Source organism: Phoca vitulina, unplaced genomic scaffold (genome assembly GCF_004348235.1).
Source record: "Phoca vitulina isolate PV1807 unplaced genomic scaffold, GSC_HSeal_1.0 scaffold4, whole genome shotgun sequence".
Classification (NCBI taxonomy): Eukaryota; Metazoa; Chordata; class Mammalia; order Carnivora; family Phocidae; genus Phoca; species Phoca vitulina.
The window spans coordinates 35,160,710-35,449,067 of record NW_022589707.1 but is presented as its reverse complement, the minus strand read 5'-3'; the positions used below and the strand labels follow the sequence as shown (position 1 = coordinate 35,449,067).

The following is a 288,358-nucleotide window of genomic DNA, read 5'->3' as shown; positions in this document are numbered from 1 at the left end:
TTAATTTATGAAGGTAATTTTACTTTAAAGGGCCTTTCTATGTGGCCAGTCAGCCTTCCACAGGAAGCCCCCCACTCACGCTGTGCTACCTGGTCTCCATCAAAACTTCTAACTCTTTTCAGAAGGTTAGTGTAGTGATTCATTGAATTATTACAAGTCAAGTCATAATGGCACATAGGGAGAGCTCAATTAATATTCGCTATGATGATGATCATGACTTCGATTATTGACACTTGCTGTCGCTTTACCTTTGCATCTGAATTATACCCACTAATAGACCTCACTCCTTTTTCATGTCCCTGATATTAAAATATTATAATTCATTTGATATGGGTTGCTGAGATAGAGGGAATGACAATAGACTATGTCGGATTCTTGAATTTAAAGCTGCTCTGAAATAGCTCATCTTTCTCTGTGGTGTCAAAAGAGTTTTCTACTTAAATCAAGGTCACATATAGAAGAAAAAGCTGAGGGCCTCCAATGCATTGAATGCTTACTCTCTCCTAGAACCACCAGCATTGCCACATAGATGTCGTGTTCCTGAGGGTCCTAGAGGTGGGTATAGTTAGTTATTCCCTCTGTCCTAGAGGTGGGTATAATTATTCCCTCTGTACCAACAAGGAAAATGGGTGCTCAAAAAAGTGAAATCGTGTTTCTAAGGTCATAAAGCTGGGAACGTGGCTCCAGGGTTTGAATTAGAATCTTTCTTTCCGTCTTCTTTTTAACAAGATAGTTCCATTTATGCACACATGCTTCGCGCTACCCTTGTCAGGTAAGTTACAGCTAAACATGCTATAAATTTCACCACACAATGCTATAATTTTGCTCTAAGCCACCATGTCTTTTTAAAAAATTAAGAAAGGGAAGAGATAATGTTTGTATTCATGTTCAGATAGCTACCATTTCTGATATGAATTTGAATCTCGTTGACGGCAAGCTTGAAGGTTGTCTGCTGCATGACGGACAACTCCATCAGGTTCTCCAGCTCTGATTTTCTCCTCTTAGATGCCTTGGCTAAAGGACTAGTCTACTACAATATAAGAGATAGACTATAGAAAGGGACAAAGAAAGAATATGCTGCCCCACAACTTTAAGCCAATAGTGACAATAACTAGTAGATACTTAGGGTCTATAATGTGCTAGGATTCCGCCCAGAGCTTTATATGTACTTTCTCCTTTAACTGTATCACCATTAACAAGAAGTAGAGACTATTATTAGCTCTATTTTATAGATGAGGAAACAGGGTTAGTGAGGCAATTTGCTCAATATAAGAGTCTGAACTGAGATCAAAATACAGGCCTATTTGACCCCAGAGCCTATATTTTCACCAAGATGTCTCCCGTTAGTTTGTATTCTGTGTTGTAATTACAATTACTACATTACTATGTACTTATTCAAATCAAGGAACACAGGTGTCATCTTACAATATCCTAAACAATGCTCTAAAATTACCATATATTCACAAACATAACATGATATCAATTATAAGGTGACTTCCAATTTTTTTTCTGATAGAAATATTCCCTCAGGGGTTCCTGGGTGGCTCAGTCGGTTAGGCGTCTGACTTCGGCTCAGGTCATGATCCCAGGGTCCTGAGATGGAGCCCCATACGGGGCTCCCTGCTCACCGGAGAGTCTGCTTCTCCCTCTCCTTCTGTGCCTTGTGCTCTCTCTCTCAAATAAATAAATAAAATCTTACAAAAAAAAAAAGAAAGAAAGATTCCTTCAGAGGTTTTTGGTTTTTAGGGTTTTTTTATATACATAAAACTTTGGAATGTAATTAACTAGTTAATTGTCTCATTATTTTTAGTCCATCAACTCACTTATGCATACATATGTGTATATATTTAAGTAACTATAGAAAATCATGTATTCATTTAGAACATTGGTGTTTTTTTCACTCTTGTACTTCAGAGAATGATTTCTTTCAAACTTTTCACATGCATCTTCAACACCAGGCTGTATCCACATTAGAACCACTTTTTTTTTTTTTTAAGATTTATTTATTTATTTGAGGGAGAGAGAAAGAAAGCAGGAGCCGAAGGGGCAGAGGGAGAGAGAGAATCTCCAGCAGACTCCATGCTCAGCTTGGGGCCCTACATGGGGCTCAATCCCATGACCCTGAGATCACAACCTGAGCTGAAACCAAGAGTCGGAAGCTTAACCGACTTCGCCACCCAGGTGGCCCTAGAACCACTTTTTGAGTCATCTAACAATTTTCCAGAATACGTTGTCTTCACTTCCATATAAATTACTTGAGATGCGGACCATTTTGAGTTTTAGTCTGAGTATAATGGTACTGCTATAAAATTCTTCCCAAGCCACAAGAACTCATTTTTAAAACTTAGGAATTTGTTTTTAATTTGTTGTGCGATCTCTTTGACATAATAATAAACTAAATGTATTGTGTTTATGTACCTAAAAAACTTTTGCAACAATATCCATCACTGGAAATAAGGAAGGCAAACCCTAGGGCTTAATTATTAAATCTGCCTAAATTATGCATCTTTCTTATCTTTTATTATTTATTTTGAAATAATAATACACTAGAAAAAAGTGAAAAGTACGTCACAAATAACTTTTTTCCCTGAACCATTTGAGAGTTAGTGTCCAACCCAAAACCTCGCCACCCCTGAATACTTTAGTTTGTATTTCATACAAACAAGAGCCTTTTTTTTATATGCCACAAAATGTCCATAAAAATTAGGCAATTAACTCTGACATACCACCACAATCCAAACTCTAGACCCTATTTATGTTTTGCCAATTGTCCTAATAATATTTTTATAGCAGAAGGATCCAGGTCAGAATCACACCTGTCTGTTTTGTCTCCTTCAATGTGGAGAAGTTTCTTGGCCTTTCCTTGCCTTTTTAGACATTGACACTGGAAGCTAATAAGCCAATCTATTTTGTAGATTCCCTCAATTGGAGTGATGTTTCCTTGGGATTACATCCGAGCTTTCTAATGTTGGAAGGACCATCACAGAAGGGATGCTGTGTTCTTCTCAGTGTATTCTATCAGGTGGCAAATCATTTCCCTTCGTCCCATTATGAATTACATTCACTTTGATCCCTTGCTTGAGGTTATGTCTGCCAAACTTCTTCATGGTAATGTTATTCTCCCCCCCCCCTTTTTTTGTTGTAAAATCAAAGTACTACTTTATTAAAGGAGTTATTTTACACAATATGAACATCAATATAATTACAATTGTAAAAAAATTTTTTATAACAAGGATGGACTGATTTTCAGATTTCCAAATCAGAGTCAACTGTACATTTACACAGAATTGTCTTTGCATGAAGCCCAAAAAGGAACAGCATAAAAATGAATGTTTCTCTAGCTCCTTTATTTTTGCTGATCAACAGTTTGTTGGAAAAGCAGCTGCAGGTTTCTTACCTAAGGTCTGAGACAGTAGAAGAGTCAAAGGTGTCATGACTTCACCTGTAAACAACTTTATTCCTGAACATCAGCCAATTCTGGAGGAAGTGGAGTCTTAGGATGCTTGCTTTCAAAGTGCTGCTTGAAGGTCTTAGGGTCTGGCATTGGGGTCCTACCAGCAGTGCGGGTATATAATAAGGCAGCTTTGGCAGCAGCCTTTTGCTCATGTCCTTGTTTCTTCTTTTGCCCAGCTTGCTTTTTGGCATTTTCTGCTGAGACTGAATCTTCTGCTGTCCACGAGCCGTATGCGCGCCGGGGCAGACTTGGTCGGAGAGACCGCGCCGCGCGAGAGGGCCGGTGGCGGCGGCCGGAGGGAGAGGAAGGGAGGGAGCGCCCAGCACCGCTTCGGCCTCCTCCACCCGCCAACGAAGGGAAATTGGATCTTTCCCCCTTTGTGATTAAGTATTTCTGGGGGAAGGCACTTGGGAGATATCAATATCTCATTTTCCTCAAACCTTTAATCTATCCACCTGTTTGTATCCATATGGATTTATGGTTTTCAATTTTATATTTATTATTAAATGGGTTATAACCCTTTATTATTTTTATTTTTAATTTTTTAAAGATTTATGTATTTGACAGAGAAAGAGAGAGCACAATCAGGGGGAGCAGTAGAAGGAGAGCGAGAAGCAGGCTCCCCACCACTGAGCAGAGAGCCCAATGTGGGGCTCCATCCCAGGACCCTGGGATCGTGACCTGAGCCAAAGGCAGACGCTTAACCGACTGAGCCAGCCAGGCGCCCCTATTATTTTAATTTTTTTTTGATATTCCAATTATTCCTGATTTGGCCAGTGGGAGCTCATTCAAACCGACTTTTCCATCCTTCTGACGTGTCACCATCGTTCTTTGAATGCTTTTTTGTTTTCCAGCCCCAGATGTTCCAAAGTTCAAACTGTATTTTCCCCAGCCAGCTGTGCCCACCTAATTCAGAATCCGCTTTTCCTATGAAGTCTTCCTCCACCCTCTTTTCTGCTGCCCTTGCAATCTGACTCCCCGTTTATCATAGTCCGTTTCCAGGTGGCTTGGTAAAACCCGGATTGCTGGGCCAGCTCCCAGTTTCTGATTCGTCGGTCTACAGTGGCGCCCCAGAACTGCATTTCTAGCAAGTTCCCAGGTATGGCTGTTGCTGCTGCTCTGGGAGCCACACTGGGAGAGCCACAGCAGAAGAGGCACACTCACACCATGGAAAGACAGGCTTACAGTCAGAAGTTTGAGCCTGGGGCTGTGACTTGCTGCTGCCATGACTTGGGGCATTCTGCGCCCCGTTGCCTCATCGATAAATGGGATTAATCCTTCCACGATTATTTGGAGGCTCAAAGGAGGTCGGACACAAAAAATGCCTGGAGTGAGTGTTCTACACATAGTAGGAACTTGGTTATAATTCGTTCCACAGACCAAGCGCAGTCCATGCTCCTGGTGAAGGCAATTTTCTGACTTCTGTCTTTTGCGGCTATGGCACTTTTGCCCTTGAAGGAACCCATTGATGGCTTATCTCCTTTACAACCAAGACACTGAGGGGCAGTGCGCTCGGTCTGCTTAGAAGGCCACCTGCTGTTTCATCCGCTTGTAAGCTGGTCCCTGCAAGTTCGCTTGCCCAGAAGGTCTTAAAGTCCTTCTCTGGGTTTATTTTCCAGTGGTTCTCAATACTAACAATGATAATGATAATAATCATCATTTTTCTGATTCGGGTGGAGAGATACAATTGGCAGGGTACTTTACATGTGTAATAGCATTTAAATCTAACAATGAGCCTACAGTAAAGGTATTATTATCTCTCATTTCCTAGATGAGAAAATTGAAGTGCAGAGAGGTTAAGTAGCTTTCTCAAGTTCCCAAAGCTGGTATCGAACAGTTGTCATCTAACCCTTTTGTATCCAAAAATGAGCCATGCTGGGCAAAACCTATGATGATGGCAGCCATGTTCAGGAACACTGCAACCCACATCCTCCTTCCCTCTTGCCCCCGTCAAAATTAGATGGAATGAGAAAACAACGAAGCGTGGAACGCTACATCAAAAACTAATGATGTATTGTATGGTGACTAACATGACATAATAAAATAAAATTTAAAAAAATTAGATGGAATGCAAGTAAAAAGTTATAATAAAAAATTAAACAAAATGGATTAAGACAATGCTACATAATTCTCTACACGGAAATAAGAATCTTTGTGGCTAAAACAGGATGGTCTCTGGATCATAGGGAAATTCCTCAGACAAGCCCTATCAGGCCATGCTGTCTGGGCCTCTGGCTTTTGAGTATTTTTTTCTGTGTCAGAATGCCCTTTCTCCCTGTCCTTGCATTTTCACTGTCTGGCAAACTCCTTCACGGTCTTGAAGAACCCAGCTCATACACAGTATCTTCTATCGAAACTTTCTCAACCTCCCTAGAAAGAGATAGACATCCCTTATCTCTGCTACCATGGTCCCTGTGTTCCATGGCAGCTGAAGCAAAGATCTTTTTCTTACTTTTTCCTGTGCCTGACAATGGCGGAATGTCCTTATAGTGGATATTTGGTGGTGTTCTTTTGGGAATCTGCCTTTTCCTGAGTCAGCCATCCGGTTTGGGAAAGACCTATCTACTCTCAGTTCTGGGGATGGCTGGACTATTTTTTTTTTAAAAAAATCATTGTATCCCGTATCTAGGCACCATGTTTGATCCTGGAAGGACAGGTGGTCCAATTCAGGTCAACAAGACCCAGGAAGCCTAGCAGCATCTAGAAGGGATAGAACCTTCCTTGATCTTTTGGGAAAACCAATGAAAGTGATGGCTGTCTTCCTCGGGACTTTCAACCCTCTTAGGTAACCTCCTGAAACTCCTCCAGACACTTCAAACTCCACACCTACCCAGCAGAAGCCACCACTCTCCAACCTTGCTCATTCTCCTATCTTTCCTGTGTTTGTGTATATGTGCTGCCAAAGCAAGCACACTTTCCTGTTTTTGTGAACACCACCCAGATCACCCAGGTACCCTGGACCCTGCTAGTTATCATGGGCTCCCACCTCTTCCTCACCCATAACTACTCCAGCAGTAAGTCTTGCCGTTTTTTCCTCCTAAATAATACTATAATTTCTCACCTTATTTTTCTAATCCACACTTTGAGCCTCTGTCACATCTTGCCAGGACTATTTCAGCTCTTCCTAGCTGATCTCCTTCCCTCCAGCCTAACTCCATCCAGTCAGATGTCAACTCTGTCTCCAGGTTCAAATCTGACTATGATACACTGCAGCTCAGAATATTTCTGTGGGTCCCCATCAGATCCAGGATAAATCTCAGCTTCCTTAAAATGACATGCAATTCTCTTCCTGATCTGACCCCTCCTTACTTCAGCAGCCTCATCAATCCCCACTTTGCTCATGCCCTAATAATTTACTCAAGCAATACTGAATGCATATGGTACTCTCTCTTGCTTCAACGTCTACCCATGCTGAGCTTTCCATCTTTAATGTATTCCTTCCCCATGTCTATCTGGCTGACATATTCTCTTTTTGCCAAAACCCAAAATCAAATTAAGTATTAACTTTTCTGTGAGTCCTTCCTTGATGCTGCTGGTAAATGTGGGGTCTCTTCTTGCCCTCCATCTTTTGATTACAACCTTGAATATTCCTAAGTCTTTCTGCCTATTAAGGTCACCTTTCCTTTATAGTCAACACTGCAACCCTCCAACATCTAACATCTAAAATTCTCTGCAGGATAAACCATCATTTATATTTCAGCAGTTGGGTCTACATATCGTGGACAATTCTTCCACCATCCTCATGGTTGTCATCAGTTGATTTCCTGGTTGTCCCCCCTTCTTTTGTAAAGATATTAAGAGATGGGGTATGGTCTCGTCTTCCATCTCAACACCTGCTTTCATTCTCAGAGATCTCAAGATCAATGTGGGTGACCCAGCTAATCCCGTCTTCTTAATTCCTTTACCTCCACATCACAAAAAACTTTCCATCACTTCACTTTAGCCACTTGATTCTAAGGGCACACCCTGGACCTGTCATCCATATAAACTAAGCCACTTCTGAAATCATAAATGCTTAACCTTACTTTCTAATGACAGCCTTGTAGCCTTCTGGCTCAGTTGTTCAAATTGCACAACCCACAGTCTTCACCACATCCTTAATACTGGGCTCCAAAGTGCACGTAGCTCAGCAGATGCATAAGAAAATGTATTGGATTGTGGGAAGAAAATATTAGAACCTCTATTTTTAACTCATCTCTTTGCATATGTTTTATCATGTACATGATATACTAGTAGAATAATTCATTAGATTACTTTTATGCACACAAATAAGAGCATGAACTCTGCAGCAACTCCATGAAGTCAAATCCTGTGGCATTTACTAAGTGTGTGGCCTTGAGAAAGTTACCTAACTACTCTATGCCTAGTTTTCTTATTTGTAAAATGATATAATTACAGTTTCTACTTCATGGAGTTACTATGAAGTTTACGAAGCTCAAGAGATTTAATGTTTATAAAGCACTTAGCTCAGTATTAGAACATAGTAAGTATATATAAATGTTAAATAAGCAAATACTCATGCATGTATGAAGGATATATACTCAAAATGTTTTCACTTATATAGGAGGACCTATTTATAAAGTATGAAGGCAATTCCTCTTATCCATTCTTTTTTAAATAAATTAATTCTTTTTATTGAAGTATAATTGACATACAATATCCTGTTAATTTTAGGTGTACATCATAGTGATTTGACATTTTTATTTGATATTTTTATACATTATGAAGTGATCCCCATGATAAGTCCAGTTACCATCTGTCACTATGCAGTTATTACAATATTATTGATTATATTCCCTGTGCTGTACCTTATATCCTGTGACTTGTTTATTCTATAACTGGAAGTTTATTCTTATCTAGTCTTTTTTTAAAGATTTATTTGTTTACTTTAGAAAGAAAGAGAGTGAGCACAAGTGGGAGGGGCAGAGAGAGAGGGAGAGGGAATCTCAAGCAGACTCTGCTCTAAGCGTGGAGACCAACCCAGGGCTCTATCTCACGATGCTGAGATCCATGACCTGAGCAGAAATCAAGAGTCAGAAGCCCAACCAACTGAGCTACCCAGGCGCCCCATTCTTATCTATTCTTAACACCATTGTCTTCTACCCAAAATTCTTTTCTCTCCTTATTTTCCTCTACATTCAGTTGAGATTACACTACTCTAAACTCCCTGCTTACCATCCCCCATCACACTTCCCTTTATAAATCCAAAAATCTGGATGAACTTATAAAAGTGTCACTGTTGGACTTGTCCCCAGGAGGCCAGTATTACCGGAGAAAAATCAGGTAGTGGGCAGGCTGCTATCTCTCCACATTGGCAATTACTAGCTCCAGATGGACTTTCTGCCCTAAGTATGTGTCCTACTCAGTTCTTGGTGATCTGCCTCTTGCTTGTTCATCACTGACTATTTCACATCTCTTTCTTTTCACAATGCTCAAACTTTCTCTCCCTTTTGTATTCCAAGCTTGTAAAATTTACCTCTTTTTTCTCTGCAAAAAAAAAAAAAAAAGTGAACTCTTTAAAGATCTTCTCATTGTACAATGAGAAGGTCTAGAGATCTAGTGTATCTTTCTACAGTTTCTCCTTCTTCACAGTTTCTGGGGAGGCAGAGCTCTTCCTCAGCTCATACTTGGGGTCTGGAGCCCCTACCCTACTACCCCAAAACATACTTTGCTCCTTCAGTAACTCCCTCTTTTTCCTTATACTGCTGACCTCCCTACTGGACAATACTCTCCAATGTCCAAATAGGTTTTGGTATTTCCCATCTTAGAAACAAGAAACGAAAGAAATGAAAAAAGAAAAAAATCTTGCAGTTTCACAATACCATTCAGCTATTGTCCCATTTCTCAGATCCTCTTTATACCCCAAATTCCTAAGACACCATCTTTCTACCTCCTTCCATTCATTCTTCCAACAGCTCTATTCTGAATTTTGTTTGGGACTGTATTGAAACTGCTATTTTTAAGATCACCAGGTTCTTCAAACTAAATGCATGTTTTCCTGTTCTCATCATCCATCACCCGCCAGCAGGGTCCATGCGAATGACAATTCCTATGGCTTCCATACCTTCTCTCCCTCTCTCTTACTCATGTTCCTGATTTTCCTCAGACCTCTATGACTGATTCTTCTAGCTTTTTTCCTGTGGGCTTTAACTTTGCCAACCCTCCAAAGGTTGGAGAATCTCAAGCCTTTCCAGATGTCAGTTCATCTTTTTCAGTCTCTCCCCTGACCCACTCTCCAGGACACTGCATTCACTCCCCTAGGCTGTAAATACTATCTCTACCTTCTTGACTTCTACATTTATTCTCTTCTTGGAGCTTTATTCTTAGATATCCACTTGTCTACTTGGTATCACTTCTTAAATTTATTATAATCACCACATATTTAATATGTTCAATAAGAGGCTTCTAATTTCGCCTCACCTAGTGTAAATCACCATCACCTTTCAACTGACCACTGTTGTAATATCATAATTGCTTTCTCCACTTCCTCTTTTGCCCCATTTTTACAAGCATTTTAAACAGCAGTGAGAGTGATCTTCTAAAAGCATGAATTTGTTTAAAACCATTCAGCTCCTCACTGCCTTTCAAATAAAACTTGCTTTCCCTATGTCAGCGTGCAAGACCTCTACATGTCCTGGCCTCTGCTCACCTCTTCAGTCTCAGTGTGTGCCATTCTTCCCCTCGGACACTAAGGTGCAACCACACAGATCCCCAAATGGTGAGTTTTGTTCAGCCCAAAGGCTTCAGTGTGCACGGTTATACCCTGGGCCTGAAATGCTCCTCCCAACCTTGATGCATGGCCCCTCCCTCTCATCCTTCTGGTCCCAGGGTATATACCACTATCTCAGGGATGACTTCTCCTATCTCTGGAAATCAGTACCGTTCCCCCACCTCTTTATTCTCCATTCCAACTTCCTGTGTGTATCCTCCTTAGCTTTTTCTTCTTTACAATTTCTTATTTGTTTATTGTTTATTATCCATCTCCTGCACTGGTACGCACGGCTGTGCGGTACACTCCGAGCTGAGCACAGCGGGAGTCGGTAGGGTCTCACACTTTAGAGCCAAATACTTACTCCAGAGCTTCAGTACTTACTATCCGTGGAAATTCAGCAACATATTTAACACCTCCATGCCTTAGTTTCCACATCTAGAAAATGAAATGGCAGTATGAAGATTAAGTAAGACAACATACCTAGAGCATTTAGGACCATGTTCGGTACAGAGTAATCGGTATTGCTACTACTAGACCTGCCACTATTACCACTGATGATGATGGTGATGGTGATATTGTTATTGGTCGCATTCAATAAAACTGCTGAATAAAAACTCGAATTTATATTCTTGTACAACTACAATGTGCCAGACACCATACTACTTACTGTCACATACCCTTTATTTTAAAATTTTTGTTCTCACAACTTAATGAATAGACAGATTTATGTCAGGAAAAGTTATTCAAAGAACTTGATGTATACAAGGATGTATACAACAGAGATGTATAGCTCCTGAGTGATGGAAACAGAATTTGAAAGCAATTTGCTTCCAAGGCTGGTGCTATTTCCAACAATCCACTGTCAATGGGTCAGGGCCAGCCTGCCCTGAAGAACCACCTGGAATCATTTTAAGTTACATAGTCTTTAAAAAAAAAAAATTTATTTATTTATTTATTTTTGAGAGAGTGAGAGAGCTCATGAGCACACGCTGGGGAGGGGCAGAGGGTGAAGCAGGCTCCACTGAGCAGGGAGCCCAAAGTGGGACTTGATCCCAGGACCCTGGGATAATGACCTGAGCCGAAGGCAGACACTTAACCAGCTGAGCCACCCAGGCGCCCTTAAGTTACATAGTTGCTCTCATCCCTGGAGATAGGGATTCTGTAGATTGACACGGGACCCTGGACTCTGTGGCTTTCACAAGAGCTTCAGTGAGGCTAAGACAGGAACCATTGCCCTGTCCTTCCTCTGCCACATGGTCCCATGGTTTCCCCTTGGCTCCATAGTGATGTGTGAGCCCATTCAGCAGCAGAGAGCAAGGTGGTAAAGAGGCCACCATTGTGAGTTTGGTTATCTTGGCAGGTTTTTCACTTTCATAGCCGCACCTGGACTGCCACACTGGCCTGAAAGTGGGAGAGGCTGAACTAGTAGCTGCATCACCCCAAACCCCTCCCCAGGGTCTGGAGAATACCATGGTAGTGCTGGTATGCTAAAGACAGCATTTTGGACTTTTCTCTTAAATGGGGAGGTAAATCTAAAATCAGCTTTCAGGAGGACTTGGAAAAAATCACTTTCTTTAAATTGGGTAAGAAAACAAAGTGACAAACAAATGAATTTCCATCTGGTTCTTTATGTTAATTTGTTAAACATCCAGGAACATGGTTTGGTTTGCATGGGAAAGGTTTAGATGCGATCAGGAAGAGGCAGGCAACAAAAAGCCATAGGGAAATGTTTACAGAAAGCTCCCTGTTCAACTAAACAGAAGACCAGATGTTACTGCAAACTGCTCCACGTTTGAAAAATTCTTCTACAGAGTTCTGGCCAGGAAAAATAATTGACATCTTCTTGAAAACATGGGTAGCTTTTCGTGCTGGCAATTAGGTACCTCAATTCCTCTCAGTTATCATGTAGAGTTATCACTTCTGTCAAGCCAAATCATAATAGGGTTGGCCATGTTTCAATATAAATTCAAAACGTTCAAAGAACATTGGGATTATAATTCCTAGTGAACCTGTCAGCTTTTGTCCTTGCTTCACAACTTAAATTATGCTCAGAAAAAGAAAAGCAAAGTTGTTATCCTTAACTGTATATAAATTCAGAGACCATCCAGGTAGACCAATAAAACTTGCCTGGAAACATAAGGTTTCCATGTAACCAGTTATTAAATCCTTTGGGGAATAGTTGGGCCAGACATAAGAGGAGGAAGAACTCTGGCAAGGATTTAGGATCAGTCTCTGTGAGGGGAAAAAGGAAAGAATGTTTTGACTTATTCCTGTGCCCAGTAGGGTAGGTAAGCCCATTAAAGGACCCAGGGCTGAAGTGGGCAGCATTCCCAGGTGTAGTCTGTCTGGATAAGCTAGGATGTACTGCAGTAACAAACAAACCTCAACTCTCAGTAGCTTTAAAAAAAGAAACGAAAGTGGGGCTGCAACCTGGACATGAGCAGTTGGGTGTGAGTTCTCCAATGGGACATTCAAGGAAATGAGGTAAGAAGGCAGCAGCGACAAAAAACACTGTAGAAATGAGGTTCTGGTACTCTGAGACTAATGAAGGCTGATGTTGATTGTGGGCTCATTGTCCTAAATGTTCTCATTTATTGATTCAGTATGTATCTACCGAGTGATGATAGTGTGCTGGATCTGGAGACACAGCAGAGGATAAACAAAAGGGTCTGGCTTTGTGGACTTGATATTCTAATAGCTTTATGCATATCCTTTAATCCTCCAGAGCACCCCATGAGGCGGGCAGTACTATCATCCCCATTTTAGCAGCTGGAAATCAGAGGCATATAGAAGTCTCACCCAGCCAGTAAGTGGTAAAACGGGGATTTGAACCTCGGCAGCCTGACTCCAGAGCACACACTTTTGACCACCGTGCTACGTTAATGCCGCAGATGCCTGATGAGGACCGTCACTCTTTGCTGTTCCCAATATCTGGAAAAGGGAGCTAAAGAAAGTAGGATGTGGATCCCCATTAAGTCCGATGGAGAGCCACATGTTATGCTAAGTGCCAAATCATCCTTTGTGGACTGGCACTGAGAACTTCAAGGCATCAAGGTTTCTCCTACCGCTGTTCATCACAGGGATGGGAATCCTAGTTCTTACGATAGTGAATTCAAGAGTATGCTCATTTCAGAAAGATATGGATTAGGGAAAATTGGCTCACACCCCTAAGCTCATGTTAGGGCAGTGCAGGGCATTAGCACCCAGAGGGCCTACATTTGGATTCCAGCCCAAATACCAGTGCCTGTGACCTTGGGTAAATTGCTTGTCCACTTGAATCTTAGGTTCCTCAGCTGTAAAGTGAGCATGTAAATAGTATTTTCCACATAAATGTATCGTAAGATTAAAAGTGATAATGCATGTAAGTGGAGTTCTGGAACACAGAATGTCCGCAACCAATTATTATCCATAGGTGTCGAATGAACCTAATATTCCTTAATAATAATGATGATGATGATGATGATGATAGTTAATGGGACCTTATCAGCCACTTATTGAGGAAATTCAAAAGAGTGAGGATTATTTTATTTTTTTATTTAAATTCAATTTAATTAATGTATACTGTATTATTATTTTCCGAGGTAGAATTTAATGATGAATCATTTGCATTTGCATCATTTGCATACAACACCCAGTGCTCATTACTTCAAGTGCCCTCCTTAATGCCCTTCACCCAATTACCCCATGCTCTCACCCACCTCCCCTCCATATTATTCAGCCATCAAAAAGAATGAAATCTTGCCATTTGCAATGACGTGGATGGAGCTAGAGAATATAATGCTAAGCAAAATAAGAGGGTCAGAGAAAGACAAATACCATATGATTTCACTCATATGTGGAACTTAAGAAACAAAACAGATGAACATAGGGGAAGAGAAGGAAAAATAAAATAAGATGAAAACAGAGAGGAAGAGCAAGGATTATTTTAGAACAGGAGGGTGTTCAGAGGATTATGTCCAGACGCACTGCCCAGGCCCCTTCACTACCGCCCAGGTAACAAGTCCTTATCCCACGTTTCTCTCCCAGTCTGCTTTTTCAGGCTTCTGGCATTCATTTCTGCTCTAATCACATTTCGTCTAATTAACATCAAATTCTAATCCACCGTCACTACAGGGAAAACTTCCACCAGGAGTAACATCTTAATACTGGGCAGTGTGCAAGCAAGGAGGGTATTCACGGAGCCTGGGACAAGCCTGCTAGCCCAAGAGGCAATCAAGCAGGCATGGAACCCAGACACAAGAAACTGAGCTACGATGATGAAGAGAAGTTTCCTTCAAAGGCTATTGGTTCCCTGAAGGAAACATATCAAGCACTACCGTAGAGAGAATTTAGGACATTTTGCTCTCAAGGGGCTCAATTATTTCTAAATATATTTTCAAATAAATGAGACTTTCTTAAACCATTTATCACCATAGCAACTAAGCTGGCAGAGTTGGTGGGAGTTTTAGCTTCTATCAACTGTGAAATATGCTTGTTGCTTGCAAGTCTTTAGAAAAAAAAGGTGTTTTATTGAGTAAGTAAAGCAACAAATTCATGAAGACTCACAGGAAATTAATGAATAAAGGGATGACAAGAGCATTTGCAAAGACGTACAATCTGACTCTGAGTTAAATAATAAAAGTGCATTGGACAGGATCTCATTATGTCCCCAATTTGGTTATCTCATGGGTAAAATAATTCTCTTAAAATGCAAATACTTTTCTCGAAGCATATGTACGTTCCAGCATGTACAGTGCCTGGAAGGTGGGTGGCCTGGACATCAAAAGATGTGTGTTCTAGTCTCAGTTCCATTGCTAACTAGCACTGTGTAGTGAGTAAGACTTTCAACCTCAACTCTATTTCCTTTTCTGTATAATGAAAGGATGTGGGATTCTATTACTTGCTTTGAATTAAGTGAGGTAAACATTAACTTTAAAACTTTTAAAACTTCTTTATGGCCTTCAAAAATTTTTGTTTGCACAGTTGAAATTTATTTATTTATTTTCAATTTTAGAACATTTTTATTAATTTTTTGAGTTCTAGGAAATGAATCAGGTGTTCAGGCTTACGTGGGCTCCGCGTGTATGCAAGACCCTGGCTCCCCACTTGCCTTTGCAGAGGCTCACACATACCAAAGGGAAGGGAAGGCTAACCACAACAAGGCAGTTTTTGAAAAGTGAAGGCAGATATTTATATTTCTTGAGCAACTTTGTATGTACGGGCACTTTCATATATTATCTCCTTTTATCCTGACAGCCTTGTATGTTAGGGATCACAATTCCCATTTTAGAGCCAAAGAAAGAAAACATCTAAACTATTTGCTCAGTGTCCCACACCAGCCAGTGGTGGGGCTGGGGCTTTAACTCACATCTGCTAGACTCCTGAGGCATGACTCACCAGGCCGCCTCTCCTTTGAAACCATCTGGTTCAAAGGCACAATGTAGTGACAAGAGGCTTGGTAAGGGAGTCAAGACTTGAGCTTAAGTCCAGCACGGTCACCTACTAGCTGTCTGACCTCAGACAAGTCTGTACTGTCCTCAGGCTTAACACTTTTATCTCTAAGAGACTGGATCATATGGGGTAAATACTTCTTGAGACAATGGGCAACTCCAGACCAAAAAAAAAAAAAAAGAGGATCAGAAGGCTTCCCAAGGAGGAGCAAGATGGTGAGAATTTCAGACTCACTGTGTCCATGGGCCTTTCCTACAGGAAGGCGGTGAGGTGACCACGTGTAAAGGAGTAGGTTCAGCCTTCTGAAAGCGAGGATAAGCTTGGGCAGCACAGGTTTTTTTTAATTTTTTTTTTTTTTTTTTTTAAGATTGTATTTATTTGCGAGAGAGAGAATGAGAGGGAGGAGCGGACTCCCTGCTGACCAGGGAGCCTGATGCGGGACTCGATCCCAGGACTCCAGGATCATGACCTGAGCCGAAGGCAGTCGCCCAACCAACTGAGCCACCCAGGCGCCCGGGCAGCACAGGTTTTGAAAGGGGTTCATTCAGCATTCACAACTGGAAATAGATGTCAGACACTGAAATCAAATAAGCTAGAGAAGAGCTTTCTGGCACCTGCCACAAGGGTTAGGTTGAAAGCAACAGGCTGCATTCTGTTGTCTCTATTTTTCTCAGCACGTGAGTTGCTTTCAACTGGACCCAATGTCCAGACATGAGAGGAACAGAATCTCTTGGGAAAGTAGACTTTGTTTAAAGATTTTAGTACTATCTTTTATGAGGTTTCCTTTTCAAATGATGTCACAGTGCATTGATATATTGATAGTATGTTTTCATTGGAATTGCATCACTCCCTTCTGTTTCTGTACACTCCGAAAGAATAGTCAGCTGCAGTGAAGAGAAGAAAACATACCCAACCTTCCTCTCAATCCTGGCACCTCTTCATCTAACCTTAGTAACTCTGGCAAACATGAGCTCAGGTTCCTTAATTCATGAATTAGAAGAGAAGCCATTAGATGCCTTTCTTGGATATTATGCCTCTGAATACAAGTGGAAGAGAGAACTTCTGCTTCAAGAAGAATGCAGTACAACACACAGACCTGGGGTCAGCCAGGGGTGGGTCCATTCCTGACCCCTTCACCTCCTAATTGTGTGACATTCATAAATTAGTCACTCTGTACTTTATTTTCCTCCCCTGAAAATGGCTAGGGAAGTAATAAGAGCTGTCATTTTTCCAGGGAGTAAGTGTGGGGATGAAAGCAAAAGATAAAACGAGTAGTCAAAAATGAGAATTTGGGGGGTAATTTAGGGAATAAAACTCACAGCAGTCTGGCATTTTGAGGCCAGTACAGTGGTGGCATTAGGAGCCTAGGTATCCAGAACCCATGCACGGGTGTGGATGGATTGGCAGGAGGGGAGGGCCGAATTACCAACCAGGTGCAGAAGTGCTGGCAAGCCTGGTGCTGTGACTGTCCGCATTGTGACCAAATCACCAAGACAAAGGAGGAGAGGAAACAAGAAGTCCTCAGACTGTGAGAAGTAACCACATGAAAAACAAACACTTCCAAAGGTAAGAATGATAGCAAGAGGACCATAGGAAGGGGCTCGGGGACACATTGCTTTCCTAGTAACACTGTTTGCATTTGCATTCCAGGGGCCTGCAAAGGTGGAGGAAATCATGCAAAGTCCTCCAGTTCCTCTGCACGTTTTTCCTTTTGCTTTCTGTCAAGCTTCTCAACTATGATATTCACACTGCTCTGCACATGGCATCCATTCAGACAGCCCTCGTGCCTGAACCAAGGAATTAACAGGGAGACTTTGTGAGCGGTGTTCTTCTGAAAGTAGCAAGATTGGAATGGGCAAGAACAATCCCTCCATCCACAAGCAGAGGCACTCTGCCTCCTTCTTCTGTCTGTGCTGGGTGATAGATCATCGCTTAGCTTCCTCCTATGTCCCTGTCACTTTGTCCCATGTAACTATACTCCAGGCCTGGGTGTGTGGGCGCAGATTATCAGATGTCTGCACATGGACCCAACAGTGGTAAACCAGATGGACAACCCTGAAAGGGGCTTTTGGCAGCATCTGTGCATGGTCATGGATCACTCTCTTCCCTTATGGCTGGCCTTTACACTTGCACAGTTAATAACTGTCCAGGTAGGCCAATTCCAAACACAAGTCCCTTTTTAAAAAAATAAATTGTTTTACTTTGCATTTTTTAGCTTTTGTTTTTGAAATAATTCCAGACTTACAAAAAAATTACAAAAACTATACCAGGTACTCTCATACACACTTCACCCAGATTTAGTTTCAAGGAGCAAGAATACATAGAGAATTCTCATATATCTTTTACCCAGGGGCACCACCTATTACTTTGCCACATTTGCTGACTATTTTCTATCTCTTATGTTTTATATATATATAATTTTTCCTGAACCATTTGAAAGTAAGTGGCAAGCATCATGCCCCTTTCATTTTAACTTATACAGTGTACTTCTCTTAATAACAGAATATTCTCTTATATAATTGCAGTACAGTTATCAATATCAAGAAATTTCAACTTGACACAATATTATTATCTAATGCACAGAACATATTCAGATTTTGCCAATTTTCTTAGTCATGTCTTCTGTACCATTTTTTTTTTCCTTTTCAAGCATCATTGTTGCCTTTAATTGCTATACCTCCTTAATCTCCTTTAATTTGTAACTATTCCTTCATTTTCCTTTGTCTTTCATGAAGGACATGGACATTTTTGGAGAGTACAGTACATTGTGCATTTTTAAAATATTTCTCAACTTGAGTTTACTGTGTTTCCTCATGATTAAATTCAGGTTATGCCTTTTTTGGCAGGAATATCACGGTCATATTGTGTCCTCCGTCCATCACAGCAAGCAGCACAGGATCTCTGTTTGTCTCATGATTGGGATGTTAACTCTGGTCACTATATATTTTGTTTGAGTTTGACCTGGACATTAGGATTTTTTTTTTAAAGATTTTATTTATTTATTTGAAAGAGAGAGAAGGAGAGAGCGCACAAGCAGTGGGAGGGGCAGAGGGAGAAGCAGACTCACCACTAAGCAGGGAGCCCCATATGGGGCTCGATCCCAGGACACTGAGATCATGACCTGAGCCAAAGGCAGATGCTTAACCGACTGAGCCACCCAGGTGCCCCTGGGACATTAGGATTTTTTAAAACTCTCCATGTCAAGCAAAGAATAAGAATCACTGCTCTGGACCAATTAAGTCAGATTTTGTGAGAGTGGGAAGCAGAATGTTTTCAAAGCTCTCAAAGATATCTGGATGTGTAGCCAGGGTTGAGAACCCCAGTGTACTGTAGTCAAAGAAGAAAGCTGGAACTGCTCTGGCTTCCTCGAGAACATAGAGCGGATTAGTGGTGGGGCCATTACTGCTAACTCTAAGTCTTCCCTGAAGGAGTCACAAGTCAGACAGTTGACACCTTTTTCACCTGAGAGGGGACCAGAGAAGGTATTTTTATGCTTCCAGCCCAGAAAAAATGAGAAAAGCAGACAGTTGTTCCAGTTGTTCCATTACTGACTACCTCCATTCTACTCAAAGCAGGGCCCAGGAAGCAGCAATGTGGGCAGCAGACTCTCAGCCCACCCTCAGACTTGTCGGACCGGAATCTGAATTGTAACAAGATCTCCAAGTGTTTTGAACGCAAATTAAAATTTGAGAAGCACTGGGCCATGGCACAGGGGCTGTAATGCAGAAGCTGGCAAACCTTTAGACATTGTAGGTCATATAGTCTTTGTCACAACCACTCATCCTGCCTTCAGAGCACAAAAGCAGCCAAAAACAATAGTAAGTGGGTGTGAGGATGTTTTCCGCAACAAGTAGCGAGCCAATGTCACCCGTGGACCATAGTTTGCCGACCTCTGCACTAATACAATGAAACAGGATTGAGAGAAAATAAGGTGAACTCACAAAATTGGGAAATTAAAAAATTCAGATCTTAGCTCTGGCACCAACCAGCTTTGTGACCTCGAACATATTACATAACACCTCTGGGCCTCATCTGTAAATTGTATGAAGAAAACCCTACCATATAGGGTCAGGAATGATTAAGAAAGAAGGCATGTTGAAGGTGTGGCATGAAGAAGGCCCTCAGTAAAGGTCAGTTTCCTTGCTTCCTTCCAACTCTCCTTGTACAAACTCAATGAGTCTGCCAGTTTGCACCAGGGCACTGCAACACAGATAAGCCAAACATGCTTTTTTTGGTCCAAAATAGCATTTTAATCTGGCTCTGGAATGTTCTTTTGTTTGTATTTGATTATAAGAAGTCTATCATCTGAAAATCTCCTATATGTCTAATCAAATAATGATGCCAAACTACAAAACCCAGCTCTCAAGAAGCAGAAAATCCATCAGCTTTATTCCTTCCCACATTGTCCCTTCTCTTTCCCTTTCTCTACAGCTCATTCTCTCTAGAAGATGAAAGGCACCTCCCCATCTAACCTCTTTCTCTAAGCTCAGGTTTTTCTGACTCATAAGTTCCCTAAGGGAGAGGAGAAAATAGAAAGTGAAATGATTTTGCTTAAAAGACTTTGGTAAAGTAGGATGGGGGAAGGAGCTGTAGCTCCTGTTTAAGGATGAGATTGCCAAATACACTTAACAGGATGATTCAACAGGAGAGAAGAATGTCAAACAGGACTTCACAGTGTGCCCAGGACTGTCTACCAGGGAATAATGACAGCATCAAAGAGGAGGCGTCAGTGAGCAGTGACATCGACGATGGAACATAACCCTGGACTAATTATAAAACAAGGGTCCGTGCAGAAAGCTGATTGGCACCTTTTCCAAGCAGCTTGGAAGTCAGCAAGAAAATATAATTCTTATTGTAGTTGTCATTAAATTGGGAGCAGGAAGCTGATGGACAAACATATTGACAGACACAAAAATAAAACTTGATGAGGCCAGGAGAGTGATAAAACCTCACCTTAGAGGCTTATTCAGAGCAGCTCAAATAATCCCAATGTAGAACCCCAGAAAAATGGCCCATGCATGCTATTTGGTCACAGAGAGCTTAAAATTTGGTGAGACATCTAATTGATTATAGGGCCACTCTAGGACAAGGAGCCATGGGGATTTCCCTTTAGGATGATAATTTGATCACCCATGTTATGCTTTTCTCTTTAACTCATGTGCGTCAAAGGGACCAAGAAAATATAATAGAGATCTCTGGATCCCAGGAAGGGTACTATTCACATTTTGGATATTCTGGAGAGTAGGCAGATGGGGAATGGGAATGGAAAGCCCTTACATATTACCATTACCATACACAAGGGTAGCAGTATTCTGAGCTAGGAGGGATATGGGAGTCAAGAGTGGGCTGTAAGAGAGAAAGACTTTGATCTTGATTTAAGAAGTGTACCAGGGTTGAAGACCATGGATCTCACTCTGAAGTTATATCTGGCCTGCATGCCTTCCTGAGGATAGAGGAGAGGTGTGGGAGAAGGGGTCTACCTTTAGGTTGTACATAACACAAAAAAGCATGTCTGTGACATTTCCTTTCTGCTCTTGTATATAAGAATAAACAAATAAAAATCACCAGATGAAAAAATTTAGCAGTTTCAAGAGAAAGGAAATAGAGGTAAGGAATTAAGATAAATATAAATGTTTATAATTACTATTTTCAATGATATTTCAGATGACATTGCAAGAAGATGTTAGGAAAAGAATATTCAATGTTAGGATAATATTGTTTCAGATAATAAACCCAACTGACACATTTTTAAAAACACTTTGGAGGCAGTCACTAGCAAGTTGGATCATGAAGGAAACCGAGAAACTGAGAAAAGCTGAGCTAAAAGCATGGTCCCAGAACTCAGAAGAAAAGGATAAAGATAAGAATATCATGTTACTCAGCCATCAGAAAGGATGAATACCCAATTTTTACATCAACATGAATGGGACTGGAGGAGATTATGCTAAGTGAAATAAGTCAAGCAGAGAAAGTCAATTATCATATGGTTTCATTTATTTGTGGAACATAAGGAATAGCATGGAGGACATTAGAGGAAGGAAGGGAAAAATGAAGGGGGTGAATTGGAGGGGGAGATGAACCATGAGAGACTATGGACTCTGAGAAACAAACAGAGAGTTTTAGAGGGGAAGGGGGTGGGGGGATGGATTAGCCCGATGATGGGTATCGAGGAGGGCATGTACTGCATGGTGCACTGGGTGTTATATGAAAACAATGAATCATGGATCACTACATCAAAAACTAATAATGTATTGTATGGTGACTAACATAACATAATAAAATTAAATTAAAAAAAAAGAATATAATGATGAGCAGAATGACAAGAGACATGGAAAAATGATCTAGGAGCTCCAACACACACAATATATGTCACACCAGAGGGTGAAATGGAGCACAAAGAAAAGCAAAATCAAAGAAATAATTGAATAAAAGTTGCCTAAGTTGAAGAAATATTTGAATCCTTACCAGGAAATGGATCATCAACTATCTGATGTTATTAATAATAAAAAGAACAAAAGTCTTGCCTTTCAACAGGAAAAAAAAAAATCTATAGAGGGGAAAAAAAATCTCAAGGTAAAGCCAAATTTCTCCTTTACTGCTCTGAACACTAAGTGAAAATGGAACTTTCCTATGAGATTTTGAGGGAAAGGTTTGCATACCTTCTGAGAGGTAAGAATTCTATACTCAGCCAAGCTATAATTTACAAATAAGAACCATGGTTTAATTTATTTCCTTTCTTTAAAAATAAATATTTTGAAAAGATTTTTATTTATTTATTTGACAGAGAGCGAGAGCGCACAAGCAGGGGAGCAGCAGAGGAAGAGGGAGAAGCAGGCTTCCCGCTGAGCAGGGAGCCCGATGCGGGGCTCAATCCCAGGACCCTGGGATCATGACCTGAGCCGAAGGCAGACGCTTAATGACTGAGCCGCCAAGGCGCCCCAAATATTTTTTTTCCCAAATATTTTTTTAAATTAAAGAATAACATGCTGCTTTAAAACAATCAGACAGAACAAACAAACAAAAAAGAAACCGAAGTTAACAAGTATTTCCTGTTTCTACCACCACAATCTGGACTAAGATCCAAGGGTAAGCATTTTTTTTTTCCTAACAGCTTTAATATGGTTTTGCAGCTTGGTAAGAGTGAAAAAACAAATTTTTTGAAAAATAATAAATATAATTAACATGATTTTAATGATGGTAATCTGGATGTAAAATCCCAGATTATCCTAATTAGAACTACTAGGAGGACAAGAGAACAAATACACTGTAGACATAGCTAGACACAGCCTACAGTTTGCAGCCTGCGTGGTGTACAAGCAGTGGATACTATTCCCAATCACAATATAGAAAATGGACTATTTTAAATTTATTTCTTCTTTAAAAATAAATATTTTTTAATTAAAGAACTTGATTGCCTATTGAAAGAAAAATATCAAAATACTGAATATATATATATATGTATATATATATATATATATTTATAAAAGATGCTAGAAAGCAACACCTGTGGGATATGACAAAAGAGGTGAAGAAGAAAATGTCAAGCCTAAAATCCTGTCATCATGGTGAATCTTATCTTCAATGGCCAAAACTGAATGATTAAAAGCAACATTGGGGCGCCTGGGTGGCTCAGTTGGTTAAGCGACTGCCTTCGGCTCAGGTCATGATCCCGGAGTCCTAGGATCGAGTCCCACATCGGGCTCCCAGCTCGGCAGGGAGCCTGCTTCTCCCTCTGACCCTATCCCCTCTCATGCTGTTTCTCTCTCTCTCTCTCAAATAAATAAATAAATAAATAAAATCTTTAAAAAAAAAATAAAAATAAAAGCAACATTGTTTGTGACTGAACTAGTGAGGGGGCTGAGCTTCAGGGAGGTACAAGGTCATTCCTGGTGTTGGTACCAGTGTAATGGAGTCCTGGAATGTGTTGGTCTTTTCCAGACCTGCTCCCTTACTGTCCCCTGTGGTCCAGTGATTGGGGCCCCACTCTAGAACTGTGTATTTTCAAATTCACCATTATAAAGAAATTTTCTTGGGGTACTTGGGTAGCTCAGTCGGTTAAGCAGGCAGCCAACTCTATTTCATCTCAGTTCATGATTGCAGGGTCCTGGGATCAAGTCACCCCGTCCCCACCCATGCCCCTGCCCCATGGGACTCTGAACTCAGCTGGAAGTCTGCTTCAGGATTCTCTCTCCCTCTGCCCCTACCCCCTGCCCCCACCCATGTGCTCTCTCTCTCTCTCTCTCTAAAATAAATAAATCTTTAAAAAAATAATAAAAAAAGAAATCTCCCTGGTAAAAAAAACCCAAAACCCAAAAAACTGGATGCCCAATTGGGAAATAGTGGTGTGCAATAATGTTGGGTGAGCACTACAAACTGCAGCAATGGTCCTGTACTGTCTTTTCAAATACATAAATCACACTAACCTTTTCAAAATAAAAGAGTTTAAAGTCATCTTGACATGTCCTCTTTTAAATATAAAGAAGGGCTCATGTTTCCTGAGATGAGGGAATGTGGATGTGAGGATTCTCTATCTTTGCATCAACACAAGACAGAACTCCAATGCATCATTTGTTCAGGGAGAGTGTGGGAGCCAGAGGAAGTTTAAAAATCACGGAGTTTGAAAAGAAGAAAGAATCACAGACTCTAGAGACAGAGTCCCAAGGTTTGGCCAAGGGAGGGATAAAAACACAATTGGCCACAGCAACAAATCAAATAACATTCAGGAGTAAGTGTGTAATTCAAGATGATGCACATTCTTCACATTTTTTACATTTTTGCAATTTCTCAAAACTTCCTTTATAATCTTATTTTAAATATGCAGCTGCCCCCAACACCTACTGTCAGGAAAGTTTCAGATGTAGTCTTGTCTACATTAGTATGAATCCAGAGCATCACCTCTGCCAGAAGCCTTTGCACTGTAAGTCTCTTTATTACAAAATTAAAATTCCTTAGAAAAATTCTGAGCACAGGCAAAATGAGTAGGAAAAGTATTTTGAAGAGCAGGAAATAGTTCCTAATTTGAAAACTCATGTCTACACAAAATCCTGCACATGGATGTTTATAGCAGCTTTATTCATAGTTGCCAAAAGCTTGGAAGCAACCAGGATGTCCTTTAGTGGGACAATGGAATATTATTCAACAGTAACTAGAAATGAGCTATCAAGCCATGAAAAGACATGGTAGACCTTTAAATGCGTATTACTATGTGAAAAAAGACTATTTGAAAAGGCTATACACAGTCTGCTCCCAGCAATACAACATTCTGAAAAAGGCAAAACTATGGAGACAGTAAAAAGATCAGTGGTTGTCAGAAGTTAAAGGGAAGAGAGGGATGAATAAGGCAGAGCACAGAGGATTCTTAGGGCAGCGAAACCACTCCTTATGACATTATAATGGCAGATACTTGTGCCATAAAACGTTTGCCCAAGCCCATGGAATGTACAACCCAACTGTAAATGGTGGACTTTGGATGATTATGATGTGTCAGTGTGGGTTCATCAGTTGCAACAAGTGTACCCACCTGGAGGGTACATTGATGGTGGGAGAAGCTCAGCATGTGGAAATAAGAGATATATGGGAACTCTCTGCATTTCCCACTCAATTTTGCTGCGACCCTAAAACTGCTCTTAAAAACAAAGTCAATTAAAAAAAATTTCAAGTATCAGCAAACGAGCAAGAAAAGCATTTTAAAGAACCGGAGATACTTCCAAAAGCCTCTGCATTTACAGTGCTGGCAGCTACTTTGCTAAGGCTTCTCAACTCAGAGCAGTCACTGTGGCCACGGGGTCAACATGGGTTCTTCTGCTTTATCGGTTCAGGAATGTCAGCTTCGTAACCTTGAGTGCTTCTTTCTTCCCTCCTTCATGGAATTGTTGCAGTTATAGAAGAGTGCATATCCTGATAGAATAGCTCAATAAAGAGTGGTTACTGTGATTTTTGTCATTATTTAATACATCCCAGGAGAATTACATGGGTTGTAATAGGGAAATTTGAAAAAAAAAAGAAAAAGCCAATTTGTTTTATGCCCACCACACACGTATGTATACATATACATACATATGTACATCCAGTGTGTGTAGGTTTTTCATCCACCTGCCCTGTAGTTGGCTCATTAAAAATCCACTGCATTTATGGAAATGCTTTCCCACAGAAAACCATCATTTATCAGACCTGATAGAAATGGTTCAGAACGAGACCTGTAACACTTTAGTCCTGTTCTCCTGACATGTTAATTTGTTCATCAATTTGTGTAAAGGAAAGAAAGAAAGAAGAAAATTTTTAAAAAATGTAAGTGGGGAAAGAAAATATGGTGTAGATTTTTGTGCACAAATAATAAAAGGATGGTTTTATGAACAGGAAAAAATTATATGCAAGCACAAAACACTTGTTACCTACAAAAAGGGGCTTTGTTTTTCTTTTTCCTTCATTAAACCTTTTGTTGCTATGGAAATTTCTTTGTGTTGAGGTTTTCAGTACTTGTTCAAAAACTTAAAAATATTTACTGATTATCATGCTCCAGAATTCGCATTTATTTTTAATATTTTTTTAGGAGACTGGGTTTTAAATACTGTGTTTTTTGAAATCAGGATTATTGTTTGACCATTTTGTTACTTACATTTCTCCATTACTTGCTCCAGCAAGCCTTATCTCCCGCATAATGGCCACTTTCTGAAGGGGTCCTAAACAAGCCTCAAGAAAAAACAGCCCAAATAACTTTATGATCCCATGCTCCAGCCCTGACATTTGCAAAATGCCATTGTTCTGACCTCAGTGCAGCAAAACAATGACACTGTTTCAATTGAGCTTTCCTTCTACTTGGAAGAGAAAAACACATAACAAATAATTTGGACAATTTCAGATAGATTGAAGTTCTATGAAGACAAGGAAACAGTGTAATAGTGTAAAGAGGGACTCTGGGCAAGAGAGGAAAGCTTTTTAAGGGGTAGGCAGGGAAATTTCGTGAGAGGGCAACACCTGAGTAGAACTTGACTGATAAAAAATATTCCAGGGAGAACTCCCTATGAATATAAAAGCCCTAGAGCTGAAATGAGCCTGAACTGTGTTCCGGGAAGATCAGCGCAGCCGTGATGGCAGGAGCACAGGGGAGCTTCAGGGGAGTAGTTCAAGATAACATGAACAAGATCACATTGGGCATGAATTTTATGATGAGCATAAAGGAAAACCATCAAAGAATTTTTAAATTGGGGAGCAAAACTTTCTTATTTATTTCACAAAATGTACTCTGGTACATAACAATGGATTCCAGAAGGAAGAGATATGCAAAACCAGGAAGGAGGTTATAGCAGTGGACCAAGCAACTGAGGAGAGAGAGTGATAGAGAGTTAGCATTGGGTGTGATGAAAAGTGGTTAGTTAAGGGATACATTTCATAATGTTATGACATAGGACTGTGCTGAGGAACCAATGGATAATTTTTATTATTATTATTATTCAAGAAAAGATGAATTACATGAAATACATTTTCAAAATTAACAGGGATAATATTGTGATTTTTTTCCCCTTTGTTTTTATTTCAATTCCAGTGTTAACATACACTGTGTTAACAGTGTTAACGTACAGTGTTATATTAGTTAGATGAATGGATAAAAATGACATCACACACACACACACACACTGGAATATTATTCATCCATAAAAAGGGATTTTTTCCTTTTTGATTATTAACAGGTATTTAATATTAATTAATTCTTGCATTTCTAAAATTGTATCTCCTTGGTCTTGCTTTATTAATTCCTTTGAAGTACTATACATTTCCTTAGATTTCCTTAGATTTTTAAATTTATATGTATAATTGTGATTGACTTGTAATTTTTATCTGTATAGGATTTTTAAAACAATATATATTTTTTTAAAGATTTTATTTATTTGACAGAGTGAGAGATAGCGAGAGCAGGAACACAAGCAGGGGGAGTGGGAGAGGGAGAAGCAGGCTTCCTGCCAAGCAGGGAGCCCGATGTGGGACTCGATCCCAGGACCCTGGGATCATGACCTGAGCCGAAGGCAGACGCTTAACGACTGAGCAACCCAGGCGCCCGGATTTTTAAAACAATATTTATGCATGCTTTAGAATTTAGAAACTTTCTGTTTTTATGCTCTGGATTAGAATATTTCATATGGCTTTAAATGATAAAGTTCCTTACTGGTTTGGTAGAATTCCCTTGTGAAACTATTTGAACCTGGTGCTTTTTGTTTAGAGGTAGCTCAATAACAATATTTTGAATTTCTTCTGTGGCAATTAGTCTGTTTAGGATTATTTCTACATTTTCTAGAGTCAATTTGCTAATTTATATTTTCTTAGAAATGTAACCACAGCAAAGGAAACTATCAATAAAAGTATTTTTATTTCCAGGTATATTATTCTGATTTCTAAGTATTATCATAATTTTCCAGGAATACTTGTTTTGACTTTTTTCCTATTTCAATATTTAATTTCTAGTTTTGTTGTGACCAGAGAATATTGTCTGTAACTTTCTACTTTGGGGACTTAACTGATGTTTCATCTGTGGTCTAATACATGGTCAGTTTTTATGACTGTTTCATGAACTCTGTCTTTTGGTTCAGATTTCAACATGTGGTTAAAAATGGGTATTTCTTTTTTGTATATGAATCTGCCATGTTTTTTACTTTCTTTATGGAAAATATTTATATATATATATCAGTTCTCCTAGCTACACTTGTGAGTACATTCCCATTCTCTAAAGAAGAGGGTCTGAGGTAAAGATAGAGTTGTCAGGTCCCTAAGAATACCAATTTGACTGTTCCATGGGGAAAAAAAAGAAAAAGTGGAGGGCACATAGCGGATATGTTTACCTAGATCTAAAAGTATGTATGCCAAGTCCAGACTTACATGATCAGATGTGTTCCTATATTGGATACTACTCTTAAAATTACGGTACCTTCAAACCTTAGCATACTATTCAGTTTTATAAAAAAATATAAAGACTCTTTCTATGCACTATATAGAAATATCTCCATGAGAAATGTGGTGAAGAAAGCTAGGTGGAATACAATGTATATAATATGTGTAAGAAAAGGAAGGGAAGAGAAAGAATTTCTATTTGTAATAACTTGTATAAGCATAATGAAATTCTGAAATGACCGTCTGAAACTTTGGAAATTGATGTGAAAGTGGGGAGAAATGCGTAGCAGAAATACTTTTTCATTATTTACTTTTATAAAAATTTTAAGCTATATGAAAGTTGTACCTGATCAAAAATTTAATCAATGCATTAAAATCAATATCATAAAGGACTAATAAGTCCACAAAAAATGCATCTAAGTATTTCCTGGGATCCAAAGAACCCCAATTTGAGAAATTCTTATTTTTCAAGTTTGTTTTTTATAGCAATACATGGACATGAAAAATATTCACAGAGTACAAAACTGAAAGTTAACTTTCCATCATGTTGTCAGAAATATCTCTGTGCATAACTACCAGCTTTCTGGGTGTGTGTTTGTGTATGTGCTTGTGCATACATTGTATATGGGTACCTGAACATTTTATGGGTTGGAATTGACAACACTTGCAATTCTTTTCATAATTTTCAGTCTCTGCTGGATTTCTGCTTCTAAATAAACTTTAGTAATTTGTGTTTTCAAAACATATTATCACTTTAATCCGAATTTTCAAATTTGCTTTATAGATTTCTTTGTAATAGCCTCCTATTATCTTTTTAAAGCCCTGTGCATGACAATATATCTATTTCTTTTTTTATCTCCATCCTGGTATATTACTGCTTTATCTTCTTTTAGCTTAATAATCAACAAGCTTCCTTAAAGTGCATTTTCATAGCAGTATTTTCAATAATACAGCTGCTACATAAATTTGCCAATTCTACTCTTTGTTTCTATTTTCTAATTTATTAATATCTACCATATCATGTATTATTTATTTTTCCTTTCCTTAAATTTAATTGGTTGTTAGTTTCTTGAGTTCAGACTTAATTTGTTTTTATTTCCAATTATAATTTTATCATCATTAAAACATATGAATTATTTTTTTATGACATTTTATTATATTGTATCATCACTTGCTTAAGAGAACAACTTTAAATTTTCCATATGGTTAAAATATTGGCTTAATTGTATTGTGGTCAAATGATAACTTTATGTTTTGACTTTGAAGAAGCTACCAAGGTTTTCTTTGTGGCCTACAAAATAATTAATAGGATTCACTCTCTGCTTATAGGATAAGATCTTTGATATAAATATATACTAAATGAAGCCTTACAATTATAATTTTTAATAATTTTGCCTAATATTTCCTATTTGATTTTTCACAGCCTGGAAAATGTCTTTAAGAATTTAAACTCTAATTATTTTTTTAAAAGATTTTACTTATTTATTTGAGAGAAAGTGAAAGAGAGAGAGAGCAAGCATGAGCAGGGGGCAGGATCAGAGGAAGAGGGAGGAGCAGACTCTCCACTGAGCAGGGAGCCTGACGCGGAAATCAATCCCAGGACCCCGGGATCATGACCTGAGCCAAAGGCAGATGCTTAACCAACTGAGCCAGCCAGGTGCCCTGAATTCTAATTATTATTTTATTAATTTATATTTTGAGACAAAGAGAAATTTCCATACTATATAAACCATTAGATGAAAGCAACTGCTCTCTTAAGAACTTGATCTCAGTGAGAACAAGCAGTACCTTAACATGGGGACAGATCATCAGATGACTCAAGGATAGAGAACACTACTTTGATATTGATTATGTTCTCTCTTATGTATTCCTTATTTTTTTTTTAAGATTTTCTTTATTTATTTGACAGAGAGACACAGCTTAAGAGGGAACACAGGCAGGGGGGAGTGGGAGAGGGAGAAGCAGGTCTCCCGCAGAGCAGGGAGCCGGATGTGCGGCTCCATGCCAGGACCCTGGGATCATGACCTGAGCCGAAGGCAGACGTTTAATGACTAAGCCACCCAGGCGCCCCTGTATTCCTTATTTTTTATCAAATTTTACCATCCAACTATGTATCTACCAAAAAAAGATTTCTATGCTTTCACATATGATTAACTTATTTCAAACAATTATCAATAAAATATAATCCCAACACAAGGAGAACCCTAAAATTGAACATTCTGGGAATTTACACTTGATTTTAACATGTTTGTATAAATGGCCACTCTTTCTTAACAAAGATTTTAAGAGGAATGCATATTCAGAATCACGAACTGAATATACCACAAATAGCACTTGCAATTTCAAAGCAACCAAAGCTTCATTTTGTGTATGGATATCAGTGAAAGGACAGATGGTTAACACACTCTTTCAACCACACTACCACTTACAGGGCATTATCTTTGACAATGACAGGCACTAATACAATCAATTTTACCTTTGCGTATTACGTGAATGTTCTCTTTGTCAAAAAACTAAACTTCAGTTGAAGCAACACGGAAAAAGTCAATTCTAGGTCCTTTTTAAAAAATCAAGTAAATGAAGAAAATGAATGGCTATTGTATTTTCAGGCCATGTAAGCATTGGCTTGTAGAAAAGATATTCTATATATCTGTTCAGGAGTATTGCAGCTCTTGGTTTTTTGTTTTTGTTTTTGTTTTTTTTAAAGATTTTATTTATTTATTTGACAGAGAGAGAGACAGCGAGAGAGGGAACACAAGCAGGGGGAGCGGGAGAAGCAGGCTTCCCACCGAGCAGGGAGCCCGATGTGGGGCTTGATCCCAGGACCCTGGGATCATGACCTGAGCCGAAGGCAGACGCTTAATGACTGAGCCACCCAGGCGCCCCTATTGGAGCTCTTGTTAAAATGGTTCTGTGATGATAAAGAACCAAGCCTGAAAAAGACTCTTCATAGAATTATAAAATGTTATATATAGTAGGAATACCAAAGATCATTTGAAATGTATCAGTTAAGTTCATTACAAGAAACAGATGGCATGTCTAAAATAGGATAATTCCAGCAGAGTTTTTAAAAGGCACTAATTGGCAAAGGCATGGGAAATATGTAGGGAAATGATGAAGGATGATGCAGTACCTTGGAGTTAGTAATAGTGAGATGCATTTAGTTCCCCCTAAGCCTGAATAAATAAGGGGACTTGCATGTTAAAGAAGGCTTATATGGAGACTACCAACTTGGGAAGTGTTATGAACTCAACTGATGGACATGGCCAGCTTAATAATAGTACAGGGAGGGAGCTAAGAAAATAAACACCTAACCTACCTCTCTTCCCTTTTCCAATCTCCTGCTAGGGCTCCCCATAGGCCAAACCCAACTGGGAATCAGAAAGCCAAGGGATCTATACATGTTATTTGTAAAAGTCAACCTCCTAGGAAAAAGAGCCAAGTGCAGAAGCCAAAGGCATACCTAGAAAGGTCAACAAAAGATGTACAACACATGACCCAGTGATCTAAACTTTTAGATGAATACTTTGAGCCTAGTTGAGGAATTGACTTGCTCAGGTTCAACAAGCAAGTTAGAATCAGAAATAAACCAGAGACTCCCAATCTAGTTCCCATTTCATGGTAGTCAGCTGTGTCCTACTTGCAAAATATCTTGCTTTGGGGAAACTGTCGTGATCAGAAAGGCTCTGACGAGGGTCCTGTATCAGAAAGACAAAGTAAGTACATGTCGCCTTTTCTCCCTTCATTCTGGTGTTCAATCATTGTGTCACAAACCACCCCAAAATTACAGCACTGAATGGCAACAATTTTATCATGCTTATGGATTCTGTGAGTCAGAAATTTGGACATGAAGCAGCAGAAGTGACTTTTTTCTGATGCACAATATTTGGGGGCTATCCAGGAAGTCTTGAATGACTGCTTAATAATGAAATGGCTGAATGGCTGGTATCATCTGAGGACTTCCTCATTAATGTGTCTACTATTGAGGCTGGGATGACTAGGAGGCCAGGCTAGCTGGGACTAATGAGCAGAGCGTCTATACATGATCTCTCCATGAGGCTTGGGTTTCTCAGTGCAGGTGGACAGATTCTAAGTGGGAGAGTCCTGAAAGGAGCATCTAAAGAGCGAGTTTTCCAAGAAACCAAAGCAAAAGCAGCCTTGCTTCTTGTGAACTAGCCTTGTAACTTACACTCTGTCTGTTATGCTAAATTCTTTGGGTTACGAATGAGTGACTAAGGCCAGGTCATATTCAAAGGGAAGGGAATTACATACCAACTCTTGATGGGAGAGTAGCAAGATCACCGTGCAGAAGAGCATGTGGGCTAGGAGATATTGTTGTGGACGCTGTAGGAAAATATAATTTTCCTCATCTTCCGAAGACAACATTTAAGTAAAAGCAAAGAAATTTAGAAGTATGAGTTGATAATTGAATAAGAGACTAGAGTTAGGAGTCATCTGAGGAAAGAAACACCAAAAAATTTTTGGTAGAAAGAAACTGAATAGAAGAGCCGTAACTGATGGCGTAGAGTACATAAGCCCACATCTAGTAAATGCAGAGAAGACAAACCCACAAAGATGCTATTCTGTCTCTAGAAGTACAGAGAAGCACAGGACTCGGAAATGCCAGGTAAAAACAGGAGTGTGGGCTGTGCAAATGGGGATACTAACTTTCTGAGCATGTAATTGTCAATACTCCTGTCAGGCTATATAGACAAATTCATGTAAACTAGTCATTTATGTGTCTGATCTTTAAAAAAAAAAAATCATGTTTTTGCCTCAGGAAATCGAGCAGCTACAGAACAAAGACACTAAAATTCTGGCAGTTAGCTCCCCACCCAATTACCTAAAACAAACTGTTTCAGAAAATATTGGAGTAATGAACATTTCTCAATTTACTTGAAGGAGCTAACATGAATCTGACACTAAAACAAAGGAATAATATTACAACAAAAAAAGATTGAAGATCAACATCCTCAAGGAACATGGATACAAAAGTTCTAAATCTAACTAGGAAATCTAACTTAGAAGTATATAAAGAATATAATACACCATGAAGAATTGGGGTCTATCTCAGGAAAGCTAAGTAGTTTCAATATTTTAAAACTCAATTGATACAATTCCTATAATAAACAGAATAAAGGAAAAAATCATGATATCTCAATACCTATAGAAAAAGCACTTGATAAAACCTAACATCCTTCATGATAAAGACTTCAGCAAACTACTTATAGAATAAAACTTTCTCGGGGTGCCTGGTGGCTCAGTCAATTAAGTGTCCAACTCTTGATTTTGGCTGAGTTCATGATCTCTGGGCTGTGAGATCAAGCCCTGCATTGGGCTTCACATTGGGCATGGAACCTGCTTAAGATTCTCTCTCTCCCTCTCCCTTTGCCCCTCCCAACCTCCCCTCTAAAAAAAAATAAAGAAAATAAATAAAACTTTCTCAATTACAATAAAAAGAATCTATAAAAAAAAAACCTCCAGAAAATACCATGCTTTTTATGTTGGAAGACTGAACATTTTACCCATAAGATTGGAAAGAAGGGAAATAGGTCTATTTTCAGCAGTCTTACACAAGATTGTACTGAAACTTTCCCACAAAAGCTCTAGGCGCCAGAGTCTTCCCTGATGAATCCCTACAAACATTTAAAAAAATAACACAAACTCTTCCAAAAAATTGAAGATGTCTCATTCTGTAAGTCCAGCCTTCCTCTAATACCAAAACCAAACACATAAAAAGAAAATTACAGGCTAACATCACTCATAAGCACAGATGTAAGAAAGTCATTTAAAAATTAGAAAATTGAATCCAAGAATATATAAATATGATAATACATCATAATCTAGTCAGTTTTGTTCCAGGAATACACGATTGGTTTAACATTTGAAAACCCATTAATGTAATGCACTGTGTTAAAAGAATAAAAAAAGAAAAAAATGCTGAGAGTTTTAATCAGGAATGGATGTTGACTTTTGTATAATGCTTTTTCTGTATCAAGATGATAATAAAGTGGAAATGGAAGGGAATCTCTTCAACTTTATTAAGAGCATCTATGAAAAACCTCAACTAATATCACACTTTATGGTGAAAAACTGAGTATTTCCCCCCAAAGATTATTAACAACAAAAAAGGATTCCATTATCAGCACTTCTATTTAATATTGCATTGGAGGTTTTAGTGCAAAAAAATGATGTAAAAGTCATCCGGATTGGAAAGAAAGAAGTAAAACTGTCTTATTTGTAGAAGATGTTGGTCTACAAAGAAAATCCTATGGAATCTATAATAAAAAGCTACTAGAATCAGTAAGAAATTTCAGCAAGGTTGCAGAATATAAGAACTATATCAGAAATCAATTTTATTCCTAAATCCTACCAATGAATTATCAGAAGTTGAATTAAAATAATACCATTTAACAACAGCATCAACACATAAAGTTCTTAGGGACACACACATGACAAAAATTGTGAAAGATAGGTTTGCAGAAAAACCACAAAATATTGCTTAGAGAAATTAAAGAAGACCTTAACACATGGAGAGAGATGCCATGTTCACAGATCAGAACACCCAATATTTTTAAGATGTCATTTCTCCAAATCAATCTATATTTTTACTGCAATCCCACTCAAAATCCCAATAAGAACTCTGTAGAGATTCACAAGCTGAATATGAAATTTGCTTGGAAATGCAAAGCAAGGACATAGAACATCTCTACAACTTTTAAAAGAACAAAGTTGGAGAACAGATGTTCAATGTCATTAGTCATTAGGGAAATGCAAATTAAAATCATAATTATATACCACTAAATACTTACTAGAATGACTGAAATTAAAAAGACTCAATATATCAAGCCTTGGCAAGAATGTGAAGGAGCTGGAACTCTCATTCCACTCCTAGGTGTTTTCCTAAAAGAAAAGAAAGTATATACTCATGCAAAGACTTTTATGAGTGTACACAATAGCTTTATTTGTAATAGTCCAAACTGAAAACAATCCAAATATCCATGAAAAGTGAACAGTAAACAAAATGCAGTATATTCATATAATAGAATACTACTAACCAGTAAAGCTGAATGAATTATTGATACACACAATAACTCAAATGAATCTTAAAATAATTAACTTGAATGAAATAAACAGACAAAAATTTTTCATGCCTTATGATTCTATTTATATAAGGTTGTAGAAAATGAAAACTAATCTATAATAACAGAAATAGATCAATGGTTTCCTGAGGAAGGGAGTTGCCTGAAGGGATGCATTCCAAGAGGGCACAAAGAAACTTTTGGGGTAACAGGTATATTACCTACATTGTAGTGATGATTTTTTGGGTGCATGAATTGTCAAAACTTATCAATATGCACACTTTAAATATGTACAGTTTATTGTATGACAATATTACCTCAATAAATTTGCTTTAAAAAAAATTATTAGCAACTGAATAGGCAATGAAACCCAGGGAGAAAATATTCCAAATACGTATATCTGAGAAAGGATTTGTAACCAGAATATATTTAGCTTAAAAATCTCATACCTTCTAAAAGGAAAAAAAAAGTTTAAAAAATTTTTAAATAGGCAAAAATTTAACAAAAGAAGATACCTAAATGGCTAATGCTAAGCACATAAAAAAGATGCTCAATTTCATCACCACAGAAATGCAAATTAAAACCACAGGAGATCTGACTGTATACCTACTACAATGACTACACTAAAAACACTGAAGATCCAAGGTTAGCAAAGACATAAAGATACCTGAGATCTCCCACATTGCTGGTGGGAGTGTAAAATGATAATAATATTGTGAAAGTGTCTGGAAGTTTCTAAAAAAGTTATCTTTACATCTACCTTATGACTGGGCAATTCACTCCTAGGAATTTTCTTTTTTTTTTTTAAAGATTTTATTTATTTATTTTACAGAGAGAGACACAGCGAGAGAGGGAAGATAAGCGGGGGGGGGGGGGGGGGGGAGGGAGAAGCAGGCTTCCCGCAGAGCAGGGAGCCCAATGCGATGCAGGGCTTGATCCCAGGACCTTGGGATCACGACCTGAGCTGAAGGCAGTCGCTTAACGACTGAGCCACCCAGGCGCCCCTCTCCTAGGAATTTTCTTAAAAGAGATAAAAACGTCTGTGCACAAAAAGTCTTTTTATAAGAATGTTCCTAGCAGGGTTTTTGTTGTTGCTCTTGTTTTACATAAAACATTTCGAAGTTTATTTTCTAAACATGAACATAGGCAGAGTTGGGATATTTGAGAAAATTTGAAAATTTTCCTTGTTCAGTTTTCTTTTTTAAAATTGAGATATAATTGATATACACCCTTATATTCATTTCAGGTGTACAACATAATGATTTGATATTTGTATATATCATGAAATGATCACCACAATATGTCGAGTTAACATCCATCAACACACATAACTTTTTTTTCTTGTGATGAGAACTTTTAAGTTCTATTCTTCTAGCAACTTTCAAATAAGCAATACACTATTATCAACCATGGGCACCATGCTGCACATTACAGCTTCATGACTTGTTTTATATCTGGAAGTTTGTGCCTTTTGACCTTCTTCACCCGTTTTACCCAACCCACTCCCACTCCCTCCTCTGGCAACTACCAATCTGCTCTATGTATGAAGTCAGGCTTTTCTTTCTTTCTTTCTTTTCTCTTTCTTTCTTTCTTTCTTTCTTTCTTTCTTTCTTTCTTTCTTTCTTTCTTTCTTTCTTTCTTTCTTTCTTCCTTCCTTCCTTCCTTCCTTCCTTCCTTCCTTTCTTTCTTTCTTTCTATCATTCTTCCTTCCTTTCTTCTTTCTTTCTTTCTTTCTTTTTTTGTTAGATTCAACATATAAATGTCATCACATAGTACTTGTCTTTGTCTGACTTATTTCACCCACCATAATGCCCTCAAGGTCCATCTATATTGTTGTAAATGGCAAGAGTTTCTGCTTCTTATGGCTGAATAATAAAATAGTGGAATATTATTTTAATTCACAATATTCCAGAATTGGAAACAAAACCCAAATGCCTATCTGTAGGAAACTAAATAAACAAATTGAAATATATTCATACAATGACATATTACTCAACAAGGTTTCCTCGGTGGCTCAGTTGGTTAAGCCTCAGACTTGATTTCAGCTCAGGTCATGATCTCAGGGTCAAGAGATCGAGACCTGCGTCGGGCTCCATGTTGTGAGTGGAGCCTGCTTTCTCTCTCCCTTTCCCTCTGCCCCTCCCTCCACTCACACTCTCTAAATAAATAAATAAATAAATAAAATCTTTTAAAAAAAGAAATATCACTCAACAATAAACAGAAGTATACTACTGAAATATGCAATAATCATGAATGAATCTCGAAAACATGCTTTGCAAAAGGAGCTAGGTATAGGAGTACATTCTGTGTGATTTCATTTAAATAAGGTACTATAATAAGCAAAACTCTTCTATGGTGTTAGAAATCAAAAAGTGGCTGCTTCTAGCAAGTGTGGGCAGGGGTTGACCCTGGAACTTTGTGGGGGACAGACATACATATTCTATATCTTGTTTTGGGTAGTGTTGTGTGCGTGTATATAATAGTTAAAAGTTCACCGAGCTGTATATAAATAGACCTTAGTTGAAATAAAGAAGAACAATCAGTGAGTTGATTTCCAAATAATAATGCAAAAGAATATCCCGAGAGGAAATGTGTCTCTAGGTAGTGTCTTTAGATAAAATAGCCCAGTGACAACCCAAAACAATGGATTCCAACCCCAGCCAAACTATCATTCAAACAAACAAACAAAAAGCTCTTTCAGATATGAAGTGACTCAAAAATGCTTTTCTTCCCCCATTCATTACTGGGGAGTTGGTTGAAAATATTCTCTAACAAAATAAGAGAATAATTAAGAAAGAGGAAGACATGGTATCTTTAAAAACAGTGAATCCAAAATTGGAAAGTAATAAAAGAAAGCTTTCAAAGTAACAGTTTTATGGATGTATAGAGAGCAATTTATACAGATTGGGGGATGAGAAGGAAGAATTTCAAGAGGGAGTTGTTTGGGAAAGAGGCGGCTTCTTGATATGTGTAATTTAGAACAACTTAAGGGGTGATAAATGTTAATTGTGTATGAAAAAAATTAAAGCAAACAATCTCACAAGTTTTAAGGAATATAGCCCCTTACATGCCCAAATAAAGAAATACAGAATGGAAACATTCTGGTAGAAAGCATGGTATTCATTTAAATATAGATTAAACAGTAAATAACTGTAATAGTTCCTAATGTCACTTTATTTTTTTTTTTTTTAAAGAGCAAGGAGCACAAGTCGGGGAGAGGGGTAGAGGGAGAGAGAGAGAGACAGAGAGAGAATCTCAAGCAGCCTCCACACTCAGCACAGAGTCAGATGCAAAGGCTCGATCTCACAACCCTGATATCATGACCTGAGCCAAAATCAAGAGTCCAAGGCTTAACCTACTGAGCCACCCAGGCCCCCCCCTAATGTCACTTTAAATAATTTTCCCTTGCTTTTAGAAGAATCTTCTAGAATCTACTCTTTCTTTTATTAAAAATAAATAACTGAAATTCAGCAAATGTTTCAGCTTCAAATCAGCTTGTTTTCCTTCTGTTTAATTCATGTAAAAATTAAATTTAATACCTTCTTACCAAAAATATTATATTATGTAAAGTATCATCCCATTGTTATGAAAACTATTTCTCAGACTATTTACTTAACCATAGACCCTTCCTCATGTATATATGCACAGAGAACTGCCTGGAATTATGCTTAACTGATGTTCATTGTATGAACTCAGTGGCAGAATTTGGGTGACTTTTTTTTTTAATTCTCATCCTTATACATTTTTATAATGATTGAATTTTCACAGTGAGAATATATCATTTCTATAAAGACAATGAAGAAGAAAGCTTTGATAAAGGAATCTTCACAAAAGTGTGGTAATGTATTATAGCCTAAGGCTACATGGGGTGCTGTCATTTTAGCAGGAAAAATTCAGAAGCCAATGTGCACATGGGAGCTGGCTAGCTGCTCACCTCTCTTTACCTCTGTACCTCAAAGGCTTGGCAGTTGCCCTTGCAGCGATGGCCTCTTCTCCCCCTTATCCCTCATGCCCTTCCTTGGAGCAAATTGTCAAGACCACAAAACACGATAGCCAAGGTACTTGGTGCGACCAAACAACTGCTTAGTTGTTCTCAATTCCAACAAAATTCAGAGAGATATGGGTGTAAGGCAGAAGAGCAGAAGCATAGGGACCTCTGTCAGTTATCATCTTAACAGGGATTTGGTAAGAATAAGAATCAAGTTTTGGATAATCACTTGGGAAGGTCAAGTCCAAGAAAGGATGGAAGAAGTGCAGACAAGGAGGGTAATGATGTCACGTGCTCATTCATTCAGTGCATTCCATCCTTATCTATCAACTGGTAGTTTTTGAGCACCTGACACTGTGTCTACTGTTGGGTATGTAGAGTAAACAGGGTAGACCTGTTTCTTGCCCCCTTCTCACTTCAATTTAGTGGGAAAGAGAGAAAAGAATCAAGTAAATAATTGAAAACTGTGGTCAGTGCTCTAAAGGAAACAAGCAGCAGTTGTGATTAAACTGGGTGATTAACATAACATAATAAAAAAAAAAAAAATAACAGGGTGGGGGCGCCTGGGTGGCTCAGTCAGTTAAGCATCAGCCTTTGGCTCAGGTCATGATCCCATGGGCCTGGGATCGAGCCTGCGTTGGGCTCTCTGCTCAGCAGAGAACCTGCTTCTCCTTCTCCCTCTGCCCACCACTCAGCCTCCTTGTGTTCTCTCTCTCTGTCAAATAAATAAATAAAATCTTTAAAAAAAAAAAATCACAGGGTGAACAGAGAAGGTCTGTCTGGGAAGAGTTAATCATTAGATGTGATGTAGTCAAGTGCTTTCCTTGCAAAAAGTGCGAAGACTCGAAGGTAGGAAGGGGTTTGGTGAACTCGAGGACCTGACACAAGTGAGGAAGGGGGCCAGTGACCACCTAGACCAGCAGTAGCACCCAGAGTCAATTTGTGAGCTGCACAATTTTACAAAGGAGGCCTCAAGTTCTAGCTTCAACGCTATCTTAGGGGACATATCCTCAAAGGTTGCTGTAGTGGGTTCAATGATGATCCTCCAAAAGATATGTCCACCATATCCTGTGAATGTGACCTTATTGGGGATAAAAAGGTCTTTGCAGATATAATCAAGCTAAGGATCTCCAGATAAAACCATCTGGATTAGGATGGGCCCAAACCCCATGACCAACATCCTCATTCTGACAAGAGGAAAGATAAGAGGAAAAGGCACAGATAAGACCATGAGGTTGGAAGGAAATATGCATATGCTGCTCTTAGCCACAGAAGGCCTAGAACCACCAGAAGCTGGAAGAAGAAAGGAGGATGCTCCTTTATAGCTTTCAGAGGGAGCATGACCCTGCTGACACCTTGATTTTGGACTCTGACATCCAAATCTATGAGAAGATAAATTTGTGTTGTTTTAAGCCACCCAGTTTGTGGTCATTTGTCATAATCCCCCTATAAAACTAATATGGTTGCCAACGTTTTCACCTGTTTTCCCTTCTTTCTCAGAATGATAAGAGGGAAACAGACAAGGTTTCCTAGAACCTGAGGTTTGGCTTGACCCACCCACCCATCACAAGGGCACTAGCTTTGTCCCAAAGGCACAGCCCAAGGCTGCCTAACCTGGTTTATCAAACCCTCTTGCCCAGTGTATTTCAAAGAGATGTAGTTGTCTCTGGCTATTGTAGATGTTTGGCTCTTGAGACTCTGTACTGTTCTGGGATCCTGATATTCCCTTTTGGCCATCATTTAAACAATCTATATTAAATCTCTCAGGAAAATGGGTTTTCCTTCTGCATTGATGTATTTTGTTTTATACATCTTCCCATCTCCTGTGGGGGGATGTCCATCTTTGACTTTAGACGTGTCCAAGTCAGTCTCACCTCAGGAAAAAGGATTCCAACTTCAGGATCTGAAAGCAGAGTTTTCAACTCCAATTCTATGAAGTGGCATCTACCTCCCCAAAGGAAAAGAAATCACTTTTAATGCTTCCATGCACCATTCTACCTAAAATCTTCTTATTCCAGCTGGCTGGCTTTCGAGAGCTCTGTTCTTCTCTGGGAACCCACCAAGGAGTGCTTCCCATTGCAGAGACATACAAGGGGCCTCAGGCACAGTTTCTCAGCCCCTCCCCACCAAGGCGGTCAGGAGTCACTTGGTGGCAGAACAGCCTTCTATGGAACACAGCGAAAGACAGAGGTGTAGAAAGTCCTCTCTTCTAGTAGTGGTGGGAGGAGGTTAGTCTGCCTAGTAAGACACTGTCCGCCTGGCTGGAAGGAGGAGTCTGTCACCATGAATGGGGCTGCACACAGAGCCAAGAGTGGTTCTATCCTAGGTAAAGAAGGGGTGGGGCAGAACATCACAGGATGTAGCCTGGGCTCTAAAGCCCCGACTCCAAGAGGGAGGGAGCGAGAGCAAGAGAAGTGAGGTGGGTGTAGGCAGAGAGGATGCCACAGACAGAAGGCGGAGGAAGGCTGTCTCCACAGCCCAGTCCTCAGTGCCAGCCTCTGTGTCATGGTGGTAAGCCAGCTAGATTCCAGGCACCAGAGCCAAAGCCAAGAGAAGCCTAAAGTCTTTGTGTCCTTTTCACCTGGGCTATTGGTCTATATGTCAATGTCAGGGTCTTGCTCACCTACCTTCTCTGCATGTTGAACCTTAACCAGACCAAATGTTAGAACCGTAAACAGAAGGTCACCTTTAAGACAATACAGTAAGATGTAAGCTCACCTAACTGTCCTCTGAAGTTTTTGGACCCAGCTGTAGTTGGTAACGTAGAACACCACCAATCCAAACCCCATCGGAGAGAGTACTCTAAATTTCTTCCCTTCCCTTCACCTTTTAAGAAGTTCCCAAACCTGGCTGCTCATCAGAATAACCTGGGAGAGCTTTTTAAATTACAGATGACCAAGCCTTACCTTTACTTGAATACCTGTGAGTAGGACCTAGAAATACACATTTTGAACACACAGTCCCCCCATGTTCTGATATGAATTGTCCAAGGGGAACTGGGTTTTGGGAATACCTGGTATATTCTACTGCAGTGGCCTTGGGACTGAGACCTTGTATCAGTCCTGTTTCCACACCCACCCTTGGCCCAGTGCGTAGAACATGGGAGACCCCACAAGTGCTTTTTGGCCTGAACTGAACTAATAAACGCATATCCAAAGGACAGACAGGATGCTGTGGGGAACACCTGCAAGAATCAGTCACAAAAACCACAGGACATTTAAGTGGAATATCAAAAGATACACAGAAGAATGGCAGGCAAACTGGTGGGGGCGGGGGGGGATGATAAAGAACTTCCTCAACAAGAAGTGTTTTCCAAAAAGGGATGTGGAAGAAGGTGGAGCACCTGAGTCTGGGGGTGGGCTCTGGGGGAGACCCTGCCTGGCTCTTCCTCATTAAAAACTAAAATATGTGAGGCCGGCTCAGCCAGGAGGAACCCCTAGGTTCAGCCACAGAGCTGACTGTGGGAGGCTTGTCATCCCTGTCTTTCTTTTGTTTTTTTTTTTAAGATTTTAATTATTTATTTGCCAGAGAGAGAGAGAGGGACAGTACAAGCAGGTGGAGTGGCAGGCAGAGGGAGAAGCAGGCTCCTCACTGAGCAAGGAGCCGGATGTGGGGCTCAATCCCAGGACCCTGAGATCATGACCTGAGCCAAAGGCAGATGTTTAACTATCTGAGCCACCCAGGCGCCCCTATCCCTGTCTCTCTTTGACCTCTTCAACCCTCAGACTTCTCCAGTGCCATGTGGCCATGACACCTTCTAAGTGAAAAACCTGTTCTGTTCTTCCTCCCTCCCTCCCTCCCTACTTCCCTCCCCTTACCCTTCCTTCTGTCCTTTCTTCCTTCTTTCCTCTTTCTTTCTTTGTTTCTCTCTCTCTCTCTCTCTGGCTTTCACCCCTGTCCCTCTCACTTGTTGCCTGCCCTTTGCCCTGTGACTTTTCTCTCCTTCTCTCAAAGTCCCCGGGGTCAGTCCCCTCTCTCTCTAGACCTTCATGGTCCTCTTCTGTAAATCTCAGTTCTCCACAGAAGGGAAGGGAGGAAAGAGGAGAGGAGAGAGAAGAAAGAAAGGAAGAAGGGAGAGAAAGAGAGAGGACAGGAGGGCAGAGTTAACCTTTATCAGAATCCATTCTGGCCAAAGTGTTTTCCTATAGGGTATCTTGTTTAATCCCCATGATAAACTGGTGAGATTGCTATTATTAGCTCCACCTTATACATGCGCAAACCAGGTTAGTAAGTAACTCTTCTCATATTACATAAGGATTTGCTTCTGCTGCAGATGCCCGCTACACTGGTTTGCCTCAGGTAGACAATTTCAGTGATCAGCCCCAATTTTGTGGTAAGAGGCAGGTTTATATTTTCTTGTTACCAGCAGTAATTATTAAATGTTACTATTTCATTGCCTTAGAATGGAAGATTGCAAGAGCCACACTTCCAGGGATAGTTCCTTGTTGATAAATATACCCAAAGAAAAATTTGAAGGTGTTTCTCTATTCAGAAGCAATTACTGCTAAGGAGAGCAAATCCCCAGTAGAGTTTTGACTTACTTCCTGGTTTGAGAGCTTCACTCTGGCTGGAGTCAGAGTTCCAGTTAAATTCTTCAGAGAGCAGAGCATACAGGTTCCTACCATTTCAATCAGCTATACTTAACAGACTCTTTCAGAGACATGTTTCTCGTAATAAAAAGTCTCATTCTTCCAATTGCCTAGTACAAAATGGGGGCAGCAGGATGAGCCAAACAACATGTGATGTTGACTATGGGATGACAAGATAGGTCACGCAGCCTCTCTCCTGAGAGAATGAAGATGATAAAGAATAAGCTTACACATCCTGTCCCTCATGATCACTGCACCCACCCCACCCCCAGATCTCCACTGCATCCTACCCATACTTCCAAAAGAGTGAGCCTCACATCCAACCACAACCATTGACTTACCTGCTTGTCTGACACATATCAAGCTCTCAGTAATTCTTCTTATTTTTTCTTTTGTATCAACCATAGAACTATATTTCCTAACCGCTTCATCTAGGTATGATGGTGTGGATAGTTACTGTGAAGAGAATGAAAGTGGTTTAGTTTCTGGCAGTTTCCCCATACTCTACCATTCTGTCAGCTGGAAACATATAATGATGAGGTCCCTGGGGGGGGGGTGTGTGTCCTCAAATCCCAAATAGGGGAGTGCTGCCTGTCATACAGGAAGCCTCAACTCAACCATAATGTAAAGAAGAAATACACTTTTTTAATTGTATGTGGTGCCTATCTGTTGAGGTAGCCCAGCCTACTCCAACTCATAACAATAAGAAATTGGATTACAGGTTAAATTAGCAACAAGTAGTATTCTTTCATAAAAGAACAAGCCATCAGCTCCAAGGGACCCTGCCATGTTGCTGGAATTCTAACCCATAACTCTGTCAATCAACATTAGTTTGGCCCAGCTCACATGTCTAAACTGTGGGAAGTAGTTTAAATTTCACGCAAGTTCACAAAGAAACCATTAAAGGAATTAAGTAGGGAAATGACATGATTAGATTCCCATTTTAGAATGACCAATAGTGCAAGACCAAAAGCAGGGAGACTGGGTTGAGCATCATTGCTAGAATCTAGGGGTCTGGCGGTGTAGACAGAAAGTGGTAAGTGTACTGAAAATGCACCCAGAAGGGAGAAGGTGAAAAGGCCGTAAAGAATGAGTAGTATGAACATTTAAGAGATGGGCAGAGACAAAAGAGCCTACTGAGGAGAAGGAAAGCATCTAGAGAACAGAAAAAAACCCACAAAACTGTTTTGCACAATGGAGGGAGATGTGGAGAGAGAATTTTCAGGGGTGGGTTATACGCAGAGCCAGATAATGCTGAAGGGCAAATGAGCTAAGTTCAAAAAGGTGCCCATCTGATTTAATAAACAAGAACCATACCATGGGGCAGTGAGGGTGGGGTGGGGCAGCTAACCCTCATTATTGTAGCCTGAGGAATGGATGCAGCAGGAGGATATGGAGACAAAATATTTAGAAAACTCTTTGCTTGTGATGGAAGACGTAGGGAAGTAGTTAGATACAAACATGGGTTGAAGGGGGTTTTATGTTTGGGGGTTGTTTTATTTTAAATGTGAGAGGATCCTTCAAATGCCCTTGGGAAGAAACATGCAAAGAGGATAGAGACTAATCAGTGAAGCAAGTCCCTGGTGAGAGAGCTATGGGGGGCATGGGATACAGGGTAGGTAGAGAAATTATCTGTTGGCCGGATGAGGAACCTCGTTTATTATCAGAATGAGAAGTGAAAAAGAAGTACAAATGGAAGTAATTTCTATTTGGCAGATTATATGTAAATGGAAGCAAGGAAATGTACATTGTAGAAAAGGAAAGAGAAAACATCTACTGAGCCTATTACAGCTTCTGTTACTTAAAGGGAAAGCAAAATGGCCCCACACAAGGATGATTCAGAGGAGAAAGACACATGAAAATGATCCATGCAGGATCCAGAGTAAAATTTCAAGAAACTGTGGTGATCATATTATCTAGCGGTTAAAAACATGGGCTTTGAAATCAGAGGAATGAGGTTTTGCATTCCAGTTTCTTTATTTAATAACTGCATGATCTTGTACAGTTTCCATGACCTTACTAAGACTCCAACCCTATTGCCTAATACCAATGGGATTATATACATAAAACAATGACTGTTTAGGGTAGCACATTATTGCTCATCAAAATACTTTTGACATCATCATTATTATCTGTCAAAAGTGTTCAAGAAACTTATCTTCAAGAAACAAGCACAGAAATGCAGGAATTATAAGTAATGATGGAGAGAAAAATGGGCAAGCTTCCCAGAATATTTAGAAAATGAACAGAGATTTAAACAATTAAAAAGTTAATGAATATGGAGGACCAATATGAGTAACTCATTGACCAGAATGAAAGAAGATGAAGAGTTGACAGAAGCTATAATCAAAGATATGCATCCATTCTTTTGCTATCTTTCTAAGTTTTCACACAAAACCACACATATTTATAAACCACCCACTTTGTTATACACAGCTGGATTTTTTCCCTTCTACAATGTTGAAGCTGGTTGTAGTCAGCTCAGAGGCATGTGACATAAAATTTTGCTTATGTATTTTTCAGTTTTTAAGGTTAAAATGGAGTTCTATCTTTAATATTTTCATTTATAATTTATTAATCATATAAGTAATAATATTTGCTATTAATAATATAATTAAAAATATTTGTTACAAAATTCTGTCCCAGATACATTTCAACCATCACTTGTAATTTGCACAAAAAAAACAAAACAAACAAAACACTGGCAGAATGGCTGGCACTGATGTTACTACTTTACTAGAATCCCTATCACTTCAAAAGTTTTTTAAATTTAATTGCATAATGATAGAGATTATAATTATCTACAGTATGTAATTACCAACACTCGTTATTGATATTAACAGCTTAAAGCCTGAACTTTGTTCTCCGTTAATAGCAGCACAGCAGTTTTCCCATTAATGTTAAGGATAAAATGCACGTGTTGTTTTGCCCACTAGCTAAAACTTTGGAGTAGATTGCTTTTCCGCAGCAGTGCTAATTGTATCAGAATACTCTGATGACCTGGAGACATCCGTACACAATGTAAATGACTCCCTGCAATGCAGACAAAATCAATGACAGGGCATCCATGCTAGATTCCATCCCGGCAATTTTTCCCTAATTACATAGACATAAGAAAATCAAGTGTTGAGGCTGGAGGGGATGACAATAAATCAAACCCCTTCCCCGATCTCCACCTCTAGGTTGAGAAATCAGACGAAATACTCAGAGAGATGGAGAATGCAAGAGCCCAATCATGGATAGGCTGGGTGAGGAATGCAGCTGAGAGCTGGTGCCCAAGGGGCATCCCGAACCTTGTATTCCTCTCAATGCCACTCTCAAAACAGAAGGGAAACTTGCCAACCTCGTCACTAACAGAGCTGGATGACTTCACTGTTCCTATCCGTAGCAGAGGAAGAAAGATAGAAGGTTCTAGTAGAAGAAAGTCACATGGTAGGCAGCTCAGTGCGCCTACACATGACCTCGTTTTCCAGACGACTAACCTGGACTTCTTACATGCAACTTAGGGCTTCGACAGCGAAGCAACAGAAACTGCCGATCCTCCTAAAGGATGGCCCCAAAGCTGCTGCAACATCTCTTGTACCACACTTGATGGGTCAGAGTATTCAGGCCAGCCCAGAATCAAGTAAGTAGGCAAACCGACTCTGCTCGATGAAGAACGGGCATGAGGGTAGAGAGAGGGAAAACACTGCCGCCAGGCAGTCAAGCCATCACACACTCAGGGATTGGAGCGTGACTCACAGTTGCGTCTGCATAGCGACTTCAAAGCCCATCTACATGATCTACATGTTTCCGCCGAGTGCTGTTGCTCCACTCTCTGAGTGTGGAATAAAGAGAGCCCCGGCGTGCACAAGATTAATAACATTCTCCCCTTGCTCTGGAGTCTTACTGCTCTTCAACTCAGGGAGTGACATATGAAGCTTGTTATGCTGTGCCTGGTCCATGAAAAATGAGTCTCATGAAAGGTGGATCAGTAGAGCCTGAAGATTTTATGGGTAATGAGAGTCTCACATTCTTAATGGCTAAAATAATCTCTTGAGTTTGAAAAGCTGGAGGAAAACTACCTTAATATATGTTATAATTTCTTTATTTCGACATTTATAAAGAGTGTTTTCTGATACATTTGAAACTGATGACAGTCCCCTGAGATAAGCAGAGATGCAAAAAGCACTGGGCCTAGAATAGGAACCTAGACCTTCTCCCTTTAAAAGAGAACGTTTTGTTTGTTTATAAAAATAATCAGTGTACTTTTGGAAAATTGGAACATACAAAAGCTTTAAGAATTTTTTAAAAAATACGAACTCCTTGTAAAACCGTATCTCAAAGATCAGCATTTAAGCATTATCACTCTTAGGATTTAACTCCCAATAGACTCTTCCCTGTTTCCCCTTAGTTACCAGCAATAAAATCCTCTCTTAAGACCCTCAAAATCACATAGGTAGTTTTTCGGTTGTAATCATATCATAAAACAACTAGGGATAGCTTTATTTCTCCATCAGTAAACCTCTTCAAAACACAATTTGTAAATAATATGTTTTTAAATTTGACTATATAAACTGATACATTGTAGAATATCTGGAAGTTACAGAGAAATCATTTTAAAAAATTGCTTTTAAAAAAAATTGTTTTTAATTCTCTGAATGCCCACAACCCACAGCTAACAATTGCTATCTTTTTTGCTCTTTTTCCTTCTGGAAATATTTTAATACAAGTAAAGGTAGTATTGAAAGTGGCATATAAATATCTCTCTCTATGTCCCTCTCTCTAGGTGGATGTGTGCGTGTGCTTATACATACATATATATATATATATATAATTTACAAAATTATGATCATAGTCTATACCGTTTTGTAACCTTCACATTTCTGAACAACATATGGTGAACATTCTCCCATGTTTTGTCTTCTATAACACCATCCCATTCAACATGTTATTATGAACATTTTCAAACAGAAAAGTACAGAGTGTGCCTTGCATGCCCCTATGCCCACAACCTAGATTCTACAAGTTATGACACCTGTTCTCATTACTCTTTGGTTCAGGGTCATTCCTGGGACTCTGTCTGGCGTTCCCAACCTGCCACGCAGTGGGGATGGGCTGCGTGCAGGGCACACTCCAGCGGAGAGCAAATACCCTTGGGCAGCACAGAACCTCTCTTTGGGTAACAATGGGGCAGGCCGGGGTCTATGCGCAGGGTACTGACAGGGTCATCTGCTGAAAGAAATGATCTATGGTTCCATGGCCCGTGGTCAATGCTCTACTCATCACAGTTCTTCGAAATCTTTTTCTAGAGTGCATGCAGCTCTCCGACTTTCTTAGGCAGTTGCGAGGGAAAAGGTTTTCTGGTTCTAATACCAGTCATTGTGAGGAGTCATTCCCTGATCTGCCAACATTCATTGTACTGCAAAGGAACTTTATTTTTGTTTTTGAAAATGGTCAGGATTGGTCTTTTAGCTTTCACACACATAATCTAGAACTCCCAAATACCCTTGTTATTTGAGAATGTAATGATTCACTAAGAAAATACAAATATTCGTACCAAAAAAACACATCCATAAAAAATTCAGCAGTCTGAGGAAAAACACTACACTCAAATTCTATTTGAAACTGTCTCAGTGCCTGTGGTCTAAGTGGTACCCAAGCATCGGCAAAGAGATAAAAACAGAGCTGAGCTGGCTCCTCTAGAGCTCACCTCCCACCAAGTGGAACTAAGGGACTCCAGAGAAAGCACCACTGTCCATCAGGCAGTGAGATTCCACACCGGCCTCACTGAGCAGTAAAACAACCTTAACCTTGAACCTTGACTTCTTCATCTCAACTCCTCCTTCTCAAGGGCAGGGGAAAGCAGAGAAGAGAGAAACAAATAATAATCGCTAACACTGAACATTCACTTTCAACAGCACTGTCCCTGACATTCTTTCATTTTTGTCTCATCCCACTGTGTGAGGTCGTGAAAACTACGTGCGCTCCCTGCCCACATTGGAGAGCAGTTCCGAGGCTCCGACAGATATTCCAACCTGGGTCTTCCCACACCTCGCTAACTGCTCCTTCCATTCCGCTGCCCTTTACCGCTCCTCACAAGCAAAGAGAAAAGTGGTCAAGACGAAGAGCTGCACAAAATAGCAGGTGCAGTGGTTTTATTAAGAACCCGCTTGCTTGCCAGCCCTCCTGATTCCACAGTTTGGTGTCTACGACATCTGTACTGCCTTCAAGGAACTGAAGTTCACTCTTCCTCATGCAGCTCCCTGCAAATTGAAAGCTATTCTGATGAAATGATGGGAGGGAGCAGTCGCTCACATCAAGGTCCCTTAACTCTCATTCTGCTAAAATGAAATTATAAGGTAACTGCCCACCCGAGGAACTTCAGACAAAGTAATGGGGCAGCGCCCGCTAACCAGCAGGGTATTTGTTTACCTGGCTCTCCGAGGACCACCCCTTCTTACCTTCGGGCCACAGAAGAACCTCAATAATTTATGGTCATAAAAATGAAAAATCACTGCACAAAAGTGAAGTAAATGAGTTATGTGCAACCAATATGAAGTGATATTTTTTTTCCTCCCACAAAGCATTCCTATCAAAGGAAAAGTCTAAATCACAGAATTTCCAAAGAGCTGTCTCTTCTCTTATACATATCAGTTAGCCTGAGTTCTTGATTTGCACTCGGAGGAACCTGTCGCTTGGCCAGTATCTACCTCGTGTAAGTCCCATGGAGTTCTATGGAAGTGATTTTCTGGAAGAACCAAGGATGTTGCCGTAATTTGCCAGATAAATTTTTAATCATTTTCCTTTAACTATTAGCATAGGTATTATCTCCATAGTGGCGTGCCATCTTGTTTTGGATATTAATTGCCTTTTGAAAGATTAAAAGCTCACACCTGAGCCCCTGGCACTCAGCAATTATTCCTCCCAATGGGTGAGAAAATACAGGGATGAACATAAAGGTAGAAATTCTGAAATTTTCCCTCTGAATGAAGCAAATATTGAAAACTCAGATCTCAGCAGATTTTTAAAATCCTACCCTAACATAGTAAGATGCCACTGTTTATTTCCCCTGATCTTCATTAAGCAAGCCTTTGAGACTCTCAGGTCAGCCTAATCATCCGAGGACAAAATTTTGGGAATTTAGCACTCTCACCCGTGGGAAAGTCTGCAGCAAGTCAGGGTAAACAATTGTCCTGATTTCTCCCAGAGACCAAACCTAAGCACGTCACCAAACTTCGTGCATTGGGTTCTAGGACTCTGTTCTAATCTGTAGCATCAATCCCTTTATCTGCTTGAATTCCTGGTCAACAAGGAAAACTGAGACAAAATCTGCTAATATTTCATGGGGTGATTTGGCCACTCTGGCCACATGTGATCATGCAGCCTTGTTTCCTCGCCTATAAAATGGTCCCATTGTGTTAATGAGTTCTTTACATATATATATATACTTCCCTTCCCATCTCTCCCCCTACCCGGACTTCTGTGACCACCAACCTTTCCTTCTCATGTTCCTGTCTATATCATTAATAACAGTGTGTGCTGCTGATATGAAGTGCTTTTCAGTTAGTCCCAGTGAATCGCACAAAGTTAGAGTGGGAGAAAGAATTTGGAGATCACCTAGTCAAACCTCTTTCTTTTTTTAAAATCAAGAAACCAAGCCTCAGGGCATACATAGTTTCCCCAAAGTGTCTCTACTTGTCTTGTCAAATGCTCTATCCTGATCTTCTGAATCAACACTGTGCTCTTTACTCATATAGCACTGGTTCAAAACCTTTTTTTACCCCTGGACTCTTTCTGCAATTGAAATATGATGAGGAAGGCAATATAAAAAGAGGATAAATTCAGAGCAGAGGTGGGACCTGGACATCCACCTGCTGGATCCTCCCCTCATTCTCTACCTCAAGGAATGGCCATAAGACCTCTGGGGTAGGTGATAATAAAAATACTTAGCCACTGGTAAGGACAAGGCACAGAATGATCAAAAGAGACGCGCCAGTCACCACTGTCTGGCCATGCAAATGCATACTGACTGATGCCACTGCTGCGTCCAGGGGTCGAGCGGTGAGGTCTGTAAATCACCACTCGTTACCGCGTTACCAAGTTAGCAAGGCTGCATGTGGAAAGCAGCCATCCAGCGTTTCACCATCCATAAAGTTCTAGAAACTGGAATTTCAACATTGCTTGATAGAGCACTTGTGTCTAATCACTGATCAATCGCAGTGTCAACTTTCTTTGAAAAACACAACATAAAAATACAGAGTTAAAGCGAGTGCTGATAATGTCAGCTAAACAGAATAAACTCGATGGGTAGAATAAAACAATGTTGCCAAAATTCCAAACCGTGGGAAAGCAGGGAGTTCCAATTATCCATGGGGAATAGCAGGCTTTTGAAAAAAATTAAAGTTTTGGGATGCCTGGGTGGCTCAGTCAGTTAAGCGTGTGCCTTCGGCTCAGGTCATGATCCCAGGGTCCTGGATCGAGTCCCCAGTCGGACTCCTTGGCCCCACCCCCACCCCGAGCCTGCTTCTCCCTCCGCCTGCGGTTCTCCCTGCTTGTGCTGTCTCTCTCCCTCTCTCTGAGAAATAAATAAATAAATATCTTTAAAAAAATTAAAGTTTTAAGTGTGCATACGTTTGTGTGTGCGTGCGCGTGTGTAGGTGGTTTTGAAGAGTAACGCGGCAACCGAAAAATACTTTTTATAAGAATCATGCTTTAAAAAGCAGTTACGCACACAGGCAAAATCCCAAGACACCTCACCATCACTTGGCAGATGGAAAGAACCAAGAAGCTGAATCGATGTTGTTTTCACTGACATCAAAACTGTACTTTCTTTCCTTTGGAAGGATAAATATAGGAAAGAAGCAGTTGAGAACATCTGGAAAATGACAAGTAAACAGGTTTGGGAGTCTAAAGTTTTCCACTCATGCCTTTCCTGGGTCCTGTCCTGGGTGCCCATCCCATCATCTCTGTCCCTCCTGAAGACAATGTCATCAGGCAAGTCCAACTTTTCTTTTCCAGCTCAGTTTATGAGGCAGAGGGAGATCACGAGACCGCAAGTGGAAAGGTCAGAGACGCAGATTCTGTTGGAGCACATTACCCTCCTGGTATCAGGAAATCATTAACATGTAGGAGCCTCGGCTTCCTCATCTGTTAAATGTCATAAAGGATGTTGGTTATTGGCTCTGTTCCTAAATGTAATAGCTGGGGATTTCAAGTTTATTGCTATTATTAATATTTCTGAGAGATACGAGATGACTACAGGTGGTGTGTGGGCCTAAAGGCTACCTTATTTTTCTAGAACCCACAATGAATAGAGAGGAAGCTTTAGACTGAGACTCTAGAAGCAGTTTTCCAATCCTCTTCAGGATGGGGGGCTCCTTGGGAGCTAGCAATTCACCTGGAGTGGGGTCATGTGTTCATGCCTCTGTGTAAAAATCTGCACAGTCAAGAGAGGGTCAAATAGTCTTTATGTCCAAATCTTATGTTTATTTCCTCTCAGTGTGTCTTGTGAGCATAAAAAAAGTACTCAGGGGCATAAAATAATTTCCAGACAAATTTTACCCATGTCATTTTTTAAATGTATTTTAATAAACACTTGCATAGCCCTTACTATATGTAGCGACCATTTGAAAGGCCCTATAAATATTAACTTATTTAATATTCAGCCCTATGAGGCAAAGTATCCCCTTTTACAGATGAGAAAATAGAGACACATAGAGGTTAAGTAATTTTTCTCAAGATCACACAGCTGGAAGTAACAGTGCTGAAATTCACAGACAGGTAAGTGACGCCAAAATCCCTGTCCTTACCTATTACACTATGCTGCCTCTTGGAAAGGTAAATACTATTTTTAAAAAGTTTCTTTACATTGTATAAATCAAAAACTAAATCATCAGCCTCAAACAACATACTAGGGGTAGTTGGGAGCCAACAATCAAAAGGTAGAATGATTTTCCTAATCTCCTCTTGACTGTTGGAATTGTGTAAGTATTTAATCCCCTTCGTGTTCAGTATGAATCTTTAGCAAGTGTCTGCCTCCTAAAAATTCTTAGGGATAAACTAAAGTGGGCTTTACAGGCAAAGCTGTATTTTAATTGCACTCTCTGGATTAGCAGAATGGTGAATGAGTAAGTTCGGGGCTACGGTAGAGTTATCTTCGAAAAGGTTCCTCCAGCTTCCCAGAGGCTGTTTGAGCAGAAGCTAAATTAATGCTCTAAACATAAGGTTGCAGAGGCTATTATTTAGGGGTGATTCCTTTCATGGGGCTAAGGAGGGGACTTACTGTAAATAACTGAGTCAGAGCTCTAAAACCTACAAAATCTGCTGGTTTTCTTGGCTAACATGAAAGAGACCTGCCCCCTCCCATCATGTTTGCGAGCCCCAAATCATGAGAGTAAAACACAAGTCATTAAGACAAAAATGCCTAAACTGAAGCATATAAAGGACATCTTGATGAGGAAGCCTCCACCTTTGATGATTCATCTAGCATGGGCCTTTGTGACAAGGATGGTCCAAGAAAGATGCTATTGTATCTTCAGCAGAAGGCCAAGATTTAGACTCAATGTCATTGCCAATATGTGAATCTGAGTACAACCAAATGAGCCAACTCTGGTTTCTCTTTGGAAGAAGATACATAATCATAATAGCTGAGTGTGTTTTCCTTTAGGTGATCCGGGAGAAAATCAGCCATGGCCCCACTAGTGGATAAAGCAAACATGCAATTCAGGCCAGTTACCTTCTCTCCCCCCTAAAAACAAGTCATCCCACACTCTTGAGAACAAAGGCAAACCAAGACAGAGAGAAAATTCATTAACACAGAGCTGTAGACTGGAACTGGATTTGGTTAGACATGGGGAGGGAGGGTTACTCGGCAACTGTTATCATATAGGAAGAGGACTGTCCAGAGAAAGGTGGTGAGCATGGAGAGGTGAAGTACAGCATGGATGGAGAGAGCTGCTTGAAACAGGGGACACTCTCCAAAGGCCTAAGGAGCAGGGCCTGTCTCTGACTTCCCCCGCAGCCCCCCAGTCTCCTTCGGAGTTCAAGGGTGTGGATTAACTAGATAAAATCACAACTCTCTGCCCTCAATTCCACACTGGTTTGGGATACTTACTTCCACCCTTTAATAAGAAAAGTGGTGGGGAAATATTTGAGATGGAGAAAGTGAGTTGCTGGTAAGACAGATCTCAAAAAAAAAATTTTAAGGAAGTCCTGATTTGTAGCATTTGTCATTTTCTTCGGTGTAAATCCTTGCTGATTTCAGGCGACTAACGTGATGTCACTGAGTGCAGATTTGTAAGCAGTGCCCACAGTCCCTCCCTCCTGAGCCAGCACAGTCTGGCTGTAGCTGACCCTTCCCCTGGATGGGGGCCACATCCCCTTCACGTCATCAATTTATGCCTTGTGGGTACCTTGCTTAAAAGCTTGTAAACCAGCAGATGATGATACACACTTGAGAGACTATTAGATGACTTTCCTTGACCAGTCCCTTTCCCCAGAGAGTATGAAAGAGATTCATATAATTCAGATAATGGCCATGAAAATATATGGTGATTGTAAGGCGGAGGTCAGGGCAACAGTATCAGGACCCCTGTGTTCACATGCCAAGTAGTCTTCAGTGACACCCAGGTGCTAAGATTCACTCAACCTGAAAAATAAGTCAAAGAGTCAGCAAAATGCCTTATTACTGGAAACGGCTACTAGAGGCAAGGCTGGAGAACAGAGCTTATGTCTGTGGTCAAGTGGGATTCCAAATAGGCAATTCCCTGGAAGGAGTCTGAAGGAATAGACACCTTTAAAATGGGAAGCATGGAGGAGAGTAACAGAATCCATGTTCTCTGCAGAAAGATGGTCTCCCAAGACAGTCCAAAGGTACCCATTCCAACACAAGCAATACTGGACCAGAGCGGGGCTCCTGGAACTTCCTACGGATTCTTGGTCCTGCTAAGGAGTGAGGATTACAATGTGAAGGAGCAAAGGGAAGGGTTGCTTCTAAGAGAAGCTTCTCCCAAAGGGGAAGGGAGAGGGAGAGACTGGGCATGTTTCCCCTATGTAACTTGCCAATCAGAGTAATTAGTTCAGAGGCCAGAAGTATCACATGAATGTATGTCACCCTACATGAAGGGAGAGATCCCCTCACATTGCCTAGCTTATTTTTACCTTGGTCCATTGAGCTTAAGCTTTCGGTCAACTAGGGTTGTGGCTGCTTCCTATGGGGAGAAGATCATCGCCGGGTTATAGGGAAGACCCACTCTCACTTAATTAGGCCCCTCCCCAAGCATTAACATCTGCATCTTTGTGTATTCATGAGACTGCTGATGGGCAATATGGAATCTGCCTCCATAAAGCTCAGAAATTGATCAGAACAGTTAATTAATTAATACAACCCCAAGGCCATTCAATTCCCAAGCCTGAAAATCTGCTCTTTATTTTATTTCCCATGCCAAATTATGTCCACCCAGCATATCAGAGGTTCTGCAATAAAAACAAATGAATAAAATGCCAACCAGATAGACACACTCTGAATCGGATTATTAAAACTTCTCCCTTAATCAAATTCCAGAAAGAAATGAAAGTTCAAAGATTAACACCACATTTGCTTGTTAAAGTCCAAAATTTCTTCTCTCTAATTTCATATTCCGCTCATCTCAGCTAAAAGAGTTGTCTGAGAGCCTTCTAACTTCACTTGTAATGGCTTCCTATAGAACCCTCCAGAACAATGTCATGAGAGAAGCCAATCACACGGCTGACTCACTGCCCTCTATTCTCCCAGACCCCACAGAGCAGCGCCAAGGCCCGGGATTCCTTGGCTCAGCTTCCCACTGCAACATGTCCACATGCTTTCTCCTTTTCTGTGTGTCCTCCCAGCTCCCTCCTTCTTTATTATCATAGACAGTAGAGTTAGGATGACATTAACATGCACAGAAGTGAAGATGTATCACTTCCTGCTTCCATGTGGTCACAGAGGTCAATGGTTATTCCAACTTGTTCAGAAAGAGCTAGCAAACTAGATGTTTGATACACTCCTTCTTCTCTTAATAAGTAAGGGTTAACCCCAAAGGGCTCTCCTTCTTTACTTATGGAAAAGCACAGATCTCTGTGGTCCAGCCCTCTGCCAAGATGTGCTGATGTCTTCTAGCAAGAATAGATTGCTCCTGCCTTTGGGGAATTTCTGAGCATTCAATATGTTAGGACTAAAAAAAATAACCATTTGGTGCCATGATTCATTAAGAGAATCTTGGGAACACTGTCCTCAGGGACCATGCCACATAATGAGACCCATTTGGTTTTAGAACATGACTTCATAAATAAGGAAAGTAGTTTTTCTTAGCTAAAACTATAATATCAATTTTTCTACAACTCTAATCATGGCAACCGACTTTGATAAATAATTTCTGACATTTAAAATGCAGCTCTTGAATCTCTCGTCTCATTAAATGGGAAAAAAAAAGTTTTGGAAACAGCCATTCCTCCTGGCCCTATTACTGGATGATTCCCTTTTTAAATAAATGCTTTCACTATAAAAGTAGAACATGCATATTAAAGAACATTTGGAAAATCCAGAAAAGTAGACAGAAGGGGAAAAAAGCACACTTAGCTCCATTATCCAAAAAAAATCATTATTAGCATTCAGTGTTTTCAATCACGATTTCTTCTTAGTTTTACGCTTATAAAGTTTTTTCTCAGATTGAAAATAGGTCGATCACCCATAAAACAAGCTATTCATTCAACGTAATTCTAAGTTGCGATTCCTTATTGGAATTCCATTCTAATAAGCATCTGGACGGGTTTCTTTTAAAACTTGATTAATTCACTCTAAATTCAACCTGAAATATAAATAAATGAGACTTATGTAAGGAAACATTTTGAAACAGCAAAGAGATAAGAAGCCTGGTAATACAACTAAAATGTAAAATGCGTCTTCTCTTTGACCTAACAATCCAATTTAAGGAAACTTTCTTTAACAAATGTGACTCTAGTGTGCAAACACACAAGTCAAAGGGTATTTGGGGTGGTTCTTCTCTTTGTACTGTAAGTACAGAGCTCACTTCTCTCAATTCGTGGAACATTAACTGCCATCACACACACTTGGAAAAACTGTCTCTTCTTTTGATTTTTTCTTATTAATTTGCTCCCTTTAGATCTCTAATCTCATTGCCCTGTTCCTCCTTCCCCAGTAATCGCCCATCACATTATGATAATCCATTCTTCTAGAAATGGCATCTAAATTGTCTCAGGACCTTTTTATCACAACCAGGGTCATAATGAACATTGCCATGCACTTTCCTGATGGATCTATGTAAAAATTTAGCTGGGAACACAGGAGATATATATATATAATATTTATATATGTGTGTGTATGTGTGTATGTATGTACAAATATATAGATATCTTTTTTCCACAAGTACTTTTGAATTGATTTTCGTATTGCTCACATTTTTTTTTCTCTTTCACCAGCACTCCCTGAGGTTCATTCCCTCTCACTCTTACCAATACTGCTATTTACTTCTGTTGGTGTAACAGGGTTAATATAGCAGCTCACAACTGTTGTATTTCACATTGACCTGTTTAACTAGTGAGTTTGACCATCACTTCACATAGCCATTTGATTTTTCACTTCTGAAATTTGAGTATACATGTTATTTGTCCACTTTTTCTTTTTTGTACTCTGACTTTTTCTTAATGATTTAAAAGAATCCTTTCAAGGGTTTAGATTTTAATCCCTTGTTACTCTTAGATTTGGCAAATATCTTCCTCTAGTCCATTGCCTGTCTAATAATTTTGTCGATGGTTTCATTTAACAGAAATTCCAGCTTTGATATCATCCACTCCTAATATTTTATGCTGTGGGCTTTATTTTTTAAGATCTTCTCTAGGAATATTCATCTGACCTGAAGTCAGAAAGATAACCTACATTTTTTTCCTATTATTTTATATTTGACCCTTAATACTTATATTCCATTGGTATCCATCCTTGTATTTTGCATAATGTATAGCTCTTTACCCTGTGATCTGGCTTTCGAGCACCTTCTATTAATCATCTAACTTTTCCTACACGGACGTGGTACTATCTTACATTAAATTCCCCCAAATACCTGGCTCTGTTTCTGACTTTCCATTGAATTCCACTTGTACTTGAACCGGTAAACCATCTTTTTTTTATGACAATGTCTTTATCATAAGATTTATTCTCTGGTACATTTGGTCCTCTCTGTTTGCTTTACTTTAAAAAAAAACAATGTGGAGGGGCGCCTGGGTGGCTCAGTTGGTTAAGCAACTACCTTCGGCTCAGGTCATGATTCTGGAGTCCCGGGATCGAGTCCCACATCGGGCTCCCTGCTCAGCAGGGGGTCTGCTTCTCCCTCTGACCCTTCCCCTCTCATGCTCTCTGTCTCCCATTCTCTCTCTCAGATAAATAAATAAAATCTTTAAAAAAAAAAAAAACAATGTGGAGAATTTCAAAGTGTGTAATGCAAAAACTGATAAAAAGAAAAAAAGAAAAATTTAAATCTATATCTTACCAGGAGACCTTAACATACCTCCATAAGAAGCCAATAGAATAAGAAAATTAAAAATTAGTAGGAATACGCAAGATCTGAGAGACAACATTTTTAAAAATTGATCTAAGTGGCATATATAGAACAATGCACTCAACAATGACAGACTCCTCATTCTTTTCAAGTTCACAGAGTACCTTAAGCAAAAATAATCATATGTTGGGCACAAAGCAAATGTCAACAAACTTTAGAAAATTTATATCACTCATCCTAAGTTCTCTGATCATAATGGAATCAAGCTAAAAAGTTTAAGTACAAACATATAAGTAAAAATGAAGTAATACACTTCTGAGAAGTACCTAGGTCAAAGAAGAAATCACAATGGAAATTATAAAATATAAAACGGAATTACAATAAAGACATGACATAGCAAATGTGGAGGATGCAGGTAAAAGCAAGACTGAAAGGGAAATTCATAGTGATACATATTTATATTTATACACAGTGATATATATTTATACATATAAATCCCTCTAGCTTTAGAAGTCTACAGCAGATCACATTGTTTCCTTTCCTTTGGGATACTTATACAGTCAAGAAAATTAGCTCTTCATCCACAATGGAAAAATAAATAGTTCAGTTCCTAAGTTTAAAATTTTAGTCTGGTAAAACAATTCTACTCATATACCTCCTTATGTGAAGAAAGAAACACATTTTTAATGAAACTTTTAAAAATCATTCTCTAGCCTCAGTAAGAAACAAAATGCAAAAATCCATTAAGAACTTGTGTTCCCTCTTGATACAAAAGGTTACTATAGAGAATACTATAAGAAAGCACCAAATGACAGAGAGCTGGAGACTGTCCCAATAAACATTCAGCTAGCAAAATACCCAACTGCCTGATCCCTATCTCCTTTATTTTCTTGCAATAAAAACTGAAACAGTAGCTGCATGAAAGTGTTGATCAAAATAAATTGTTCTGAAGTTTACATGGATACTATCTATCATAGAGGTCACAATTCATAAAAAGTAAATGTTCAAAGTAAGTTGTATTCGGCCTGACAATCTGTCTATGTCCTTATCTTTGACAGTAGAGTTTTAGAGAAAACAAGGTCTTTAATGGTTTGCCATGTCCTCATTTTTGTTCTGGTCAATATTGTTATTAATGATTGGGTCATGGACCGCAATGGTATGCTGAGCTAATAACCCTGACCAGAGACTATGAGGTGGGGGGGGGGGCGGGGAGAGGGGGAGGTGTCAGACTGGCTGCCCAGCATGAGAAGCAGAAATCATCAATGTATCACAGGGTAGAACCAGGCTCCTCTCGGATCACCATATCAGCTGGGAGCCATTCTCTATCAGCCAGCCATGTGCTTATTTGGTTGCAGATTCTATAGAAATCAACAATTCTATATGGTTTCCCATACAGTTGACATGAGTCTTGGGCTCATAGGATATCCTGGAAAACGTAAGGTCATAGTCCCACTGTGTGTTTAGCTATATGATAGGGTTCAGTTCTGGAACCTACTCATGAACAGGTTACTCAGATGAACTGAAGCCAGTTTGTTGGAGGACAATCAAGATGGGGAAGGCATCCAAGTATTGTCACGTGGGGAGCTGCAGAAGAGACAAAGAGAAGAGATTTGTGGAAGACCTGCTGGGTGCCCTCAAATACTTGAAGGGCCACTGTGCAGTGGAAGGACAGGCAGACTGCTACTGCGGAGGGGGTTGGCTGCACGCCTGTGTAAGACAGAGCTATCAAAGAACAACTGGCTGCCGAAGTAGGACTACCAAGGAGGGGTTCGAACAGACAAGCAGCTGGTAGGGACTTTGGGGGTGGGGGCATTTGGGTGTTAGAAATAGTGGTGGCTGGGGGTGGCTGAGGATTGGAAGACTGACCTACATGGCCTCTGTGCTACCCTCCACCAAAATCTTATGGGGTTACGTGTGCAAATCAGGTTTCCCCTGATACTTCTTCCCTCCTCTTATCGTTGCACGAAAGTGCCTTTTCTTTGCGCTGCCTTCTCCAATGACCCCAGCAGAGAGTCTTTTCCTCTAGTTCTCATGGCCCCTAAGAGCACTCCCCACACTGCCCTGCACGGCGCTGCTTTGTTCGCATGTCTTTCTTCCCCACCTAACTGGGAGCTCTGATGTGTCGGGAGCAGGGTTTTACCCCTTGTCAAGTGCATATCTTCCTTTGCCTGAAAGTTTTTCAGGAGTGAGGGTGTGCATCTTTGCAAATACCATATTAAGCAACTCTGAGAAACTAGAAAAATCTGTTTGAAGAAAAGGGGAAGGGGTTGATGAGAGACCTCTAATACTTGCTGTGCAGAATACAAAAATTAATAAAAAACTAATGATGTATGGTGATTAACATAACATACTAAAATAAAATTTAAAAAAAAAAGAACAAGCCAAAGCTTAAATGCTCCATTATAGAACCAAATTACATTGTACTTATATAAAAAACAATTTCTTCTGAACTGGAAAATATTCTTTTTTTTTTTTTTTAAAGATTTTATTTATTTATTTGAGAGAGAGAGAGAGCACAAGAGGGGGTAGGGTTAGAGGGAGAAGCAGACTCCCCGCCGAGCAGGGAGCCCGATGTGGGACTCGATCCCGGGACTCCAGGATCATGACCTGAGCCGAAGGCAGTCGCTTAACCAACTGAGCCACCCAGGCGCCCTGAACTGGAAAATATTCTTTACACATTGAGGAAACTAGTGTTCTTCTGAGGTCAACCACACCACTGGTCAGGGATGAAAAGAATAAAAATCAAGAATTCGGAAACACAGAATAGGGGCTCATTAGAGCATTGTTTGAGCCCCACTGCTCTGATTACACTGAGTCTGACATGCTGGACAACCAAGCCCTAAGCCAACAATTGTCAGTTTTCCAGAATCATTAAATGGAAAACCCTATCAAGTCATTTCCTGGATGTGAAACCTCTTCATGGGGTCCTGTTTAGGTGTACCTGAGGCCCAGAGTCAACTTGCAAATGTGTTAGAGAAGTATGGACTGGTTTTTTCAAACTCTTTAAGCCATGGGCCAGCTACAGCCATGGATGCAACACGGGGGGCTATCAACCTTGTCCCCCACGATTACAACAGCTGGGAGCAAAGCAAAAGTACAGCGGTTAGGTAAGAATAGATATATTTGAGACCAATATATTTGAGACTGTCAGAAGCAAAGCTATTAGAAAAGATTCTTGGTGGGCACCTGGGTGGCTCAGATGGTTAAGCGTCTGCCTTTGGCTCAGGTCATGATCTCAGGGTCCTGGGATCGAGTCCCGCATCGGGTTCCCTGCTCAGTGCAGAGCCTGCTTCTCCCTCTCCCTCTGCCACTCCCTCTGCTTGTGCTCTTCTGTCTATCTCTCTGTCAAATAAATAAATAAAATCTTTAAAAAAAAAAAAAGAAAAGATTCTTGGAATGGCAGAACTGGAACGTGATTTGATGTCATTTTTTTAGAATTAACCTTAATTTTTAAATAATTTGTGACAACATCTGTCCATGTATTTACTACTCACCAACATTGCACTACACAGAATAAGTGTTCAGAACAGGCAGAAGAAAGAGTCCCTGGCATCGGGGAGATGATAGCCTCTTTGGGATGCAGGTCTGGAGTTTAACGCAGGCTGATGTCAGGAAAGACAGAGGAGCCAAGGGAACTAGAACAATAAACTCCCCTGTGTGGAAAGACTTGGCTGCAGGGGCAGGCTTCTGCAAGGGTACCTGGCTATCCTGGGCCTTGGGGTCCAGCAAGCATGAGAGCACAGGTGCCAAACCACGAACCGGGGTGTCACAGCAAAAGGCATCCAGGCTCCCAGATCCAGCACAATCCAGCACGATCCAGCACGATCCAGCAAGATCCAGCTTGGCTGAGTTGTGCCATGCTTCTAATTGATCTGTTTATAGCAGGAGCCCAGCCAGGAGCTGGGAATGCCTGACCAGAAACTTCCTTGGAAGGAGGGTGCCAGAGCTGGCCACCATCATGGCAGGACTAAAGAGTGCCAACAGGGAACAGCACAGGCATCATTACATAGGTTTATCTAAGGCAACAGTTACAGTATTGTTCTCCTGGGCTATAGTGATGGAAGATATTCACTTGTACTACACAAGCCCATGAGTGTAACTTGACTTGGACAAACATAATCCTCCAGCCCCCTCAAATTATTTGGCATGGCATTTTTTTAAGTATTTCATATTCATAAAACCAGTGAAATCAGGCACTTACCTCAAAAATGTTGTCTTTTTAAAGAAAAGAAAAAGAAATATAACTAACCTAAGTTTTTTTTACTTTGAATTAAAATAGTGAGTGGTGTTCACTGCCAGTGAGCTTGGCTGGGATGGGATCCATGGAGGATTATTGCAATTCCAACTGAGCTAGCTGTCAGAGCCCCCCGCCACCCTTCTCTCTCACTCAGAGTTCAAGTACTAACAACAGACCCATCTTTCATCTATGTTTTAATCTCTAATTCCTGATGAAATTGAAGTATTTGCGCACTTTTGTATTGTGGGTCTGCAACCCCCCCTCACAACGCAGCACAGCCCACCACGTCTACACCAAGTGCAGGAGAAAGGGGGTTCTGGGACCTGATGCAGTCTTCTGAAAACTCCTGAAAGTCAACTTTTCTCTAGTTGTGGACCCTCACATCCGGGACTCTTCTCCAGTGATGTCTCACTGCCCCTGAACTTCCAAGGAAAGGACAAAAACCCTGCTCCAGGAATAAGTGGGGTAGTGGGGGTGGGGGTGTGGACAGGGACCCAGTGGGAGAGATCCGTGCTCAGACAAGGAAAGCTGAGCAGCTTCTTTCTTTCTTTCTCTCTCTCCCTCTCTTTCTTATCATGCTGTCACTTCAGGGAGGGGAAGAAGGATCTTAATAATAGCATGAGATCATTACAGATCAATGCAGTTAATATGTGATAAAAGCAGTCTTCTTTTCTTCCTCACAAGCTGTGCTGGAAACTGAAGGATAGGTTATTCTTTACACACAATGTCTAGCCCAAGATATAACCCAGAAAATTGGGTAATCGCACCTCCCTAGGTCCCTTTGTCATTTTTTGAGTAGAGGCAAAATCCTGCAGTGGTTCAATGCAAAGGCTTTGCCATAGGACCCACATGGTTCACCATCGTGTGTACACACCACCCATGTAATCTGGGGCCTCAGTTTTCTCATCTGTTAAATAGGGGTAGATAATAATACTCCACTGGATTTTTAAAGAGATACTGTACATTAAGTGATTAGCACAGTTCAGGACACGCCAGAAGCACTTACCTGAGGCCAGGTGACATACAACTATTAACAAAAGTGATAATAATGGTGGCAAAGCATGTGGACCCTGAAATGAAACTTTCCAGATTCAAATCCGGGCTTTAGTTCTTTATGTGACGTCGAGGAAGTTACTTGATTTTCTACACCTCAATTGCCGTATCTCTACAATGGAGATGAAAGAAGGGCCTGCTTTACAGGGTTGCTATCATCATAAAATGTTTGTGACCCAGACCTTATATGTAGTAGCTCTTAGCTGTTACTATCCAGTAGAGGAGAGAACCATTCCTACCCTCCCTCCCCCAGGTGTCTAAGGGATCAGCCCTGGTATTCCCGTTCAGACTGGCTGGTGGTTGGATCGGAAATCACCAAGGCAGCTTGCTTGAGCTGAGTCTGGGTGGCTGTGGGGTTCCTCCTGACAATGGGTTTCTCACTGGGCTCTCCCACTGGCAATGGCAGCCCACCCTACACCCAGGCAACTGTGAAATCCTCACCACTTCTTAAAGAAGTCTGGACAGTTGTAAACAATTCATGCCCTGGGACATGACACGACTCCTGTAAGGCATGCCTTTCCTCTCCTCCTCTCATTCTGTTGCAGATGCTTACTCAAGACCCAGCTTTGAAAGTTCCCTGTCAATGACTCCCTCGGTTAGAGGTAGATAGTCCCTTCACTGGGCTGCACTGTTCTGCTTCATAACTATTATCAGATGTGTCATGTGGCATTTTGACTCTGGGTCTATCGTGTATCGTCTTTCCAGCTAGAATATGAGCTCCAAGGTAGCGACTGTTCCATTCATCCCTATTTCACTAAAGGTTTCCTGTGTCTGGCACCGAGTACGTGTTCAATACATCTTTTAACCTAAAGAAAGTAAGTCCATTCAAAGTTTCAGTATATCATATTCTCATTTCTTTCAAGCTTTCCCACTAGCCTGAGAGGTCCTTCTGGGAAGGATAGTGTTTTTTTAAAGTCTTTGTAGCCCCAGAATAGTCAAGTATATTGTAGGTGCTTAACAATCATTTATGGAATAAATAAAAGGATGAATTTTCGAGCTGATTGTTTTTTAACATAAGCCTTCTATTAGCATATATAGTAAATAAAAAATTCTTGGATCCTATAAATAGCATAATTTGATCAGAATTAAGATAGCATCTTGTAAGTAGAATGTTTACTTGATATGATAAATCAGAAGTTGTGTCTAGAGACCCTGATCCTTGCCTCTCTGGCAAATTATGGCAGTGGGTCACTCACTGAGCTTTTAAAATTCCCACACTTAGGTTCTACCCCAATTTATTGAACAAAGTCTTTAAAAATGAGCTTAGGCGGAGGTTTTATTTTGTTTTTCCAGATTTTCCCAAGACTCATGTGAAAGTAGAGAGCCATTTTGGCCCTCTAACTTGCTAGCTCTGTGATTCAATATCCTCATCCATAAAATGAAGATAATTATCATAGCTCCCTTCTCAGATTGAGAACATTTAAATGAAATAATCCCACGAGAAATGTTGAACACAATACCTAAAATGTTAAAAGCATAGAGTAAACATTACTGTTGTATTAGCGATATTTTTATTACTGGAGTATATGCCACAACTCCACCCAGGAGCCACACCATTGCCACATCTTGGCCAAATATCCTAACTGCAGGTTCCTGTTCTTGCATTTAAATAATTGAAACTGGACCAACCTACCAGCTCTAACTCAACTTGCACCGTAATAGAGAGGCTAGCTTCCAACCATCCTCCCTTCCATCAATCTCTCCTATCAAGGCCCACAATGTCCCCCAATTATTACTAAGAATTAAATTATGCAAGTCTCATTCAGTCTTAAGATCGCTTCTTCTTGGGGGAAGAAGGAAAGGCAACAGGAAAATGCTCTAGGACAAAACTTTCTAAGTATTATCCATCCCAAAAGGACAAAAGATGGCATGAGAAAACCTGCTGTGTGGGGAAATTGTTTTGAAAGATAATTTGGATTTATTCATTAAGTTCCTTTCTGTTATCTCTTTTATGTCCTTATAACTCTAGCAAGTCCTTGATGTCTGTTTCCATTGCATTAAAAAGGAGCCAAATAAGTACATTCCATGCAAATTGTAGCACATGCAAACTCTTTAAGATAAGGTCAGAAACCAATTTATATAAGTAGTAGGGAAAACAAGGTAAATATTTATAAGGAAAATAAATGTTTAAGTAGAGAAAAGCAAAACATGAACAAAACAGCCTAGGAATTCCTATATTCTACCAAGAGGGTAGAGGTGATAGGAAAACAGAAATAAGGTTCTAGAGCTGAGAGAACATGGACAGGTTTACAGTTAGAGACGACATCAATACGATGTCTGCTACATACCTCATCTTCAAATCTATTATCAAAGGTAATCTTCCCAATGACAATGACGAGGAAATACCATTATCCTAGGATTAGAGATGAGGAGATGGAAATACATAAAGGTGAGAGTTCACAAGTCCGCACACCTTTTCAATGGCGGAATTCACATGAGACTCAACATGTGACTGGCTTCACTTCACAATTAACCTCTTTCCATCAAACCATTCTGTGTAGCACAGAGAAGAAGCCCACAACTACCCAAACCATTGCTCATCTAACTAAAACAGAATATTGGAATTCACGGGTAAGAAAGTCTCCAGAGATGAGCATGGGCTCTGAGGGAAGCTGCTGCCCGAGCTGAGCTCTTGTGTCAGAATGGTCTGAAGAAAACAGTCATAGCCTGGAACAGAAAGAAATTGGCTGGGGGGGGGGGGGGGGGGGAGATTTTTTCTCCCTCAGGTCTTCCTGTTTGAATTAGTAGAGGTTTGTTGGTTTGTTGGTTTTTGTTGTTCTTTTTTTTACCTATTGTGAAAGGATAGGTGGAACTTCCCACGGTCCTGTGACTATATTGTTCTACTTTGTCAGATAAGTAGGACTCTACAATTTTTTCACTCTGTCTTTCTCTATAACAACAGAAAAATAAAGCTTTTTAATCAAAGTAACCTTTTCCTATCAATTCCTCACAGTCTTACCATGTGTTGGTAGGGAACACCTCCCCCTAAAGCTCAGTGCCGTCTCTCACAGAGGCCCAAGTGAGCAGGAGGGGATAGGGGACACTCAGGGAGACCCATACCCTCAGGGCTAGGTTTGGAGCAACTAACCACAGGCTCACTGCAATGTCCTCTGAATTATCTCTGGGCTTTGGATCCTTCAAACTGACGTCTATCTTACAAAGTTCTTATGGGAAACTGAGGGAAAAAGAAAAGAACACAATGAACAAATGAAACCTTCTGCAAAATTTTACCAGCTTTAAGTGACGGTACTAAACTCAGATCTTCGCATGTTGTTCTCATTTAATCCTTAAGACAACTGTTAGTATCCCCTTTCATCAGAAAATGATGCTGGGGGCGCCTGGGTGGCTCAGTTGTTAAGCGTCTGCCTTCGGCTCAGGTCATGATCTCATGGTCCTGGGATCGAGCCCCGAATCGGGCTCCCTGCTTGGCAGAAGCCTGCTTCTCCCTCTCCCACTCCCCCTGCTTGTGTTCCCTCTCTCGCTGGGTCTCTCTCTGTCAAATAAATAAGTAAAATCTTAAAAAAAAAAAAAAAAAGAAAATGATGCTGAAGCCTAGAGGGGTCAGTTGGCTATCCCAAGCCCACACAGATCCTGAGAGGTGGAGACAACTTTCCCTGATCCCTAACCTGTGAGCTTGTGCAGTGTATGGACTTTAGAACCAAAATACACGGGCTCAAATTCTGACTCCATGAGCTGTGTGACCTTAGGCATGTTTCGTAACCTCTCTGTGCCTCAATGTCTTCATCTCCAAAATGGGGAATAGTAATAGAGACAGTAAATCACAGGGCTGTCGTGAGGATTAAATAAGTTAATGCATTTCAAATTCTTAAATCTGCAATTCCTATCCAGTGTGCCAAGGGGCCCCAGGGCCTCAGGGCAAAATCACAGAGGGTTGCTGGGACATTTAAAATTTTCAAGGGAAATGTGGTGATACCGGACATCTGTCCAACACTGAGTGCACTACTGCTCCAGGTCATTCACAGTTTCAACATTAGATCCCACTGAATTCTTTTCGGTAATGATATATCTTCACAAAGCTGGGTTTTCTGTTAATGCTGTGCAAAAAAAGTAAGTCCCACCAAAAAATCAACGTGGGGGGGGGCGTGGCAGTGTCCAATCTAATTCCTATGTTCGAACAGTTGTGCAGGACCCAACAGGTGCACACGTCCCATTATAAGTAATTATGTTACTTAAGAGAGAAATAAAAGTATTATCTTTTAAGTTATGTATGTCATTTTTTTTTTCAAATGGCTACTTAAGTTGTCAGGACATAAATATGTATTAAGTTGTTGAGACCTAACTACTTAGTAAATGGATATAATGGGTATCTCTTTTGGCCCAGATGTGCCATAAAAAAATTATTGTTGCCGTGAATGCCACGAAATGAGGACGTTTGGAACTTCTGGGTTGGAACAATTCCTGGTGAATAGTCACGCTGTAAAAGTCAGTTGTTATTATCAACCCCCACGCTGTACTGAGTCTTATATTAAGTTCTGCCAGTTCCATCTGAGTAATATAGCTGACATTTGTGTCTAAACAGGTTGGAAGAAAGAGAAGGACCAATATTTACACATAAAGATATGAAGTTAAGGCTGGCATATGACTTGTCCTAGATCATCCAGCTCAGCCTCATGGTGCTGGGACTTCTACAGAGAGCACTTGTTGTCCTGAACCAGGCTGGTTCCTCAGGGAAAAAAAATGACACAAAACAAGAAAAATGTGTTACAACCCTCAAGATTCTTTTTGCTCTTTTTGCTTTTGTGGGGGTGGGACGGGGTGGGACAGGGGAGTTGCATCTCTTCCTTCCTTTAATTATCAATTCATTTGAAAATATGTTACTTAACAATTTTAATGACAGAGTCACTCTACTGATTAAGCAGACACAGAGCCAGAACTAATTTCCCTCTCTTACTAATTGGGAATGCTCAAAGTCAGATCCTGACATGGTATTCTAGAATTCAAATTCCCATCTGCTACTTTTACCTCTGGGAGATTCATGCCCTGTGGAGACGGGAGCCTCCTGCTGTCTTTTACCAACATGGCTGGCTTCCTCTGAGACCCGGCCTGGGTGCCAGCGAAGGGGCAGTAGTTCAGATGTTTTATGCTTTAGTCCAAGGACCCAGTTCTGTTATTCCTAAGAAGTAAGGGAAATATCATGGCAAAAAGACTCCACTCTACATAGATAACTGTGCTCCTGGAGACAGAGTCGTTCCACGGATTGTTTCAAGAAGCTGCCCTGAGGGGTCTGTGCTTTCTTGTTTGTTTTGCATATTATTTTTTATGTTTCCCCATAAGTGCTTAGGAAATTGGTTTACCTTTACTAGTTTCATAGCATCCCCAGGGTCATCCCAAGGGAGTGCTTCATATCAGCTGCAGGCTGCGTACCAGCTACTTCAAGCAATGGGTAAGGGATTCCACAAAAGGTGCTCTGAGAAGGAAAGGTTCTGGCAAGTTCCAAAGGTCCGGCTTTAAGCCTTGATGCCTTAAAGCCTCTGCAGGTATTCACCCCTCCCCTTACAAGGCACCTGTAAGGGGCACACTCTGACTCACGGTTTCTGATCACCGGCTCAGCACGGTAGTGCCTTCATTGAGGACCACCCCTTCTTTCCTGCCCTCATCTTGCAGCCTGGTGACCTCATTGCTCAGTCCCCTAATTCTGTCTTTGCTTCACTGGTGCTGCTGTTTCCTTCCTAGCTATGAATGGGTTTCCTCTCGTTTTTCAGAGGTAGTGCTAGACTTTTCATCACAGCGACACTCTTAAAAAAAAAAAAAAAACCACTTTAGATCAAGCCATTTGTTCTTAGAGTTTGAGCCAACCTCAAAGACTTATCTTCCATGGCACCCACAGCACTATCTATTATCATTACTATTATTAGTAACATAAACGATTTGTTTCTTTGTTCCATCATTGGAGCCTTATTTTCTGGTTGATAGTAGGAGATAGTATACCTAACTGCCAGGATTATTTCAAGGATTAAATGACATGCTGACTATAAAGCACTTGGCCCAACCTAGCAGGTTCACAGCAACCACAGTCTTTACTATTATGAGAAGCAGCACCACCCCTTCACCCAATGAGGACAAGGGGAAATTTAGAGCCCGTGGTAATCAGAAAGGCCCCCCATGAATATATGCACTCTTACCCCTCGACCTGTGGATATGGTTTGTTAATGGCAAAAGGGATTTTGCAAGTGTAATTAAGGTAGCAGACGTTAAAATAGGGAGATGACCCTGGATTATCCAAGTGGGCATATCCGATCACATGAGGTCTTGAAAACAGAAAGAATGCACCAGCTGGAGTCAGGCAGATGTGGCAGAAGGGGAAGTGGGAGAGATCTGAAACAGGAAAGGGATTTAACATAACATTACCTGGAAGAGGGGCCACATGGCAGATAAGAGAAGGAACTCAGGTAGGCTCCAGAAGCAACGACCTGCCCCTGGCTGACAACCAAGCAGAGATGTGCTGCGCAGCCTGCCAATGCTTCCCACTGAAACACCTTCCTGCAACTCACAGAATAAAATGGACACATCATGAATAAAGCCTTTTCCCTTTGTCTGCACAACACAATTGAACAGGTATCTAACAACCTGGCTGAATCCTTCTCAACCCCTAATGTAGAAACAAAACAGGTATGGTATCTCTCCCCATAAGAGCGAATGACTAGAAGGAGAGGTTGCAAATCTATGGAAACATTCAATAGTTTCAAACAAGGAGACCATTCTGAGAAATAAAGGCCTTTCATTAAAGAGAAAGGCAAAGAAAAATAGATGTTAACAGATTTGGTTTATATTTTCAAAGAGATTCAAGAGAAACTTGTATCTATGAGGAGTTCCAAATCAGGAATAAGGAACAACTGTCTTCAGATGATCAACATAATTATTGTGAAAATATCATGGAGGCTATGACTAATAAAACATATTTTTTAAAAACTGAAATTGGTTAATTGGATGAAAGGCTTAAGAAATTTTCTCAGAACCTAGGAAAAAAAGAAACATGATGAATGTGGTGAATATATCAAAATAAACACAGACAAAAAGACCAGATTTCATTCACCTATAACAGGAATTGGAGAAGGATTACTTAAAAGAAGTAACCAGTAATCAGAAAAATAATAGAAGAAAATTCCATGAGATGTGGAGAAGCTTCCATCTTCAGATGAAAAGGCATACTGAGTACTTGGCAAAATGCAGAGAACCTAGGAGCCAAACTTAATTGAAATGTTGTTTGCAAGGGAGCCTGGGAAACATGGTTTGCAAGGTCACCACCAGAGTCAACAAGTAGAGCAGGGTGAGGGCAGGGAATAGATTTTAGAACAAACGGGCAAACTGGCACAATGATCAGGGAAGATTTATTCCATAAATAATAGTATAATTTAATGTTGGGCAGTTCATTAGGCAATTCGCGTAAGGCAATTAATTCATCATCTAAATGGATCAAAGAATGAAAACTGTAAAAAAAAGATACTGAAGTAGTACTTGAAAAATAACAGTAAAAGCATTATCCTTTTTACTTTTAACTATCTTAGAGTTAAATACTAAGGACAGTGTCACTAAAGTCAAGAAGGATAAAAGATTATTTGCTGTAAGTGAATTATTCAATATTGCTTTGGCTATATTAGCCAATACAAGAAGATCTTCATCCTTACAAAAAGCAAAAGAAGAAAGTAAAGAAAATGCTGAGAGCTATAAATATTAGAATAGAGGAGACAAAATTACTGTGATTTTCATATGCTGTCATTTTATACCTGGGAAACTTGCAAAAGCACAACTAAATAACTATTGCAATTGATAAACGAATTCAGTAAGTTAGTAATTAAAAAGCAGTGTACAAAATCAATATAATAGTAATAAGTAAACAAAATCCAATTTATGGAAGTACCAAAATATATTAAATACCAGTGAATAAATAACAAAACATAATGCCAACAATACTAGAAAGACCTTCCTGAAATGATTAACAAGAAAACATGTATACTTGGTTGAAAAAGAAAAGTATGTGCACTGTGGCAGGGCAATTTTGTCTCCAGGAAACTATCATAAAGATGTGGTTAGACTAACGGGCAAAAGATGTTCACTGTAGCCTTATCTATAATGGCATGTAATTGAAACATCTTATGGTGAATAGTGAAGCAATATTAAATTTAAGAAACAAAACAGACGGGCAAAGGAAAAAAAGAGAGAGAGAGACAAACCCAGAAACAGGTTCCTAACTCTAGAGAACAAACTGAGGGTTACCAGAGGGGTGGGGGGGGGGGGGATGGGTGAAATAGGTGATGGGGATTAAGGAGGGCATTTGTGGGGATGAGCACCCGGTGTTATATGGAATGTTGAATCACTATAGAGTACACCTAAAACTAATATTACACTGCATGTCAACTATACCGGAATTAAAACAAAATCTAAAAAATAAATATATTAGGGAATATCCAAACACGGAGAAAGGTCTCAGCAGTAGAGTCACAGTCCATCAGGGAACTGGTTCTCTAGAGGTGACGAAAGAACCGAGAAGGCAAACAGGGGATGGTGAGGCAACAAAGAGTTTAGCAACAGCAGAAAGCTCCTCACACCCTGATGCCTGGTCTGATGACGGGGAGGAAGTGGTGTCACTGGAACTGGAAGTGGAGACCTTCCTGCAGAAGCTAGGGCTCCAAGTGGGAATGGGAGCAAGGTTCCACAGAGGAGAGGGCTGTCCTGTTACTGCTGGAGCCAAGGAAGAGATGAGTTGCTGTCAGAAGTAACGCTCAACCCACGAGAAGGGCAGACCTTGCCAATCTTCCACCAGTTCCTCCTCCCGTTGGTGAATCTACTTGGAAATTAGAGGCACTGGAGCCTGGGATCTGTAATTGCAGTTCAGAACCGAGCAGGAAAAGATAGGGAATGAATCTGAGAGCAAACAGGCAATAAGCCAACGTAACTACTTTGTGATATTTATTGATGAGGAAAACATATTTATGATATATTTTAGGAAAAGAAACAGGTTATAAACATTTATATTGTTCAAATAGGCATATAAATACATACCTAAATTAATAAGCACGTAGAAAAATGACTAGGGAACATAGTAATGTTAGCACTGTCTGGATGATGCTATTTTTGGGTTATCTGTATCTTCTAGTTATTCCAAAATGAATATATAACACCAGTGACTTAGAACAATAAAAGGATAATTGCGTTTCTGTGTTTAAGAAAAGAACAATTAGATTGTTGGCTCCTTGAATACTGGATATAAAGATGAAATATCTTTATCATGTTTAGAGCCTTTAGTTTAGAGGGAAAAAAAGCTGAGTTTCTTCTACCCATATGAAATACATAACTGCAGCTATTGATGTTGACCATCAAACAAAATGTTCAATATATTTTTACTTCTGCTTGCCCTTTTCTATTCCCACATACAATTGAAATAATAAGGTATATTACATCTGATTCCTTTTTATCTCTTTCAATGATACAGTATGAATCATCTCCTTTAAGATTCCCTTGCACATCTATTTCTTTTATTATCATGTTAACCTCTGTAATTCAGAATGTTTTATTTTATAGTTCTCACAGTTTAACATCATCTATTTTATAACATGTATTCTCTATCTGTTAGATTTTAATTCCACCCCCCCCCCAAAAAAAACACTATCCATGTTATCTGAATACCATTAGAATGCAGATCTCCTTTGGGAGGAGAATTCTGATGCCAACCTGAAATGGCAAAATGAGAACCCCTTCCTTCTCCATCAGAACCAGTTATCCCTCCTTCAGGGGTGTCTCAGCCAGTATCCAGCCAGGAGGTAGTGATCACATCGGTTACTTTTAGAAAAAGAATTTAATGCAAAGTAGAGTTAATTAGGTATTGGAGAACTGAAAACGCAAACCAGGACACTGAGGTTTTATAGAGGTTGTGATTGCAAGAACTAGCAACTCTCTCTAGGGTGGGGAGGACAGGGGAAGGGACAGGGATTACCAAAATTTAGATGCTGGGAGGAGGAGGGGGCTCGAGGAACTGGGATGGAAGCCTCTGGTGAGAGGGTGCTGCTTGGTTGCTGTGGGGTGACACCTCAGGGACCCGTAGGAGACACCCTGTGGAGCTGGGATTCAAACCCTGAGTGGGGCCCAGGTTTGCCAGCACTATGACCCCTGAGGGGGTGCCATGAGGCTGCTTCTAACAACAATGTGGGTAACTACTGCCACCAGAACTTGGCTGCCACTGCCAGAACCAACAGTTGCTGTGGAGTGGCTGGGATGAACAGGAAACAGAGGTGAAGGAGTATGTCCCTCCCTCTAACTCCCCCTGGTGGCAGAGGCAACAAGGAGCCAGCTGTGAAAACAGAAATGGGGTTTGCAGTCCTGGTTAAAAGTTGGGCACAGAAGGGTGGTTTGAAGCTGAAAAATATTAGCAAAAGTCCCCTGCACACAGCTCCTGTCAACAGTGTTTGCAAGGGGCACCTGGGTGGCTCAGGCGGTTAAGCATCTACCTTCGGCTCAGGTCATGATCCCAGGGGCCTGGGATCGAGCCCCGCATCGGGCTCCCTGCTCAGCGGGGAGCCTGCTTCTCCCTCTTCCTCTACCACTGCCCTTCCCCCTGCTTGTGTTCTTTCTCTCTCTCTCAAATAAATAAATACCATCTTTAAAAAGAAAAAAAGAGTATCTGCAAATAATAGGGCTCTATGCCTATTTCTGAGAGTGAAAAGGAAGATAAGGGAGCAAAGAAGAGGAGAATAGGCTTGGGAAAAAAATTACAGGAGTAAAACAGCAAGACAGAATGACCTTCCCCAACTCGGCAGTGCTCACAGGGAACAAGCTTTGGGCTTCCTGGTGCTAAGAAGCCCTTGTATCTCATTACCATCCTCGTCTGGCAATCTGTGCAGCTCCTGGGGTTTTTTAAATTTCACCTCCTATTATTAGTGCCCATTGAACCAGATAATGAGTTTGGATTTCTGAATGTTGACCGTGAGAACCTGCCTCAGGTACAAAGTATATCCACCCTCTGGCCTCTTAAATGCTATCCCCTTCCAGCAATACAGTGGCCCATAGTACTCCACCCTTGTATCATGCATTCCCACGGACCTGTGTTGGCCTTGGAGAAGGCCTATCCATCCATCTCCTCATCCATTCACTAACTAGTTCAGTGAGGGCTTATTCCAAACTTCCCGTGTTGGACATTGTTCTAGACACTGGAGATCCAGCCATGAGCCAAGCAGACCAAGTCTCGTTTACCTTTCAGGGGGTGTGGGAGGGAAAGGCAGGAGTGAGGCAGATAATGCACACTTGGAAATTAGAGAATAATGAGTTTTCCACAGAGAAATGCAGTTGTGTGAGAAGACAGGGTGAGGCAGAGATGTCGAGAATGATCAAGAAGGACTCTAGAGAAAGGAGCAGTTTGACAGAGATCAGAATGATAGGAGTCTGAGGAACATCTATGAAAGAAGCAGTTGCACGTGGAGGGAAGAGACAGCAGGGGTGCTGAAGCTAAAGCCCATCTGGTGTGTTGGCGGAGACAAGCAAAAAGGCCAGTGGTGCTGGAAGGAAGGTGGCTCCGGGTCAGGTGGGGAAGGAGATCAGAGCAGCAGCAGAACACCTGGGGCGGCAGGAGTCATGGAAAGGCTTTCAAGACACTCGAAGTGAAGGAGAAGCTACTTAGGGAGGATGAACAGGAGAGGGAAAACAGTTGATTTAAGAGTTTTTAAAAAATCATCCTGCCTACTATGTGGATAGTAAGTCATGGACTCTAAGAACCAGTCGATTAGAAGAAATACAGTTGTATGTACCAGGAAGGAAAAAACAACTGCTAATGAAACCACACAGGAAACTTTCTAATAACTTGGAAAATGTTTACAGTTGTTCAAAAAGCTGTTTTAAGTGTATCCAGACATAGATCTTTATTGTCTACCACTCTAGAGCATATATAAAAGGAAAATATACATGAAATTAATTGGTTAAAGAATTCCGAAGTCTTCTTCGCATTCAGAGTTCAACCCTTCTGAAATATTTTTCTATTCAAAGACCTCAAGAAAGCTCAGATATTCATTCATTCATTCATTCGTTCATTCAACCAATACAACCAGGCACCTGCTACAGTGCTGAGATGCACTTGAAAGAAGACAGATGCGGTCCCTGGCCTCACCAAGCATGCCATCCAGGAAGCCACAACAAGCAAGGAAAGGGAAGGGATCGGAGACGGCAACATCTGTGCAGAGCCTGGTCATCACACCACGTTGTTCATAACAGGAACTCTCCCGTCAGGCAAAGCTGGGTATGAATCCTGCCTCTCCATTACTATTCATGCATCCTTGGACAAATTATTTACTCTCTGTGGTCATCAGTTCCCTGCTAATATCTACCTCATAGAGTTGTCGTTAAGACAAAATAAAACGGTGCACATAAAACCCTTAGCAGAGTATTGGCTCTAATTATGGAATTCATGGTTACTACATGAACCAGTTGTGTTTAGATATGTCTTGTATGGTTCTCAAATTAATTCACATGCCCATGACACCCCTGATTCTTCTTGAGTGCAACCACACTACCTGATCCCCTCTTTCTGTAACCTTTTGGGATCTTCTAAATATGCTACACATGCAAAATTGCAAAAAAAAAATGACAGTTTTGTCTTTTCATAATTGTATATTGAGTTGGCATTTTGTTTTTCCCTCCCCTCAGATTTCAGGAAAAACATATCTAGCAAGATTGTTCCAGTTGATTCTAGTTGTATAAAGGAGATTGTTATTTGCCCTTCCTTCTGTTTGGTGGGGATAAAAAAAAAAAATTGAAGGACTGAAAGGAAAATAATGGGAACTGGACACTGGAGGACGGTGCCAGAATTACTGCAAAAATCTAAGCAGGTGGAACGAAGTTAAAGGAAGTAACACACTAGCTCCTTTGAGGAGCCTCCATTGTTTACTTGGCTCTCCTGGGAGTTCCAGTAACGAACAGTTCTCCATCAGTCTGTGGAGTTCCTTGTGAAAGACCCCTTAGCCCTGAAGCCAGGAGGCTGATGGTATTCATCATAACACACTTCATGATGCTGTTACTGAAAGGATCCTTCTGACGGGACTGAAAGTATCTGCGACCTGGTCATCGTCCTGGCCATGTATTTAAAGCTTCAAGGAGCAGTTGCCATTTCAAGAAGCCTTAAGTAGACAAAGAAAACATAACTACAACTGTTCTTTTAAGTCTTAAATTATGTAAATTGCTTCTTTGTTGAGGATTTCTTGACTCAGAGCTTCTTAGAAGCAAAAAGGATAATCTATCTCCAAAATGTAGTTATGTTCTCTTTCTCTTGTAAATTCTAGACCTGATTAGAGACCTCATTCCTCAACTCCCTCAGTTATGAGAATCCCCCAAAACTGAAGTTATGAATTAAATATAGATCTTCCTACATGTATGCTCTATTAATATGTTAGCATAGTGAATCTTTGATCAACAATATTTCCGTGTGTGAAAGATCCGCTCTGCTCCCCAGTCAACCCTTTCTTTTCCATAGTGGAAACGGTCCTAGGGGCAGATAGTACAACTTCACAATAAAGAGGACTCCATGCTTCCAATATGATTGTGAAAACATAAGGTACCCTTTCAATTTCTAAATGTCTTAAATAAGATATAATTAGATATAATAAATAGATAATATATATTTGACTTATTCTCCCCCAAAAGATATTTTCACTGTAATGAGCAACTTGAGTCAATATGGATCTAGAGAATGGTCACAAATGGTTAGTGATGGGAGTCCCATTACAAGAAAATAACTGAAAAACAATGAGGAGATTAATGAATTCTTATCCAGGCAACATATGGTCTTTAACTACAACAGATACGTGAGTATGTTCTATGTTTATAAATTTCTAATTTTTCAAAATGTTCTTAGCTCAAATTAATTATTGGCATGTGTTACTTCTTAAAACATATTCCACATTTTGATTCATAAGATAAAATTAATTTTTTCACTTGAAGTTTTAACTGATGTGGATAATCAGATGTCAGCTGTGCAGAGAAACTAATTTCATCCAAATTATGGGTAAATGACATTCTAAGTCAGTGGTGTTTTTTTCTTTCAGAAGTCTCACCTACCTTACTTTCCACACCACTCCATTATGTCCTGATTTACTGTATAACAATACATTAATTCCTCCATCTCTTAACTTCCTAAAGAATAGTGTGCAGCCGAGATAGGAAATGCCTGGTGCGAAACTCACACTTGGTTCGCACTTTCTCTTAAAATTTTCCCACTTACTCCCTAGATTTGTCAGTGATGATGAAGATGATATCATTCACTCAAATGCCATTCAATTGTCTTGTATCAAAATGCTTTTACAGCACTTTCACATTTATTACCTCATTTAATTTTTACATCAACTCTAGAACAAGGAGGACAATAATATTATATCCCTTTTTATAAACAGTGTAAGAAAAATTAAATATTTTCACAAAATTACAGAGTTCTTAAGGACTTGTGCTCACAATGGTACCCAGACCTCCTAACCCCCAGAACACAATGTTTTCCATAGTACCCAATATTTCCTCGGTAGAAATAATTTGAGTTTTGATATTGCACACACTTCAACTGGAATTCTCTCTCTTACCTAGCTAGGTGAATGGGACTGGAGGTGAACTCCTTAAAAGTCTCCTTGACCTTCAGTTTCCTTATCAGCACAATGGAAATAATAATGTATAACTACCAGACACAATTCCCACCACATCCTAAATTTTTAGTAAGTAATTATAGCAAGGATGCTATTTAGTGCATAACAGGTGCTCCATAAATGCACATTTTTTTCCTTTGCAGCCAGATCACATCAAGGTTTGTTGCAGCTGAGACTGTTGCTAAATGAGGATTGACGGAGCAAAAAATATTTACAAATTAAGTTGAACAATCACTACTAATAATACGTATTGAGCACCTACTATGCCACACACTATCTATTATAGAGTACTTTATATATGTACAAGTTGGTGCTATTACTGCCTCTGCTTTACATATTAAGAAACTGAGTCACAGATCATTTAAATAACTTCTTGAGATCACACAGCAAAGAGTGACAGACCTGGGATTTGCATCAGTTAATCTGGTTCCAGAGTCCTCCAAATATAGGTCAATTCCAAGATCAATACTAGATCCAAATTACAGACAAAAAATATACACAAAAAATGCAGCAAGGCACACATAGGAGGATGCCCTGTTTTGTTTTATACTTTTGTAATAATCAGTTTCTTTGTATCATCCAACTATCTAAACTTAAAAAACCAACATTAGCAACATCTTGACACAGAGCAAAAGGTGCTCCTAAAAACAAGCCAATCAACATCTATTTTTTAGCCAACTATCAATTAAAATCTTATATTTAAATATTACAATAAAGGTAAGAAGAGTTTCTATCAAGTAAATCAGGGTGATACCATACCACTTCCTTGCTCAAAAATCTCAAGTTCCTCTTTTTTTCCTAAAGTCAAGCTTAGATTCCTTAGCCCATCACTCAGGACCCTACAAAATCTGCCAGCATTTAGTTTTTAAGTCTTTTCCTCCCTTACTCACAGCCTGACATCCCCACTCTTGTCCTAATCTTCCTTTCAAATTCTTATTTCCACACTTTTTCTCTAGTTGTCCCTGTATCCAGAATATCACCTTGCCTCTTGATTATCCCTACGTGTTCCCCAAGGTGCATACACAAGCAGCAGCATTTCTGTGAGTTACCCCCTCGCTTCCAGTACCTTCGAGGGGTCCTTTTCTCTTGACCCTGAGAGCACACCAATCATTTGACATTAATACTCACATTGACTGAGCACCTATGATGTTCCAGGTGCTCTAAATACACATTTGTATTTAATCCTCACAAAGCCTGGCATATGCCTCACTGTCTTCATTTTACTTAGGAAGAAATCAAAGCTGAGACATCTGACTTGCCAAAGGTAGATAGCTATGAAGAAGTGAACTGGAGATTCAAATTAAAGTGGTCTAAAGCCAGAGTTAAATTTTTCTCAAAATTTTCCAAAATGAAATCTAGATTTTACCTTTTAAGCCAAAGGGTCAATTTCTCATTATACTATGGTTTTAGGAAAAAACTAAGGATATACTAGGGCACACCAGGCCTAAGTGCCATGCATGATCCATTGGTGGTACCCTCAGTGGGTGTAGGAAAGATAACAGGCATAGAGAGTGGAGAATGTGCCCAGGTAGGACTTAAGAAGGAGAGTGTGTTGACATGGTGTTAAGAGGTTGCTTCTTCCCTGGGCTTTCTTGTTGCCATTACCCAACTCAGCTTCTCTGCAGTCATTTCCAGCACGTTTCTTCCTTGTTGCCTCCCACTATCAAGGCCTTAAAAGCCAGGCACTCATTTTAGAGCTAGGGGTTGCTGTATGACCTTGTTCTTGCCAACAAGATGTAAAGAGATAACTGTCAATACTTTCATGGGTATCATGAAAATATTTTCTTTTCAGAAAAGAGAGACAGATAAGAACACCCTCCTCCACCATCCTTGCTTTCTGCTTTGGACCCTGACATGTGAAGATATGATGATTAGGGATCTGGGTGCCATCTCATCACCAGGAAGGGAGACACTGGCAACATGATAGCATGGTATAGAGGATCAAGAGAGCCTGAGTCCCCCATGGCCTTGTTGAGCTACCAGACCCAGTCCGATACTGCCCAGACCCAGCCTTCTGTGGTATAAACATTCCATCTTCATGGTTTAATCTTCCATGAGTTGAGTCTTCTGCTCCTTGCAGTCCATGGCATCCTAAAACCAGTACACCATCAAATGGGCAACAGCAATAACTTTTCTACATGTTCCACCCTCTTTGACAACACAGATACAGCTTAGAACAAGCAAGTCTCTAAATCTCTGAGTGACATTTTTGTGAAACTATAGAAGCAAAAACCCCACAAATCCTGGGAGCCTTAGCTTTTCATTGTTGGATCCAGATTCTTGAGAAAATTTCTGATGGATTCAGAGCCTACAATTTATATGGTAAGGCAGGAGGAGAATTCTACCTAATGATTGTTTCTTCACTGTACACAGAGAAGATAAGAAGATTTTTCCACAGAGGATTAGAAAGAACAACACAATAGATGCTAATGTTGGGGTCTGAATCCCGACGGCCCTTTCCTACAGATTTGACCCATTATTGGGGGATTGGATAGAATAGGCTTGGGGACCTAAATGCAGAAAGGCCTGTTCCACACTCCCTGTCTGGAACCCATTCAGGAGACAGTCATGTCAAGTGCCTCGTATCAACAGAGGTAGACTGCTACAGGTTAGTAAGGGGGCATGGCAGAGTGAGATCACCCACCTCAGGCTTCGGAAGAGACTCAGAAAGTTTGCAAGGGGCCCAGAAGACAGCTGAGAATTAAGGGCTGGAATGCAGACAGGGATTCACAAGCCCCCAGCAGACTGATAAAGTGGTGGCATGAGAGAAATGGGAAGAAAAAGAAGTGGAAAGAGAACAACTCAGAAACACTGAGTTTAAAACAAATTACCCTGAATGGAAAGACTGGGTTATTATTTTTTTTTTTAATGGAAAAACAGAGCAGAAATAGTATTTCATGAACTAAGTTGATTTGTATAATAAAGAAAGTTTCATTTTTCCCATCTGAGTTGCTATTACAAATTTAAAGTTTAGCAGACAATTTGACATTGCTGGAATACGATGTTAGAACTCATCTATCTGAGCTAACAGCAATTTCCCCAAAGAGCCACCAGCAGCAGGCTGCCTTGCTGCCATTGCATCTGAATGACCCAAAAGAAAAGACCTAATTTGACAATCTCCAGTGGAGAAATCCCACAGGCTAAGAAGCTTTAAGAGTGGATTATATTTCACAACCACGACCAGCAAGCACAAGCCTGCCAGATGAAGATGGTTTTCTCAGCACTGCCATGCTCAAGAACAGACCTTGTTCGCAAGAAGCCACATCACTCAACTGGGTTTGCTTCTGACACCAGGTTCCTGGGGGTACCTACCTGTCGTGAGTAATGTTTCATTATTGGCAGACAGGCTTCTTGGCTCCCTGGGAATGGCTCTTTATGCTATTTGAAGTTCTGAAGCACCTAAAAAGAGAATATTCAAATTATGAGCCAAGTGAGATCTAACCAAGGAGAGTGCAGGGCAGCCACCCAGGCCCCTGCAGAATGTCAGCATAATTGTGGGCATGCAATCAGACTACCTGGCTCAAATCCCAGGTCCACACCCTTCTGGGTATATTACTCTTTCCTCAATTTCCTCATTTGTCAAATGGGAAGGCCAATATCTACCTCAACATACTTTTCTGAAGATAAAAAGAGATAACACATATAAAGTACTCAACTTGGCTGGCCTATATAAGAAATACAATAAATACCCATTTTTCTCCCTTCATCTGTTCTTTCATGCTATAAATTTTGTTCTGAGTTTAAGCACAATGTGTATATGCTAAGGTTTAACAACCATGGTGACTTCAAGTTGTGGATAACCTCTTCCTTGACTCTTCTTCATCATCAAGTGCTTTTTCCATACCATCTCTGGGGCCCTGAGTCTGTCCCAGTGGCTGAAAGCTGCTGCTTTCAGGGAGAGGCCAGATCCACTGTAGGACATATTTAGCATTCTAGATGATAGGGAGTAAAGGGAAAGGACAACTTGAATCCCCCTTGCTATTGTCCCAGCTTCTGCTTCACTGTGAATTCATCATCCATCATGGTCCAGAGAGCATCCCAAGAAAAGAGGGTGTAGGCAGATTCCCAAAACCTAATTCATAATCCAAAGCCAAGATGGAGATAGGGCAAGGTCAGGAAATGAATGGGAAGTTGGAGGAGCCAAACCAAGTAGGAGTAAACATGAGAGTATCGGGTATAGGTCTGAGTTCTGGGGATGTAGTTTGAAACCAAGGTGGAAAAGACTACTGAAGAAGCACAGCAAGTGAGCTAGGAGGCAGTAAGGGATCCTTAAGGACTATTTCAAATGCTTTTGCACCACTCCTACCCCAATCAGACACACATGGGCATTGATATCTTGCCTTCCGGATCACTGAGATGGTACATTGGCACTGTCATTTGCCTTGGGGAGGGAGTCTTTGAAAATAGTACAGTAGCTTTGGTTTTCAGCCAAACAGATAACCAGAAGTGTCCCAGCACATAAAGAACAGGAATCCATTGTTATCCTAGACTCCTTATCTCTTGGGTGAGACATAATGCTCACTCACTATTACCTTCCCTCTCTGATTTTATACTAACTAGGGTCATAACTGCCATCTAAGTCTTCCCCAGATATCCAACATCCAGCCAATAGTTGACATAACTACCTTGATTGCTGGGAATTGGGGCAGCAATTTGATCTCCTCATATGATCCAGTGATTACATTGCCAAGGGACATTTTGAGTGCTGGTTCACTTAGTAGTATAGAAACTTTTTAGCTGGTTGGAGTTGCTGAGATCAGGGATTGTACATCCCCTTATCACTCTACCCTTCAGAGTGTTAATCTCTCTTTTTGCCTCTCTTGGATGCATTCTACAGATCAAATGGCAGCGGGAAAAGGATGTTCTTGGGGAAGTCTAGGTGGCCTCAGGAATCAGACAGAACCTCCTTTTCTGCTGACATATACAAGATACCTGATATAACAGCATGAATCAAGCCTAGAGCAATGAATCTTCTCTTATTTAGGTGACAAGAGATTGGGTTTATTAATTTTGTTTTCATCAAATGTACCTTAACATCAGTATTTCTAGGATTCTTTCAGCATTATAATTTAAAACAGAGTTTAGTGTGATAATATAGAGTATAATGTTTTGATTCTAGTATAAATTTACCATATGTGAGAAAAGGGAGAGGGAGAGAAGCTGGCAATTCAGATAAGAGAAAATAATGGACTAAGAAGCTCTTATATTTGATAAAGATATCAAAGTAAAAATTGAAATCACTGACATGAACTGAAGACTTTGAAAAACGTTTACTCTGAAACTGAAATTACCCTGATATGCCTGGCATCATTCCATCTGGAAGCAGACCCTGCATTCAATCTTTATATTTTCTCCCTAAAGGGAATAACAGTTTCCCTATAGGATAAGGGTGCTAGGTCTGGGGATGGGAAAATAAGATGGGTCTGGGACAATTTGTGGTTGGAGATGGTGATCTATTCAGACAATCTGGAGATAGTATAGTGACAAATAAGTAATAGACGTGAGATGCTTACACAACAGAGCATTCAAACAGCAGAAAGGTGACCAGAAAAATAATAATTATGGTCCACTAGAATAAGATTAATCTGTAAGTAAGCCTTGAGTCCATGATAACATTTAAAAATAAAAACTAATCGAAGAATGCTAATAAGACTATACAAGTTGGAATCGAATCATGCACATGAGACTTTAGTGTTATTTACAGTAAGATGGGTTATTTGTCAAACAATTAAGAGAATTCACACTGAAGTTTAGCCAATCCAGGTTACACATGACAAACTGCTTTCCCTCTTGTGGAGGTTTTAAAGCACAAAGTACTTTGTAAAGAGATAGGGTCTATGTTCACCTCTGAATCTAGTTGGGTTTATGATTGCTTTAACCAGTAGAGGATGGTGTAATAGAGATGATGTTATGTGATTTTGAAGGTTAGGCCATAGAAGGCCACTGGTTGTACCTTACTTATAGGAATACTCACTTTTGGATCCCTGAGCCATGTAAAATGTTCAATTATCCTGAGGTTGCCATGCTTTGAGGAAGCCCAAGCCACATGGACAGACCATGTGTAGGCACTCTGGTCAACATTCCTGACTGAGCTCAGCATTAGAGTCATCCCAGCTCAAGTGCCAAATATGTGAGGATAAAGGTCTCTAAAATATTACAACCTGATGCCATTTAAGTTACCCAAAGTTTTCAAGTCTGCTTATGGAGACCTCAGATATCACCAAGTAGTGACAAACCATTCGTGCTACATCCTGTCCAAATTCGTCATTCACAGCGTAGGCACTGAATCTGGAGGCAGTGGATTGTTACACAACAATATGTAATCATAGCATCTCTAGACTTTTCGGCAAGAACAAATTATGTGAGTAAAGTCTCAGGTATTCAGGAAGTGTTGCCCCATATTATTATGCTTTTGATTGTGCCTAGTGTTTATATGTATAATGTATTCCACACAAAAATCAAGTAGAAAGATAACAACTCAAGAAATTTCTACTAAATATAATCACAGCAGAATGTGCATCAAAAAACACAAATCTCCTCCCTGAGACTGTTACTAATTAAAGTTCCCAAGAAAATGCCTCAGCGCAGTGACTCTTGAACTTTGATATACATCAGAATCACTGAGAAACTTGGTAAGATAAAGAGGCCCAGGCCTTTACCTACTTAATGTGCCTCTCTATTCTTTTTTTTTTTTAAGATATATTTGTTTATTTTAGAAAGACAGCACACGAGAAGAAGGGCAGCGGGAGAGAGAGAAAGAGAGAAGCAGACTCCCCAACGAGCACGGAGCCTGCATCAGGGGAGCCCAAGATCATGACCTGAGCCCAAATCAAGAGTCAGATGTTCAACCAACTGACCCACCCAGGCACCCCCTCTCTATTCTTTGTTAACTCTCCAGGTGCCTCTGAAACACATTAATGTTTGAGAACCACCAATATAGTGTTACGGAAAGTAAGTAGAGAAAAGGGGGCAATGTAGATAAAATGGCATTATTTCCTGTCCACCTACCACTGCATGTAGGAAAATTTTGAGGAGAGGTTTAGCTGAAGGAAAAGTAAGTACCCCTTTTTAGCATGTCTCAGATAGTTTCTGAGAAGACAGTTGCTTAATTGCACTGCCTTCTCCCTCTGACTTGAGTGAACACCCATGCCCACACAGACTTAACAATCTGAGGTTATGTGGCCATGCATTCATACCACAGGAGAGACAAGCACCAATTTATTTGCCAGCTAACTGTGTAGGAGTGCGGTTATCTACGCTCAACACACAAGACCGACAGGAACAATTGCTTTTTTTAACTCAGTGTTTCTCAACTTCGACTCCACATTAGAATCACCTGGAGAACTTTTAAAAGTCCCCATTGCTGTACCCCAGACTATTACAACAGACTCTGGAGGTGGCTCACAGGCACAATTTATGCATAAGGCTCCCCAGGTAGTTCAAAGTCTATCCAAATTTGAAAAACACTGTCTTTACCTCAAATTCTCACAAATGAAGCTGATTCATCCTGAATTAAAAGAGAAGTCTGTACCTCTAGGGGTCATCCTTTTATTAGGATACTCTCATAACTTGGTATCAGATAAAATGGTTAAAAGTATGAGAACATGTGCAGAAAGACAAGCCCCAGAGATGACTGTCCATATTCCTACCCCCTCTCTACCATATTGGCAAAAGAATAGACAATTCCTTTCCTATATGCCAGCAATGTCAAGTGAAATTTGAAATGAAAACATACCATTTACACTAATCCCTCCATTAATACTTAGATATAAATCTAATAAAATCTGTAAAAGATATATATGAAGAAAACTACAAAACTCTGATGAATTAAATCAAAGAAGCACTAAATAAATGAAGATATATTTCATGTTCATGGATAGGAACTCAATATTGTCAAGATGTCTATTCTACCCATCTTGATCTATAGATTCAATACAATCCCAATCAAAATCCAGGAAGTCATTTTGTGGATATTTGTCATTTTGTGACAAACCAATTCTAAAGTTTATATGGAAAGGTAAATTATCCAGAATAGCCAACATGGTATTGAAGGAGAACAAGTTGGAGGACTAACACCACCTGACTTCAACACTTACAATAAAGCTACAATAATCAATATTGTGGTGATGTTTCCACAACTCCATAAATTACTAAGAGTCAATTTAATTATATACTTCATTTGGTGAATTTTAAGGTAAACAATAAAACTGTTTAGAAAGACACAATGTGGATTTAGCTTTAAAGTTCTGAAAAAAAGGGGTGCCTGGGTGGCTTAGTTAGTTAAGCGTTGGACTCTTGATTTCAGCTCAGGTCATGATCTCAGGGTCATGAGATCAAGCCTGGCATCAGGCTCCACACTAGGCCTGGAGCCTGCTTAAGGTTCTTTCTCTCCCTCTCCCTCAGCCCTTCCCCACCCCCATTCATGCTCACTCTCTCTCTCAAAATAAATAAATTTAAAAAAATAAAGTTCTGAAAAAAATAAACAGGCAAAAATAAAGATTAGTACTTTGAAAAAATTACTTTAAGAAATAGAAGAAAAAAGCTGCAGGATTTTTTTCAACAATGCATGAGCTCTATAAAAATAATATTAATTAAATATATTGTTTACTACTATATGCCAAATGTTGTTCTAAGTTCTTTACATCATTTTATTGTTAAATAATCCTATAATGTTGATATTATACCCCCTTTTACAAATAGAGAAACTGAGACTAACTGGATATAAAAAAAATGAAATGATAGTATAAAAAGAGAGACTTAAATTAAAAGGGAGGTGGTAGTGCTAAAGAAATAATTCAAGGAATTAACAATGCCATTACATAATTGTAAATGCTATTAGAAAGACCAAAAAATAATGAAGACCCAAAAGTAGTTTAGTGATGATCAGAATGGGATTGAAGATATTACGGTCAATGCAGAGGAAAAGGAGAAAGAGATTAATGTGATCAGAAAATAGATGATAGATAGATATGGATGACATAAAACGAGGGCCAAAGAAAAGATAATAGTGTTCTGAGGGGTGCAGGAGAGAACAGCATAAAACAAAGTTAAAGGCTATTATTTACATTTTCTCTTAGTTGAGGAGAATTTTATTTTATTTTTTTAAAGATTATATTTATTTATTGGGCAGAGAGAGAGAGAGACAGAAAGAGAGGGAACACAAGCAGAGGGAGTGGGAGAGGGAGAAGCAGGCTTCCTGGTGAGCAGGGAGCCCGATGCGGGGCTCCATCCCAGGACCCTGGGATCATGACCTGAGCCGAAGGCAGACGCTTAAAGACTGAGCCACCCAGGCACCCCTGAGGAGAATTTTAAATATAAATGGCACCATCATTGACAAGATACCAGATAACAATGTCCCTGCAGCTGCACTGAGGACTTCACACACAACTACTTGTTTGATCATCACAACCCTAGGAAGCACGCACTATAATTATGCTCATTTTACAGATGATCCTTAGAAGAAGATGACTGCATATCTCCAGCTTGCCTAGGACAATGCTGATTCACTCCTGTGGTACATCAATAAACGAATGTAAATTACTTTAGGCACCATTCATCCTCAAAAGTGTCAGAAATGTGGACAGCAAATGACACAATGACCCTACTTTGAACCTAAGATCGCAGCTGGTAAGTCGCAGAACCAAAACTTACAGTCATATAAGTCTCCATAGTCTTTCTTCTTAACTATTTTACTACACCAACTATGTAGAGCTAAAGTGTTTATCACATCAAGTCAAAATTAGTGAAAAATTATCATTCCAAGAAATCCTACATTTCAAAGATAAGTGAACAAGTCTACATGTAGCATTTGGTAGAAGCAATTACTTAAAAAGCAATAATTAATTACTTAATTTAGTACATAAATAATGTCCTAGACTTATTCTCCACAACATTTGATGACAAAAAACAATTTATATATAGTCGAGTTATAATTAATGTAGGAAAACAATGAAAAGCTGCTCTTAAATATATACAAAGAGTTGGGTAGCAAATTGTCAAGCAATTACTTAAAGACATTCTTCATCTAATTGAGGAATAAATCAAAATATAGACTTCACAGATACAAAAGTAAGATACAGGGCTGTAGGTGGGCAACAAATCCATTTTAAAAATCAAATTATGTATAAATTGATCCAGAAAATATTATGTCTGGATGAAATATGCATGTTCTATTTCTTGAAAGACTATCACCATATTTAACTTCTCTACTACATCAGAAATTCCAGTGCATATCAGTTAAAAATTTTATGAAGAAGTGGGCAGAAGAGAGTGAAAGGGAATGTATGTGAGTCTTTTTCCTGTTTTTCACAGAGGGAACTCAATAAATGATGTCTCATTTCCAGTGTTGATAAATTAACAAACTGAGCTTTAATTAAATTATTTGAAGATATAGAAAGTATATATTAACAGAAGAAAATATTTGTATGTCTTTCACATTATAGAAGATAAACAACTAAGGAAAACTTTAAAAAGATGAAGAAAAAATGTAAAGATGACATAAAAACTAAAGAAAATACTGAAAATAATAGAAAAGGACAGAAACAGAGGTAAGAGATAGTATAGTAAGAGACGAAACACAAAATGTTTAACAATAAATACAAATGGTTAAACCTCTGTCTCATTAAAGCAAAGACACTCTAACGTTGCACAAAAAAATAAATAAATAAAACCTATAAATAAATAAACTTATTTACAGACAGACCTAAAGCCAAAGACTAAGAAACACAAGGAAAAAAGGACCAGAGAAGATATGCAAAGGATATTAATGGAAAAGAAAAAAGGCAGACATGTCAGGGACTGCTATCTCCCAACTCAATCTCCATGCTGAACTGACTGACTTAAAGAACCCTCATTTTACCGGGCATGACAATGTTTCCAGTTTTCCTTGCAGACAGGAGAAGCCAGAGAATCAAAGAAATAGAAGTGGAAGGTACTGGGGGAGGTTTCTAGGGAAGCTCCTTTAAAAAGAGCTGAGCACCCTTTTGCTTTCCCCACTTGCTCCCTTCCACTGGCTGGGACGCTAACAAGATAACTTAAATCTCAGTTAATATGAGAAGGAATGAATAAAATCATGGGAACATCACATATTAGCATTACAGAGAAATAGCCATTATATTTATTTATATAAAAGCCCAAAATATGTGAAATTAAAAAGCAGAATGGTAAGCAGAGTGCATAGTGTGATCTCACTGGGGAACTGAGGAATACATTAGCAGTTCATATGATTTGTATCTTTGCATTTCAGGTTAGTATTGAGAGTAGGTGAGTTTTGTTGTTATAATTAGAAAAATACAACCCTAAAAGCATGGACTGCTAAATCCCCTTTCCTCTGGTGTCCTCTTTAAAATAGAACACTGCATTCCATTTCTTTAGGGATAATACCTCTTAGTCATTATAACATGCGTAACCCCTTGCACCTATTAGAGCAAGTAATTACCAGATGTAATACTGCATTTATCTTTTCTCTAGGATCCCAAGGATTTCTCTCTGCTTTCAAAGCAATTTCCCCCCAGAGGATACTATTATTTCATACTAATGATTCAGAGCCCTTACCACCCCCTCAGAATGCAAGGCAAAAATAAAGGGACTACAAAAATTAACCAGTGTAGAGAGTCCATGATTGTTTCCAATTCCGTGTCTCTACTTGAAAAGCTCTCCTTTACCAGGAGCTCTCTGCACCTCTAAAATGGGGAAAACTTGCACGCACTTGAAAGTAAAATTCTGGGAATTAAATGTTGTGACAAATGTCAAGCTCCCAGCACAGCGATTAGGTGGAATTCCCCCTTTTCCCTCCCCCATATCCTTTCCTACCTCCTAGCTCTATGATTAAAACTCATCTACCCAATCCACGTTCACACAGATTCTAAAAGAGGCACTTAGGGAATAAAGGTCCAAGCGTGGCAGGGATATATCTTACTTAGATACCTTGTGCGACATTGTATCAACAACAAGCTTAGACTGTCAGCTCCTTCCTTTGAGAGAGAAGTCATGGGGCATGGGAGGTGGCCTGTCTATTATCACCTCAACCTGAGAAATTTCGTCTCTGCAGGGAATGGCACCTTCTGGTATCCGAGGATCAAAATCCAGCCGAAGGAAGTTAATTTCCTTTGTCCTAAACCCACACTTAGCCACCTTTTTCCACACTGATGGAAAAAGAAAAATTTCGCGCTTCGTCCAAAGTAATAAAAACACCGAAACCCAAATTTAAACCTCAGAAGTAGGATCTTCCTCTAAACTTGGAATTTAATTCTCCTTACTACTCACTTGGAGATTAATCGCACTCCACCTGTGTCACCTACTGCTTTTATATTATTTTACTCCTTCTGTGATTCAACCTGGAGAGTTTTATTGTCTGTTCTCTCCAACCAAACCACGAAGGTCCCCCAGAGCACCTGACATAATGTATACTTCGTTTAGCAATTGCTCAAGAGATCGTTTCTTCTGACCAATAACATTTTCAATTCAATACAGCATGAATTTTTGAACAGTTTGGACTTGGGTAAGAAAAGACTTAATTTGAAAGAATTGTTCCAGAGGGGAAGGACACCACAGCAACAGGGGAAAGAGGACCATTATCATAGGGAGAATGTCCCCACCAGGAGATGTGCAAGCATCTAAAGGGTTAGTAAACTAAGAGGTTTCTGAGGCTGGAAATAGGCAGGCATGGAGAAGCAGGGTGAATGCAATGGTATGGTCTGATAGCAAAGGGGAAAATGTTTTCTTGAGGGGCTGGCCCATTCTAGTGAAGGGCTGTTAAGGAGAGGTTGTAAGCTGAGAGAGGCTGAAGTTCAGCCTGGGGAAAGGACAGACTCTTGACTAAAATTTGTTTAACTACCATTATATTCTCAATTGATCAGTGGGGCACACTAGTTTAGCTAACCATTTATGAAACAAAGAAAGGGAATTGGAGGGTCTATGTCTGGCCTTGTTATAATTGGCCATGACCCACAGGGGGACATCCATGAGTCTGATCTGAGCCATATGGGAAACAATGGTTACTTGCAGTCATTTGTTTCTGGAATGCAAAGAAATAGTTAATTTCTCTGTTTTCCCACAGGGTCAGGTAAGGTTCAGTGTGGTCGTAGAATACAAAAAGAAAAGGGGCAGCTTCTGCCCTTTAGGAATTTGGAGACTAAACAAAGAACCCAGGAAAATTTATACACATAAAAGAGTCATAATAAAGAAGGAAGGAAGGAAGACAATTAGCATAATGGGTCAGCATTATCTCATTTAATTCTCCAGTGATGTAGGCATGACTGTCATCCCTGTTAACAGAGAACAAAAGAGAAGCTTCAGGGTGTCCATGTACTCACAGAAATGAAGTAGCAGAGCCAACTTTGGATCCAGATTCACTCTGACTGCGTGGTTACAGTCAACACGTGAAAATGTCAAATAATGAATGAGTTCTGGGAAGGTCAGGAAATACCTGGGAGCTCTGAACTCTCTGTCTCATTTACATAGGACTAAAGAGAAACCTTCAGATTTCCAAACTGCAATGAGGCAGAAGGGCATCCCCATGGAGATGGACCCCATTGACCATCAAAAGTACATATACAAGAACCAACTTTAAATATTTTGCTTATAGTTTTTATTCCAAAGCGTAGGAACTCTTTACTTTAAGCATTATAGAAAAACAAGGAAATGAATATCATAGCCAGGGTTCCCATGATAAATGTATAAAGCAGGAAGCTGCGGGAATTCATGGAACTTGAATTCATGGGAATTCATCTCCCTTCTAAGCCTCTCCATCATTCTGCTCACTGAAGATGAAATCCCTGGCCCAGAGGCAGCACTTTTCATCTTAGGAAGGTTGAGACTTAAGAAATAAATGCCCCTACCAGATACCTTCAAGGGGTATGTGGCTGTTGTGAGACTGATTCTGAGCAAAGTTTTCATAGAAGAGATGAAGAAGGGAGCCAGTTACCTGGGAAAGGTGACCTTCATCTAGAAAGGGAAGAGGCTGAGAGCAGATGTGAGGTGCCATCCTCCAAATTGAATGCTTGACTGATATACCAGGACAGGAGGGGGCGTCTGGAGAGGAGAACTGGGCACGTACCAGGGACACAGGGGGACCAGAAAAATAAAAGGTAAGACTCTCCCAGACACCACTTCTTTTCCAAAGCCCCGTAGCCTGACTGTGCCCCAGGAACAAGAGGAGTAAATACCTTGTAAAGTAGTTTCTTAGCAGTTTGTGCAAATTTCTCTTTTCATATCTCCAAGCCTCGGTCCCATTTTACTGAGATGCCTCCCTCCAAGACCTGGTGCATTCTCAGGCACAGGAACTAAACTGACACTCACCTCCCGAAGGTCAGAAAGGCAGAATGAATTACCGAACCATCCCCACAGGCAGAGAAAATCTAAGGGAGGGATTTGTACTTTTATTATCCATTTCCTTACCTGGAAATTCTCCTTTCAGGCTCTCGTTGCATATTTTTTTAAGGAAGGCAAGTCTTAGAAATGGGATCCAAATTGCGTGTCTGAGTGTCTCCAAAAGGGAGGTTAACTATGACTTCTGGGTGCTCTGAAAGAGAGAGCAAAACTCTCTGGAGGTCCAAAGAGAAAGCTAAGGGAAAGTTCCCTCCCTCTCTGGAGCTACGGGTGCCCAGCAGCTCAAACTTGGTCGTGAGAAAGTAGAGCCCAGAAATGAGGTCAAGCTCACTGTGGGTCCCAGGAACACCAGAAGCAACCCTCAGGGCTGAAGACCCGGCAGGATGAGCTAATTAAGACAGCAGCCCCAGAATGAATGCCACGGGCAGGCAGCAAAAACTTCCCACTGGGAGTTGGGCGCTAGAGATTGCTGTCCTCCTAAAACAGGGTTTCTCTTCTCTGGAGGCACATTCGAATCACCTGGGGAGCTTTTAACAGTCCCAATGCCCAGGCTGCACCCTAGAACAATCTAATCAGAACCTTGGCATCCACACATTAGTGTTTTATAAAGCACCCTAGGCTATTCCAGTGTGTAGCCAGGACTGAGAACTTCTACCCTGGTGAGCACTGACCATGTAAAATATAGGGCTTTCTTTGAGAGGGCTGCCAGTTTCTATAGGGAACATAGAGATTTGAAGCTCACTTTTTGCAATCTGTCAGTAAGCCATTTACTAAGGTTTGTGTTAGGGAGGTGGCAAGGTGGGGATTGCTAGGCTGCCTCTAATGATATACCTAGCAGAGGCTAGAGCTCTCAAAACAGGATGGAGTCATTATACAGGTAACTGGGTAGGCCCTGCCTTGTGTCAGCCCCCCAGCACTATTGGATCATCAAGGCACAGTTTCTCTACTATACCACAACTACTTGCTGGGTTTGTGATTGTCATTGTTATGGGCTAACAGCTAATTAATAAAGCTAAAGGACTGACATTTTCAGCTGTGAAAATATTTTCCTATGTTTTCTTCTGAGAGCTTATAGAAGCCTTGATCCATCCCAAATTAATTTGGGGACATGGTGTGAGATAAAGGCCAAGGTTCATTTTGTTTTCCATGTGGATATCCAGTTTTTCGGCACCATTTATTGATAATACTTTTCACTCATTGGATTGTTTTGGCACCTCTATCAAAAATCAGGTATCCGTATAAATGGGGGTCTATTTCTGCACATATAAAATGTTTTGTCCTGAGCTATTCATCAGTCTTTTTTTTTTTTTTTTTTTTTTTTTTAGTTTTTTGAGAGGGGAGGGAGGGGGGGGGGGGGGGGGGGAGGCAGAGGGAGAGAAACTCAAGCAGACTCTATGCTGAGCGAGGAGCCTGACGTGGGGCTTGATCTCACAACCCTGAGATCATGATCTGAGTTGAAATCCACAGTCAGACACTTAACCAACTGAGCCACCCAGGTGCCCCTATTTATCAGTCCTTATCTCATTACCACATTGTCTTGATTTCTGTCGCCCTGTGTAAATTCTTGACCTCCAACATTCTTCAATTTTAAGATTACTTTGGATAGTGTCGGTTCATTGCATTCCCGTATTTTTGTATCAGTTTGTCCACTTCTACCAAAAAAACTTGATTTGATTGTGACTGGAATTTCATTGAATCTATAGATCAATTTGGGGAAAATTGACATCTTAACCACACTGAATCCTCCAATCCCTGAACTAGTATAGCTCTCCATTTTTCGGTGTCTTCATTCATTTCTCTCAACAATATTTTATAGAAGTATTTCACATCTTTTGTTAAATATATTCCAAAGAATAGTAAATTCCTAAATTTAAAGAATTCCAAAGAATTGTAAATGAAAATGTTTTGTAAACTTTGTTGTCCAATCCCTTGCATTTATTTTTAATGTCACTCTGAGACTCATTATACAGATGTTCACATATGTACTTCTTTTGCTCACATTCCTTAACCATTTTTCTCTCATTCTTTTCCTTATATCACTCTTAATGCCTTCTGAGAGTTTCTTACCTGCCTTCTATCTAATTCTTTTTTTTTTTTTTTTTGCAATTCAAAACATCTCTTTAGTGCTTTTTTCCAACAATTTATTTTTATATCCATTTTTCCAGTTGGTACACCTTAAACTTTTAGCTCTTTTCTACCTTCCTCTTTCTCAAAAGCTACCTCCCTGGGGCGCCTGGGTGGCTCAGTTGGTTAAGCAACTGCCTTCGGCTCAGGTCATGATCCTGGAGTCCCGGGATCGAGTCCCACATCAGGCTCCCTGCTTGGCGAGGAGCCTGCTTCTCCCTCCGACCCTCCCCCCTCTCATGTACTCTTTCTCTCTCTCATTCTCGCTCTCTCAAATAAATAAATAAATCTTTAAAAAAAAAAAAAAAAGCTACCTCCCTCACTTATAAACATTTAACCCGTGGGGTAGTATGAAGGATAGACTTTAAAGCGGCCACCATGATACCTGACTCCTGGAATTTATGCCTTTGCGTAATCCCCTCCTCTTGAGTGGAATGAGGCAAAGGGAATGGGATGTATGCAATTACATATATGTGATTACATAAGACTGTTGAACCCATGTTGTTAGAATCTCTCCTCCTTTTGCTGGCTTTGAAGGAACTGGTGCCATGAGTTCTACAGTTACAAAGAAATGAATTCTGCCAACAGCATGAGAGAGCTTAGAAGTGCATCCTGCCTCATTTGAGGCTCTGATGAAACCCCAATCCTGGCCAGCACCTTGATCTCAGCCCAACACAGATGGGCAAGAACAAAGACTCAGAGACTAGACCACCCATCTTCATGCATTGTGACCTACTCCTATCACCCCAGATCAGACTCTGGAATTGCTGCTGCCATTTTTCTGCTCTGTTGTAATCATGGGCCAACCAATAATCCACCTGGGCAATGTGTGCAGGAAAAAAAGGCACAACTAGAAAGCTTCCTCTCAGCCTATCCCTGTCCATGGCACCTGGCCCTTGCCTGTTCTAGATTTCCCCTCCCACCTTTTAGCCTTCATCACATTGTGACCCAACCAGTCTCTGACCCACATCCAGAAATTTCTCACAAAAAAGTGCAGAGATGGTAAGTGTATTTAGCTCAAAGCTTTTTCATAATTGGAATACCCTCATGTAACTGTCACCCTGACCAAGAAACAGAATATTACCAGCAGCCCAGGGGCTCCCTCCTAGCCTATTCCAGTCACTACCCTTAGCTTTTAGTTTATGTAAATGAAATCAAACGGCATGTATTCATTTGTGTCCAACTTCCCTATAACTCAGAATAACGACTGTGAGATTTATGCATTTTTTACTTAGAGTGGCAGATCACTCATTCTCATTGGTATATGTTTTCCATGGTATGAATACACCACAATTTATTTGTCTACTTTTTTCTTGATGAGCGCTTAGGTAGTTTCAAGTTAGGGGCAATTACAAACAAGCTGCTCTATTCATCTTTACATTTTTTGATTAACATAAGTCTTCATTTGTGTTGGGTATTTTAGTAGAGAAACTGCTAGGTCATAGAATATACATATGATCAGCTTTAGATAATGCTGCCAAGAAGTTTTCCAAAGTGCTTGTACCAATTTACATTGCCATAGAAGTGTATGATAGTTCTTCATCCTACCCATCCTTACCAACACAAGGTATTTCCCATCTTTATCATTTCTAGCCTATCTAGCAGGTGTCTCATGGTTTCATGTTAAGTCCCGTGATCCATCAATGCCTCTCTCATTTTTGTGGAATCTCTAGGGATGAATTCAGGTGAGAACCTAGAAGCCATAGGAGAAGTCCCAAGATCTGTAGTCAGCATGCTAGAGAACCAGGGAGCTGATGTGTAATTTTAGTCTAAAAGCCAGCAGGCTTGAGGCTCAAGAAGAGCTAATGTTTTAGTTCAAGCCCCAAAGCCTTTGAAGACCAATGTTCCAACTCAAAACAGTCAGATAGGAGTTCCCTCTTATTTATGAGAAAATCAGCCTTTTTGTTCTATTCAGGCCTTCAGATGATTGGATGAAGATCACCCACATTAAGGAGGGCAATCAGCTTTACTCAGCCTACAGATTGAAAAGTTAATCTCATCCAGAAACACCTTCAAAGACACACTGAGAATAATGTTTGGCCGAATATTGAGGCATCTCACTCCCCAGTCAAGATGACACATAAAACTAGCCCTCATACCATATTAGCTTGTCATCTTGTCTACAACTATTCCTTTCAACTGTGATATAGTATTATTCCATTATAAATATATGTACGTATATACAAACACACACATACATAGTTATACTTAATATAAATGAAAAAGTATTATTTTGTTTAATATTATATTTGTGAGTTTCATCTATAATGTGTTATATTTGCTACAAATTATTCATCCTCATTGATGTATAATAATTCATTGTGTGACTACGTGGAAATTTATTTACCTGGCCTACTATCGATGTGCCTGTAGATAGATTCCAGTTTGGAGCTTCTCATTGATTTTGTCACTTGGAATTTTAGGTTGCTTCTGATTCATTTCTAAACAGTATTGCAAAGGCATCCTTTCCAATGTCTCCTTGTACACACACATAAATGTTTCTCTTGGGTGGCCACAGGTCAAAAAAATGATCCATCTGGACCATGAGTGGAGAGAAAACAACACAACCAGAAAGTTCTCTTTCCCTCTAGTCCCTGTCCATTATGGTATCTACTCTTTTCTCTCTTTCCATCCTCACCACATTATGACTTAACCAGCCTCTGCCCTTTCCCAGAAATTTTTCACAGATTTTTTTTTATAAATTTTTGCTGAAGTAAAATATACTTATGAACAAGTGCATATGTTTTATGTGTGCAGTGCAATGAACTTTTCTCAATTAAATGCACATAAGTAACCCAGATAGAGATGGAAAATTACCAGCATTAAGAAATGGAATGATGCAACATAGATTATGTAATTTTAATTTTACTGCATACTGCCAAATTGCTCTTCCAAGTGACTGTGTTAACTAACTCTCGTAGAAGTGAAAAAATACACCCATTTCTTCCCATCCTTGTCAATATTTGGGGTAGTGAAACCGTAGTTTTGACTATGCCAATAGGTAAAAGCTTTGTCTTATTGTTTTAAGTTGCTTCTCCTTCATTTTTAATATGACTGGGCATTTTTCATGTTTATTGCCAGTCAGAATTTCTTTTGCTCATTTTGCTATCGGTTGTCCTGTTTTGACTCTTTCCCCTTGGAACCCATGGCTTACCCAGTTTTCTGGATAGCTCCCTCCTATTTGCTGCCCCTTGTTACTGGACCAAAGGGGATCCGCTCCTCGGCACACCATAGGCAGAGAAAGCACCAGGAGGCATAGCCTCACGAAGTCAACTTTATTTGTACAAACAAGGAAATCATGGAGAATAATTTCCGAAGTCGTGTCTCCCTGAACAAAGGAAAGCAGGCTCTCGTGTCTCCCTGAACAAAGGAAAGCAGGCTCCTTTTATTAGGAGTTGGGATAAATATTCCAAGGAGTATTTTAAAATTATAATGAGGTGGAGGCACTTTTTTTTTTTAAGATTTTATTTATTTATTTGAGAGAGAGAGAAAGCAGGAGCAATGGGGAGGTGTAGAGAGAGAGGAAGAAGCAGGCTCCCTGCTGAGCAGGGACCCCTATGCGGGGCTCGACCCCGGGATCATGACCTGAGCCAAAGGCAAACAGTTAACCGACTGAGCTACTCAGGCACCCTTTCTGGCACTTTCTGAGACTCCTGTGCAGGCATCTTCCTCAAATGTTTCTTGTTCTGTTTCAGCAGCTCATTAGTTAGTTTCTAGAAGGTAAGACTGACACTTAAGCAGAAGCTTTTAGGACCTTCCTGAGTTCAGGAGGTCAGGCCCGAGTTCAGGAGGTCAGACCGGGGACATTTGTTGCCCCTTCACTAAAGACTTAATATCTTCTCATCTACAGCATTCTATATTCTTCTGGGCTTGCAGATGATGCTAAAACTTTCCCAGTTACTTTCATGTGGGCCATGGTTTTTTTATGATCATCACTAACCTGCTACTCCTTATACCAGGTGTCATGATCCAACGGTTGCACATATTTGGAGCATTTTCCATGTGAGTAATCAGGTAGTTATGCTTGGTTGCAGTACAAGCAGCTTAGTTCTATTGTTTTGCACCTAGCCGTTTACCCCTACTCGTGTTAACTTCATGCCACAATAGGCTTTTGAAATGCGATGCAGATCAATATATGTTAGTGTCAAGGCACTGCTGCCCAGGAATTTCTGAAGAGACGAGTTATTACCTCATTTCCATCACCAGTTGTGGGGTCTTGGGCAAGTCATTTCAGCTCTGACAGCCATAAAGATACATCCCCTGCCTACCTCACAAAGTTGCTTGGATAGGTAATGAAAGAACCTCAAGCTGGTAAGAGTATTTACCAGGCACCACTCCCAGTCACGACTCGAAGGTCGTAGCTTATTGACAAACACAGACCCCAGGCTTTTCTGAGAAGTGCCCTGTGAAAATCTAGAGTAAACCACGGTGTGAAATACAAATATGCTATTTCCCCATGTTGACTGAAACAATGTACAGGCTGCTAAGTAAATGGCTAGGTGAGTATTGTAAGTCAGAAGGCAAGCTCAGCCGAAGCCAATGCATAATTATGATCTGATATCAGAAGAGCCAACATGACCTGAATTAATCAGTCTGCTGTTGAGTCCAAGTTCCTGTATTGTTGAAGCTGGAGCAGAAGTGGGGGTCCATTCTGGAAGTTAGGGAAAGCCTAGCTGGGCAGGAAGGCCTGTCTCTGGAGCCATATGGATCGCTTTTGGTGGCGGGGGCTCCCACGGGCTCTGTGGTGAGGCCGCGGCCCGGACGGTGGGGTGAAGAGGCTGTGCCGGCTCCTGGATCGTAACTGCTGAGGAGAGAGCAGCACGTGGGTCCTCGCAGGCGTCAGGCAGAGCTCTTCAGGGACGTGGGCTCCGGGAGGGCTCCGTGCCTCTGCTCAGCCGAGCTCCAGCCAGAAGCCTTGGGAGGCAGAGCAGGTGCAGAGCTGCAGCGCTCAGAGGGGAGCTGGACTCTTCCTGGGCTGCAGGCGCCGGGACAGCCAGGCTCGAGTCCACCTGAGCCATGCCAGCCAACCTCACAGAGCGTGGCGCGGACTCCGACGCCTCCAGCAGGACCACGCAGACCCTGGATGCTTCCCCAGTCCTCTGCACCGGAACGGTCACTTTCACGGAAGTGGTGGAAGGGGAGGAGTGAGGCTCCTTCTACTACTCCTTTAAGGTACGTTTCCTGTTTTCCACTCTGAAAAGGATTTTAAATAACGAGACAAGTGGAATTTAAGAGACCCAGTTAAACTATCATTGTCAATACCGTGAATGGGTATAGTTTGTTTTCTTTAACTAAAAGAGTAACAGAAAAAAAAAAACCTGATGAGCTAAATCAAGGAGTTTTTCATTCTGTGCAAGGACCTATACTGTAGCTTCTTATGAATACTGGTCTTTTTGTTCTGCTGCTGCTGAAAACGTGTAAATCTTGGGTTGCATTTAACCAAGAGGCTGCAGAGTGGATCATTTTTTTTGTTTGTTTCCCCCCTTTCCTTAGGTAAAAACACTTCTAATTAATTCTATAGTTGTGCTTGAAATGTTGTCTGTTTCTTGTAGGGGTTATTGCTGAGTTTTTTGCTAGGAACATCAGAAGTGTGGAGAGCCCACATCCCCCAGGACAGTGCCTGGTGCAAGGAGAAGCATAGCAGTAAGGAAGGAAAGACCACACTCTTTTTTGATCCTGTGCTTTGAACATCAGTGAGCAATAGATTCCTTGACTACTGTTTGTGGTGCCACAGTTTGCAACAAGTTGCCTCCTAGAACAAATGAGTAAATCAGACTTTGGTGAATTTCACCTTCAAAGCATCCAGGGGTCACATTGAGGAAATGATCCTCATTAGGCTAATATTGTTCCCTCTTCTACAAGACTGTAGTCAGAAACAAACCAGGCATCTGGAAAACAAGTTCTCTGCCTCTTGCATCAGAATGCAGGCATGTCAGGGTATTTCACACGCTGCCTGGAGGTGCGTTAAGTCGTGGCAATAATTCCCAGGTCTCAGACTGGTCTTTTATACCAGAAAGGAAAATACTTCAAGAAAAATTCAAGCCGTTTTTGTTTGTTTGTTTGTTTGTTTGTTTGTTTAATCCTCTGGGTGTTCTTGAAATGATTTGGTTTTTACTCCACAAAGTAGAATTACTGTAACATCTACCTCTCTACTGGAGCTTTGCTTCTTTGCAAACACTCAGAATAAAACTTTCAGCAGGGAGCAATCCTGGGAGGCAGCCTAGCCTTCCTCAAAAGCCAAGAGACAAAATAGCAAAGCAGAGGCTGAACAAGTCACTTAGGCTGGCTCCATGGGACCCAGTCCCTCAGAACCACCTCCTGATGCATGCACACGCACAGCCCTGCTGCCCAGCTCCGTGACAGAAAACAGACACTGAAATTGGAGTTTGTTGCCATTTACCTTTGACTGGGTACATCCTCTCTATGGAATCAGCTTGCAGATCTAGAGAGTCTGTCTTGGAGAAGCAGGCTTTGTGCACCCAGGAAACACACCGCTCTTTCTCAGGGATGCTGCCTCCGCAGCCTCTTTGATATAAAACCTGACAGCAAACAGAACGAAGAGAGAATGGCCATTGCAAAAGGGATACTAATCAGCAATAAGGCGGTCGTTCTGAGACTCAGGCAATAATCACTCTCCACTGAAATCTCATTTGCCCTTTTTTGAATACAGCTCCTAAGGGGTATTTTGAATGTTCAGACAAACAAATCCCTGCTGGTTCTCTACTAGTGTTTATATTCTGTCCTAGCAACGTCCTCTCTAGGTACTAAAGAGAATCACGTCATTTTTTATCTCATGTCTATTCATGTTTGCCCTCAAACAACTAGACCACTGGACAAGAAAAGAAGATGAAAGAGAGGGATTGTTTGTCCAGGAGGTTAGGATGTTCCATTTCATTTTTTGACCCACGCCATCATTGACTAAAGCACAGTGATTTGTAGTTACGAGGCAGTCTGTGGTGTTTGTGGGCACCGAGCTTAAATGTTTCAGGGTAACTTTTTCCCATGGTCCTCTCAGAACAGGGCAGTTCTGTTACACTGTGGATCCAGAAACAATTCTGATGCAAACCCTTGTTCATTGTGAGTCTTTTATTGCACATACTTCTCAAGAAGAAAGTCTGAACTGCTTTTTACTATCTCCCAAACGTGTCCTTTTAATCCCTGTTCTTTACCAAAAGCAGTAAAAATATCATAAAAATAAAAATCGTAACAGCAGTAAAAGTAGCAGAATTAATAGCAACAACAATAGCCTAACATCTCATTTGCTGTGGGCTTTCTTGGTGCCAGGAATCGTTCTAAATGACTCCTGTGACGTATCACATTTCATTCTCACACACTATGGTGCATCTTTCCATCTGGAATTGCCTTCCGCCTTCATCTGTGTTGATCTAAATTCCACCCACTCTGAAGTCTCCTCTTGAATTGCTTCTTCCATGAAGCCCCCACCCCTGACTCATCTCTCCTCTGAGTGTACCTGCCTTCTTGCCATTTAATCCAGCTGTCTTCAACTGCTATTTCAATATGTGTCCAGAAGAGGTATAATAGCCATTAAGCCCCTTGAGTGATTTTTGTTTCGTATTCTCTCCAGAAGCCAGCACCATGCTAGACATACTCAATAAACATTTACTACATTAATGAAGTGTGGTGTTCTGTCTCTGTCAACTGCCCACATTTTGTCAGAAAGCTTGCTTTCTCAGTGATAGAGGTGGGGGTCTTGTTAACCATGACTCCACAGGGCAGCCCCTGCCCTGCCTTGTCTCTCTACTTACTGTACTCACCAAGCAAGGTCCTTCTCTGCATGAACATTCAAATCATCCTTATCCCATTTCTAAGCCAACGTGACCAAAGTAAGTTATGGATTCCAGTGTGTGGGGTATAGAATTAGTTGTGGTGCCATAGACTAGTACCTAGTATCCGATTTAGCCCTGGGAAACCGTACCCACCATGTTGTAGCCTTACTAGTCTCAGAGGTCTTGTTCGGTCTGCATGCTTGGGCTTCTGTCTTTCCTGCCTAGCACTTGAGTTCTTGTCTGAACCCCAAAGCTCTCTTGTCAGGAGACAAGACATCCCTGTCTGGATCTGGTTAGCTTTCTCTTCCACAGGCTTAGCTCCTTTCCCTCCTCCCATTTCCACCCCCAAATTCTTGCCCCCACTTTCCACTGCTCTAACCTACTCTGTTATCTAAGCATGTCCTTGGATATAGGCAGGAAGGTCAGCGGAGAGTTTACCACCCACTTCCTCTATCATGGGCTTCATGTGAGCAACCCTGTGCGGTCCTGGGTTCAAGATTCCCAACTCAAGCCCTGGTTTCCTTCATAGTTTCCAATTTCAAGTTCCCATCCAGTTCACCTCCTCAATTCCAGTACCAAATTCTACCAGAAATTCCCAAGGAGGATAGGACTTTGCTAATCAGAAAGTGAATGGAGGACGTGAATATGAACCTGTCCAAGTGGAAGACAAAGATGAAACTCTTCATTTTAGCCTTTCGTTTTGGCCCGTGAATGTGCTAGCAACATTTCCTGTATCTCTAATTTTAATGATGAGAAAATTAATTCAAAGTAACTGGGAGAGAACCTTGTCTGAATTAGTAAATTGGTGAAACTATAAAATAATGCAAATGAACTCATTTTTATTACTCTCAGGTGAAGGAAGAAACTTGAACCAAGACTGCTAAATATTACCTAATGATGATCTTTTATTGAATCTCCTTCAGTGGGAAGCTACAAATGATAGGTGATTAGTCTAACTATTGTTGATATGTAAATGGTTGCTTCTAAGGGCTTGAGGGTGATTGGACACAGTTTTTTTCCCTTTGTTAGTGCAGCCTCCTGCCTACTCTCTTGCTATTAGTTTTCTTAACACATCTTTCCTCCTTTAATATAACAAAAGCAAATTCTAGTTCGATTCCTGTCCCACTTATTTCACAGGGGGCTTTAGCAAGAGCTCAGTTGAGAAAGCTTATGTAGACTTGCTTGTTTTCAGTATATTTTGGTTGACAACTCATTTCTAAGAACTTGATCTACTTCCTGAGGTCCCTGACCTCCCCATGTTATCTCCTGCAGATTACAACAAGGGCCTGGCGTTCACATCATGCATTTGTTTATGTCTTCTACATAGTTTCACTCGGTATGTTCATTTTCAGTACATTCATATGGTTGAATATGTGGCTGTTTATAAGGAAATGACTACTAGTTTTGCTCAGTTAAATAGTCATTAGAGGTCTGCTATTTACTACCTGTTTATAGCGTGCCGACCGAGCGCTCCACTTTCCATTCCCTTACTGGGTAAGCTCTATCATGTCCAATTTTACTTTGTGTCATTGAGAAAGGCACAGATGTTGCTGGTTGGCTGTACGGGGACATCAGACATTTCCCGAGCTATGCACTGTAGTTTGTGAGAAAGGAAAACTTGCTCAACCAAATTTCTCTTTGCATTACTAATACATCTCAGGGCAGGAAAGATAATCTTAGTTAATTCCGAGTGAACTCAGAATTACAGTTTTGCAGCCTATGAAGGGTTTTCCCATTTTCTGACTCAAGGAAGGTGTCTAAGCTCTAGGGCTGGTGCCTCTGTAGTGTGTGATGGGGGTAAGGGAGGGGGTCCAACCTGGGGAGAGATCTGGGCAAGTTGGTGTCAGCTTGAAAAGTGCCGTCTGGCTTTCAGAAGTGGTTTTCCCTGTTCCAGACCCTTGTCTGGATCCCTGTCTGGCCCAGGTCAGGACCACACTGTTTTCTGAGGCAGAGTACTTTTGTCACATTTCTTTCAGGCACACGGGTGTTCACATCTCCCTCTTTCCCTCTCAATCCCGGCCAAATTTTTTTGTCCTTACTAGGAATGAAAAGTTCACCTGCCTCCCTCCCAGCTCTGGGCTGTGGGAAACAGTGGCATTGTCTCTGGTGCTCTCTCTACCCACACGGCGACCAGACCTGTACCACTCCCACCTCGTGATAGATGGGGAACCTGCCATTCCCTCGTTCCTTTACAGTAAGTGGACGTCAGCCCCCTTTTAATACTGTGCTCTCAAACTCAGTGGGTGTTACCTCTTCCTTTTTTGGTGCAAGCCTTTGGAAGGGGTAATACGATAGCTTCTCATCAGTGTCTAAGCTTCCTCACATTCTGTATCACTGTTGAACCATCCTACCTGCCGGCTCCCTCAGCCTTTCTTTATCAGGGGGAAACTGGCTGCACTGTGTTCTTCCAAATTTCTTATTCCAAGCTCTCTGCTCTGAATGCTCAAAAGACACTCCTCTTGCCAGGAAAAAAGCCATTTCTTTTCGAGGTAGTTAAGATACCTTCCGTGAGGCTTTTATTTATTTATTTATTTTTGAAAGCCTGACACTCACTTGTTTCTCTCTGCCTACATTGCTAAAGATTATACCCTGAGGGCAGATGGGGTAGAGCTCTCTGGCTGCCTGAGCTGGGGAAGGATTTATCAAAAGAGTAGGAAGGCCCACATCCATTTATGCTTCAAAATGTCATCCTGTCCTCCTTGAAATAACTTCCTGTTGATAAACTAGGTAAGAATGTGTGGAGCCATGTACTCAAGTGTCAAGAAATGTCAGATCATTGTTCTGTAACTGAACTTAGCTTTTCTCTGGACCGCTCAGTCCACCTGATGGCAGAAGTAGCTTAGTCATCCCCAGGTAAACTCAGGCCCTCGAAACTTCCCCATCATTTTAGTGAGGCATGGCTTCTATAGCCAGAGTGCTGGGGTCAGGTCGCAGTGCCACCACTCTCTAACTGTGTGACTTTGAGCCGTTCCCTTCTACCTCTGCCATGGTTTCCATATCCAACAAATGACACTAATAATTAAATGTCCTTCGGAGGGTTGTTGTGACAAGTTGAGTAATGGAATTCTTGTGAAGCCTTTAAGAATGGTGAGTGGCCTAAAGTGTTCAATAATTGTTAGATGTTAGATCCCCAGGAACTAATTGTTTCACTCTTTACTAAAGCTACTTCCTGAAAGTTGAGGGGCCACCATTATCTATACTTCTGAATATTCTGAAGGATATCACTGCCGTTGAAGCTCTTTGGGACAGTTTTAATATACATTAGGTCCTCACCCAGTGGTGGTGAATTGAGCTGTTTCTCTTCTTTCAATTAGACCATGAAAAATGTAGAGTAAGTTATTTAGAGAAGATTCAATTTCTTACTTTATCATCTTGATATAATGTCTAATTTTTATCTATGCAAGCTTAATGGCCCACTACAAGAAGAGCTATTTACAGAAATGGGAAATTATGCCCTATCCAACGGAAGAAAGGATGGGCTTCTACTGTGGCAGAAAGATCTTCTGGGCCACAAGATGGCAAAACCACACACACTCATGATGAAATCATTAAGAAGTAATCATCAGGGTTCTTTTCTTTTTTTTCTCCTAACTTAGGCAATATTGCTGGCTGCCTAAAAATGATGGGTCTCTTACACTTGTCAGCACTTTACAGTCAACACCATAATTTCACATGATTTCATTTGACCTACCATCAGCTCTAGCAGGCTCTAAAATAGCATTCTTATTTTTTAACCAGATGTGAATATGAAATCAGAGAAAAGTTAAAGGTGTGAACTTCCTAATAAAATAGAAAAAAAGAAATAAGATTCTACTGCTGATTTTAGTCAGGATAAGGTAGGCTCTGCAACAGTAAACACTAAACCCTGAATCAATATTTGGTTTAACATATCAAAAGTTTATTTCTCTCAATAATCCCAGTTGCAAGCAGGTTAACTTGTAACACTGCCTTCTAGAACAAAATGATTTCCAAGGAAGAAGCCTTTGCCTTATCTTACCTGCTTCGGCCTGAAATGATATATGACTTCAACTCGATTCCATTGGCAAGAATTTATTAGGTGATGGGCATGGGAAATGTAGCTTCACTGAACATCCCCAGTGTGGGGAACATAGTGTACTGCTTTAAAGTTTGGCTTGATTTTCACCTTCTACAGGATGAAACCTAAGTTCTTCAGCCTGGCCTAAATATGTTCATGACCCCAATATGTTATATGACATATACACATGAACACACATGCACACACACATACATGCACACATACTAGACTTCAGTCATGGAAGGGTAACTCTAGATCCCACTTCCCTAGCAACGTGTCTGACACAGAGCAGATAAATGGTCAATAAATATTTTGTTGAATGAAAGAGCATATCAAGAAACAGTCTGTGTCACAAGTTTATTCCTAAGGTCTCAATAAATTAATGTGAACATATTAGAGTGGATGGAATCTTAATCCTTATTCTATAAGCCATTGGGATTGAATTTTAAAGGTACCGTGATTTAGGGGAATTCCTAACACCACAGCAAGGCCATATAGCAGGGGAGGCTGTGTAAACAGATCTTTAGACCTGAAGCAATCAACATGCAAAGTCTGATGATACTCTTTTCCATGGTGTTAGCCCTGGTTCCACATCTAAGGCCTGGAAACCATCCACCTCTGAACCCCAAGACACCAGGCAGGTATTGGGAAAGGCACAATGTTAACATTCACATCCCTGCTCTCCATTTATGTGTTCTGACACCTGATTATAGAAGTTCAGCTATAAAGATCTTCTGCAAGGTACAGAGGTACAGAGGGCAAAGGGCACCATCTGTGGACAATAGGACCTACTGCAATGGGGTGAATGATTCAGCCTTGTCTACTAGAATTTCAATCAAGCAGCCACATGATTCCTGTCTGGGCACTGCAAGCAGAAAATGTGTCTGTCCTGTGAGCAGTGAGACTATAGCTGCTTTCTCAGGAGAAGACCTTATACTAGGTACTAGGAAACCAGGAAGGATGTATCACTGTCTTGATGGACTAGTGAACTAATGCTTTAATTCAACAAATATTACTAACATGACTTCAGCCTTTTAAATTTGTAATACCAATAGATAAACATAAATATTTCTCACTCAATTTAAATTTTAAAATATAAATATCATGTCTAAAAATAAGTCAAAGTGTAATTGTAATAATGCAGAATACAATTTTTTAAACTATATTCTTTCCCTCCCCATATTTTACATACCCTTTTACCTTATCAATTTGAGAATCACAAATTGGCTTGACCGAGTATTACTTTAGGCACTGAGGGTTCAGAGATGGAGGAAACAGGTACTTTGCCTTCAGACAGCTCTGTCTAATGGGGAACCAGACATTTAGTCAATAATTATAAGGGAAAAGGATATAGTCACTTAGAAAAGGGAAGAGGGGCGCCTGGGTTGCTCAGTTGGTTATGTGTCTGACTCTTGGTTTGGGCTCAGGTCATGATCTCAGGGTCCTGAGATGGAGCCAGCATCAGGCTCTGTGCTCAGCGGGGAGCCTGCTTCTCCCTCTCCTTCTGCCCCTCCCCCACTCGTGCACGCACTCCATCTCTCTCTCTTTCTCTCTCAAATAAATAAATAGAATCTTAAAAAAAATAGAGTTAGGTAGAAAAGACCCAAGGGGATCATTAGACTAAACAATACGGATTTTTTTCTTATAGGCAAGAAGATCTTTAAAGTTTTATTAACAAAAATGTTAACAGTGAAAACTGATTTTAGAGAGCTTAATCAGGCTGCAGGGTCCCGGGCAGGTTGCAGGGAAGGGACCCTGGGAAAGGAGAATCAGTTCTGATGCCCGAACGAGAGGTGTTGGTGCTCAGATGAGTATTGTCTTGTCTGAGAGTGGAAAGGAAGTGTGTATGCCAGGTCATGAAGGTTTCGGGGAATCAGAGAGGGTTGGCTGAGGCAGAGAAGGAAGATGACATGGGGGTTAAAATCGATAAGGTGATCCCACAATGTCGATGAAAAGGCAAAGGAAATTGAACAGCCATAATAATTCTGAAAAAGAAGAAAGTCAGGGAGGTGACTTACAGACTTACTGTAAAGTTACAGTGAGGTATTGAGGGAACGCTAAACATACAGAAACGGAAAAGAAATAGGCGCACACATATATGGTCAATTAATTTTTGACAAAAGTAAAATAGAAATTCAATGAAGGAAGCAAAAATAGTGCTGGAACAAATAGATAGCTACATGTAAAAAGTGAGCCCCTACCCAAACCTTACACCCTTTAAAATTTAACCCCAAATGGATCATATACCTAAGTGTAAAACCTAAAATAAAACACCTAGAAGAAAATCTAGGAGAAAATCTTTGTGACCTTGGATTAGGCAAAGATTTCTTACATACAACACTAAAAATATAATCCATGAAAGAAACATTTGATAAATTGGACTCTATTAAAATTAAGAACTTCTATAATTTGAAAGATGCTATTAAGAGATAAAAAGGCTAATCACATACTAGGAAAAAATATCTAGAAATTATATACAGATCTAATGGGTAATTTTTATACAGAACATATAAAAATTTCCTAAACCTCAATAAGCAGAAAAAAATCTTGATTTAAAAAAGTAGCAAAAGTTTTACGGGCGCCTATGGCTCAGTCGGTTAAGCATCCAACTCTTGATTTTGGCTCAGGTCATGATCTCAGGGGCATGAGATAGAGCTCTGCATTGGGCTCCAAGCTTGGGATTCTCTCTCTCTCCCTCTGCCCCTCCCACCCCTGCTCACACAGTCTCTCTCTCTCTCATTCTCTCTTAAGATAAAAATAAAATGTAGCAAAATTTTGAACAGACATACCACCAAAGAAAATACATAGGTGGTAAATAAGGACATGAAAAGATGTTCAGCCTCCTTAGTCATCAGGGAAATACAAAATAAAACTACAATGAAATACCACCACACACTTATTAGAAGGGCTAAAATAAAAATATACTATGTCGAGCACTGTCAAGAATGGGAAGCCATTAGAACCATCCTACATTCCTGATGGCAAAATGGTAAAGACACTTCAGAAAACATTTGGCCCTTTTTCTATAAGTTAAACATATATTTATTTTACAACCCCCAACTCCTACTCCTGGGCATTTACCAAAGGGAAATAAAACCTATGTCTACACAAAGCCTGTATGTCAATAGGTAGACTGCCTTCATTCGAAAATGCCAAAAAGCAGAAACAACCCAAACATCCTGCAGCTGGAGAATGGATAAACAAGCTGTAATATACCCATTCCGTGGAATATTACCTAGTAATAACAAGGAATAAACTTACAGATACACAAAACAACATGATGCATTTCAAATGCATTATGCTAAGTGAAAGGAAATCAGACTCAAAATGCTACAGACTGTCATGATTTCATTTATGTAATGTTGTTGAGAAAATAGAACTCTAAGGACAGAAAACAAATCAGTGGTTGCCATGGGCTGGGGTGGGCCAAAGCCCGACTACAAAGGGCACAGGGGAATCTTTGTGAATGATGGAACTGTTCTATATCTTGAGTGTAATGATGGTTGCGTTTGTCAAAACTCACAGAACTGTACACTAAAAGGGTGAATTTTCCTCTGTAGAAATTATATCTTAATAAAAAATTCATTATCTAGAGATTTACATTGTGAATTTAATTTTCAACAAAATGTGTTTCATTTAAAAATCATAAATCCCCAAGTGACAGCATAATGGAAGTACAGCTGAAGCCCCAGGAGCACCTGAAATGGGATATAGATTTAGAAGATTACTACAGAATCAAGAGTTCAAGATGGATGAACCTCCAAAAGCAGCAACTATGGATCAAAATGGACAGAAAAATGAAGGCCCCACGTCACACAGGTGTTTGCTCAAATGTCATCTCCTTGAGAGTCTTCTTTGGCTTATATGACATTATATGACACATCTGTGCCTTGTTCTCTATCTCATAGTGTCTAGAAATTATGCTTCATGAGGACCAGAACTCCACCTACTTTCACCAGTGCCAACAACCATGCTAGCCCTGATTAGACCCTCAGAGAGTCTTGAAGAGTGAATAGACGCTATTGTGGACTTAGATGGGCATAAATATTGACAAAGAATTCAGGGCACAGCTCTGTGAATGTTTTCCTAGGTTCCTCTTTATTCTACTTTACAAGTAGACCTCAACCATTAGCCACTTAGCATGAATCTTAAGTATATAAAGCTAGTACTGGTGAGGAATAAAGATGATGCTTCCAAATTTTGCAGAACATCAACAGCTGTGAAAGGAGGCATTGGATGAGCCTGGAGAAGATGAAGGTGTGCTCAGGAACAGATGCTGAATCGGCAGTGCTTGTTTGGTTGACCCCATAGCTAATCTCAACCCCCTTCTCACTTTCCCAGCTAAATACGCACTGCCTTAGTCTCCCCTGCAGTTAAAAGTAGCTCAGTTTGGGAAACTTAATTGGAAGCCTGTGAGATTGCTGATAAAAGTTTCTCCTTTTCTAATAAAAGGAGAAAGGTATGGCTGGCATTCTGTTTTTTCCCTTCTGTCCGCCTTGAATTCTGACACAATGCATGGAGCTGCAGCAGCCACTTTATGACCACAGGAGAAAACCCAAGGCAAATTAGATGTGTCAAAGACAGCAGTCACCTACCTTCGGATTTCTTATTATATGAAAAAAAAAAACAACCACACTTTATTTGTTTAAGCCACTATTAAGTGGGCTTTTTTGTTTTTGAGCTGAACACTTTCCCAATAGATTTAAAAAAAAAAAAAAAGTGCAAAACTGTATGTTTGGAGTTCTGAAGCTAAGGCCTTAAAAGTGGGCCATAGAAAAATCAACTAAACATTTCTTTTTCTTTTATTCCACATTTGGGTGGTGCAGGGGCTGGCTATGCTCAGGTTTCTCATCCCGCTGTTAAAGAGGCACTGAATAGAGTTTTATAAACATTGATTCAGACTGGATATGTTTCTGAGTAAGAAAAAGTCTCTCCCGTTTCCCAAAGAAAAACAGCCTTGAATTTTTCAGAATGATTCTCCACATTTCAGATAATGACAGTACTTGGGTAATTTTATGAAAAATGCTAAAATCACTTTAAAAATACTAGCTTAAAAAACTACCCAAAACATTAGGTCATTTTTTCATAACGGCTCAACAAGAGGATTTCCTATTGTTCTTCCTAAAGTGTAAAAGGATATGATTCCTGACACTTTAAGACAACCAAGGAAAGTGTGACACATGGACTCTGGAACCTGAAACCAATTCCATATTGTGCAACCCAGAACATCTCACCTGCCGGCTCTCGCCTCATGTAGCTCTGCTGGGGGAGCCGAGCAATGACTACTTCACTGTAGGATCAAGCAACGAAGGAGCCAGTTCTCATGTGGAAAATGGATTTGGGGGGAGAAAAAGAGGAAGGTAGTCATGGAGGAATTCTACCCATTAACCTCCTGTGAGGGTCCCTCTAAACTGAGAGTGGGTGAGCAGCGAGTGAGGGCTGATGCCCTTCCCCTTGAAGACCAGCCTCCCAGACTCTCCACCACCCAGATTCTCCCCCCGCTCACACTCTCCACTTTCCCAGATTCTCCACTCTCTCATACTCTCCACTCACCCAGAGTCTCCACTCTCCCAAATTCTCCACTCACCCAGGTTCTCCACTCACCAGATTCTCCATTCTCCCCAGTTCTCTACTCACCCAAATTCTCCACCCAGATTTTCCACTCTCCAGCTCTCCACCCACCCAGATTCTCCACCCACCCAGATTCTCCACTGTCCCACACTCTCCACTTTCCCAGATTTTCCACCCTCCCAAATACTCCATTCCCCCAGGTTCTCCCCTACCACACTCTCTACTCTCCAACTTGCCACTCTCCAAATTCTCCACCCACCCACACTGTCCACTCTCCCAGATTCTCTACTCTCCCAAATTCTCCACTCACCCAGATTCTCCACCCATCCAGATTCTCCACCCTCCCACACTCTCTACCCACCCAGATTATTCTCCCTTTGCCAAAGGTAAGTAAAGCAGAAACTTCCAGGGATTCCTCCCCTATTTGTGTTCCATTTTTGGAAGGAAAGAGACAGTTCTCCCAAGGTAGAAATAAGTGGTTGGAGAAGAATAAGAAGGAAGCATAACCTTGACACACAAGAACCACGTTAAGCTTTCCCACACTCTTAAGGGCTACTTCTTTCCCTTTGCTGTCTTCTCTGTCTGCTCTCATCTCTGCCCGTCCAGGTGTTCAGCTTGGACCTTACATGCTCGGCTTCAAAATTTTTTTCTCTCCCTCTTTTCCCTAGTCCTCCTTGTATCTAGAAACATTTTTCCTCAACAAACTAATTCCAAGTATCAGCATAAAAGCCTTTCAGAATAAAGGAATTCTTTCCCTGGGGTGTCTCTCCCCTCAGCCCCCTTAACCTTCCAATGCTGTTTGCATTTTAAAGAGGATTTTGCTTAACTTAAACAAACCCCTCCTCTCCTGAGCTCCCTGGGCAGAGATAGTGAAGATCACAGGGTCTAGAGGAGTGTTGGGGTTCCTTGAAGAAGCAACAACAAGGGGTAAGAGGATCCCCCTTAATTCCTCTTCTTTCAGCTCCCAAAGGCTTTTGCCCAGCTCCTCTGCTGGGCTGGAGCCCTGATTCACCCCGGTCTGCAGTGTTCCAGGCTCTGCATCTGATCAGAGATCTCCTCACGGCACTAAGAATTCCATTCACGTACAGATATTGAACTGAAGTCTTTGCTCAAGGACCATTATTCACAACTCATAATTTAATAAAAAAATGAAATGGAATATTGTTAGGGCCCAAATGCAAGTTTCCTTCCTTTCATCTGGTATACTGGACTATTGCCCTTGGCAACACATAGCAATCTATGCAAATAGAAGATAACTCTTTCAACTGAGGATAAATTTGATTTTGTTTCCAATGCATTTAGTTCTTTTTGAGGATTTTTTTTTTTTTTTTTTTGCCTAGGTTGGGATAAAAATGCAAAAGGTATTCAAGAATACAGAAACTATTTGCCCAAAATAAAACTTAGAATACTATCTATTGAATGCTAACTGCCAAGCACTTTGTCTTCTCCATCGATTATTTTATTCACCCTTCATTACTCAGGTTAACCTAGATTATGCTATGGTAACAAAGAACCAGCTATTATCAGAAAGTTGAAATGATAATGTTTATTTCCTGCTCATGCCATGTGTTTATTACAGGTTAACAAGGAACCTCTGCTTAATGTAGTCACTCAGGGACATAGGCTGATGGAAGCTCCATCTCCACACAGGCTGCCTTAATACCAGGACCAGAAGACAGACAGACAGAAAATGGTGAACCTGCCCTGGCTCTTTTAGCTTCTGCCCAGAAGTGATGCACATCACTTCTCACAATTCATTGGCCAAAGTAAGTTCATGATCTGATCTGATATCAATGGAGCAAGAAAATAACAGCCTCCCTCTGGGAAAGTCAGGGGCTGTTGGTGATCAGAACTGTGAATGAAACTCCTGCAACTCTGAAACAGGCATTATTATCCTTGATTTACAGAGAGAAAAGGTGAGGCACATTGAAGATAAGTTCATACAATAGTTGATTGTCCAAAAATGTGAACCCAGCCATCTGGTTCAGAAGCACATGCATTCTCCACTGTAACAGAACTCCCTAAAGATGTTCCACAGAACTCTAATTATGTGAGTTGCTAAGCGTATAAAAAAGGACTATGGCCAAAAAAGTTTGGGAAAGAGCACCTATTATATTCATCATATATAATGTATTAGCCTATTTAAGTTTCTGAGAAGTCTTACAGAAAAGAAACGAGTTTAATTCTGCTTAATCAAAATTTCCCAAATTTATTGGACCACAGAACGTTAGGATGTTACCTCTAATAATATGCCATGGGGACAATGGTCCCTAGAACACACCTCAGAAGATGCCACATCATGTTCTTTCCCACGGAACCTGTGGACTAACCTAACAGAACCACCTTTTTGGGCAGATGAGACCCAGCAAGGTAAAGTGATCTTCCCAAGATCACACAGGCCAGTAAATGGTAGAGATAGGACAGAGCTGTAATCTCTGGATATCTAAGTCAGAGCTCCTGGCCAGCCTGTGGAAGCTTCATGAAAATACAAACTGGAAAGCACTAGTCAAATTTAAGATAGCATTAATTCTTAATGCTAAGCACTACTGAAATATAGAAAATATTTGAACAAATAAAAAAACGTGGTGCTTCAGGATAGGAAGATTAAATTTTGTGAAGTTGTCAGTTCTCCCCAAATTACCTTATAATGTTTAAAACAATTTTAGTCAAAACTTCAATGTGATTGTTTTATTATGACAAAATAATTCAAAAGCTCATAAAAAAACAGGTGAGAAAAACTAAGAGATTTTAATATAAATGCTAATGAGGAAGAGGGATTTTTCCCTATCAGCTTTTAATAAATATAAATCTGCATTAAGCAAAAACATTTCAGAATTAGCACAATAATTGACAGATCAATAATAACAAATGGTTTGCCCTGAAAATAAAATTCTTGTACATAAATGAACTTAATACTACAAAGAAACTGCAAAAATCAGTAAGAGGGAATGCGTATTTTGGCAATAAAAATAGAGGGTCGGTGGGTGGGTGATGATTCTTACATCACGTGAGGTTGTAAGGTCAATTTCAGTTGTATTTTGGAACTAAGTTTTTACAAAAGAGCTAGAAAAAAAGTATAATTATCAGACTGATTTTGAGATGAGCAAAAACTTCCTAAGTTTTAAAATAAAATTTTTTTAAAAAGGTTTTATTTATTTATTTGACAGAGAGAGACACAGCGAGAGAAGGAACACAAGCAGGGGGAGTGGGAGAGGGAGAATCAGGCTTCCCGCCGAGCAGGGAGCCTGATGCGGGGCTCAATCCCAGGACCCTGGGATCACAACCGGAGACGAAGGCAGACGCTCAATGACTGAGCCACCCAGGCGCCCCTAAAAATAAAAATTTAAAGGGAAGCAGAAACTGAGAAAATTGTTACATTTCCATAAGAGCAAATGAAAGGATCGATTTTTTTCTGCAGAGAAACCTCAAGGGAGGTTCTAAAAGCCATCTGAAAGCAAGACAACTTTGTGACAGTAGCATATGCCAAACAGTGGGAGGAGGAGTTCCAGAGAATGTCCTGGCCCCTGAGCCTCACACATGAAAAGGTCTGGGGAGCTGCCAGCATCTCTCTAGTAATGACCCAGGTGTGGGGGGAGAGGGATGTGGTCTTTAAATAATTATGGTTACGCACTTTCAGAGCCACAGTTGGATTCAGGAATTTAGTAAATTCCCCCATTTCTTTATTTCTCCATTTTCCCATATCGCTCCCCTTGTAATTTTTCCCCACTCCAGCCCCCAGTTGAGATTTTGTTAGTGATTCCTGAATTACGCACGCGACCTGGGAGTTATCTGTTTCTTTGAAAATCGACTTTTCCAATCATTTGCATCATTTTTCTATCATCATTGGGATGGGCTGAACCACAAAGTGTGTTTAGACTTCCATGGCAAGTAGAGAATAGTAGGAAGGTGGTTTAGACAGAGGCAGGCATCAGCCTAGAGGATCAGTCTCTAGGGGACAGGTCCCTGCTGGGGTAACTGAGGCTCCTGAGCATAGGCCCAAGGTGATGTCGCCAACCCCATCAAAATCCAAGAGGTTCAGGTGAGGGTGATGCTCGCAGCTAAGCAGATGGTTGCACCTGTAGGCCTCAGATAGGCTCCCATGGAATGACTGGCGAGAGGTGGAGGGACTAGGGTCCTACCCTGGGCAGGGGAGGCTTGCAAGACTCAGAGAACATGTAGGAGACCCAGAAATGCAGGCAAGGGAACCAAAGGACAAATGGAAACCAAGGCAGACTACCAGTTATATGAATTGGGTGCAAATTAACAATTAGCCATTTAGACTCTCCTGACCAACCACCCAACTTAGGTGCCCTGAAAATGAAGTCACCAAGAGTTCAGGATGATCTCCATGGAATCCTTGTCCTAAGCGCCTTTCATGCCCCTTCCCGCTACCCATTCTCATCTATTCCATAACCTGGCTTCACGTCCGCTCCTGCTCTTTGTTTGCTTAACTCCTCCTGGTTTCTTTTAGCTACTTGATTGTGAGCCTCCTGGATGGACTGGAAAGTACAGATTGAAGTCCTCAGAGTCTGTACTGCAATGGGGTCCCAGGGAGAAAGATTCCTTGGACACTTTCTCCCATTTATTAGTACCCCTAGAACAGAAAACAAATTCCTGGAGGCTTTTTTTTAAATAGAATTTTAAGATTGTATTTATTTATTTATTTATTTATTTATTTATTTATTTATTTAGAAATAGGGAGAGAACGCGCTCACATGTGAGCAGGAGGAGGAGAAGACGGAGAGAAGGAACCTCAGGGAGACTCCATGCTGAGCATGGATCCCGTCTTGGGACTGGATCCCACCATCCTGAGATCATGACCTGAGCCAAAACCAAGAGTTGGTCACTTACCTGACTGAGCCACCCAGGCATCCCCTGGCAGCTTATTTTTTTAGTTATGTAGATCATCAGGAAGAATAGTTTTTTGGTATTTTTATTACATAGTAATTATTCAGTTTCTACTATGTTGTAGAGATTTGGACCTAATTTATCCAAATGTTAGTTTTCTATTTCAAGAGTCTAGAGCTCAAATAGCAAATTCAAATGTTAATCTCAGTTCTTGGTACATAGGAGGAGCTCCATTCGTTTGTTCAACAAACATTAATTACTACCTGAACTTGCAGCCCAGTGGGTTTTCAGATGATTTCTAATATCTGTGGTCTGGTATATTATGGGAATTCAGATGGAATCCCAGAATTTAATTGCCCAAAACTTCCAATACACCCTATTTGTGATTAATCTAGAGGTCCTCTTGTGATCCAAGAATGAATCACAAAAAGGGACTCACACTGAAATGAATGTGGGGCACTGGCATTTCTGTTGCAGGTAGAATTCAAAGATTCACTAGTACCCAAAAAGCTGAATCAGACAGTCCCATCCAAATGCAGTCTCGTGCACCAAACCCTGATTGAAATGAGAACAATTAGGCAGTGGGAAATTAACATTGCAAATTAAACATGAAATATAACCCATGGCAGTAATGATAAAACACTCCAGACCAATAAGTAACCCTTTCTGGTTAGAATAGAAAGAGCTGATGCAGTTATTTAATATGTCCTAGAGGCTAAACTGAGAAATAAATGTTAGGCGGTGAATCACTTCCCTGTGCAGTCCCAGTTTGAAGAAGATAAAATTGTTGTCTTCTGTTACTCGTGATGGTGTTGAGAGGTACGGCAAAGGCAGTTGAAGCAATGAAGACAACTAGAGAAGGTTGCTGATGGGGAATTCTTTTCTTCTTTTGGTAGCAAGTTCTCCTAACTCAGGACAGACACCTAGGATGGACCTTGCCCATTTGAAATAGTTGGTTTTCAGGACACAGGTCCAATTTCTCATAATTAAGCCTTTCATTGCTCTGTGACCACACTTAATGTTCCTGAGTGGCCCTTATCTGTCCTCACTGACCTGAAAGTTTTCAACCTCTGCCTTCACTTATATTATTGCCAGGCACCCTACTCTTTCCTAGGCTATGTCTACTAATTTTTTCAGACTCAATTCACATATTAATTTCTCCAAGATACATGTTTTGACCAACCATGACCAGCCTTTCCTAAAGTTCTACTGCATGTCCCTTATTTGGAGTTCTACAAAATCTCCATTATCGTAGCTCACAGTAAATTTTTATTTTTTACATTTATGCCTCCACCATCAGACCATGAGCTCCTTGTCTTAGCCTTCCTTCTATCCCCAACCTATGTTGAAGTTTAGAACTAGATTCTCAGTAAATGTTTGTTGAACTTGATTATACAGAATGAAAACCAGTACATGTATATTCAAAACAACATGATTTCAAGGCCAGTTTTCCACTTTTGGTCTGAGTATCACTTCTATACCAACATATAGATGGATAGGTAGATAGATAGATAGATAGATAGATAGATGCCAAGGTTCTCCCCTCAGGGCAAATGCCTCTCCCCCAGATATACTACATGGGAGTTCACAGAATGACTCTAGGTCCATAACTCTTTGGGACTGGCTTGGTCCATGGCCATGCTGTCAACCTCAACAGACCTGGGCTGTGACAATACCTTCCATCCCATTCACATTCTTGATTCTTCAAGCAGGAGGTCTCCTGTCAGTTAATCCCACCAGCTCCTAGTCAGAGAGTGCAACCTACATCCCTGTCCTGGGCCCCTTGTTAAAATGATATGAAAAGCCATACAAAAAATTTGAAACTTGAATTAACATCCAGACTTATATGTAGCTTTATATAATTTTCTTTTTTTGCAATAGTAATTATTTTAGAAGTCTTGTTATATATTTTTTTTCATAATTGATAACTGAGTACTAGAAATGAAGGTTATCCTGGGTAATCCTACATGGAATTCCCATAGTTCTAGGTAAAATAGTTTGAAAAGGTGAATGCAGACAGATGACTTGACAGTAATTCAACTGTATTTGCACGGGTGTCTCCCAGATGGTTACTGGGAAGGTGGTGAAATTGCAGATTCTCAAAAGGGGCATCATTAGGAGGAGGCGGTGGTGGGGGTGAAGCCAAAGTATGTGCTCTGCAGCAAGCCCAGTCTTACCTCCGAGCCTTCTAGTCGACCATTCCCTGGCAGTGTCCCTGAAGCAGCGGGTGGAGTGAGAAATAGGGAGAAGGTGGGACAACCTCCCAAATGAGAGGTTCCCAACCATGCAAAAATGGTTACTGCCCAGGGGTTTCTAGAGCCCTCAGTGGATCTCATTCCTCAAGTCTAATTAAGCAGCTTCAGGAATCCAAAGCTTTGTAGTCTGCTCCTACCTGCCTCGCTTTGAATTGTGTGCTCCCTGCATTGCGTGGTGATTCAGCCTCAGTGGAATTAGACATTTTCAGATCTTTGCTTTGGATATTTGCAGCTTACCTAAGCAAATTAATAGAGCTTTGAGCAGCCTCAGAGTCTGTGTGCTGTGAATGACGGGTGGCATATGAGTCTCAGTGACAGGAGAGCAGAGTTTCTTTGCCGGCTGCTCCCTGAGAACTGAGGCTGAATCATAACCTCTCTGAGATTTCATTTCCTCTCTTGGGAAGTAAGATATATTTGCTCTTTCCTGTGTTCGAGAGATTCATCTTCAACATCACAAAAATAACAATAATCATAAAATGAGCCATGAAAATGTAAGCGGTACAGAAAGTTCTGTGATTCCTGGGACAGATGATGCAGCTGCATCTTGTGTGATATTTATGACTACAGTTGTGTGGGCACCTTCCACTGCTCCAGTGTCCATCCATCCAAACACATATGGAGCATTGACCTTACACACTCAGTCCTACTGGACACAGTCATGAAACTGACCCAGCCCCAGAAACCCAGCTTCAGACAAGCTCTGGGTCAGAGGAAAATGAATGAAAATTGAAAGTAAATGAGTCAGCTTCACCAATCCTGACCCCAAATTGGAACAGAAAACCACTCTAGTAAGTAGGGCAGGGACTTTACAGTCAAGTAAGCTATGTTCACAGCCCACCTACATTGCTTATGAACCACATATTCCACGAACCCCATTTCCTTATGTATAAAGTTTGGGACAGTGACATCTCAATCGTCAGTTTGTGATACCTGTGAGCAATATGTAAAGCTTCTCAAATGTTTGGTCCATGACAATCAATCAAGAACAAACACTTATTAAGCATCTACTATATATGACAAACTAAGTAAGTCAGGTGCTAGATTAATGGGATTCACTCCAATAATATTAGTTCCTACTTACCCTATAATTGTTAAAGATACTTTACACTTTTAATTCCAGTTTCCAGGACTCCTCCGGAAAAGAGGATCACCATTCCTTGAATTTGGATAAATCGTGTTTTTCTCTCAGACAAGTCTGGCATAACCAACATTAGCTAGTGTCACCCAACTAAATGTCTGGTATTTCCTGAGATAATTCCCATTTCAGATAACCTGTTCTGTGATACTTATAAGTACCCGTTCCCTTGTCATTAACTGTATATCCACCCAACAGATATTTATTAAACACTTTCTATGGGGAAGACGGAATGCGAGCCTGAAGTGGTGACCTAGACTTAATGCCCACCCTCAGAGGCATCCTTTTGGCCCTGGAAGCCTATCCTACAGAGCGAAACCCCAAGTATCAGCCCTGTGGCAGCACCAGCAGCATCCAGGGAATGCTGTAATTCATCCTTCTAAATCCCAGGTCTTCATTTTCTGTTCTGCAGAGAGATGACGTCACTAATGGCCTCATCACTTTGAGGTTGAAAACCAATTAGTCATGCCTACAACCATGTAACTAAGTTGAAAATGCCGTGGTCTTTAGTCACTGAAAAATTTCAAACTCACCCATTACTTCTACTCAGTATTGAGCATCTGGCTGGAATTTTGCCTCACATGACCACTAGGGGGCATTTAATCCCCAACTATATTTCTGCAATAGCTTTTTGAGACCTGTGTTGGGACACCTTCCCTACCTGGGGGAAGGGTGGAGGGCCCTTTAGGCTCAGGTGAAATACCAACAGACTGGAACTGAAAATAGGAGGAACAGGGTGAATTCAAGCATCGTCCTGAAAAGGTTGTGAGTTATTTATAAATCGCTCCTCAAACCTATACATAGTACGTGAAACTAAGGACAGGGAAAACCCAGTTTTTATGGTGTATATACTATGCACCGAGCTACTTTGGCACTGAGCTAGAAGTCTTGCATTTTCATTGTCAAATCTATCCATCACAAGTGTCCTGCGGCAGATTTTATCTTTATCTTCATTTTATAAATGAAAAAAAATAGACTCAGCGAGGTTATCCCTTACCTATGTATTACACATCTAGGGAGTAGCAAAGAGTCTGATCCCAAGTCAGGCTGGTTTCAAAGCCTACCCACTTTTCTACAAATCACTCACCTGATTGTAATACTCAAATGCCTCTGAACTTGCTTCCTCAATTCCCGTTGTCATAATTTTCCAAATCCTCGTATTACCCTGGGATTTGTGTGTGTCTGTGTGTTTGTGAGTGCATGGGTAAGAACGCTATGAATAAATGATCCTACAAGTAAGTGTTTGCATACTTAATGCCCCTTGTACTACTTGATGAAACAGGATTTAAACTTGGCCGAGTATAATTTATATACTCTACGTGATGTAGTGCTAACACCTTATACTATAGACAATTAATTGAATGTGAATGAATTAATAAACAAATAAATAAACATGGCTCGTAGGAAGACTCCAGAAAGCAAGAAGGGGGTGGGGAGCTTCTTCTGTCTTCCAATTTCCTGAAGCCTCTGAGGTGAGATTGTCTTCAAATAGAGAACTATAAAGCAGGGGGCCTAATTTCACAGGTCCTGCTCAGCCTGCCCTATAGACATCATCCAGTCCCAAGGAGAATAGACTCTGACCTGTTTACAGAGAGCCTTGGGTCTGCAGCCCAAAGCACAGTTACTGCAAGCTTCTAAGAAAAAGGCCCAGCCAAGCTAACACCCGACTCTGCCAGCCCTCCTGAGGCCCAACTTCCAATTCACTGATATATCTAACCAGGATAATTTGATTTGCAGTGTTTGTCACTCTGTGCTCCCAGCAGAGCAGATCTGAGCTCCAAGCCTACTTTGAAGATATTGGATGCCTGGGTCAGAATTGTGCTGCACAAAGACGAAGAACACAGCCGCTCCGTGCCCACTGAGAGGCCAGAGGTATCCTTCATTACAGAGCAACTTGATTTCTGGAAATCTGAGCTTCGGTGCCAGCAGCATAATCACCAACGTGCCACGTGAAAAGCAAACCGTTTACCCACTTCAGTGTTGTTTTTCTGGCAACGAGGCTTCACTGTACTTACCACAGGCAGTTAGTTATGTGAGGGAAGGAGAACATGAGGAGAGAGACATTCTGGAAAAAATTCTAGTTCAAATTTACCTGAGTTCAGTTGATTAAATCTCCTCCTCCTTCCAGTTCTCATCCAGAAGGCCTTCAGGGTATAATTTTAGTTGAAAAAAGTTCTGTGTCGGAAGTAGAAAATAGGGAAGTTTGACCTCACCTGCTGCAAAATTGGAGGAATTTCTATAAGGTATAGAGTAGTTAAGACGTTCTGAGGGCAGAGCAGAGAGACTCATTTACTCTCTCATCTGAAGTAAGAGTCTCTCCCTGGAGAAGAAGTGAGCGGAGACCGGCCACAGGGGATTCCATTACGAGGCTGAGTGGGGGCAGATTTCTGTGGGAAGTCCACCGAATGCCACAGACTCCATGGAAGAGACATGGCCAGCTGCTTTCAACCTGCTAGGGGCCTGGGCCGCTGAGCAGAGCTGTAGGTGGTGCTGGTGAAGACAGTCTCAGTAAGGAAAACAGCACTGTATCCACCACCTTCCTGACACCCCACCATCACCAGCAGAGTACCATGCCTCCTTCTCTGTCTGCCCACTCACTGTGGAGATCTGGATTTCTAATCTGACAAAGGAACTTCACAAACCTTCTAACTTTTCCCTTTCCTCTTCGTCTGAGGCTGAAAGAGCTCAACAGATATCAACTGAGTCCTGGACAAGTGTGGAAATAACCCCCCCACCACCACCATCGTCCAGGCTGAGAAAATTTGCTGGACACGACACAGTGTTCTCTAATTTGAAAAAAAATTACGTTAAGACATTGAAATGTTTCTCCCTGTGAAACAGATTTCCTGAAAGAAACAGGAGAAAATCTTGGACAGTCTCTCATTTGTATTCTCAACAGGGCTTGACAGGACTTTGCATGCCCATATCTGCCACACCACCTGCTCTAGGGTCTCCTTATCTTTTCCTGAACCATAAACACTCCCAGGACCCCATCACCCTCCCTGACAGCACACTGTATTAGGACCATACTGGGGACATAGGTGCCTCATCCCCCACACTGGCCCCTAACTCTATCAGGCATCAGCAGCACATTGTCAGGGAGACCTTCTGCCAACAGATGTCTAAGCCACCTAGTTTCTCACGTTGGTCCCCAGGTTGCTCTAAAGTTTTAACAGGCAGGTCCTTCAAGTTCAGACCACTTATTTATGCTCCACCGTCTGCACTCCAGCTGCTGAAAGGGGACCATCGTTCTGGCACATCAAAGGCCTCCCCTGCTGCATCTGCTCCTGACAACTGTCCATCTACCTAGAAGGAGAGAATCCTCTTACTAAAACCACTCCCTCACTCCACTCAGACTAGCCCTTTTCATAATAGTTTCCATTCTCGATGCTTTCTCTATGCCACCCATATCTAGACTGCTAGAGAAATGAATCTTCCAGAAGAAGGTGACCCATCTGGTCAAAAAAGGACCAGAGAAAAAGTATAGAACCTGGCACTGAGCAAAGACTGTCCTCCAAATGGGAGATTAGTAAGCATGCTGGAGGTATCTGCCACCTGCGCCTTTCAAGGTAGCAGAGGTTATCAACCCTGTGGTCCTCCCACTCCAGTTGCACACCCTGCCCCCCAACACTACCGCAATGCCCCCTAACTTCAACCTTCTGCTGTTTCAAGGCTCTGACCTCTTCCCAGGGCCTCAGGAACCCATCTGTAAATCTGAGATGGAGAACCAAAATATCAGTTTGATAAAGTACAGGACTCATGGAGATGCTAGCTTCAGCCTGGACTTCTGGAAAGGATAGGGCTGGAGGAGAAATCATGAGAAACTGCCCCAGCCCTGGAACCTGGCAGACCAGGTTTAGGTTTCCACCTGGCAGCGCCAGGGAACCCCGGAAATGCTTGGGGAGGACAGTGGCTTCGAGTATGGAGCTGACTTAGTACACTCACCAGCTCCCTCCCCTCCGTCAGTCTAGAATCTTCCCTATATTGTCAACATATTTTGTTTTAGCAAATCTAATCCATTTCTTTTAACTGAAATATTTTACTGCACTGTATGAAAGTATCACCTTTTATTTAGCCATTTCTCCAGCTGACCGAAAAAAAGCAATATGCACAATATATACAGAGTATAGTAAATACCAAATTGCTAATCACACACACACACACACACACACAATACTGTTTATTTGCTATGGGTGTGTGGGTGTGTGTGTGTATACACATGCATCCACTTATAAAGTATTTTTCAAAGGATTGGAAAGATAATGTAATCAAAATGATATTTACCTTCTGGGAGAAAGGAGTTGATTAAGACAGAGAGTGGTGGCAAAGGGGCTTTGAGCTTTATCTGCATTGTTATAGTTTTTTTTAAGTAATCTCTACACCCAACATGGGGCTTGAACTCATGACTCCGAGATCAAGAGTCACATGCTCTACCAACTGAGCCAGCCAGGCACCCCTGAATTGTAAAGGTTTTAAAGAAGAATTAATGCATCTGTTATTGCATAACTTTAATTTAATATAAGAAAAAGTGCTACTGTGATGTCTCAGATAGTTAGAGAGTATATTAAGGTTCTCCACAGAAAATAGCTAATAGGAATACAGAAACAGAGACAGAGAGAGGCAAGAGAGAGAGAGAGATATTTGCTTTAAGAAAGTTGCTCATGTGATTATGGGCCTGACAAGTCTGAAATTCATAAAGGAGACAGCCGGCTGGAAACTCAGGCATGTTTCCTATGTTTCTCAAGGAATTCTTGCTGGGAAACCTCAGCTTTTGCTCTTAAGGCTTTCAACTCATTGGATGAGTCCCACCCATATTATTGAGGGTTATCTGCTGTATTTAAACTCAAGTTGAATGTAGATATTAGTCACATCTACAGAATACCTTCAGAGCAACATTGTACACTACTATTTGACCAAGCAAGTGGTCATTATCACCTAGCCAAGTTGACACATGAAATTTTATCATCTCAATGGGTATCTTCAGGCTATTCTTATCTCCACCGAATAAGAGAAGCACTTCAGATTCCAATATTAGACTTGTGCATTCTTACCAGCATTCTGCCCAGACCTTTTGGGCTAATGTGTCTTGGCTTTTGATTTCAAGCTTGCCTCTGAATACCCTTGGCCCCATTCTCTTCACCCATGGCCTCGCTCTGCTTTGTCCCTTTGGTCAGCCTGTCCCAGCACCCTGGGCCTCTGCTTATTCTGGGCCATGGATTTTTAAACAGATGGAAAGCTCCATTTGAAGGAATCGTGGAAAACTTCCTACAAAGGACTTGGCATTTTAAATGAGTAGCATTCCTGCTTTTTTTCCCATTATTTACTATTTATGTATTACTCAGTGAAACTTCAGTATTAACTATATTATAAAATTCTGTCAAAAGAAAAAGAGTAGGATAACCCATAATCACACTACCCTAAAATAACCAATCTTAGCATTTTAGTCTACTTCAGTCTTTTTTCTACATGTATTAATTTTGCACAGTTATAATCATACCCAATATATAATTTTACCATGTTTTTCCACTTACTGTTATAGTATAAGCATGTTTAATGTTGCTATATAATCTTCATGGTTGCCATTGTTAATAACTACATAATAGTTCACAGAACTGAAGTGCTTCATTTACTTAACTATCTTGTTATCTTTAAACAATTTCCAGTTTACTCTTACAATAAATATCCACATCTTTGTAGTATTCTTTTTCACACCTTGAATTCTTTCGTAGAGACTTAAAACAATTGCTTGGCCAAAGAATACATATACATTCTTTTGTTTCTTGGCATATATTTCCGAATAGATTTTTTTTTTAAGGTTGCATCAATTTACACCGCCATCAATGTAAGTAAGGACCACTGTGTCTCTGTTCTCTTGAGAGTAGAGCTTTGACAGGTGAGGATTTGCGATCAGGAGGAAGACATTCCAGTAGCGAAGCCTGAGCCTTGTGTTCTGTAAAGTACCCTGGTTCTCACTGGTACACTGGTTTTGTGTTGCTTTGTTTCTCACAGACTGAGCAGTTGATAACTCTGTGGATCCTGTTTGTTTTCACCATTGTTGGAAACTCCATGGTGCTGTTCTCTATGTGGAGGAGGAAGAGGAAGTCAAGAATGACCTTTGTGACTCAGCTGGCTATCACAGGTAAGTAACTGTGCAGGTGGGACAGAATTAGCTGTGTGCAAAATTCCTGTGGCTCCTCGCTTTCGATTATTTTACCAATAGAAATAGCATACTATCCAGTCCAAAAGGCATCAGCAAATTCGAGAGTAATCTCTATAGGGATACAAAACCCATATTTGGAGTTTTCTTTCAGCAAGTTTAACACATCTATATATCCATAAGATTCCATTATAAAAATAACTCACTATAAAGCCCACTTGAAAATACCGTTATCAGTGCCACCAAGGGATTCTCTAGAGTTCCACCCTTCCTCTACACAGCAGCCTCTGTAGTTCACTAAGGTGATAGTATAGTATCATACCATATTATGAGCTTAAAAATACATCCCAGCAAATGGACCAGAATTATCTCTATTCAGTAATAAATGTGAAGTCTCAAGTATTTTGCAGATTTAAGTCTGTGGACATTGTTTTTGAAAAATAAGTGGTATGTAAACACCACTTGTGGGCACGATATAAGGACATAAGATAATATCTGGGATCAGGATGTTTAAATGTGGATTGGGGGAATGTCCAGCACAGTTGAAGTGTGAATGCATCACACTTAGAGGGGGAATGGTGAAATATTCTCAACTTTAAAAATGATCTGTGAAATGAGAACTCTCACAGAGATGGGTAGAGCCTAAACTGATAGGGGTCATGTTCAAAAGGAAAACATAATCATGGGGCACCTGGCTGGCTCAGTAGGTTGAGCGTCCAACTCTTGATTTCGGCTCAGGTCATGATCTCCGGGTCCTGAGATCGAGCCCAGCATCGGGTTCGTGCTCAGCTAGAAGTCTGCTGCAGATTCTCTCTCCCTCTCCCTCTGCCCCTCCCTCTGCTCTCTCTCTCTAATAAATAAATAAAACAAAACAAAAAAAAAAAGGAAAACATAATCAAGGAGAGAGTCCTATTCTATAGGTCAAAGAAGAGAGTGGACAGGTGGGATTCCTGGAGGGTCCAGCCTAAGACAGGCTTGGACTCCTGAGCTCTAGGAACAAGATGGCTGTGATATGAGTTTAATTTGAATCAAAATGTAGGGAAAATGCAAAAAACATTTTTTTTAAGTATTAAGTGCTAACAAGAAGCAGTGGTGAATGACCTTCAGAATGGGTTGTTTGGTGCATTTCAACCTGTGCTGTACTCTCAGTTGCAGTAACGGCAAGGGGGAGTTCTTGGGAATTTATTCTTGAACCACAATACAGGAAAAATATGGCACTTAACTTATAAGAAAAACTTAGCCATTCATTGCTGATAGCCTGAAATTCTCCAATCTTTTGAGCTGGGCTACAGTGACCAGGATGAAAACCAAAGGCACTACTGAGAAATACAGAGATGGTGAGAGAAGCTTGGGTCACAGGTGGTACCTACGGAAGAAAACTCCTTCAATCTTTACTGCAAACAGCAGCCCCACTTTTTACCCCTATGACTGTAGGAATGAAGAGACTCACTATCATCCCGCAAATGCTGAGAAGCAAAATCCCTGGGTGAGGATGAAATAACTTATTTTCATTATATTTCCTTAACTACTGTGTTGTAACCCACATTCTACAGAGCTGTGTGTTCTTTCAGAGGGCAAGAATTTAGAGGTGGCAAGGATATCAGCTTGGAGTTTAGTGTTGCAAAAAATAATCAACAAGTGAATCACTGAAATTTCACCATCTATTGTTAAAAAGTTGTGTTCTAGTCTAATCCATAGTCTGCCACATTAACCGGGCTTAATTTCTCATGAATGTTCAAGTCTGTTTTTTATTTGCTAATTCTTTCTGGAAAAACTCAAGGGGTCAGATCAGGAGCATTTTAAGTGAAGAATTCTTGGAGAGGAAAGCTTGACCAAGTTGAGGAACTAGAAAATGTAAAATAACAGAAGCTAAAAATACAATCGATGGGTGTAGCAGCAAATTAAACATAGCTGCAGAGGAAATCAATAAACTGGAAGATAGGTCAGAAAATAATAATAAGATTGAAGCATGAAGAAACAAAAGGATGGGAAACACAGACAGAAAATAACACATGGGCCCAGGGAAAAGGATTCCCAAAAAAAAGATAAAAGAGTAGACAGAAATAATATTTAAAGATATAAAGACCAACAGTTTTTCCAAAATCCTGAAAGACATCAAAATACAGACAGATTCATAAAGTACCATAAAGGTTAAGAAAGGAGAAAGAAAAATGTTAAAATTATTAGAACAGGTAGGACAAATAAGCTGGTACATTTAACCTCCAATATACTAATAACTGCATTTAGTGTACGTGGACTAAGTACTTCAAATAAAATAGCAAGATTGTCAGAGTAGGTTTAAGACATACCTACTTCAGTTTGCTTATAAAAGGTATATACCTTAAATATAATGATATAATTTTAAAGGGAAAGTAAAAGGATAGTCAAATAAAAGGATAAAAAATAATGAAACAAGGAAACACAAACCAAAAGACAGCTGATAAAGTTGTATATGCATGTCAGAAATTCAGATATTCACTGTGCTTCTTAAAGCACGGGTGCCCATATCTTTGTCTTAGCATTTGCTTTAGGGGAGAAAAAACTGAAGACAGGAGGATTCTAGCGCTAATAATGTTCTTTTTGTTGTTGATGGTAATTACATGGATGTGTTCCCTTTGTGATAATTCACCAAATTATACGCTTATGATTTGTGTACTTTATGTAGTTTATTTCAATAAAAAAGGTTTATTTACAAAACACAGCACCTCAATATGGAGCAGGAGTTGCCATCTCAAATGCCTTCAGGAACAATTGTGTGAAAGAGCCCAGGGAAGGGACAGGCAAAGATGGACCCTCAGGGCAAGTAGAGAATGCGTGCCCCACCTACAGGCATTCAAACCCAATTCTTGTTAAGCACTATGCTGATCAAACAAACCACACAGGCATATAGCTGCTGATATATAAAATCTTAAAATCAAAATTTTAAAAGCTTATGCTATGATAAAATTCTAGCCCACCGCATATTATGAATCCCACTTGCAATATTGGAAGGGAGGGACACCTGGGTGGCTCAGTTAAGCATCTGCCTTCTGTTCAGGTCATGATCCCAGGGTCCTGGGATCAAGCTCCACATCTGGCTCCCTACTCAGCTGGGAGTCCGCTTCTCCCTCTCCCTCTGCCCCTCCCCCATTCATGTGCACGCGCACGTGCGCGCGCGCTCTCTCTCAAATAAATAAATAAATAAAATCTTTAAAAAAATATGTGAAAGGAATATTAAGTTTTTTGGGTGCAGTTGGGGAGAGTGAGAGCAAGGGTGGGGAGCTTATCATTTATAATGGTTTATAAACAAATTGCATGTTTGTCAAAGTTTTAAGATGCTTTCTCTTGAAAAAAAAAAAGATGTTATGTTAGGACTTTCTTCTCCAGTTTCGTTTATTATAATTTGAAAATTATAGGCCATTATACTGAAGTATTGAAACCAAAAAAATTGAAATGTTGTATGCCTCAGGAGCAATAATAATGCAAATGAAAATGTAAAAGAAATTTCTTGATGATATCAAGCCCAACCCACATAACCTGGTCTACATGATTATCAGATGACCACTAAGATTAAGGAGAAAAGTCAAAAGCACCCCATCCTCGTATCTGTTTATCATTAAAATTCTTCCTTCAGAGGAGCATGTATCAGGCTTCTTGATATGAGGAGAAATCACTGACAAGACACTGGCCCTATCAGGGTGATATTAAAACAGAGGCTGCTGGCTTAAACTCAGCATGAATGAGTTGTTCTCACATAAAGATGCTGCTATTATTAGCGTGTCCCTGTGTTGCCAAGACATTTGCATAAATACAGCTATAATTTTATAGGTGTTTTTCTCTTGGCATCATGTCTTAGTCTGCTTAGTGCGCCATAGCAAAATACCACAGACTGGGGGGCTTAAACAACACACACTTATATCCTCAGAGCTCTGGAGGCTGGGAGTGTGAGATGGGGTGCCAGCAGGGTCGGCTCCTGGTGAGAGCGCTCTTCCTGCCTTCTCACTATGTCCTCACATGGAGAGAGAGAAAGCAAGCTCTCTAGTGTCTCCTAATAAAGCTGCTAATCCAGTCAGATCAGGGCCTTATCTTTATGACAAACCACTTCCATAAAGGCCCTGTCTGCACATATATAGTCATATTGGGAGTTGGGGCTTTAACATGAATTTTGGTGAGACACAAATATTCAGGTAATAACAGAGGGAAAAAGCTAGGTGCATCAGAGGATTACAAGTGATTCACAACGGGCAGAACATAGTGTGGGGGACTGGAGGTCCTAGATGAAAGAAATGAGGGGTAGACATAAATAGCTTTGGATGCCTTGCTAAGATGTTCAGCAAATCTTTGAGCATATCCGCTGTCATGCTAGCTTGGTTCAAGCCACCACTGCCCTTTATGTGGATTACTGCAACAGTCCCAACATACAAGAATGAGAAAAGAGATACTTAAATTAACCCATGGCCAGGTTTTGCTGGTAACATGGGAACACAATAAAGCAAGGAAGTTAAACTTCTTGTCAAGAGGATGACACAAATGTTGGACCACAGAGACCATGACTAAAGAAAGAAATGAAAGCCGGCAGGTCAGAAAAATAGAGAGAGTGGAGAGTCAAGGAATCAGAGGTCGCCACAGAGTGGTAAGGTGGGCTTAGTGATAGCCGCTGGATAAAAGAGCTGGAAAGAAGTGAGTGTGTGTTCAAGAGCCAAGATATTCTCAGGTGAATGTTGCAGAAATGGTATAACTCAGTGTGTCCCTTGTACTGGGGAGTATAGTCACCCGGAAAGTCGTTAGTAAACAGGGCCACCATAATGGAAGTTAATTCTATTAAATTCTTACCATGTACCAGGCTCTGTGCTAAATGCTTTGTGTAGATTATTTGATTTAATCCTCACAATAGTCCCATGACCTAACTCTGCCATAATCCCCTTTTTACGGACATAAAAATTAAGATTCAAAGAGATTCAGACCTTGCCCTAGGTCATGCAGTAAGGGGTAGACCAGATATTCAAACTCAGGCAGTCTTTCTTCCAATTGTGAGTTTTTAATCGTCACAGGATGGGCCTCCCCAAGGGGCCTATGTGTAGGTGAGTGGTCTGTGGACATACTGCAACATCTCAGGACAAGAGGAGGCTGGTTAGATGGAGCAAAGTTGAGACCCTGGTGCCAATGTATTTAATAAATGAGGGGGATTGTTGGAGCAAGAGCATAGGAGTCACTAGAGGTAGGAGAATATAAGAGCTGAATATACACTTCAAACGATTTTGAAAGTGCTTGTGATTCAGTTAAAAATATTCGTAGCTGACCAGCTGGCTGGGTTTCTAGTCTGCATCGTGAACCCCAGCATTGGTACTACTGACAACTGCCCATGCAGGATGGGACGCCAGGAATCCTCTTGCCCCATCCCAATGCCTTGCACACCTGTTGTTATTGGCTGAAATGTCTGCCACAGCATAACCATTTCTTGGAAGCCTGTTAAAATGAAAATACTCTGAAAACATATCTCACGGTTCACTTTGCTCATTCCTTCCCAGTGTGGAATGAGTCTGAGAGCTCATAGAAGAGAAGGGTCCTGGGGGCCATGGATGACAAGGAGTGGGAAGGAGCCAGTGTTACTCAAGACACATTTCACCTATTTTAGACTTGTCTACCTCAAATCCTTTGGGGAGCCTAAGGATTTACATAAAGGCAAACCAAGTGTCATGGTTCCAAAGTTTAGGAAGGGTTAGATCATTTTAATCAACATTCTGAATGGAGATATGGTCCTTTTTTTTTTAAGATTTTATTTATTTATTTGACAGAGAGAGAGACAGTGAGAGAGGGAACACAAGCAGGGGGAGTGGGAGAGGGAGAAGCAGGCTTCCCGCTGAGCAGGGAGCCCAATGTGGGGCTCGATCCCAGGACCCTTGGGATCATGACCTGAACTGAAGGCAGACGCTTAACGACTGAGCCACCCAGGCGCCCTGAGATATGGTCTTTTCAAAGTATATTCTATCAACCACTATGTAAAATCCCTCTTTCAAGTACATAAAAATTTTCACAAACTCACGTCTTTGGATGAACATTTTGTTTTGCCAGTGTTTTAGGTTATTCAGACTTGAGTATGAATCTCAACAATTGTACTTCTTAGCTCTGTGCCTTTGGAAAAGTCAATTTCTCTGAATATCAGTTTCTTAACCCAAAAAGTAGGGATGTTTCTCCAAGTTGTGGAGAGCAGTAAATGAGATAATATCAGTGAAGTGCTTAATACAGTGTGAAGCACATAGTAATAGCTCAATAAACACTAGCTGTTAATGCTACCACTTTGGTTGTTTCATTCATTGAAATGAAATGAAGGGAATGATTAATTTAAAATCCTTCAAGTCACTTGCTAAAGAGCAGAAGTTCTCCAAAAGGCCTGAAGTTCACTGCAACCCTCAACTGCTCTGCTCTTTTATTCAGGACAGTGTTCTTAGCTCAGATGTGATTTGGGTCGCAAGTGTTGCTTTGAAGGATGACCAAATTTTTCATATAAACATATTCTTAAATCATCAGATTCAATTGACATCATCAGTGCCACAATATTTGGAAAACTAAATTCTGAAACATTTTATCTGGCTTTTTTGAGGGAGAAAAATATGCTCTAACTGTTATTACTGGGTAAGGCAATACTAATGCCCTTCATTAAATAATATTTCCATCATCACTCACCTGTTGAGAATAGCCTCCTACTTATAGACCAGTAGCTTTGAGTTATTCTTTGAGGAACATTTTGATTTCTATTTGGTCTTTTATTTATTTAGTCAGTAGATCAGTTGGAATTAGATTCAGCTGCACATCCATAAAATCCAGATAATGGTGGCCTAAGTTTATAAGGATTTATTTTTACCTTACGTAAAGAATTCTTGAGACAGGTAGTCCAGGGCTCATGTTGTGTTTCCTTATCACTAGGGAACCATGTTCCATCTTCAAGGACTTCCATCCTCAAGATGGAACTTCCATCCTCCATCGTATGGAGGGCTCTTGGTTCAAAATGGCTGCTAGAACTCCTGCCATCATGCACAAATTCTAGTCAATAGGAAGAAGAGGGGAGGAAAGACAAGAGAAGCCCATGCCAGCTATCTGTCCTCCTCTTAATTGACATTCCTAGAACTCCCATCCATTAATTTTTGCTTGTGTTTCATTAGCCATCTCTAACTAAAGAAAAAGCAGGGAATGTTTTTCTTTGTTTTTAGCCTGAGTCCATTGGCCAGAAGAAACCCAGAGTTCTTTTCCTAAGGCAGAATGAGAGAATAGAGGTAAGTGGCAGTCTCTGGCATGGCTTGTCTTCCATACTTTAATTTCCATAGAGAACTGAGAAGTTTAGACAACGAATCTCTGTTTGACTAGCTATTGCTCTACTTTGAGAATGCTTCCTCCAGAGGGTCATGCTCTCTTCTGACCTTTTATCTTGGCACACTCTCTGCACACTGCAGTGACCCGTTGGATGATTGTCCCATTAAGCAAATAAACTCCTATTGTTGACGGTTTACATTCCCTACCTCCCCCTCCCCCGCCAAGTTTTGGCTGTTATAGCAATTCTGCAACGAATATTCTCACTATTAAATCTTACGAGCTTTTATTTATTTAGGAGAGTTTATAGAAGTGGGCTTACTGTACTAAAGAAAGACACTTTTCTGGCTTTCAAATGGGCTGATGTCCTTTTCGGTCCCCCAGGACTAAAAGATGATGGGGAATGTCATGAGACAAATGCTCTAGATGCCACCAGCATAGATCCACACTGATCCTTATTTAAAAAGGTTTCTGAAAACAAAAGCTTTGCTGGCTTGCAATAGTTAGAGAATCATAACCAGTTCCTTGAGGGCAGGCGTTCTCATTGTTCATCTGTTAGACTTATGCACCTATTCAAGTATAATTTGCTTATTTAAAAAGGAGAATTTTCTTCCACCTTAGCCAGTGTATTGGAGAAGAAACCTAATTTATCTGTTTCTTCCATAATGACTATAGCAGCATTTATATATTTGTCAAAACAAAGAACACATCATTTACCAGAACATTTGAATGGCATAAGTGTTTTAATTTTGCATCTGTATGTTTATTTTAATTGAAGTATAAGTGACATATATTATCCTATTAGTTGCAGGTGTACATCATAATGATTTGGTATTTTTATACATTACAAAATAGTCCCCACTGTACGTCTAGTTACCAACTGTCATCATACAAAGTTATTACATTATTATTGATTATATTCCTTATGCTATACTTCACATCCCCATGACTTCTTTATTTTATAACTGGAAGTTTGTATCTCTTAATGCCCTTCACCTATTTGGCCAGCCCCCAACTCCTACCCCTTGTGGCAACTGCCAGTTTGTTTCTGGTATTTATGAATCTGTTTCTATTTTGTTTTGTTTTGTTTTTTAGATTCCACATGTATGTGAAATCATTAAGGTATTTGTCTTTTTGCCTGATTTCATTTCATTTAGGTCCATCCATGTTGTGTGAATGACAAGATTTCTTTATTTTTTTATAGCTGAGTAATAGTCTTGTGTGTGTGTGTGTGTGTGTGTGTGTGTGTGTGTGTGTGTATCACATCTTTATCCATTCATCCATCAATGGACACTTGGGTTGGGTTGCTTCCATAATCTGGCTACTGAAAATAAAGCTGTAATAGACATAGGGGTGCACATATTTTCTCAAATTAGGGTTTTCATATTCTTTGGGTAATACCCAGTACTGGAATTCCTGGATCATATGGTAATTCTATTTGACATTTTTTGAGGAACCTCCATACTGTCTACCACGGTGGCTGCCCCAGTATGCATTTCACCAACAGTGCAAGAGGTTTCCCCTTTCTCCATATCCTCACCAACACCTATTGTTTCTTGTCTTGTTCATTTTAGCCACTCTGACAGGTGTGAGGTGATACCTCATTGTGGTTTTGATTTACATTTCCCTGATGACGAGTGATGTTGAGCATCTTCTTATATGCCTGTTGGCCATCTGGATGTCTTCTTTGAAAAATGTCTATTTAAGTCCTCTGCTCATTTTCTAATTGAGTTGTTTGTTTTTGATGTTAAGTTGTGTAAGTTCTTCATATATTTTGGATAGTAACTGCTTATCAGATAAATCAGTTGCAAATATCTTATTCCATTCAGTAGTTTACCTTTGTTTTTGTTGGTGGTTTCCTTTGCTGTGCAAAAGCTTTTCAGCTTGATATAATCCCATTTTATCTTAGTTCTTGTTGCCTTTGCCTGAGAATACTGGTCCAAAAAAATATTGCTAAAACTGATGTCAGAGTTTCCTGCCTATGTTTTCTTCTAAGAGTTTCATGGTTTAAGTCTTACATTCAAGTTTTTAATCCATTTGAATTTTTTTTTATATGTGGTATAAAATAGTGGACAGTTTCATTCTTTTGTGTAGCTGTCCAGTTTTCCCAACACCATTCATTGAAGAGACTGCCTTTTCCCCATTGCATATTCTTGCCTCCTTTATCATAGATTAATTGACCATATATACACGGTGTGGGGGTTATTTCTGGGCTCTCTATACTAGTCCATTTGTCTGTGTGTCTGTTTTCATATGTTTTAATTTACTTCTTCTCCACATTTCTGACCCCTTCAAAAAAAACTCTTAACTAATTCTTCTCTATATATACCATTAGGATTTTTGATTATAGGATTAGTCTTAAGAATGGAAGGAAACCAGAAGATATTGAAGCTGCTATTTTGGCACATTCTGCAATTCTTAGTACTTCCATTCTAACAATTTTCTGGATGAATTTAATGACTGTTTATATTTTATGAGCTAAAGTGCCAATTAAAATGTATTAGTCATTTATCATCTTCAAGACTGACTTGTCTGTTTTATTCAAATGCAGTAAAGAAGAGGAGCTAATGAGAATAACTCCCGTTGAGTGTTCAACAAAGGAAAGATAGAAAACATATTTTTTGGCACACATTCAAATAACTTCCTTTTTCTGATAGGGCCAAATCTTCTCATATTAGTAAAGAAAATTAGCTTTATCTCAAAGCACTCCTTGGAGAGCAATTTATTGATGAACTAAGGAATTCTCCACCCTCAAAACTCTCCTGTTAATTATCTGACAACTGAGAAAATTGAGAGTTTCGGCAAGAGAGGTGAGACCAGGAGTGCTGAGTTGTCTAAGGCTATATGTGGAGCTCACTACAACTTTCCTATGCTGATTTCATTCCCTCTTTTCCTGGATTTGTGAGTTGCATACTTAATTCATTTATTTAATTCTGCTCATTTGTTAACTTTTAAAATTTTCTTCAACTTCATTGAGATAAAATTGGCATATGATATGTGTAAGCTTAAGGTGGACAAAGTAATGATACATTGTATGTATAAATTGCAGAATGATTACCATAATAAGTTTCCTTAACATTCAGCACCTCATATAGTTACAATTTGTGTGTGTTAAGAACTTTCAAAAAAAAATATATATATATATATATCTCACTCATTCGTTAATGAACACAGTTTGTTTCCATGTCTTGGCTATTATATATAATGCTGTCACAAGCGTGGGGTTAAAGATATCTCTTGAAGATAGAGTTCGTTTGCTTTGGATATATATACCCAGGAGTGGAATTACTGGATCATAGAGTAGCTCTATTTTTAATTTTTTGAGGAATCTCTATACTGCTTTCCAGAGTGGCTACACCAATTTGTATTCCCACCAACAGTGCACAGGGATTCTCTTTTCTCCTTACCAACAACTTCTTATCTCTTCTTCTTTTTTTTTTTTTTTTGATAATAGCCATTTTAACATCTGTGAGGTGTTAGCTCATTGTGGTGTGTGTTTCCCTGATTATCAATGATGTCGAGGACCTTTTCATGAACCTTTTGGCCACTTGAATACTTTCTTTGAAAAAACGGCTATTCAAGTCCTATGTCCATCATTTAAGTGGATTCTTTCTTTTTGGCTATTGAATTGTATGATATTAATATATCTGGGATTTCTATTTGGACTTGATCCCCAGTGGTCAAGCTCTGCAGATTTTCCCAGTGATCTTTTTTCCCCCCACTAGAGAAACCGTAGGCCCCGGAGGGGCTTTACTGGTGGGGCATCGTGCCCGCCTGGGGGAGGGGTGTTGCAGTCAGGGTACAGCCACTCCTCTTACCCTTCTAATGCAGTCCTTCTCGGTGTCTGTGGTCCAGCAGAGTGCTTCATGATCATGTCTTGTCTATGGACAATTACTAGTTGGTCTTGTGAGGGGGAAGTCAGGAATGACGTGTGTTGCCCTCTTGATGACCTTACTTGTAATTCTCATTCATAATGAAAACGTTAGAACTATAAATTTTTTTCTGAATTCATAAATGTGTATATGATACAATGTTACTGTTTTTATTTCCAAAACATTTCAGTTTTGAAGTTTTTATCTCCTCTTTCACATAATAGCCATTTAGTAGTTTTTAGCTTCTTTTTATTTTTAATGTCCAGGTGAATTTCTATTTTCTCTAACATTTTGTAAATCATATTGAATGTTATGGCCTTGCAGTCAAAGACTATTTTTGGAAGGATTCCTGCTCTTTGGAATGTATTAAGGGCATCTTTGGGGTCTCACACGCAATCACTTATTTTGAAAAATATTTAATGGATACTAAAACATAGGGCATAATAACTAAGGTTGTGGGAATAAGAAAAAGCCACCCAAATGAGGACAAACAAACAATTGTTTATTCAGAGCTTGCTGTAGCAGGTTTTCCATCACCATCATTTCTGTTGGCAGCGACAGAGAGGTGGGCGGGAGGGTGGGAAAGCTTTATAATATAAAAAAGGGAAGGCTTCAGTTGTGTCCTTATGGGAGGCTATTGGCAAGGGAAGCTGTAGGCAGGCTAACTAGAAGCATGCCATCCTATGTGCTTGGTTCACAGTGCATATTTGACTTTCTCTGTTTGGTCCTAAGTTGGAAGCAGGGTCAAAAATTAGAGAAGTTGTCAGTTATCAATGAAGTCCCGGCGACCTGGAGTGGACTACTACTGTGGCTACGGTTTGGCCTTCTGGAGCGGTTGCTGCAGGTGATAGGTTAGCTTCCTGGGCTGGTTGCGGCAGTTTGTGGGTCAGAGTTCTATTTTTATATATAGCCTGGTCATTGTCCATTTGTATATTCAGTCCCTTTTTTGTGCTTATCTTTTTGAATTTGCCCTTATTAATTACAGTCTTCAAATATTCTCTATTTTCATGTTCATACATGTATTTCATGTATTTTCATGTATTTCACCTATTTGATACATCATGGGCGACTAAAAGAGCTGTTACAAACTTTCATACTTTCTCTCATCTTCTCCTAATATTTTTAAATCAGTACTTATTTTATAAATTTTAACATTTTGTCATTTGGACCCTAAAGGCTCCTGACTAGTGTATCTTTAATATAGGTTTGTGTGCTTAATATTACACACACATAATCCTTTTAGTTTCAGTTATCCACGTGGCTCTAAATTTTATTTATGTGATATTAATATTAAGTTCATCTATTTTATTTTTATTGCATTTATTTGCCAAACACTGGACCAAGCATTTTAATAAAATATTATCTTAAAAATATTTTATGGCCTTTGTCTTCTGCTTTGTATCAATGCTTGCAATAATTATCAACAAGTATTTCTATGTTGGAATGTTTCATGCTCACTAGCAATTGGCTTCCTCATTCTTGGTCCCTCTATTTGATACAGCTCACAATTTTCTGAAGTACCTTGAGTGATAATTCCTTCTCCTTTCCAGATTGGTACGTGGATAGGAGTCTCAAGCACCTGGCATTTATGAAAAAATCTTTCTCTTGCCTCCACAACAATGACAATATAGATGGGTGTAGAAATCTTGAATTCACAACTCAGATTTCCACTGATGTTACTCCATTGACTCCTGGCAATTTATGCTACAAAGGAGAAGTCTAAAGTCAGCCAGAGTTTTCTTCTTTTATAGGTTATCAAATTTTTGTTTCTAGATTTTTTTTTCTTTGTGGTTTCATACTTTTATCCGTTTATATCTATTTATGGGTCTGTTTGATCAGTTCTGCTCTTTGCCAAGTAAGCTCTTTTGATCTGCAGATTAAAGTGATTTCTTAGCTCATTTTGTCTATGCCTGAATATTTATTATCTTCCATTTATTCTGATCTTTTGTCCAAGAACATTAATTGTCCATATGTCAGTAACCATGGTTTTTCTTTCTCATCATTTAAATATCTTGGTCCTATTCCTTTACATTGGGAAGGATTATTTAAGCTTTTCCTAATCACTGATTTGATTTTGCTTCCATTATTAGCAGTGTTACCTCTACTTTTTATTATTTTTAAAGTCTCTTAAAAGTTGCTTTTCCAATGATCAGCTTCAAAATATTTATTTTTATATTACCTAGTGCCTTTCATTTCTGTCAGTTTCTCGGTATTTCTTTTTTTGCAACTTCTCTGATGTCTTATTGGTTCCTCCTTCACCTTTTATGCCATATTGTCAAAGTGTTCCTAAAATGCAAATGATCACAAAACACACTGCTTAAAATTGAAGTGTTTCCTGAACTAAAGTTTTTTTAATGTTAGATTTTTTCCCCTGACATTTGTGTGCTTTTTTCTACTTACTTAATGCCACAAAATCTCTCTACTATATGACTCACTCATTCCACCAGAAGTTGCCTAATTGGCTAACATCTGAATAAATGCACATGCTTTTCATTTAGATTATTCCTACGGTGGCTACACAATACCATCATTGTTCCCTACTCTGAAAAGAAAAGGTCTATGTTTATAAAGAAAATCAGTTTCTCTTAAGCAGAAAAAAAAAAAAGGTATTCTCCTATCACTCTGTGAATAATTTAACTAAAAGGAATGAAAGCTTTTTCTTCTTTATTGAAGTTGGATTTTTTTTCGTTCCCTGCCTTCACACCACCATTAGCACACTCTGTGACCTGGGAAAGGCACTTACCCTCACTAAGTCTTTGTTTCTCTGTTACTAAAAATGAAGAGGTTAGCTGGTTGAACTTAAGAGGCCAGAGTGATCTGGTTCTAATCGTCCTGTGCTTCTAATCAGGAATTCCCAATTGAAAAAACTGAGGGGAATTTTTACATCTTTAGATAGTTGTTTAATAACTAAACAACTTTTGCTTTAATGAGAGCCAACACCTTTATGAATTAGCTCTGTTGCTTCATAATGCTAGTATGTGGCTTCTGGCCCACACAGAAGGAATATGACCAGTGGAACGTAGTTAGAAGGTTGACTCACTCCCCTGTTGCTCGCTGCCTCCCTGGGCTTCCCAGGTCAACATTCTACAATTCCACACATGACTATTTATTCATTTCTTCTTTTAGTCATTCAATAAATATTATTAAGCACTGACGCTGATGAGGCGTGGTTCTAGGTACTAAGGGCACAGTGGTGTATTTGGTTATAGTGAGAGTTCAAACAATAACGCAAGAAAGGGGACAGTTTACCTTTTGTCATGCAAAGTTCGGTGGCAGAATATCCTTGGGCTTGATTTGCTCTAGCAAGTCAGGTGTTGATGGTGCAATGGCACCAAGGACCCTGTCTCTGATATGGTGGAAGGCATCACCCCCTAAGCTTTGTTCCCTATCTTGGTTATGGGATGCTGTCATAGTCTGCTGGGGCTGCCATAAATACCACAGAGTGGGTGGCTTAAACAACAGAAATTTATTTTCTCACAGTTCTGGAGGCTGGAATTTCAGGAGGAAAGTGTGGGCAAGTTGGTTTCTACCGAGGCCTCTCTCCTTGGCTTGTGGGATGGCTGTCTTCTTCCTTTGTCCTCGCATGGTCTTTCCTCTGTGTGTGTGAATGTCTGTGTCTGAATATCCTGTTCTTACAAGGACACCAGTCATGTGAATTAGGTCCCACCCATATGACTTCATTTTACCTTAATTACTCTTTAAAAAGCCCTAGGTCAAATGCTGTCATATTCTGAGGTACAGGGAGTTAGGATTTCAACAAATAAATCTGGGAGGATACAATTCAACCCATAGCAGATGTCTTCTAATGACTCCTGGGGAACATTGGTCCACAGGCATGGAGAAAGTCTGTGACTTCCAGAAGCCTTCTTAGAAGTACAGGAAGGCACTCTCTCCAGCAGTGTTTGGTAAACCTCTTCATGCACTTCACCGACCTAACTTGAGCTATATGCTCATATTTGAACTAATCGATGTGAAGAAAATATGCAAATACACCGAGGAGCTTAGACTGAAGTCAAATGCCTTACTCCTAGAGATTCAGTTTTCCCCAGAACACATGGGCTGAGTAGATGGGATGGATACTTGGAGTTAAAAGCTGGGGTTCTTATCGAAAGAAGGAGAAGTAGATGTCGGAGAGGGTAGCCTGCTTACAAATAGTAAGGGGACCGAAAAAAACGGAGTCGCAAACTTCATGAGCTCCTAGTTAACAGAAGGGAAAAGGAAATTTTTCTCAGGGCTCAGGAGTGGGGTAGCTGGGCAGCTTGGATTCCAGAACATGGCAGAGTAGACTCTGCCCAAGAGTTGGGAGCCTTCTGAATATCTTTGAAGATTCAAAACATTTGAACACTGCTAGAGGAAAATAATATTTATAAAATTATAAAGTAAGCTATTCCATTCAACTCAGGAGAACTCACACAGATCAAATAAGCTGCAATCGTGTCTGTCTCCCTGATAATTATGTAGATAGGTGAGTGGTGATCACTAACCTTCGGGATGTTAACAAATATCATCCCTTTAACCTTATACCAGCCTTATGAGATAAATATTCTCATTTTCCAGAGAGGATAATGAAGCTCAGAGAGGGTCCATGGCCTGTCAAAAATCCTTGAGTGCCTTGGGCGCCTGGGTGGCTCAGTTGGTTAAGCGTCTGCCTTCGGCTCGGGTCATGATCCCGGGGTCCTGGGATCGAGTCCCACATCGGGCTCCTGGCTCGGCGGGGAGCCTGCTTCTCCCTCTGACCCTATCCCCTCGTGCTGTTTCTCTCTCTCTCTCTCTCAAATAAATAAAATCTTTAAAAAAAAAAAAATCCTTGAGTGCCTTTTGCACTCCCCAGTGTGAGGGATGCAAGCATGAGGAACCTAGAGTCACAGGTTGTCACTTTCTTCTAAAGAGGATTGAGAGCCCCCAAGCATCTCTTCAGGGAGTCCTTGTGGTCACACGTTGAGGAGCCCCTGGAGCAGAGTGGCGTAATATACAGACAGGTACCACAACTCTGTCCTGTGGAACTGTCCTTGGCTCAGGAGTTACTGGCTCCATCCCTGATGAACTCTGCCAAAAACTCAACATTAAGAATTATTGCTTGTCCCTAATTTTAATCATTAAACAAAGTTAGACGACTTTCCGTGACTTTCAATTCCCTTTTCTTTGGCTTACTGTTTCTTGGGCCTTAACAGTGCGGTCATTGTTATACAGACAGGCTGGGCGTGATCTCTGATCAACTTCTTCCTCCACAGTGAGCTCATTGTGTCCTCCTGAACACCGAAGGTTTTTGTACAATTTGGTCATTGAAAACTCGAGGAATCAACACTTGTGTCTAAAATGCATTCTTATACTTTTCAGGCCAATGCAAACCACAGTACTCCAGACCTCTCTATCCAACTGCTTCCTTGACATTCCTTAAAACTGCCCTTCTTCCTGCCAGCTTTCCCTGTCGGTGATGCCAACACGTCTTTGCAGAATCTTAGAGCAAACGTGAAGGCATGCTAGGGTCCTCTCCTTCTCTCACACCACAAATGCAATTCCTTGTGAAATCATCTGACTTAAAAAAAAAAAAAAAAACAGAAACAAAAGAAAACATTTAATATCCAACCAGTGAGGGAAGAGAGGTTCCCTTTTAATAATCAGATTTACTAAACCAATCATGATGGGAAAAGGCAGGGTCTTCTAGACCCACTGAAATAGTTAACTATAGCTTAACCAGTGATATTAAATCCTCTAAACATGTAATACAATAATATAGTATGTAATAATCCATGTATGGGTATATAGATATGTATATTTTATATAGATATGTATACTTATACATTAGGTATATACATTATGTAATATATATCCATATCTATATGTAACTATAATATACAGAGATGATATATAGTATACAGAGATACACTTTATAATATATACAGATATATATTATATTGTATATTATATATACAGATATATGTTATATACCTATATCTGCATATACATATCAATATATCCATATCTGTATGCGTGTAAATATGCACACAGATATAGATATATAAAGAGACTAACAATCTGAAATTTTTTAATGAAATGATGAAATTAGGTATCTACTACTGGCCAGGAGAGAGACACACTGAATCAGGTCATTAGTGTGGTGTTCTGTCCTTTGAATCAAAGATGTGTCATCAGGCCTCACCATGATTATATAGCTATTCAGTCAACCGAAACTCACTGAGCATCTACTATGCACCAGGATGTGCTAAGTGCCAGAGAAGGAGAGTGAGCAAGCGAGCAGTGTGCTTGGCCCTGTGCAACAGCAGGCTAGTGTGGATGCAGATATTAAACACACACTGGTCAAGGAGGCTGGGAGGGGGTCTCCAAGACCGGGGCCAGTTCTTGCTCCAATGGGATAATCATGAAGCAACCTTGTGATGACTGCTTCTGTGTCTCGAATGGGCTGTTAGAGGAAATTGAGTTTTTTTGGTGGTGGCTGTAGATCAGAAGCCCAATTTCTGGACCTGCTGAACTGAGAACTAATCCACACACTGTGGCAAATTCACCTGAGAAGGCCACCCTCTAAAGCTCCTAGGGACGTGCAGAGTCCTCCTCAGAGACACCTTTCCTCTTGCTACATACGCTCCTTTCAGGAGAAACTTTTTCTTAGGCTTTCTTTCTTTTTTCCACTTACATTTTTCTTATCTCTTCACTTTCCTCCCTCTAAGTCTTCCCCCAGATAAGTTTGTCTTGACCTACCTTGAGTTCGTTTGGCCAGATTGCCTGTTGTTAATTCAACGACGCTACTGCCTCTCTCTCGATTTTCTGTTGCATCACAGGGGCGAAGCCTACATTTCCCAGAATCATTTTTGCCATTTGCTCCCAGGTCAGATCCTGCCAGCGAGGAGCACACACGCAGGATATCTGAAATAGAGATACAAAGGAGAGACTGTTACTCACCAGCGGCGAGTCTGACAGAGCATGAATGAGCAGATGGCAAACATGAGATTAACATCAGTGCTTTCTAACCTAATTCTTGGAAATCACCTGATTTCCTAGTGCTTACAAAGATTCTTGAAGTTTGCAGAGACTCCAGGTGAGCTCCTGCAAGACCACCCGTTTTGGTGCTATAGGCGGCTCAGGTCATCCGAAGTTGCTATCTAGCCATTCAGGTGCTTTTTTTTTTTTTTTTAAAGATTTTTTTTTTTAATTTATTTATTTGACAGAGAGATAGCACAAGTAGGCAGAGCGGCAGGCAGAGGGAAAGGGAGAAGCAGGCTCTCTGCTGAGCAGGGAGCCTGATGCGGGGCTCGATCCCAGGAGCCTGGGATCATGACCTGAGCCGAAGGCAGCCGCTTAACCGACTGAGCCACCCAGGTGCCCCCATTCAGGTGCTTTTTGATTTTATGAACTCGAGCCAAAGCTTTCCTGAACCCTCTTACGTCTCTAGCTCCTTGTATCCAAAACCCTTCCTACTTGGGATTCCTAGAAAGGCTATTTTCTGACTGAACCTGACAAATACGATAGGTTTGCGGGGGAAGGACGATTCCCACTTCTGTTGATGCTCTCTGCAAGAGCCTGAGACTATACAACAACCTCCCTTCGGGGAGAAGAAAGAAAGCAGAGAAAGGGGGGCGCCTCGGTGGCTCAGTTGTTAAGCGTCTGCCTTCGGCTCAGGTCATGATCCCAGGGTCCTGGGATCGAGCCCCGCATCGGGCTCCCTGCTCCGCGGGAAGCCTGCTTCTCCCTCTCCCACTCCCCCTGCTTGTGTTCCCTCTCTCGCTGTCTCTCTCTGTCAAATAAATAAATAAAAAATCTTTAAAAAAAAAAAAAAAAAAAAGAAAGCAGAGAAAGGAAGGAAAGAAATCCACTGTTTGTGAATTACCTATTTCTAGACTGTATTATTAGTGACTGAAGAGCCCTCTGTACTTTCTATACCGGAGTCTCAAAGGCCATGAATAATCAGAACTTGAAAAGAAATCCTTTAGCCAATAAGAGAAAGAGCTTTCTGCTTGGCCTGATACTAGATAATTGAGAAGCTCTCCTTGGTCTGTGGCCTGATTCAGTTGGTAAGTACTAATTTGGTACCTACTGCGCACAAGGCCCACAGCTAGACCTGGCAGAGAAGAGTGGCATTAGTAGGAAATAGTCTTTCACTGGGGCACTTCTGTGTAGCAGGGAGAAGTCAAAGTTATTAATTGAAATGACACCAGACAGAGGGAAATGTCATGAAAAAAATTACATAAAAGCAAGAGCTAAGAGGTTTTCAAAGAAGCTGAAATTATATTCTCATAAGAGAAATCAGAAAGGCTTTTCTGGAAGAGATGGATCTTAAATGATGGTTAGGTTTCCCAAAGAGATAAGCCGGGAGCTGTGCTGGCCTAGAAAACAGGATGGCAAGAGGTATGTGGTGTTCTGAGAAGATGGCTAATGGGCTTGCTTGGCTGGAAAACAGGGACTCCATACAGGAAGGAAGAGGGTTATCAATATAAACATGAGAAACCCCTTATAGTGTCCAAGGCTAGGGGTTTTCAGTCATCCTGCAGGCAGGAATCAAGTCCAAGAGCCCGGTTAAAAAAATAAAAAACCCAAAACACTAATATCCAGGCCCCACACCAAAGATTCCGATCCAACTGATCTGGAGCCAAAGTGAGACATTAGTATTTTTTCAAAGTTCCCCAGATGATTTTAATATGCGGCCAGGGTTGAGAAATACTAAGACAATGCTCTTGAAATGCCTAGCACAGAGCCTGCTCAAGCAATTTTAGCTTTTGTTCTCTGCTGTCATTGTTTAGGAGATCTGAGACCTGCACCCAGATTTGTTGGAGGAGCATGGTTTTCGTTGCCCCACAGCTGCCTGAAAGGGTGGATAAGACCACAGAGCACATTTCTCGGCACAGGCCGCACGTTTCAGTCGACAGAGACTTTGCAGAAATACCGATGCCCTGGCCTACTCTGTCAAATCAGCATCTCTCGGGTGGGACCCAGGTAACAGTATTTTCCTCGTTAATTATTCCATGAACATCTGCCACATGATCTGATCTCTACTTCCCCATTAAAATTGATTGGTATGCTATTTCAGTTTTCACAATATGCCTTGTATTACAGCTGCTTGTTTATATTATCTCTCCCGCTGAATTGTGAACCACTGGAGATCAAGGATTATGTTTTGTTTCATTTTGTTTTTATACAATCTCTTTTCCTTTGTACTCAGCACCCAGCAGAGTTCTAACATATGGTATATATTTAAGTACTATTAATTTAACTAATTGTCTGAAGCCACAGATACCCATCTGAAACTCCCTGACTTCTCCCTTCTACTTTCCCCTTCGCATTACTTGCCGTGTTTTCTTTTGTTGTTGTTTTGCTTTATGTCCTTTCTTCACAGTGTAGCCAGAGTGGTGATCTTTTCAACATTCAAACCCATTACCAAAGCTGTCTGGTGGGTGTAATAGTATATACACAGTGATATAATTAACACGCATGTCGGTTATAATGTCCGATCTATTTTTGTGTGTACTAGAAGGCCTCCACCATTTATAAAGGTCCCCAATGACTTGAAAGTACACCCAAAATGAAGAACCACTGCTCTAGGGGTGGGTTGGGACTGGGAGCCAGAGGGTGAGAAATCAGGGCACTGAGGCATCACCGAAGGCTTTGAGCAGAGGAGCAACTTAAACAGAAATGTGTTTAAGCGTCGAAGCCAAAATACAGCGTGTGGATAGAAGAAGGAGACTTAATTACTTCTGAGAGAGTCCTTTATTCATTTCTCAAAGGACTATATAATCATCTCAGTTCTGTTTCCAGTTTCCTTCCTTCCATAATTATTTTTTTCTCCGTTCACTTGCCCTGATAGCCTTATACTCATTTGAGTATCTGTCAAAGGGTCACATTTCAGTATATTAATTCTCTTGCTGAATGTTACAGCTTGAATTCCCATCTGCTAGTTTTATTAAAATCTAAATGGGGGAAAAAATAACCCTCTACATTATCTAGGAGATCCATGTGAGCAGCCTGGCCCCATTAGCTGTCGTCTGCGATGGAGATGGATTGCGAGGAGGCGTGATTTTAAGGACACAGCTCTCTGATGGTTGTTACAAAGCACAGACTGGGCAGAGAGGAAGCCTCCTTGATCAGTAGTTACATCGCTGGTCCCCCAAACAAACAGAATTTCAATTGTCAGACCCATCTTGGTGGAACAATAGATGACCACTGTGAATTTAATAATCTACGACATAGAACTCCATTTTTTTTTTTCTGAATGAATTCACATCTTTTAAAAGAGTTAGCACATTTGTGGTGTCTGCTAGCATAGTCTTGTGATGTGGGGAGCCAAATGCCCAAAAATCTTTGAGAGAGAAAATAAAGCAATCAGGCTATAATGTCAGATGGAGCTGCCTCTCGGATTCCTCCTTCGTAGCTCATCCTTACCCCATCTCCAAATGACAACTTCTAGAAGAAAAAACGTATATTAGAACAATGAATGATTCAGCTCAGAGGCTGGCACGTGGGTGCTGGCTGGCCGCTGGGAGATTAGCAAGAACTCTTAGGCACGTTCCCCGGTTCCTTCTCACGTGGCCTCTCCAAAGCTTTACTGAAGGGGGGCAGTGGGTTCCAGGAGCACCTGGTAGAAGCTGCTAGGATTCATATGGCCCGGGCTGAGAAGTTATGCAATATCACTTCTGCCATGTCCCATTGGTCAAGCATGAGTCACAGCCCAGGCAGGATCCAAGAGGGGACCACACAAGGTATGCATAAGATGAAACATGGCTCTGGGCCTAGGAGGTGGGGCAGCTTTGAGATGGCTGGAATTAGGCAATGTGCTGGTATTTGGCTAAGAATCTCTGTGTAAAAGCCAAATAGATACACGGGTCCAGAATAAGACAACCCTCTGGTGCCCTTCAGAAGTAACCATAAAAATTGCCCCATAAGACCTCTGTACATTAGAGCACCCACCAAACTCTCTTAGAGTTCCCAAAGATGATAGGACGATGAACTTAGAGGTAGATGCCCACTTAGCAGAGCTGGGATGTGATCTCCAAGGCTGACCAAATGGAGGTCCACAGGGTTTCCCACCCAAGACCCAGTTAGTTGTTCTTGACCAGCCTTGGGAGAGAAACAGAGCTGGGGTCAGGCCTAAATGGGTAGTGGGCTACCCAGTGACTTTAGCTATGCATCAGGGAATGCCATAGAGACCCGGAGCCAAATGAATGAAGATGAGCTATTATTCCGAAGGACATAAGACCACACGCATGTGCATAAGAAACTGTACTCAGACCACAAGCCTCCCATCTCAAGCAAGCAGCAGTGATCTCTGAAATGAAGCTCCAGGCTGGTACAATTCACAGTGGAGATGTGTGCTCTGATTAACACAAATGGCAAGTCCTATTGTGCTCCTTCTATCTGGAGGAATATTAATTGAGGACACCTGATGTGAGAGAGCGAGAGGAGTCTGGCTGCCACGGCAGGTTGTGGCAGGTCCCCCTCTGCTTGGTCAATGCTTCAGAATAGAGCAGAGATATAATGGCCTCGTAATTTGGGCTGCTAGAAAGGCAGCAAAGAAAGAAAACCCAACTCAATAAAATCAAGAAACTCAAACATTTAAAGGCAATCCTGTCCCAGGCCAGCATTGCTCTTGGATTAAGCAAATGGGAATATGGTTCCAGAAAGTCCTTCTCCCAAAGAAATCCTCTTTTTGACAGCCAATCAGGCCCAAGTGGATTATATAGGCTTCCATATACTGAAGCATTTAAGAGAGTCAGAAAACCCTTCTATCATTGGAGCCTCTACCAAGGAATTGTCAGTCAGCCTTACAGAACATTCTTTGTGGCCCTATCTTAAACTTTGGCAGAAGTTATGTCATATGTCCACTATATTCCTTTTCCAATCTGTCCTTTCTGGATGGGGTCATGTAATTTGCTCAAGCCAATGAAGTGTGAATGGAAGTGTTTATGTCACTTCCAGGCTGAAGCCATGCATGAAGCCCTAGATTACCCTGTCTGCCTCTCCATTTCCAGTAATGAGCGTGGAGGCCACGTGTTGAGACGTCGGGTTTTTTCGATCAGAGTAGCCTGAACCTCTGAATCTCTGCGCTACTGCAGACAGCATAGGCCTCAACTATTCCATCAGTCTAGAGACTTGGTGGGCTCACCTTTCAGCCCCAGGAGCACGCTGATGCTGGGACCTCTGCAGGTGGGGCTCAGCACCTGGGCGGGAAAATTCCACATTTAGCTTGGAGGGATGTTAGTGGAAGCAGCTCTAGGAGGTACCACCATGAGAAGAGAGTTGAGTGAAGCCACAGTCAGAATGAGGGGGACATCGGTTAAATCCAAAAAGGAAGCATAGAAAACCCAGAAGAAGTGGTGATAGTGTGGGTGGCCTCCTGCTTTCTAGTAGGAAATCTTCCAAGATATTTACTTCTCTCTAAAAGCAGCTTAGGTGAGGGGGAGATGGAAGAGAGGATGAAAAGCCTGAGGATTTGAGTAGTTGAGAAGGCAAAGGATCCAATTGTGAGCCCTGGGAACCCCAGAGACAGTCTCTGGGGAGGTACCATTTGGTTCAGAACTTCTGCTTTTGCTCTGCACTGGCCATGCCCCAAAGTAAGGCATATCCTCAAAAGCCCAGCAGGGCTCTTAGGGTCTCACCGTAGGAAGAGACTACTTTCACACCCTGGCAATGCAGAGTGTATAATGTAATCTGAGGAGCCCATTAGACAAAAAATGACACAGTCCTCCTTTGAATCCAGGTTTGTCTGGCCTCCAAGCCTCCCAGACCTGCTGGCCAGGCGAGGTGTCCAGGGTCAGCAGGGAGCAGAAAGAGGTGGAAGATGGAGTTTGCTCTGTGAGTATATCCAGAGCCCATGGCATGTGATAAGGATGCTAGGGGAGGATGAGCACTCAATACCCAGTAACTGCATGGGGGTGTGCATTATGCAATGCGTGGAAAATGGACCGTCACATGGCTGGTCATCAGAGGGCTGGAGTGAGGGTAAATGCTCTCAGAGCACATGTGCTGGGCATGCAAACACCACCCTGCCCCAGGCCTGCCTCTCTCAGGGGAGAGAGGGCAGGGAGGCTTTTTCCTCTCCTTTCATTTCCACGCTGATGCTTGGCATAATTTGCTGCAAATCTGTTTCCTCTCTCATGACTTAGTGAGGAGAATGGAGTCAGATGGTTAGCATGCTAGATTGTTCAGAGCTATGCTGAAGCAGCAGGTGACCTAGAAAAGATTGGTCCTAGGAAAGAAAGGATAACGCTCTGTCCCTGGATAATGATGACATTCCGTCTCTATGTGCCGCTAAGAAGTTTCCGAAATATTATGAGAAACAAGAAAGGGATTCTTCATACAGCTATTACCTTACTACATAAATATCTATTTCATACCTGATTCTTTAATGAGGATTTAAAATGTATTCTCATACTGCTGTCAGAGTATGTTCCTAAATCACAGATTGTTTCCAATATCTTTTGCCAAAAATCTAGATGGACTTGCAGTTCAGGATTGTGCCTGTCTCACTGCCCTCCCCGCAATCTGTCCCCTCTTCTTATTCAAAAATTTGGGGAAAAGTGAAAAACTCCCAGCACTGTTAAAACCACCCATGACAGACAATCTAATATCAGAGCTAGAGAGGAACTGATAGTACTGATAAGGCAGAAGGGGTTGCACGGAGAAGCACGGAGCCAAGGAGCCCCGGAGGCCATGCCTAGATTTGTTTCGCAAAACCAGACTGACGACAAATGCAAGACAGAGGGACGATCTGTGGCCTGATGTGACCCACTGGACAAGGAGAAGCTCGTCCTTAGACATGGCCAGGCTGTGAGACAAGCACAATGGATTCATTATGCCATTAACTACTTTCTGGAAAGAATTCTTAAGTCCCCAGGGGGAAAATGGGCAAGATGTAGGAGCAGACTCAGGATATAGGGTAATGGGTAGTCCTACCAGGGGGACTGGGTGTGTGAGTTGAGAGAAGTCCTCTGGTGACAGTGCCATGTTGGGAGTTGTGTGGGGCGTGTGTGTGTGTGTGTGTGTGTGTGTGTGTGCATACTAGTGTGGCATGGTGAGTGTGTGCAAGTGGTATGTGTGGTGTGTGTATAGTGTATGTGTACGCATGTGTGTGCATATGTGTGTATACATGTGTATATTTGTGACATCTGTGGGGGGGGGTGGGGGGGAGTGTGTGTATACCTGACTAATTAAGAGTCCCAAAGAACCAGGCAATTGAAGAAGAGGGAGGACTGCCCTTAGAGACACAGCCATCAGAAACTTGGAATTGGCCTGGAGCCAGGCACACTGACCTGGCCTCCAGTGCATTTTGGGAAGGGGTATTATTCGTTCACCATATGCCGAACAAAGCAGGAGCAAGAGTAATTCATTCACCACATCTGCTTCGAATCACCCAGTCTGGTGTTTTCCTGAAAAAAATAACAAAGCCATCAAATAATTTATAACTATAGAAGTATACTTTATACCAAGACAAAGGAAACAACATCTAGAAGGTTCAGAAGAAAAAGATATCTTTGGGGGCACCTGGGTGGCTCAGGCGGTTAAGCGTCTGCCTTCGGCTCAGGTCATGATCCCAGGGTCCTGGGATCGAGCCCCGCATCGGGCTCCCTGCTCGGCGGGAAGACTGCTTCTCCCTCTGCCTCTGTCATTCCCCTACTTGTGTTCTCTCTTGCTCTCTCTCTCTCTCTCTGACAAATAAATAAACAAAATCTTTAAAAAAAAAAGAAAAAGAAAATGATATCTTTGGAAAATTTATACCTCAGTGGCTAGAAAAAAAATATTTCAAGGAAATGTCTTGGTGTCATTTAAAGATGTAAGAAGGCATAAGTAGGAACAGTGTCATAAGCAAGGCAAGTAAAGGAAAGAAGCCACGGTGGGGAGGGAACCATCCAACCACACTCGAGGCCACAGTCAAAAACTGCCCAATTCATGGTGCAGAAAATCCTATCCACTGTTGGAAGGAAAATTTAAGAAACCTTTCCAGAATGACGAGGAAAAGGATAAGGAAGTCAAAACAAAGTAAAAGGAGGTAAGAATGGAAGAGAGCAAAGAGTATTCCTGGAAGAGAAGCAAGAATAAATGAATGAAAAGCAGAATCAAGCCTATAACAGAAGAAATTCTCCCTGAGCTTAAAGAAAAGGGGAGAGAGAGGCTTGTGGGAACAGGTTCCAAGGGCTCGTCATTTCTAGACACAGTAATTGAAAAGACCCGCCACCCCCACCTCCACCATCATTGAGTCACATCTTAGCAAAGCATTTTTATGCATTCACTCAACAAATATATATTTTATGTGTAAGTATTGCAATTAAAAAGGTTAAAGAAAAGTCCCCAAATTTTAGGTGGAACAAAATTGTTTACTGATAATACCCACAGCGACTTTCGATTTCTTTGCAAAACCAAACATCAGAAGAAATGGAAAGTCTTAAGGGAATAGTTCATGGCCCAGGGATTTCAGAAGCTGCCAAGTTACCTTTAGTGTGTGAAGGTAACAAAATGATATACGCAGTGGTTTAGAAACCATGGCATTATTATAGAATGTTTAAAAATAAACTTAAAGGGGGAAGCCTGGGTGGCTCAGTGGGTTAAGCGTCTGCGTTTGGGTCAGGTCAGGATCCCAGGGTCCTGGAATCGAGCCCCACATTGGGCTCCTTGCTCATCTGGGAGCCTGCTTCTCCCTCTGCCTGCTGTTCCCCCTGCTTGTGCTTTTTCTCTCTCTGAAAAATAAATTAAATCTTTAAAAAAAATAAAAAAATAAACTTAAAGGTATTCCACAACCAGTGAAGAGTTGGAGCAGAATTAAAGACCTGAGATTGAAGAAGTCATAGTATAGAAGTCCTGAAATTATTAAAATACAAATAAGCATAAATAATTGGTACACACAGTTGTAAACTGAAAATATCAAATATTATATTTTAAAAAGAGTATATATATATAAACATACATACCGTTAACTTAATAATTCTATTAAAATTTCCCAAGAAATTATTTAAGTATGGGTGTAATGGTCTCTAAACAAAGATACAATTTACAATGTTATAAAGTGAAAAAAAATTAGGAAAACAGCAGTGTCATTGGCTGTAGAAACAATAATTTATACCTATAATGGAATACAATAGAACAATGCAGATAAAATCTACTTATAGGGTAATAAGCTCTGATATGTGGTCATGTAAAAAAAAAAATCAAGTTAAAACCCAATATTTACAGTATAATTCTACTTTGGAAAAAAATTACCATATGCATATAAATAGAAAATAAAGTCTAAAAACCTCTGCAATTAAATGTTAATAGTTGTTGCATCTGGATGGAAAGGTTTTACATGCTTGTTATTTTCTGGTTTATGTTGGTTTGTTTTTGGCTTCTCTGGATTTTCTAGTTTTTCTGCAAGTTACATGTAAGAGGTTTGAACAAGACTGTGACATACTCAATTTTCAAGGGTGGAGACAGGCTTGAGGGCCAGGATGAGAGACACAGTCACTGAAGCAAGTCAGGTGAGAGGTGATGGGTGCCCAAAGCCAGGCAGCGAGCGGCAGGGTGGATGGACAAAAATGGCAGACTTGAGTCACTCCAACAACAAGGGTCCAATGACGCTGGAGGTTGGGAAGATAAGGGAGTGAAGCCACAGATAATTACTGTACAGTGCAGCAAGAAATTCCGTCTCCTCTTTTAAAGAATAAGGAAGAATCAGCCAGATGGAGAGGAGAGGAAAATCATTGCAGCCAGAGTGTGGGTCCCATTATTTGACCTCACAGTGGCCTCTCCCAGCCAAATTGCAAACATGGTCACCAAATCTGAATTAACATTTTCAAAGGGAGCAAAAAGCACTACTCCCTCTGGAACCTCTGAGCGCATTAAGTCAGAGTGAATCCATCCATCTTGGCTGAAGCAATCCCCTGGGGATGCCACCCAAGGCCGCTTTGCAGAACGGGGTTATTCTCTGCTGAGCGCCTCATTTACTCCTGAATGGAGAACTCCTGGGAATCCTGTATCAGCCAAGCACAGCACAGTTTCTATTTCTAGGAAATAGTAACACATTTGACCCCAATGACTTACAATAGCAGAGCAATGTCCCATTGCCCAGTAATCATCACTGTGAACTTCACTGGGACTGAAGTGTCCTTTCCCCAAGGACCCGATCCAAAATACCATCCAGCAGATTGGAGGCCCTGTCAGAACGTGAAGATTCATCACACTGACAGGCTCTCCCTGAGGACTCCAAGAGCCTGAGGGTTTGAACAAAGCATCCTTTATATACAGAATGAAGGGGGTGCAAATTTCTAAATGGCACAAAATAAGATGGTCTGCAATTATCTCTCTCTCTTTAGCAGACATTTTTTTTTAATTTTATTATGTTATGTTAGTCACCATACAATACCTCATTACTTTTTGATGTGGTGGTCCACGATCCATTGTTTTCGTATAACACCCAGTGCTCCATGCAGTACGTGCCCTCCTTAATACCCATCACCGGGCCAACCAATCCCCCCACTCCCCTCCCCTCTAAAACCCTGTTTGTTTCTCAGAGTCCATAGTCTCTCATGGTTCATCTCTCCCTCCGATTTCCCCCCGACTTCATTTTTCCCTTCCTTCTCCTAATGTCCTCCATGCTATTCCTTATGTTCCACAAATAAGTAAACCATATGATAATTGACTTTCTCTGCTTGACTTATTTCACTTAGCATAATCTCCTCCAGTCCCATCCATGTTGATGTAAAAGTTGGGTATTCATCCTTTCTGATGGCTGAGTAATATTCCATTGTATATATGGACCACATCTTCTTTATCCATTCATCTGTTGAAGGGCATCTCAGCTCTTTCCACAGTTTGGCTATTGCAGACATTGCTGCTATGAACATTGGGGTGCATATGGCCCTTCTTTTCACTACACCTGTGTCTTTGGGGTAAATACCCAGTAGTGCAAATGCTGGGTCATAGGGTAGCTCTATTTTTAAATTTTTGAGGAACCTCCACACTGTTTTCCAAAGTGGCTGTACCAACTTGCATTCCCACCAACAGTGTAAGAGGGTTCCCCTTTCTCCACAACCTCTCCAACATTTGTTGTTTCTTTCCCTTTCCATTTTGGCCATTCTAACTGGTGTAAGGTGGTATCTCAATGTGGTTTTGATTTGGATTTCCCTGATGGCTAATGATGATGAACATTTTTTCATGTGTCTGTTAGCCATTTGTATGTCTTCTTCAGAGAAGTGTCTTTTCATATCTTCTGCCCATTTTTGACTTGATTATTTGTTTTTTGGGTGTCGAGTTGGAGAAGTTCTTTACAGATCTCGGATACCAGCCCTTTATCTATAGTGTCATTTGCAAATATCTTCTCCCATTCTGTGGGTTGCCTCTTTGTTTTGTTGACTGTTTCCTTTGCTGTGCAGAAGCTTTTTATCTTGATGAAGTCCCAAAAGTTCCTTTTTGCTTTTGTTTCACTAGCTTTTGGAGATGTATCTTGAAAGAAGTTGCTGTGGCCGATGTCAAAGAGGTTACTGCCTATGTTCTCCTCTAGGATTTTGATGGATTCCTGTCTCACATTGAGGTCTTTCATCCATTTTGAGTTTATCTTTGTGTAGGGTGTTAGAGAATGGTCCAGTTTCATTCTTCTGCATGTGGCTGTCCAATTTTCCCAGCACCATTTATTGAAGAGACTGTCTTTTTTCCATTGCATGTTTTTTCCTGCTTTGTCAAAGATTATCTGACCATAGAGTTGAGGGTCCATATCTGGGCTCTCTATTCTGTTCCATTGGTCTGTATGTCTGTTTTGTGCCAGTACCATTCTTTAGCAGACATTTAGAGCAAGAATAGGTCATTGGAATTTCTATTTCAAATCTTCACTGAAATTCTTTATCAAAAGACTTCTTTTTCACTTGATCTACTCAACATTTCTTACCAGTTATAGTTCATAACAATAATAATGATAGTAATCGTAATAAAATAGTATGATCATTTGTCAGTTTGCCACGCCCTATTGTGAATATATCTCATTTTGTCTTTACAACAATCACTCGAAGAAGATAACCTAATTTCTATAGATGTCAGAGAGAAAGCTTATCCACTTGGTTGAACCAAAACCCATCTACCTCCCACACTGAGGAGTTAGGCTTTTATTTTAAAGAATATGTTATTATCAAGAAAGCCCCATTATACTTTTGCCCTCAAAGTCACCCAGACCTGAATTACTGGCTTGTTTCTCCAGAAACAATTAAAGGGTGGCTTTGACTTTTGCCCTCAAAGTCACCCAGACCTGAATTACTGGCTTGTTTCTCCAGAAACAATTAAAGTTGACTTTCTTTTCATCACCTCCTATAACTAGATCTGGAAAAAATGGTGTAGCTAGCATAAAGGAAAACCTCTAAATAGTGTAGCCATATTGCCACAGAAACAGACTCAGAAAAATAAACCCAAGAACTCTAGAGAAGGAAAGCATATTATATAAGTTTTCCCTAGAGTTTGGCAGCCTTTGTTCACGGTTGGATATAAACTCATTCAGTTCTACCCATAAGCCCACACAACTTCACTTCTTCGCATCTGTTCTCTGCTCCCAGGAGCTGGAAGATTATTTCTTCTGATAAAGTGTAAAACGTTTGCAGCAATAAGGTGTGCTCAGAAAGGGAGAGAAAGCAGACAGCATGATTCAACAGGTCTGGGTAGGGCCCAGGAAGCTGGATTTTTTTAACAATTCCCTCAAAGTTACTCTTACTCAGGTGGTTTTGGGGCACTGTTTTGAGAATCTCTAAGTAGGATATTTGATGGTGGTGTGCACCTAGTGGTTAGGAACCTGGAGTAACAGATTCTGGGGGTCAAATCCCAGCTCTATGTCTCACCAACAAGGTGAATGTGGCAAGTCAATTAACTAAGTCTCAAATTTCCCATTTATTAATGGGATGATCGTATGTGAAAATTAATGAGATAGTATATGTATGCAAAGTGCTTAGCACAAGTGTGTGCATTACAGTAGGCAATTGATAAAAAATGGGAGTAATTATTATTATTATCATTGTAGTATGTGAAAATTATAAAACAGACAGTATGGTAGGTAGTATGTTTGTAGCATGTCTGATGCTTATGGGGTTGGATGAGAGAATGTCTAATGATAGTAGACAACAAGTGTCACCAAACTACCAAATGGATGATACATTCAAAGTCCACTTTAGAAAGGAATAAAAAGAGAGGGGAGCTCTGAAACCTAGCCCGCCAACTGCCACAAGGTGACTACCAACACAATTTTCATAACTATTCCTGAAGCCACTCATATTGCAAAAAAAGAAAGTGCTTGCAAGACTAAAACTTAGTAACTAAGACATTAAAGCCAACAGAGGATGTCACCATGAATGTCATAATTACACTTTGGAAGAATTTACTATGTCCCCTCAACAACACTAAATCCTATACTGGGATTGGCTCATTCTATCTTGACAGCCACCCTAGGATAAGTGTTGGTTTTATCTCCAGCTGTGATGGAGGGTACTGAGGACAGAGAGATGAAGAAGTTTAGCCGGGTTGCACACATCATAGGCAGTGGAACCAGGCTCTATGCAGGTTAAGACATCTCAGATCCTGTGCTCGTAATCAGAACCCTCGTAATAGGGTCCCCAGAATGAGGGCAAAACCCAGTGGTGAGGGGGTTTCCTACACTATACCAGCTAGCTGTTGTCACCAGCTTGTTAATCAAAGGAATGAGAAGACAAGCCACAGACTGGGGGAAGATATTTGCAAAAGACACATTCTGATAAAGGCCTATCAATAAAATATACAAAGAACTCTTTAAAGTCAACGGTAAGAGAACAACCTGATTTTTAAAATGGGCAAAAGATGGGGCGCCTGGGTGGCTCAGTCGGTTAAGCGTCTGCCTTTGGCTCAGGTCATGATCCCAGGGTCCTGGGATCGAGCCCCGCATCGAGCTCCCTGCTCCGCGGGAAGCCTGCTTCTCCCTCTCCCACTCCCCCTGCTTGTGTTCCCTCTCTTGCTGTGTGTTTCTCTGTCAAATAAATAAATAAAATATTTTTTTAAAAAAATGGGCAAAAGACCTGAACAGACATCTCACTAAAAAAGATATACAGAGGGTAAATAAGCATATGAAAAGATGGCCCACATCATGTGGCTTTAGGGAATTGCAAATGAAAACAACAATGAGTTACCACGATATTCCTTTCAGAATGGCCAAAATCTGGAACACTGACAACATCAAATGCTGGTGAAGATGTGGAGCAATGGGAATGCTCATTCATTGCTGGTGGAAATACAAAATGATACAGCCACTTTGGAAGACAGTTTGGCAGTTTCTTACAAAACTAAACATACTCTTAACCACACAATCTAGCAGTTGCACTCCTTGGTGTTTACTGAAAGGAGTTGAAAATTTATTTCCACAGAAAAACCTGCACATGGATTATTATAACAGCTTTATTCATACTGTCAAACCTTGGAAGCAACCCATATGTCCTTTGGGAGGATATGAATGGATAAATAAACTGTGGTGCATCCATACAATGAAATATTATTCTGTGCAAAAAAAAAAAAAAAAAAAAAATGAGTTATCAAGCCATGAAAAGACATAGAGAAATTTAAATGCACGTTACTAAGTGAAAGAAGCCAGTCTGAAAAGGCTACATACTGTGTGACTCCAACTATATGACCTTCTGGGCAAGATAAAACTATTCTAAAACCACTCTATTTTAAAATTGAACTAGAAACAGTATAAAGATCAGTGGTTGCCAAGAGTGAGGGGAAAAGGAGGGATGAACAGACGAAGTACAGAGGATTTTTAGGGCAGTGAAACGATTCTGTATGTCATTGCAAAGTGGATAAAGGTCATTATAAACATTTGTCAAAACCAGAGAATGTCTAAATCCAGAGTGAACCTTAATGTAAACGATGAACTTTGGGTGAGAACATAACAATGTGTCGATGAAGTTTCATGGATTGTGACCAGCGCACCACTGTGGGGCAGGATGTTGCTAGTGGAGGAAGTTACGATGTGCAAGGGCAGGGGGTATCTGGAAACCCTGTATCTTCCTCTCAATTTTGCAATGAACCTAAAGCTGTTCTACAAAAATGAAATCTATTTTTTTAAAAAGGAAATGGATGCCAATCTTCAAACACATGTGCAGTTTTTTTTTAGAATTCATTGATAAATAGTGATCTCCAAGGGGGCAAGAATCATGTTTATCTTGTTTGCTTTATTCTTAACTTATTTTGAAATAAGAATAAATTCGAAGGAAGCTACAAAAACAGTAGAGAGAGATCCTCTGTATCTTTCATCTAGTTTCCCCAGTGGTTTTTGCATAATAACATTTTGCATAACTTTAATATAACATCCAAATCAGAAAACTGATGTAGGTAAAGTGTGTATGTGTGTGTGTGTGAGTGTGTGTGTGTCTCTGCCTTTTACTGCATGTGTAGGCCCATGTAACCACCCCCCTCCAGTATCTTGTTCCAGTGCAGACTAAGATATTCAATAATGCTGTGAAGTAACTCAGTGAATGAACAAATAAGCAAGTAGCTGAATGGATGACTGTCTATGGCATAAATGAATAGCACATAGTTCTTAAAGTATAGGCTCAGCCGATCTCAGAAACCATTTTTTTTTAATAAAATCTGGATCTGAGAGTTGCTTATAAATACGTGGATTGGGAGCACCTCACCACACTACTGAAGAGTCTTGCCTTTCGTTTCAAGTTGGCTAACTGAGCCTACATGAGCTTACCTGCCCTCCCCAAAAACATGCTTATTGAAATAATATAACAAAAATACAGGAGGAAAGATAAAAACTGCATCCCTGATGATAGGAAAGAGTGCTATCCATGTGGTAAAAAAAAAAAAGGAAAATGGCTTTCTTACCGGATTCAGAGCAGGCGACATGGCAAGGCAGCATGTGAGAAAACAGAAACCTGCCTTTGTAGCAAGTGAAAGGCATACCCATCAAGACTCCATTCTCAATCCCAGGACTCAGAAAACCAAGAGCTCCAATTAAAGGATATTCTGGGTATAAGTTATGGAAGCAATGCACCAGACCCAGTTCCAGAGCATCGGCTCATGGCGACCTCCCAGTCCATACTGGGTGAAAGAGGCACACTGGAGGGGGACTGCACTGGGCTGGGGGTGTAGGAGTGGGGTGCACATGGCAGAGCCAATTCTTACCTGGGGCGGTGATGCCAACTAGAGTGATGTGACAGGTCCTCAGCCCCTGACAAAGCTCAAAAGCTCGAAGTGGGGCTAGTACTTTTGCCTTAGTCTCTAAAAAGAACTGGATCTTGATCTGGCCAAATGAAACTAGAGAAAATTCTCCCTCAACTTGTATCTGCTCACCTAAGGGTTTTCAGGAATGATCCAAGGAGTTAAGCAAGTGTAATATCGTCTGTGAAAGAAATAAGCTCCATTCCAAGGCTGGAGTTAAGAAAGAGCCTCAGGAAGGACCGTTCTGCTAGGCTTGAGACCCTGACCGCCACGTGCACCGAGTGTCTTGTCACAGGAAAGCCCACTGGCCTGGAGACCGTGGCGACTAACCACAGTCTCTGTGGGCCTCTTCCCAGATAAGGGGCAAATAGGAGCAAAGAGACAACATAAAATGTCTGCAAATTCTTCATTACAGTCCCTTTTTGTTTAGAAAACATTTTTTGCTTGCTTTTTATGTTGCTGTTAAACGCAAGAGTGAAATTTGTTTGTTCCTCTGCCTCCCGAGAGAAAAATGAAAGTGAGATTCTATTTCTCTGTGTGCTCATAGTCTCTGACCTAAAGAAATTGATCAGGGCGTCCATGCACCTACCACCAACCCTTGGCAAGAACTGTCACCCATTTCCCCCTCAGAGGTTCAGCTCTAAGTACAACCCCTCTGAGCACAGCATCCTCTCCCAGGGTGCCTTGTCAGCCCCAGGGTCCAGGCCCCACAAGAATCCCTTCCTGCTGAGGGCTGTGGCAATACGGGTCATCTCTGGAGACTGCTTTATCTTAGACTTAAGAGGGAATAAAGGAGAAGCAAAACCTATTGACCAATCTCTGTTTGCCTCTTTGTTTCCTGAAGTTTCCATCTCCTTGTGAATAAAAGAGTCAAAATATGTTCGATCCCAGAGAAGAGATGTATCCCTGAACTTTGCAAGATTTAAACATCTTGAAAAAATACACCAACCTCTGATAGAAAAATCAATGAACACATACAAAGTTTCTGCAGTTCAAAAGGAAACTCCCTAAGGAATTTAGCTAATGCAATCCAATAAGAAAACAATATAATAAAAGATGTAAGTGAAAAAAAAATGAGTGAAATTACCAGTTTGCAAATGATGTAACTATCTAAGAAGAAAATGCAAGATTGTTTGGAAAACCCATTGGGCCTAATAAGAGATTTAATTAAAGTAGCTGATTATAAAACCAACAAATATAAAAAGCAATTAGCTTTCTTGTATACTAACAATAACCTATTAGAAAATATAATAAAAAACTAAATTTTCGTAGAGCAACCAAAACACAAAATGCATGTGAATCCACTTTGAAATAAATGTAGTGATTTATATGAACAGTTAACTAAGTGACATTTAGAAAATTTAATAACTGAAAATCCATTCAATGTTTCTGGTCAAAATACACCAGCTTGTAAAGATTCCAGTTATCCCAAAATCGAAATTTTAGTTTCATGCAATTCAGATGAAGACTCTAACTGGATTTTTAATTTAAAACTAGCAGATATTATTTTAAAGCACATCTGGAAACATACACTCTTGATATTTTCCAAGAAATTTTCTATAAGGACAACAGTACGTAAAATGTAGCTGCTCATCTTAAAACAAGTCTGTGTTGGCTTAAGATCTGAAAGTGAAGGAACAGAATGAAAGGCTAGAAGCAAAGCAAATATACATAAGACTTTAAGATATACAAAAACTGCTTTTGAAATGAACGGGGGTGGGGCAAGGTGGTTGAATAAACAGTGGCCAATTGATGCTCCTGCTTTTGGGCACATGCTTAGGTCCTTGCTGCCCACAGACCTTGGTGTTTTTTGTTTGTTTGTTTGTTTTGTTTTGTTTTGTTTTAATTTATTAATAAAAACATTATTTTATTAACAAAAAACAAGGATAGCACAAATTATCAAGTTAACCTAACTGACATTCTTAGAACATTCTATTCAACAGAAGCAGAATAAACATCCTAATTAAATGTGCATGAGACACACCAAGATAGAACATACACTCATTAATGGAAGAAGTTACCATGCATTTAAAATAATTCAGAACATCCAGTGTATCTATTCTGACCACAACAAAATTAGAGAATTAATAATAGCAAACTAGCTGAATTATTTCCAAGTTGCCTGCAGCCCTTTGTGCTTGCTCTTCCCTCTGACTTGAATTGTCTTCTGCCAAAGCTATTTCCTGGTCTCTGCTCAGTGTTCCCTCTTCAGGGAGGCCCGTAAGTAAAATAGTAGTGCCCTATAGAGGGTTGGACGGATTTCCAGGGGTAATGGATGAAAAAGATATGACCACGAGGTGGCAGTAATGCACACAAGCTTTATTTAGGTGCTACTTTGACAAGTTTGTATGCAAGTTCTTCATGGCAACATGACCCAGAGGCTATGGTTGGTACAAGGGTTACTGCTCAGAAGGACAGGAGGGCAAGCAGGGAGTAGAATCGAGAAGGTTTATGTGTCTAGATGATGCCACTCAGCAGCAGGGAGCCCCAAAATTGACAACATCGGCTTGAGGTCCATATAGCCCCAGAATTTATCTTATCTATGGCTAGCAGATGTTGGACAGGGTTTCAGGGTGTACAAAGCAGGCAGATTTTCAATGGCTAAAAAGCTGTTTATTGGGGCTATATTTAAAATAATTGGATTTAAAATTTTGAGTTTGGTGCCAGTGAGCTTTTGAACTAACAGATCTCAGCCTGCTGTGAAAAATAAGCAAGCTAGGAGCCATTATATAGAGGCCGTCTCTGGCTTACTTATATAACACTCCCATTCCACTCCAGCTCCTTACCCCTTCCATATTTTGTTATAACACTTACCACTCTGTAACATGATAATCTGTATTTATTTGGGTTTTGTGTTTATTATCTGTTCTTCTCATTAGAATATTAACTATGAAGACAGGAAGTGTATCATCTTTGTTCACTGCTGTTTCTGTAGCGTCAAAAATAATTGGTGGGTTAAAAAGCATTTGCTGGAGGAAGGAAGAGAGGAAAGAAGAAAAGGAAGGAGGTTTACTTAAATAAGCAAAAATACCAATATAAACATGAAATTGTTTTTAGGAAAAAAATTTCAATAATTAGGGTGAGGAAGGATTTTTCTAAGTGTGACATCAAGGTAGAAATTATTAAGACTAACAGGTTTGACCAAAATATATAAAACACAAAATTTAAATTATAAAGTGAAAAGTAAAAAATAAAATTATAAACGAGAATATTTACAATATGAATAGTATTTGCATAGCTGGTAACGAGTTAATACTCTCACCAAATAAAGACTTCTGACAAATCAATAAGAAGAAGATCAATACTTAAAGAAATAAGCACAAATATGTGAACAGGTAAAATAAAAAAGGAAATGCAACTTATCAGTAAGGCTATTTTAAATGTTTAATGTTGCCACTAAGTAAATGAATGCAAATAAGAATAACAATGAGCTGCCATGTTTTCCTACTAAGAAAAGAAAGTAGGTTTCAAGAAATTAGTAGGGCATCAGGCCAGTTCTTCTTAATAAAATCTGAAGTGGTATCAACAAAACATTAGGAAGTATTTATTTCTGGGTCATATTTAGCTTTTTGGTACTTTGTGATTTTTTAGAAATTACATATGTAATTAACTACTACTTACATAATAAAAAATTAATTGTGCATAAAAAATACACAGCTGTGGTAAACCCTGGCTCCTAGGATGAGCCAATCCTGGAAAATAATGCCTCAGTACTGAGAATTGCCTAGGTCTGCTGCACCTGTCAGTAGCAAGGAGGAGAGTGTGCTTTTTCTCTGCTTTGGATGAGGGCCAGGGGATGAGGGTTCCTACCGCACAGACAGATTTTGAAGTCCCACTAGAGGTTTCCAGGTGGTCAGTAGACGAAGGGATTATAGGCAGAAGAACAGAATGTGCAAAGGGAGAGAGGCACAAGACAGGACGGGGCACAGTAGTGTCATTATATAAACAAGTGACGCTTTGGCTTCTCACTTTCCAGAATTCCTAAGTGACACTAAAAGTTTATCATATAAGAAGGCTCAGGTTCACCTGACAGGTTATGGGTAACAGGAGTTTTCGATGAAATTTGCAAAGCAAGTGTCGGTAAAAAAGAGCGTGTTTCTCTAACCTCTCCCCCTGGGAAGTGCTGGGGCAGGTCTTGAGTGTACCTCCCAGGAAAGAGACCCAGCTCCTCCAGTTGTTCACCTTTCTTATTTATCAAGGGATAAGGCAAGTTTATTAGTGGTGGGGAAGGGAAGTGGTGGGGGGCGAGAAGAGGACTGCCTGGGCATTAGGCGGGGTGGTTTCCATGTGAGTTGTTTATAATAGTTGTTTAGAAAAGCCAGCTGCCTGCTTGAGAACCAAGAAGTTAAGTACAAGTACAGCTCTATCTCTGACACGGGAAAAACCCCACTGTCTCTGCTGGCTCATCGTCCAGGCAACTGAGTGAGAATTCCCAGGGTTGCTTTCCGACTATTCTGTTCATCCATACCAGAATTCTATGGTGGGTGTTGGACTCTGCGGGTATCCATACCAGAAGTCCGTGACGTTTTAGCAATTTTAATTTTACTGAGGCTGGATGTGACTCATCCACAATGTAAGGTTATTGTGCAAAGTACATCACTCAACTAGTGAATGAGACGAGCTGACCACCCAGAAGTCACATTCTACTAAACATCTTTTTGTGTATTTATCTGCAAATACACATGCACACTTTTACAATTGGCTGATATTTTGTAAAGAGTGGGCACAAAAAGGGGTGTTAACTGCCAATGCTCGTGGTGACTGTAAAGAGTGAGAGATTATTAGGTCTTGGACAGAAAAAAAGAAATTGTGGATCAATGACAAAGAGAAATATGAACTCATCTATTTGTTAAAGTTTGAATGACAATGAGTACAGCATTTAGAAAGAAGTAAAGGCGATCCGTAAATCCGTTTTAATGATTGCCTCAACCAATTCAAAAATTGCTCATCCAGTTAGAATACAATAAATGAATGATCAAATGATGGTGAACTTACAGTGTTAGCAGGTATCTGACTCTTTACAGGAACCCATGCACAGCGAAAGTACCATTAAGACTTTGATGGCATATGGGGGAAAATAAAAGTTGGTTGGAAATTTTAGGAAATATTTTTTCCTTTGCAGAATTTAGATAACAGGGCTTTGTGAGGAGAGGACGTCTTAAAAAATTTTTTTTAAGATTTTATTTATTTATTTGACAGAGAGAGCACAAGCAGGGGGAGCCGCGGGTAGAGGGAGAAGCAGGCTTCCCACTGAGCCCTATGCAGGACTTGATCCCAGGACCCTGGGATTATGACCTGACCCAAAGGCAGACACTTAACCAACTGAGCCACCCAGGCGTCCCAGGAGTGGACTTGTAATTAAGGACTCCTTAATCACACCTCTGTACAAATGTGGACTCTACTGGAATGCTTAACCTATTCATCATTCTTGGTCCATGTTACTATAAAGATGCAATACAAAAGTGTATGGAGGTTATTTTCATGGCAAAATGTACTGTACTTGTACTTGGTATTTAAATTACCTTAGTTCTGCATTTATAGAGTCATTGAAGTCACAAATTCTTCAGGTATGATATATTGCATGTATGGAAAGAAATTACATGACATCCAAGAAAATAGAGTGTCACAACTGTCTTTTAAGATATTTCTCTTATGAATAACAAGGACTGCTTTGGTACCGCCATAGAATAAACTGGAAAGGGAATGGCATAGGAGTTGATATTGAGGAGATGGGGGTGGATAGCTCACCATGAGGTTGTGTTTCCAGCCATGCATTTGGGTTAGGGTCACAGAAGGGTCACAACCATGAGAGCAACAAAACCGGATAGGTTCTCATGGAAACCCATTCCCCCAAAAGATTTTCCAGGAAGTGGAGTGGAGGACAGATTGCGAAGGAACCAGACTGGAGGACTCAAGGTGACAATTTAGGAGAATATTTTCATAATCCTAAAAAGATGATAAGGTTCTCAAATTAGTCTCAAATCCAGTGGTTCTCAACCCTGGCTGGATATTAGAGTCAGTTGGGGAGCTCTTGAGACTGCAGATTCCTGAATACCATTCCAGATCAATTACATCAGAATTTCTGGGAGTGACACCTGGGTACTGATATTCTTTAAAGTTCTCCAGATGATTCTGATGCAAGATGAAAGGTGGGAATTCTGCTGTTTAAACCAAGCAATAGAAGTAGATGTGGATGAATTCAAAAAACATTCAGGAGTTAGAATTTGATGATGACTGATAGAAATGGAGGAACGGGAAGTATCTAACTTCAAGGGATAGGTCTTGGACAGCTTGGAGGATAAGATGGCACTCATTAATATAGAAAATATGGAGGACCATCTTAAAGTTAAACACATTTCAAGCTTTAAATATACTACAACTGATAGTTTTCTTCAAAACCTAGCTTGTCCCACAAACCTACAACCTTGGAGGGGCAGTCAACAAAGAAAGCCTCTATTACTTGAAAAAATAATTCTTTTCAAATTGGTTGGCTAGTGTTAGGAAAATCATATGCTCTCAAAAGTCATAAGAGAAAATGGCTTGACTATAGATGTGTGTTCTCAAGGGAGATCTGGAAATTGAAATAGCAGTATTTCATTATGTGGATTTTGCTCAAATCTGAGACTAGATTTATCATTTCTTTTATTTAAGATTGAGGTGGAGCATCTCCTCAGAGGACAGCGATTCTCAGCAAATTGGTCAAAATGGCCATGAAGTTTCATAGCAATTATTAGGTTTCACTCTTCTTGAAAACCAATGTCCACCTGCAAGTGTGTTCTCTTTCATCTCCCGCTGGCCTTACCTGTTTTCTCCTGTTCTTCTCTGCCCATTTAATGATTGTATTTTTCTCTTAGGCAGGATCTCTCTACAAGGGACCCCAGCAGCACTAGGCTTGGCCATGGGTGGACTACACTGATTGGCCAGGCCTGGGTCATGAGTCCACCCTTGGTGGGAGGAATGGGGTTAACACTACCTAAATCATGTGCATTATGACCTGGTTGGGAAAGGATCATTGAGATACTGTCCTCAGCAGAAATATATGTAGGGTAAGCAAAAACGAGAGGTTACCAGCAAAACTTCAGTGAGTCTCCAATTTTCCATTCCCTTGAGCCTTGCCAGTGTCCTGTGAAGCCCAGGAATAGTCCGTGGATTACTATGTTCCCTTCCCAAGCTCCATGCATAGCTATGCATAGGGACAGAGATGGCCATGCTTCATGGGGAGGCCCTGGAGGTTTCAGAGAAAAAAACACCCTGGAGGAAGGCCAACTTGCACCATTCACAGCACGGCCAACCCTCTCGTTTCTTATCCCAGAGCCCTATCCCTCTTTTCTATTTTGCTGACTTCGATAAATGAATAAATGAATGAATAAATAGATGAATGAATAAGTGAATATATATTTGGGTCCTATACATATGTTCCCCACAAATGTCATGCCAGCCTTCCTTCTTTCCCCCCAAAAATAAATTGGGTGATTATTGGAATTTAAGAGTTGAAAAAGTGGGAGTTCTTAACCTCGGGCTCTCGAGAAAACAAAATGGATCTTGTGAAAAGTATTGTTTAATGAGTTAATTTCCAAAAGCCTGAAACAGAGCTTTAAAAATGTTCTTTTTCAAAAAAATAGCAGTGAAGGTTTTGATAATCTACCCTGGGGAAGTCATCTAAAACTGCTGATGAAGCTTTTGGCAAAGAGATTTTTATCACAAGGCTATTTATAATAGCAGAAAATTGTCAACAACTTAAATGTTCAATATTGAAGGAACAGTTAAATAACATATGCTACATCCTCTCAAAGAATATAATGTACCATTAAAAATAATGTTAATAATAAATTTGTAATAGGATAGAAAAAACCTCATAAAGTAAATGAAAAGCGAGATAGAGGATTATATATGCACAGTGGACTTCAGCTATATAAAGAAGTAAGGCCTTGCATTGAAAAAAAGAGTACAGAAAATGTTGTTTTTGATGATGATGAAACAGTTGATCTTCCTTCTCTCCCAAATTTTTACTTGTCTCTAGCTTCCATATTTATGGTAAACATAAGCAATGTTCAGTTCTCAGACATCTTGATTGACCTGTCAGCAGAATTTGACATAGCTGATCACTCCCCACTCCCTGAAATACTTTCCAAACTTGCCTTTCAGAACACCATACTCTCCCGGTTTTTATCTCACCCCACTGGTTCTTCCTTCCCTGTCTCCTTTCCCTGTTTCTCATCTTCTCCCTGATCTTTTAATTTGGGGTATCCCAGAACTTGGTTCTCATACCTTTACACTTCCCTAGCCACACCCACTTCTTTAGTGATCTCATACAGCAGCATGACTTTACACATCATCTATATTGCCAATAACTGTCCCATTTATTTATTTTTTATTTTTTTTAAAGATTTTATTTATTTATTTGACAGAGAGAGAGAGAAAGCACAAGTAGGCAGAGCGGCAGGCAGAGGGAGAGGGAGAAGCAGGCTCTCCACTGAGCAGGAAGCTGGACATGGAGCTCCATACACCCCGGTATCATGACCTGAGCTGAAGGCAGCCGCTTAACTGACTGAGCCACCCAGGCGCCCAAACTTTCCCATTTATATCTCCAGGCCAAACCTTACCCCTAATTTCTAGACTTGAATATGCAACCCTACTAGATTTTGCCACAAAAAGATGTCTCAAACAATCCATATCCAGAGCTGAATTTTTGATCCTCTCTCCCTAAACCTACTCTACTTGGATCCTTTCCCATCTGTATCAGTCCAGACTTTGTCAATGAATCAAAGTCACTCTGTTATAGGAATAAAGAAATGTAGTAGTTAAATGGGTGCTTTCTCAAATGTGAGCACAGTTGGAAGAACAAAGGCCAAGAAGCCAGTGGCTCTCAAATGTTCTCTGGAGAACTGCAGCAATTCTCAGATTCTATGGCAAATCTCCCACCAACTGTCTCAACCTCAGAAGCAAAACAGGTTCTTCCAGAAGCCTGAGAAGCCACTGTAAATCTTGCAGCTGCCTATCCATGTGCCTTCTATGGCCTACTGACAGAATGGTTTCTCCTCACTTTTGCTTCTCAAATTTCTCATTGAAAAACTCTAACCTGGAATATTACAGGGAAGGAGAATTAGAAAATGTGGTTTCTAGAAAGTGTGGAATCTAGAAGATGGGGTACCATTTCAATTCATGGCAATGCCGTTCTTAGCATTACTCAGGAAAAAACCTCAGAGATATGTTTGACTCTTCCTTTCACACTCTATTTCCAGTCTATCAGGAAATCCAGTTGTCTCACCTTCAAATATATCCAGTAATGGCCACTGGAGTGTAAGCTCCATTAAAGCAAGTTTTTTATCTATTTTATTCACTACACTTAGAAGAGTGTCTGGCCCATAGTGGGTCATTTAATAAATATTTACTGAATGAATGAATTAGTAATGCCACACCAGCTCTCTTTTGGGTACTATTTGCTTGGATTTTTTTCCCCATTCTTTTAGTTTCATCCTATTCATGTCTTTGAAACTAAAATGTCTTTTAAACAACATATAACTGGATAATGATTTTTATCAATTCTCCACCTTTTGATTAGATAGTTTAATCCATTTACATTTAAAGTAATTACTAACAAAGAAAGATTTGCTTCTGTCATTTTGATATTTGTTTTCTGTTTATAGCTTTTTTGTCCCTGAATTCTTTTATTACTGCCTCCTTTTAGGAATAATTGATTTTTTTTCCTAGTGTATAGTTTTTATAATTTCTTATTTCTCTGGGGGTTTTTTAGTTTATATTTTTCTTAGTGGTTATCCATGGGATTACAATTAACATCTTAACTTTGTAACTGATAATTCATACAATCAAGTTTGAAAATTAATACCAACTTAGTTTCAACAGTGTACAAAAATTTTGTGCCTTTTTAACTTCATCCTTTTTTCTGTTGCTAGTCACAAATTACATCTTTATACATTGTGTGTCCATTAACATATATTTATCATTATTGCTGTATGCAATTGTATTTTAAATCATATTGAACAGGAGCACCTGGGTAGCTCAGTTGGTTAACTGTCCAACTCTTGATTTCGACTCAGAGACCTAGCCCTGCATCAGGCTCCAAGTTAGGCATGGAGCCTGCTTAAGATTTTCTCTCTCTCCTTCTCCCTCTGCCCCTCCCCACAACTTGCACATGCACTCTATCTCTAATATAAATAAATAAATAAATAAATAAATAAATAAATAAATAAATGTATTGAACAAAAAAAGAAGAGTTACAAACCCGAAGTGCAATAATACTAGCTTTTATATTTACCTTTGCCTTGAACTTTACTGTTGTTCTTTATTTTTTTCACATGGCGTCTAGTCGCTGTTTAGTGGCCTTTCATTTCAGTCTGAAATATTTCTCCTAGGGCATGTCCACTTGTGAGGTGCTTCTTCATTTTTCATGTGGGAATATCTTCACTTCTCATTCTTTTTTTAAAAGGCAGTTTTGCTGGATATAAAACTTGATTGGCAGTTTTTCTTTCAGCACTTTAAATATGTCTTCTTACTGCCTTCTGGCCTCCATAGTTTCAGAAAAGAAATATGCTGTTATTCTTATGGAGGATCCCTTGTATATGTCAAGTCACTTCTCTTCCACTGCTTTCAAGATTCTGTCTTTCTCTCTGGCTTTCAACAGTTTAGCTACAGTGTGTCTTGTTGTGCATCTCTAAAAGTTTACCCTGCCTGGAATTCACTGGGATTCTTGCATATATAAGTCATGTCTTTCTTCAAATTGGGGAGAGTTTTGGCCATTATTTCTTCAAATATTCTTTCTGACCTTTTCTGTCTCTCTCCCTCCCTCTGAGACTCCTAGAAGTGAAAGCTTTTATAAGGTTTTCTCTGGACTTATCTGAGAATTCATGCAGCCCTGAGCATGTGTGTGAGCACCTATACTCATGGGTGCTTTTGAAGGCCTTTATTCCCTCAAATATCTTCTTTCCCAGGCTTTTTGATTTGTCTATGCTTGTCCCTATTATTATTCCTTTCTCCATACGACTGTATTCAATACCTTTGTCTTTAAATATCTTCAGCAAGTGCCACTTGGGGAAGCTCTTCAGTCCTGGGAACACTCCGAGTCAGGTGTAATGAAGGCACACTTGTACCAGTGCTAAGGGGAGCTGCCAGACAGGTCAAAACACAACCACAGCTCTTTGAAAATAGGATTTGTATTGCTCCCTTGGCCCTAGCAACCTGCACCAGTGTCTTTATGGCCACTGCTGAGCTGAGAGTCGGGTATGGCAAGCAGGCAATTTAAAATGCCATAGCACTCTCTCACCGCAATGCAGCAATTTCTTAGGCTTTCCTCTGGTTGTTGTAAGGTTATTTTTTAACTGTATTTCAGAGTTCTTTGAAAGTTGATTCTGAGATTTCCGCTAGCTTATGAGTTTCTGGAGTGATGGAACCATGGCGTTCCCTATTCCACCACTTTCAGTAATACCACCTCCACCGTTTCCTAGCTTCTTAGGTTAGATATTCAGATCATTTATTTTCATACTTTCTTCTTTTCTAAAATAAGTTTTTAGGGATTAAAGGTAACTTCTCAAAAATGCTTTCATTTCCTCTCACAAGTTCTGGCAGATATTAGTTTCATTACTATCTCATTATGATTAATCAATCTATAATTTCTATTATGGTTTCTTCTTGAACAAATTGTTATTTAGAAGTCTGTTTTTTAATTTTCCAAAAGGCCAGGCTTGTCTAATTATGTCTTTGTTATTGTTAGCTTAATGTCTTGTAGGTTTTAGACTTTTTGAAATTGGATGAAACTTGACACATGGTCTAATGCATAACAATTATATAATGTGCTGTGCGCCTTTGAAAATATGTGTTCTCCAGATTTGAGGAGCATTACTTATATATTTATATCAGGTCAAGTTTGTTTATTGTGTAATTCAAATCTTTTCTATCCTTAGTGATTTTTTATCTATTTGCTCTATAAATAACTAAAAGAAGTTGCTAAAATCTGCAGGTACGGCTGTATATTTGTTTATGTCTCCCAATAGTTCTATTATTTTTTACTTTATTTTTTCTAACAGGTTTAGAATTGCTACGTCTTCCCTGTGAATTAAACTTTTAATCAATATTCAGTAACTCTCTTTATCTTCAGTAATGCTTTTAGCTTTTAAGATTTTATCTTGTATTGATGTAGCAATAGCATCTTTTTTTTAGTTAATGTTTGCCTGATATATATATATTTTTTTAAATGCTTTGTGTTTTTATGTTGTAGGTACTTCTTTTTTCTTCTTTCCTTAGAGCAAGTATTCATGTGCCTAGTCCTGTGTGCAGTTTGGCTGCCTACTACAAAGGGGGAGGAGTCCTCAGGATAAGAGGACAAGGGAGAGCGGAGGAGGGAGGAAGGAGTCCTGATGCTGGGTGACCCTCCTGGAAACTGGCAAGGGTTCAACAAATGTTCGTTGAACCATCAAAGTGAATTCTGATGGCCAGGCCTTTTTCCTAGTGTTGACCTGGACTCAGATAAAGTCTCCCCAACACTTCTTTGTGTTTGAAACTCTGGAAGTTCCATTAAGAAGCCCTGATCCCCAAGGCCTTCTGTTCATAATGACAACTCTGTTTTGTTAGTGATTCGAGACAACACAAACTCTTTCCTCCTCCTAAATCTGCACATTGTCTGAAAATTGTATGGGATATTTAACACCCAGACATTGTCAGTTTTCTTATATCTGAGGACTGGAATCCTTCAATTATAGAAAAGTCATAGCCACTGTCTCTTTGAATAATGCCTCTTTTCCATTCTCTTTATCATCTTCTGGAACTCCAATGAGATTTTCATTGGACTTTCTTGTTCTATTCACTATGTGTCTGAACTTCTCTTTGATCCATCTCCTTATCTCCATTGCCTTCAGGGTAATTTCTTCAGACCTATCTTCTACAATTCTCTTTTCATCTGGTTCCAACCATCTGGTTCCTCTATTTAGAATGTTTATTGGGATTTTAATTTGAATTATCACGTAATTTTTCTTCATTTCTCAAAGTTCAATTTGGTCTTGTTTTAATATATCTGCTCAGTTATAGTTGTCTTTTAATCTCATCAAATTTAGAATCCCTTGTTTTATTTTCATGTTTTTAAAAGCTATATAATATTATTTATCTGATATTTCTAATATATGAAATCTTTATACACCTGTTTTCTGTGTGTACACAGATGTTTATGTTTGCACAGAGGAATTTTCCAAAGGCCATAGTACACTCATGAGAGAATGAAAGTAAAAAAGACAAAGTCTTAGTGTTACTATGAAAATGGTTTTGACCTGATAGATCGAGGGTCTCAGGAGCCCTTAGGGGTGTCCTTAGATCACACTTTGAGAATCGCTTTCACAAAGCATCCATTGATTTAATGAATTATTTTTCTCCTATACATCCAGAATTACCCTGGGGAATTGCCTTTGGCAACTTTGGGAAGCCATCAACCTTGAGAACATTGAGAAAATGAAAACTCCAATCATTTTCCTTAAGGTTTAATTTTCTCTGGAGTTCTGTTTGAGAATAACTGCAAGCAAGTTTTAAAAATCTAATGTAACCGTAAGATGTTTTTGCTTCTCAACCGATGTGTTCTTCCCCTTCTCCTCTTTAGCATTTCTATCACTACATAATCCTCCATTTGGACAACTATACCATGAGGCTTTTACTGCCATAACGAAGGTTTATTAAAGGAACACGAAAACAAAAAATCGTCTACTTCTTGGCTTTTGAATTTCAAGTGATTTGGAAGAAAAACTGAAAAGCTAGGCTACCTGGATCCAGAAATGGGAAAGGCAAAGGAACGTGTGCAAGAGACAAGAGCCAAGACATCATCAAGCCATTGCTGAGAAGGGGACCTTGAGCCTTGAACCACTACAGGACAAACATTAGGGGGACACGAGAGGGGAGCTACAAGTCAGAGAAATTCAAGAGCAAGGAGGTCTGTGACCCACTTTCTCAAGTGAGAGTCCAGGGGATGAGTGAGGCACTGGGTCCCCCCCTCCACCCAGCACTGAAAGTGTGAAGAAACGTCTGTGTGGGTGTGTAGGCAGAGAGCCTGAAATAGCCACATGCAGTCTGCAGAGACTGCCCTGCATCCTGGTGCAGGGACAGAGGAATGTATTCTGAGCAACCAAGAGAAGAGAGCCGGCGGCCAAAAGGGGCTGTGCAGTGGGAACCAGGCAGGCATCACTTTGATCTGCTGACAACCAAAGGCAAGATGGGATTGGGCACTTCTTAGTAGATGCCAGTGAGGATAAGGGAAGACACCTAGGACCAGACCCTACGCACGCGCGCATGCACACACATGCACGCACACACTCGCACACACACAGCTTGATGCTGCATAAGTTTTCTAGAACTTAAAGAGGACTATAGAGACAGGGGAAGAGTAAACACTGTGCAATTAAGTTTTCCAACAGAGTCGGAGTTCATACTAGCAATTAATTTCAGGTTTAGAAGATGAAGAATGTGATTTTTCTTGTACACTACAAACATAAGTGTAACAAATCCTCCGACCCCAGGATCCCTTAGCTGCGGCGACAGGTGGGAGGAGGTGAAGAGGGAAAGGAAGGAGGGGATGTGGGGACCGCTGCGCGCTGCTTCCTTGCTATGGGGGCTGCATCACAAATGAGGCTCATCGTGGCTCTAGGCATGTTTCCTACTCAGCAAGGCTCTCAGCCAGAGAACATAATTGATGTGCACAGAGCCGGCCTGTTGGAAGCTCATGGTGCAAGGGCCTCTAATTCAGAGAAAAAGGAATTGGGCCTCTGCCAGTCATGTACCTTTTACGCTTTCATGTGGACATCAGTCAGACCCTGGTTTCCATCTGACAAACCAGGAAAAATAAAACTGTCAGAATCTAGGCACGCTCTTTATTGGGACCGTTAGCTTGGTGATGGAAGGGAATGTTATTGCTCTAGGCATTTGCATAATATCTATTGATCAAGCCTCTTCAAAGCTCCTGTTCTTCATGCTGGGTTCTGGCAGCGAGGGAGAACTGTTTGGGTCTCACATCACAGCCTCTTCACACTCAGGCCAGGCCACTGTCACTAACACAGTTCAAGAATAGGGCCTCAAGTCCCCGTTCTGACCAAAAAAGAGGCAGCCTCAGGTTGGGGCAGCTGTGTGAGACTGGGAGTTGAGGCAGCTGAGTTTTATTTACAGCTCTGCCACCACCGTGCTGTGTGACCTTGGGCGAGCTGCCAGCCCATTCTGTTCCTGTCTGCATTCCACATTGCCTGGAATCCCTCCATTAAAGAGTCCCTCCTGGGCCAAGGTTTGAAGTCCCCATTAAAATGAAAGTGCTATTGAGAGAATAAGTGGCTTCAACCATTAGCCCTGGAGAATTAGTTGTCAGTTAGATTTGTTCGCAACTGAGAGCCCTTTGGTTTTGGTGGGCTGAAGTGGGAGGGGGGAAGGACACTAACTGGACGTTGGGACTCTCTTGCCCAGGAGTGGGGTGGGTGACATAGAGAAGGATCCAAGTGAGTCATTATAGAATCATAGACACAGGTCCGGGAGACATAGCTTGGGTCATTGCACCCATCTCCCCACTGTGCCTGAATCCCTGTCAAATGGACAGAGGATCTTTGCATAATCCCCTCTAGTAATGGGGATAAGCTACTTGAAAGCTCCAAGATATTACTGAGAAAAGGCCCTTAGCCAGCCGCATATTAATCTGAAGTCTAATGCTTTTCCCAGGTGACAGCCCTTAAAGGAATGCATGACAGGCACACACTAAAGAGTATGACCTTGAATCTTCTCTTCTTCTAGATTACTAATATTCTACCCTTCCTCTGCAATGTGTGCACCCCAACAAAGCTGAGCCCCCTTGTGGCCAGTCTCAGCCTGATGCCCTGTTCCAAAGAAACATCCAACTTCAGTCTTAAGGAGACCTCTCAGAGGCAATGGCATTTATCAGTGGAGTTAAATTGCAAGAAACACAGCAAAATGTCTTAAAATTCCTCTCTACCCATCCATTTACCTCTCCCAAAGTCTCTCTCAGCTGCTCAGAATCTCTTCATTCTCCGACTCTTAGGCTCGCTCTTTCCAAAATTTCTTCCTAAACGTTCCAAGGAAAGAGGGAAGGGGCTAGAAAGGGAAGTAAGGAGAAGAAAGAAAGGAAAAGCTTACATTATTGAGAGCCTGTTATGTTCGAAACACTTACAACATTTAATCTTGACAAAGTATGTATACTTATCTCAATTATATAAGGTACAACAAAGACCCAGCTGTCTAGGTAAGTTTCCCAAGGTCACAAAGCAATTAAGCAGCAAACAGTGGATTCAGATAGTGACTATGTCACAGGCCAAGCCCAATTACCCTCAAAATAATTCACATCCTCCTGAGTGCTGGAGAGCCAAGCCTTGGGGACCCAGGCATGGAGTGTTGAATAAGGCAGAATGTACAGAAAACACAAGCGGCTAATCACAGTTTGACCCTGATTATAAAAACTGCTCCAATTGAAGTTGTTTCATCTCTTTAGGTTTCCTTTAGGGGCACCTGGGTGGTTCAGTCGTTTAAGGGTGCAACTCCTGATTTCGGCTCAGGTCATGATCTCAGGGTCGTGAGATCCAACCCCGTGTCTGGCCCTGTGCTGGGCATGGAGTCTGCTAAAGATTATCTCTCTCCCTCTCCCTCTGCTCCCCCTCCCCCACTCGCACTCTTTCTCTCTAAAAAAAAAAAAGAAGAAGAAGACGAAGAAGAAGGTTTCCTTTATATTCCAAGTCTGATGAGAAGTTCGCCTCCTAAAAATGGAGATTTGTTGAATGTGTAAAATTTAGGCCCTTATTTAGATCTTTTAAAAAGATTCTTCCTGTGTTTGCCCTTAATCTTTTGTTTCTAATTTTAGTGTCTAGAACTTGACTAGGGGAACAGAGCAGGCTGTTATGAGTCTTATCCACAGTCTAGTTAGAAAGACTAGTAAGTGCAGTGATACTCAAAATGATGAATGACAACAGGTGCTTCATACTCCCATGCCTTACACGTACTGCTCTCTTCCTGTGATCTCTCTAGCAAAGCGCTGCTAATTTTTCAAGATACAAAGCTCCAGGGGTACCTCTGTGAAGCCTGCCTTATCCTCTTGGTTCCTACCCTAGCGGATTTAATCAGTCACCCCATCCTTGGTACAGACACCATGCAATAACGTGGTAAATTATTTTACATGCCTCCTTTTGACCCTAGAATGTGAACAAATTGAGGACAGGAATGGAGTTTGCTTCCTTGTAGTATTTCTAGCATGGCATGGTATTTGAAGCCTAGTAGGCAGCAATCAATAAGTATAGACTGATGACCACTTAAAGAAGGGCTAGATGAAGTGATGCAAATCAGAGTCCTCCAGGGAAACATGGTGGGAGCTTCATGGAGAGATGGAACTTGCAGTGCGTCTTGATGAATAACATTTGGGGTTGTTGATGCTGCCAAAAATACAGGAGAAAGGCACCAGCTAGAAGGATGAGACAGAATAAAAGGCTAGAAATACAAGGATGCCTTCCCATGGCTTCATGGTGGCCCTGATTTCAAATATCCCATCCTATTGTCAGACATAGTTATAGCTTCAGAATGAGGAAAATGGTTTCACATAAAAGATGGATGTTATTCTGAATCACAGATCAGGCCGAGTGCTCATCATGAATAGGCTTAGGACTAGGGCTGCCCAGAGGGATACCTAGAGTTTCAAACACAAAGAAGGTATGAGATGACTACATCTGGGTCCCAACCCAATACTAGGAAGAAGGCCCATCCGTTTTGAAGCCCTTAAATTCACTTTGACAATTCAACAATCATTTGCAGAAATCTTGCCAGGTCCAGGAGGGTTACCCAGCATCCGGGCTCCTTCTCATCTCCTCTGCTCTTTCTTCCTTCTCCTGAGATCTGCGTTTGTAACAGATTGTCAACTGGACATAGGGCTAGGCCCATCAAAACTTGCTTTCAGGATTTTTAGGGCAGTGAAAATGCTCGATCTGATGATCATCACACTATCTGTGATGATGGTTACATTTTATTATACATTAGTCCAAACCCTTAGGATGTACAACACCAAGAGAACACCCTAATTGTAAACTATGGGCTTTGGATGATTATGATGTCAGTGTAGGTTCATTAATTGCAACAAATGCACCACTCCTGTGGGGGATTGATAATAAGGGAGGCTGTGCATATGTGGGGGCAGGGAGTAGATGGGAACTCATTGTACTTCTGCTCGATTTTATTGTGACCCTAAAACTGCTCTAAAAATAAAGCTATTAGAAAATAAAACAAAAACTTGCTCTCCAGAAATAAGAAGAAAGAAAGGAATACCCACAATATACCCATGCAGATATGTTCTTGCACATTCAGTGACTAGCTCTGGTTATTCTGTTTGATCGTAACTGTGGCTGCTTCTGAGGAAGGAGCTGAGTGAGTGGGAGTCAAGAGTAGGTGGAGGGTGCCTTTTTTATTTTTAGATTTTATTCTTTATATTGAAATATGAAGTCTAATCCTGTGCACACATTACAAATATCAGTTTAATGAATGTTCACAAACTGAATCCACCTATGTAACCAGCATCCAAATCAAGAAAGAGAGCACCACCAGCCTTTCCCAAACCCCCTCCACCAACTTGTAGTCACCACCCCTCACCTCCACCAAGGGTAATCCCAAAGGCCAAGGTGAGCTTCACCTGATTTTATACTTTATCTAGATGGAGCCTTACAGTATGTATGCTTTTTATGTCTGGCTCCTTTTTTTTTTTTTTAAGATTTTATTTATCTTTTTGACAGAGAGAGAGAGAGAGAGAGAGCACAAGCAGGGGGAGTGGCAGGCAGAGGGAGAGGGAGAAACAGGGAGTCTGATGCGGGGCTCGATCCCTCAGGACATGAGCTGAAGGCAGACACTTAACCAACTGAGCCACCCAGGCACCCCATGTCTGGCTCTTTTTGCACACAACATTCTGTTCAAGAGATCCGTCAACATTGTTACACATATTGTAGACCTTCACACTCTTTCCTGAATGGCTCCACTGTGTGAATATAGAACAATGTATTTCTCCATTCTATCAGGGATGGGCATGTGGGTACTTTCCAGTTTAGAGCTATTATGAATAGCACTGCCTTGAACATCCCAGGACACATCATTTTGTGAGACATTTATTTTTATTATTTGTACTGCTGGAATTGCATATTGTGTGCTTGTGTTACTTAAAAAAATGTCTGTAAAACACCTTCCAGGGCGTTTTCACTGAGATCAGAAAATGAGCTTCTGACCTGCTGACAAATAGGCACACAAAATAATAATAATAGTTAACATTAACTGAATGCTCACTCAGGAAACTCTTTGCAAAACAAACCAATAAACAAGTGGACAAAACACTCTTTGCATATATTTTCTCGTGTAATCCTACCAATTGCCCGAGCTATAGATGCTTGCACTACTCCCATTTTGGCCCCGTGGAAACCGACGCCGAGAGCAATTAAATGCCTTGCCCAAAACCAGAGAGTCAGCGAGTGGAGAAGCAGGTGCAAAGCAGATGCCTCCTTCCAGAGCTTGCGCGGTCAGCCTCCGAGTCCGCAGCCTGGGCGGCGGGGCAGGGCTGGGTGCTCCGGGACCTGTCAGACGCGGTTGGGGGTGGGGAGGAAGGAGCTCCGACGGCAGCCGCACTGGCAGCCCAGCCCAGGGCAACAGGAGGGATTGTTCTTTCTCCCCCTTCATGTCCTCATTAATCAAATGTTTTGAACATGAAAGAGAGTGAGATTGGATTTTTGCTAAGATGAAAGAAAGGAATCTGTTCCCATCTGGTACCTTCACAACTCTCCGATGTCAGCCAGCAGGGAGCACTTCAGTGCAACCTGCGCAGCAATTTGAGAATTCCTCAAGAATACCGGAAGATTTGGCAAAGTCACAAGCAATCTGGATCCACCAGCACTTGGGCGTAATGGAAGGATCAGGGGTCTAAAGTGTAGAGAAGGGTCAGCTAGCTTTTTCTAAACATTTTCGGCTTTGGGGGCCCTCTGAGCTCCATCACGGAGCTCTGCTGGTATAGCAGGAAAGCGGCCAAGGACGATATGGGAGCACATGGGCCTGGCTGCCTTCCAGTACACTTGTGGATCCTGAAATTTGAATTTCATATCATTTTCCTGTGCCACAAAAGGTTTTCCTTCTTGTAATTTTGTTCAATTATTAAAACATTTTAAAAGCCATTCTTAATGTGAAAGTTGTACAAAAATAAGAGACTAGATAACCTGGGTTTGAGGCCTGGCTCTCGTCTTTATCATTTGAGTGGCTTTCAACACATTGCTTTACATTCTCGTGGCTTCATCTCTTCCTTGGGGAACTGAGCAGAGCAGGTGCCATGCATTCAAGGCCTCCTTTGTGACTGGCACTGACACGGGGGCTTTCTGTGCTTTGCTTACTTTAATCCTCATCATGACCACAAGATGCAGAAATTTTATTATTTGGGACAGTTATATATATATGTGTGTGTACATATATATACATATATATATATATATATATATAAATGGACAGTTATGGTGATGGAAAGAGATTACATGTAAATTATGTCTGACCTGGCCTCTACTGTTTATAGAGGTAAATCCTTACCACATGCAGAAGTCTCTATGTTGGTTCAGGGATAGTGTTCCTGCTTCTCCAAGATTCTGTGATTTTTCTGAGTGTCGATAGTTATACTGCACCTTGGGCTGAGATGTTTCATCTAATTAGAATTCTTCTATTCAGTTAGAAATACATAAAAGTCCAATTTACGCTCCAAATTTCACTGAACCCAAAGTTGAATGCAGACTCTGAATGGTCACTAATTCTATTGACATGTATACTAGAGAGTTTGGCCCAGATATACTCGTACAAACACTGCATTAAATAAACCAACGCATGTTAAATAGCCCCAAGCAATGCCTGGCACAAAGGCGGTTAGCCAAAATTTGTCTCCACCCTCCTTAGTGGCAAGATCAGACTCAGAGAACTGGTTTTTGGGAAAGGTGAGCGTCACCTGGAAAGATGAGGCCAAGGCCTTACAAGACACATTGAGACAAACAAGCCTCTTCCAAGGAAATAAATACAGAGTCCAGAGTATGAGTACAAGTCTGAAGCCCAGCCGGCTCTCTTGTTCCCAGACTGATCCCTGTTTCTGCCTTCATCAATCACCCACTATTCTGGGCATTGCTTTGTCTCACTCTGCTATTCTAGTGACCCAACCATGGCCCAAATCCTCCAGCTTCCTTCTGACCCTGTGATTGGCTTCTGCTTCCCCCCCTGCTTGCTTGCTCCTATCTTCTGTCTCCTTTGAGCTTCGGCTCCATCCTCCCCACTCCCGACTCAACACAGACAACTCACTTTGCCCTAATATATTATGCAGCAGTTCAGACTCTTCTAGATAACTCTGACCTTGAACACCTCAGCTTGCTTTACAAGTGATTTTCCACTGGAGGCAGTCCTGGGACATTTAGAAAGGCTTGGACATTTGGAATTATCACACAATCTGGGGATGCCACATTTCCTGCAATGCACAGTACAGTCTAGCCCAACAAAGAATTGCCCCATAAACAGCATCTCTGTCAACAAATAATGGTCCTATCTTGGAACCATTCATCACAACTAGTATTTCTTTGTGTTCTATTATCTCAGGTATTGGCTTGGTTGTATTCACCTTGTAAGCCAATCAGCTAATTTAGTCAACACTATTTTGTTAGTGGATGCCAAATGTATTAAATTAACTAACATAAATTAATGAGCATGCATTGTAAAAAATAAGATAGACAGTCATCATTGTAGATCTAGTTTAAACAAAGGCTGAACCTCCTATTTATCATTTTTTCCAGAAAACTATCTTCCAGAAAATTGGGTAGGAGCTTGGGACTGGGCTAGGAGCTAAGATCTTAGATTATGCAAAGAGGCAGCCTTTAAAGACTATCCCTAGACAATGAATGGTCATGTGTCCCTTCCTGCCCTACCTCCTGTTGCAAGTTGGGTTCTTTGGGAGACAGATGCTGAAACAGAATAAGGCATGCAAAAATGGGGGAGGGGATGTAACATCTATGAAAAGAAAAGGGAAGAAGCAAGATTGGGCAGGAGGACCCATCAGAACATAAGGACAATCTTACAGTTTCTGCTCGCTCGTTATAGGATTCCCATGCTGGATGGAACTGACGAGACCCTTCTACTCGCATCTTGCTCAGTCATTGGCAGGACTTGTACTACTAATAGTGTGATCTCAACTAGGAAGCTGAGGCAGATCCTGAGGAATCTAACAGCGAGAGGATGTCAGGAAACCACACTTCTCACAGCTGGACAGGGAGGTCATTCTTCAAGAGGGACCTGAGCAACCTATCTCTGTGTCTGCCTCACCTCCCTATGTATAAGCCTGTGCCTTTTTGCAGCAGGATGAAATGAGAACCAACTATTTCTTGTTGCAATCTACTACTTGCATGCCAACCTGCTACAACTCAGCTGTCTTTGGGCAAGAACTGCAAAGAAGAAAAAAAAAAAAAAAAAGACATTCAAAGAATTCATCTCTTGGATAACTATAAATGGAACTCTTCTCTCCTTCACTTGGGTTTTTAAAAATCTGAGACCATTGATGGAAGACCATTCTTACTAGGAAAACAAACTCTCATTAAAGGAGGAGACAGTTGTCCATGTCTTATATTTTCACACTCAGAGTCAGTTTGAGCCTCATGTTGTGTGATGATGATTATGTATTGCCATGCCTCAAAAAATTTCCCTGTAAAACAGAGTGAAGGAGGAGAAATAGTAGTGACTCAATGACTTATTTTTCCCCACTTCAAGAAAACATATGCTCTTGCTGAACCTGATATTTGCACGTCTGAGTATAAGAGTTCTTCACCACCCGGCAATAACCAATGACCCACGCTAGCCAGTTGGCCTCATATAATGGGATTCTTGGCTTTTGCACACAACCAAAGCAAAGAGAATAGGTTTTAGGAGGATTTGGGTTCCTTTAATTAGATACATGATTTTTATTTGTTTAGTGGACCAATGGAAAAAGGGAGACACTAGTGGCATTTATGACTTATTAAGACTAAATGAAAATCTCAGAAACAGCTTTCTGTGGAGAGGGTAGTCTAATGAGAATGGATGTGATGATTATTTACCTAATTGAGCAGTAATGACTGAGGTGCAGGTCACTTTCCCAGGATTAATAAAGAGCTGGAGAGTGGGCCATTAAGCTCAGCCAGTACTTAATCTTGGCAAAGGGCACAGTGCCAGGATCATATTAGTTGTAAAATGAGTCTAAAACTTAGAGACCCAAGAACTTACTTTTTTGAGAAATAATTTTAATTACCTGGCATCAGGTTGAGCAATGCAAGTTCCATCATTAAACAGATTTTCACATAAAGTCTTCAAATCTTGTTCCAAAGAAAGGTTGGGGGGAGAAAAGGACACTTAGCAATATCAAAAACGTTTTCATGCACGACCACAGGCAAACAATTATCACCTCCCTTGCTTTAAAAACAAAACAAACAACACTAAAGACATTGAGTTGAGCTGGAAACATTGTATACCCTGGAGATTCTCCATGGACATTGCTATCCACAGTGTCCTCCAGGAACACCAGGGCACCTCTCGTCCATAACACTGTAGTTGAAGCTACAAGAATCTTACATTGTCAGAAATGTCAAAGTCTTCCTTAAAATTGTTTGTATTCAGTGGTCCCCTTATCCAGTGTGACAAATGTTCACATGCTACTCACTTGCCAAGGAAAAGTTACTCAGCTTGCTAAGTGTTCATTATTCCCATAGTTCTTCTCTGTATGGGAAAGTATGAACATCAGCTGAGAACAAGTAGGAATCTAAAAAATGGTGCTTCATCGTGTTCTCTAGGTGAGGTGGGTCTTACAATAGTGGCCTCGCATTTTCAAGGACTTTACAAATCTGTTTAGTTCATAACATTTCCTCCTTTATCTTGCAAGCACTGAGTATCTTGCAAGACACCCTGAAAAGGGATAAGGCTAGAAACATGAGTAAGGCACAGCCACTGCTAACCAGGAGCTTACAATCTAGCAGAGATCTCAGAATCTAGATCACTTTTTAAGAAATCTGCATGGGGATTCAGGCGCCTGGGTGGCTCAGTCAGTTAAGCATCTGACTCTTGATTTCAGCACAGGTCATGATCTCAGAGACATGAGATCCAGCCTTGTGTTGGGCTCTGAGCTGGGCGTGGAGCCTGCTTAAGTTTCTTTCTCTCCTTCTGCCCCTCTCTCCCTCTCTCTTTCTCTCTCTCCTTCTCTAAAGAAAAATTCTAAAATTTACCAAAAAAAAAAATTCTGCTTGGGGATCAAAATTTCCAATCATATTCCTCCTTCCAGCATCTTGACTCTATAATCATTACCTCAATCTACTCTAAAGGAGACAGTTAATGGGGTTCAGTCTGCTCTGTGAAACCCTCTGCTGAGGCAGCCGATCAAGCAACAGCGGTAACAATGTTGTCATTCATTACACGGAAAGTTACCAAGCTCTTACCATGTAAAAAGATGTTAGGGTCCAAGACAAGACAATGCATAAAATATAATCTTTATCCTCTCATAATATAGCAGAATTAGAGAGAAATACAAAACATAAATGTGTTAATCTGTTATAGATACTTTGATAGCAAGGTAGGGAGAGGTCCAGAGAAGGCAATCAGCCAATCCCAGTAGTCAGAAAAGGTTTCAAAAAGTAGGTAGCCCTGAACTAAACCTAGAGGAGTTAGGATATTCTTTAGGTAGAGCTGCATAAAGAAACTCCCAAGTCAAGGGAGCAACATAAAGAAAGGGGCTGGCAGAGTGAACAGCCGAGAATGGTCAAGGAACAGTATAGGATTCCCATGGAAGGTCTCTTGGCTGCATCTTCTTCATGCCTTACTGGGCTAACCAACACTCTCTATTCTTCCTTCCAACACCCTGACTAACTCGCACCCATGACTAGCAGGATAGTCCCTAAAAAGTCATCCATTTCTGCTCCCACTTCTTGGGTTATATGAGTCACAGGTGTTTGTTCCCAAACCAGTTTATGCCAGTTGTACTCATTATTAAAATAATATAATTAACATAAACTATGTTAAAGCGTTGTTGTTTCCGTGAAAATTAAGTTGGATACTTTGGAAAGACTTGACTATTTTTTTTTTTCTGAGTCACTAAAAGAAGCAATAGAATTAAGCACAGGGAATGTAACTATAAAAGAATGAAAGAGGATTATAAAAATCCCTACAGTGAGATTCTGCCTCAAATTGCTATGCTGGTATCTCAAGTTCTCACTCCAATTAAAAGAAAACAAAACTGGAAATCATAAAAGATGCATTACAGATATATTTTATGCCCACAAAAGAAAGATGATGCATAAAATCAAATAAAAGTCTTGGCCCTACATTAAAGAAATGATAAATGCATGCACATTAATGTTTTATATTAAAATGTTTTAAGATGGGTTTGTGTGTGTGCTTCCTTTTTTTAACCAACGTTTTGATCAGTTAACCAGCTGTCAGTATTAATGTGCTGGTTGAAAGGGTTTCTCTTATGATACAAATTTACAGTAGGACAAGAAAAGATCAGACCTAAGAGGTAGACAGGAAGGCTCCAAATGTCACAATTTGTAGTTTATTCTGTAGGTCAGGGGTTGACAAGCTATAGCCCTCAGTCCAAATCCAGCCTGTAGCCTATTTTTAGAAAGTATTATGGGGACACAGCTATATTCATTCAGTTAAAGGGTTGTCTATGGCTGCTTCCGCTCTACCATGGCAGAGTTAAGGAGTTGTTACCAAGATGGTGTGAGGTATACATGAAGGTTTAGTTTATCATGCCCTCCTGCTCAGTCGCCTCTCTCAACACCTTAGGCCACTGTGGGACCAAATACTGTTGCCCCAGAGCACAGGGAAAGACATGGAGACAACCAATAAAAAGCCCTCAACTCTTGGGGATGGGGGCATAAAATGGCTGGCTCAAGATACTCTACTAATTCCATTGAACGTCACCTACCACTGGGGAAAGGGCATAAAACTGTTTCCCACACAAGACCCACCAAAGATATAAGGCAGAAGTTTGAGTGCCATGGTGGAGAAGGAATTGGGATCCCAAGAAGGTCCCAACGCCAAGGCCCTGGTGCACAGGTTGATGTAAGACCAAGGCTGAGCCAGGACAAAGAGAGCCCTCCAACCTCCAGCTGAGCAAGCACTGAGCAACAAGCCGCAACCATGTAACAGGAACACGGGGGCAGATGAAAGTAGAGACTGGAGCTCTAAAACCCTCCACACCCCAGCTCCCACCCTGACAGAGTACTCAAAGAGGAATGTGAAGCATAGGGGCTGCGGATGATCATAGCAACAACATCGCTAACCATTAAGTAAATGCAAATGGAAACCATAATGAAAGACCATGACACACCTAGCCCAATGACTAAAATAAAACATATTGACAATACCAAGTGCTGACAAGGAGAGAATGCATCTCTCAGACATTTATTCTTGTACGGATCACAGTGGTACAGCCACTCTGGAAAACTGTCGGGTAGTTTCTCATGAAGTTCAACATATACTCATCCTATGGCCCAACAGTCTTACTCCTGGGTATTTACCCTAGGGAAATGAAAACTTATATTCACACACAATCTTATACATGAATATTCATAGCAGCTTTATTTGGAATTGCCAAAAACTGGGAACAACCCAAATATAATGAGCTTATCCTCCTGTCTTCTCAAGAGGCACCACCATCTACCACGAACACCCAAGCCAGGACTTCTCGCTGTATCTCACATTTAAAACACTAAGTCCTCCTTATTTCACTTTATAAAGTATATCTCAAATCTGCACCCTTCTCTCTATCCCAATTCCTATTTGACATACACCAGGTACCATTTATCTCTTTCCCATACTTTTGCATCTTCCCCTAAAAGTATAGTGTGATTTCAGCATTGGACCTCCCAAATTGATCCCCTAAAGGAGACTAAAGAAATCTATTTGAAACAGGTGTTTGAACACATAAACATTCAATAGCTCCCACAGTACACAGGAAAAAGCACAAGCTCTTTTAACTGGCACACGAGACCCTAAAAGGTCCAACTCTTGTCTCCCCAGCCCCATTTCTTGCCCTTAGAAGCTCCTACTTCAGACTTCAACAATCACAAACTGATGTTGTTTCATACCATAACTCTGTTCATGCTGTCATCTCTGCCTAGAATCAGTGTCTTTCACCTGCTTTTCCCCAACCCAACCTCACTGACCCTTTAAGGTTCAGCTCAGGTGTCCCCTCGTTCTTGACTTCTCCCCACTCCACCCATATCCATGCTCCAACTGGGAACCGACACTCAGGTTTCTTAGAGACCATCAAAGGAGCAATGAAGCCTGTGGTGAGCCGGTTTTGGTTTTTCTGAGTATTGCAGCTTCCTAGGATCTCTCACTGAAGAAATTTTAAGAAGCAGGAGTAATAGCATGGAAGTGATTAAGCCTTTAAAGTGTACCCTTTGTTCCCAAGGTCCTGTTAATTACCATTTAAGAAAGGTTTATTTGCAATGTATTCAATTACTTAGGTAACTAAATAGCTTTTTACTGATCAGATAGAGCAGTATTTGCTTAATAGCCACAAACTCTGGGGCCCAGTTCCATTGATAGTCTACTCCCAGATCTGGGCTTATTTCAGACTGAGCTCCAGGGGAAAAAAGAAATTTTACTGGAGTACATTATAATTGTTAATATAATCACTTAGATTTGAGAAACATAAGTTTAGGGATTTTCCCGATTATTCTTTAGTTAAAGAATAAGTACAACAAAAGAGAAGATCCAAGGAACTCCAATGTCCATTCCACTCATCCCTCCAGTCAATTCCTGCCAGGAAATGCTTCCTGAGATTTCAGGTCCCTACTCAAAATTCCGAAGACCTTCCTCAAATCTGACCTCCTCAGCACTTCTCTGACTACCCAGGACTGCTACAAGATTTCCCCAATCTCTGACATTTTTGTTGTAGTGCCCATTTGCTTGCCAGTGGTCTAATTGTTATCTACAGAAACACAAAAAGGAAGAGGCGGACGGGCATAAGAGTGGGAGGGCCAAATACCTTTAGTTGTAGCCTCTACTGTGTGAATGGTCAAGGGAAGCTCCTGGAAAAGGGGACATGTCAGCTAGATATTCAAAGGTAAATAAGAATTCAACAGACTGATACCTGGAGTGAGGCAATTTCAAGAAGAGGGAATGCATATCTGAAAACACGAATGTGTGATCACTATGATCTTCAATATAAAAATGCCACGTGGGTATCTGGCAAGAGGTAGGCAAGGTCAGATTGTGGAAGGTCTTTATGCTAAGCTGGGAGCTTATCCTGTTTATAGCGAAGATCCAGAAAAGGAAGACTTACCATCACAGTTCTCTAAAGGAATAAAGGCAAATTCTATGGGTGGAGTGGTCCTATAAATAGAGGGGGGCAAGAGAAAAATCAGGGCAGCCAGGAAAAGGAATGAGGGGATGGGAGGAAGAATCATGTCTATATATTGGTCTGCGGAATATACGAGAACAGAAAGAACAAGAATTAGAAAGGGAGGAAAGAAAAGGAAAGGAAAACACACAGGTACTGTGGTGAAGACTGTGGACACAGACATCCAAGTCTGGGTTAAAAGCCTGCCTGTACCTCTAACTTGTTATAAAATCTTAGAAAAGATTCTAATCACACTTAGTTGCCCATCTATAAAACGGGGAACTTACCTCATAGTTTTTGGTTAGGTTAAAAAATCTTAAGATACTTTAAATACTTAAAATATTAACAAGGATATAATGACTGCTTAGTAACATTCCTTAAGACCAGCTCAGTTGTACAGAAACCTGGATTAAGAGTAATAATTGTCCTTTGAACAACAAAGTCAACTCTAGTTATGTAAGATGTCACCATGTCAGAAGGAAAGCTGGGTGACTGGTACGTGAAAACTCTATGCTATTTCTGCAACTTCTCATGAGTCTTTAATTATCTCTAAATAAAAGTTTAATTTTTACAAAGCCATAAATGCCTTTTCCAAACCTAGTGACAATTTATTTAATAAATATGCTTTGAGCACCTATATAGGCCCTACATGTTCGGGATGCTGGCCTCCCTTCTCTTCTCATTCTCCAGGGTCCACAGAAGTAATTAACCAAGTGACAGTGTCATTTTCAGTTTTCATTACTTCTTACTTCTCTTTAACAGAAACACAGCAATAAAAATAAACTATTGGAAATGGAATTACGAGTGGCCTACTCCAAAACTGAAGTTTCTTTTGTTGTTTAGCTGTTCAGCTTTCTGAAAGCCTGAATCCAGCCAAACACATAACCCTTTACTTCTGACTGAGGTTCTGCCCACTCCTCTGTCTGAGTAGAGCTGCACAGAAATAGAATCCTCTCCCATAACAGCTAGCGGTGTTTCTCGACAGAGGCAGGATTCGAATTTTGATCTGAACAATTTATTAGACGGTACAGTTCATATGTCATCCAGGACAGAGTTGCCACTTGCTTTGTCTTTGTGCAGCTTGAAGCCAGGGTGCACGTCTTCATGACAAGAATAAAGACTCAGTTTCAACCCCCATCACCCTCCCACCACAGAAGGACAGGGCACCCGAGAGCCTGAATAATCTGTACAACTCTTCATTGAGGGTCTGCTGCAGTATGCCCAGCATCCCTAGCCCCATTCACTCTTTACTGCCGTCAATCATAACTTGAGAAGTAAATTGCCTGTGTCCTACCCATACTCTTCTCTTTCTTCATTGTATAACCCAGCTCTACCGCCATCTGCTGATCACAGCCAATGACTTTGGCCACAGTGGTGACTTCTCTTCTCGACTGCTAGTCCCTGGACAAAGGAGTCCTTGTGGCAGTCATCACTTTTAGTTCAAAGAGACCCTTGCTATGTCCCTTGGCAGGTTTGTACTTCCTTTTGGAACCAGGCCCTCCAGGCTGCAGAGCAGAATGGTGCACAAAGTGTCCCAGGGCTCCTTTGGGAGTGATGTCTAGTGAAGCCATTCCTGTCTCTACCCGTTGGTTCTCAGATGTATGTCTACCTCCTATTAGTGAACACAGCACCATAAAGAAAGCTCTGATTTTATGCATATGCAGCATTTTGAAGGATGGCATTCCATCCTTTCAGAGTGCCATTAATTTGGCCCCTTATCTGTGCCTTTAGTAGTCCATCCCAGTGCTCCAAGAAGACAGCTGCTGCTGGGTGGTACACTATGTGATATAAACAGAGGATTCTATGATCAGTGGTTCAAGCCTATATCCCCTTCACAAGGACGTGGGTCTCCTGATCAGATATTATGTTGTGTGGCATTCCATTCCAGTTGAGCAATCAGAAATCCTCTGGAGATTGGTGAATGGTGTTGACTACAACTCAGAGGTCAGGGAAGGCAAGCTCATACCCAGAATAGGTATACACTGGGAAGATGGACAGCTGGCCTTTGCAGTATTGAAGGAACCCAATGCAGTCAACTTTTCACAAGGTAGCGAGTTGGTCTTAAGGAATAGTGTTATATTGGGGCTCAGTGTTGGTCTCCATTGTTGGTAATTCCAAGACAGTCAAATACAACAATAGCTAGATTGACCATGATAAGGGGTAATTCATCATGTTGTGCAAATGAGTAGTCTTACTGTCTGCCACTATTATGAGGAGCCCAATATGGAGTTATTCCAACTGCCGAGTATGTCAATACAAATTAAATACCCAGGGACTGGGGAAATAAATAATGAAAGGTCTGCAGATCTAGCGAACCATTCTACTTCAACTAGAATTCTATTTGTTACCTGGTCCCATAAGATTCCACTCTTGTAGTGGGGCCATAATGACATTTCAGGTAGCCAAGTATCATGTCAACATAGACCCTGTGTCTAATAGTCCTCAAAATGTCTGTATATTCTTCTTTCCCCAGTGTACTGTCACTCAAATAAATGACCGTAGGTCCCTTTGGGGAAGGACTAGGAGAACTATTACAGTGTATACTTACTATAGTTCTACAAGACCTGGCTCTATGACCACCTCTCCTACCATCCACTCTGGCTTACAGTAGGAAGCCACCCCTGAGCTTCTCTGTAATGCTGGTGTTCCTCTCACCAGTACATTCTTCATGAATGATGTGTCTTCTAAGCCCTTCCATGGAATATAATTCCCTGGTGGGTCTTCTGGCTTCACATAATATATCCATTACAACATGCCCACTTCCTTTGGTCTTTTTATTCTTTTTTTCCACTGTCTGTCAGGGCAACTCAGCCATTTCCTTGCCTAGGAAGGACCAACACTTCCTCCAGACTTCTAAGAGCCACCCTATCAATGAGTTTGCCTTGTCTCTTGGGTCCTTGACAGAGTGTTATATCCCATGTTCTAAGAAAGTGACCCTAAGTCAATGAATTCTTATTTTTCCTGTTTTAAGTCCCAGCCCTATCCAACAATCAGCAGAGAATCCCTCCAGCACTGTTCTGAGAAAGATTCTGAATCACATGATCAATTAGTGATACCGGTCATGGAAGGGTGAGAGGGAGCTTCAAGACATATAGTATATTTTACCATTTCTGATGTAGACATCTGCACAGCTTACAATCTGTAACTATAGAAATGAGTAAAGATAACCACAGGAGCATAAAGTCTCTGACCTTGGTCTCGAATCTTGGCCTCAGTTCCTCTGTAGTTTAACCAACTAACTTGATTAAACTGATAGATCATGCACTTGACTTTTTCCAGGGACAGATATTGAAAGGGGAAAGGTGAAGAAAGAAAAGGAAACTGGGGTGGGGGTGGAGGGAAGTTGTTGATGGTAGAGAGGTAACAAGAGGTCCACATTGTAAAATAACCATACAAAAAGGGGGATTTTGAGGGATTTCTTGAAGATAAATATTTTCCTTTTCTCAATTTTGCCCTTATTGATCCTCAAACAGTCCTTGTTTGGATAAGGATCTAAACCCCCTTAAAATTCCTCTTCTGTGACTTAAAATGTCAACTGTATGATTACCAAAATCATTTTAGTCATTACCAAAATCCTTCCAAGGTGGCTCTATCTGACTGGTAACAAGCTCCAATAATAAAAGTCAATGGACTCCTGCCTTGGCTTACTTTTCCTTAATGATCACCTGATAAATCAGGGGAAAAAAAAAAAATCTCCCCAGGAATTCATTTCTACTGTGGCAAGCCTGGAAATTCGAAAGATACTAAAATTAACCACTTGTGTGTTTTTGTTAGACTCTTTCACAGGTCTGATTAACATCTTGACAGACATCATTTAGCAATTCCCTGGAGACTTTCTGGCACCTGATCTCGTTTGCCGAGTGGTCCACTATTTGCAGGTATGTCGCACCTTACAAACATGATGAGACAAACTGACACCAAAACTAGGTCTTGGATTCTTCATAAGGAAAGTGATATAGAACCCAGCACTTCTACACAGCAAACTGCTCGCTTTCTTCTAGTTGGAAGGACAATAATTTGTAAGATTTTTTATTTTGTTTTTCGCTAAAATAATAAATATATAAATAAAACAAAAATAACATTAGTAAGAATATAAATGTTCACATTTCAAACATTAAGTAAAATTTTGGGGTCAATGTGAAGGCCTTTGACCTATTCTGGCTGTCTTGGTCCATTCAGGCTACTGTAACAAAAATATCACAGAGTAGGTGGCTTAGAAACAACAAACATTTATTTCTCACAGTTCTGGAGGCTGGAAATTCCAGAACAGTATGCCAGAAATTGTCAGACGGAGGGCCTTCTTCCAGGTTGTAGACTTCAAATTATACCCTCCCATGGCAGAAGGAGCTGGGGAGCTCTGTCAGGCCTCTTTTATAAGGGCACTAATCTCATTCATGAGGGCTCCACTCTCATAACTTAATCACCTCCCAAAGGCCTCACCTCCTAACACCATCACATTGGGCATTAGGATTCCAACATGTGAATTTTGGTGGGATACAAACATTCAGAGCATATATAGCCCTGTCTAAACAATCTCCAGGAAATTTGTCAATTCTTTTTTTTTTTTTTTTGCCTTTCCCCCCCTCAAACTAACACAACACTGGCTACTGTTCTTTTTGAGAAAGGTTGACAGATTGTTAGAAAATAGGTATTGTCTCTGGTTGTTTTAACTTGTATTTCTTGTATTACCACCTAAATTGGACTTTTAAAAATATCTACTGGCATTTGAATTTCTTCTTCTTTAAATTGCCTATTATCCTTTTTCAATTTTTTTTTATATTTGGGATACTTGTTTTTTCTCAGTTATTGTTAATATCTATTTTTAGATTAAAGACATTTACACTTTGCCTGTTGAATATGCTTTGATGTAAAAATTATAAATGCAAATATATATACATATATATAAAATATATGGTGTAAAATATTACATATGTACCATATATATATATTGTATTATTAATACCTCATATATGTACATAATATGGATTAAGGCACATCAACTAAGTATAGAAAGAATGAACTGTTTTATAACTGGTGTTAGGATTGATGTGCTGTTTCTGAGCTCTTAAAATTATTTTCCATTAATATATTTCTATTCTTATGCCCATACTCCAGGTCTAAATTATTGTAGTTTTATAGATGCACAATGCAATTTTGGAAAACCTTCTCCTACAAGATTCCATTTGTTAGTAGATTTTTATAGAATCTTTGCATCTATATTCAATCTATGATTTTCATTTGTTCTATCATTTTCAGACCTTGAAAATGGAGTGACTCCATCTTCAGAAAATGGGTAGAGAATAGTTAAAATTAAAAATCTTTTGTGATCTGAACATAATCTTGAAAGTTTAGTCGATGTGAAAGAGCCCTGATTACTATCTGGAACTGATATTTTCTCAGGGGTAATTTTTTAAAACTTATTTTAATTTCTTATTAAAAATTTTGCTTCCTTTTAGATAAACATTATCAATTACTTATTCTAGTAATTGCTGAGAAATAAATTATGCCAGTACTTAGTGTTAGAAGCGGGGATATGGTTGAACTAAATAGCTATCAGTTGAAGTAAACTAAACTATCAATCAAATTGACCTAATTGGCATTTATACAACACTTCATCCAACAAAGCAGAACACTTATTCTTATCAAATTCACAGAGAACATTCACCAAGAGAAATTACATACTGGACCATAAAACACACCTTAACAATGTAAAAGAGTAGAAATAGCACAAATTATGCTCTCAGACCAAACTGGAATTAAACTAAAAATGTATAACAGAAGGCTAGCTGGCCAATCTCAGTGTTTTTGGAGATTAAACAACACATTTCTAAGTAACAGGTGGGTCAAAGAAAAAAATGAAAAAATAATTTATCATAATTTGTAGGACATTAAAAACAGTGCTTTTGAAGAAACATAGCATTTAAATTCTTGTATTAGAAAATAAAAAAGATTTAAAATTAATAATCTAACCTTCCACCTTAGGAAACTAGAGAAAGCAGACCAATGTAAACCTAAAGCAAGCAGAATGTCTTAAATGATAAAAATTAGAACAAATCACTAAAATGAAAACAGTAATTCATTAGTGAAAATCAATGAAACTGTAAACTGGTTCTTCAAAGAAATAATAAAACTGATAAACTTCTTGACAGGCTAAACAAGAAAAGAAGAGGGATGACACAAATTACTAATATCAGAAATGAAAGAGGGGTCATTACTACTGATCCCATGGATATTAAATGAATAATAAAGGGATATTATGAACTATATTCCTACAAGTTTGATAACTTACTTGAAATGGACCAAATCCTTGAAAGACACAATCTGACAAAACTCACACAAGGAAAAATAGATGATCTGAATAGACCTATATCTATTAAACAGATTGAATTAATAATTCATAATCTAAGAAAGAAAGCACCAGGCCCAGATGGGTTTACTGGTGAATTCTACCAAATACTTAAGAAGAAATTATACTAGTAAGTTTCTTTTTTTTCAGATTTTACTTATTTATGAGAGAGAGAGTGAGAGAGCACATGAATGGGGGGGAGGAGGGGCAAAGGGAGAGAGAGAGAAGCGGACTCCCTGCTGAGCAGAAAGCCTGATGTGGGGCTCGATCCTAGGAACTCAGGATCATGACCTGAGCCAAAGGAAAATGCATAACCTACTGCGGCACCCAGATGCCCCTACTAATAAGTTTCTAATTTTTCTAAAACATAGAAGCAAAGGGAACATTTCCTAAGTCATTCTGTGCGTCCAACATTATCCTAACACCAAAACCAGACAAAGGCATTACAGGAAAGGAAAACTATAGACCAATATCTCTCATGAACATAGATCCAAAAACTATCAACAAATATTAGTAAGTTGAACCAAAATACTTATTAAAAAAATTACATACCATGACCAAGTGGAATTCATTCCAGGTATGCAAGGCTGATTCAACATTCAAAAATCAAAGTAATCCATTAAATCAAAAATGTAAAGAAGAAAATTTATATGATCATTTCAATAGATACAGAAAAAACATTTGATAAAATCCAATATCCATTTATGTTAAAAAGTCTCAGTAAACTTTTCATAAAGAGAAATTTCCCCAACTTGGTAAAGAACATCTACAAAAAGCTATCGCTAACCTCATACTTAATGGTGAGAGACTGAATGCTTCTTTCCTAAGATTGGGAACAAGGCAAGGATATTCCCTCTCACTACTCTTATTCAGCATCATACTGGAAGTCCCAACTAACTCAACAGGACAAAACAAGGAAATAAAATGTATACAGATTGGGAAAGATGAAATATCTTTGTTCACAGATGACAAGCTTATCTATGTAGACAATCAGAAAGAATAGACAGAAAAACCAAAACAAAACAAAACACAGAAAATCTGTGGGCTTATTAAGTGAAAATAAAAATAACGAGGTTGAAGAATACAATTGTGCTTTTATATTCTAGCAATGAACAATTTGAATTTAAAATTAAAAATGCAATAACCATTTATGTTAGCATGAAAAATATGAAAGACTTAGGTATAAACCTAGCAAAATATGTGCAAGATCAGTATGAAGAAAACTTCATTGAAAGAAATCAAAGAATATCTAAATAAATAGATAGATATTCTATGTTCACAGATAGGAAGATGCACTATTGTTAAAATGTCAATTCTGCTCAAAGCAACTTATAAATTCAAAGCAATCCCAATCAAAATCCCACCAAGTTATTTTATAGATATAGACAAACCCTAAAGTTTATGTGGACAGGCAAAAAACACAGAATAGCCAATACAATACTGAAGAAGAAGAGTGATATCTGATTTCCAGACTTACTATAAAGCTACAGCTGAATCAAGACAGCATATTGGCAAAAGAATCAACAAATAGATCAGTGGAACTGAATAGAGACCCAGAAAGAAATGCACACTAAAAGTCAACTGATCTTTGACAAAGGAGCAAAGATAATTCAATGGAGAAAAGATAGCCTCTCCAAGAAATACTGCTGGAGTCATTGGTATCCACATAAAATAATAATAATGATGATCTGACTCACACCTTTCACAAAAACTAACTCAGTATGGGGGGGCGGAGCAAGATGGCGGAGGAGTAGGAGACCTGGATTTCGTCTCCTCTCAGGAATTCAGCTGGATAGGGATCAAACCATTCTGAACACCTACAAACTCAACAGGAGATCGAAGAAAAGAAGAGCAACAACTCTGAACAGAAAAGCGACCACTTTCTGGAAGGTAGGACGTGCGGAGAAGTGAATCCGAGGCGATATTCGGGAGGATAGACGGCGGGGGAGGGGCCTCCGTCGGCCGCTTCTGGCAAGTGATAGAGCCGAGGAGCACAAAATCGGAACTTTTAGAAGTCTGCTCTGCCGAGGGACGTCACTCTGGTGGCGAAGTGGGGGGTGGAACCCTCGCGGGTCAGTGTGGTCTCAGGACCCTCGGGGTCACAGAAAGACCGGGGGTGCCTGAGTGCGGCAGAGCTCCCAGGTACCGGAGCAGGGAAGCCGGCTGCAGAGACGGAGCCCAGGCGCGGGCTCTCAGCTCGGGGTTGCTATAAACCGTGATCCGCGGCACAGTCGGGCCACTGCTCCTCCAGCAGGGACCCAACAAGCGGCAGATCCGGGGAAACTCACCTTCTTCCCCCGGGAGGAGAGGTGCGGGAGCGCACCGCGGGGATCTGCTGGGTTTGGAGACTCCACCCGGGGTCGGGTGCCGGATAGAGGGGCGCGGTCACAGGCCGAGTGAGCGCGGAGTGTGGCCGGAGACCGGGGAGACGGGAGTGACTGACCGCTTTTCTCTGGGGGCTCGCTGAGGAGCGGGACCCCGAGTTCTCGGCTCCTCCGGGACGGAGACTGGAGGCCGCCATTTTCACTCTCCGCCTCCAAAGCTGTACGGAAAGCTTGCAGGGAACAAAAGCTCCCGAAAGCAAACCCGAGCAGATTACTTAGCCCGGACCGGCAAGGGCGGGGCAATTTTGCCTCCGGCAAAGACATTTGGGAACCACGGCAACAGGCCCCTCCCCCAGAAGATCAGCGAGAACAGCCAGCCAAGACCAAGTTTACCGATCAATGAGAACGGCAGAACTCCAGCGCTAGGGGAATACTGCACATAGAATTCATGGCTTTTTTACCATGATTCTTTAGTCTTTCAAAGTTAATTATTTTTTTTTTTTAACTTTTTTTCTTTTTTCCTTTTTTCTTTTTTTTTGAATTTTTCTTTTTCCCTTTTTCACCACCATCTTATCAATCCCTTTTTTAAAAAAAAAACATTTTTATTTTTCATTTTTAAAGTCATATTCTATCCCTTCATAGTAGTTACCCGTATTTTTGGCATATATATATAAGTTGTTCTCTCTTTAAAATCTTGAGATAGTTTCTTCTAACAGATCAAAATATAATCTAAATCTCTAGTGTATGGTTTTTTTCTACTCCCCTGCCTGATCACATTCTCTCCCTTTTTTCTTTTTTCTTTTTTTTTTTTTAATCCTCTTCTTTCTTTTTTCAAACAACTTATCAAATCCTTTTTTAAAAAATTTTTTTATAATTTCCATCTTTACAGTCATATTCCATCCCTTCATCATATCAACCCTTATTTTTGTACATATACAAGTTTTTCTTTCTTTAAAATTTTGGGAGGGACTTTCTTTTAACAGACCAAAATACACCCAAAATCTAGTGTGTGGCACTGATCTATAATCCAGCCTGATCATATTTGATCACATTCTGTTTTGGTTTTGTTTTGTTTTGTTCTGCTTTTGTTTGTTTTTATCTTTATCTTTTTCTTTTTTCTTTTTTTCTTTCCTTTTCTTTTTTCTCTCTTTCCCTTTCTTTTCCCACTGCTTCAGGTCTTTTCTGATTTGTTTAGAGTATATTTTCTGGGGACGTTGTTACCCTGCTAGCATTTTGTTCTCTCATTAATCTATTCTCCTCTGCACAAAATGACAAGACGGAAAAAATCACCTCAACAAAAAGAACAAGAGGTAGTACCGACTGCCAGGGACCTACTCCATATGGACATTAGTACGATGTCAGATCTAGAGTTCAGAATCATCACTTTAAAGATACTAGCTGGGCTTGAAAAAAACATGGAAGTTATTAGAGAAACCCTTTCTGGAGAAGTAAAAGAACTAAAATCTAACCAAGTAGAAATCAAAAAGGCTATCAATGAGGTGCAATCAAATATGGGGGCGCTAACTGCTAGGATAAATGAGGCAGAAGAAAGAATCAGTGAGATAGAAGACCAAATGATGGAAAATAAAGAAGCTGAGAAAAAGAGAGATAAACAACTACTGGATCACGAGGGCAGAATTCGAGAGATAAACGATACCATAAGACGAAACAACATTAGAATAATTGGGATCCCAGAAGAAGAAGAAAGAGAGAGAGGGGCAGAAGGTATAATGGAGCAAATTATAGCAGAGAACTTCCCTAATTTGGGGAAGGAAACAGGCATCAAAATCCAGGAAGCACAGAGAACCCCTCTCAAAATCAATAAAAATAGGTCAACACCCCGACATCTAATAGTAAAACTTACGAGTCTCAGAGACAAAGAGAAAATCCTGAAAGCAGCTCGGGAGAAGAGATATGTAACCTACAATGGTAGAAACATTAGATTGGCAACAGACTTATCCACAGAGACCTGGCAGGCCAGAAAGGACTGGCAGGACATATTCAGAGCACTAAATGAGAAAAATATGCAGCCAAGAATACTATATCCAGCTAGGCTGTCATTGAAAATTGAAGGAGAGATAAAAAGCTTCCAGGACAAACAAAAACTAAAGGAATTTGCAAACACGAAACCAGCCCTACAACAAATATTGAAAGGGGTCCTCTAAGCAAAGAGAGAGCCTAAAAGCAACATAGACCAGAAAGGAACACAAACAATATACAGTAACAGTCACTTTACAGGCAATACAATGGCACTGAATTCCTATCTTTCAATAGTTACCCTGAATGTAAATGGGCTAAATGCCCCAATCAAAAGACACAGGCTATCAGACTGGATTAAAAAACAAGACCCATCGATATGCTGTCTGCAAGAGACTCATTTTAGACCCAAAGACACCCCCAGATTGAAAGTGAGGGGGTGGAAAACCATTTACCATGCTAATGGACACCAAAAGAAAGCTGGGGTGGCAATCCTTATATCAGACAAATTAGATTTTAAACCAAAGACTGTAATAAGAGATGAGGAAGGACACTATATCATACTTAAAGGGTCTATCCAACAAGAAGATCTAACAATTGTAAATATCTATGCCCCTAACATGGGAGCAGCCAATTATATAAGGCAATTAATAACAAAAGCAAAGAAACACATCGACAACAATACAATAATAGTGGGGGACTTTAACACCCCCCTCACTGAAATGGACAGATCGTCTAAGCAAAAGATCAACAAGGAAATAAAGACTTTAAATGACACACTAGACCAAATGGACTTCACAGACATATTCAGAACATTCCATCCCAAAGCAACGGAATACACATTCTTCTCTAGTGCCCATGGAACATTCTCCAGAATAGATCACATCCTAGGTCATAAATCAGGTCTCAACCGGTACCAGAAGATTGGGATCATTCCCTGCCTATTTTCAGACCACAATGCTTTGAAACTAGAACTCAATCACAAGAGGAAAGTCGGAAAGAACTCAAATACATGGAGGCTAAAGAGCATCCTACTGAAGAATGAATGGGTCAACCAGGAAATTAAAGAAGAATTAAAAAAATTCATGGAAACCAATGAAAATGAAAACACAACGATTCAAAATCTTTGGGATACAGCAAAGGCAGTCCTAAGAGGAAAGTATATAGCAATACAAGCCTTTCTCAAGAAACAAGAAAGGTCTCAAGTACACAACCTAACCCTACACCTAAAGGAGCTGGAGAAAGAACAGCAAATAAAGCCTAAACCCAGCAGGAGAAGAGAAATAATAAAGATCAGAGCAGAAATCAATGAAATAGAAACTAAAAGAACAGTAGAACAGATCAACGAAACTAGGAGCTGGTTCTTTGAAAGAATTAACAAGATTGATAAGCCCCTGGCCAGACTTATCAAAAAGAAAAGAGAAATGACCCAAATCAACAAAATCATGAATGAAAGAGGAGAAATCACAACCAACACCAAAGAAATACAAACAATTATAAGAACATATTATGAGCAACTCTATGCCAGCAAATTAGATAACCTGGAAGTAATGGATGCATTCCTAGAGATGTATCAACTACCAAAACTGAACCAGGAAGAAATAGAAAACCTGAACAGACCTATAACCACTAAGGAAATTGAAGCAGTCATCAAAAATCTCCCAAAACACAAAAGCCCAGGGCCAGATGGCTTCCCAGGGGAATTCTACCAAACATTTCAAGAAGAATTAATACCTATCCTTCTGAAACTGTTCCAAAAAATAGAAATGGAAGGAAAACTTCCAAACTCATTTTATGAAGCCAGCATTACCTTGATCCCCAAACCAGACAAAGACCCCATCAAAAAGGAGAATTACAGACCAATATCCCTGATGAACATGGATGCAAAAATTCTCACCAAAATACTAGCCAATAGGATCCAACAGTACATTAAAAGGATTATTCACCACGACCAAGTGGGATTTATCCCTGGGCTGCAAGGTTGGTTCAACATCCGCAAATCAATCAACGTGATACAATACATTAACAAAAGAAAGAACAAGAATCATATGATCCTCTCAATAGATGCAGAAAAAGCATTTGACAAAGTACAGCATCCTTTCTTGATCCAAACTCTTCAGAGTATAGGGATAGAGGGTACATACCTCAATATCATAAAAGCCATCTATGAAAAACCTACAGCGAATATCATTCTCAATGGGGAAAAACTGAGAGCTTTCCCCCTAAGGTCAGGAATGCGGCAGGGATGTCCACTATCACCACTGCTATTCAACATAGTATTGGAAGTCCTAGCCACAGCAATCAGACAACAAAAAGAAATCAAAGGCATCCAAGTCGGCAAAGAAGAAGTCAAACTCTCACTCTTTGCAGATGATATGATACTTTATGTGGAAAATCCCAAAGACTCCACCCCAAAATTGCTAGAACTCATACAGGAATTCAGTAAAGTGGCAGGATATAAAATCAATGCACAGAAGTCAGTGGCATTCCTATACACCAACAACAAGTCAGAAGAAAGAGAAATGAAGGAGTCGATCCCATTTACAATTGCACCCAAAACCATAAGATACCTAGGAATAAATCTAACCAAAGAGGCAAAGGATCTGTACTCAGAAAACTATAAAATACTCATGAAAGAAATTGAGGAAGACACAAAGAAATGGAAAAACGTTCCATGCTCATGGATTGGAAGAACAAATATTGTGAAGATGTCAATCCTACCTAGAGCAATCTACACATTCAATGCAATCCCCATCAAAATACCATCCACTTTCTTCAAAGAAATGGAACAAATCATCCTAAAATTTGTATGGAACCAGAAAAGACCCCGCATAGCCAGAGGAATGTTGAAAAAGAAAAGCAAAGCTGGCGGCATCACAATTCCAGACTTCCAGCTCTACTACAAAGCTGTCATCATCAAGACAGTATGGTACTGGCACAAAAACAGACACATAGATCAGTGGAACAGAATAGAGAGCCCAGAAATGGACCCTCAACTCTATGGTCAACTAATCTTTGACAAAGCAGGAAAGAATGTCCAATGGAAAAAAGACAGTCTCTTCAACAAATGGTGTTGGGAAAATTGGACAGCCACATGCAGAAGAATGAAACTGGACCATTTCCTTACACCACACACAAAAATAGACTCCAAATGGTTGAAAGACCTCAATGTGAGACAGGAGTCCATTAAAATCCTAAAGGAGAACACAGGCAGCAACCTCTTCGACCTCAGCCGCAGCAACTTCTTCCTAGAAACATCGCCAAAGGCAAGGGAAGCAAGGGCAAAAATGAACTATTGGGACTTCATCAAGATAAAAAGCTTTTGCAAAGCAAAGGAAACAGTCAACAAAACCAAAAGACAACTGACAGAATGGGAGAAGATATTTGTAAATGACATATCAGATAAAGGGCTAGTATCCAAAATCTATAAAGAACTCATCAAACTCAACACCAAAAGAACAAAGAATCCAATCAAGAAATGGGCAGAAGACATGAACAGACATTTTTCCAAAGAAGACATCCAAATGGCCAACAGACACATGAAAAAGTGTTCAATATCGCTCGGCATCAGGGAAATCCAAATCAAAACCTCAATGAGATACCACCTCACACCAGTCAGAATGGCTAAAATTAACAAGTCAGGAAATGACAGATGTTGGCGGGGTGCACGTAGCCTTTCGGGTCCCTACTTTTGTATCTTTGGGGTAAATACCCAGTAGTGCAATTGCTGGATCATATGGTAGCTCTATTTTCAACTTTTTGAGGAACCTCCATACTGTTTTCCAGAGTGGCTGCACCAGCTTGCATTCCCACCAACAGTGTAGGAGGGTTCCCCTTTCTCCGCATCCCCGATGTTTATAGCAGCAATGTCCACAATAGCCAAACTGTGGAAAGAGCCAAGATGTCCATCAACAGATGAATGGATAAAGAAGATGTGGTATATATATACAATGGAATATTATGCAGCCATCAAAAGGAATAAGATCTTGCCATTTGCAACGACGTGGATGGAACTGGAGGGTATTATGTTGAGCGAAATAAGTCAAACAGAGAAAGACATGTATCATATGACCTCACTGATATGAGGAATTCTTAATCTCAGGAAACAAACTGAGGGTTGCTGGAGTGGGGGGTGGGGTGGGAGGGATGGGGTGACTGGGTGATGGACACTGGGGAGGGTATGTGTTCTGGTAAGCGCTGTGAATTGTGCAAGACTGTTGAATCTCAGATCTGTACCTCTGAAACAAATAATGCAATATATGTTAAGAAAGAAAAAAAGAAGAAGAAGAATGTAGCAGGAGGGGAAGAATGAAGGGGGGGAAATCGGAGGGGGAGAAGAACCATGAGAGACGATGGACTCTGAAAAACAAACTGAGGGTTCTAGAGGGGAGGGGGGGTGGGTGGATGGGTTAGCCTGGTGATGGGTATTGAGGAGGGCACGTTCTGCATGGAGCACTGGGTGTTATGCACAAACAATGAATCATGGAACACTATATCTAAAACTAATGATGTAATGTATGGGGATTAACATAACAATAAAAAAATTAAAAAAAAAAAAAAAACTAACTCAGTATGGATCATAGGCTTGAATGAAATATACATAGCTATAAAACTACTAGAAGATAACATAGGAGAGAATCAGGGACTTTGGGTTTCTCAATGACTTTTTAGATATAACATCAAAAGCACAATCCATGAAAGAAAAAATGAAAAGTTGAACTTTATGAAAATGTAAAACTTCTCTGCATAAGACACTGTTAGGAGACAGAAAAGACAAGGCACAGAATGGGAAAAAATGTTTGCAAAACACATACCTGATAAAAGATTTTTATCCAAAATATACAAGGATCTCTTAAAATTCAACCCACTTAAAAATGAGCAAAAGATCTGAACAGACACTTTTCCAAAGAAGATAGAAAGATAACAAACAAGCATATGAAAAGAAGCTCACCATTATATGGCATTAGGGAATTGCAAATTAGAACAACAATGAGATAGCACTAACATACCTATTAGAATGACTACAATCCAAAAAAACTGATGATGTGAAATGCTAATGCTGTTTGTAGGAGTGCAAAATGGTACAGCCATTTTGGAAGATATTTTGGCAGTTTCTTATAAAATTGAACATACTCTTATCATACAATATAGCAATTATGCTCCTAGGTATATACCCAATTGAGCTGACAACTTACATTTACACAAAAACTTGCACAAGAATGTTTATAGTAATTTTATTCAGAATTGTCAAAAATTAGAAGCAGGATGTTCCTCAAAATCTGAATGGATTAAAAAAAAAACAAAAACAAAGAACAAAAAAAAAGAACTTTGGTACTTCCATGTCATGGAATATTATTCAGCAATAAAACAACATTAGCTATGTAGCCAGGAAAAGTCACAGAGGAATCTTACATGCATTTTGCTAAGTTAAAGAAGTCAGTCTGAAAAGGCTACATGAGTAAGATTACAACTATATGACGTTCTGGAAAAGGGAAACGATGAAGACAGTAAAAAGATCAGTGGTTGCTAGGGATTTGGAAGGATTGAATAGGTAAAGCACAGAGGATTTTTAGAATAGTGAAATTTTTCTGTATGAATGGTGGATACACGACATTATGCATTTGTCAAAAACCCATAGAATTATACAACACAAAGAATAAAGCTTCGTGTAAAACTTTAGTAATAATGTATTGATATTGGTTCATCAGTTTTAACCAATGAACCACACTAAACAAGGATGTTAATAATAGCGAAAAGTGGGGGGTAGGGGGTGGGACCTCTCTGTACTATCTGCTTTATTTCTTCTCTAAATCTAAAATGTTCTAAAAAATAAAGTATATTAATTTTTAAAGTCAATCCGGGGATCCTCCTTTACATGGATCCAATCTGGTATTTTTCTAAATAAAAATTTCCTAAGTTTGCTGCATTCAAGTCTCACTTCTCTGCAAGATTTTCCTTAGTTTTATATTTCCTAGGTCATTTTTGTCAGAATTGAGGGGTGGGGTAGTGAGAATTCAGACATATGTCCTGAAGCTGCCATCTGTTCTCCAAATGGTACCCCATATGTTGTTGATGTGTAGAATTTTCATTGTTGACATTTATGAATTGACTATAATTGTACTTTGATTTCCTTCTTGACTCAAGTTAATTACAAGGGTGTTTAAATTTCCAAGTGGTATTTTAAAAAAATAACATGATACTAATTTCAGCTTTTATTGCTTGTTGTTTTAAATATACAAATTATATAAGTTGTATAATTTTTGGAATCTATTGAGGGATTTTTTTTTCTTGGTAGTTTAGTTTAGAACCAGTTTTGAAATGTTGCCTAGATATTTTACAATAATGTGTATTATTTTAAAGTGTGTTTAATTTTTTCTATCTATGTATTATTGTGTTTTATCCTTTGTAAATCTTTGAACACTTTAGTTATACATATTTAATATTATGTTGCTTGTCACAGATAAGTTTATTAATATTCCATCACCATTTTGTATTGCATATATTTTTTAAGATTTTATTTATTTATCTGACAGAGAGAGACACAGCGAGAGAGGGAACACAAGCAGGGGGAGGGGGAGAGGGAGAAGCAGGCTCCCCACAGAGCAGGGAGCCCGATGGGGGCTCCGTCCCAGGACACTGGGACCATGACCTGAGCCGAAGGCAGACGCTTAACTACTGAGCCACCCAGGCGCCCCTGTATTGTATCTTTCATCAATAAAAAGAATCCCTTTGTCTTATGTAGTGCAATTTGCTTTGAATTTAATTTATCTAGTAGTAATATTGTAATAGTTGCCTTCATTTGGTTTTAGTTGTTCGGTGTGTCCTTGGCCATCACTCTATTTTTAAACTTTGATAATCATTTGGTTTTAGAGGTTTGTTTTCAACACAGTATGCAGTTAGACTTGGGGAAGGGTTTTGTACATAGTCTTTGTTTTAGTCAAGGAGCTTAAGCCATTTATATTTATTGAGACAAATAGTTTTTGGTGTTATTTAAGTCACCTCATTTTAATCTTTTCAGTTAATTTTTTTCCTATTTACATGTTTTTTCCTTTCTATTTGGTTATTAATTGTGGTAGACTGAAAAATGCCCCCCCAAATCCAAATCCTAATCCCTGAAATTTATGTATATTACCTTATATGGCAAAAAGGGACTTTACAGATGTAATTAAGTTAAAGATCTTGAAATGGGGAGATTATTAGATAATATCTTAATAAGTCTAAATGTAATCATATGTATCCTTTATAAAAGGGAGGCAGAGGGAGATTTGACAGACAGAAGAGGCATTGTAACCACAGACCTAAGATGGGATGGGTGTGACCACAAATCAAAAAATGCTGGCAGTCACCTGAAGCTGAAAGAGGAAAGGGAAGGAATCCCCCCCTAGAGCCTGTGGAGGGAGGGTGGTCTTGCCAACACCTTGATTTTGACCTAGTATAACTGATTTTGGACTTCTGGTCTCTAGAAATGTAAGAGAATAAATTTATGTTGGTTTAAACCACAAAGTTTGTTACAATTACCATAAGAAGCTAATAAATTATTTTTTCTCCATTTTTATTTCACTATCATAGCTTATCTTTAATTTTTAAATTTAATATGTCTCTATCAAAGTAAAAAACAAAAGAAAAGCCTAAAATGTCCAAATGGAAATATATGACATGATTTCTTTCCTTATACTCTCTCCTCTCACTCAACTCCCCAGATTTTTCCCTGGAATGTTTCCTAACTATAATCATAGTTATTTTGTAAACATGTTGTGGGGGTTTTTTGGACTCATTGCTTATCATAGCTGTTATTATTCAATCCTGTCCCTCTTCTAGAGTTCTTAATTTTGAAACAACGCACCATCAGCAGAAATATTTCCTCACGGAAGATTTTCAGGAGATTATGTGATGTTATGCTTTCTTCTTTCTTATACATCTAAGAAAATCATTCTGTGCCTTGGCACAGAAATGATATTTACAAAATTCTTGGATCATAATTTTTCTTTCAAAACTCTGAACATGTTTTTATGCTGTTTTCTGGCATTTTATTTTTGTAAAAAAGAGGCATGACAATTTGAAATGCATTTCTTTTATGTAACCTTTAATTTTTTTTACCCTGCCTAGATGTTTGAAGACCCTTGAAATTAACTACTCTTTTTGACTGCGTCTCAAAATACATCTCTTTTTGTTAATGTTGCTTGCTCTTCCAGGCACTCTTTTTTGTACTTTCCTCTTGCTCCAAATTCTGAACTTGCGTCAGCCACCTCACTCAACACAGCAAAAGATGGCTGAGATTCTTGTGACCTTCTTACCATGACATTCCATCCCACAGAGTTCTGCCCTTGGGAGCTTTCTTTCCCATCCTCCTCGAATGCCACCTCCTGAGCTGTGTGTGGCCAGTTGTAGTAATTCTGAATTCTTGGATCACACATAGAAATCCCAGTTTTCTCTAAGAAGACAGTTGTCTAATTTTTTTTAGTTAAACTTGGACATCATTCTTCTCGCCATCCATATAGCACCTTTTTAGCAAGAGGAGAATCTCTTCTTATATCCCTCAGGAGAACCTTCAATCTCTAATCAGCCCTCAGAAACCACTTCCCTATGGCACCTTCTACAATGTTAGTGCTGGGATGCATTTGTGTAGTGTTCTGGAAATAAAAATAATAAAGAACAACAATATAGTTGATTATTATTTGTCTGAGTGAGGGAAAGAACAATAAGGTATAAATTCAGACAAAATTATTAACAAAGTCATGGTATTTCTCTTTCATTTTAGAAGAGATTCAGACACTCACCCTTAGACTTTGGTGTTTGATTTACTCTTCCTGGCTCTGGAACTGGCCTAAAGGTTACAAAACAGAGATACGTCTGGACTCTTGGTAGAAATGAGGCTCAACATTACCCCAAAATTTTCCACCTTATTCATCCTTTCAGAGATATTTCACTTAATTACATTTTGATTATGCTCTTCACATAAGAGATGTTAACCTCTTATATCCCAATTTCCTTCTCTGCAAACTCTACAAATAACACTATACTTAGGATAATTAAAGGGCCTGGGCAAGGTTAATAAGAGATGCAGTGGGAAGGAGGAAGAGGGGACCCAAGGATTGACCCTAATGAACAGCTCTGCTAGAGAAGTGGAGGAGGAAGTGAGCTCTGGGACTGTCAACGCAGATAGTGATAAATGATTTTAAACCACACATGGGCTCCTGGAAACCAGATGCCTTCCATTGTCTCTCAACTCACACTGATAAATGGCAAATGAACATTTCTTTCTAATTATTCTGGAATGTCAATTGTGGCAGGGAAAATTAGCTTAGCTTTAAAAGTCAATTACACACAAATGTACCATGCAGATGTCAAGAGAGAATGATCCTGAGATGTGGTATCCAAGAAGCCAAGTGAATGAGTGAAGAAGGGTGAGCTTAGAAGTATTCTCACTGGTCACCACCAGCGATGACAAGTCCAATTCCAAGAACAACAATCTGCTTCTAGACATAAGGAGTCAGTCATTTCTCTCCCTAGCCCAAACTTCATCCCTCCCTAGGTTCAGTGCATAGGTTTCTAAATAGCACAAAACATTCTTCTTTCTATAATACGCATTCCTTCATTTCTATGAAGTCATGCACCTCCTCTTGTTTCTGTCTTCAGGTTGTGCTGCTCTATGCTTCTACCTATGTGCTGGAGTCCCTCAGCATAGACAGATACCAGACCATTGTCTACCCTATGAAGTTCCTGCAAGGAGGTGAGATGGCTCCACCAATGGCTATCCTGTAAGAAATCATCCTTGGGTGAGGGTAGGACTGTTTTCACTAATATTATCCTCTTAATAATGGTTTTCTTCCTCCCGCTCTCTTCTTCTCTACTTTTTTTCTACTTCATGGGTCTGATTGTCCAAAAAGATGTAGAAAGAGAAGCAGGATGCCTAGGAAAATGTGGATGGTACCCATGGATGGTCAAGAGCTCCTAGGGAAGGCAGTTTGCTGGACCCACTCTGTGGCCATTTACTTTGACCCTAATGCCTCTGGTTTTTTCCTTTGGAGCAGTGTTGACACATTGTACCTCTCTCAAGAAATGAATACTCCCACTTCAACTTGCTCATTTTCCAGAAACAAGAACCTTGCCTTCTTTACTTCCAAACCATAGAGATAATTGGAAAGATGTTTTTAACTGACATGAATACTGGAAAGTAGGAAAATTCTCCTTGATCCAGTGATAGTGAGGAATCTCCAGAAGAAGAAAGCAGATGGGTCAGAGGAAAGGCTGAAACCACACAGCTTACAATACCCACAGACGACACTACAGTAATATGGGTGAAGTGTTAAGAGTGCTTCCTAAATAGATCATGTAAAGGCCCAGAGCAAGAAGGACTCAAGGAAACCAGCAGGGTGATTTCTGGAGCACAAAGAAGAGTGTTCATCACTGCATGTTTACTTTCCCTCTGTCCTCCCCCCTCCCAGAGGGACAGCAAAGATAGAGGTCTCTTCCTCCTAGTAGTGGGAGTGCTGGATTTGAAGAGATAGGGTGGGGTCCTAGGAAGCAATGACTCCTTGGAGGGATGGTGGGTACCTAGTCACAGACTAATTGTCCATTACTCTGCCCATGCGCAAAGCCCACTTTCCTGCATGAACCCTGAAAGCAAGTAAGAACCCACTGTTTGGTGATCTGTACCACAGTCTCCCAAGGAGCCTGTGAAAACTTATAAAATGAGGAACTAATATGAAATCTTGACTACAAAGATGGGGTGTAATCAAATATCATGGAAAATGGGACAAAAGCCAAACTGGAAAATAGATAACCCTTCAGAATACCATTCTGCGGCGTTTACAACTAAGAAAGCAAAATTAACAAGCAGAACTTTAGAATAAGTAGAATTAATGTCATCAGATACTATTGAATATATCAGAGAATATTGGCACAGATCCTTTGAATGGTAAGTTAACCACATCTAATTAAAATATAAAATGTGCAGTCCTTTGACCTTGAAATCCTACTTCTTGGTATCTTCTCTGGACAAACACCCACATGTATGCATGTATGCACATGTGTTCTTTATTGTAGCATTGCTTAGGATAGGAATTCCTTCAGTGGAGGAATGTAGACATTTCAGTAGCTTAGATTTATTGATTGCATACTAGATGCCACTCATGATTATAAGCTCTCTAAGCATGCTAAGTATTTTAATTCTTACAACCTCTCTGTGAGATAGGTCCTATTATTATCTGAATCTTATAGTTTGGACAATTACAGTTCAGAGAGTTAAAGTAACTTGCCCAAGATCACTCAGCTAGTAGGTGCACGGCAAGATTTGAACCCAAGACGGTCTGGGTGTAGCTCAGGTATCTATGACTACTGCATATCCTGCCTCTCAATGGGGAGGTGGGATAGCCATGGACAGTAAAAAAAAAAAAAAAAAAGTAATAAACAATTGCTTGCAAAGACATGCACCAACCAGTCCTCACTTCTGGGGATAGAATTTGGACTAGCCATAGTGATCACAGGGACTTACATACTAGAAGGTATACCGATGTGTTGTGCGCAATTAAAACTAGTTTAAAAATAGAATTTACACCTATTTTATAGGCTTTTCCTAGGGTTGTTTTTGTTTGTTTGTTTTGGGGTGTGCGTGTATGTGTGAAGTATGTGACCAGCACCAAGCTTTCTGGGCATTTCCATTGCCCCAGTGATTATGATAAAGAAGGGAGCAGGGAGTGGGATGAAGGGAAATGGGAGAGACATTTTATGATCTATACAAAAGTGTGATATACTTATTCATTCATCTATTTATTTATGCCCAGCAGGCCCCAGGAATGATTGAATGGGGGCATACAAAAAAACGCATACAGCAGAGTGTTTCAAGGTGCAGAAATAGGAGTGAAGGGAAATTAGGTATAAGGAAATGTGAGGGGTGTCCCCAGATATTTGCCAGAGGTGGAGGCTTAGGGAATCCATAGCCAAAAGGGAAACATGGTCAGTTACCCATCTCACCATATTCATTAGGTAAAAAAAAAAAAAAAAAAATATATATATATATATATATATATATCAACTATATATATATATATCAACTATATATATATATATATCAACTCTTTAGCTCATGGCAAATATGAATAGTTCTAGGAGACACTGAAATATTATGAACAAGGTCCTAAATTATAGAAAAGGCAGCAATGAATATTATAGTGTTCTTTTAAAGCTGTAAAGCAATTTATTTCCTCATTACAAAATTAATAGAGGTTCGGTGGAGGGCACTTGCAAAATAATCATCTCCAATAGCTTTGGGGAAAGATGAAAACTTGGAAGTAGACATTAGCCATTTTCCCTTCCTCTCTGCCCAATCCCACTGAAGTGATGGAGGAAACATAGAAATAAAGGAGACGTGCAGCTGGGTGGGAGTCAAGGAAAGAAGCTGTCCAAGTACCAGAAAGTCACGGAATTCCCAGCACACAGGGAGCTGATTACACACGGAAGCCACACCCCCCAGGAAGGTGGCATGGCGGTGTAGGAGTTTTGGGGTGAGGTGGTAGGTGAGAACAGGGAACCCTATGCTAGAGTCACTCGGTGCTACAGCTCATCGGAATCTAAGGGCCCCCGTGAGGGGCAGGGCTTAGGGTTCACGCAACTGAACAAAGAGGAGGCAGCAGAAAGAGATTCCCCACCAGGCAGCACAGCCCCTCTATGGAGAACTGAGCTGACAGAAGCCACACGAAGTTACTCCTGGTCGAGCAGACACAGGGCGATGGAGACTAAATCAACGGAAGGCGGGGGCGGGGCGGAGGGCACATCTTACTGCTTGTTTACTGCTTTTTACTAACGTGGTAGTTTCCTCAGCCAGCAACTCCAGAGAAGCTGACATTTTAAGACTCTTTAGGATAAATAAATATGAGAATAATTAGGAAAACATCTATTCATAATGAAGAGAAATACGTAGTTCCAGGTACTAAAGCATAATATAAAACTTTGATAATTTAAGCAATATGATACTGAAACCAGAATAATGTACGTAAAGCATATGGAATATCGAATCAGTTAGAAAAGAATGAATTAGTCAGTATAGGGTGTTAGTATAGTTGTCTAGCCATTTACAAAATATTAAATCTGCCATACTGCCACCAAGTAAATTCCAGCCGGATTGAAAAAGTAAAAATTTTAAACTTGAAAGGGTGTGGGTATGGGTAAAAGTTTTTATTTTTGTGAGGGAAAGCTCTTTCTGAGAATAACACCAAAAGCAAAATAAATGTAGTTTAAACTACATCAAAACTTTAAAACTCTTCATACAAATAATAAACGTTGTACACATACTTAAGCAAAATGACAAATAGAAAATATTTGTATACAACAGGCAAAGGGATAATATCCTTCTTCTAAAGAACTCTGGCAAAGAAATAAGAACGTACCAATTGAAAAAACGGGCAAAGAACAGGAGCAAGTTATTAAGAAACAAAGACAAATGAACGGATGATATATAGAAATGTTCTTTTTGACCACTAATTGAAGAAGTGCAAGATTAGACATTTGGATATGAAATCTTATCAATGAGATAACAAGAGGAAGAGGAAGGATCCTCTCAGTGTTGGGAGAGCATAAAGAAATAGGCTTGTCTGTACACTTCCGGTGGGAGCCATAAGCTGTAGACACTTTTGGAAGAAATTTAATAATATTTGCCAAAATCTGTTTCTCAGAGTTTATCCTAAGGCAACAGCACTGTAAAGAGATACACATAAATTATTTGTAATAATTGGAAACAATTTAAATAATAATAGGCTATTGATAAAATTAGAATTTAGTGTCACCATGGAAAAATATTTTCTATCAGTGCTTTTTAAATTACACTTCACACACTGGCCCTGGAGGACTCATTCTGTAGACCTGCTCCAGGACAGGTCTGGAAGCCTCTGGCTGTCACCCAGCCTCAACCTGAGCTACCCTGGCATTCTGCACTGGGCTCAAAGTACAATTATATTTGATGAAAGCCTTTTACTGCCTGAAAAAGTCTGAGTGCTGCTTGCATAGACGCAGACATGAAAAGGTGTCATAAAATTTTTTGACAAAGACTTTCTTGACATAAAGACAGTCATAAAAATTTTTTCCAGGGAAAAAATAAGGTTGAAAACCAGCATGTATATTATGTTCTCATTTTTTTAAAAGATTTTATTTATTTATTTGACAGAGAGAGACACAACGAGAGAGGGAACACAAGCAGGGGGAGGGGGAGAGGGAGAAGCAGGCTCTCTGCTGAGCAGGGAGCACGATGCGGGGCTCGATCCCAGGACCCTGGGATCATGACCCGAGCTGAAGGCAGACACCTAAGGACTGAGTCACCCAGGCGCCCCTATTACGTTCTCATTTTTATATGTGTAATCTATGTATTACATACGGATGTATTATCAAAATTTGGGCTGGCTATTTCTGGGTGGTGCCATCATGGACTCTTTTTCCTTCTTTTTGTTTATATTTCTGTAATTATCATGTGTAACTTTCATTATCAAAAACAAAGAAGGTATATATGATGCATGAAAGAGGGCTAAGACAGAAGTACAGAATTGGACAAGAGCAAATGGAAGAGGAAGTCTTCCTTTCTACGGGTGGGGGACACAGGCCACTTTGGAGATAACAGGAGACCACCCACCTAATACTGAAACTGCACTTCATCTGTTCCGTCCCTGAATGTTGAGCCCTGAGCAGTCACTCTTCATGACAGGTGGGCTCAGCTGGCCAAAGGGCCAACAGTCTTGTCACCGCTGTGTTTGCGGGCCACACACCTGTTGCGGAGGCCCCTGAGACTGGGGATTTCTCCCAGTGCAGCCCAGCACCAGTATGAGAAAAGTAATTCCAAGCATCTGCCCTGGGTGCACATTGGGGAAACATTTTTAGTACCTTGGTAGAATTAATTCTTTTTTTTTTATATTTTTTTTATTAACAATAAAATGTATATATAATGTATTGTTTGTTTCAGGGGTACAAGTCTGTGATTCATCAGTCTTACACAATTCAGAGCGCTCACCATAGTATACACCCTCCCCAATGTCCATCACCCAGTCACCCCATCCTTCCCACGCCCCTCCACTCCAGCAACCCTCGCACAGTTTCATATTGTTTTAATCTGATTCTTTCCATGCCCATCTCTTTCAAAAGTGAATGCCTGTTAACCCATCCAGTGGAATCTGAGTGGAGCCCCAGAGTTGCAGATCACCCTTAAAAGTCCAGGCTCTAGGACCTACAGAGGGAGACAAAATTTGAATTTTAACCAGTGAAAGAAGGAGACCATGCATGAGCAGGATCTGTAGAAACCCAGTACGCATCTCATCGCTGTGGTTGAGAGGAAACATCCTCAGTTGCTCTCTAAATGCCAGACTGCTCTGTGTTTGTTTCCTCTCCCAAACACCCACGGCTTCTTTCCCACCCAAAACTTTCCTCTATTCCTTCAGGAAGAAACTCCCTTATATCCTCAACCACATGACGGTAGGTTCCCTCCACCTCCTGCCTCCTGAGATCCCTGGTTCTCTTAACATCTCAGAAGAGGATGCTTCTCTGCCTTCCTTCTGAGAACTTCAAGGCCTGGGGGTGGTATAGACATTTTCCTACTTCCCTGGACCCCTTCCAACCCATTTCTCCTCCGTTATTGCCTGTGCGCTGATCTGTTCCTTTGACGCTCATGCTATCAAACTAGATTACCTTCTACAATGTTCCCTCTCTGTCCGACCACATGGCCATGCCCCTAACCCACTGGAAAGGCAGACACCGTTCTCAGTCTCTCTTTCACCCTTCATACTGTCCCCATCTTGGGTGACTTTGATGTCTACATGGACAAATCATCCAATTTCTCTTTCCTTTGAGCAGAAAAGCAAGCCAAGGTCCTCATCGTGATTGCCTGGAGCCTCTCTTTCCTTTTCTCCATTCCCACCCTGATCATATTTGGGAAAAGGAAACTCTCTAATGGTGAAGTGCAGTGCTGGGTGTTATGGCCTGATGACTCCTACTGGACCCCGTACATGACCATCGTGGCCTTCCTGGTGTACTTCATCCCCCTGACAATCATCAGGTAAGAGGTCAACAGGCCAGACTCACACAGAGGCTTTCCTGGTTCACCAGCTCCTGCTCTCCTCCCCTACAAGGCCCCTCATTGTTCCTAGTGTCCTTAAGGGAAGTGGCCAGACCATAAGATTTCATCTAAAGCTACTATGTATTAAGCCCAACTTCTCCAAAGTAGAGTAAGGAGGAAGGAACTAATATTTTCTGAGCATATATTATGGAGCAGGCATTGTGCTAAGTGGCTAACAATGATCCCAGTAACCCCGTTACAACTCTCTATATAAATAACCACCCTTGTCCCCATTTTATGTATGGTAAAACTCAGGTTCAGAGAGGTTAAGTAACCTGCCCAACATCACACAGGATTTAAACACAGGTTTTTCTGAGTTCATAGCCTGTTCTTTCTCCTTTTGCATGTAGTCTTTCAAATATAAGACATAGTACCAGTTTTAGAGATCTTATATGATAATTGAAATGATAGGCAAACTTGAAGCAAAACTGAGCAAAAAAGGCAATACATACAAAAAAATATGCTAGAAAGTGCATGCAGTGAAGTCAGGTAATGGCAGGGAACACTTCTTGGAAGCAACCATTGAAGGAGGGAAGAATTCAGGTAGGAGAAGGGAAAGGTGAGAAGGAAGCAGGTTTCCGGGTGACTGGGGGTCTGAGTAAGTGTGGCAACAGGGAAAGGACAGGCAGGCCATGCCAGTGGGAGAGGGAAGAAGTTGGCAATAAGCTCTTTCTGGTGGGGTGAGCCTTGATTATAAAGGGCCTTAACAACCAAGCCATAGGATGCTCCCTTTGTCCCGCAGCCAATGGTGGCCACAGATGGTCTTTCAGCAGGAAGACCACAACTGCCCGGAAAGGCAGGGTCTCGCTTGTCATCGGCAGGATCTCCTCTGACAGCATGGCTCCGCCTGGGTGGATGGGGTGGGGGGTTGAGGGAGATACTGGCGTGTTGAGTGTTTGCATGGCCAGGCTGATCCTGCCCCTTCTGACTGTCCTCAAGCCGGCCATGGTGTGTCCCATAATTTGTCCTGGATGAAGGAACATCAGCCTTTGGTTTCAGATAGTATAAATAATGCTGTGATAAAAATCCTTGTGTTTAAATTTATTCATGAGTCTCTGATTATTCCTTCAGAACTCATTCTACTGGAATTGCTAGATCAAAAATGATGCTCATTTTAAAATTTTGATGCATATTCATAAACTGCCCTACAGAAAAGGTGTATTCCTGCCAACAGCAAAAAAAGAGCTCTGAGTTTTCTTTCCCGGACCCAATGGAAGGTGGTATCATTTCTTTATGAAATCTTTGCCAAACATAGAGGTTTCAAAAAAGTATCTCATTGTTTTCACGCGCATTTCTTTAGTTATGTGTTAAGTGTATTAAATACGTTTCAAGTATTTTTCTGACATTATGGGACTCCTGTGTCCTTGCTCTGTGTTCATCTTTAGTCTCAAAAAATACCACAGCTGGAAAAATGTTATCCATCGCATAGGCCAGCCCCTGAATTTTTCACAAAAGTAGGCTTAGAGCTAAAAGGAGCAAAATGACTTGCTCTCCATCAGAGGTCGAGCTGGGCAGGAGAGGGATCCCATAGCCAGCCCAGCAGCCTTGCTGAGGCTGGAGATTGTCAGTCCTCTCTGCTGACTTGACAAATTGATGTCTACTTTATTTCCACGTACCGCCTCCTCTCCTCCAAGCTGAATTTGGGAGGAATCCTGGAGGAAAGATGGAGGTTAGACAAGCAGTCAAAGGTAAGTCATAGCATCGTCGGAAGGGGTACGTGGAGGAGGAGGGTGGCTAGTCGCAGGGGTGAGCATTTGGGGGGAAGCGGCTCCTGCCGTCCGTCACAGGCAACTGACGCATCGATTTCAGTGGGCAGCGTTTGTCCTTGTTCTCTCCTGATTGATTTCCCATCAGCTCATGAAATCAGTCCAAACCCCTGCTCAGCAGGGTGAATGCAGTATGTCAACCCCACGGCTCCCGATGCGCTGTCTGGCCAGATCCGTCATGTGGCTCTTTCCCTGTCCATAATCTTACCCCATCAATTCAAGCTGCTCCTTCCCATCAGGACCTCTCAGACTTGCCTACAGCCCAGCTTGTGTGTTCTTGTAGTGCCCTTGGAAAAAGCCAAGTATAATATGACGATGAAAGGGTTGATTTCAAAAGCTGCACTCAGCCTTCATCAAAGTACAGCCTTCTTAAATCCTGCCCGGAGTTCCTTGCTCCCAGCTGTGGTAGAATGAGGAAGATTCAGAGTGACCTCCCCCCCGACCTCGAGCTTCCCTGAAGCGTTTCCTATCTGTACAGTCATGACCTTCAGTCTTCTGTGGTCAGGCTCCTCCTGATGAAGAAAGAGCTCCTCTCTGGGGGATATGGCATCCTCCAGCCCTCTCAGCTCCTCCTCCCTCTTGACCTAAGACCAGGCCCAGATGGAATCTTGTGAAGAATTTGTTTTCCAGCTAGCTCCTGGGATAACTTGCTACAATTTTATATCTCTCAGAGTTAAAGTTCATCTTTTTTCTTTTCTTTCTTTTTTTTTTCTTAACCACATTTTGGACACTTGAAGTTGATTCTGTTGCTTATAGTTCTTTTAGGTAAAGTTAAACTCTTAATTCCAAGCTTAAGAAGACAAAAGAAACAACTCAAATTAGGTGTTCATTCACTTTATTAACTATGCCTCATGCCTCATTGTTCTTCAGGCATGATACACACCTACATATATATATATATATATATATATATATATATATCCTTACCAAACTGATAGGCAAAAAATACATATATAGTTGTTTTAATTTGTATTTTTTTCATTACAGACGAGGTTGAAAAAATTTAAGATGTACATTATCATTTTTGTTTTTTAAATAAATTACTTATTCATATTCTTTCAAATTTATTCAAATTTCTCTCAATTTTATTTTCTCTCTTCTTTATTTTTAAAGATACTCTTTGTATAATAAACTTTTCCTGTTTCCATATGTTGAGGGTATTTCCCTAGTTTGTCATTTGCCATTTGAGTATGGTTTTATTTTGCTTTTAGTTAATAAGACTGGCATAAATGTGAAAAGGGGAGACTGCATGAATACCAAAAATTAGAAATGAGAAAGTCAAATTCTTTAAAAAGTTAAAAGAATCATAGGAAAGCACTATGAAAAACTTTATATAAATGCATGTGGAAATACGAATGAAATGTATAAGGCTTCTCTATAATACACAGACCTTTCACATTGTAATGTATTCACATCTACTCATGCTTTTCTTTTCTTTTTTTTTTAAGATTTTATTTATTTATTTGACACAGAGAGAGAAATAGTGAGAGAGGGAACACAAGCAGGGGAGAGTGTGAGAGGGAGAAACAGGCTCCCCTCCTAGCAGGGAGCCCGATGCGGGGCTCGATCCCAGGATGCAGGGCTGGATCCCAGGATATGAGCCAAAGGCAGACACTTAACGACTAAGCTACCCAGGCGCCCCTACTCATGCTTTTCTTTACATTGCTGCCTTCCATTTCTTTCTTAAGAAATTGCCCCTTGCACATGCTTATATCTACTTATTTAAGTTTTTATGATTTATTATTTTAGTTATTGGAAAATAATTTCAGTGTTGGGAGTACATTAAAAATGTCACTTTTTAAAAAAAGATTTATTTATTTGAGAGAGATGGAGAGAGCACAATTGGGAGGGGTAGAGGGAGAGAAAATCCCAAGCAGACTCTGCACCCCTAAAAATGTCACTTTATTTTTATTTTTAAAGATTTTATTTATTTATTTGACACAGAGAGAGAGAGATCACAAGCAGGAAGAGGGGCAGGCAAAGAGAGAGGGAGAAGCAGGCTCCCCACTGAGCACGGAGCCCGATGCGGGACTCAATCCCTGGACCCTGGGATCATGACTGGAGCTGAAGGCAGCCGCTTAACCGACTGAGCCACCCAGGCACCCCTAAAAATATCACTTTAAAAACTGTATTTGATTTGGGGTGACTGGGTGGCTCAGTCAGTTAAGGGTCTGACTCTTGGTCTGGCTCAGGTCATGAACTCAGGGTCCTGGGATCAAGCCCTGCAATGGCTCCGCACTCAGCGCTGCTCGGGATTCTCTCTCCCTCTCCCTCTACCCCTCCTGTTCATGCTCTCTCTCTCTCAAATAAATAAATCTTTTTTAAAAAAGCATTTGATTCGATTTTCCAATTGCCCCAATACCATTTACTTTCGATGTTACATATGAATTCAAGATCTAACTTAAATCTACTTTTCTAATGCCAGGTCATTTGTCCCAACACCACTTACTGAATATTGAATAATCTATCTTTTCTACATGGTATGAAATGGCAATTCTAGCATATGCATATTTATATTCTAAATACTCTCATTGTCTCTGAACTTGTTAGTCTCTTCATTTTGTTTTTATTTTCTTCTTTCTCTATCATGAGACATACTCCTTATACAATAACCTTTTTCTTTTTTTATATGTTGCAAATATGTCCCTCGTTTGTCATTTGCTTCTTCATCTTGAATATGGTTTTATTTTCAGTTAATAGGAATTGTCATAATGAAGAAAGGAGAGAATACACAAATAACTAAGTTACTGGCTTTTCTGCCACTAATACACATTGTTTTGATTATTGTCACTTTATATACATATCATATCCCATAAGACGGATGTCCTGTCTTTCTCAAAGCTCCCCTGGCTATTTCAGGTGAGCTACTGATGCTCTCCCTTTCAGCTCCTACTCCAGGTATAACCAACAAGGGACACCCCTCACTCCTTTCATCCCTGTGCCTTTGTGCACAGCATTCCTTATGCCCGAACACTCCTCCACACTCACCCTGCCTTGCTGCCCTGCTTCTGGCAACCCCGTTCACATTCTGCATGTCTCATGCCACATACCAACTCCACACGGAATGGCCACTGCTGGTCCTAGGCCAAGTAATGCCTCGGGTGTTCACCCAAAGCCTCCAAGCTCAGCTCGTCCTTGTCGCCATGAAGGCTTTGTGGTAGTGTCATCACCTGCTTGGATGGCTGTATCTCTTGAGTATAGAACTTTGTCTCTTCATTTCTGGATTCCAAATCTAGTACCTAATGCTCACTCTGTAAATGTTGGAGAAAATGAACAATGCAGGTCTGACCGATAAAGGGCACCATCACAGGACAGAGGTGCTGTGTCACTCTGATACACACACACCTAATATGGACATTTCTGGCTATTTAGAGCCTAGATCAGTTTCTGGCAGATGGTAGATCCTCAATATATGTGAAAGGGAAGAAGGAAGGGAGAAAGGAAAGAAGGGAGAGAAGAAGAAAGGCAGAGCGGGAGGGAAGGAGAGAGGAAGGAAGAGTTGTATTGTCTGGGGCAAACTCTCAGGAGAGCTGTGTATGAATAAAGACTTAGCTCTTCCATCATTAATTAAATCAGGCTCCCAGGACTTGAAACCATAGTGACTGACAATAAAGGCAATACACTGTTTTTCTGGGTCAATACAACTCCTGTTATTTCAAAATTTACTTGACATAAGTGTCTAACTGTTGCTGGGGAAGTTATTAGCCCTGGTGTAATTGCTTTACTTTAGCAGTGGTTATTTTCTTGTGACTTAATTGATTTCTCATTTTTCTATCATTTTTATCTCTGTGACATAAAGATGGAGGCATAAAAGATCCATGGCCAACAACTGCAAAGGAATAAGTGGAAAAAAGCGCATTTGTCATGGAGCATTGACTCGTGTTATATGAAAAAAAAAATCCACTTATTCTGCTTGGGGAATGGAGATCAGACTGTGGGAAAGTCCCATGCTAAGGTTGGTACAGCCCAGTAGAGTTCAATGCCATGGTGTGTAAAAGGGTCCCAGGGGTCTGGCCAGCACTGTCTCTGGGCATGTGATCAAAGGTCAAGGAGAATGACCCATCGTATCAGCAAAGGAAGTGACATACCATATGGCGTTACCTGAGGGGTGGCAAGAGTTACCTTTTGAAAAGCCATTCTCACTGATTTGCTAGGTTAAGGTAGATGTTTGTGATGGGATTTCCAATATCCATTCCACAGTAAGCCACTCATGGCAGCCCTTCCCCTCAGTATGTGAATGGTTTGGGAATGGCCACGTGACCAATTCTAGCCAATGAGATGTAAGGGAATGTCTTCTGAAGAGCTTTTGGAAAAGATTTCCCCATTCTTAGGAAACAAGTCCAAGAGAGGCCAGCTTCTCATCTTCTGGGTACTGCTTCTGGATATAGGTGTCCAGGATTGACACCTGGAACTGCTTCAGTCTGACTCAGGGAGACACCTACACTGAAAAGAAAAGAGAAAGGGATGGAAAGAATGCAGATTTCTCAAGTTCAGCTTTGACCCTTTGAAGTTGCAATTATGGGAGATAAGAAATATTCTGATTGCTTAGAATAATTTGAGTTGGAGTTTTCTGTAAGTTGCTACAAAAAAGATCCTGATACCCAACTGTCCATACTTGCTGTTTCCAGACATCAGTGAATTCATCTGAACTACCGAAGCCATCAGAGTGAACTCTTCTTCTAGGACCATTAGGAAATCTCAGTTATTTCAGTGGTACCAAGTGAGTTAACAAAGGCATCCCTTTGACTTTCTCTGTCCTGGGAGCACATTAAACATGGCGCCAATGGACTGTGTGTATCAGGACTCTCAGATTTTTTTTTAGTTTCTTAAGTATCAAGCTGTTTTTACATTTTCCCCCCAAAGTTAGTTCTGCCTTCATGTCTCCCAGAGCCCAACTACATACAGAGATACTATTCAGTCCCTGACCCCTTGCCTCTTCCCATATACCCATAGGGCACCCACCCTCTGTGAGACCCTGGACCTGGTAATGGGGATATGGAAATGACAAGACACACATGCTATCTGAATTTAAGAATAGTCCTGTATAATAGAGAAGGCAGCCAATTAAGGAAGGAGTTATAACACTGTGATGAGTGCTGTGGTAGGGTAAATAGAGAGCCCTAGGGGACCCACAGCGGGGATGCTAACCTGGTCTAGGAATCAAAGAAGGCATTCAGGAAATAACTAGAACCATATACAGCACGTATAACCCAATACATCCCCCAGAGGAGCTTGTGCGCCCTTCTTAACAAGGTTGTTAACAAGTTGGTTAACAGCCCTTGAAGTCAGAGGACCCATCCTCTAGGTGTGTGAACTCAGACAAATCACTGAATCTCGCAAACCTGAAGTCTGAGCCCCAGAACAAGTCAGGGCCCCTATTATATACTCTGTGTCACCCTACACTTTATCTTCGTAGAATTTGCTCCTTTATAAGCATATATTACTGTGTCCTCATTTTATTATTATCTATCTCCACAAATACAATGTGAGCTCCATGAGGGTTAGGACTCTGTATTTTCTGCCACAGTATCCACAATGGCTCATCAGGTGCCTGGGACAAAGTAAGTCCTCAAATACATATAATGAAATGAATTAATTAATAAGGAGAGAGACACTTTTGACTAGGGAGTGTCCTTAATACCCCTGCTAGAAGAGGAAAAAAAGGCCTTGTTCAGTGAAACACCAACTCCTCCTACCTGTCTTCCCTATGCTTCACCTCGAATGAGACCTTCAGAGCACAACTGGACACAATCCTCAGGCCCCATATGTGAAACAGAGATGGAGCCTGAGATCGCCTCTGGCTCTGAATGTCTATGGTTTCAAGATTGTAATGCATGAAGTCCCCAGCCTTGTGCTGAGTCCTGCAGGGGTGGAGCACTTACAGTCTGAGTGGAATGCTGTCTGTTGTGTCTCATAGGAAAAGCAAAGGTTTTGTTCTGTTTCCTGGACACTTCTTACACATAATGCGGAGCCAGGACTAAGGAACCAGGTTCAGGCATCCTCCTAAGGCAGTCCTGCAAGGTCTTTCTCTGCCTTGCCTCTCACTCTACCTCCATCATGAGCTGCCTCTATAAAGGAAATAAGAGAAAATGGGTCTGTGTCTGGATAGTCTCCCATAAAATCAAGAACTTAGCCAGCCAATTACAGATAAGCGATATTTTCTTCAATCTGGATGATCTTTCAGTTTTCAGATTTCTGAGAAGCTTGAAGAAAAGCTTCATTTGTTGGGAGAATGGAAATAGGTCGAAGACATGGAAGAAGTTAAAACAAGAGAGTGGAGATGCTATTCTCTAGCTCTGTTTCTGAGAATGGGCTATGTGTAGGTCTGCTGATCTTTAGGACATGACCACCACAGACAAGACTCAGTGTAACTGGTGTTATACCAGCATGGAGGCCCCAAGGAAGTGGGAGCTAGTTATCATTGAGGAACAGGGACAGCTTAGAAAGGTTTCATAGCTAAGTGATATATGAAGAGTGGGTTTAAAAATGCATTTCAGCAAGACAGCAAAGCAGACACAGAGAGATGAAAGGCACTGGAACTCAGATTCACCCAAAGTCAACCACATATGAAGCATGGAGTCAAGGTTAGTTTTGTCAGCCTGCTCCTGTTGGCCACCCCTGTTGCTGATATGGAGAAAGGTCATTGGGAGACGGTGGGGTGGAGGGAAGCAGGATGATGATGGTAAAGGTGAGGAAGGCAGAGGCAGATTGTGGGAGGTTTGGATGCCCTGCGTAAGAGCCTGGATGTCATCTTGTAGGAAAGTGGAGACTCTGGGGGGTTTTAAGCCAGAGAATTACTCTGTGTCCTAGAGCTCCACCTTGATGGCAGCATGGGCATTCAAGATAGCAGCTGAGTAGAGGCATTAGAAGATCACAATAATCAGGCAAGAGGTCATAAGGGGTGCTCGTTTGGGGAGCACACATACTGAAATTGGAATCATACAGAGATTAGTATGGCCCCATATGAGGATGATATGAACATTCATGAAGCCTTCTTGAATACTTTTAATGGGTACTAAGCTTCAGTTGGGGAAGATGAAAAATGGAAGAATGGAAATGGATGGTGAAGATGGTTATGCAACAATGTGAATGTACTTCATGCTGCCAAACCATGCACTTAAAAATAGTTAAAATGGTAAATTTTGTTATGTTTGTTTTACCACAATAAAAAAACCCTATCAAAATATTAAAAAAAAAAAAAAGAGTTTGTAAGGATCTGGACTGATGCTGAGGAGCAGGAATGGAGAAGAAAGAACAAATCATGGAAACATTTTGAAGGGACAGACCATAAAACCTGCTGATGAAAGAAACAAGGAAGAAGAAGGAGACAAATATAATTCAGAGATTTCTCTGATGCATAACTGTTCTGCTCTGAGCAGTGGCCTGATTTGGGTAATAAAGGGACACCCTACTTATTAGGAGTTGCTTTCCCCTTGCCCGATGGATCCTAAGGAGATGAGGCAGAGATGACTTAGTCCCAAACCCCTAACACATAAGACCTTCCTTAATTTTCCATTGTGTATATGGCTGATGGCCAATAAATATTTGAATTATTGATTGATTTAGCACTGGGATTGCAATTCTAATACATAATTAATGTTTCATACTGGCTGTAGCCTTTCCTTGTAGTTCATTTACCTGGGGAAAAAGTTTCTCTGCTGTAACAAATGTCCAACTTAAGGTAAAGAATAGACTCACAAGTAATTTTTTCCTCATTTCTTCTTTAATGTAGACATGCAAATCCCAGAAAAATCCCTGGGCAGGTATATGCAAAGAACTGGGGATGTTCCAAAAAGACTCCAAGCTCACCTGGAGCACTCAGAGGGGTTCACTAAGCAAGAATGGGAAAAGCAATAAGGAGCAGAAGGTTTTTAACACAGTCATTAATTAGGTTATATTCTAAAGATCATTAAAAACAATTAGTGCTTCGTCAGCCACTGCAGACCAGGCCTCTGATTTTGTTTTAACCAGTAAATCTCAAGAGGGAAGTTTGTGCTATTCTAAAGTAAAGCAACGCTTTGTCCCAAAGTTTTTAGTTGAGGTTCTTAATATATTGGAAGCATCACGTAACTAACTAAAGAAGAGTATAAATTTTTATATTTATCAAAGGGGACAAAAGACAAAATTTCCTGATGCTTTTGAGTCATTAACACTTTGTTTTCCTGTTAGGTATAGATTATGTCATGCTACAGTAGGTTTGATATTACGTGAAAAATGGGGAAGAAAGAGGAGAAAGAAAATGACATTTATTGAGTCTCTGCTAATTTCCAAGCACTGTGCTTGGCATTTTCAATGTTGTCACATTGGATCCAAAAAAAAAAAATTCATAAGAAGTTTGTGTTATTAACTCCATTTTAGTGTCAACAGAGGCCCAGTGCCTTAGTCTGTTTTGGCTTCTGTAACAAAATATTACAGACTGGGTGGTTTGTAAACAACAGAACTTCAGTTCTCACAGTGCTGGAGGCTGGCAGTCCAAGAACAGGGCACCAGCATGGTCAGATTCTGGTGACAGCTCTCTTCTGGGCAGCCGAATTCTCCTTGTGTCCTCACATGGCGGAGGAGGCTAGGGAGCTCTGTGGGGTGTCTTTTATAAGAGCACTCATGGCCTAATCACCTCCCATAGGCTCCACCTCCTACTACTATCACCATGGTCATTTACATTTCAACATATAAATTTAGGGGTGGTGATGCAAACATTCAGCCTGTATCAGTCAGTATATTGCTTATCTATTGCTGGGTAACAAATTATCATGAACCTGGTTACTTAAAACAACATACATTTATTATCTCCAGGGTCTGTGGGTCAGGAGTCTGGACATGGCTTAACTGGGCATGGCTTACTTCTGCTTAAGCAAGGCAACCAACAAGGTGTCTGCCAGGGCTGGGGTATCATCAGAGGCTCAACTGGGGAAGGATCTTCTTTCAGGCTCCCGGGGGTTCTTGGCAGAATTAATTTTCTGCTGTAGGACTCATGGTAGCAACAGAGAGAGACACTAGCAAGACAGGCATTACAATCTTACACGATCACAGACATTTATCACCTTCAGCCCAATGCAAGGATTAGAAGCCAGTCACAGTTCCCACCACACTCAAGGTGGGGGGGGGGATATCACAAAGGTATGAACACCAGAGGCAGGAATCATGGGGCCACATTAAAGAATGTCTAAGGTCAAGGTCATACAACCAGCAAGCAGTAAAGCTGGTTACAAATAAAAATATTTCCGATCCCAAACCCTAAGTTTGGATTCTAATCTCACCTCTACCTCTAACCATCTGAGTTATCTTGGAGAACCATTTCACTTCACCAGATTCTAGCCTCCTCAGTTAAAAGAGAGGTAGCTGTAACATGCTGGGATTCTATAATCAGCAAGGATAGGGACCAGGCATGGTTTAGAGACCCCCCCCTCCCCCCGGCCATACTTCACACTCAGGTAACTGGGAGTGGTCCTCTGTATGTGTCCTCACAGTCCTCACAGTAGGGACCCACCAGCCATGTTAGTATTACTTCTGGTCCTTTCCACAGTGCCATCTATGCCATTGTGATCGAACCATTTGGATTAAGAGCAAAGCCCACGAGACCGTGATCTCCAACTGCTTGGGTAAGTCTCTAATCGGCATTACCCAACTCTTGGGTAATTTTGCTTCTGTAGTGGTTTTTCTCTAGCAAATCAGAGCTTGGGCTTTGCCTGAATACAACAAGCCTGCACTCTTCTATCAGGACCCAGCTAGCAGATCAGACCCACCAAAGGCTCTCCTGGCAGGTACTGCTTCTTCCATGTGACCTCCCTGAAGACTCAAGAAGAAAGAGGAGGGGTGGACTTTGGGTGCCAGGATCCAAAGGTCGCCCCGGTTTCTTAGGCCTGGCAAAGAGGAACACCCTGGAAGACACTGGGGTGAAAAGAGGTCTGTCCAAGGAGGACACATTCAGTGACGTGTGAGTGTAGACATTTCTACTTGGCTTGAATTTACAGATGGAGAAAACTGCCATCCATCCACAGAACAATCCTGGACCCTAAGCCAGGCAAAGCATGGTCAATGCTTTCCCAACACACCATCTCACCCCAGAATGAGCCTGAGACCACTCACAATAGCCCTTCCCCAAATTCTGCATCAGTAAACCTTAGTGCGGAGCACCTCCCCCATGGCAGGCACTGGGCCCTGGAGGCCTACCCTGCCTCCCAGGCCCCCACTGCTGCACCTGCTGGAGACCAACCTGGAGAGAACGCAGTGAACCACATGCCAGAAAGAGAGGGGCCAGGGCTCCTGGTTTTCTATTTATTATAATGCGACTAGTTCTCTGCTGAGGCTCCCCACCTCCTCCCATTCCTAGTACACGCATGCACACATGCACCCCTTCACACACCCAGTCTCTCACACCCACACTTACATGCTTATACACACCCACACATACACACTCCCTCACACGCACTCACATGAGGACAGCGGGCTATAACACGGAGGTCTGGAATACAAAAGGCTGGTTTCTGTTCCAGATGTGCCACCGAGAGCTGTGCCACCTTGCAAAGTCATCTAACCTCTCTGGCCTTCATGAGCTTAAAATACGGGGACAGCCTAAATGGTCTCGAAGCTTCCTCTTTTCAGACTGTTGAGCTAGTACCTTTACTGGACCAAGACCATGCTCATTTTTCTCCCCTTTGAAGCTTCTTCTCCCAGTGTGACGGAAGGAAAGTCATAAAGATTCCCAAGTGGGCACTAATCATCTGTGTCCCTTCTCTAGGAGAATTGGTAGAGACGTGTAAGTCTGGGTGTCTTCATCTGAATTCAGTTCAGTTCTGCTCTGTCCGCCACATGTCGGCAGTGGTACAAAGGCCTGGGAATGCCTGGGGAAATTTTCAAATGCGCCCATACCTGGAGACCACTGCCCGAGAGATTCTGATTCACTCTGTTTGGAGTGAGGTCTGGCATCGTTACTTTGGGAAAGCTCTTCAGATGATTTTAATGTGCAACCAGGTTTGACAACCTCTCCTCCAGTGGGAGACGCAGTTCCAGGCAGCCGACTCCCACAGTGACTAACGACAGTAGCCCAGACGTGTGTGCAGGCTGCTCAGAAATCTTCCACCCATGGAATACCTCTCATTCAACTTGTGACTCATTCCGGCTTCCACGCAGATCCTCCACACAGACTCCCTCACACCAGTCTAGTCTCTGCACCCTGGTTTTTCTAGAAGAACAAGAGCAATCCAAAAGAATAAATACAAATGCATTCATTTTATTCATCGTGAGTGGCTTTGGTTAAAAGTCAGAATATTTGTCTGAAAAAAAAAATGGAGGAGGATGTCCTTCCTCTATCAGATATCAAATAAATATATTAAATACTATAATTGTTGAAATAGGGTATCCCTATCAAAGAATTACATGAAGAGGGGACTAGAACAGAACAGAAGCTCTAAAGGAAACCTTACGAATTTAGGGTATGATAAAGTGCTTCAAATTGATAGAGTAGTAGAGATTGTTCGGTAATTAGTGTTGTTGAGACAATTTATTTGGAAATAAATACACTATAGTCCTACCTCATACGCCACAAGGAAATAAACTTTTTTAAAGATTTAAATCTAAGAGAGAGAGAATGGAAAGAAAATATAAGAATCATTGTTTATAATCAGGAAAAATGGGAAAAGTTCTGAATACCTGCAATGAGGGATCAAGTATAATTATATAGACATACAATCAAATACTACAGCTGTAAAAAGTATTGTGTTGTATACTTATTGCAATAGAAAGATGTCTATTATGTATCAGATTAAGAAGGAGAAAGTGATATCACTTTTATAAATATATGAATATATAATAAATATTAGAATATGCATGTGCATATACAGATAGATGATAGCTAGCGGGATAGATGGATGAATAGATAGACAGATAGATAGATAGATAGATAGATAGATAGATAGATAGATGATAGATAGATAGAGATATATAGATATAGATATATCATAAACTGATGAATCCTTAAACATTCAAAACTTACATTCTCAGTGAATGGGTAATGACCAAGATCAGATGAATCCTGATATATAGGTAGGATGCAGAAGCTACAAGCAATAGGGAAGTACCCAGAGGTTGCTATGAGTGATACAAAAAATGCCTCTGCCTGCCCTCAGATATCTCCCTGCTGAGCCTTCTATGATGCCTGAAATTTAAACCAATGGAATCAGTCCTTTTTCATTAAGGTACTATCTCTAGGAGAACCCAGGAGCAGTACGTTTGTAGCCTGGGTTGAGTAATGTGCACTATACAAGCATATACTGATCAAGTTGTCACTTAGAGTGCATGACCCTGATTTGATGGTGGACAGATCAAGTGTGGTGGGACCAGAGGGTTTGGGAAGGTCCAGAGCTTTGGGTTTGAAGGGGAACAAAGTAAAAAGGGGGGTTTCTTAGTCTGTTCAGGCTGCCATAACAAACTGCCATAGACTGAGTGGCTTAAACAACAGAAATTCATTTTATCACAGTTCTAGAGGCTGGGAAGTCCAAGATCAAGGTGCTGGTTGATTCTATTCCTGGTGAGAGCCTATCCCTAGCTTGTAGATGGCTGCCGCATCCCTCTTGTTGTGTCCTCATATGGGGGTGGGTGGAGATTGAGAGAGAAAGAGCACCTGCTCTGGTGTCTCTTCTTGTAAGGGCACTAATCCCATCATGAGGGCTCCACGCCCATGACCTCATCTAACTCTAATCACCTCCCAGAGGCCCCATCTCTAAATACCATCACACTGGGGATTAGGGCTTCAGCATATGCATTTGGGGAGGACACAAACACTTAGTCCATAAAAAGAGAGAATCAGAAAAAAAAAGACACTGTGGAAATAATTGAAGACCAACCAAATGAGAATAGACAAATGCTGTTTATCCAGAGCTTGCGAAAGAGTCATTGCAAGGGAGTCAGCCACCATGCCTTACATATTGGCAGAGACTCAAAAGCAAGCAGAGGAGTGGGAAAGCTTTATAGTGGAAAAAGGGAAGACTTCAGCTGTGCCCTGGCTGGTGACTATTGGCATGGGAAGCTGCAGGTAGGCTAACTAGAAGCATGGCATCCCATGTGGTTGGTTAGGGGTATATATTTGGCTTCCTCTGATTGGTTTTAAGTTGAAAACAGGGACAAAAACTAAAGAAGCTGTCAGTCATTAATCAAGTGTTGACCGTTTGGGGTAGATTTTTACAGGTCTTACTGGACAGGGGGAGAGAGACTGACTTGCCACAAATTTGACTTGTACACAGTAGGTTGGCCTTCTGACCTGATTACTATAGATAATGGGTTGGTTTCCTGGCCTGGTTGCTGCAGAGTGTGGGTCAGGGCTCTGTTTTTATACATGGTCTGGCCATGATCCATTTGTTTATTCAGTCTATTAACACAAGCTGGCGAGACAGAGGAACAGACAGAACCTCTCCTGCCAGCCACTTCACTAAGTTCTTTCCATACTGTATCTTCTTGAATCCGTACACAACGCTGCAAGGCGCATTATCATCTCTCTTTTACAAATGGAGGACAGGCGTGAAGGTTAAGCACATACGATTGACCAGAAAGCCTGTTTTCTCCCCAATACCAGGCTGCCTCTCAGAAAGAAGGACACTGAAGAAAGGGAGGTGGTAAATGACTGACACACACACACACACACACAAAAGAGCTCAAAGTGAAAAAACCCAAACCCTGGCTCTTTGGCATGGCTTCTCTTCCACCTGACTCCCTAGAGTTTTGCCTTGAGAGCGCTATTCTGGCCCCAGCCCCTGAAGTATTTTGATTTGAAGTCTTTAAAATCTAAAAGGTGGCCACCACTGGTCAAGGGCCCAATTTTATCTCGGTAGGCTGAGGTCTTCCTATACTGCAGATTTAAATCAGGTTGGTTTAAACCCCTGTCCCGTGCTTCTTGCCAGTTCCAGGAGGCTGGCATGTCCTGTGCTCTCCCCCTGAGCTGTCACATTCACCTACCCCTCCTCAGAGTGCTCTTCTGTTCCCTCTGCTCCTGGCCCAGCAAGCATGGGATCCACATCACTTTCCTTGAGTTTATCACTCCCAAGAGTAAATAAAGCAAATGTTGAGGTGATGAAAGTTTTCCACATCCTATCAGCTGCCCCCCACCCTTTTCCAGCAGGCTTTTCACCACTGTGGTTGGGCTCTGTCTCTCTCCAGAGTCCCCCATATCTCCCTGCTACTAGAATTTCCAGTCCCTAAACTACTGGCTTCCCCTGTCCTCCAGTCTCTGAAATAGTACAAAGCCACATAGAGAGCAGTTTTCCCACTGGTATACAATATGTTATTACCCTCCCCAAAGGCGAAAATGGCTACAGTCAATTTTTATTCTTTAATACAAGTCTACATCTCCATTACTGGTATTTTTTTAGTTGTCCATATTAACACCAGTGAGCCCCTTCTAGAATGAGGAGCAGATAGTAGTGTCAAAAGCCCATGTACTCTCTGTATCTGATTCATAAATGGAACTCACCTGATTTTCTATTTGTTATTACAGCCAGGCAGCTATGGAGTTGGCTGGTAAATAGATCTCCAGTGGTGTTAGCATGCCAGGATTATTGCTCATCAACAAGGGGACATCGGCAATGATTAGTATGAACAGAAGCACACTGTGTAAATACAGGCTGCAAAAATCCAAGCTCTCATTCGTTTATGAACCACTCTTCTTACCGGCAAGTATGTCTGTTTTCTCTACCTCAAAGGAGGACAGAAAGAAAAGAAAAAGAACTATTTAATAAATGATCTAAATACTTTCCCACAAACAAGTGCGGAAAGCAAGAAGTAGTGGGGATGAGATTTTCAATATTATAGGGAATCTTTCATAAACAGGCATGCTTTTGATGCCTAGGGGTATCTACTTCTGTAAAATAGAGCATTTAACTGCATAGGGACGGGAGATGCCGAGGTGCGGCCACAGAACGCGCAAACCTATCTGCGCCTGACTGCATTCGGCCATTGTGCCTTGGGAGACGTGGTACGATCCATGGCACGTCCAAACTGCATTTCAAATTAAGTGAGTCAGAATGAGGTGGATAAAAAAGCTTTGGATTAGGGACTGGGTTAGAGTCCTCTTCATTTCTAGCTAAGTGAATTTAAGATAAGCCCATTAACTGCCCTGAGTACCTTTCTTCATCGGAAAATGTAGGCAAAATGGCTTCTCTACCTATAACGACATATAGCAAAAGACATAAAGAACTTCATGGAAAAAAAAGTAGAAAGATATAAATAAATGAAGCTTATGACAAGTTCATGGATAGTAAGATTCAATAGCTTGAAGATGTCAATTCTCCCCAACAATCTACAGATTAATGCAGTTCCTGTCAAAATTAAAATGGGACATTTTATTGAGCTTGACAAACCAATTTTAAAATATACGGGGAAATTTCGAGAGCCAAGAATAGCCAAACACTCCTGGAGAACTAGAACAAAGTAGGGGAGGTTTACTGTATTCAATATTAAAATCTATCATAAAGTCAGAGTGATTAATAGAGTATGGAAGTGACACAATACAATAGACAAATAGAAAATGAAACAACCTCAAAACAGAACCTACACGTATATGAAAACTTGATCTATGTCAGAAGATCATAGGGAAAGAAATAAAACTGGCTCTTTACCTCAATTTATAGGCAAAAACAAATTCCAGGTGAATTGGAGACTGAAATTTTGTTAACTTTAAGCAGAGCAAAGAGCAATTTTATTTAAAAAATGTATTTATTCATGAACAGCAAAGAAATTGCAGTTCGGGACAAGCAAGGTATGGCGAACCTTAGGCAAGTCTAAAGAGAAGAAGGGAAGGTGAGCTTTTACTAGGTTTTATTAGGTTTTATGAGGAACCTGGGGAGGGCTGTTCTGAACAAAAGGTCACTGGAGAACGAGAGTTCCAGGTGGCGATGGTTTCTCACTGGCAGCGGGTGGTGGTTGGTGCCTTGGTGCTGGAGCAGGGAGGGATCTTCCTTACTTTTCTTAAAGGCAGGAGACAAATTCCTGTGTGAAAAGTGAGCTCCCTTGTCAAAATGATTCTGTTTCTTCTTTCTGTTGGTTGGGCAGCCTGCAGGGAGTGGTACGTGCAAGTGAGCACCTCACTTCTGACTCTGTTTTAAGTGAGGTTTCCTTTATGTTCAGGATATATAAAACTTTTCAAAGAAAATGTAGGGTGATACCTTTATGACACTGGGATAAGGAAGGACTTCTTAAACAAGATCCAAACAAGATCTTTTATGTTAAATCATAAAAGAAATGATAGATAAATTTGACTCTGTTAATATTTAAAAAGTCAAGTACAAAGTGGGAGAAGTTATAAAAAGATGAATATAATAAATACGTCACAGAGATGAAAAGTACAGCATAAGGTATATAATTAATAATGTGATAACATTGTATGGTGACAGATGGTGACCACACTTAGCATGGTGAGCACTGAGTAATGGATAGAATTGTTGAATCAGTATGTTGTTCACTTGAAACTCTTATAACATTGTATGCTGATTATACTTCAATTTTAAAAAACATATACAACAACAACAAGAGATAAATAGAAAAAAATCAGCAATACACAAACAGGCATTTCACAGAAGGGAAAAAAAAAGGAATAGCCAAAACTAAGATTCTCAACCTCATTGATGATCAGGAAGATGCACATTTAAACCTCAGTTAGATACAATTTTCTACCCACAGGATTAGTAAAAATGTTAACATCTGATCTTTCGAAGTGGTGAAAAAGATATAGAGCTCATGGTTTATTTGGCAACATCATTCCTCAAAAACGTGGTAGACTTCTGATCCATTTGCTTTCAGTCAGTTTCATGTGCCAGGAACCATGTCCAAAAAGTCTTTCTTAATAAAATTCTCAGGTCTGACTTGTTTCTTTTCTTCCTCATGCCATCCCTGTCTTTAACTTAATGGAAGCTAGGTTGAAGCCATCGGAAACAATAGTCAGGAGGCCACATCCTTAGTCTCATCTTTGCCTCAGAACGATTCTGAATGGGTCTTTGCTGGTTAAAACTTCTCAATGTTATAACTTAATTTGGGGATCAGGGTCTGCTCCATTGGCATAAGACTTGCACACTTAGAAGGTATACACATTTGCTTTAATGCTCCACTCACATTTCCAGTTTGCACCAGGTCATGCAAAGTATGTATCTGTTACTATCAGGGGCCAGAAAGCAATGGACACTTGCAACTCTATGAGATCCCAAATTGTAAGACTTTCTTTAACTTCCTGTCATTTTTGTTCATAAACCAACCAACTCTTGTCTGAATTCATCTCTTTTTTCTAATACCTTGCTAAACACAGCTGGTAGCAATCAACATACACTATTAACATTCTATTTACCAACTGTGATGGCTAATTTTATGTGTCAACTTGAATGAGCTAAAGGATGCCCAGATAGCTGGCAAAACACTATTTCTGGGTATCTGGAAGGCATTTCTAGAAGCGTTTGAATCGGTAGACTAAGTAAAGATGTTCTCACCAATGTGGTAGGCATCATCCAATCTGTTGAAGGCCTGAATAGAACAAAAAGACAAAGGAAGGGTAAATTTGCTTGAGCTGGGACATCCATCTTCTCCTGTCCCTGGACATCAGCACTCCTATTCCTGGGGCCTTGGGCTAGGACCAGGATTTACACGATTGACTGCCCGAGTCTCCAGCCATTGTGCTCAGACCTACACAAACATCTTCCTTGGGTCTCATGATTTGTACTTGGACTTAATTATACCACCAGCTTTCCTAGTTCTCCAGCTTAAAGACAGCAAATTGTGGGACTTCTCAGCCTCCACAATTTTGTGAGCTAATTCCTATAATACATTTCCTTTTATGTATATCTCTATGTATTTCCTATTGGTCCCATTTTCTGGAGAGCCCTGACTGCTAACCCAGCCTTGTCCTATGGGCTCCAGGCTCAGTAGGCACACAATTTGACTTCCCAGGCATCGTATGTGATGGTTCTATGAAATGGATCTCTAGTGTCCCAGCTTCCAATATCAATTTCCTTGCCACCTGCTGCCAGCCGACAGGCCAATGCCACATGTTTTTGATTTTTGTTATGATAGCATTGCATATGAGATACCAACTTCTGCTTCAGTTAAGGAAACACTAGCTGCTATATCAAAGAAACCCCCAAATACAGTAGCCTTAACAAAGTAGAACTTTGTTTCTTGTTTAAAGTCCAATCGACAGTAAAAGTCAAAGGGAAGGGCCCTGCTCCACACAGTCATTCAGAAACTCAAGCAGGTATAGATTCTGCCGCACTTAACAGATGGCTGTAAGATATCCTTCAGCATCAACATCCAACAGTCAGGGGTGGAAGGAAGAGAGAGAGGAGGATTACTCAGGTGGTTTATCTGAGCCAGGCCTGAGAATAGTGTCCATGGATTCTTCCCATATTCCCATAGGTAGAGCTTAGTCATATGACTACACGCCGCTGAAAAGAAAAGGCTTGCTGGACAGCTCACCTGTCTCTGCCACAGTTATTTTAGGTCTGCCAGGCTTCCTGGTTCCACCTGAGCTGAGGAGCTGAGGAACAGAAAAAGCTGTGAGGTAGGTGAGTTAGGTCATACCTCCTCATATCTAGCTATGACCTCTGGTTTGTTAGAGGGTCAAAAAAACCCCAAGGGAAGGTAGTGGTCAAAATCCCATAGCTAAGCAGATGAGACCTAATGCACTAGAAATATTTAACACTGAGGTTATATTTGTAGATAAACAAGCTATCAATGGTCGGAAATCAAAAATTAATTTCAAATTTTAAAAATTTTACAATTCGGGCATGACTGTTAAAAACGTTTAAATTTTTAAAATCAACCAGAAATACATAGACTTCCCAATATGTGAAAAAATATTTATTTTAAGACATCCCCGGGTAGATTTCCTTGTTACAAACAAATCACCTGCACTCATTATAAGCCCAGAGATGACATAGTCCCCTCCCGACCAGGAATAAATTCTGTCTCATTTAAAAATCCCAAGATACCAATTGCTCCCCTTCAGGCACTCAGTTCACAAAAACAATGGATTCCCAGCGGCTCAGCAAGGGGCATGAAGCATGGCGAGGTAAGGAGCAGGAACTGGCCCCTTGGAGACTAAATGGACAGTGTGGGCCCCCACTAGGGTTGCATCCGTGAATTAAGACTGCCTGAGGCAGCATGCTGCTTCCAGTCCCGAATCTAATGGACCTGCTGCCTCAAGGCTACCCCAGCTATTAATGCGCAGGGATGGCTGGATTTAACTGCTTTTTGCTCCAGCTCAGCACCAAGGCCTGGGTGGAAATAATCCTTTTATCTCCCAATAAAGGAGAATTACTGGCATTTTGTAGCTCAGTTCTTTTTGAAGAGCCATCTTTAGAAGCTGGAAGCTTTGCATTTCCTAGAGTGGTCAGATTAGAGACGTTTTTCACTGATCTCATTGGGAGATCAAAGGGCAAGTAGTTGATTATATTGTCACCCAGTTGCCCTGTGGAAAGTACTGCCAGGTTCCATTTTAAAAAGTTAGAGCACAAATGTCATTCTCAAGAACTTTTCTGAAAAACCAACCAAGTCTTCACAACCATATTGTTTCAGAGCCAGCTGTTACTCCAGCAAATGGGGATATTTTGAAAGGATATAATTTGGTCAGCTGTATTTCTTACTTGCCTCCCCTGGGTAAAATCCTTCTGGGAGAATTTTTGGATGTATATAATTCCTATATACAGATAACAATCTAAATGCAGTAATACTATCTGTTCACTTCCATAAAGGCAGTCCATATACATCCTGAATTACTATTAAAACTTTATTCATCCCAATTAGTAAAGGAATTGACATTCTCAGCATAGGGCTTGTCATCTTAAATACATTATTTTGTTTTTATCTTCAAAACTCTGAGTTTGGTGCAGGGCGCCTGGGTGGCTCAGTCGGTTAAGCGTTCAACTCTTGGTCATGATCAGATCACGATCTCAGGGTTGTGGGATCAATCGTGGGATCCAGCCCCGTGTGGGGCTCCATGCTCAGTGGAGAATTTGCTTGTAAGATTCCCTCCCTCTGCCCCTTTTAAAAAAGCCTCTGAGTTTGGTATTTTATGCCTTGTTTTTTAAACTGGGAATCTGAAGCTGGAAACGGTTGGTCGTTGCCTAAGGTTACACAGCTGGTGATTGGTAGAGCTGGAAAGTATATTCAGGTCTGACCTTGGAGCCTGTCTCCTTCCCAGGAGACCACCATGGAAATCAGGGTTTTTCAACCTTGGCACTATTGGTGTTTGGGACTAGATAATTCTGTTTTACTCTCCTATGCATCTAAGGATGTTTAGCAGCATTCCTCACCTCTACACACTAGATGCCAATAGCAGCCCCCCTCGCCCAGCACACTGAGACAACCAAAAATGTGTCCAGACATCGGCAAATGTAACCCTCGGGGGCAAAATCGCCCCCAGCTTAACCGCTGCGGTAAATGCTTCTGCAACGTTTGCTTCCTTATGCCATGAAGTCTTGTGGTTCTGTGAAATGCACAGAATAATTTGAAGCCCTAACAGTTCCTAAGAGTGGCTTCACAAGGTATACATTAAGAAAGAAAACACCAGTTCTAATTAGCATTGCAGCTTATTGAACATAAAAGCTTCTTCCTATTATTCCTGATAACCGTTTGTCCTCTCCAGTGAGTAAATGTTCACACTGTGGAAAGACTCAGAAGATTCAGTGGTTTGCGGTCGCCTCAGAAATTCAGCCCAGACTCCCTGGGAAGACGTTCTAGATCTTTCCACTTCGGCCTCAGTTCTCCCCGCCCCCCGAAAATCAATATCCTTTTAAGCTCCAACCAAGTGAGGTGACTCCCCCATGGTCCAAATACATCTGACATTTTCTGCTTTCCACGTCTTGGGTGAGGACACTCACTCTGCTTCACGTGTCTGTCCCAATCTCACTCCCACACCCCCCAGTTCCACCTCTGGATTCTCTGCATCTGCCCTGCAGCCTTCCCCGCATAACAACGGGGGATGGCTCTCTCCCTCACAGCTGGTTTTCCTCTCCCTCATGTCAGCCAGGCTTGTCCTCACCCAGGACAGTGTGTGACCTTTCCTGCTGGACTGAAACCTCCTAGAGAACAGGAACTCTATCTTAGCCTCTTCTGTTCAGTCCTTACCTTTTGGCAGATGTGCCATGTTGGTCAGATTGGGCTGGATTAGACTGGAGAGGGTCTAGAATAATACTGCAAAGATAAACTTCAGACCAGTTTCCCTGGGATTAAAATAAATTTCAAATGTGGAATCTGAACACTGTAGTGAGGACAGACAAGCACAGCAGTGTACAACCATCCTGCCCCACATGACAGGTGCCCCGGGTAGGCCTTTGACATGGGCCACTGCTAGGGTCGTGCTCATTGAGCCCCAATCAGTGGCATCCAGCTAAGGGTGCATGGGCTTGGCATCCCATCCCTGCTTCCCTCGCTAAGGGTGTACTGGGGCAAGGTTGCAGGCATCCACAGGAAGGGCACCTTTTCCCAATTTTCACAAAGGCGCCATATTGCCTGGCAGAGGCTCTGACAGTGAAAAAACTCTTCCGCAGTGGCAAGGGACCCTGCGTCCAACATCTCCATTCCCAAATGTACCATCTACACACTCCTTTCACTAAGAGCTATCACTCTGAATTCTGTCCACCCTAATCAACTTTTATTTTACCACTACTTCTTAACTAGAGAGTGGTTTGTATTCATTGATTCAACAAATATATATTAATCACTCACTAAGTTTAGAGGATACAGCAGTGAAGAAAACAAAGTCCCTGTCTCCATCAAGCTTATACTCTAATAGATTGGTATACACACGTACCCCTCGTGTGTTTACCATCAAACAACAGCCCACGTAGAATTAAATTATATATTCAGGTTCCTACTTGGGACAGGTTGTTTTGTTTTGTTTTGTTTTTCATATCCCTGGCTTGAGCTTTTGTTGAGAGTGGATCTTCTGAGTTAGATGAACGAATTAGTCTGGGGTAACCATTCTAAGAAAATGGCTTTGCCCTAAGTTCCTGAAGTGACTGGATGGGTAGCTCAGCATTGCCCCCTGGCTAATTCCAGGTCACAAGGCTAATTCCAGCTTTGGCTGATTCAGGGCATTCAGCCAAGACTCTGGAGAAAGTCTGGATGTCCCAATGCATTTGCATTTTATATTAAGCTGCAACCTGAGCAGTTTCTAGCATCCGGCTCAAAGCCATCTTTACTCTGATAATACTCAAGGAGGTCCTCCCAGGCAGAGGTGAGCAGGATCTAAGTGGTCCCGTGAGAGCTGTGGATCTAACCTGTGATGTTCCTGTTGGCAAAAACACCACTCCATTTCAGCATTCCCCGTTCTGTATCTCCAGATGGAAAGCTGTGCACCAGTTACCACCGAGGGCTCAGCTCAAAGGCAAAAATCAAAGCCCATCAAGTATAGCATCGTCATCATTCTGGGTAAGCAAACTCCCTCCTTGTGTTGCAGAACTGTGTGAACATTCCAAAAGCAAGCTTGTCCCAGGAGCTGGTGGTGGAGAGCCCACACAAGAAAGGAATTTGTCTGCAGGCACTCTACCTTTGTCTGACCGGAGAGGAATGTGTGGAATTTATCCATCCACCTGTGTCTCCTTCAAGGGCAGACAGTGGTTCCCGATCCTTCCCTTTAGGACTATAGTTGCCCACCAAGACCATGGGGTGTGGATAATTTGGAGAAAGTTGATTAAGTCATAACTAGCTGAATGATGCTCACAATTACCCAGTTGACCCTGTTGCATTCTCTGAGACATATTCTCCCCTAAGGCTGAAGTTTATGAGCAAAGAAAGACAGAAGTGGCATTCCATTTCTTCTGGATAATTAATTGCAGGGTCACTACAAATCCCTTCCTGATGGCCACTTGACCTTCTCCCCTTTCTCTCTACTCCTAAGACCCATAACATCACTTCATCTTAGAAAAAAAAACGGTATTTCTAGAGCACATAATATGTGTCAGATTGGTGTGTATTCTTTGCTATTCTCAAACCTTCGAAGCTTCCTCCCCCTTACTCCCTCTTAGTTAATGACCTTGCTTCATATTTCACTAAGAAAATACAATATCAGAATAGAACCCCTTCATCCTCCCACCTTCGCATCCCTCGACCTATCTGCCTTTCTACAATGTGCTCTGTCTTTTCTCCTATTCCGGTGGATCAACTAGCACTGCTTCTTTCTAAGCCCAGAATGATTGCTGGAGCCCCGAATCCCATTCTGTGCTGCCTCCTCAAGAATTTCAGCCCTCTCGTTATCTCCCCTCCCCAACAGGTCTCCCCTTAACTGGAGGGTATGCATGTAAATATTGTGCAGGAGGCCGCTCGGTGAACTCCTCCGAACAGACCCACTTCACCACTCTCTTCTAACACAACTCCTCCATGTTTTACCTCTCATTCTCTGGAGCCTGTTTCCATCCGCTTCCTCTCCTGTCACTCCTGAAACCACTTTCAGCAAGGTCATCACAACCTCTAAAAGGCCAGTGTCAATTCTCAATCTTCATCTTGACTTGTAAGCAACATGTAATCAGTTTCTCTTTTTAAGAACACTTCCTTTGCTTAGAAATTCTATTTATGATTTCTACTTGAGATCTTGATTTGTATTTCTGATAAGCTTATCATAGTCAACATGTCAAACCGGAAGTCTTGGCATGTTCTCCTCCCCTACACAAAGTAACTCTTCCCCCAATTGTCCCTATTTCAGTAAATGACACCATCTTTCACCCAGTGTCTATATCAAAAACCTAAGGGTCATCTATCTGTTGTTTTTCTATTTCTCAGACATCCCACATGACTAGTGCATCAGCAAGGCCTGAAGACTCTACCTGCAAAATAGCTCTCAAACCCAACCAGTCCTCACTATCTATCCAACTCCTGTCTTAGTCAAAGCTTCTACAAATTTCTGCCTAGAACATTATAACTGGTCTTCTCTTTATTCCTTTTCTGCAAAACAACCAATGTGATCTTTCAAGATTGTAAATCAGGTATCATCACTATCCTGCAAACCCACCTTTGGCTTCCCATTACATTGGAATAAAACCCTACAGTTTTATTGAGGGATAGATGTGTGATCTATCCCTCAGCCAGGTCTCCAGCCTCACTCCCAGCGCTCTCCTCCTTGCTCATTTTATCCCGGTTGCATTGGTCTTCTTGCTATTTCTTCAAAATGTCCACTTGTTTGCACCTGGGGGACCCCGTGCTGTTTCCACCACCTGAAATACTCTGCTCCAGATGGCCTGGCTCCCTCCTCACATCATTTTGTTTCCCAACAGTGCTTCCTCCTCAGCCAGGCCTCCTTCACAAGTCTTAAATAGCCCTCCTCTAGTCTTTACCCGGCCGTATTTTTCTTCCTCCTCCCACTTCTACCTGAACATTTTATCTGTTGGTCTGCTTATTGTCTGTCCCCCCCACTGGTTTAAATCCATGAGAGCAATGACTTTTGCTTTTGTGTTCCTTATATTATTATCACCAAAGCCTGAAATAAGATCCCACATACACTAGGTGCTTCATTAATATTTGCTGGGAACAAATGAATTAGGATATGCAAGAAGGAAAGGGATTTGTGCGATTTTCTTTTTATGTAGCTCAAATACTTCCCTCCCTACCCCTCTGGCAGCTCCTGGGAGCCCTAAGAAAGCAGGCCTTTTGTCTTAGCTGCGTATCAGATCACCGAAATAATCAATCTCACCTTTTTGAGATGCCATTGCAAAATGCCAAACAGACCAGGCGCAGAGGGACTTGGCCAGCAGGACAGAGGCGCAAAACAGCAATGCAGGCAGAGCTGGGGCGAAAGCAGATACAACCACCGGGGCTCACAATCCTTTCCCAACAGCTGATCAAGTAGCGCAAAGATTCTCTTGCCTTCGCAGACGGTCAGAAATAGAGATACACATCCCCTGGATGTTGAGTCAGGACATAAATGTTATACATGTGTTCCAGAGCCAACATAATTATTTGTAATCAGGAACCATCTGCTCAGACCCCGAGGGTCCTTTAGTCGGAGAGCAGAGAGGCCCCCAAGAGGGTCAGCCAGTGTTAACAGCCCAGTCAGACCAAACCAGCCCTTCCTATAACAGATATCTTGGAATGCCCCTTTACCATCCTGAAATGAAATGTATAATTAATACTATCCACCTAACAAGTCTTAAAAGATCAATATGTAAGAACACAAAGGAGGACTAGAGAGAAAATAATGTATAATAAAACAGAGCAGATTTCAATATGTAAATACTTGGCCACAGCTACACCAGAAGAATAATGAAGTAGGCAGCTAGATGTAATAACAGCTACAAAGGAAAATCAATACAGGTGTGTTTTCATAAAGACATGAAAATAAAACAACATTGCTGTCAGGGACTTGATTTTCTGAGCAGGTAAATAAATCCTGCTAAAGTTCTAAATTAGAAAAAGTAATCTTTCCTCCCTTTGCAAAGGAATTGCCTTTCTGGAAAATTCACTATTTCTTAAAAATATTTGTGTTCATATATAAAATAGAGTTAGGTTTCCAGACTGGAGTAATTATAAACAGAGTTTTCTGCTACATAAATGCTCACTTGGACATTCAAAGGACGTATGGGACATGGGTGGGACGGCCTGCCCCACACAGAAGGACTAGTATCCCTGGGCAAACCAGATTCCCCACCAACCCCACACATGCACATACATAAACATGCACATTTTTTTCAAAATGCCCCCAAAAGGCAATTTTGCCCCTTCATGCCCCAGAACCACTATTCTAGGCCAATGCTAAGCTTAACCACCAGTGCCCAGAATGCTCAGTGGTCTTTGTGTTTCAGTTGCTCCTCTTTAGTCCATTGCCAAGGCCTGGGGAATAAACACACGCCAGTCAAACAGTTACAGGGGAAAGTAGGCCCCTGCAAGCAGATGGCGAAGGAACCCTGACTTCTCTGAGGAAAAGTCCTATGCGTGAGAAAGGGGGAGAGGGAGGGTGGAGAGGATGTAGCAAGAAAGCAGAAGAGGACACATCCATGTCTAGTCAGCCCCAAGACTCTTTACCTCGGTGCATGTGGGTATTAGTCCAGTTCCCCAGAGAAAGAAGAGATATACATGTATGTAAAGAGAATTATTAGAAGGAATTGGCTCACATGATTACGGAGCTGAGAAGTCCCAGGTTCTGCAGACCCAGGAGAGCTGATGGTGTAGTTCCAGTCCGAGTCTGAGTGTGAAGGAAGGCAGGAGAAGAACGATGTCCCAGCTAAAAGGTAGTCAAGCAGACAGCATGAATCCTCTCTCACTCAGCTTTTTGTTCTATTCAAGCCTTCCAGGGATTGAAGGGGGTCACGCACATTGAAGAGGATGGTCTGCTTTTCTTAGTCTACCAATTCAAATGTTCATCTCATCCAGAAACACCGAGAAATAGTGTTTCACCAAATATCTGGGCACCCCCTGACCCAGTCAAGGTGACCCATAAAATTCACTATCCTACTCTGGATCTCCCCATATACCACCCATTTCCTCTGAGGATTTGGAGACAAACAGAATCAGGGGCTCACACACAGACTGACTTGGAGAGGGGTAGAGGGCAGCTATTTTCTGGAGTGGCTGACTTAGAAATGGAAAAGAAAATTAAGAACATTGTGATGAAGCCAGATTGTGCTTTGAAAACATTAGGCACCACCTTTTCCCCCACCATACCCTAAAACCAGGAGTCACTATTGGTCAAAATGCTTCCTGTTCTTTTGTTTTGTTTTGTTTTTTTCTCATAGAGCCTCCAAAGAGTTTTGCTGGTTTTCCTTTCACACTATGTGAGATGAGAAGCTGAGGCCATGCCGAGCAGTTCCCAACCTTTCCAATAGGACTCACAAAAGGGGTCAAATTGAACCCTCCCTTTACAAATTCACTCAACTCTAGCAACGTATCTGTGGGCTGTGTACGCATGCATGTGTATATGTGCGTGTGTGTGAGTAAACATGACGTTAACATTAACACACAATGTTCTAAATATTTCTGAGAGATCTCAGGTGCTAAGGAACCTCCTATTTGGAGCTCGACTTGGGGTCGCCACTGAAAGCCCCCTGGCTGAGTCTGCTACGGTGCTAACGGCTCTCTTCTCCCCAGCCTTCATCTGCTGTTAGAGTCCATACTTCTTCTTCGACATATGGGACAATTTCAGTCTTCTTCCAGACACCAAGGAACGCTTCTATGCCTCTGTGATCATTCAGAACCTGCCAGCCTTGAATAGCGCCGTCAACCCTCTCATCTACTGTGTCTTCAGCAGCTCCATCAGCTTTCCCTGCAGGTAAGGGGCACTCCTGCCTGGACCAATGCAGATAGCCACTGTACTTGGACTCCAACATGTGTCTTTTCAGGTAATAGTTGAGATGCTTGAGGGTCAGAAAGGCTTGCTAGTGTGACAAATTCAAACCCAGGTTCAGGTCACGCTCTATGCTCTTTCTACTATACCACCTCACCTGCGATAGCAACCATCTTAATCAGGTCATGCATAGAAGAACTTTCTTTTGCTCAGAGCTTCCCAACATGAATTTCCTCAATACGATGCTGTGGGGATAGCAGGACCCAAAGCATTATTACTATGTTATAGATAAACAGATGAAGGCTCATGAAGGTAAGTGACATTACTGAGGTTATATGAAAAGTAAGTACCAATGCTGAAATTAGATCCCTCCCACAACTACTCAGTCATTTTTGCTCTTTTGCAGCTGTTTTACTGCATAAGCTACGGAGAGTAGGTAGAGAGATCCATAGGAGATAGAATAGTAAAATGGTTTAAGGCTTGGGTTTGATGCCCGTGGCTAAGTTTCAAATCCTACCATTGCTGATTCATAGCTACGTGTTTACCTTGAGCAAGTTATTTAACTTCCATAAAACTCAGTGTCCTTGCCTATAAAATGGGGCTAGTAGCAGTGCCTACCCAGGCTCTGGTACTGACCATTGGGAAGGAGGGCTGTGAGGGGTGGGGAAGGAAGGTGTGTGTGGGGGCGGGAGGGGAGGTCGGGGGGGAGGGGGTGGTATCACATGCAAAGTGCTTCAACAGTGTTTGATCCTCAATACATCCTCCATAACTATTATTGTTTAACATCCTTACTTCCCTTTTCATCAGGTCAAATTATTTTTCCCTCCCTGATTTATTCTTTCTCTAGGGAGCAAACATCACGGGATTCCAGAATGACATTCCAGGAGAGAACTCAGAGGCACGAGATGCAGGTTCTATCCAAGCCAGAATTTATCTAGACTCTGGGGCAGTAGGATTGCTAGGCCGAGCCCCATCAGCAATTCTGGATCCCTGTCACCACCTTGGGTGTGTGCATGGAGCTTGAGCTGACTTCTCCATCCTGTTCCTTCCATCACTTGGGAGATGCACAAGGCAAGCATCCTAAGGAATGAGTGTCCCCTGCATCAGCAAGTACTGGCCAATGTGAGGTCACCAACTATTCATGCCATCCAAGAAAGATGCTCCTTCCTTCCCCGCGATTCCCAGCCCTCCTTCCCACTGGTCAACACCAGAACCCAATGGACAGAGGCATCTCTGGCCCAAGGTCCAGGCTTGGGCAAGCAGAGGGGACTAAAGAAGTACGGTGGTACTACAAGAGTCTTCTAATTACAACTTAAGATGTAAATAAAGACTTGTTGAAGCCTAGATTTTCCCCCCATTTTTGGATTGGCAGTTCAGCAGTTGTAGCCAAGAAGATATTTACCCTTAAAATGGCAACAAGTTCACTCCCAGGCACAGGTACGTTGGGTCTCCTCTGCGCGGAGCGTCAGTTTGCAGTTGGGTGTGTTGGCAGCATCCCACCTCACAGTCCTGTTGGATCAATCAGTGATTTGGCAAAAGAACCCAATGCTGGCCCTCTAGAGGAAGGTTAAAATGGAGGGGTACTTTTTCTGATGGGAAAAAATAATAATACTAAAAAGTCATGGGCCCCAGACCTCCCGTCTCTGAGAGTTGGGACCTGGGTTTCACATGTCTTTGGGGCTCCCCGACAGCCCCTCCCTCGGCTTTCCGCATTTGGGCCACTCTGGGCTCCAGTCCTCATCCTGCAGGGTCACCTCTTCCCCTCTGACCTCTCTGAACCCTCTCTTTAGTTGAGAGCTGAGTCCCTGTGGCTTTTCCAGGCACGATGTTCCCGTAAGCTATCGGTTTTGCACATCGCAGCCATTGTCTATCTAACACCTTGGCCAGAAAGTGCTGGTGGGGTTTATTTTGACAAGTCTGGAGTTTGGTATTTATAAGCTTAATCCAAGTGAAATATGACTAAATGTTTTCTAGTCAATTTTTGCCATCAGATTTTTTCCTAAGTGGAAATGGCATAATTTAATTTGATTATATATACATCCCCACCCACGGCTCTGGAATGTGCGTGAGCTCCTTATTTTTAGCCTCACATATATTCTTGACATTAAAATCTCCTTGGCAAAATCCTCCTTCCCAGAATTATTCTGAGCTTAAGTCTTTTTTTTTTTTTTTTTTTGGCCTACCGCGCTAGTGGAGTCATTAAAATGTGCAGTATATTTTAATAGCACTCCAGTCCTCATTATGGTGTCAACCCAGAAACTGCATGTTTAAGGTCACAGTGGCATTTTTTCCACAAACTCTCTTACCAATTCCTTCTGTCCTTAGGGAAAGTATCTCTTTAGGCAGAGATCAGACTCCTCAGTCACCATCTCTCTGAGAATTATTCTCTGGATTGAGGAGACTGAAAAATCTAGTTTTATGTCGACACAATAGTTCTGAAGGCTGCCTCCCTTTCTGTCCAGCCAGCTAAATGTGAGCAACCCCGGACGGTTTGAGTGGTCGAGAAGTACTTTTCAACATTTCACTTTAAATCAGGATGTGCCGCCGAAGACCCACACAGAATCATTGCTAAAATAGCTGCCTGCATGGAAGCCAATTAACAGAGCAAAATCTGGCAGGTGTCCTGGGTGGCAAAACAGGGGCCTGGGTTCTCCTGAGAGATGCTTTCAATCTCTGTCAAGTTCTGGTCTGCGAGAGACATTACGTGCCTACCTCATCCATCAGTAGAGTCTGACAGTGAAGGAGAGAGTGGAGTGAGGGGGCTTTGTGTTCTTTTAGAAACTGGGAATGCGATTTTGTAGTTTGCTCTAATGCCGTGTCTCTCATTCCCCGAGAAGACTGGACATCAGTGAGATAACAGCTCACATTGCTATAGGAGAAGGTGCCGCTAAAATGAAGCTTGCTTTGTACTGGTGTGGATTCTGGAATCCTCATCTCCCACGTATCTGCTAAGCTTGGGGAAATCCGATTTAAACATTATGGGAACACTGGTAATTACTAGTCTTCTGACCTTGGGAAAAATCATTTAATGTCTTTGGGCTTCCATCGTCTCATCTGAAAGATGGCAACAGAATAAGGCTGGAGCAGAGGATCTTGCAGGTTCTTTATAGATACAGTGCTGAGACCAAAATGGTTTAAATGACACCCAGAGAGTCAGAACTTCTGAAATTCTTTCCCCAGGGGACCAATGACTTGGTGACTCAACACTGAGTCATTTGCCCTTTATAACTTCCCCATCTATGTATGAAGTCAGAGAAACATTTCCCAATCGAGAAATACAGTTTGAGCTCCTGGAGAAAATGAGAAGCTTAGTGCTGTGATGTCATTGTGGGGGGCTGTGGACGCCCAAGTGGGGTCAGAGAAGCCAGCAAGGTGCTATGCCAAATAAAGATGCTTACTGCCTACACCGAGGTGTCCCAGAGATCTGCGGTTACATTATCTCATAGCTTCGGGCACAGGTGAAAACTCAGGATAACAAGAGTAGGTGTGCTTAATATATTTAGCCGTGCTATAGAATAACTGTGTCCACTTTACTGAACCAAATTAAACATGAATGGTAAAAAACTTCTCTGCTGTCAGGGCTTGTGTGAAGCATAATTTAATTGAAGTTTAATCTCACCAAGCAACATGCCCCACTATTTTTTTTCCAGAAAGTGGCAACATCTTTTTAATGGCTCTAATTTGAAATCAATCATGAGGAAAAAAGTGTCCCTTTTATTTTATTTGTTTAATTTAAATTCAATTAGCCACCATATAGTACATCTTTAGTTTTTGATATAGTGTTCAATGATTCATTAGTTGCGTATAACACCCAGTGTTCCTCACATCACGTGCCCTCCTTAGTGCCCATCACCGAGTTTCCCCATCCCCCCACTCACCTCCCTTTCCAAAGCCCTCAATTTGTTTCTTGGAGTCAAGAGTCTCATATGGTTTGTCTCCCCTTTTAAAGCAAACAAACATGCAGCTTAAACTTTCTCCCTCCCTTCATTTTGACAACTTTGTACACACATCCACAGAAATGACTTTGCTTTTTCCTTCTGCATGCACGGTATGGAAAGGGGCTACAAGCCTGGGTCTGCTGAGGAAACAGAAAAACAAAAACACTTATAGCACGAAGTAAAGTGATTGGGTACTTCTAGAATCATCTTAGGTGAGCTACAGACCTGCTGGCAACTGCAGTTCTTTTATCATCATCTGAATATATCTCATTTGATATGCAGATCTCCCCGTGTTCCCTACTGCTTTTCAATGCATTTGATTAAAAGGACATAGCCCCATATAGGCGCCAACCTCCTTGCCTTGGGAATCATGAAAAACCCATGCCTCATTGCTCTGCAATTGCATTTTTAAAATGCATTATCCACAACAGGGCTGGTCCAGTTAACATTTTAGAAGTGCAGCTCCATGCTTATAGAATGTTAACATGGACAGCGCCTTGGCTTGTGTAGTCTCATGGTTTTCGGACTGCTCAGGGACCCTCTAAGAGGTTCCCAGGAGGTGTGACTCAGTATTACCATTTCTACACACAAGAGCATATGTCCAGAGAAAACTAAATGTAGCGAAATTGATTAAAAGTCCTTGAATTACGTGGAATGAGAGTAGAATATAGATTACCATTAGCCATCAATACACCCAGAATGCATGTTGTCATTTCCAGAAGGCACGTTGTAAAATAATAGAATCGAAGACGTATGTAGCTTCTAAACTAAAAGAGAAGGAAAACGGAATGATAAAATGGCTCAAGCAGTCTGAAGGAAGGCAAGAAAAGAAAGAAAGGGGAATATGAAGAGCTGGGACAAATAGAGAGTGCAGAGGGAGATGGCAGGGTTTTTTAATCCAAATATGTTAGTAACTGTAATAAATGTAAGCAGATTAAATGCTCCAGTTAATCAAAGATTGTCAGGCTGGATTTAAAACAAACAACAATCTGTCCTTTACAAAAGACATGCTTAAAACACAAGGACACAGGAAGTGTGAAAGTAAAAGAAGGAATTAAGACATTCAATGCAAACAGTACCAAAAGAATGCTCATGGGACTGTGTTAACAAAGACTAAATAAACTTTAAGGTATAAAGCATTAGTAGAGTTAAACAAGGACACTGCAAATGATCAATGTTTTAGTTCAATAGGATGATACAATAATTCTAAATTTCTGTGCATTTAACAACATGGCTTCAAATATCTATTTTGCAAAGTGCTCAAAACTACAAAATAAATAAGCCAACCCCTAGCCTCGTGGGGAATTTTATCCCACTTAATTCCAGTAATTGAAGCAAAAATTAGAAATGATCTAGATAATTTGAACAATGTGAATAACATAGAAAGCGCTTTGCCCTAATACCTCAGAGTAATCAGGCTTTTAAAGCACAAGTGAAGCAGTCTTCAAAACTTTTGAAAGACTGAGCTCATACAGTCAAATTTCTCTGATCATAATGCAATTATGCCAGAACAATAACAAGAAAGTTACCATATGTTTGGAAATTAGGAAATACACTTCTCAATAACTTATGGTCAAAGAAGAAAGTATATGGAAATTAGAAAACAGTTGCACTGAGTGATAATGAAATTATATGTCAGATGTGTGGGATACAGACAAAATAATATTTAAAAGAAAAGAGGAAAAATCTAAAGACAATGAACAAATCATCTATTTCATGAAGTTAGAAAAAAAAATCACCAAAATAAACCCAAAGGAAAGCTAAGGAAGGAAATAATGAGTAGGAGTAAAATTAAGGAAATGGAAAATAAGCATGATTCAAAAGATTCAACAAAGGTAGAATTCTGCTCATTGAAAAAATAATAAAAATAAACCTTTGGTGAGATTAGTCAAAGGGAAAAAAATGAGAAGGCAAAGTAAGCAGTATCATTTTTTTTTTTAAGGATGCCACTGTAGGTCCTGGAATCAATAAAGGGATAATAAAAGTATATTATGATTAAGCTTATGCCAAAAAATGGAAAATAGACATGGATGGGACAACTTACCATAATGGACATAAGAAGAAACAGATAATCTGAGTAGTACCATAAAGAAAAAATATGCCTTCACTGTGAAGTTCAACCACCATTTAAGTAAAAAGCAACCCCTAATGTTACACACTCTTCAGGAAACTAGAAAAAGGGTGAATTTTAAAATTACTTTTGAGACTAAAAATACTTAATGCCAAAGTCCTACAAAGACATTACAAAAAGGAAAATTACAAGCCAATTTTTTCATGAAAATAAATACAAAAACTCCAAATAAGATACTAGCAAACCAAATCCAGAAAAATAAAGACTAACACTTGTGACCAGGTTCCATTCATTCCAGGGATGCAAAGTTGGCTTAACATTAGAAAATCATTCAATAACTCATTACACTAATAGATGAAATGATTAAACAAACAATGTATTATCAACTTAATGGAAGCAGGGAAAATGTTTGATAAAATTATTTGACATCCAGGCATATAAAAAAATTTCACAAACTTGAGATAAAAAGAAATTCCTAACTAACTTTAAAGGTTATGTACCCCAAAATCTAATGATGAAACTTTGAGGGTGTTCTCTTTAAAATAAAGAATGAGCGGAACCACCATCTTCCAGTAATTCGCCAAAATGACCAACACAAAGGGAAAGAGGAGAGGTACCCGCTATATGTTCTCTAGACCTTTTAGAAAACATGGAGTTGTTCCTTTGGCCACATACATGTGAATCGATAAGAAAGGTGATATTGTGGACATCAAGGGAATGGGCACTGTTCAAAAAGGAATGCCCCACAAATGTTACCATGGCAAAACTGGAAGAGTCTACAGTGTTACTCAGCATGCTGTTGGCATTGTTGTAAACAAACAAGTTAAGGGCAAGATTCTTGCCAAGAGAATTAATGTACACGTTGAGCATATTAAACACTCAAAGAGCCGAGATAGCTTCCTGAAGCGTGTGAAAGAAAATGATCAGAAAAAGAAGGAAGCCAAAGAGAAATGTACTTGGGTTCAACTGAAGCGCCAGCCTGCCCCACCCAGAGAAGCACACTTTGTGAGAACTAATGGAAAGGAGCCCAAACTGCTGGAACCCATTCCCTATGAATTTATGGCATGATAAATGTAAAGAAGATAAAAGACCTCAAGACTGTAAAAAATAATAATAATAATAATAAATAAAATAAAATAAAGAATGAGTTAACAATGCTAGCATCATCATTTCTACTCAACCTTGTCCTGAGATCCTAGCCAATGCTGTAAAGCAAGCAAAATAAATAAGATAAAAGATATAAGGATTGATAATGAAGAGTAAAAACCAGTATTATTGATATATATGTGTAGTGCAATATACAAAATAATATATGCAGATAAATTATCAGAATAATCACAACGTTTAATAAGGTAACAGGATACAAATTCCGTATGCAAAAATCTGTATCATTTCCACATAACAGCAACAAATAAAAAAATAAACTTTTAAATTATTATTTACAATAGACTTAAAGGATGAAGTTTCCAGGAATAAATTTATAAAAGATGTGTAAATCTCTATGGAGAAATTTTAATATTATTGAGAGATATAATATGTAGAAATATAAATAAAGAAATAAATATATCATTATTACTGTTTGGAAGACTGAATACCATAAAATTATCTATTCTTCTCTAATTGATGTACAATATTAATACAATGACCATCAAAGCTTCACCAGGAGTTTTGTAAAGCCTGATGAGGTACCTCTAAAAATGTATATAGAAATGCAAAGTGCCAAGAATATCCAAGACACTCTTGACCAAGAAGAAAAAAATGGAAAACCTTGATGAACCAGATAGCAAACCTTATCATAAAGCTATAATAGTAAAGGCTGTGGTATGGTCTCCAGGGTGGACAAATTAGCAAATGGAACAGAAAAAGAGTCCAGAAGAAGATGCCCGCATTTGGAAAACTTGATTTCTTTTAGAGGCAGCATTTCAGAGAGATGGGGAAAGGGTGCTCTTTCCAATACATGATACTAGGACAGTTGGGTGTTTACCTGGGAGAAAATTCAAATGAAAGCCTAGTGGATTTATGCAAAAGTGGTTCTAGGTGGATTATGGATCTGACTGTGAAGAGAAAACAACCTTAAGGAGATAATGTAGGAGAATATCTTTAAGATCTCTGAATAGGGAAATAGCTCTTAAATAAAACAAAAACCACAGCTCATAAAGGAAAAGAGCAATAAATTTGATTACTTAAAGTTAGAAACTCTGTTCATCAAAAGCCATCATAGGGAGGGTGAAAAGGTAAGCTGTAGACTGGAGAGGATGTTTGTAACACATATAACTGAGCAAGATCAAGTATTTAGAATATACAAAAACTCATGCTAATCAGTAAGAAAAAAACAATGGAAGACAGGCAAATGGGCAAGATTTGACTTCAGGAACGAAGTGGTCCAAATAGCCAGTAAACATTTATAATGTTTAATCCCATTAAAAGTCAGGAGAAGGTAAATTAAACCACAAAAGGAAAATAATATGCACCCACCAGACTGGCAAAAATGTAAAACTTTGACAAATATCGAGTACTGGTGAGCACATGGAGCAACAGAAATTCTCATTCTGTTCTGGTGGGTGAATAATTAGTACAACCATTCCAGAAAATTATGTACCTTTAACTAGTAAACTTAAGGATGCCTATATCCCATGACCTTGAAATTCCATTCCTCAGTACACACGCCACAGAAGAGTGTAATTATATGCACCGTGATACATGTGAAAGAATATTCATAATAGCATTGATTATAAGAACCCCAATTGGAGGCAAAGCAAATGCCCACCAACAGTAGAATAAACAGATGATGGTATATTTCACACAGTAGGATACTTTACAGTAACAAAAATGAAAAAAAAAAAAAAAAACCACAGCTGCTTACCACAACACAAAAAAAAATCTTTCAAAACATAACATAAAAGTAAAGAAGATTGGTACCAAAAGATATTATATATAATTTGATTCATATAAAATTTAAAGCCAGCCAAAATTAAACTACTGTGTTTGGGGATGCACACATAGATGATACAATTCTTAAGCAAAGCAAGAAAACTACTTTTTATAAAAGCTAAGACCGGGGCACCTTTGTGGGGAGGGAAGCGCTATCTTTGAGAGGCGGCATGCAGAAGAGGGATGGACAGCACTCTATTTCTTGCTCTGGGTGGCACTTACATGTTCTAACTGCTCGTTAAGCTATATATTTATGTTTTGTGCACTTTTGTGAATGTGTGTTATATTTCACAATAAAAGGAGTTTCTAAAACCATCTTTCAAAAGCCTTTAGAACAGTTATTCTGGAAACAGTGTGGAGAAGGGAACCAGACTGGAAACAGGGAGATAGGTATCAGTTGGGTATCAGTTACACACAAGAAACAGCCAAGATGGCTGAAAGTTCCTTCTGGGTTCCTTCTCTATTCAGAGCCAACATGTATCATTAGCATCCAGTAATAGGGATATTGATGCCAACATTTCTCAAAATCTGCGGAAACGTCTTGGCTCCTTCACAGAGCCTTGGGAGTCAGTTCAGCAGAAATCAATATTCATCTTCTGTTCTCCTCTTGCCTTCGAGGGGGCCTGGAGTCCTTAAGCTTTTCTCACTTCTGTATCCTTCCCCAAAGTCTCCTTCTCTTCCTTGTGCCCATCCTTTCTGCCCTTCCTCATCCCTCAGAGCAGAGCAGGTGTATAAGACACCTGCTAAGACGTTACTCCCAGAGCGCAACTGAATGCAGCATTCCCTGGGAGATTTACATGTAAATAAGGAACACTGGAGATGGTGCTGCCCTAACCCCCAAAGAACTAATCCCCACAGGTGTGTGATTTGAGCCCAGAGTAGGGAACTGGGAGAAATAGTTGGGGCCAGCAGCGTGTAACCCACACATCCCCATAACTACGTGACTGGCTTTAAGGAGACTGATCAAATGGTCCCAAAAAAACCTACCTCACAGAATCACCCAAGGAGTTTAAAAAAAAAAAAAGTAGATTGCTAGATCTCCAGCCCTAGATTTTGTTTCACTGGGCTCTGGGAAAGCCTGGAACTCCATATGAATGGCAAGCACCTCGGGCGACTGTGGTTCTGGGAGATCAGGGCAGCCCTTCCGTGAGTGGGAATTCAGGAGCCCACACGCCTCAGGGCTGGAAGTGTGCGGACTCCATCCCCTTGCTTACCTCCATCCAGTTTCCCTGGGTCTGACCTGAGGATAAATGCGTTCTTCTAAGAGTACAACTTCATCACCTTGCAACTCTTCAGGTATCTGCTAGGTAAACTCAGGATAGCTCGTATTTCTTCTTTCCACTCTGGATCAATGGCATTTTTTTCCCCAAGAGGATAAACTTAGTCGAAATTAGTTCTGCATGCATGTAGATATCCAAAAGTCAGCAAGGATGGCCATGTATTTCTTTTTTAAGATTTTTATTCATTTATTTGAGAGAGAGAGAGAGAGAAAGAGAGATTGAAAGAATGAGTGGGAGGAGGGGCAGAGGGAGAAGCAGGCTCCCCACTGAGCAGGAAGTCTGACACAGGACTCAATCCCAGGACCTGAGATCATGACCTGAGCCGAAGGCAGATGCTTAACCGACTGAGCCACCCAGGCACCCAAGGATGGCCATGTATTTATGTGATGGCTGGACACAAGGAAGGATGTCTCTGAAGAGGTATTTTGGGGGCTCTAAAAATACGTGGGTGTGATATGACAACAAAGCCCTCTAGAACAGACTTTCTTAAACTTATTTGTCTCAGGACCCCTTTATGCTTGTTTATGTGGATTATACTCATTGATATTTACTGCATTAAAAATTAAAATGAAAAAATATTTAATATTTATGAATTCATTTACAAGTAACAATAATAAGCTCATTCCATATTAACATAAATATCTTTTATATGGAAAGTAACTGTACCGTCCCCCAAAAAAATTAGTGAGAAGGGTGACATTGTTTTAACTTTTGCAAATCTCTTTAAGTTTGGCTTAACAGAAGACAGCTGGATTTTCGTATCTTCTGCGTTCAATCTGTTGCAATATGTTGTTTTGATGGAAACGTATAAAGAAAATCGGGCTTCACACAAATATGTAGTTAGGAAAAAAAAGGAGTATTTTAATCTGCTTCTGCACTCAATCTGTTGTGCTATTACATGCCACGTAACCTCTGGAAAATTCTACCGTACACATGAGAGAATGAAAATGAAAAAGGCAAATAGCATCCTAGTGCTGCTAGGAAAATAGTTTTGACCTCACACACCATCCCCTGAAAGGTTCTGGAAGACATGGCCTTCCACCCTCCAGGTTCTGGACCACACTTTGAGGACTGTTGTCTTCAAGAAAACCAGTGTTGGCTTGCTTGCCAATAGCACCAGCCATTACCACTGTCTTGGAGGCAAATCAGAAACAGGGTGAGGTGGGCAGGGTAAGGGACCATAGGCATCTGTTTGCAAAGCTGGGTAAGGCACTAATCATAGGCAATTCTGATTGAGGCTTCCAAATAACACCTCAGGAGGGGATTAAACCTGTCTTTGCTGGGGGCTGGGTTCATAGTCTTACAGCATGTTTGGGACTGGGGACAAGTGATTGCTTAGACTGAGGAACAGAATGGTCAATATTCCCCTCAAAAGCTAGGGCATTTGTTGGGGTTCTGAGTGTCAGCAACAAATAGCACGTCCCGTGTGCTCAAAGGGGCTTGCTAAGTGACGCCACCCAGACCACGCTCTTCAGCACCACAAGTGCTGATCCAACAACACTGGTCCCCCTTCACTGTTCTCGGTTTTTTCTTTGCACCCGTGTTTATCACTTTCCAATATACTGTACGGTGTACTTATTGATTATGTTTATTGTTTATTGCCTGCACATGCCACGAGATAAGGATCTTGTCTATTTTATTCCCTGTTGCATCCTCACGACCAGAACGGTGCCTGAAATAGAGCAGGTGCCAATAAATAATAACAAATAAGAGAAGCTGGGAATGTGACATGTCCATGTGAAAGGAAACATCAGGAATAGAGAAGCAGCCACCACAGTGACTTTCCTCAACTGTTTGTTCTCAAACTGTTTGTGCTCAACTCTTAAGCTGTGGTTAGCAGAGTGCGGCCGTACTCAGAGAAGGAGATCAGAAGTTCTGTGGAGACCTTTCTGCTCCTCTTTCCTCAGGCACGGCCCCGAGCCATCCACTGCATGTAGGCCCTTCATCTCCCTACTGCTTCTCAGCTCCAAGCCCACCCTTCGGCTCGACCTTTAATCCAGGGGCTGGGACTCTGCAAACTGCATTTCCCAGACTCCCTTGGCAGTTGGTTCCTGTTAGGTAAGGTCTGCAGAGGGCAGGACAATGGACGAAAGAACACAATCTGGGGAGAATGGGGGGCTTTCTTCCTGTCCCAAGCACCAGCCTCACCATCTCCTTAGAGTTATTAGGAACATCCAGGCTGTACTTCTTCTCAGTTGCCTGGAGCTTGGATCCTAGGATGGTCTCCCAGGATGACTCCACCTCTTACTTTTTGCTCCCCCAGTCTTAGGGATGGTAGCAGCTTCTTGTCATTACTCATGTCTCTACTACTCCTCCTTTTTTCTCTCTCTGTCCCTCTGTCCTCCAACACCTGTGCACCCAATTCCCTGCGTTGAGTCTCCTCTGTCTGAAATACCTATGGTGGCTCCTCTTGCCTGACTGGATGGCCCCTTACTGGTTATGCTCCTTTGTGGATCCTCCTGGGACCACTGGTGGACAAGTTAGAATTGATCCCCAGAGGGCTTTTATATGGGTCAGAAAATCTTCATTAATTAAATCTACTACATTGCTGGAAATTCATTCTCTATTCCATTTCTCTTTCCTAATTATGTCTTTCAACTTTGTTCAGTATAGCTAGAGTGACCACACATCCGACTTCACCCAAAACAGTCCAGGCTCGTACCTGTTGTTGTGCTTAATTATTAATAGAGCCTCCTTTCTCTCTCAAAACTATCCTAGTTTGGGTGATAGATTATATGGGCACTCTAAATATGACCATTATATGTTCTGCAATGAAATCAAATGATGTTAAAATACTCAAGCAATAAAATACCAATTACAATATGTTCCAAATTTGAGTATCGACCCCTGCTCATCATGAATTTTCTGGGAAGGAATTAAAGTTCAATGATTAAGTTAAAGTCCAAAGGATTTAAAGTCCAAAATCATATTCTCTTCCCCTTCTGATTTAAGGTTCAAAGAAAATTAAAGTCTAAAGCTCCTCCCAATTTGATATTCAACTCCTACGTTCTATTTCTCAGTGTTCCAAGGCCATGCACCGAATGTTGGAGTTGAGAGGTCCAAAAACAGCCTCTCTCTTCCCCACGAGAGCTTTGAGCAGATTATAAAGTAAAACAAAGGACGACAGAAGGGAGAATAAAACACGCTTATAACAAATGAATGTGGCTTACGCCTGCAGGCAGGAGAGCCTACTGATAATGAATTCTAGAATGAGACATCCTGGCTGCTCACCAATACCTTCGCAGCCCTGCCCCCAGGCTCAGCTGCACTATATATTTCTCAGCCTCTCTCAGAGGCAACTCTGCTCATATGAGTTTTGGCCAATGGATCGTGAGAAGAGTCACGCACACCCTCCTACCATGATCCATAAACACTGCCTTTGAATTTTCTCCTGCTTTCCTTCCCAGCCCCATCGGCAGACTGATTGGAGAGGACTCTGAGGGCGTAGAAAAGGGAGAAGCCGCTCAATTTCCAGAAGTTGCTTCTTCCAGCCCTTCGCTTGCCCTGCCTGATATACCCAGCCAGTTTCTGGAAGCACTGACCCGGGATGGATTTTCCTATGGCAGGGAGTTAGCTGCTTCAGTGAGACAGAGGAGCATGAGAAAAAAACAAAAAAACAAAAAACAAAAAACTTCTGCACCCAGTGGACAGCCCAAGCCCAAGAGAAAGAGAGGGGCTGACATCTTTCCTTTGCTCCCCATCCAGATTCTATTAGCTCTTTTCCAAGATACACACTCCCACCCCAGGCTCCTTACCAGGTATAAAACAGGTGGCAACTGCCTTTGCTTCTCTCTTGAGACTGGCCCATGGGAGCCCAGGCAAACTGTCCTCTGGGCAAAGTTAGATGAAAATTAAAGGAAAAACAATGCTTATTGACCCTCCCTCCCCACCTGCACCAGATTCCAGGATCCACAAAGGCTTATGCTCAGTAGATATAACAGGAGATTCTTGGCACTTTTTTTTTTTTTTTTAAATGATGGTGGCATTTGCTTACAAGTAATCAGGCTGTTTCTGGGGAAAAATTGTGCTCTCAGCACCTCCAGAGTCCACCTTCCTGGGAACTACCTTTCTTCCACCTTTACTTGAAATGGAAAGAGAAAAGCTCAAATCCTCACCATAGCAAGAATATATGCTGGGGTGGGCCCACTTCAGTGTACCTGCCACACCCACAGTCCCTTCTGAGGGACACTGTCCTGCACAGCACTTAACGCTTAGGCCAACATTTGGCCTAGCACCATGTCACCTAGCACCTCCTGGCCAAGCAGATTAGACCAAGGTAGTCCCCCAATCCATGGAGGCTCACCTACAGACTGATCCACAAACTATGGCCAAGAGGTTAAGCCATTTAGTGGGAATTGCAACCCAAAGTTCATGATATTGAACTCTTGTGTGAATTGGATCCCCAATTCACACAAGAGAGGACACAACGGACCATCTCAAGCCCATAAGACAATAACACCCATGAGTAAGGAGAGGAAATTGACTGACAGAGAAAGGACAATGGAACAGGTATGCAGAGAAATGCAAACGGAGACATGAGAAGGGAAGGGGAAAAGAGAGAGAGACAGAGACAGAGAGAGAGACAGAGAAATAGAGAACACAATTTGGAGGAACCCATCCACGGAGATATCTTGGATCCTGACAGTTGTTCAATTCTCTCCATGTCTATCCTTATAATAACCTCCTTTTTCCTTGACCTGACTTGAGCGCATCACAGTGCCTTGTCTGACTAGAACAATTCATTTCCATAATTGTGTTATCAAACTGTGATGAGTGATTCCCTAGAAAACTATGCTCATATGAGCTTCTTCCTCTTCCTTCCTACCTGTCAGATGCCTTGAGCTACAAACTTTGGGAAGAAGCTGTGAATAAATAATAGAGAGTTTGGCAAGATTGGCACTTTGGGGAGAAAGAACGAGACAGGTGAATTTGTGGTATTTTTTAGGCTTCTATGAGGTTTGGAGTTTAGGGTAAAAGTCACCCAAAGGAAAATCCATGCCAGACTGAAGAATTCTCCAGTCCAGGCCATGTGAGGAAATGACGAGGTTTCTTCAAGGACATCATGGTGCTGGTAAAAAAAAAATTAGTTGGCATTTTTTTACTGCTGGGAAGGAGAGAACCAAATCACATCCTCACTGTCATCTTTCAACCCAGGACAGACACTGATCCCTTCCCACTATGGGATGTTGAGGCCTGGGTGAGACCCTTCTAAGTGAAGGTAAAGAGTCTCAAGAGCCCAGAGACATGAGCTGCAGTCACATGGAGCCCAGAACTTCAATCCATTATCAAGACCAACAGATGTCCCCAAGAAAAGGGGCCGTTGTCCTGACAGAGCTGCAAGGGCCAAGAGGCTTAGTGGACAAGCCTCCAAAGCAGGGTGAATGGGAGGAGAGATGTGTGAAGAATTTAGCCCTGAGCCATGCCCTGGAGGGAGTAGCAAAATGGTAGCTGGGAAGGTTGCAAGATTGGATCCCCAAATGAGACAGAAGATCCTGGCACTGGATGACTCATACTGCACCTTCTGTCCCCATCTTCAGGAAAGGCTTGAGGCTATTTGGGGCCCCAAAGCCAGGAGCTGGAGGGTCAGACAGTAGACCAGATCAGGTCATTTATCCAGAGAATGTAGGTCTGTGGGCAATGCCCACTTGCCAGTAACATTATAGGTCCTACTGGAGAAACACGTCCAAGTCCCCACGATAGCTGTTATAGCTGCAGAGGAGGACCATCTTTCTTCCTGAAGATTTCCCATTTATCACCCGAGGAGCAATAATGACTATTGATTTTGATCTGGAAATAAGAAAAGGGTCACCAGGGACATTAATGGAACTTCTTCAAGAAGCAATATCTCTTAAGAAATTCTAAAGCAAGTGGCTCCCCCTGCTCAATGGTCTCCTTGTGACATAGTGATCCCAGCCTGTGTTCCAAGATGAGTCCAAAACAGTCTCGCATTCAGTTAAGAGAGTTCATTTATGAAAAGGAGGCACTCAGAAATCTGTGGAATGTATAAACTAATGAGGCACGTCTACTCCAAATGCAGAAAGTTCAGCCAGTTTTACTAAAAACTTTTAATCTTTAAAATTTATAACTTCGGAAGCTATAATATACTGAATTATCTTAATCCTCACCAAAACAAAGAAGTTAGTGAGGAAATCAAATGAGAGGAAGCTAAAACTGACAGTTCAACTAGCCAACTGGCCAAATAATCTGGTGCACATACTAGAATGTTATTAAATAAATCCCTGGTGAATTTCCTGTATTAAAGAGCAAGGAGTCAGCAGAAGAAAGGCAAATTTCAGAAGCCCTGGGGGAATGCCAGAAATGAAATTGAGAGGGGGTCTGGAACCCCTTAGCATCCTCTACTGGAAAGCTGGGGAGGGACCAGGGGGCTGCACCCCTCAGCACCCCCAGACGTCACATGAACAATTTCTAGTTAGCTTCTAGGGGCAGGGTTCCATGAAAATGAGTCCGGTGATGACCATGGGAAGAAGACTGCCCATCTTACCACCCTGTGTGGTAGCAGACAGATCTGTTGCCGAGTGATGCCCTCTGGCAAATGCAGGGGGGAAAGTGTCCTTCATTAACGGGTGAAGGCAAAAATCAGACAGAGACTGGACAATAAAACAATTCAAGTGAAACAATAAAATAATTCAAGGGGAGAAAATACAGGCCCAGTCATTCACAGCGCTTGAAAGTCATTCTTCTAAAATGCAAATTTGGTGGCATCAGATCCTGTTTAAAATCGCTGCCTTTTCCCCAGTCCCACATACCCTGCCTTAGCTCAGACCATAATGAACTAGCACTGGGATGATTGCAGTAGTCTAACCGCCTTCAGCCTTACCTTGCCCCCTCCCCATGTGTTGCTTTCTGGAATCACGCTTTGAACCTTTCTTAGGTTCAGAGAAGAGAGGCATCACAGAACTGGCAGGGCTGAGCGTATGGTATATTCGTTGACAGGCAACAGGAAACATCTTTCTGAACCCGAACTCATGATTTGTGCCAAGTGCTGCGCTAGGTACTTTCTTATGCTTCATTTCATTTAATTTCATTGCCGCATCCCCTCCTGAGGCAAATGTCAGTATCTGCATTTTGCAGACAAGGAAAATAAGACTCGGGAAAGGTACGCAAAATGCCAAAGCCACATAGCCATTAAGTGGGACACAGATTCTGAACTTAGTCTTCCTGACATCCTGTCTCATGGCAGGGGCCAGCAGCAGCCTTTCCCTGCCCTCCCCTGTCCTCCACTTGCTGTTGGCTCCTCAAAGCTCCAGTGCAACACTAATTGATCCTGCCCCCACATCCCTTCCCAGATCCGCCGTGGTCTATGCGCTAACCAACCCTCACCTCACCTTCTGTCCTACCCATGCGCCCCCCTTTCATCTCCCCCTCCCCATCCATCCTCCCAGACCCCAGAGTTTACTACTGCTTCACCCCCCTTTTCCTGAGAAGAGATTAATAGACCCATGTCCCTGTCCCACAGTATTTCTGAGGAAGGAGGTGGGCCCAGGCAGGGGCTGTGTGAACAATGGCTATTATGATAGGACTTGGGGCTGTGCAAAGCGTGGCCTGCTCACAATGCCTTGCATTTTGTCTGGCTGGCTCCTGCTATTGAAATCCTGTAACACCCAGCGATAAAGAGCCATTGTGCTTCTTTGCCAAACAGAACTGGGCTGTCATTCCAAAAGCAGCTAGGATCCGAGCTTCACCCTGTTATTCAGCCTTTGCAACGCCACCATCCCCTCTGGTCCTTACTCTCCCCCAACAGAGCAGCCAGGGGGCGCCACAGCCAGAGGTCTCCATTGCCCCTTGGAGAACGGCTTGTGTTCTTCCCTTCAACTTGGGTCTCCAGACCAATCCAGGCTGGAGGACAGACTGGGAATAGAGCTGCAGGGCCAGGTCTCAGCGACTTGCTTGCCCTTGCAGCCTGTGATCTCATCCCTCAAATCAGACCCTGGAGCGTAGGGCAGCAATGCTCTTTGAAGGAAGTTCCCCCTTAGGACCATGAGAGACTATGGGCTCTGAGAAACAAACTGAGGGTTCTAGAGGGGAGGGGGTGGGGGGATGGGTTAGCCTGGTGATGGGTATTAAAGAGGGCACGTTCTGCATGGAGCACTGGGTGTTATGCACAAACAATGAATCATGGAACACTACATCAAAAACTAATGATGTAATGTATGGTGATTAACATAACATAATAAAATTTTTAAAAAGAAGCAGCAGCTCCCCCTTAGGACAGGGCTTCTCGAACTCCAGTGTGTATAGGCATCACCTGGGATCCTGTGAAAAGACAGGTTTGGATTCAGCCTGAGATTCTGCCTCTAGGTCTGGGGCCCCGTTTCCACCAGCAAGGCTGAGAGGCTTGCTCGGCCCCAGCGGGGAGGTGAGAGCGGACATCCCCAGGGGTGTGTGTGCCCCTCCTGTGTGGGAGCCTCTCAGCTGCAGGGGGCGGGGAAGCCGGTTGTGCTCACACCAGACCCCCGGCTGGAGCCGCATGGGCCAGCCGTGGCGAAGGAGTTGAAGAGGATGAAAGAAATAATCAGAGCCGCTCACAGGGGGAGAAAACCGGGGGGGGGGAGCGAACTCTATATGGTGTGAGGAGTTCCCCCAAACGAGCTCACACATAGGAAGACCCAGGCCTTACCCATTACGATCCATCTTTCTTTCCCGGGCGGGGGGCTCCTTTCCGTGTCAACGCCAGGAGGCCGGCTCTGCCATTCCCTCAGGGAGAAAACCCGGGAGGAGCTCGGTCAGCCCCCTTCCCACGGGCCGCACCCCCCCCCCCCACGTGCCCGGCGCCACTCCCGCCCGCCTACCGCAGCTCCTGGTCCCCGGGGGCTCCGAAAAGGGGTCCCAGCAGGCCAGGCTGTGTCCGAATCACCGGGGAGGCCCCCCAGAACGCCGAGTTCTAAACCTAGACCTTCTGCCGCGGTAGCATATGGGGAAGAGCCCAAGGATCCCCGAACACGGCGATTGTGAAGACGCCAAACTTGGAGTAAAGTACCGATTGCCACCAAATACTGCTACTATGTGTTAGAAAGGATGTTAACAAAAGGCATTTAGATGCCAGTATTATAAACAGTATAACTCCAGTTATGTGTGTGTGTATCTATATATACTTTGTAGTATATAATAAATAGTATAACGTGAATTTTGTAAATACACACACAGATACATAGATACTAGGTGGTGGGGTGATAGGATTTTCTTTTTATGCCTTTCTCAATTTTTTAGGTTTTCTACAAGAAACACGTATTTCTTTCATAATGAATATGTGCTTTTGTGAATGCTGGGGAGCAGATTGTGACATATTCGGTGTGGGTTTCCTACAACTGGAGCCTCCCAGAGAGGTGTGCTGTTCCTTCCTGCCTTCTGGAGGGAGTTCACAGATGTCTGCTTCAGTGTACTCTTTTTGTCCGGGCTGGTGGACAGCCTGGCTGGCTTTTATAAATGAACAAACACTCATTTCACTGCATTAAATAAATATATCGACTTTTTTGTTTTTAACAGGAGTTAAGGAGGAGGTCAGGGACTGGGGCCTGCATTCAGGACAGGGCTCCAGTCGGCAGGAAATGGCAGGACTGAGCAGGGAAACTGAGGCTAACATCAGCATGCCAATGCAGCATGGCAGTGCAGCTGGGGCTATGGGGAAGCTCCCGGGCTCCCCGAGACCCTCCGATGCCAGAGCTGGCTCTGCCGTTGTTCATCCTGGGACGGGAAGTGGGAGGATCCGGCTTGAGCCCAGCTCGACTACTTCCTGGCTGTGTTTAACATCAGGTGCCCAAGTGAAATGCTTTTCCTTTCATTTTCCCACCTGCAAAATGGGAATAGGAAAACCCACCTCCAAGCCCCGGTGATGGTGATGAAAACTTAAGAGAAGCCCCGTGTGGCACCTGGCCTACAGACGGCCCTCGGGGAACGCCCCTTCCCTGCCTTCAAGATGGGCTTACGTAGTGGGAGGGCAGGAGGAGGGCTTCCCTGGGAGAGCCTGGGAAAAGGGCCCAACAAAGCCCAGAGAAAGGACAAGGGTTGCCATGGCCTTGTTTCTGCACCACCGTCCTGGGGAAGGCTCACGCAGCACAGAGAGCACTGTAGAGGGCCTTCCCTCATCACACTTCTGCTCTCACACCCAGAAGATGGGGGTGACCTCGGGCTCCCTTGTCCCTACGTGTCTGACAGATAGCACTATTGTCTAGAGACAATAGGCAGCTGGGGTCAGGGAGGCCTTGAAGCAGCACGCTTTCGTCCCAGTGCTCGTCTCACCACTTACAAGCTGGGCAAGGGACTTCATTGTTGTGTGCCTCAGTTTCCCCATTTGTAAAATGAGGCTAAATAACACCTTCTCCAGAAGGCTGCCGTGTCCCTGGCACAGAACTCAATGTAGGTGCTCAACAAAATATTTTCTTTCCTGACTCCTTTACTGGAAATTCCTGCAGATCCGATTCTAGTTAAGTGTCCAGGGCATTAAATAATATCTCTTCCACTTATTTCTGAGGGGTATAGACATTCTTCACTGTATAAGCATGAAATTCATGAACCTTTCCCTGGCCAAGCCCCGGCCTTGTGAGGATCCTCGAGGCCGGGTCCCCAGGCTCTGAGCCCACTGCCCAGGCAGCCTCTGCCATGGGTGTCCTCTCAGAACATGGGAGGGGGCTCTCTTGTTTTCCTTTCTCTAACACAGGCACCCACCCCCACCCAGAGCATTTGGTTCTGGTGTCTGTTTCTATGTTAAAATGTACTCAGGATTTGTGTTAATCAAGTCTGATAAGACATAGAAACAGATATGACTGTCATGAAGGAGGAAGTCTATACTCACAGATCCCAAGAAACAGCAGACACACCACACCATGCAGGACCACACAGAGAAGCAGCAGGGTCAGTCAGGAGGCGAAAGAAATGAGAGGGGAGAGCACAGCCCAGAGCGCTTATTGGGGTTTTCCCGGGACAGAAGGTGCAAGGTAAGGTAGGCACAAGGCCCTGAGTAGCTTAGGGTTTGATAGTTTGAATAACCTCAGCAGGCTCTAGGCTATGGGGGTGGTCCCTAGTTGTCCTTAGAACTTGGCCCTGGGGTGGTTTAGGGCAAGGGGAATACTGGCTTGGTGTGGAGAGTTTGATGAAGGTGATGGTTGAGGGTGTGGGCTCCAGATGTGTTGGTTTGTGTACCAAAGATGCACCCTCAGGGGAAGTCATCTGCTCCCTGGAGGAATTAGCTAGCCCAGGGAGGGGCAGTCTCTCCGGAATGAGGCCCTAAATTCTAGAGCAGAAAGAATACAGAACATTTCAAAAATATAAGCCATACAGAAACAATTTTAAATACAGCAAATCAACCCCCAAAAATGCTACTCAGGTCTTCAAATGACACAGAGCAAAATCGATTGCAGGGTAAGAAGTCTTGTGTGTTCTGGACAATCTTGTGAGGTGGACGCTGACTTCAATGCTCTTCTACCTTCCTTTTTACAGGATGATTATTGTAATTTTAACACCAGCTTTTACAAAGCACCTCCTCTTACACGTTTTACTTCATTTAATTTCCATAACTATTCTATGAGATAAATATTTGGTTCCCATTTGATTCATAAAGAAACAACCTGCGGGGGTGTTCAGGAGTCAGGGGAGTGAAAAATAAGAGGCAAGCTAACATGTGTGAAGCTCTTCTAAAGGGAGGGTGGCATTATCCTCATTTTGCAGGTGGGGGATTCAGAGGCTCAGAGAAGTTAAGTGAGCCTGTCATAGCTGGAAGCTGACGTGTCTCTGGGTTGGGCATTGAAACCACATTGGTTTGATCTAAAAACCCATGTCCTTCCGACTATATTCATTGACTCAGCCAATAGTTTTGAACTCCTGTATGTTCCAGACACTGTTCGGTTGCTGGACATAGAAAGCTGAGCAAAATAAACATGTTCCCTACTCTTGGGGAGCTCTCAGAGTAGGGGGAAAGATATTAACCAGTTAATCACCAAAGAAAATATAAAACTGGAACGGTGCTAAATGCGTTGAGAGAACACTATCTTGGCACTGTTCGACCACCTTCAAAACAGGGAGCCAGAGGCCAGGATCAATTTTACCCACCGTGCAGCCTAGGCTGGGTGCTGAAGCTGTTCCCTTGTTGATAATAATCCCCGCAGGGCACCAGGGGGCTGCAGCCCTCCTTCATAAAGGCCACTGCTTGACCCTTCACTGCTCACCTTCTCCTCGTCCAGGCTACCAGTCTTATGGCCATTCCAACCAGATTTCAACAATATCAGAAGCCATGGCAGAGAAGAGCCCCAAAAAAGCTTTCCTTCCTCAGGAAGGAGCGACAGTCTTGTTACCAATACCAAGATTCAAAGATTCTTCATGTCTCTTCTTCAACTGTGCCTGAGGGGGTGTGAAGGGAAGATTTTTTTGAAAGGGGGAAGTTGCTAGAAAGTTCCCTTGCACTTCGGGGGGAGCACAGGAAGAGACTGATCTCCGGACATGGCCAGCGCCCACTGAGCCACCGAGTCAGCTGTCCCTGAAGCTGCCTACCTCACCACCTCCCGGTTCCTGAGGTAATAAAGTCCCTGTTTAAACCAGCTTGAGACGGGGTTTCTGTTTCTTACAGGCCAACATATTTTAACTGAAGCATAAGAATAAGTTTTATTTTTAGTATCATGAAGATTATTTGCAACCTCACGGAAGCAGTTTTTGATGTCTTGTACCTGGATCAAAGATATCTTTTTAAGTAGGTGTTTCATTGAAATGCAGCATTCATAAAAATGTGTGCCAATCCCAGGGGTATAGTTTGATGAATTATGATACCGGGAACACACCGTGCAACCACCTGGGTTGGACCCGGAAGAATGGGGAAAATGTGGAGAAACAGAAGTCAAAGGCCAGCCAGGCATGTTAGGAGAGAGGAGCAACACGAATCAAAGTCCCAATGTAGGACCTTATGAGGTGGACGGGAGAGGATGTGAGAATCCAGGCTTGACAAACATGGGTCAATAAGATAAAGAAAGAATGTCCATTCAGATTCATTCATTATGTGAGTTCTACCAGGACCTTTCCTGCTTATGGACGCAACAATCAGAGGGGCTAGATGCCTATTAGGAGTATAATGAGGAGGAATCCAAGAAGCACCAAATCTAAAGTGAAGAGGAACTTAGAAAAACACGGTTAGTAAGCCACATATATTTCCTTGCTCTGTCAGCTGGGGGGGACCAGAAGCAATGACACACTAGTGGCAACAAGCACATAATGATTTCTAATACCAACCTCTAATTAAAAAAAAAAAAAGCCAGGGCTCCCTAGAGAAATGGCTGATTCTAGAACCAGGACAGGAAATATACAAGATGAACCTAGAGTATCTCATATGCCAGAAATAAGGAAGTCCTTGGGAAGGAAAAAAATCCCACAGTGATCGGGGCTGTGCTAATGGGAAGCAAGAGCCATGGTCAAGCTGAAATACTTTGAGCAACAAAATAAATAGGGTTGGATCATAATCCACAGTACTAAATAAATATCCATGAGCCCATACTCACAGAAAAATGATTGAATAAATTAATCAATAGAAAAGAGACACATCTTCCATGCAGAAGAATGTTAAATAATGTATGTAGATATTTCACCCTCGAGGGTGTGCAGTACAATGCCCATCTCTTAAGTGTGGGCTGCAGATGGTGACTTCCTTCCAGAGAGCACAGTAGGAAAAGAGGAAGGGATGAGTAACTTTGTAGTAGAGGAAGCTGACCAACTACCTCAGCCAGGTGGTCAAGTCATAAATCATATCAGCATCCATAGTCATAAATCATATTGATAGCATGCACCCTTGATATGATGGAATGAGAATCCACTTTACCTCTGTGTCTTCCTCCAAAAATTCCATAACCTCAGTGTAATCATGAGAAAACCATCAGAAAAATCCTAATAGAAGGGTATTCTGCAAAATACCTCACCAGCATTCTTCAAAACTGTCAAGGTCATTGAAGCAATGAAAGCCCAAGAAACCATTACAGCCAAGAGGAGCCTAAGCAGACATGACAACAGTCTTAATTTCCTACGTGCTTCTGTAACAAATGACCCCAAAATGGGGGAGGGGGCTTAAAACAACAAAAACTTACTCTCTCATAGTTCTGGAGGCTGGAGGTCTGAAATCAAGGTGTTGGCAGAGCCATGCTCCCTCTGAAGCTTCCAGAAAAGGATCCTTTCTTACTTCTTCAAGCTTCTGGTAGCCCCTGGCATTCCTTGGCTTGTGGATGCATTGCTCCAATCTCTGCCTCTGCTGTCACATGACCATCTTCTCCCCATGTGTCTTTTTCCCTTCTTATAAGGACACCAGTCATATTGGATGAGGGGTCATCCTACTCTATTAGTAGACCTCATCTTAACTAATTACATCTGCACCAACCCCGTTCCCAAGTAAGGTCACATTCACAGGTATCCAGGATTAGGACTTCAGTGTATCTTTTTGAGGGATGTAATTCAACCCATAACAATCTCCACACCAGTTGCTACCCCCATTTTACAGATGAGAAGCCAGGACTTGGGAGAAGAAAAGCAACTTGCTCAAGAGCATGGTGACTAATAGAGTGCCAGAATCAGGTTTCTAACTCAAGTCTGCCTGGTTCTCAAGCTTGGGTTTCTGCACTACATTATACAGTCTTTTTCACACTAGACATCCCTTCCTGCCTCTGCCCTCACTGTCCATCCTCTTTCAAGTTACAAATGAGCAAATTAAAGTCTAGGAAGGGGTAGTGATTTGCCCAATGTCATACAGGGAAAAATACAGGCAGCAAATTTTGAGATTGGGACTTTTAGTTAATGTATATCAATTCAAAAATGTTTATTAAAAATCTGACCATTCAGCCATGTACAGGGAGTTGGAGGGCAGGGAGAGGAGCTCTGGGGGTTGATAGGATCTGGATCTGAAGGCTCCATGTTTACAATAAAAGAGTTGTCCATGGCATTGGGTCTTCAGTTTCTTCCCTCCCATGACACTCTCTCTCTAGACAGTGACCTAGAAGAGAAAAGAACAAAAGAAAAAACATTCTTAGAACAGATTATCTGTCTCTTATCAGCTGTCAGGAAGTTGGGACATTGTGGATTTCATGGTGCCCTCAAAAAGAAGCCCAGACTCCAGGTCCATGGACACACGCTCTGTCTTCTTTGCCTGGGGAAGTGCTGTGCATTTTTCTCCAAGATTGTCAGGAGTTATCGGCACCCCCCTCTGGGGTTGATTTCACAAAGGCTGCAGCTATGATGAGAGAGAGGCTAGAGATGGCACTGCAGTCACTCCTCTCCCTTGCTTGCCGATGGCCATTAGCCAGGCTGGTATAAGGTGGTGTCATGGGTTGAAAAATGGTCACCCAAATATATCAGATTGTGACCTTTGGAACTTGTAAATGTTATAAGGAAAGAAGTTCTTTATAGATGTGACTCAGTTAACGATCTTGACATGGGAAGATTATCCTGGATTATCAGGGTGGGCTCCAAATGCAATCACAAGTACCCTGGGAAGAGAGCAAAGAGAGCACAGCCGGAGGTCACACACAGAGAAGGCGAGAACACGATGTGACCTCGGAGGCAGACGCTAGAATAGTATACAAGTCAAGGAAGGCCAGCTGCCACCAGAAGTCAGAAGAGACGAGGAACAGATTCTGCCCAAATCCTTCAGAGTGAGCATAGCCTACCGACACCTTGATTTCCACCCACTGATACCGATTTCAGACTCTGGTCTCCAGAATGATGAGCGAATACATTTCTGTGCTTTTAAGCTAGGAGGTTTTTGGGAATTTGTTACAGCAGCCTCAGGAAAACAATACAGATGGTCGAAGATTTATTCCACTAGTAAGGGGAGAAACTCTCTAAAGCAAATGTAAGTTTCCTGATCTAGACTAATCACTGCGGGAGTGAGATCTGTGCAGTGATGCCCCTGGGCACGCCTCGGAAGAAAAGAGGTCCATCAATGCTCTGGGCTTCCCTCTGATTAAGGAAGAAATTAGGGCTACAAGAAACCAATATGCAGTGTAATTACCTCATTTTTCAGATGAGGAAAAGAAGATCCAGGGATGTTATTTAACTTGGCCAAGAGCAGTTAACCAGTTCCTAATGAGTAAAGCTACTTTAGGTCTCTAGACCTAGTGCACAGCACGCGCACACACACACACACACACACACACACACACACAATTAGGTCATAATGACAAAAACACATTCAATGAAACAATGACAAAAACAGGAAAAAAAAAGAATCAGGATCTAGGGAAAATATGACTGAAAGATTAAGATCAAAGCAAAAAAAAGAACAAAATACACAGAACCCCTCGGAGCCAAGACACTATCTATAGTTAAGCTTCAAAAAGGATGAAAGGAAGGAAGGAAGGAGAAGGGAGGGAGAGAGAAAGAGAAAAAGAAAGATATTTGCACAGGAAGCGGAGGGAGATCCTCAAGGATTTTTTTTAACGAAGTGTGTGTTGTGTTGAGAAAGATTAGGGGAGCAAATAACAAATTGGCAAGGGACACAGCGTCCCGCTGAGTCTGGAGGCAAGGCGTCCGTGATGGCACTGTCTGCTCCCTGGGGGGCTCCCCTTCCCCTACCTTCTTTGCTGGATCACTTCCAACAGTATTGGAGCATCCTCCAAACCAAACCCATCCCATACTCTCCTTCCATGCTCTTCCGGCCATGGGCCCACTGCTCTCTTTTCCAAAACCACCTGGAGTGGACTGTTCATAGACTCCCTTCATTCTCTCCCCGTGTCCTGCACACCCACACATGCCCATTGTGCCCCTGAAAGTGTTTTCCTTCCTCGCGGGATGAATGCTTGTCCCGCCAGCTCGAGGGAGAGCTAAAGTGCTTTTATGTCATATGAGACAGGGACCCACGGTGGAAGCAGGCAATTCGCAGACACCTAGACTGCTCACTAATCCTGCCTGCGTCAGGGTGTTTCATCCTCTCTGTGGTCCGTCCTGGCCACCACCTCCAGCTCCGGTCTAAGCTTGGGCTCCCAGGATCCCATCTTTCTCTTCGGGTTGGTTCAAGTGTCATCTCGGCTTCATAGCCTGGTCCCCAGATGTCCTAAGCAGTGGCTGCTTCCTCTGGCCCAGAGACAACACTTCCTAAGTGGAGGCCTCGTCAGCATCCCCCAGGGGTTCCTCATTCATCTTCAAATCCCTCTGGGCAGGACTCTCCTTGAGGCACCCCCCCTTATGACAGATTTCTCTGGTTCCCCGAGTTGTCCCAATGACTATGCTTCCTCTCGGCCCCTGCTCATCATGCCCAATGCTCTGCCCCCAGGACAGAAGGAAGTGCTGGGAGCCCATCCCTCTTCGTACTTGCTGCCCTGAAATTCTATCTTCGGCTACAAGGGACGGCCTACCCTTGCCTTTCTGTTAGAACATTAATGTGCTCAACTTTACAAAACTTGCAGGACCGTGATGAGATTCCTGGGGGAAATGTGTGATTGAGGAAGGCCACAAGGAGAAGCACGACATGGAAAAGAGAACCCAAGGTTAGAAGCAGGGAAATGGCACAACCCAGTAGTTGCGGTGATGAAGATAGAGAAGGCAGGGGAGGGGCTGCGCAGTCACATGCCAGCAGGTCGGATGAGCAGCCTGGGGTGCAGGAGAGAGGTCATGGAGCATGGCTAGCATGGACCTAGATAAGCAAGCTGAGCCAGAGCTGCCCGGGCTATGGTCCTGGAGCCACCGCCCAGAAGGGGGGCATCGCTGGGCTGGAAGGGGCAGGGTCTCCCTGTGGTCTCCCCCTCCCACACCACAGGCTGCCGTCCTCCTGTGCTAGGATGAGCCAACCTCCTCATCCCAGAATCTTCTACCTTACATGGTAAAAGAGACTCTGCAGATAGGGCTAAGTGAAGGATGTTGGGATGGAGAGATTATGCTAAATTATACAGGGGGGCCGAGTGTAATCACAGGGTCCTTATAAGACGGAGGCAGGAGGCTCAGAGACACTCGTGGAAGCAAGAGGTTACAGAGGGTGGAACACAGGGGGCATCTAGACTCTGAAAAGACAAGGAAATAGATTCTCCCTTAAAGCCTCGAGAATGAACACAGCCCGGCAACACCTCGAGCTTGCAGACTCCTGACTTCCAGAACAGTAGGAGAATAGTTATGTGTTGTTTTAAGCTACTGAGTTTATGGTAATTGGTTACAGAGGCAACAGGGAAGGAATACGCTTTCGTGTAGTGCAGGGAGGGGGTGGGCGCACACGGGGAGCTTTGGACCTTTGCCAAAACTCGGGGGGGCCAGACATGCCGCAGACGGCAACATCAGCAGCTCCTCAGGTTCCTGTCCCCGCTCTGGGTCGTTCACCCACTTGGAAGAAGGCTGTTTATATTGCCAACGGGGTTATCTGTGAAGGGGGTAAGGTCAGGGTCCACCCAGAGCCCTAGGGAGCCTTCCCAGTTGACGGCATTGCAGTTATCAGGGCCGGTGACGCCCAGCCATCGCACCAGTCGCCCAGCCTGTGAGCGGAAGCGCGACCTGTCTCAGCCTGTCCCTGCGGGGACGCTCGGCGCCTGCTCTGTTTGCTCACTCACACCCAGACAGAGCAAAGGGAGTCAGGGAAAGCGGGCTCAGGCGGACCACAAGATGCAAAGAGAGCGCTTCTCCAGCGCAGACAGCCCACGAGGCCGGCCCAGCAACACCTCCGTTGTGCCGACGGCCCCCGCCAAGCGCGGCTGGCGCCCGGCTGCTTGCAGATTGCAGGCGAAGAGACAGGAGGCCTCTGGCTGCCCGCAGGCTCCATTTCCCCACCCTGTGGGGCCGTTCCCTTCATCAAAGCGGCGTTCAAGCGGCTTCCCTGCAGAGCGTCAGCATAGAGGGCTCTGGCAGTACCATCCTGATTCTTTCATTGGAAGCACATGCTCCTTATAGACTTTCTTTCAAATAAATCATATTGCCGGCTGCAAAGGAGGATATTTCTCTGGCTCACGTGACAACCCAAGAAGCCAGAACAGCAGCGGTCTCTGTGACATGGCCGGCTCGAGGGCCTTACGGTCAAAAGCCTGCCAAGTGCCTGGACACACCTGTGCTCCTACAGTGTTCCTACAATAACACCACTGATCCCCGGGTGCATTTTCTAGAGGGGCTACTAGTTGGCATGCACCTGCCCTACTTGAAGAGGGCCGGGACATCAGGCTGTGGGACCGCAGGGGCAGGGCTGCTCCCCCCAAGGCCCCAGAAGGCTGTATGAGGCAGCTGTCCCGGGCAGAGGTGAGCTGGCCCCACAACACGGAGTCTTTTGATTCCAACACCAGTACTCTCTCCACCTCCCATTCTGTACCATTATCGGTAACCCCAATCCTTGTGCTAAAAGTCCCCAAATTCCAATATGCCTCTTTATTTTAAAGATTTTATTTATTTATTTGAGAGCGAGAGCAAGTGAGAGTGAGTGAACGAGCAGGGGGAGTGGCAAGCAGAGGGAGAGGGAGAAGCAGGCCCCCCGCTGAGCAGGGAGCCCGAAGCAGGACTCAATCCCAGGACCCTGGGATCGTGACCTGAGCCGAAGGCAGCCGCTTAGCCGACTGAGCCGCCCAGGCGCCCCCAACATACCTCTTAAGGCTAAGTGTAACTCTCTAACAGGCTGCCGAAACTCATGCTAGCGCTTTTTCTTACCTAATTTTCTAAGTTGATACAAAGGAGCAAAAGATGGTCATTGATTGGTCACAGCCCGGAGCACTCATGCGTGCACACACGCCCTGCTCCCTGTGGCGGGCACACCTGGGCGGGGGGCCTCCAACTCTGCGCAGGCCCGGCCAGGGCTCTTCCTCTTTAAAAGAAAAAAAATTTATTTATATATTTTGAGAGAGAGAAGGGGGGAGGTGCAGAAGGAGAGGAGAGAGAATCTCAAGCAGACTTCCCACTCAGCACAGCGCCCACCTCGGGGCTCTATCTCATGACCCATGAGGTCATGACCTGAGCTGAAATGAAGAGTTAGATGCTTAACCGACTGATCCCCCCAGGTGCCCCCCAAGGCTCTATCCCTTGCACCTTCATTCTGCCTATAACTGGTAGGAAATTTAGGCTGGTGTCTTTAATTTTCTGGGAAGAGGAGTGAAGTCTCTCTAGGACTCCTATCTTTTTGTACTGGGAGTTGTTGCATCTGGCACTTAATGAAGATGCATATGGATTTCCACTTGGCTATTAATCCTTGTGTGTAAGCCCCTCACCTGGCAACCACACAGGGAGGCAGGTGTGATCGAGCCCAGACTCCCACCGCTCAGAAAACAATGTCATTGGAGGTCCTAGGCAGGCCTTGGTGAATAAGTAACTATAACTGAAAGGGATTTACAGGTCTTGAGCTGTCCACACTTAATTCTCTTAAAATTATATTATGGTGTTTGGGCATTATCTGCAACTTGGTTTTGATAAAGCTGGTAAATGCATTTGGGCATTTAGGACAAGGGCAATCCTCCGCGGTGGGAAGAATAATGGTCCCTAAAAATGTCCTCATCTTAATCCCCAAACTTACAAGAACGGTAGTCACATGGCGAAGGGGAATTAAGGCTGCAGATGGAGCTAAGGTTGCTAATTAGATGACCTGAAAATAGGGAGGTTATCCTGGTTTATCCAGATAGGCCCAACGTAATCACAGGGTCCTTAGGTGGAAGAGGGAGAACCAGCCACCTGACAGCAGAGAACTTGGCCTGCCTTTGCTGGCTTTGAAGATGAAGGATGAAGCCACAAGTCAAGAAACGGGGGTGGTTTCTAAAGGCTGGAAAAGGCAAGGAAGTGGATTCTCCCCTAGAACCTTCACAAGGAACACAGCCCTGCTGAAATTTTGATTTTAGCCCAGTGACACCCATTTTGGACTTCTGACTTCCAGAACTGTAAGATTAAAATTGTGTGTTGTTTTAAGCCAGAAAACCCTTTCAACCTTCATTTCTCGACTCCAGTACTATTGACATTTGGGGCTGGAACATTCTGTTGTGGGGAGCAGTCCTGTGAATTGTAGGGTATTTAGTAGGATTCCTTGCCTCTCCCCAGTAGATGCCAGCAGAGCCCCTTCCTCAACTTGTAACAACCCAGAATGTCTCCAGACATTGCCCTGAGTGGGAGAGAAGGGGGGAAATTGCCCTTGGCTCGGAACCTCTGCTCTGAACCTGCCATGGTTATTCATTCTAACACACACTTTGTCCTCCTACACTTTGGATTCTGTTCCCTGACCTTTTCTATATGGATGCTTCTGGATGAGGCCTTTGATGCCAATTGAAGAGTAAGTGCCTAGGGAGATAGCACACAAAGCTGTCACCAGTCTCTGACAGCTCAGAATGAATTCCCACTATTTCAAGCAAGCTGATATGATGGGGAGAGAGAAAGGGATCGGAACGTGCTATTAGGTAAAGAGAAGGACATTGATGAGGACAAGACAGACTTTGCCTACTCCACGCAATGCTCTTTATCACTTAAGGTGGGCCAGAGCATGCACATGAGTAAGACGCAGTTTCTGCTCTTAGGACCTCACTGTCTCATCAGGGAGACTTGCATACATTTCTTTTAAAACCCTCAACAGAAATTAAAAGGGCTATAAACACACCGTGGGCCTATATTCTGAATCAAGTATCCATGCTCTGGCCACAAGCTGTGAGAAAGCATAACAATAGGACCACATATTTTAAATCAAGACGACCTCAGAACCCGTGGCCATGCCACCTGTAAGAGGCATATGCAAACTGTTACCAGAAGCTTCCAGGACAGAGACCTACATATGGGCAAGAGGAGGAGGAGGGAACCATAACCCGTGCAGGAGAAACCCGTGCACAAAGATGCAGGATAGGAAAGCATAGGGCACACTATTTGGACTTAACCAGCCATTCCAGACAGATGTAGCTGTTTGAAGAGAATTCCAAATATGCATTATTAACCTTCAAAGAAATAGATAAAACAGGAATGATTTTTATTTAAAAATATACTATGGGTCAAGAAATTCTTCAAGGGTAGGCACCAAGGTTTTAACCTAGATTCTTCCCTCTTCCTAATCAATCATCCATGGTGTAACTTTGGGCAAGGTACTTCTCTGCTCCTGTTTTCACATCTTTAAAATGGGAATAATAACGTCTGCCTTCAGGTTCATTGAAGGAGTCATGTATCCACGTGATGTCCTTGACAGAGTGTCTGGACCATGGTAAGTGCTCTATAATTGCTCTTATGAATAGTATTGGAAGTAGTATTGTTAGCGTTCATTGTTAGCCGCACCAAGGCACCATGCATGCTGCCTGGCGTGCCCTGGAGGGAGGCAGGCACCTGCTAGAGCTCCTGGAGGAGAGCCATGCCCCCCTGTCCATCCGGGAAGGGTGACCATGCTTCCGACCTCACCTGCATGCTCTGGGGCTCAGCCTAGAAGGCCTGGCACATAGGACACGGGCCCTTCTACCAAGCAGCAGATGGGGACTCCTCAACCTGCCGTCTTGACAGGTGTTAGTGAGTAGTGGGACCTGTCATGAGCAAGGGGTGGAAATGCCCTTGGAAAAGAGTCTCCCCTCAGCTCCAGCCAATTGTCCCATGAGAATGTTAGCAGATCTTATTTTTAAAGAGAAGATGGAAATCAGAAACTCTGTGGGGGAAATTCCCCGTTTTAAGACACAGTGCAAGATAAATCAGCTCATCGGTCTGGAAGCCAGATTCGGCCTGTGGGCCACCCTTGTGAGACCCCAGGTTAGAGACTTATGAAATGATCTTTCTTGCCATATCCTTTGATGTGAGAGCACCACCGGCAGGAAGTCTGGATACTGCTCTTGCAAGACTCCAACCAACCCCAGAGGAAGAAATTATTTCTGACTTTCCCCTGGAAGAATCTATATATTGATTTAAGTAGCATGACTACCTTAACACAGCTTTACTGCCACTTTTACTGCTTCATCTGGCAGCTCGCCAGCCTCTTCAAGGCCAGGAGGGTGGGAGTCACTTGCTGTGTCCTCACCCTCACTGCCAAGCCCTGACCGCGTCGGAGAGAATGGATTGCGTCCTTCTCTCATAGCTCTGTCACTGCCACCAACATTTAGGCAACACCATCCTCTTGCTCCAGCCCTCGCAATGCTTCCTAACAGGTGCTCATGCCTCCACCCGACCAGGTCCTCCTGCACACATCGCCGTACAAGGTGACCATTCAAAGCCTACTTGGTGTGAACTCGTGTCAACGCCTTGCTTGGAACCCCTCAAAGACACTCGGTCGCTAGCGAGTCAAACCCTGCGCACCTTGACATGACATACACATCCAGGGACTGATGAATATTTATGTGTGCCTGAGTGTTGGGGGCAATGGAAGAGGGAACTTCAGGCAGGGTCCATACTGTGAAGAGCCTTGAACGTCATGCTGGATTGCTGGCTGGCTTGCCTAGGCAATGCGGAGCTATGGAAGGTTAGAAGCAGAGAAGAGCCTTGGGTGGTCTAAATTTTGTAAATCTCAACACTCCATTTGCTTCTTTCATGGCACTTACCAGTCTGTAATTATTTCACTGACATTTTTTTCCGTGTCTCCCATTAAACTTCAAACTATGAGGGGAAAAAAACCCACCAGTGCTTTGTTTACATTTATTTCTCTACCACCCTGTAAGTACCTGGAACATAGTAGAAATTCAATAAAAGGTTGTTGAATAAATGAGTAAATAAATGATGAATGCAGGAATGAATGAGTAGAATTAACACAAAATTAACTATAGGCCCCATTCAATCCATTCCTCACCATTCCTGTTTGTATGTGAGATCCTTCAGAAATATGTCAAGATAAAATGTGTATTCTGGTGAAGCTTTGCAATGCGGGGTGCAGCGGCAGTGACTAGACATTAATGATGTGCATTTTTATTGAATAAAGCAAAATGCAAAGCAGCAACTAGTAAGTAATTAGAGGAATAAGACCTTCAAGAGTGCTCATACGCCATAATTAATTGAAAAATCTGCTTACTGTTACCAGGAGCATAAATGCCAAAATTTGGTATTCAAGTTGGTCTATATGCATGAAAGATCAGGAGAATTACCACAGTCTTTATTCAGGTATGCCTTCTTTTAACTCATATCAATCAAGTTCTTGAACAATTTGGACATATGTTGAAATGTTATCAGGGATCTTCTTTGGGTAGTGACATTTTCTTGATTTTCCAAATTTTCAGTAATAAACATGCATTATTTTAAAAATCAGAAAAACAGTAAAACCTTAAGAAAGAATTTCCAGGGAGGAAATCAATTTATTTGTGTCATCTGCGGTCCTACAATTTTTGAAATATTTTTCAAATCCTTTCGATACGATTTTGGTCCTTAGAATCATGAATTTTTAGAGTAGGTAGAAATCTTGCAATATCATCTCATAAAGCTCCCTCATGTTTCACGGATACATTTCTGACTACACAGTATCCCTCCCCCAGTATGTGTGATTCTAGCAAAACTGTCAATCATGGGGCTGGGGGGCGGAGGGGAGTGTGGAGAGGCCGAAGAACAAGATCCAAATTAAATAATCAGAGTAATTTACATCATTTCCCTGGAAACAGTAATCAATCTGGCAGGGTTCACATGACCGGGGCAGCCATTCAGATTACTTCTGTTGGGGAGAGGATTATTCTCTTTGTCTTGGCCTTCAAGTCAAGGGAAGACATGGGTTTGGAATGATCATTCAAAACTTGAGTAACAGATGTGCCTGGCCCAACTCCTTGGACTTTCCAGAAAAGTGTTAAACTAATTAATAACCCTTTTTGCTGAAGGCTTGAATTTATTTTCTGTCACATACATCAGAAAGAATTCTTAAAAAATAACCACCCATAACAAATACTATTTACTTTATTGTATTGTATTTTGTTTTTTGTTTAAGAAAGGTAGACTGCCACATTCAGTGCCTCATTTGGATGTGTCTAGAGTTTTGGAAGCTTGTCTACACTATGTTCTTCTACAAATGGACTTTATGAGCTTGATTGAGAGCATAGCTACTCATATATCCTTGACTGAAGAATAATTTTCCTCCATGGGCGTGGTCGTTCTCTTGGATCAAGAATGCAGCTTTGGGAGGTATGTACATGCAGCAGTTAGAAAGGATGGGGACACCTGCCTGGCCAACCAGAGCAGCCAAATCAACCCTGGCATGAATGGGGTGACAGATGTCCCAGACAGATCACCCTCTCAACCTGTACCCTTTATTAAGGCTCCAAGCATGAGGACTCCCACATATTCCTGAGTCTCCTCTTTCAAGGATTTTTTGTTTTTCTAATAGTGGGCATAAAAATAAAATTCATTCCTTACGTTCAAATTAAAATTTCTACTATAATTTTAAGTTAAAGACTTCTGCTTCCACCTGAGACAGAGTAACAGGAACTAGATTTATCCTCCTACTGAAATGACAACAACAACAACCAGCAGACAAAATATATGAAACAAAGATTTTCAAGTCACTGGATATTAGACAATGAAGAACAATGATCCCTGAGATGGCTAATAATGAGCTGAGCCCTATAATTGTCACGGATTACCTTGAGAGAATTTATAGTCTGGAGCATAAGAAGGAGGAAGCCAGATAGAGCCTGATGGACCCCATGAATTGAGAGTCTGGAGACAAGAAGGGAGCTGGAGCTGGTAAAACAGGGTACCAAGAAAGGAGAAAACTGCACAGAGAGTGGTCTGGCCAGGGTCCTTCCTGGGTATCCAGCACAGCAGTGAGCAGTATATACATTTAAGGAAACTACACGATGCTGGGGGAAAACCATCTGGAAAGATTGGAGAACAGTGCCCAGTGCTCACACCGGACTGTGAACAGAGCCTGTTCCTAACAGGCAGAGGGGAAACATGTAATACATGGCACATTGGGGAAAGTACCCAGGGAAGTCATGCCTCAATAGTGGGAATAAATAATCCTAGACTGAGCACAGCTCTGAACACACCAAAAAATATCACAAAAACAAGACCCACAAAGATCTATTCAAAGTAACTTAATTGCATCCCTGAGCAAAGTTTAAGGATATTTATAGGGATATAAAAAATAATCCACACTAAGCAGGATAAAATTCACAATGTTTGGAATCTAATAAAAGATCATCAGATATGCAAAGAAGCTAGAAAATATGACCCACAATGAGGATTGATCAATCAACAGAAAATGGCCCATAACTAACACAGATGGTAGAACAAACAGACAAGGACATTAGTAATGTTTTAATAAGCATTTATTATAACTATTCCAATATGGTCAGAAGTTATATAGAGACATGGAGAATATTTTTTAAAGACCCCAGTGGAACTTCAGGGGGTGAAAACTGTGAAGTCTAAGAGGTGAAATACTCTACATGGTGCCCCTGGCAGACTGGATGTTGTAGAGGAAAAGAATAATGAGCTCGAACACATGGCAATAGAAACAATCCAAATGGAAGGGAGTAAAAAGGATCCCTCTTCCCTGCTGCCCCCAAAATGAAAACAGCATCAGTGAGCTGTAGGATGGTCACAGGCAGCCTAAAATTTAGGTAGTTGGAGTCTCCAGAAAAGACATTAGAGAGAGGGGTATGGACAGAAAATATAGTCCTTCAAATGAAGAAATAATGGCAAAATTTTCCAAAATTCAATGAAAACTATAAACCCATGGATGAAAAGAGCTCAATGAAATCCAAGCATGCGCGCGCACACACACACACACACACATACACGCGCACACACACACACACACATACACGCACACACACAAAAACCATTAAGAAAACTACACCAAGACACAACAAAATGAAATTGCTTAAAAACAATGATAAAGGGTAAAGATGAAAAACATCTAGAGAATAATGACAAGTGACATACAGAGGAATAAAAATAAGAATTACAGCAGATTTCTTCCTGAAAATATTGAGAGCAGGAGGACAATGGAGCAATGTCTTGAAAACACTGTACCGAAAGCCTGTCAACCTACAACTCTTTACTCAGTAAAAACATTTCAGGGACGCCTGGGTGGCTCAGTTGGTTAAGCGACTGCCTTCGGCTCAGGTCATGATCCTGGAGTCCTGGGATCGAGTCCCGCATCGGGCTCCCTGCTCGGCAGGGAGTCTGCTTCTCCCTCTGACCCTCCCCCCTCTCATGTTCCCTCTCTATCTCATTCTCTCTCAAATAAATAAAATCTTTAAAAAAAAAAAAAAAAACATTTCAAAACAAGGGCCAAATAAAGACGTTTCAGTCATACAAAGGCTGCAAGAATTCATCTCCAGCAGACCCGCACTGCAGGAAGTGAGGGGAAGTCCTCCATGCAGAAGGAAAATGATACCAGATGGAAATCTGGAGCTTCACAAACATGTGAGGAGCACTGAAACTAGCAAAGCCATGAGCAAGCATGTAAGATTTTTTTCTTACTATTTAAATTTTAAGTCGCTCTTCCTTCTCTTGGTTCTCCATGACCTCCAGCTCTTCATTCAAGCCCTTCCTATAAGTGAAGATGAATCACATTGCCTTTTGCCCATCTCTCCTTCTAATTCACATTCTCATTTCTATGGATTTTTATTCTCATGATCTCACTCTCTGTACCATTAGAACTCGTGCTTCTCATTCTTCTAGCTTCTCACCTTCTTGAGCTATGCAACTAAATGTTCAGAACAAGTATCATTCATACCAATAAAGCCATTAAGTGGCTTGACTGCTACCGACTCTAAAGGGCTTTTGATTGCTTATGAAAACTTGCACATTGCCCTGGTCCTGGAAAGTTGTGGTGCATAGTAACTTATTAAAGTTTCTGAGAAAGTCATTACTGAAGCACTCTAAGAAATTTATCCCAGCATTTCCTCCAACTTATTGACTACTGGATCCTCAGAACACAATTTGAAAATTATTGATCCTATTCAACGTCCTCACTTTATAGATGAGGAAGCTAAAGTCCAGAGAAGTAAAGTAATTTGCCCAAGATCCCACAGAGCAATACAGCGGAGACTAATACTTCAGTCTTCTGGAATCAGTCCAGTGTTCTTCCCTCAGCACTCACCCTGAAACCTTGGAATTCTTGAAACTTTCTTTAGGAATTTCTTGTCCCTCCCAAACCAATCTCACAGCTTTCAACTTGGCCTTTCGTCATCAAAGTTCTTTCCCAGCGTAAAACCCTGCAACTCTAGGAATCAGTGGATGCCTGGGCATTTGGACAGGAATCAAATCTTCAGATCACAAGCCTCTGCAGGGAAAGGAAGCTCGTTGTTGAAGTGCCATCTGAAAAGACAATACTGTGCATCCTCAGAGGTGGTAATATCTACTTGGAATTGGCAGCCATTTCTCTGTCATCACTTAGTCATTTTCCTGTTCAGCTCAGAAGGCAGCCCTGGCTCTGCTGGGAGTGACAGATGCTCTGTTGAGCAGAGCCCCAGCCCATCATACCCAACCGGCCCCACTTTAAGCAAAGGCTGAGTGAAAGGGGCAGATGTGGAGCCAGACTATTTTGACAGAGGATTGATTCCCACCCCCCTTCTCCCAAAAAGCCTTTTTTCTCTCCTTATGTTTGGATGAACTATTCCTATTCTCAATGAAAAACGAAGAGGAACAGAAAGAAATTATTCCAAAGGGGTTGGAGAGACATCTGGGAGAAAAAGTACAAAAAAGAAAACCTCAAAGGTTTTCAGCATTAGAAATGGTTAGCGAGCAGATCCACCCTGATTTGCTCATCGTGCTGGGCGCTATGATTAAGGGAAGAGAAAGGGAGAGAGATGTTCTTTTTTTAAAGCTCTCTGCTGCTTGAGCTTGATAGAAAATTCATCTCAAAGAGAGTTCTGGTCTTCTGGTTGGGAAAAAATAACCTAACAAACGTGTTTGATTAGGAACGTGAAATCCTCTTGGAATAGATCACCCAGATAAGAAGGTTAGATGAAACACCTGAAATCAGGATCTCAAAGAGATACTAGCCTTCCTGGGCTCACTGCATTCACAACAGCCAGTAAGTGGAAACAGCCTAAAGTGTCTGGGAACAAATAAGTGGATTCGTAAAATGTGGTATATACATACAATGGAATATTATTCAGCCTCAGAACAGAAGAAAATCCTACCATCTTGACAACATGGATGAACTTTGAGCACAGTAAGTTAAGTGCAATCAGGTGGTGCCAGAAGGCCAAATCCTTATATATAAGGATTCCGCTTATATAAGGAATATAAAATAGTCAAAGTCATAGAAGCAGAGAAGAGAATGGTGGTTACCATGAGCTTGTGGGAGGAGGAATCGGGAATTATTAATCAGCTGTTATGCAAGATCAAGTTCTAGAGCTCTGGGGTACAACACTGTGCCTATAGTTAACTACAGGGGTTTACACATTAAAAATGTTGTCAGCAGGGCAGATGTCGGGTTAAATGTTCAAACCACAGGGCCAAGGAGGGAAGCTCCGCCCGTGAACAAGTTCCCGAGGTAGAAATGGGGGCCCGATGACAGTACCATGAGGCAGACCCTCCCCTCACCACTAACCTCAGGGGAAGTCCGGGACGTGCTGCATCTTGTGTTAGTGGGATTTGGGGGTCTTTAAAGTGCAGTTCCAGGAGGGTGGGGAGAGAAGAGTGAGAGGGAAGAAGATGCTGGTGTGGTAGAAAGGCCAGCATGATTAACAATGGCGTGGGTGACAGGATCCCAAGACGGAGTTTATTCTCACAGTAAATGGGAGATGGAGCACAGAGAGCTGGCAGTAACTTGATAAAAAACTATGATCTCATTTAAACCTCACACCCAGACCGTGAAGAATCAGTATCCCTGTTTTACAGACAGGAAAACAGAATTGGACGTGTTACTGCATTTGCCTAAACTCACGCAGCTTTGTCTAGAGACTGGCAGACCCAGGCTGCATACCCTGCTTGGACCCACTCCAATGCCTGTGCTGCTGACCAGTCCGCTTGTGATGAAATTTGCACGTCCCTAAACCTCATTCTCCAGCTCCTTGATGGCAGGGAACGCAACTTGTTTCTTTTCCAGTGCTTTCCCACCACCCGAAATGCAGCAGGTACTCAATATGTATATGCTAAGTTGCACCCCCCCCCAAAAAAGAAAGAAATGACATCCTATAAGTTCTGTCATGAGGAATATTTTCCAGATAGCTCACAAGTTAATTAATTCGCCTGAGATTACATAGCCTGAATGTGATCCAGGCATGCCTCAATAAAACATTTACTATGGACATTCAGCCAACCTCCCAGTGGCCCCCCTGGGCAGAGAGATGGCAATTCTTTTTCATCCAGGGTAAGATCCCAAAGTCGGGATGAAATAGCAGGCAATGGGAGGTTGGATGAAGGGAGAAACCGATAAAGGAATCAGTCGTTCATCCAAAAAAAAAAAAAGAAAAAATGCTTTGCAAACAGACTATGAATGACAAAGCCTCCCAACTTCAGGAAATTGATTCTGGCAAAAAATCTTTGTTCAGCTTGATTCTTCTGGTTCCCATAAGGATCTCTCCAGGATAACAAAAGCTCTGCGTGTCTGGAGTAAACAGGAAACAACAATAATTGTTTTGTTTGCACAAATGTAACTTGAATGTCCTGTCATCTGGAACCAGAAAGAAATTTGGTTTGAGTCTCAAAATTAAGAAGCAAGGAGCACGAAGAAGACACTGAGCTAGAAACCCCAATGTGCGCCTCTTTGTGCGAGCACACCCAGAGACGCGCGGGGCCCCGGCTCTCCTGCGGCGGGCGGCTTCCGTGCTTGGGCGTGGGCGGAGTTGACGATGTCACATCATTTCAGCCCCCTCCTCCGCTGCTATCATGGGTAGGAGGTAGAGGAGGCAGCTGGCATTGATTATGCTCTGACTGTGAAACTTTCACATACAGCACCTCATGCAACAGCCATAGGGGACTGGCACGATTCCTAATCCCCCTTTTACCCAAGGGGAAATTGGGCTTTCCAGAATGTAACTGACTTGTGCTGGTTCATAGAGCTAACTGAGCTTCAGAGCCTGGATTCCAACCCAACTTCAATGTATTCCCAAGCCCATGTTCTTCCCACCTTCCCGAGGTGACCGGAGTGCCTTGGGCTAGGACCCAGAGAGCTACTTTCTAATTTCAGCTCTCCTACTTGAGTAGGAGTGTGAGCTAGGCAAATCGACTTCCCCCCTCAAGGCTCAGTTTCTTGATTTGTACAAAGAGGTTTTCCTCAACCATGCCAGTCAACACTTCCTTCTAACAGTCTGTGGTTTTGTTATCCTGAGTGGTCACTGCTGGCCTTTTAAATCAGACACCTGTTTCCTTCATCCCTCTCGTCCCTTCACATTGAACTGAGGGTCCATTAGGCACCAAGTGTCAAGGGAAATCCTATTTACAAATTGTGATTGCCAGAGAAATTGAGGATTTCTTCTCCACTTCCTGCCGCACCTATTGGGGATTGTTCTTTTCATGTGTATTAGCATCTGAGAGTGTCTACTTGTTTTTCCACTATTGAATATTTGTTGAAGAATATTTATAAAATGTTTACAGTATAAATAATTATCAGGGGTGCCTGGGTGACTCAGTCGGTTAAGTGTCCGACTCTTGATTTCGGCTCAGGTCGTGATCTCAGGGTTGTGAGATCGAGCCCTGCATCAGGCTAACACACTGGGTGTAGAGCCTGCTTAAGATTCTCTCTCTCCCTCTCCCTCTGCTCCTCCCCCCTGCTCTCTCTTAAAAAAAAAAAAAAAGTATAAATAATTATAATAAAGTTACATCCACATATCCACTACCCAATATCAAGGAATATAACCTTCAACTTTGAAGACCCCAGTGTACCCCATCTTCCACTCCATCCTTTGAGAGATGACCACTAATCTAATTTTGTCTTTATTATTCACTGGATTTTCTTTGTATTTTACCTTGTTTCAGGCCCTTAAAAATAGATTGTTTAATTTTACATGTTATTGAACGTTCCCTAAATAAACTCACATCGCATGTATTGTTCTGCAAATTAGATTTTTTTGGCCTAATGATAATCCCGAGAGTCATCCAAGTTGTTGCCTATTGCTATTTTACATATTCAGTAGGACCCTTTATCTGTCTATCTATTCTACCATTTAT

The 288,358-nt window shown here is 41.2% G+C and overlaps 1 protein-coding gene, 1 non-coding gene and 1 pseudogene across 2 annotated transcripts; all 3 read left to right on the top strand.

Annotated features, from left to right (window-relative positions):
- Positions 1–100,949: 100,949 nt before the first annotated feature.
- Positions 100,950–247,162, top strand: NPSR1 (neuropeptide S receptor 1). The gene is given in 11 exon segments (XM_032401196.1): positions 100,950–101,187; positions 127,657–127,786; positions 194,255–194,358; positions 210,764–210,857; positions 216,956–217,157; positions 228,507–228,523; positions 228,526–228,582; positions 241,297–241,355; positions 241,357–241,384; positions 246,029–246,209; positions 247,072–247,162. Coding segments are annotated over 11 exon segments (1,119 nt in total). The 5' UTR covers positions 100,950–101,031.
- Positions 225,885–225,990, top strand: LOC116631168. Its single transcript, XR_004299115.1, has one exon. It is a non-coding gene; the product is annotated as a U6 spliceosomal RNA (small nuclear RNA).
- Positions 247,163–252,803: 5,641 nt separating the features above from the next.
- LOC116630471 lies at positions 252,804–253,301 on the top strand (annotated as a pseudogene).
- The last annotated feature ends 35,057 nt before the right edge of the window (positions 253,302–288,358 follow it).